The sequence below is a fragment of the Sinohyriopsis cumingii genome, chromosome 19 (assembly GCF_028554795.1).
Source record: "Sinohyriopsis cumingii isolate HCF-2022 chromosome 19, ASM2855479v2, whole genome shotgun sequence".
Classification (NCBI taxonomy): domain Eukaryota; kingdom Metazoa; phylum Mollusca; class Bivalvia; order Unionida; family Unionidae; genus Sinohyriopsis; species Sinohyriopsis cumingii.
Window position 1 is genome coordinate 63,740,779 of NC_142979.1, and position 288,358 is coordinate 64,029,136.

At 37.4% G+C, this 288,358-nt stretch overlaps 7 protein-coding genes across 37 annotated transcripts; 5 read left to right on the forward strand and 2 right to left on the reverse strand.

The window, feature by feature from the left end:
• Positions 1 to 49,933: 49,933 nt before the first annotated feature.
• Positions 49,934 to 140,561, forward strand: LOC149775843 (protein phosphatase PTC7 homolog). Its single transcript, XM_089943627.1, has 6 exons — positions 49,934 to 50,286; positions 103,164 to 103,343; positions 116,334 to 116,532; positions 118,844 to 118,967; positions 122,118 to 122,253; positions 130,687 to 140,561. Exons 1-6 carry the CDS (start codon positions 50,067 to 50,069, stop codon positions 130,749 to 130,751), a joined length of 924 nt encoding a protein of 307 aa, XP_089799753.1. The 5' UTR covers positions 49,934 to 50,066; the 3' UTR covers positions 130,752 to 140,561.
• Positions 140,562 to 143,939: 3,378 nt separating this feature from the next.
• LOC149775844 (uncharacterized) lies at positions 143,940 to 150,734 on the reverse strand. 2 transcript variants are annotated; one of them, XM_089943623.1, is made up of 3 exons: positions 150,583 to 150,734; positions 146,654 to 147,046; positions 143,940 to 145,618 (listed from the first exon to the last, which is right to left on the reverse strand). In XM_089943623.1, the coding sequence occupies exons 2-3, from the start codon at positions 146,886 to 146,888 to the stop codon at positions 144,183 to 144,185; spliced, it is 1,671 nt and encodes a 556-aa protein (XP_089799749.1). In that variant the 5' UTR covers positions 146,889 to 147,046; positions 150,583 to 150,734; the 3' UTR covers positions 143,940 to 144,182. The 2 variants fall into 2 exon arrangements, with proteins under 2 accessions (XP_089799749.1, XP_089799748.1); XM_089943622.1 differs by having other exon boundaries at positions 143,940 to 145,642.
• Positions 150,735 to 151,017: 283 nt separating this feature from the next.
• Positions 151,018 to 167,183, forward strand: LOC149775845 (uncharacterized). 29 transcript variants are annotated; one of them, XM_089943636.1, is made up of 11 exons: positions 151,018 to 151,576; positions 155,008 to 155,123; positions 156,336 to 157,565; positions 158,612 to 158,680; positions 159,504 to 159,585; positions 160,982 to 161,073; positions 161,529 to 161,603; positions 162,547 to 162,665; positions 163,138 to 163,188; positions 163,540 to 163,626; positions 164,144 to 167,183. In XM_089943636.1, exons 3-8 carry the CDS (start codon positions 157,167 to 157,169, stop codon positions 162,562 to 162,564), a joined length of 735 nt encoding a protein of 244 aa, XP_089799762.1. In that variant the 5' UTR covers positions 151,018 to 151,576; positions 155,008 to 155,123; positions 156,336 to 157,166; the 3' UTR covers positions 162,565 to 162,665; positions 163,138 to 163,188; positions 163,540 to 163,626; positions 164,144 to 167,183. The 29 variants fall into 29 exon arrangements, with proteins under 29 accessions (XP_089799762.1, XP_089799760.1, XP_089799770.1 ...); XM_089943634.1 differs by lacking the exon at positions 163,138 to 163,188; XM_089943644.1 differs by lacking the exon at positions 160,982 to 161,073 and having other exon boundaries at positions 159,509 to 159,585.
• A 5,077-nt stretch (positions 167,184 to 172,260) lies between these two features.
• Positions 172,261 to 181,653, forward strand: LOC149775846 (uncharacterized). The gene is made up of 4 exons (XM_089943660.1): positions 172,261 to 176,183; positions 177,302 to 177,359; positions 177,548 to 177,724; positions 181,397 to 181,653. Exons 2-4 carry the CDS (start codon positions 177,344 to 177,346, stop codon positions 181,651 to 181,653), a joined length of 450 nt encoding a protein of 149 aa, XP_089799786.1. The 5' UTR covers positions 172,261 to 176,183; positions 177,302 to 177,343.
• On the reverse strand, positions 177,732 to 181,382 carry LOC149775847 (uncharacterized). The gene has a single exon (XM_089943626.1). It carries the CDS (start codon positions 179,765 to 179,767, stop codon positions 178,838 to 178,840), a length of 930 nt encoding a protein of 309 aa, XP_089799752.1. The 5' UTR covers positions 179,768 to 181,382; the 3' UTR covers positions 177,732 to 178,837.
• LOC149775848 (uncharacterized) lies at positions 181,650 to 182,868 on the forward strand. Its single transcript, XM_089943659.1, has one exon. It carries the CDS (start codon positions 181,650 to 181,652, stop codon positions 182,220 to 182,222), a length of 573 nt encoding a protein of 190 aa, XP_089799785.1. The 3' UTR covers positions 182,223 to 182,868.
• Positions 182,869 to 186,856: 3,988 nt separating this feature from the next.
• Positions 186,857 to 235,069, forward strand: LOC149775849 (leukocyte receptor cluster member 9-like). Of its 2 annotated transcripts, XM_089943625.1 has the most exons (4): positions 186,857 to 187,288; positions 218,993 to 219,045; positions 220,726 to 220,897; positions 224,074 to 235,069. In XM_089943625.1, the coding sequence occupies exons 3-4, from the start codon at positions 220,729 to 220,731 to the stop codon at positions 225,342 to 225,344; spliced, it is 1,440 nt and encodes a 479-aa protein (XP_089799751.1). In that variant the 5' UTR covers positions 186,857 to 187,288; positions 218,993 to 219,045; positions 220,726 to 220,728; the 3' UTR covers positions 225,345 to 235,069. The 2 variants fall into 2 exon arrangements, with proteins under 2 accessions (XP_089799751.1, XP_089799750.1); XM_089943624.1 differs by lacking the exon at positions 218,993 to 219,045.
• Positions 235,070 to 288,358: the final 53,289 nt, after the last annotated feature.

Genomic DNA, 288,358 nt, shown 5'->3' on the forward strand with positions numbered 1-288,358 from the left:
GTGGGCTCTGGGAATAAATACTGTATATTAAATATCTCATTGTTGTATTTTGTATACATTTTAGTGCCTTATTTATATTATCATTTCATTCTGTAAAATGTGTGCACGTTTATAATAAGAAAATTATGTGTGAAAATTAGAGGAAATACAGTAATTATGTCGTTTCAGTTAAAAATGTATTACCCAGCAGAGACTAAGAAAAATTACATATTATACAATATGGAGTTTGGAGTATGCCATTTGACAAATATGGGTAGCTTTGCCTTTTTTCTCTTTTTTTTCTTTCTTCATTGTTGAACATTTTTCTTGCAGTCTGTATTGACCCACCCTCCAAATATATTATCCACCCCTTCACCATCACCTTATGAAATAATTGCTCCTGTATCTGATCGTCGTCCCTTTCTGATAATTTTTTATAAACAAAATTACATTGTGACTTTCATGTCAATTACGTACTACGGGTAGATTGCGCCGGGGGGGGGGGGGGGAGGGGAGGCGGGGGCGGGTGGTCTAAAGCGCTCACCGTTACGGATCACTGCCATCTAATCTCTGTGTGGGTTCGAGTCTCAGGCTCGGCTAACGTGGATACGTGAGAAAGCCTGCCAGTAGCTTCTTGTGGGTCGGTGGTTTTTTCTGGGGTTTTCTAGGGTACATCCTCCACAGTTATACTGGCCGCCATGTATAGCCTATCGTGTGCTGAAAAATGGCGTTAAACCTACAACCACAACCACACTTCGCCCAGGGTGACCATGATGTCCCAAAGGGGTGTTGGCGCCCCACAATCTCTTGCGTCCGGGGCATACGCCCCCACCTCTGGGTTAGTACGCTACTGTTTGAGGTCCTCATTATTGTTATTTTTGCATAATTTCCATCCATTTTTGCCTGTTTATATCTGGTGCAGTCATGTGGGTGGTCTACTACATGGTCTATGGATGGTTGATGCAATCATACCGGTGCTACCAAACGGGAAGCCAATGAGGCAAAATTTAATCCTTTATGCCAAAAGGCCGTTATGTTCCTTTAAAGCATCTTTCCCCCATGATTATTTGTAATTATCTAAGTCTGGAAATAATTCTTCAATTTCTTTACCTCCTTCCATCTAATCAACACCAAGTTTCTATTTATGTCCAATAGTGGACAAAAATGGTGGACATTCCTTTAAAGCTTTCAAAGAAACTGCAACAAAAATAATGTCTTTCAAATACAAGTCTTAAATGTAAGCAAATGAAAGGTCTCAGCTTCGCTAGCCAAGGTTCTGATGTGTTGACCCTATTTACACTTAGGTGGATCATTTAGATATTTCGGTGCTTCGGGTCTGTGAATTTCATTCGACGAAGTGGCAAGCCACTGCATCAAATCAAAATCGGGCTGTTCAAATTTGAACACTGTTCCTACAATATAGAGACAAGAGGGGCACACAACTGGAATGGACTCGTGCATAAGAAATTTTCCACTTCCAGTCCGTGTTTGTACAAATATATCCTTTTCCTCAAATACACTTGTAATGGCTTCTCTCCAGTATACATTCATACTTTCAGTGTTAAACTTACAAAGTATCCCTTGGAAGGCAACTGTCTCTACCGTTATTGGCTACTTGGCATTACATTCTAAGAGAGACAACTCTTGAAATCCAATAGATGTCGCTAGAACAAAGCATTAAACTATCTGAATAATCCGTCAAGGTATATATAGGGTAAACATATCGGAACCTTGGCTAGCAAAGATAAATGTCTCATTGATTCCATGATGTCCAATCGGTTTTAAAAAAACATTTTGCATGTTTCACCAACATTAAAAAATGCATTATCATATAAAAATGCATTATCATATAAAAAGGATCAGACAATAATTAAAAATATGTCCATTTCAGTGTTTAAATGCTGAAGAAAAAGTAAAATGAAAATTACAAAACAGTAATGCAAAAGAATGTCCCAGTGGTCAATCACTGAAATCTCTCACATTAGTTTTATGCTTCTATGTCCACAGATATTGCATTTCTCAATCTGCACGTGTGGGAGCAACATCTGACCGATTTCTTGGCACCATTGCTACCTCTAACAAACTTTTAAGGCATGGCTTATTTGTAGACACCTCTCGGACGTCTAGCTGCGTAACCATTGTGGCCTTTAAAGTAACCCCCTTTATGTGCCAAAACATGTACAGTTTTTTATATCCTTGTATATACCCCAAAGGTCTATTATCGTGCGTAACAAGAAAAAATAAAATAAAACAAAATTAAATTTACTTTTCAATAAGGTTCCTCTATGAGTATTTGTTTTACAGAATGACATACTTATTTCGGTTCCTGTCTCAAGGTCCCCATTCTTTCTGCCCCTTAGCCTAGAGTTTACTTTGGTTCGTACTCACCTCCGCAAATATATATCTTTGGCTAGTTTCCTTACTATGTGTGAAATATTTGTTCAGTTATCCTTGCCAGGGATCTTTTTGCCCAGTGTGTGTTTTAGATGATTTTGTTGTGTCAGTTGATATATTCCACGTGTTACGTGTCTTGGCTGGATTTCGTTGGTAAAATAGTTTTGGTCTTTGGCTAAAAGGGCCCCATGTTTTCATCAGAAAACATAATTTTTTTTTTACTGAGAAGACGCAGAAACGTTACATAGGAGAGAAAGTAAAAAAGAAAATAAAACATAAAAGAGCCATTTTCGGCTTTTATTGTTCTGTCTGAATGTCGTACGATTTTGCCTGGGGTAACCCAGTCTCTCTTTTCAAACATGTCTGTAAGCAGACGGGGGCACATCATTTCACGTTCATTGAATTTCAGCAATGTTCTCATCTATCTCTTCAGGTTTAATTCCAGCTAGAGAAAAGAAGATGCGCTCCCTCCGATTCTTTTTTCCCCCGGAAAATTTGCTCTCAGCACGAACTTCACGGAGAGCACCAAGGTATCCCTTATATAAGCGTTTGGGTGACTCAGCTCATATTCGTCTCATAATGCTGCTCATTATATGCAATCACATCATAGTCTCTCGGTTACGTCAGTTTTTATATATCTCTGGAAGGTGTGGACCCACTAATATGACTTTTAATTTTTCGTGGAACACTTGGTGCCCGAATTAATCATTTGTTTCAAGACTGTCGCGTCTAGGAACACATCCCGGATATCGTCTTCCTCCGAATTGGAGAGGACGATATCGGTATATTGTCTCCGGACGATATAGTGAATTCTATTCGCCTTTTTGTGCTTGCATTATCTTCGGCTCGGCTTGCGGCATGTGATTGTGGGGTCTTTGCTTCGCCGTGCCTGACCAAGCTACGTTACGGCCGGCTCTCAGTCCGCATAAATATATCATTATCTAGTTTATTAAATTATATTCCTTCTGCTACTTATAGGCACAATGTTCGATTCCGTACCAGTTTCTGGAGTACCGATGGAGTACATCTTTCGGATAAGGGTAACTCGTGGTTGTTTCACCGTATGATGTCTGCCGTCGATCTAGCCCGTGACAAAAATTTCTAAAATATAAAACGAGAGCATAGAAGGAGAACCAGGAATTAGAAATTATTATATGACCAAACCAAAAAAAAAAAAAAAAAAAAAAAGAGGCGACCCGATTAAAATAAAGGATTAAATACACGCAGTACTAGACCAAGAAGTTGTTATCCGCCTTTGTTTCTGATATTACTAAAGGCAAATTGGCACGATTTATTCTGGAGCGTCTGGGTTCTGATCTCGGGGACTATCGGGCTGTTCGTTTGTGTTGTGTATATTTAATTTCTATTGTTTGTCGGCTTTTCTCAGTTATTCTTTGTTATAATATCTGTATTTTTCAATTGACTTTAGTCCAATATTAAGTTAATTGTCAACCTGACAAGATAAATTTGTTTTTTAAACAACTTCATTCACAGCTAATATTTCTTTATGAGTATGGATTAAATAGTCAGATCATTATTAATGGAAGTAAACATTTGTACTTCTTTATGAATGTAGGATATTAGTTTTTCACTTGGAAATTACTAAACTTGTTCACACCTTTAAATGCTTTAAAGAGGAGACTGACCGGTATCCTAGCTGTATTATTGTGTCTTAGCTTTTTAAATCAGTGTTGTTTACTTAAAAAAAATAAAACTGCCATAACATCCAAAGCGGAATCATTCTAAAGGTTCTGTTCATTTTATTAATTTTGGTAGATTTAAAAAAAAAGATTGCTCACTTATACTTCTTGGACTATATCATTAATTTGAATTATAGCGAGTTCAGCCAAGGACATTTTGGATTATATTATTTTGTTATACATCAAAAGACTGTTTGGAATTTTATAAAGCTTGTTGGTTTTCGCTCTTTTCTTTTACTTTCTTTAAGACCGTAGTCTGTTATTGGCCTGACATTTAAATTGCTGACGCATGTGTGCAAGGCAGCATCACCCCAGGGTTAGAGAAACATCAGATTTGCCCAAGTACTAGTCAGTTTCTAGTGATATAGTCATCCCTGTCTAAACGGTTTCAACGCGATAATCTTGACTTGGTGTGATTATACACCGTGTAACAAATGTATATTTGTCCTGGGCAGTAAGTATTATTTCCTAATTGCTTATGTCTCAAAAGTATAGAAAATGGCCATTATTCCCCACAAAGTTTGCTTTTGTGACCAGTACAGTGATATTTTGAAATTTACTTATTTTATAGAACATTCCAGATAGATTCAGTGCTAAGTAAAATTGGAGTAACTGCTAGAACTTTCTAGAACTTTCCAGTAATATAAATAATAGCATAAATACAGGGGCCTTAAGCCAACCAGTTCAGCTGCGTTCCAATTGACTAAGTGGATATATATCTGCATTTTTCTGAGATGGCATCAAGAGGCTGCATGCATCCGGCAGACGCAGTTTGCTTTGTCTGCGGCCAATTTATCAAGAAGGAGCGAAAAAGTTCTCCGTGGAAGCATCTGCTAAGATGTGTGAGGCATACATATTTCGGCATGCCTGTCGGGGATCAAGACAAACCTTAGGCACCGCATTTCACCTGCGAGCACTGCAAAAAAATAACTAACTCTGGAAGGTAAAATGAACAGTTGTTGCTCGAAATTTTATGTATTAAAATTTGTTAAATTTTTTAAAATTGTAAACATTTCTAATTATAAAATGTTTTACAATTTTCAATGTTATTGGAAAAATATATCAATATGAAAAATGTTACGAGGATCTTTTACACATTAGTCATGGGTTAAATAAATGTATCTTTGTAGGATGGTACATAGGGGCAAAGTTCGCTATCCTAAGAATTTGGCGGGAACCCACTGACCACCTAAACAACTGCTATTTCTACATGATGGACCCTTGCAAACGGCGGACTTGCAAGAATGCACCTGCTAGCAAGTATCCGGACCTTCCTTCATCCATCGCCCCGGTGCCACATTGCCCTGAGCTTCCCGTACCCACACCACCGGAGAGAGAGCAGCCGTCTTTAGAAGAGAGAAGCAAGTCAGAGAGCGAGGAAGACTTTGTAGATCTAGATGACAATTTCAGAGGTGGATCTGAGGATAGAAACCCATACTACCAAATCCAAATAGACCTCAACGACTTTATCAGAGATCTTGGTCTCACCAAGTCCAAAGCCGAGCTTTTGACGTCTAGGCTCAAGCAGTGAAACTTGTTGGATGAAAAGGTGCAAGTCGCAGACCAGAGGAAGCGTCACCAAGCTTTTACCAGCTTCTTCACCCGTCAATATAGACTCTGCTTATGACAAAATGTGACCAGTCTGTTCGAGGCAATCGGAATCACCTGTAACCAGAATGAGGGCGCCTCTTTATTGCCAGCTCATCCGGGAGCCTTCAAGCCGTGCTGCTCCATAATGGAAACATGTATCCGTCCCCTGGCTCACTCAGTGCATCTCAAAGAGGAGTACAACAGGATCAAGACCTTGCTGGACGCCTTGAAGTATGATGAGTAGGGCTGGGAGGTTATCGGAGAATTCAAAATGGTGCCATTCCTGATAGGTCTCCAAGGCGGTTTTCCCACGTTGTCCTGCTATATTTGCCTTTGGGACAGCAGGGACACCAAGGCGCACTACCTCAGGCGGGACTGGCCAAGGCGGACGGAGTTCTTTGTGGGGAGGAACAACATCAAGCAGGAGCCACTCGTGGACCCCCGGAAGGTGCTGATGCCACCACTGCAGATCAAATTGGGCCTTATGAAACAATTTTTCAGAGTTCTATATAAGGAATCGTGTGCCTTAATGTACCTTCAAGACTTATTCCCTAAGCTGTCTGAGCCAAAGGTCAAAGCCCGTGTCTTCGTCGGATCACAGATAAAGAAGATCCTGGAGTGCAATTAATTCCCCAAGAAGCTCACTTTTAAGGAGAAAGCGGCTTGGAACAGCTTTGTCGCAGTCGTTCAGGGCTTCATCTGCAATCACAAGGCCGAAAACTATGTGGAGCTGGTTGAGACTCTGGTGAAGACCTACGGCACAATGGGCTGCAAGATGTCCCTCAAAGTCCATACCATTGATGATCATCTTGATAAATTCAAGGAGAACACGGGAGCGTACTCGGAGGAGCAAGGCGAGCGCTTCCACCAGGACATACTAGACATTGAAAGCTGGTACCATGGACAGTGTAAAGGGAACATGATGGGAGAATACATTTGGGGGTTGATTCGTGAAAGTGGTTGAAAGTATAATCGTATATATTGAAAAACTACTCACTTCTACATCTTTTGTGATCATACTTGTATTTAGTTTAGTGTAAACTCGTGTTAATTTGTAATCATATGTTGTTGGTTTTTTCTTCTGACTTATGTGAACGAAACGACAGAAAATAGCCCGTTTTCTCGTTGGAAATATGTAAATTTCAAGATATCACTGTCCTGGTCACAAAAGCAAGGTTTGTGGGGAATAATAGTTATTCTCTGTACTATTTACTACCCAGGGGAAGAAATGTGTTACATATTGTTATACCTTCCAGTCACGCGTTAGCAAATTAAATGTCTGACGCTTACACAAGTCAAGCCTTGCACATTTGGTTTCTGGGTCCTGGGTAGTAAGTATAAAACCCTCGGAAATTTTGGGTCTGTCTCACACAGCGTCAACATGATATCCCTTCAGTCTCATCTTTTCGTCAAATTGATTCAGGATTTGTATAACAATTACCGCGAGAAAATTCCACAAATACGTGATCGTGCCTTAGAAGCCAGTCTCAACGAAGTCTTACGAAGGTGACAGCACGTCAATTACTGCAAGGCATCATTTCCTATGCGCAGGTGATGCCTGCCAAACTCAATGTGACACCCGTTCCTCCTCATGTGATAAAACATTGGAAACCCACGTCTCCAAGAACTTCTCCTCCAGCGGTGACACCCTCTTCCTCTTTAGTTGCAATGGCAGGTGCTCACAAAGTACCTGCAGCCAAACTCATTCCAAGAGAAATCGGCGTGTTACAGAATTTACTAGATTTGTCCAAGCAAGAACTGTCCGATTTATTCCTTTGCGAACCCCTTCACGACATGTAATGCCTCTCGTGAAGTTGATACGACGTAAAGACAATCAGTGGCGACGAATTCCAGTATAAAAAGGACTCGAGGCAAACGATGTGAATCGGTGTTTTTGTGCTCCTGAACTGCCAAAGATGCCCCTTCAAAGAAGTGCACACTGACACCATCGTTATTCTCCTGTACAGAAAGGCCGAGTGGCCGAGTGGTCTAAAGCGCTCTCCGTTACGGATCACTGCCATCTCACCTCTGTCTGCGTGGGTTCGAGTCTCGGATTCGGCTAATGTGGGTATGTGAGAAAGCTTCTCAATAGCTTCTCGTGGGTCGGTGGTTCTTTCCGATGTTTTCCCGGGTTCTTCCTCCACCATTAATACTGGTCGCCATGTATAGTCTATCGTGTACAGAAAAATGCGTTAAACCCTACAACAACAGCAACAAAAAGGAAAAGGAAAAAGACAAGGACAGTCTCGTCATCCTGAAAGACTCATAGACAAGCATCGACGTCACCCCCAGAAAAGATCCTATCCTCCAAAGAAAAGGAGAAGCCAGCAAAGGGGAGACGTTTTTGGCATAAAACATGTGGTCAGTTAGTCTAAACTAAACGTTAAACAAAAACTTTTATTTAAAAAAAGATAAAAAGACGCGTGTCAAGCCATGGACTTCAGTGTATTTTTATGTGTGCTCCTGAACGCACAAAGATGTCCCCTCAAAGATGTGCACACCATCACCATTGTCATTCTCCTGTCCAAAAATTAAAAGAAAAAAGGAAAGTACTGTGTCGTCATCAAAAAACGCTTAACCAAGCATCGACGTCATCTCCAGAAAAGAAACAGTCGTCCAAAGTAAAATAGGAGCAACCAAAGGGGAGAATTCTTTGGCGATATTTGAAAACACATCGTCACCTTTTTGACGAAACGATAATCCAAAAAATAGATAAAAGGGCGTGTACCAAGTCATCGACGTCAACGTATATTTGGTGTGTGCCCCGGAACCAACAAGCATAGATGTAAAAAAAAAAAAAAAACAGAAAACATCCTTCTTCACTCATCAAAGGAAAGGACTTCCTCCTCGTTTAGTCAAACATGGGGACATGTAAGTCCTGTCCAATGCTTCTCCACCCATGCGGAAAAACTCATTTAAACAGCCTCCAAAAGCGTGATTGATACGGTAAGCGAATGTTGTCTGAATGTCTTGAAAGGCACGATATCTTTGTCTCCTAATCAGAAAAATTCTTAGCCAAACATCGACACGTTCTTCGCCAAATGGTCCAAAGGAAAATCCCCATCCGTCAAAAGAAAAAGATGTTGGTCCAATGCGGAGAATTTTTACCTCTGTTAGCACCTCTTGCAAAAGCATTAGTAGGGCCCGCGTTGGGACTCCTGGGGGTATTTTACCCATACTTCCAGGAAGATAAATGGGACCTCTGTAGTTAAAAGATCTCATACATGACCATTGAAATATGAGGAAGGAAGAAAACTAACTTTAGTGCCTTACAAACAATGGATGGAACATCAACTTTGGCAAGAACAATGTACCCCGGATTTACCTCCCAATTCTCCTTTGACCGAGATGTCCCAGTTACAACACGAATTGCAGTCATTGATGGATCGCGGCAATTTCTAAGAAACGGAACAAAATCAACGGTATGGTTGTGTTGCAACTACCGCAAAGATACCAGAAAGCTGGAGACGAAACAGCGCAGAAAACTCTGAAAGATTTTAAGACCGTAATGAAAAGTCCATCACCAATAACCCCAGTGACCAAGACAGAGAAAGGTGAAGAAGAAGGTTTCAAACTCCACGAGATAAAGTATGCAAGTTAACAACATCACTTACATCCAGAAATGGATGGGTTACAAACATGATGGACACTCATTCTTCCACAGAAGAGAAAAGGAAGGTGAAGACCGAAGTTAAACAAGGACCGATTGCCCTTGTTCAGACATCTTCCTCCTCGACACCTATTGGTCGCCGGTCACGCAAAGCATTACAATCCAAGAAAATACCACACGAAAAGAGAGTAGCATCAGTGAAGAGGGGTTGACTTATTAACAAAAATAGAGATGGTGTTAGCCAGCATTTATCACGATCCAGCCCATATTGCGGCATACGGAGGAGATCAGAAAATGTATTGTGCTGCCAAAACGCGACTGAAAAGTCTCGGTTACCTCAAGTGCAACAATGGTTACAAGAACAAGCCACGTACACCTTGCACAAGCTCATTTGACAATAATTTTCCAGAATTCGCCTCCCAGTGGAGGGCATCGATCATCAATGGCAAGCCGATTTTGCCGATGTTTCTCATGTGCCTAAAATGAAAATCGTCTTTTTCTGCCGTCCCAACAGTCACCACTCCAACAACCACAATCCTCATTTAGACACTCGGTTCGTCTCACTTCGAGTGACCACTCGGACAGCAGATCTCTGATATTATGAACAACAATAACAAATTTTACTTAACGTTACCCAGTGACAGTTCCATGGAAGTGTTTCTCCACAATATCTTGTACCCTTTTACGGACAAATGACCTCAGGCCATCCAATTAGATCACGAAGCCCATAGGGAAATAGCTTTGGTGGAAACGATTCACCCTACACAAATCAAAAAGATCATTGAAAAGCAAAACACTTTTGAGGTCGAAATTCTGGACGCCCAAGTGCAAGAGTATTTGGATTAAAACCCAAGCGTTGATGACTCTAAGAAAATACAAGTAGTCCCACTACCGCAGGGTACATCATATTCTGAAAAGTTCGGCAGGCTATTTTTTAGCGTCAACATTTGGTGGACACGATAGCTGACAGGTTCAATGAACTGTTTGGTAAAGCCTTGGAGATAAAACAAAGAATTTTCCTCTGGAGTACCGTAAAGTAGCTCTTCGCCTACTGGTGAAATTTCCGGATAACAAAACGTTGGCCATTCAATTTTGTCTTGAATTGTTCGACATTTTGGGCCGATGAGAAACTCCTATAAATTCCCTGCACTCTTCCGAGTCGAGCATTTTTGCATCCCTGACGTCACAGCAAGGACAAAGCCGAAAGAGACGACGAAGACACCTCTCCAGAGAACTTCATATCCTCAGACCTAGAAATAGCAATAAAAGAAGAACCGCCAGACACTAAGACATTTTTGATTATTAAATCACAGAGAGAGAACAACGATGCACAGAGAGTCTTGTGCCTGTTCCAAGTCGGAACTGGATCTATTTGCCATGCCACCCACCATGATGACGATGCGAGAATCCTAATGGGTAGAATTTTATCCCGTCTCCTCTTTGACGGATTCAGCTCCCACTGAGTTTGAAATCAAAGAAGAGCCCGATGATTACATTAATCTGAATAGCAGTTACTTGTGCTTGAAAGTCAAAGTGATCAAGGAGCCGATGCTAGAGTAGCTCCCGTCCACAATTTCATGCATTCCGTATTCAGTGAAGTGGATCTGTACTTGAATTACAAACTCGTTAGTAGTAGCATGGATGCTTACCCTTACCGAGCGTACCTAGAAAATATCTTACGGAGAAGAGACCAAGAACACTCATATGGATGCTTGTGTGGCATGGAAACCTGACACAGCAAGCGAGGACAAGTTTATCGACATATTCTTGACAACAGATGACGATCCTCACAATGTAAGCTTTAACGACCGTCGAAAGAAAATCCTGCAAGGACGTAGTTTAGAACTGATGGATCGTTTCCCTTTGGACATGTGGTTGCAAGACAAAAATTTGCTGAACGCAATGGATATCTGCCTGAGACTGAATCTCAGCAGTACCGTTTTCCATTTGATGGCTCATTCAAACGAGTACAAAATCATTATCCAAAAAGCCAGACTTTACGTGCGTCGTGTGGAAGTGTTACCTAAAGTGGGAAACGACATCAGTCACGCTTTGAGCAGAACGTCTGCCAAGTATCCGATACGACTCGTAGAACTGAAAACTGTCACCACTGGCTATGGACTCCATCCAAGATCGAAGATCAACTGTTCCATGGACAGTTACCCAAACGTTCAATCGTTGGCATCGTTAGCAATACAGCCCTCAACGGAGCCCACGATCAAACTTCTTTCCAGTTTACGCACTATAGAGTATCCAAAATAGAAGTCAGTCGCGATGGCAAGACCTTGTATATCAGACCTTTTCAACCTAACTTGAGGTCGTACATATCCCTGTACGAAGCAACGGGACAGTTAGGGACCAACGCCAGTCATGGCATTTAGTACGAAGATTATGCAGGAGGTTACACTCTGTGGGCCTTCGATTTCATTCCAGACCAAGGAATCGACGAGGAACATTTCCACCCTATAAAATCTGCGTGCGGGACTTGAATTTGCAGAAGGTCTAACCCACACGGTGAATGTCATCTTGTATTCCGAATTCGACTAAACGATAGAAATCAACAGTTTACTAGAAGTCATTCTAGACTATTAGAAGTTATGGAAGACAAATATCCCTCTTTGAATGGTGGAGACTCTTTGGAAATAGAATGGGAGGATATCGTGTAAGTCGTGGAAGACACCGGAGCCGTGGAGAACATAGTGATGAGGTCCAGATGGCCAAAACAAGAACAATATATAATCTCCTGTTTTGTCAAACACGTGGTAGAACAAATTACGGAATTAATCAAGAAAGTTTGATATCGACGTCAAAACGATCATCCCAGTCAAATTCAACACGATAAATGTATGATGCTGAGTCAAGAGGAAACATTGGAAGAGTTTCTGGAGGAAGCTTGGGGTCTCATCTCGAAACAAGCCGTGTTGCATCAGCGGTATAAAGACTTGCGTGATCATTCCTCTCATCCAGACCGCTCCGATGGCCTAGTGGTTAGAGCGTACGCCTCGGAAGCGAGAGGTCGTGGTTTCGAACCCCGGCCAAGTCATACCAACGACTTACAAAAATGGTACTAACAGCTACCTCGCTTGGCGCTCAACATTAAGAGGTTAGTGCTAGGACTGATTGGCCTGTTGTCAGAATAATGTGACTGGAAGGGACATCATGCTACGTGACTATTTGACTGAAAAAATGTTAAAAGCTACGTTAAAAATCTTAATCACACACACACACACACACACACACACATACACACACATTCCTCTCCTCCAGTGATTGCTATAGAGATCCATCACATCGAAACTCTCTTGGCTCAAAATGAGGAGACGAGGCGAAACGGTTACTTGTCATAGCTTTTCAAGAAAAAAGTGAGGATTGAATTTATGACCTATCATTACCTGTGAAACAAAAAAGAAAACAAAAAAAAAATAGATACCTGGGAACTTTATTACCGTTTGAACCACATTTCGTACACTGCTTCTTGGAATCCTGTCGTGTGTGCTATAGATGAACGGCCTCATCGCAATCCTCAAGACCATCAAGCTTATGTCATCAACACGGGCGAGAGACATCTCTCAGGAACCCACTGGGTAGCCGTCTACTACCCTAAACAGGGTTGTGTGGATTATTTTGATTCCTATGGATTACTACCTTTGGAAGACGACATCATCGACTTTATGAGAAGAAATGCCCAGACGATGGGATTCAATAATGTGAAATTTCAAGGCACATATTCCACGGTGTGTGACAACATTGTGTGTATTTTCTTCATCAACGCAGTCTTGGATATCCCTATGAACATTTAGTGCCTTATTTTGATCGTCACTCTTATAGAAACTATGACAAAGTAGATCGATGGTTTTGTGATCATTATGGTTATCTTTTGTCTTTAAAATGGAAACGTAGTTTACATCAATGGCCCAATGACCTCCATCAGTTGAAATCTAACTTGACTTCAAAACGGTGTCAACCTTGTCAAACGTAGTTTGTTTATTTTATTGTTAATTGTTGGTTGTTAGATGTTTGAATAAAAAATGTATTTTAACCTCCATCAGTTGAAATCTAACTTGACTTCACAGCGGTGTCAACCTTGTCAAACATAGTTTGTTTGTTTTATTGTTAATTGTTGGCTGTTAGTTTGTTTGAATACAAAATATGTTTTAAACAAATGTCGTTTGTTTTAAATTGTATCATTATACATGTTCTTTGACTTCTCTCTATCCCTCACCCTAAGATAAACTCTACAGTATTCCAACCCAACAAAAATCGTAGGGGTGTTTTCTATTGCGTCCGCTCTTGAATAATATAAAGCGAAGCAGTCTCCAGTCTTACCATCTAAAGATTTAAACCTCTTACGAAACCTCAAAGGTACCACATGGGGATCCAACTAAGAAACCTTACTTATCATCTATAAAGCCCATGTAAGATCCAAATTATACTACGGTTGTCAAGTGTATAACTCAGCAAAACAACCACTCCTAAACAAACTAGATGCCATTAAAAACAAAACCTTTAATCGTTTGCACATGCACACTTCCCTCAACCTTATCGGACGAGCTTCAAGTCCTCGCTGGGGAACTACCGCTAAACTGAGACAAGAAATGTTACTCAGATACTCCATTCGATTAGCTAACCATCCAAACACGCATCCCACTAAAATTTCTATTTGTAGATTAACATCACTTTTAGCCACAAATTAATTCCAAACATACCAGGTGGCAAAGTTATCCTAGAACTTAGGGAACAACTTTTAATACTTGAACAACAGGAAGAATATACCAAACCACCTGAACAAACCCCTTGGACACAAATCAAACCAAGGGTAAACAACATGGCCACAAAATACGGAAACAAATTGGAACAAGAAAACAAACTAAAATCCATAATCGAAAATGACGTAGTGGACACCTACCCTGGTTTCATTAAAATATGCACAGACGGGTCCAAAACAGCAGTGCTACCCAGAACGGCAGCTGCAATAGTAATCCCTGAATTTAACATCCAAATGGGAACCAGGCTACCAAACTCTATATACACTACTGAATTCTGGGCAATTATTGAATCACTTCATTGGATCAAAAATAACAACATCCAAAAAGCAATCATTATTAGCGACTCCCTTAGTGTAATAAAGTCAATTAAAACCCGAAACACTAAATCAAGACAACTCTTCCTTGACGGGACCTTCCATATGCTCAAAGAATTATCCACAAGTGAACAAATAGTCGAGTTCATATGGCTCCATCACATATAGTAATCCCTGGCAATGAACAGGCTGATAAAGTCGCAAAAGGTTAGGAGACCCCAACCCAGCCACACTTAGATATAGCATCACAGAAGCCCAATGCTTCATAAAAACCTATATCAATCAAATATGGCAGGAACACTGGAATTCCACCCCTAAAGGTAGGAAACTTCACTCCATCCTAACAACAGTTAACAGGTCCATTGAACCACCCAAATGTAACAATGTTGACCAAAACATAAATAAACCAAATTAGCAGGCAGTTTTGGTAAATACGTACGCCAGTAGTGAATGGGGCCACCCTAGGGACAATGGGAATTACCATTAAAAACACCCCTGGGCCACTCAAGGGACAATGGAAATTTAACATGGGGAAAATTGCTGGGCCACTCTAGGGACAAGGGGAGTTGAACATGGGGAATAGAGTTTGGGCTTGTCTAGGGACAAGGGGAATTGAACATGGGGAACAGAGTTTGGGCTTGTCTAGGGACAAAGGGAATTAACATGGGGAATAAATTGTGGGCTTGTATAGGGACAATGGGAATAAATCGTGGGCCTGTATAGGGACAAGGGAAATTTAACATGGGATTTTTTTTTTAAAAAAATTTAAAAAAAGGGTAGGCAATGGAAAGTCAATCTCTTTTCGAGACCTATGGGTGGCCCTGAAAAGGGCCTTTGGTTTTATGTTAATATTAACATAGACGGCATCTGTCACATCTTCTTCTTCTTAAACTCTTTCTAACTGCAGGTCCATACACAAGTACCCTCTTGAGGCATCCTTGTCTTTCTATGTAAACTCTTCTCATCCATAGACTAGTATCTGTCCTATCGACAACAGTCCACTTGGACCGGACATACATGGGTATGTCCGTCCTGAACATCATTGTTGACACAAGGGTGGAAGATTGAACGTCGGTCCACATCTTGAGGCTCCGAGAACAGGTGAGTGATTGCGCTGAACTGCGCTTATTTATAGGGAGAGGAAGGATTGAAACGGATTGAGTTCATTGACCAATCCAAACACGCGTGACAAAATTCAGTCAGCCCGCATCCAATCCGAAGAGAGCAGTCTGTGACGTCACGTGGTCTATATAGATTCGCTAGCGCCTGTGTGCAGTCAATCTATGCGACAGTGATTCAACATGACGGAAACTCAGAAAACGATTCACTGGGGTGCACCAGCAGTGGAGACCGCCCAAGGGAACCCGGACTTACTTTCAGAAGAGGTAAATTGGGGTTTTGTGGATTTTCTTACCTCGCAAGAATTTGTTCCGGAACCTTCGTCTCATTCTTCATTACCGCAAGTGGAGAATTTTAGACAGAGACAGAAAGAAGAATTGGAGAAATTTATGCAACGACAAAAGGAAGCGGAACAAGCTTTTCTCCTACAGCAACAGCAACAGCAACAAGAAGAGGTAAGAAAAAAACAACAAGAAGAAGTAGCAGCAAAGAAACAAGAGGGTGAAAATCAAACGGCCACGGTACTGTTGGACATTTTAGCGGAGTTAAGAAGTCTGAAACAAATGTATCAGACTTCTTTATCACGACCGAAGAGAATACGACCTTCCCGAGCTAAACACGCCGACCCTGTGACTAAGCCTACCGTACCACCCTTAGTGATTTCAACCCAATCATCATCATCAGAAGTAGGCCTCGGCCGTGGCAAAGGCTTAAGGCAGTTAAAGTTGATTGCTTAAACTCACCCCTACACCAAAAAAGGCCCTTTTCAGGGCCACCCACTTCTCTCGAAAAGAGATAGCCTTTCAATTTGCCAATAACTAAAAAATCAACAAAAAACCCATTTTACCCTTATAGTACGTGTCTGTGTATGAGTGCGTGAGTGTAGCTTCTTATTTAGAATCAAAACTCAAAGACACTTACCTTATATAATTAATGTATTCTTTTCTCCATAGTTACAATTCAATTCACAATTTACAACAGAACACTTTATAAATTACATTCACTTCTTCTGTTTCTTTGTTTTACTCTCTCTTTTTTTTCAATTTCTTCACCGTCACAGTCTTATCCTCCTCTTCCTCCTCAATTTCTTCCCTTCTTCTTTTCTTCTCCTGTTTCTTTTTCTTCACCTGGCTGCTCTCTTCCTCTGAAGAATCTCTCTCTTCTTCTGAACAATCCCTCTTTTCTTCTGACTCCTCTTGTTTCTTTTTTGGGCAATCTGGAGACCAATGTCCTTTTTCTTGACAATAATAACAGGTATCTTGACTTTTGTCTTTTCTAGCCCCTGTTTTTTTTCTTTTTTGACGGTCTGGATACTCTGAAGACCAATGCCCTTTCTTCTGACAGATATAGCAAGTATCTTCACTTTTATCTCGAAAGGAAGGAGAGTAGTCCGTCGGCTGGTCTGAAGAGAATTTTCTAATAACCCCTCGCAAAGTTCTGATGAAACGTTCCATCTGGGTAGTCTCTTCCATCGTTGTGCTCGGTTTGAGAGTGAAATGAATAGTGAAAGGACAAGACATACACCCTTTTATATACGATGGTTTGCCATGACTATAATTAGTCTATGGTGTTTAAACTTGAGTCATTTGACGTTTTGCACTCAAGATGAAACGATCCTATTCATTCGAGAAGAAAGAAGAAGAAAGTAAGAGGCAGAAACGTAATCTATCGCCTCGTACCAGAGCTGAAGTCTTGGCACAAATTCATGCCAGTGATTTTGAAGAGGACATGAGTGAACCAGAATCCGAACCCTCTAAAGAAAGTTCATCACCCTTAGTGAACCCTGAAAAGTACTATTCCATTCGAGAGACGGAAAAGCGCTCCTCTAGAAAATTTAGAACCACGGCTTACACCTACACAGTGAAGTTTAAAGATTTCAAGGCTGACGTACCATCGGAGAAAGCAGAAGGGTTTATCACCGAGATGTGGGATTCTTTGCTCACCGCACTCAAGCGACAATGTCAACCCAAAGAAGACGATCGCTTGACACTATCCATAGATCACGACAGCTTGAAATCCCCTGTTTGGATCGAGTTTAGCAGACCCGCAGAACTAACCCCTTCTAAAGTCATGGACAAGATTCAACACGTACAACAATCTATGACCAGTTTGACATCACCGATGGAAAAGCCACACTGAAAATGGCCCACGTCTCTCCTCCTCAAGGGACTGGACGCAAAAAGGTCTTATTGGTGGACGACCTTCGCAACACCAAAACAAAAGTCTCGTCCGAATTAACAACCCTCAAGATCAGATGTGTTTAGCCCGTGCCATCGTGGTGGGACGAACCTATGCCAACAAAAAGGACACGGTAGAATGGAAAAGAGCCTGGGAGAATATTCGAAAATCGGACCGAGCCAAACAACGAAGTGAAGCAGAACTCCTATTACGACAAGCCGACTTGCCCAAAGACAAACCCTGTGGCATTCCTGAGATGCAAACATTGCACGATGTCCTAGCTCCACGATACACCTTGAAAGTGTACCCTCAAGAAATGCGCGGGCCTCTGTTGTTTCGAGGGAAAGACTTTAAGGATGGAAAATACATTCATGTCTATTATCACGATGACCATTTCGATACCATTACCAGTATCACCGGATTCCTGGATACAGATATTACTGTGAGAAATGTGACTATGGCTATAACAATCGAGAGCAACACAAGCATTGTGGATGGAAATGCTCAGGATGTTTGGCCTCTCCACCCAGTCTGAGCGAAGGACAAGTGCATTGTTCAACTTGTCTGCGCACGTTTGTCAGCCCTACCTGTTACCAACAACATTTGAAGACGCAGTGTTCACAGCAGAAATGTGCTTCTCAACTGCTGAGATTGTGACCTACGTGTGGACAAGGCATACGTACCAATAGTGCCAAGGCACACGTATGTTCAGGAAAAAATAAATGTCACATTTGTCATCACATCGTGGACTTGGAACACCAATGCTCGTGCAAAAATACCAAAAATACCAACACCTACCAGAGAAAGAGGACGGTCACAAGAAGCAAGGCAATTTCATCTTTATTGATTTCGAATGCATGCAAGAGACCGGTATTCACGTTCCTAATTTCTGCGTGGCTCATCGAGCGTGCGAGAAGTGCATTCAGGAACCTATCTTCAGTCATTGCCCTCACTGCAGTAAGATTCCCGGAGGGCGTGAAAAAATCTTTCGAGGACCGAACACGTTAGCCGATTTTGCCAAATGGGTCTTAGACCCCATCGACAAGACGTGGAGCCAAGAGGACATCGAACGTTACGGAGATTGTCATCGTCATGCCACGGTGATGGCTCACAATTTCTCCGGATACGATGGACAGTTTCTTTTGAGATACTATACGGAACAAGGCACCGAGCGTCCTAAAGTCACTTTGAACGGAGCCAAAATCATTTTCATGCAAGTGGGACAAGTACAGTTTAAAGATTCGATGAGTTACTTGGCCATGCCTTTGAGTCGAATGCCTAAAACGTTTGGAATGACAGAAATGGCTAAAGGGTACTTTCCACACTTTTTCAATACGGAAGCCAATCAACACGCCGTTCTACCCCATTTACCTGAGGCTCACTATTACGAACCTGACAACATGCGTACCCAACAACGAGAAGCTTTCTACGCTTGGTACCGGGCTCACGCCTCCGACCCTTTCGACTTTCAGGAAGAAATGTTAAAGTATTGTCGTTCCGACGTGGACATTTTACGGCGATGCTGTGGAAAATTTCGAGAACTGTTCATGGAACACGGAGGGGTCGATCCTTTGAAAGAATCTTGCACCATTGCCAAAGCGTATTCCTTAGTGTACCGCCAACGAGTCATGCCTGAAAACACCGTGGCTGTCATCAGTCCTCAAAGGACCCACTATGTCAAACGTCAATACTCGGTCAAAGACCTACGTTGGTTACATTACTTGTGCGACAAGGAAGACAAGTGGATTCAGCATGCCCGCAACGGAGGAGGTGAAAAGACCATCGGAACGTATTCGGTCGATGGCTGGGACTTAGAAAACCCCAAGATCGTGTACGAGTTTAACGGTTGCTTATTTCACGGATGTCCCGTCTCTTATCCTGACCGTGGCACTAAAAATCAGTTTTTACAACGAACCATGGAAGACTTGTACCAGGCCACTTGTCAGCGACGCCTAAAGTTAGAACAGGAAGGATACCAAGTGGTGGAAATGTGGGAACACGAATACGATCACCGTTTGAAAACCGATCCCAAGTTTAAACGCCTCGTGGAAAGTTACCAGTTCATGGACCCGCTGAACCCGAGGGATAGTTTGTATGGAGGAAGGACCAATGCCACCTGCTTGCTGTACCAAGCCGACGAAGAGAAAGAAGAAGAAATGAAATACTTGGACGTGTGTTGGCTGTATCCCTACGTGTGCAAATATTGTCGCTTTCCTGTAGGGCACCCACAATTGTTGACGGAACACATCGACCTGTAAAACATTCGACAATACGAAGGTCTGATCAAGTGTAAAGTTTTGCCTCCCACGGACTTGTACCATCCTGTGTTACCTCACCATTGAAAAGGCAAACTGATGTTTCATTTGTGTCGTACTTGTGCCGAAACGTGCAACCAAGATCAGCCTTGTCAGCACACCCAGGAAGAACGGGCCTTGACGGGAACCTGGGTCAGCGTAGAATTGTTCAAAGCTCTGGACATGGGATACCAACTGTTAGAAGTGTACGAAATTTGTCACTTTCCCAAGACACAACAATACCACAAGGGTGACCCCACGCAGAAAGGCATTTTCGCCGACTACGTGGATGCCTTTTTGAAACTGAAGCAAGAAGCCAGCGGCTATCCTTCCTGCTGTCACACTCCTGAAGACCAAATAAAATTCAAAGAGAAATACTATGAACAAGAAGGCATCTCTTTAGACCACATCGAGAAAAACGAAGGCAGGCGATCGTTTGCCAAAGTGATGTTAAATTGCTTGTGGGGAAAAATGGCACAACGACCGTGTGTACCCAAGACGGAGTATTTGACCGAACCTTCCTGCTACTTCCAGATGATTCACGACAAAACCAAATACATGAAACACGTGGACGTCGTTCGTGAGGATTTGATCTTGGTCAATTACGAAGAAGATCTGGACTTTGTACAAGACGATCCTTTTGGAAATGTCATCATTGCGGCTTACGTGACAGCTCATGCTCGCTTAAAATTGTACGAAGCTTTAGAACTGTTAGGGGAACGTGTCCTGTACTTTGACACGGACAGTTGCATTTACATCGATCACCCGAGTCAACACACCCTGACATCGAAGGAGACCGTTTAGGAGCCTGGACAGACGAACATCCCAACGACAAGATTCTAAGTTTCGTCAGTGGCGGTCCCAAAAATTACGGCTACGAATACCGGGACCCACAAGGAGAAGTGCACACGACGTGCAAAGTGAAAGGATTGACTCTGAATTATCGTACCAGTCGTGTGGTCAACTTTGGGGTATTGAAAGAAGCCTTGCAATCGGGAGAGGATGAACACTTTAAAGTGACCACCTATCAACCGAACAAGATTGTACGTTTACCCACTCACCACATCGTCAGTCGACCCTTGGAAAAAGTCTATCAAATCGTGTACCAGAAGCGAGTGCGACTTTCCAATCATTTCACCTTACCGTATGGACACGTCGGTATTGGTCTGTATATAAAAAGGAACCCTAGGCAAGATCGATAGTTCATTGTGACTACCAAGCCAACAAGATGAATACTTTCAGAGAAACACAAAACAAGTTTAGAAAGGCACAATTCAAGTGTGGGGCTTCTGAAGTGGAATGCGATTGTGAGCCTTGCGACTTTTTCAACCTGTATTAGTGACAGTACCAGAAGAACCCGTCATCCAGGACAGGACTGTCGTGGACAGGCCTGAAAGACCCTTTCGGGAGGACACTTGTGTGACCTTACCCCCTATAGAAACTGGTCAGAACTTTACCCAAAACATGTTGTACAGACACTTGTTTTTATTTCACGTTAATGGTTATCATGTGCCTTTTATCCTTGTACTTAAGCCTTTGGCTTTTATGTATTTTTGTCTTTCGTATTCATGTTTAAAACATTCAATAAACGTGTTCTGAAAAAAAGTATATAAACTTTCGTCTTGTTTGTTTTTGTGTCACAAGTGACATTCCTCACACTATGGCTACCTCTGCTGTCTCTGCTCCCTCTTCCTCTACTGTCAAAGTCATCGACAAACACTTAGATCGTGCCAGTTGGGAGGCTTTGTATCTTCGTCATCCCTTTAACATGCTCATTGCTGGACCTAGCGGTTCAGGCAAAACCGAATTCGTCAAACGTTTGATCGAACATAAACATCATTTGATCGATCGACCACCTCAGCGGATCGTGTGGTGTTACAAAGAGTGGCAATCGGCGTACAGCCTCTTGCGAGAAAATCAAGGCGATTCCATCGTGTTTGTGGAAGGCATTCCTAAAGAAGACGACGGCATCGTCTCTGACTCCAGTCAAACCCATTTGGTCATTTTTGACGACATGTTAGGAGAAGACGAAGAAGAAATTAAACTGTGGTTCACGCGCAAAGGGCATCACCGTGATGCCAGTGTCGTTTACATCACCCAAAATTTGTTTCAACAAAGTAAAGCCCATCGCACCATCAGTCTCAATGCGCATTACGTGGTCTTGTTTAAAAGCCCTCGAGATAAATCGCAAGTGCAAGTCTTAGCCAAACAGTTAGGAACGCCTGGGCTGACTCAGGCGTACGACGATGCCACTCAAACTCCACACGCCTATTTACTCGTCGATTTGAAACCTACGACTCCCGAGGATTTGCGATTTCGTACCCACTTGTTTCACCACTGGTGCCAAGACGGAGGGCCTGTCCTGTACACGTCTCCGTCCTCGACTTCATTTCACTCCACAAAAAAAATCTATAAAAACCTCAGACCCTTTTCGTCTGCCTCACACACATTTTGAACATGACGTCCCTTCAGTCGCATCTTCCCTGTCAAATTGATTCGTGCCTTGTATGGCATCAATCGAGAAAAAAATCCACAAATACGAGCTCGTGTCTTAGAAGCTAGTCTCAAAGAAGTCTTACGATGGTTCACAGTGACGGCACGTCAATTACTCCATGGAATCATTCAGATTCCTCATCAAACCAAACGCTTTTTTGATCGAAACAAAGTCGCTTTGACCCAACTGGCCGATCCCCGCATCCACACTCAAACCAAAAAACAAATCATTTTGAAACCTGGAGGGAGCGGTACTCTAGGAGGGGTCATCATTCGCTCTCTCTTAAGATGGGATCCTAATGCCCCCAAACTTCTCCCCAAGAAAAAAGTCAAACGAAGCTCCAAGAAGAAGAAAAAGACCAGGTCCCCAAGGAGAAGTTCTCCAGTGGCGGGACCCTCCTCTTACCAGACACCACCCCGGAAAAAGAAAAGAAGCCCCCAGAAAAAGAAAAGTCCACAGAAGAAAACTAGTCGCAAGAGAGGCACTTCGGCCAGGACGCAACTTTACACTCGCAAACCACGACCTGCCACGGCGGTGACCGTGTCTCCGGCAGCCTCAAGTTCATCCACTTCTCCGTTGATGACACCAAGAACTGAAGAGTACTTGGAGACGTTGATCACACCAAGAACTTCTCCGTTGATGACCCCAAGAAGAACTTCCCCAGTGGCAGGACCCTCCAATTTAGTGGCAGTGGCTGCTGCTCACAAAGTACCTTCTCCCAAAATCAAAGTTCAAGAAAGATCGGGCATGTTACAAAGTTTACTGGATTTGTCCAAGCAAGAACTGGCTCGATTTAGTCCGTTGCGTACCCCTGCACGACGTGTCATGCCTGTCCTCAGACTGATACGACGTAAAGACAATCAGTGGCGACGTGTTCCAGTATAAAAAAGGTGTGTGACCAAGTCGGGATATCAGTGTTTTTGGTGCTGAAGACTCAAAGATGTCACCCTCCAGAAAACATCCCTCTTCTAAACATCCCCAAGGAAAGAAAAGAAAAGGACTGCCTCCACGTTTAGTCAAACATGGGGACATGTTATCTGTCCTGTCCAAAGCTTCTCCACCCCTACGAAAAAAACTCATTCAATCAGCCTCCAAAGAGGTCATCGATACCGTGTGCGAATGCTGTTTGAACGTCTTGAAAGTCACGATCCCTTTGTCCAAACACCAGAAACAATGCTTAGGCAAACATCGTCACGTTCTGCGCCAAATGGTTCAAAAGAAAATTCCCATTCGTCAAAAGAAGAAGATGTTGGTCCAACGTGGAGGCATTTTACCCCTCTTGTTAGGTCCCTTACTGAAAGGAGTCTTGGGAACCATGTTGGGAGGACTGGTGGGAGCAAGATAAAAAGGCCCTCGGAAGTCCCAAGATCTCAGAATCGACCCCTGACAACCCCATTGAAGGACGAAAACTAGCTTTAGTGCCTTACAAACGATGGATGGAATACCATCGTTGGCAAGAACAACGCACCCCGCATTTACCTCCCAATCCCCATTTGAGCGAGATGTCCCAGTTACAACACGAACTGCAGTCCTTGATAGATTGCCAAGATTTGTCCGAAACAGAAAAATCGCAAAAGTACGGTCAACTCTTGCAACGACTCTTTCACCAGAAAGCTTTAGACGAAACAGCTCTACCCACTCTGAAAGATTTTAAGACCTTGATGAAAAGTCCAGCACCATCACCAGTACCAGTACCACCACTACCAGTGACCAAGACAGAAAAAGGAGAAGAAGAAGAGGAAGGGTTTCAAACTTCACCAGAAAAAGTTAACAACACCACCTACCTCCAGAATTGGATGGATTAAAAAGATGATGGCCACCCCTTCTTTATCACAAGAGAAAAAGAAAGTGAAGACAGAAGTGAAGACAGAAGTGAAACAAGAACCGATATCCCCACTCAGACATCCTCCTCTTCGACACCTATTGCCAGTCGCAAACGCAAAGCATTGCAATCCAAGAAAGTACCCCAAGAGAAAAAGAGTAGCATCCTCCAAGAGTGGGTGTCTTATTAACACACAAACACAAAAAAATGGAAAACGTCTTAGCCAGCATTTACTACGATCCCTCCCATCCTGCAGGTTACGCAGGAGTTCAAAAATTGTATCGTGCTGCCAAAATGCGACTGAAAAGTCTCCGTTTACCTCAAGTGCAACGATGGTTACAAGAACAAGCTACCTACACTTTACACAAACCCATTCGACGCAAGTTTTCCAGAAGTCGCACCCGAGTGGAAGGCATCGATCATCAATGGCAAGCCGATTTAGCCGATGTCTCTCATTTGGCCAGCTACAATCGTGGCTACAAATATTTGTTTTATGTCATCGACGTCGTTTCCAAATTTACCTGGGTCGTGCCCTTGACTTCCAAATCGAGCAGCGAGTTAGTGCGAGCCCTGCAACGAGTGTTGAAACAAAACGGTCGTCACCCTCTTCGATGGCAAACGGACAAAGGTACCGAATTTCTGAACCAAGCTTTCCAAAAAGAATTAAAGAAACGTGACATTCATTTTTTTTACCACCGAGAATCCTGAAACCAAAGCCAGCATCGTGGAACGTTTTCAACGCACTTTGAAAGAACGCATGTGGAAATATTTTACGCATCACCACACTCTGAAGTACATCGACATCTTACCGCACCTGGTGCAAGCGTACAACCAATCTTACCATCGAAGCATCGGACGTGCCCCGCAAGAAGTGACTCCCGACAACGAAGTGTTGGTGTTTGAGCGCCTGTTTGGTACGTCCCCGACGAGGACTGTCCCCAAGAAAAGCGGAGTGTTGGCCGTAGGAAATTGGGTGCGCATTGGCAAAACCAAACGCACTTTCGACAAAGGTTACTTACCTAACTGGACGACCGAATTGTTTCGTGTCACTGGACGAGTGCATGGCCGTCATCCTGCCGTCTATAAATTGGAAGACATGAACGGAGAAGTGCTCAAAGGAACGTTTTACTTACCCGAGTTACAACGTGTCACCAAAAAAGAAGACGACGTGTACGACATCGAAAGCATTCTCGAACGCAGAACCCGTAAAGTGGGCAAACGACGTGTCAAAGAAGTCAAAGTACGATGGAAAGGATATCCACCCAGTTTTGATTCTTGGATCGACGCTTCGCAAGTCATCGACTATAAAAAGAAGTGACCATCATGCCCTTGCACACAGACGCAGGTACGTCGACCACTCCTTCACCTAGTTCTGTGCGAGATTTACAAAAACAACCTTTGTGGGTGTGGTGCGGAGAACGTGTGCCTAGAACGCAAATCGACTTTTTCTGCCAAATCTTCGTGGTGTATTGTGTCATTGGGGCAGCCATTGCCAATTTGAGTTTGCAAGAAGGAGACAAACAGTTGTGGACCATTTTATTGAGCAGCTGCATCGGTTACCTGCTTCCCAATCCCTCCCTGAAATTCTCCTCGAACGGGAACCTTGTGTCCTGTGCCAGTGCCAGTCACCACTCCAACCACAACCAGAACCCCATTTTAGGCGAAGACACGCCTCTGACGTCCAGTAACCCCTCGGACAGCCACAGAACTCTGGAATTATGAGTCACCAAAACCAATTTTACTTGACCTTACCCAGTGACAGTTCCATGGAGGTGTTTCCCAAGAACACGTTGTGCTGTTACACGGCCAAATTACCTCAAGCCATCCCATTAGATCACGAAGCCCATTGGGAAGTGGCCTTAGTGGAAATGATTCACCCGACCCAAGTCCTCAATGTCCTTCGCAATCAAAACTTTTTTGATGTGGAAGTTTATGACGAGCAAATGCAACAGTACTTGGATACCCATGGCAAATATGACAAGAAAACCCCTGGCACAAGAAATCAAAAGTACACCACCTATCACTTGTTCATTCCCCCAGGCTATTATTTTAGTGGTCAACATTTGGTCAGCACCATAGCCTCCAGGTTTAATGTCGTGTGTCTGAAAGCTTTGGAAAGTGTCAAGAAAAGTGTCACCATGGAATACCACAAAGCAGCTCGTCGCTTCTTGATGAAATTTGACGGGAGTAAAATCCTGTCCATTTTATTTTGTCCTGAATTGTTTGACATGTTGGGCGGAGACATGGACATGAGAATGGCCATGATCAAGAAAAACGAATTACCAATCGTTTACGACAACGAGTCTTTTAGCAAGTTATTTCGTGCCCCGGTAGAACTGAACCAAGGACTGAATTTGATGTTTGTGTACTCCGATGTGGTGGAGTACAACGTGGTGGGACACACCTCCGTACCGTTACTGCGTGTCATTCCTTTCAAAGTGGATTCTGCCACGAACGCTGACGAGGAAGGTGGAAACACTTACCACGTTCACCGCGAATTTGTCCATCCTCACTATTTGCCTGTCAGTAAGTCTTATTTGGACACGGTCAACATTGCTATAAAAGGAGATCTGGGACAAAATATTTCATTCACCAAAGGAAAAGTCACGGTGAAACTCCATTTTCGAAAACGGTTCTCTCACGATTCGTAAGTCATGTATCCAGTGTACCGAGGGGTTGCTCGACAGCGAGGACACGGTTTAGGAGATATGCTGAAATCGGCCTTTCGTTCGGTGGCCCCAGTCTTGAAACCGATGGTGACACGCGGATTGCACGCCTTGAAAGATGCCGCACTGACGCAAGGCAAAGAATTTCTCCAAAATGTCATCATCGACAAACAAAACCCTAAAGAAGCCTTCATGAGGGCAGGCAAAAATGTCTTGCTGCAAACGGGCAAAGACCTTTTAAGCCGACGAGAAACACCTATAAATGCCCTGCACGCTACCGAGTCAGGCATTCAGCAAGGACAAGGCAGAAAGAGACGACGAAGAAAACACCCTTTCACCAGACTTCACACGTCTAAAGCTAGAAAGACAAAGAAAAGAAAAACCGTTCGAGACTTAGACGTTTTCGATTATTGAAAAAGAACAAAATGATGCACCGAGAATCTTGCGCTTGTTCCAAGTCGGAACTGGATCTGTTTGCCATGCCCCCCACCATGATGACCATGCAAGAATCCCAGTGGGTGGAATTTCACCCCGTCTCCTCTTTGACAGCCTCAGCTCCCATCGAGTTTGAAATCAAAGGACAGCCCGAAGATTACATCGATCTGAATAGCAGTTACTTGTACCTGAAAGTCAAAGTTGTCGATGAGGATAATACGCCCCTAGATGGTGATGAGGTAATAGCTCCCGTCAACAATTTCATGCATTCCTTGTTCAGTGGAGTGGACTTGTACTTGAATAACAAAGTAGTCAGTAGCAGCATGGATACTTATCCTTATCGAGCGTACCTGGAAAATCTCTTGACGTGCGGAATAGACGCCAAGAACACTCATCTCAATGTCTGTGTGGTATGGGAAGCTGACGATGCAGGCCAGTTTGAAGAATTCGAAATTAATACAACCAAAGAACACAATGCGGGATTTGTAGAACGAAGAGACAGAATCAAAAGTGGTGATAGTTTAGAACTGATGGATCGTTTGCATTTGGACATGTGGTTGCAAGAAAAGTATTTGCTGAACGGAGTGAATCTCCGCCTGAGACTGAATCGTAGTAGTGCCGCTTTCCATTTGATAGGTACTAGTGCTTGCAAAACTGTCATCGAGGAAGCCAGGCTCTACGTACGATGCGTGGAAGTGTTACCTAAAGTGGGTAACGACATCAGTCAGACGTTGAGCAGAACGACCGCTAAGTATCCCATACGACGCGTGGAAGTGAAAACCTTCACCATTCCTACGGGGCTGCGATCCATGATCGAAGATCATCTGTTCCAAGGACAGTTACCCAAACGTTTGATCCTTGGTATCGTCGAGAATGCAGCCTTCAACGGAGCTTTGGCTAAAAATCCTTTCCACTTTAAACACTTTGACGTGTCCAAGATTGAAGTCAGTCGCGATGGCAAGACCTTGTGTACCCGACCTTTCGAGCCTAACTTTGACAAGAAGAATTACTTGAGGTCGTACTTGTCCCTGTACGAAGCCACTGGTCAGTTAGGAACCAACACCAGTCACGGCATTACGTACGAGGATTACGCAGGAGGCTACGCTTTGTGGGCTTTCGATTTCACTCCAGACCAAGGCAGCGACGAGGGACATTTCCACCCTATAAAATCTGGCCAGATTCGTGTGGAAATTCAGTTTACTACAAATCTAACAGAGACGGTGAACGTCCTCCTGTATGCCGAATTCGACAATACCATAGAAATCAACAGTTTGAGAGAAGTCATTCTAGACTATTAGAAGCCATGGAAGACTGTTATCCCTCTTTACCTAGTGGAGAAACTTTGGAGATGGAATGTAAGGAGATCGTGGAAGAAGAAGAATCCCAAGACATAGACGAAGAAGTGATCATGATGAAGTCAAGATGGCCAGAACAAGAAGCCCATTTAGTCTCCTGTTTTGCCAAACACTTGGTAGAAAAAATGACGGAATTGATCAAGAAAAATTGCTATGGATGTCAAAACGATCATCCCAGTCAAATTCAACACGATAAATGCCTGATGTTGAGTCAAGAAGAAAAATTGGACGAGTATCTGGACGAAGCTTGGAGTCTCATCTCGGACGAAGTCGTGTGGCATCAGTGGTATAAAGACTTGCGTGAACATTCTTGTCCACCATTAACCACTCAAGAGATCCACCGTATCGAAGCTCTCCTGAATCAGAGTGAGGAGACGAAACGAAGAAACGGTTATTTGTCAGACATTTTCAAGCAAAAAGTCAGGATCGAATTGATGACTTAGCATTACCTGTGAAGAGGAAAAAAAACAAAACATGGATACCTGGGAACTTTATTACCTTTTGAACCACAGTTCGTACACGGCTTCTTGGAATCCTGTCGTCTGTGCTAAAGATGTACTCCCTCATCGCAAACCTCAAGACCATCAAGCTTATGTCATCAACACGGGCGACAGTCATCTCCCAGGAACCCACTGGGTAGCCGTCTACTTTCCTCAAGAAGGATGTGTGGAATATTTTGATTCGTACGGATTGCTCCCTTTGGAAGACCATATCATCGACTTTATGAGAAGAAATGCTCAGACTACCCGATTCAATAATGTGAAATTACAAGGCACAGATTCCTTGGTGTGCGGACAGTACTGTGTGTATTTTCTGCATCATCGCAGCCTGGGCTATTCCTTAGAATATTTAGTGACTCATTTTGATCCTCGTTCTTCTTCTAGAAACGATGTGAAAGTAGATCGATGGTTTTGTGACCATTATGCTTATCTTTTGTCTCAAGCTAGGAAACGTAGTGTCCATCAATGGCCTAATGACTTCCAACAGTGGAAATCACAATTTCATTCACAACGTTGTCAGCCCTGTTTAAAGTAGAGTATGAATTAAAAAAAATGTTTGTCATTTGAAAAAATGTTTGATGTTATATGGTTGGATTATTGTTAAAAAAGTTAGAGTTGTTGGTTAGTGTTAAGTGATTTTGAATAAAAAAATGTTGTGTTTTGAAACAAAATGCCTTTGTGGTTTGTTTGGCTATAAGAATGTTGATTTATGCTCTTTGACTTCTTACTATCCCTCTCATGACACTCATTGAACGTTGCGGCTCGAAAAAAACGTGGAGGGATGTTTTCCTTCACGTCCGCGCTTTGACTTTAAGAACCGGGGCAGTTTTCAGTCTAACTATCCATTGTCGACTCATCCTCCTACGAAAATGTGCTCCAAACTAGCTAAGCTAAACGAAGCCTACGTGAATTTGCATAGGGTCAGACACAGTCTCATACCGAAGCCAGAAGAGATAGAGAATGTGAGAATGCTAAAAGTCACTGAAGACCGGATAGAAGAGCTCTTCAGAGAAGAAGTGAACAGGGAGAAAGAAGAATGGACAGAGAAGTACAGACTTCAGAGACAGCAGCAACAGCAACAACAACAACAGCAGCAGCATCAGCAGCAGCAGGAGCAGGAACCTGAACCTGAGAGAGGCTTTGTCGATTGTCGTATCGACACCAAAGAGTTCTTCTTCTCTTTCCGAAGAAGCAGACCTATCGTCAGAAAGTCTATCCTCAGAGGACGTCGCATTCTTAGAAACTAAAAGATTGCCATAGCAAACAAAAAAACAAAATAAAAACCCAGCCCTTTTCAGGGCTACCCCAATACTCTAGAAAAGAAATAACAATCGATTTGCCAATGTGTGTAGGTAGAGTAGTGTGAATATAAACACTGACTCTTTTTTATAGTGAGAGGGTATGTGTTTGTGTATAGTTAGTTAGTTAGTTGGATTATAGTGGTTTTCGTTCTTTTGAACATGTACCACTTTTTTATTCACGCACTGCGTGATTTTTAATTACTCCTGGGGGAAGGAAAAGGAGCCTCATCCCCCAGGCTTTTATGTACTCAAAGAGTACTTTTTAATTTAGCCACTCAGGTGTAGGACTAACTAGTCCTTAACAACCTGACTGAAAGGTTAATAGACATGAGTGGGAATAGTCACACCACACACTCGTGTTTCTTAGTTGGATTGAAATGCCCCAGGTGTCAAACCAAGCAGTATGTGACTCCCGCCACGATTGGTCGGCAGCGATGAGGTCACATTAGGACACCCGGTCTTGTGGCATTGACGAAGTGGCCCGCTTTTTTGATATCATCAATTGCCTTTCCCAGTCCGATATTCCGGTAGACAGAGCCTTCCTTTTTTCCACTCTGTTTAGGTGGTGCAGGTTCATCAGCTTCATCGCCGCTGGATGATGATACTTCCAGGGCCGCTGCCAGCGTGGAAGTTTCAAATTCTTCAGTGTCGTCTGCCAACATTGCCTGGATTTGGCTGAGTATGTTAGTAGAAATAGCTGTGGAAGCTTGATTTAAAAGTTCAGCCAGATGTTGTTTAAGAGACAAGGAGACGGTTAGGAGTATTTTTTTTTTTTTTTTTTTTTTTATTTATTTTTTTTTGTTTTCTTTTTTTTTTTTTATTCATCAATTCCTTATTTATTTTGATTCCCTATCTTATTGGTTTGGAATGAAAACTTGTTTTTATGGTTGTTTGTATGTTATTATGGAGTCCTGTTTTAATTAATTCCTATTTTCCTATTTTAATTTTTTGTGGCCTTAATTGGTTTTTATTATTCGGGGTATGAACGGCTGTGTCAGTTTGTGAACCTACGAGACCTAGCAGGCCGTCATAATTTCCAAACAGTGATTTTGTAATATTCGTCCTTAACTGGTTTTTATTATTCGGGCTATGAACGGCTGTGTCAGTCTGTGAACCCACGAGACCGAGCCGGCCGTCATAATTCCCAAACAGTGATTTGTTATATTTTTAACTGGTCTTTGATTTACTTTCTTAGATTTTTTTGAGTAGATTGGATTCGTGTATAAAACTTATGATATTTTTGAATGTTAGATTAATATTGGGGTTTGTGTTCATCAAGAATTCTGGGTATGTTGTAGGGGATCCAATTTTATGCTGTTTAACTTTAAACTTAGCCCTTTCTTTTTCAAGTGCATGGCAGTTGTTAAAAATATGCTCTATGTCTTCTGGGACCCTGCAGTGGTAGCAGTTAGGGTTATGTGGTTGTGGTCCTATGTCCTGTCCGAAGCTGTTAGCCAGCTTGGTTTTGCCCGTGAGTATTCTATTTATGAATTTTTGTTCACTGCCTTTTGTTTTGGGTGGTTTCCTATTTCTACATACTTCTTTAATGATGGTTTTTAGTTTCCTGCCTTGAGTGCTTGTGTTCCATAATTCCTGCCATTTATTATCAATGAGGGTTTTAGATATGCTATTGAGTTCGCATATGCTATAATCTAGGTTGATGTGAGTGGTTTCGTTTAGTTTTTGTTTAGCTGTTATATCTGCCATATCGTTACCTGGTATGTTAATATGGGATGGTATCCACATAAATTCTACTTGTAAGTTATTATTGTTCAGTATTTTTAACAATAAATTGGTTTGCCTAAGATAGTTTTCTCTTGATTTGGTGTTGTTATTAAGTATTGAGTTTATGACGCTTAGCGAGTCACTTATTATTACCGCTTGGGGTATTTTGTTCTCTCTGATCCATTTGAGTGCTTCAAGTATGGCCCAGAATTCAGCTGTGTATATAGAGCAGAGGTTAGGTAGTCTTCTTCCTACTTTAATGTTAAGTTCGGGGATTACGTAAGCTGCTGCTGTTCTGGGTGGTTCTGTAATTTTGGATCCATCAGTGTAAATCTTAATGTAGTTGCAATATTTTGAGTTGATTTCTTCTGTACAGATTGTGTTTAGTTTGAGTTCCTGTTCGTTTTTATTGCCATATTTCGTAATGAGGGTGTTAACTGTGGGGTTGATATTTATCCATGGTTCTTTGTCATAGTGATTTGCAATTTCTGCTTGGAGTTTGTCTATAGGAAGTTGTTCAACTAATTGATGGACTAATTTCCCTGCTGGTATGTTTTGTGATAATTTAGTTCTAAAAGGTATGTTGCATTTATTTATAGCTAGCCGGGTGGGGTGTGTGTCGGGGTGTGTTGTTAGCCTGGCTGCATATCTGAGGGTGAGTTCTTGTCTTCTAAGGTGCAGCGGCAGTTCTCCAGTTAAGATTTGAAGTTCCACTAGTGATGTGGATGGTAGTGCACCAGTGCAAATAATTAGGGCCTTTCTTTGTATGCTATCTAGTTTTTTGAGGTTATTTTGCGGTGCCGAGTTGTAAATTTGGCATCCGTAATCTAGTTTAGATCTAATTAACGATTTATATAAAGCTAGTAAGGTTTCTTGATTGGATCCCCAGGTGGTTCCTTTAAGGGTTGTAAGGAGGTTAAGGTCTTTATTACACCTTTTGACTAGTTCGTTTATGTGGTGTCCCCAGTTTAGCTTGGAGTCATAATGCATTCCTAAAAATCGTGCTACATTTACGAATTTAATTTCTTGATTTTGGATGGTGAGTTTGGGAAACTGATTTTGTAATTTACGTTTGGTGGTGAATAATACTGCTATGGTTTTTTCATGAGATATTTTGAAACCCCATTTATCAGCCCATTTCCCTATTTTGTTTAAACTTGTTTGAATATCGCTGATTACTTTGTGGTTGGAAGGGTTTCCTGCTCTCCATAATCCACTATCATCAGCAAATTGTGAGAGTTCAATTAGTTTTGATGTTAAGTTGGTGTCCAAGTCATTAATCATGATGTTGAAAAGGGTTGGGCTGAGTACGCTCCCTTGTGGTGTACCGTTTTCAAGTGTGTGTGGTTCAGAGTAGGTGTCGCCGACTCTGGTTGATATTTTACGGTCAGCGAGGAAGTTTTCAATGAATTTAAACATTCGACCTGTGATGGCGTAGTGGTTGAGTTTGGCTAATAAGCCTTTGGTCCATACAAGGTCGAATGCCTTTTCGAGGTCAATAAATACTGCAATTAAATTCCTATCAGCTTTGCGTTTGGAGTTGAACGCCAATTTAATTGCGGTTTCTAATCGTATTAGTTGATCCGTGGTGGATCTTTTGTTTCTAAATCCGCATTGATTATCGGAGATTAAATTATTGCTCTCTAGGTGGTGTTTGAGTCGGTTGGTGACTATGGTTTCCATGATCTTACAAATGTTGTTTGTTAGGGAAATGGGTCTGTAGGAGCTAATATCGTTAGGGTCTTTTCCTTGCTTGGGTATTGGAATTACTATTGCGTGTTTCCATTTATCGGGTAGTTTGCCTGAGGTCCATATTTGGTTTAGTAATTTAATAATTGTTTGTTTAATGTTATTTGGGATATTTTTGTATATTGTGTATCCTATTTGATCTTCCCCTGGGCTAGTTTCGTTTTTGGTTTTCAATGCTAGGTCCCATTCGTAAGTTGTAATGTCTTTATTTAGGTTCGAGACTTTGGGACCGAGGTCTTTAAAGAGATTACTATGGGTTCTTTCTACTTTGTCCCTATGTAATTGAAATGCTGGGGTGTGGTTGGTGTTGCTACTCATATCTGAGAAATGCTGAGCTAGTCGGTCAGCCTTTTCTTTATTAGTAATGGCTCCAGCTATTTTTGGAGTGGTGTTAGTTGTCTTTCCTCTAATTGATCTAATCTTATCCCAGACTTGTTTGGTACTAGTTGTGATATTGATATTCGTGCAGTAATTATGCCAAGTTGATTCCTTTGCCTGTTTAATTATGTTTTTAAGGTTTTTCTCCTTTTGTTTATATATAGTGAAATCAATAGAGTTTTTAGTGCGTTTGAATTTATTGAGGGCTTTTTTCTTATCAGTGATGGCTTGTTTGCATTCATCATTCCACCATGGGACTCCTTGTTTATGTGGGTTACCACTGGTTTTGGGTATGTTAGTGGTGGCTGCCTTTAGTATGGTATCAATCAGGTCTTCGTAATATTTATTAACATTATCATTTTCTATGTTTTTGGTGTCTATTTTGCTTAGTGTTTCATTAAATGAGGTCCAATCTGCTTTTGAATATATCCATCTAGGGGTTCTTTTTAGCGAGTTGTATTGGACCGTCATCTGCAGGGTGACTATTACTGGAAAGTGGTCACTGCCCAAGGGGTCAGTTTGATCCACTCTCCAGTCCGCCACCTGGGTTATTGATGGCGAGCAAATGGTGAGGTCGATGGCGGACATGAGACCGTTTTCTGGGTTAAGGCGTGTTTTTGTACCGTCATTTAAAATGGCTAAGTTAGATTCTGCGGTCCATTCTTCAATCAATTTGCCTCTTTTGTCCGTCACACCGCCCCCCCCATAGCTCGTTATGGGCATTGAAATCTCCACAGATGACGATCTGATTTACTCGTTTGTGATCATTTATTTGTTTGTAAGTAATTAAGTTAGCTGTGCCTGATGTTCCCCCTGGGTCATAAATATTGAATATTTGTATTTGACCCTTGCCTGTATGAATTATGAGGGACTGAATTTCGAATGCTTCGTTGCTACCTGGGGTTGGTGTTATGGTTATTGTTGTTACATTCGGGATGTTATCTGCTATATAGATGGCTAAACCCCCACCTCCTTGTCCCGTGGTTCGATTTTTGAAGTGACCTGGGGCATATCCTGGGAGTTTGGGTATTTGTTTGGTTCTACTTGTTATTTTTGTTTCTTGAATGCATATAATATCTGGTTTGTGTTCTAAGCTTTGTAATTTGGCTTTGAGTTCACTGATATTACTTATTAAGCCTCTAGCATTCCATTGCCATGTATAGGACTGTGTGTTTGTAAGTGCTCACGTACGTTGGTGTGGATAGTAGATTAAGATCATGTTTTTGGCTGTTTGAGGTGTGGGGAGAGTAGATTTGGGGGTTTGATTGGATTGCTTTGCGTATGTGGATAGTATATTGAAGTGATTAATGAAATTTTTTTAGAATAGTAATGGGTAGTATAAAAAAAAGTGAGTGAGTGTTTCTTTTAGGTCCGCGCGTTGTTTTGGTCATGATCTAGGTAAGATCAATTTTATGTTTTAGGGGGATGTTTTCCTTCACGTCCGCGCTTTCAGTATAAATTGAAACTCGCTGAGCAGTCTAGCTACCCTTGTTGATTGATGAAGAGAATGAATACCAGAATTGTAAAGCTTCTAGAACTCCAGATGCACCTGGAATATGCCAGGCGCCTGTTGAATGAACTGGCCGCGGAGGCCATTGTCGAAGAGGGAAGGATGAGAGAGGAGGAGGAAAGAAGAAAAAAAGAAGAGGAGGAAAAGGAGAGAAGAAATTTCAGAATCCCAGAGACAGAAAATTGGGATTCTGAAGCCACATATCCCGCCTCTGCTCTCCCCCAAAAAAGAGTGAAAAGAGACTGGGGAAGAAGATGTATGTGTGGCGCCAGGCCAGGAAGGTGCCAGCATTACATAGGTGCATCTGGAGTTAAAAACCAACAGCCCTTTTCAGGGCTACCCAATACTCTAGAAAAGAAATAACAATCGATTTGCCAATGTGTGTAGCTAGAGTAGTGTGAATATAAACACTGACTCTTTTTTCATAGTGTGAGGGTATGTGTTTGTGTGTTTGTGTTTGTGCTTGTAACCGCTCACGTACGATTGTGTGAATAGTAGATTATGGGTTTGTTTATTGTTTCTTAGCGTATGTGGAGAGTATAGTTTGAGTTTTGTAACCGATCACGTACGATTGTGTGGATAGTAGATTATGGATTTCTTTTTAATGATTTGCGTGTGTAAATAGTAGATTTGGGGTTCGTTTATTGCTGGTTCACGTATGTGGATAGTAGATCATATGAAATGAGAAAAGTAGGGGATGTTTTCCTTCACGTCCGCGCGTTTTAAGTGATAATCTAGGTAATATCAATTTTGTTTTAGGGGATGTTTTCCATCACGTCCGCGCTTTAACTATAAAGCTAACAGTGTTAGCCATTAAAACCCATTCCACGGAATAAAGACAAAGAAAATGGTGGTAGCAACAACGTTACTGAATCATTTGATAGGCATTTATTATTGGATAGTAGATGTTACGTTTGTCATGGAAAAGATAGAGAAAGAATTGAAATTAGAAAAGTGTCTTGACTGTTTTAATAATTTGAAGGAAGCAAAGGAGATAGTAACAGGATTGATGGAAGAAGAGGAAAAGAGACTGAGAGGATTGATTGACCCGCCTTATGTAAGAGTGGGAATTTAAAGGAAGCACTTGAAAATGTCATCGAAGTCAGATGCTTCTTAGAAAAGATATTGAATTGGACGGAGTGGCGATACGTAAAATGGGGGTTGGACCAGCTGACAAAAACGGAGGAAGTAATGAGGAAAGTGATGACGGAAGAGGTAAAGAACATTAAAGAAAAGTGGACTAAGGAAAGAAAAGAAGAAGAAAATAGAAAGAGAAAAGAAAGCTGTGAGAAACTCAACAATAACTGGATACGAATACAGGAGAAATTCCGAGCGATAGGTCATCCTGACTGGATACCTGAATCAGAAATAAAGAAGAAGACAGGAATAATGGCAAAAGTTAGAAGATGGCTACAGAAGTGGAGGAAATAAAAGAAGAAGATGATGATGAAACCAAAGGCCCTTTTCAGGGCCACCCATAGGTCTCGAAAAGAGATTGACTTTCCATTGCCTAGCCTTTTTTTAAAATTTTTTTAAAAAAAATCCAATGTTAAATTCCCCTTGTCCCTATACAGGCCCACGATTTATTCCCATTGTCCCTATACAAGCCCACAATTTATTCCCCATGTTAATTCCCCTTGTCCCTAGACAAGCCCAAACTCTATTCCCCATGTTCAATTCCCCTTGTCCCTAGACAAGCCCAAACTCTATTCCCCATGTTCAATTCCCCTTGTCCCTAGAGTGGCCCAGCAATTTTCCCCATGTTAAATTTCCATTGTCCCTAGAGTGGCCCAGGGGTGTTTTTAATGGTAATTCCCATTGTCCCTAGGGTGGCCCCATTCACTACTTACGCCCCAAACCTGTAAACATAAACTTCTACCACTGTCACACCGTAGAAGGCTTGCAACATGTATTCAATGATTGCACTAAATTCCAATTAGCAGGAACCAATTTCCAAAAGCACAAAAAGCAATTGAATCCCCTTTTACCTTTCCAGGAATCCTAGACTTGAAAATCCCTAACGTACAATTAACGTCCTATAACATATTAAAATTCCTAGAAAAAACCGAACTTAAAAGTAGGATATAATCAGCCCCAAACAACCTTGCCAGGCAGTTAACAAAAGACGGGCGACTTTGACTTGTCTAATGAGACCTGAGTATTCAGCAAAGAAACCCGTCTCCAATTAACAAATATTAAATAACCTCCTCCACTAAATTTATCTCCCATACAAAAACCGATTACTATGTTTAAAAACTAAAAACAACCATAACTAGCAGTTAGGCTAGCAAACCTAAAATTAGGGGGGAAACCAAAAAATAAGTTCAGATATCCTTCACACGTCGCAGCGACCCGAGTATTCGGGTCACAGCGACCCGAGTATTCGGCGAAGATATATGCCTTATTAAAATAGAGTTAACCTGAAATAAAAAAACTACACATAAATAAAGAAAAATAAAATCAACTATTATATTTGTAAATGGGCTAATAAACTTAAAAACTAGGGAATAAATAAGATCAGATGTCTTTGACATGTCATAGGGACCCGATTATTTGGCAAAGATATCCATCTTAATAAAAATAAAACTTAGCCTGGAAATAAAATAACAACACACTATTAATTCCATCAATAAAACTATAACAAAATAAACCAAACAACCCTAAAAACCACACATACAGAAACAATAAAATGCGATAACCCTCAATATTTATTGATTTATCTATTTAATTATTTTTTTTAAATGTATAAAAAATTACATATAAAGTTACACTTCAATTTAGATTTAAAAAAAAAAAATACTCTACTTGCATGCTCTACTAACCTTAAACAGCACAGAATGTTTCCAAATTTCAAACATTTAGAACATAAATTTCACAATTCCTGCATAGCGGAACCTTAGATTAACCTGGAAACAACGGATTGCCTTCCCGCACTTTTCCTCCCTTGCCACGGACAGACACCAGTTATCAGCACGCAATGCGCGCATAAATGTTTCCTAATAATCACATGAGCGAGTGAACACAATTCCCACTTATCCCATCAAGTGAAACAGATTTTTATTTCTGAAACATGAGAGTGTGTTGGGCCCATTCCCACTCATGTCAGCCCTCCATTCAGGCCGTTAAAGACCTATATGGATCCAGAACATGAGGCTAAATTATCAGTGCTTCTTGAATACATAAATGCTTGGGGGATGAGGTACTGATTCCTTCCCCCAGGAACAATTAACAGGTCGCGGTGCGGTCATAAAACCGAGATACATGCACTTATTGTGCGCACACCTCGTTAATCAAATAATAGAAAGATAGTCTGACCATCCATTGTTGACTCGTCAACCTATGAAGATGTCTATCAATTTAGCTAAACTAAACGAAGCATACGTGCATTTGCGTAGTGTCAGTCAAAGCCTGATATCCAAGCCTGAAGAGAAAGAAAATGTCAGATGCTGAAAGTGGCCGAAGACCTCACAGAAGAGGTCTTCATAGAGGAAATCAAGAAGAAGAAAGAATGGACGGAGAATTAAAGACTTCAGAGGCAAAGAGAGCAGATAGCAGCAGTAGCAACAGTAACAGCAGCAATAACAAAAACAGGAACCATACAGAGATTTTGTCGACTGTCGCGTGGACGCGAAAGAATTCTCCTTCTATTTTCGAAGAAGCAGGCCTTATCCTGTTGGAAAGCCTGCCGCCAGGCCGGGACGCAATCTTAAACGATAAAAGATTGCCATTACTTTCCGTCCACAAAAACGGCCCTTTTCAGGGCTACCTTAATACTCTAGAAAAGAGATACTAGTACGATTGCCATAATTTGTGTATTTGTTTTTGTCTGTACGTTATAAAATTAGAAGTGTGTCTATAAGCACTTTGTTTCTTTGTTTTATATCAAAAATTGGAAGTTTGTCTAAAAGAACTTCGTTACCGTAACTTGTCAAATAGTCTGTGTTTTTGTTTGCATTTAGTGATTATAGGCAAAAAAGTGATTGTTTCTTTTGGGTCCGCGCGTTCCATCTGATGGATAGTAAAGTGGGTCTTATAAGTTTTGGTGACAGGGGATGGATTCCTTTATGTCCGCGCTGCACACATATAAAACGAAATCGTTTGTCAGTCTTGCTACCATTCGTTGATTCGTCAACTACAACAACATGAGCAGACGCACAAGCTTCTGAAACTCCTAATGCACCTGGAATATGCCAGGCACCTTTTAGATGAGCTGGCTATGGAGGCCATAGCTGGACACGCTAGGTTTGAAGAAGAGGAGGAGGACATGACGAAAAAAATAAGAGAAGGAAAGGAAGAGAGGGATCCTGCCTCACATCATGCTGAGACCTCTGTGTGAGGTCAAGCCTGAGATGAGGACGACTCCACATCCATTATCAGCACCACCACAGCAACGTCAAACGCAGTCACAGCCATAACGTCAACAGAACATCATTTTGGACAACAGCGAATTTTGTGCGTGGTTATCAGCATTATTCTTTTGAGCCACGAGAACCAAACACACGTAGACGAATAGAGATGCAATTCCAGGATACCTCCAGATATTTCCCGCCCGCGGAATCATTCATAGAACCTCAAAGCATAATTCTAAGACATGGCAATAGTATTCCGTACGCTGTAGGTGATAAATGTGGATGCGCTAATAATGGCATTATGTCACTGGTTAGCAGTGCTAGATATATTATAGACAGGAGAGAAATTGAGGCATGTCATGATGACATCGATGTTACTACAACAATACACGGTCTTGCAAGATACTCCAACGATTATTCAAGATCCGCCGACCCGTCCATGATGCTCGCAAAGGATATTACTGACCATCCTGATCATACACAGTATGGCATTAGACGACCAAAACAACATACTGCCACTGCTGACGACACCGATGTAGTTCCTGTAGTCGTAAACGTTAATACAGACATTAACTTAGGATTTTCAGCACGACGAATACAACTTGACACTCGAGAAAGATTTAGTTGTGTTATACCGCTATCACATATCTTTTGATTCTGTAGGCACGTTAGAAAAACCATATTCGGAGCCAAACACACGGTTATGCTTCTTAGAAAATCCGACGACGACGATGCAATTCGGCGAGATAATGCTGCAACTGTTGGTAAAATGGAACTATCGAAATTCGCACACAGTTGAGAGTAGAGCATAAGCATTTGCATGGCAAATAGCATCTCAACAGGGAATTGCAGCACCACCACCTATATTTATGGCATTATGAAATGCTTCAACATCAACCGAAAACAACAGGAGAACCCAAGATTAGCCGTGTCTATGATTTCGCTGTGAATGAACGGGCATCAAGAACCAACAGATGACATAATAATGAAATTTTAACAAAACAATGTTGCACTTGCGTATCAGAGTCTGGTGAAATTCACTGGACGCGATCAAAACGTCGATTCTGGTCTTCATATATCTCAGAGAGATTCCTCAGCGCTGTATCCGATCTATTATTTCTCGCTGAAACATCTAGTTTTATTCAGGCAGTCAATCGTAGATATACACGTGAGAGATACTCTTGCGCCAGCTGGTAATTTCAGAATACTCGCTGTTACACTATCAGACAAAACAGTGTTGCTCGAAGGCGTTCGTGGACGAATGAGAGTGATTGATGCACCAATGGAAAATATGGAATTGGATCGCAATCGATCAGTAATTAAATCGTCTATGATAGTATAATGTCATATCATCCCATCAGTGCTTCCCTGACACCCGGTCAGATTAAAAAGCTGCAATCACCATCAGCGAAGAATTCTGGAACAACGATCTCGTTGAAATCAATTGCGTTGCAAGGTCCAAATAAAGTATCACTGACACAACGTCAGCTCAAACATTACAATTACGCAAAACGATAAAAGACTAGCGTGATACTTGATTTGTCTGTGGGTGCCATTAAAGACCTAGAAAAACAGATATTATATTTCCAATTCTTTCAGCAATAACAGCGTTGATTGCCGCTGAAGCTCCGACTGTTGCAAAGGCAGCTGCACTTGGTGCCGTTGAAACTGCTGTCGAGACGGCGTAGAAGAACGCGGCAGGACATGGACTTACCACACTCAAAAACCAGAAGGCAGAGGCGAGCCGCTCGCGGCCCAGGTCTACGACTACCAGGGACTCCAGCCTCATGATACAGTCCAGGCCTGAGAATACCAAGAACGTTTCGTTAAGCAAGCTTTGAACACATAGCGTTCCTATGTCTAATTGTGCTCTGCTTGTTGATGATTGTTGACTCTATATCAAGCACTTTAGAGGAGATTTCATGCGTGATCAATTACCAAAAGAACCAAATCTTATTGAAACTGGTATCAATAATTTTGATTGTCATTCTGGTCCAGGCACTCACTAAAATTCCATATATTGTTCATACACGTGTTGTTATTTATTTTGATTCGTATGGACTCGCGCCTACAAAATAATTTCTTGAATATATTAGCGGATCCCCTAGCGTTCCATTCTGGTATTCATTATTGCCAACGCAGACACTAACAGGTCCATATATGTATGGCCGTGAATCGCTGATGTAATTCATATGACCCCGTTCATCATCGCTGTATACAAAGTAGCATCTGGATCAGCAACATGGTCAGCACAGAATAACACTATGAAAGAGACTGCTGAGGTCACCGGTGTGTACAGGCTCTCCGTGTTTAGTGATGAGGGATTTATGATATTTACCTCATACCCATGGCGTTATTCCACTGATCGATTTTCTGTAATCGTGTCAGTGGTGTTAAATTAATGTATCGAAGAAATATTCATATTGGATCCCGAAGACAGAAACTTAACCGAGACGACATACTGGTGATGTCTTGAATTTGTAGCAAAACATCCATTAATCACTTAGATTGTATTTGTATAATGAGCACTCAGACTGTTACAAGTCCGAACGTCAACGTCCCCACAGGGAATCGGGCTACTTGGGGCGCTAGTACCCACAGTCAAATAAATAGACTCAATCGTCGTACGCAATTGTCCAGTCAGGATCGACTGGACCCAAACCAACAATGGAATACTTACCATCTCATGAATACCCGGAACTGAAATCAGCAAGATTCTGAGAATTTTCTGGAACTCGTAAACGCGTACAGATTCAATCAAGCGAGCTCATGGCAGGCAGCGTTGCAAACTATCATCGACAAGCATGTACGCAGAAAAAAGACCGTAGGTGCATCACGGTTATCGACGTTGTTGTATACGCGTCATCGGCCGTAGTTGCTGATACAATGACTTTACCACGGTCGCGCGCTCTTTTATAAAAACACCAGATTATTGGAACATTCCAGTATGGCATTATTCAGTAGCACGCGAGTCTATTTTCGAACAGGATATTTTAAGAGATCGAAGAACTACGTGTTGCTGTGGGGTCTCCCCCTTCTAAGTTAACAGTATATTACTTGCCAGATGGCTCGCCAAGTAGTACCACATTCAGGATAGATTATTTCAACATTATTACGATATAGTACCAGCGAACCAGCGACAATCTGCTTCAGCTGTTTTCCAATTACGTAAATGAATACCCTAACGACCATCTACAACGACAGATCGTCTCAACGATACTACATCTGAACCAAGTACGTGCTGACTTCGAGGCTGTTAACCATCGCATTATAGAAACGGTGACTGATCCGGGTCATATACAGCCACTTATTTCAGCCAGGTATCGTCGTATAAAGAATCATTTCTCAGTCATTATGCGATTACAGAGGCGGAATAGCCAACGTTTAAACTGCCGTGGGTTAACAGTGAAGCGTCAAACCGTGACGTCAGAGACATCATCGACGAGTATCTTCCCAAAATCATCAACGCATGGAGAAAAATACCATTTGAGCAGATGATACTCAGACACAACAATGGCTTTGATGATTCAGGACATAAAATATATCCAGGTATCGTTAACTTCACGTCGAAGATATCCGTGAACCTCGTTTGTGATGCCGTCGATTGCAGTTAAGCCGCTGATCTTGGAAAATCCACGCAGACGCAACATGGATGCATTCTTTACTCGTTTACCCCCGAGGTTTCCTCTGCCCATTTGATTGTTGATTGTATCATGCCTGTTAATCCTGTTTATTTATGATGTGATAATTCGCTGTTATCACGGATACATTTCCGCTTGACAGATCAGCACTGACATTTACTTGATACACGTGATGATCAATTAATGGTTAGTTTGTATGTGCGAGACAGACCGTAAATCCCTAGCGATTCGACCGTAAACGGTCCAACGGCCAATCTCTTGCAATTCGACCGTATGGTCCCAACCGTGAACCATATAGTGTTTCCAGATCGCTAGCGACCCATCAGTGAAAAAAAAAGATACTACATTAGTATCCAGACCACCCCAGACCTCTATGCGGCCTAGATCCACTAGTTAAGAAAAAAAAATATTTTTTGCAGTCCACGATTTTATTGTTCTACTCTCAGAACACCTGCGTTATGTGCTTTCCATGTCACGATGAAACATTTCACATTGACCGTAAATCGCTATCGATTCTACCGTAAACGTTCCACGGTCCGATCGCTAACTATTTAACACAGGCTCAGAGTGCTTGCACTCTGATTTACTAGTATGATCAGAACTTTCACAGTCCAACATAAATATCTTTAACTGTCTTTCATGCATTCCCACAATCTTTTTTGTTTCATATTAACCCGACAACTCCAATCTGATTTTGTTTATATATCCGTTGCTAACGGAATGAATTCCTGACTTTGTGTATCATCGACAATCGCTAGCGATTGTCTCATTTCCCGCTGAAGTAATCTGATGAATCTGTACTCAGACGCAAGTGTTTCAAAGTCATGTTCGATTTTGTGATTTGGACAGTAAGGTGTATACCCCCGCGTTGTAATCGCTCAATCGCAAAAATAATTGCATTACTGTTTTCGTAATTCATTATACGAAGATTATTTCTTTGAGTGATGGAACTTTGGAACGCTAGAGTTGGACCGTTTACGGCCGAATCGCTAGTTATTTACGGTCTTCGTTCATTCATGACTTATCGCAATAGTGTCTATATTTTTTCTTGGCGCTATCCCCTTGTCTTCATGACTCTCATCTCAGGTTTTTTTTATGACTCTCATCTTTACAGTGCTACTGTTCTTTTACAACGGCGCATACTGTGTTTATAAGAAACCATAATGCTAACTGTTTTTTCTTACTCTCGGCGCTGCAGTGCTACTCTTTCTTTCATGACCCTCATCTTTACTGCCCTCCTGTTCTTTTACAACAGCTCCTACTGTGCTTATGAGATGCCATTTTTGTTTTCTTTTATGATCCTCACTTTACAGCGCTACAGTTCTTGTACAAAAGGGCCTACTGTGTCTATGCAATGCCATTTTATTTTATTTAACAGTGCCACTGCGTCTATGAGTGAGGATATGCCATTTAACAGTGATTGCTGTTATTTTTAATACTTTATCTGTCTCGAGATTCGAACACAAAATTTCACATGTAGTGTGGGGGAATCCATCGACGTTACCACTACACCACCTGCCGTTTTGTGCTTTAATTTTCGGAAGTTATATATAAAGGTAAGAAAGAGGTACGGACGATAAATCAGTAACACTAATCGTTATTTTGATTCATAAAGTCATTTCAAACCCGAAGACACATAAAGCCGTGCACGAGCAATTACTTCGATTTTCCCTTAAGACAAAATACACGAATATCACTTCCTTGTAGATTACGGGAAGCGAACGAATTGTGCTGGTTTAGAACGTAGACCGTGAACTGTTCAACGGTCCAACCCTCTTTTATTTTGGTTTTTAAAACTACAAGGACACACACACACACACACACACACACACACACACTGACAGACACACAAATGAAATTAGTCTCCGGTTTATCAGTTTCCTTCGCGCGAATACACATCATAATATATTAAACGCGAAATCTACACCGTCATACGGACAGAAATAGCACTGGGAAACTCATTTTCTGGGATAGCTTATCGAGGATACGTAGAGTTGCGGCTATTGTCTCGTACTGCTTAGTAACAATTGAGTTATCTCCCTTCGAATGAAAATCGACATTTTGATATGTGATAATAATCGCACACTTGGCTAACACTGTTTATGGTCCCTCTGTGGTGGTGAGATCCTCGGACCGAGGCACTGTTGCCCAGCCATTAATGTCTCAGATACTGAAATCTTATTCGTTGATTATTCCTTGATCGTGTCGACGTAAGTATGCTCTCCGCAACGCGTCGTATTGAAGAGCGCAATTACCAAAACATCTTTAAGATGTATGGACTGAAATGCTTGCTCTGCACCTGTCTGTGGATTTACAGATCTAACTGGCCGTATATTCATCTCTCTACCTGTTTCCCCTTTCTTACAATTTTGGCCCTGCATAATAACATAAAGAATTATTACGTGGGTTACGGTCAAGGTGGTTGATGACATAACCTACGCTGATGAAGTCTTTAAAACAGTCATAAATAAATCCATGTGAGGGTATTATTTCCCCAAACACTAATCATAAGATTACCGGCGTTACTAACAAAACCAACCGGTCTTCGCCATCAGTAGTTCCTAATCACACCAGCCCGCGAGGACTCAAAATTCTTGATGACTGGATGCGTTCTGAATTCATCGACGCCGTTTCCTTGCTCTCTATGTATAGTATTTATAATTTGTCTAAATTATAATTTGATATTACTATGAAACAATGTTCACGATTCCTTTACTTAGAAAATCTACTGAGATAGTCTCTAGCGTCCTTTATTGGAACAGTACGAGAGCTAGCTCTACTAGGGCTACTGTTAGTAGCCACGGTACTGATAGTAGCCAGATCAACGGTGATCTGACCACTAGTAGCAGGGAGATAAAACATTTTCCATAATACCGTTTCAGCGCTCTGTATTTTCTGACACCTCTCGCTTCGCAAAGTTGTGTTTGGCCTCTAGTACCAATTCCACATTTCAAACACGGCATTGGTCCTAAACTACCGCCCTTAACACTATGTTGAAGATGGCCGCATAAACTATAGAAACACGGTTTTAAGCACGGGGTTGCTGATCCAATCATCACATATTGGCATCTGTTCTTTGCTCGGGAAGTCATTACATACTAATCTAGGTTGACATTTAAGTTAAAGAGATATTTGCCTCAATTATATAATGAAGGAATTTGCGAGATTATCTACAATCAGGCCTTCGAGCTCCATGTTCAATATCGACAGATTAACCAATCGCCGAGACCGTAAATCGTCCATCGATCTACGTGCACCAGATCGATTACTCACTCATATCTGAAAGGCCAAGAACGATTTCAGGGCCGATACTTTAGCGCATGTGTGGTCAACGTTCAGAATTAAGCAAGCTGATAATTTCATCGATGTTACGATGAACGACCAACGATCAGCAACAATCATCGATTACCCTGGATTCACTAGTGAATCTACGCAAAGATACTTTTTCAGAAAAAAATGTATCTTTGCCTTCGCCGACGTTGAAGTTGGTACCATCGCTAGCGATGGTGACATAACTTGGATTATCCGTGATAAGCGTGCCCTGTTCGGGAATCACAACGCAGCCAGAGTGTTGTTGTGTTATATAGAAAGTCTAGGCCGGGGATGCGGACTGGCATTGACAAACCATACTACGAGCCTACATACCATGTGATAACAGTCGTCTATGCGATGTATCCGGTAAATTAACCTAATGTTGATGATCATCAGCCGATGGAGTGCGGATCGCTAGCGATGGGGTCCTTGGACCCTGGTGCTAGCACCCCAAAGACCAACGTTATTTTAAATTGTGTAGCCGAGATAATCACAGAACACTTCACGAACGCGTTACGTGGAAATTGCCATACAGATCTACGACACAAAATAATTAATAATAAAGTGGGTGGAGGCGTCAGAGAGCGTGGAGCAACGATAAGCGATATCGCCGAGCTGGAAAAGAATTACCATTCCAAATAATGGTAACAACAATAAGCAACGAGATCTTAAACACGGCAAAGTATCATTCTATCGGTTCTCTGATAGTAATTGTTGATCATAACGCTCACGCATGGACACCGAGTATAACTATATTTCCACGAGAAAAATGGGTTAGATATTACTGCCGTGCAATTCTTGCTTGCATATATAATATCAGTATGCGCGACCCTGTGTCGGTGTGGAGTGATTGGACTCTGAGATATGCTATGACCATTTATTCGTCACAGGAACAAATAATCTCAGATACTGATATCTGGATAGTCTATGCTCGCATCAAATGGTCAAATTTAGTGTACTTAGCAGTATTGAAAGTTACAAAAAAAATGTCTCAAATACGTGCTGTTATCATAGATAACTGCAAGATTGCTGATGAAGATAATCAAGTTCAGAATGTTAGCGATGCAGCGTTGTACAACTGTGAGAAAAAATATCTGGTTGTCAACGAAATGGCAAAAAAGAGCATAAACGCAAGTTTGATCTTGATGCTGAGTTCATCATGAAGTTGAAATAACGACAAAACAATCACTGTGAGTGCTGTAACACATTAATGTCGCAGCAGTATTCGTCTATTGACCCACGACAATTTACCGTGGACAGACTCAGTAGTAGTCTCGCTCACACACGTGTGAATGTGATGCTGACCTGTCCTGATTGTAACCGACGTAGGGGTGCTTGTACTTTGATTTGCTAGCAAATCCATTCTGATGGTAATTGTGTATTCTCAGGAATTACTTGAAATTGTTCCCAGACAAATCCATGCTGAGGAGCCGTTGAATCTAGTTTGTAGATTGCAGTCCTGTCAGTAGATCTTTCCACACTGGAAATTGTATGTGTGATTACACTCCAAATATAATCGGTTGCTCTTTTTATTTTTTTAAACCGCTTTCAAGTTCACAGGGTTCATATAAATACCCGAATCATGAAAGAGTCATGTCGCTGGCGGATACGCACGGTCATTGGTATGTGTTTCTTCGAGATTGCATTGATTGGTTTAATAGACAAGTCCACGAGTAACTTCGTTGTTTAACGCGGCTGTTACGTGAGTCTGCCTAGCAACCCATTCACGAGATCTCGTCTGTGGAAATTTCCTGAGCATACTGAAATCCAAATAGTCGCTAAGCAAGTGTTCGATTAAATCGTTCAACAATTTCCTGATCATGATGTAACGCGGTGTGTTCTTGTCTGATTTTCACATTGTGTTGTTTCGTCAGCAATGTTACTGCACCAAGAAATTCTTTGCTGGGATCAACCTGTAGCAACTGTGGTCATCGCAGGCCTTCATGCGGCCCGGATCCACATTGATAAATTCGCTTAAACGCAGCTGCAACATCAGTTGCTGTTTTAGCTGATAGCGGCTCTGGTTCTTTGTATCTGCTTGCAACGACAACGAGTATTTCTGCCAGATCTGGACATTGGTCTAGCGTTAGATTCCCACAATTTCTCCGCTGCCATCTTTCCAGATGGTATGCCAGGAGCTCTCAAGCAGTTTGTACTTCTGATCTAAAATAGTTTTCCAACTGTATTCCTTCCAAATTAAGTCAAATAAAAAAAAAAAAAGCAAGTAGGTATAAACTGGTAAACTATCTGAAAAATATTGAAACACACTTAAGAAGGAAATAAATGCTAAAAAACTGGTATAATAGCAAAAGAAACAAATGAACAGAAAGCAAAAGGAAAAGGGAAGAAGAAAATAAAAAATGAGTGAGGGATGTTAAATGCTAGTGAGTATTGCCACGAAGAGAAAGTACAAAAAAAGGAAAAAGGAAGTAATTTTGATCAAAAGTCAAAATGAAAATGAAAGTTAAACGGTAGACTTACGGGCTGTTTGCTTTGTACGGGCTATTGATATATTGTGCGTTTCCTTCTCAAGAGAATGTTTGCAAGTGTCACTCTGCATTATATATACGACAGGCATACGATGGTGTTTATTATATATATATATATATATATATATATATATATATATATATATATAGAGAGAGAGAGAGAGAGAGAGAGAGAGAGAGAGAGAGAATATCGTAAACAATGTGAAATCTAATTGTCAGAGTTATTTCCCTTTATTAGCAAGGTCATCTTCTTTACAGAGGTCGATTTGCGTCACCCACTGCACATGAGGAAAGACAAAAGATGGATAACATGTGAGCCGTGATGGGGGTCCCACAAACTTTTCTTTTGTGGCTCTAACTTGTTCACGAGACTGATTATCTACTAGTAAGTGTGACATGCAATCGATCGCTTTATTCGGAAGGCAGATCGCCAGAGCATTCATTACAAGCATCCAAAGCGAATTTCGACCAAACGCTAGACCTCGTGAACCTCTTCATTTGGTAACTGGAACTGCGGGATTTTCCAAGTCGTTGACGAAAAACCAGGCCTTTAAGAAATGGACTTACGGTGACGATGCATACTTTATTGCCAGGAATAAAGTGGCAGATGTAATAGGTAAGGATTTCCATGGTTGAATTGATTGTTTTCTTACTGGTTATCGAATTGCTGAGTGAATATATTGTCGTTATGGTTTTTGACATTGAACGGGAAATAGTGACTTTGTTCACTCTCGCGTTCACTTGTGAAATTACGTTTATTCAGAATAACTTATTAATTCTTTAACGTAAGGCCAAGCGAGCTTATCTTATGGCCATGTATCCAAAGCGATTGTTTGTCATAGATTGTGTGCCAGACAGCCTTTTCTCAGAACATCACAAAACTAGTTTTAAGGTAACTTGATAGACTTAAATTACTTCTATCCTCCACCCCAATTTCTTGACAGAATTTGACCAGTTTTACCGCATCTTGTGATAACGGGGGAAGAGTCTAACCCAGGCTTGATGACTACGTAATTCTTGTGTACAAGTCATTCACAGATGATGTGCAGTCAGTCTGACGAATTTATTTTCAGTTCTCTGCCTTAAGTTTTATGTAACCTCCTTTAGCCATGTCAAGGTCATTACACCTGTGATTAGGGACAAATGGAGTCAGTATCACAACATCTCAGTGCTTCTTTAAAGATACTGGGATACAAATAATCCTGTTACTCTGTAGTTCCCAAGTAAAAATAAAAATGTGTATTAAAAAAATGTATAAAACAAAAGTCTTCCTTTGGCAACAGAATTAACATAACACTTTGGTTAATAAAAATTCTAGTGCATTAGAAGATGTTGATGCACACTTTTCATAGACAAATATATGAGATATATCAATATAACATAATGTAAAATTCAGTCTTAAAAACAGACAAAATTACATTTTCATTAAAGTTTTAAGTACACTTGTTTATCTAATCAAAACATCCATTTATTGTAAATGATTGCTTTCCTTGATGGTAAGAAAACTGAACAGAGAATAACATTTTGCCTCAGTATAGTGACACTAATGGAAAGGGATTTAACTCTAAATGGTGCTTGAATTGTGTTCCCTCAGTGTAATTTTAAACTCTTTGGATGGTCTTTAATTGCCTTTTGCACTGCAATTACATATGATTATGTTCTGAAAATAGGGCAGGAATATCCATGAGATGTTTATGCATTTGTATGTACTTCATACACAGACTGATGCTGAATTGAAGGTAAAAACATAAAATAATTTTGAAAATCTTGATTTATCAATGATATTTAGCATGTACAACCAATTTGCTGTCATTTTTTTTTAATGTTTTATAAATACTGGGATATAATACATAGGGTAGTTGCCCTTAATCGGAACTTTTATCATAACCAAAGAGATTGCAATGCCATGTAAAGGTGAGTTAAAAAAACTAAATCAGTGTTTTATTCCATAATAACACAAAAATTATCACATTAATTTAAGAAATAAATATATTCATGAAACAATATAGCTTTTAATAGCACAGATGATACTACAGAAAGAGTAAGTTCCCCATAGTAGTGTCATGACAGAAAATGGAAGCAGCCAGTAAACTGACCCATTAATATTGTTTTAATCCATAAACGATGCCTATTTTTAATCCGTCAATGGTGCATTTTGTCATCAGTATAGTCATTTAACACAATAATGACATTAAAACTAGTGGGAAACAGAAATTTAAAAAAAAACATAAGGGCTTGAAACTCTGATATACTGTTTCGTCCTTAAAAATAAAAATAGATTAAAAAAGGAAATCATTCTTGAAAATACATCAGTACCTATAACATGAGATAGAATTTATTTATGATATTTTAAAAGTTCATTTAGCATCCTTGCCCAGTAACTTTCTCTTCTAAGACATAGAAACTACACCTTTATACATACCTATGTCCTCTAAAAATGGTTGGGGTGAAATGATATACCTCTGCTGTGCTTATATACACATATGAACTTGATGATCTTTCCATCTTTGGAAGGTAGGTGGTGCCCTTTCATGTATATTGACGTTCTGGTTATGCATACACAGAGATGGTCCTGGCTTTTAAAAAGCTGTCGCCAAAAAAATCGCCAACCTCAATATTTTGTCGCCAATTTTCAAAAAGTGTCGCCAAAAAAAGTAGTGTACATTTTTCCAAGTGTTAATTTAGTCTATTAATGTAACAGGCAATGAAAATTACAAAAGATGGATTAGTTAATACTTTAATTACAACAAGCATTAACAAAATGTTACAAAGTGTTACATGAAGATCCGTCGCGATTTTAGGGCTGCCCACTTGTTGAATGCAGTTTCAAAGTCTAATTTTTCACATCTGTACATGCTGATTCTCATTAAATTCTCGAGAGATGAGATGCAGAGCTTATTTCTGATGTCAGTTTTTATGAGGTTCATCTTACTGAATCCACGTTCACAGTCCTCAGTGCTGACAGGTGACACCAGTAGTCTCTCAGCAGCCCCCCACCCCCATGGCTAGCTTCATAAAGCTTGTAGCGAATTGCTTCCTAAATCCCAAGAATGATCACTGAATGCTGTATAAATTTTCTCGACAAGAAAAATAGGATCTCCATTCCCACAAATGAAACTTACACGAGTCTACACCTGGCAATATTGGACCGTATATATATAAGCATAAATTCACACCCAATTTAGGGATTCTTTCACTCCTGTATTTTGAGAAATAAATAATTATTATTAATTATGCAAAACTGTTCTTTTTTGCTATTTCTTGTTGCGGAGTTTAAGTCTCTGCAGCCGTAAATCAGGACTGATGGCAAAAGGAAAAGATCAATGAGCAAAATGCCGCACTGGCGACAGATGTAATTGTGATTTAGATTTTTTCCATTTGCTTTGTATTTATACACAGTAGTCGGTACTTCAAAGCTTATCAGTTTTCTATGAAGGTTCAGCAAAACTATTGTATTGGTATATGTATAAAAGAAACCCAGAAGGATTAGCCATACAATTAATTGTATCTGTTCTATTCGCGTCTTCAGAAGTCGGTCAGTTGTAGGTATGGTGCGGTAGCATGATTGACTGTATCACAGCATACAGTACTCAGCCCAGATGTCAGCATAAGCAGATTATGATGTAACAATGCACTGTAAAGATGGGGTTGTCAATAAGAACAAAGGATCGTTTGTGTAATAGATTGATTCCAATGCATTGCTTAGTCAAGTTTGTGGCTTCCTTTCGTTCTGCCTTTTAATTTATCCAGTCCAAATCATTGATTGTATGTACAAATTAAATAACCAAAAAGTATGTCGCCAAAAAAATCGCCAGATGGGATATTTTTGTCGCCAATAAGGAAAAAAAATCGCAATTTGCGACATTGGCGAAGCCCAGGACGATCCCTGCATACATATATAGACTTATATTTATATCCAGTTATCATTGATGATAAGATAACAAAGATAACAGTACTTTTAAACAGACTACCTGTTGGTTGCAGTGAGTTTTATCCAATGATTTAGGCCATTATTTGGTGGTGCCATTTAAATTCCTTTGTTTTGTACAACATGAATGATTTTGAAAACATCTTATTTACCAATTTCATGTCTCAGTTACACATGGAAGACATTGTGATGTTATCTTCAGAACAGAAGAAATAATGCAATTTCCTCATGCAAAGAAAATATCATCTTGAACAAATTCGGGCATTGGAATAAGGTTGAATACTAACAAAATCTATCACATTTTACTTCAACAGACGCAAAAGACTGCTGCAGCCACAGGTACTTGTATTTGTTAGTGAAGAAAGAATACTATTGACTACACCCAGTCCTATTCTACAATTTTTTTTAAAACTTAAACAAGGTGATAAAGTTGAGCAATTTGAAATCTGCCCCATAGCTCGTTCTATGCTAATTTCATTTATTTCATCAGCACCTTAATTCACTGGTTAAATATCTCTGCATAAAAAAGATAAATTCTGTATTTGTACCCCATGTGCAATTTAAGGGGAGATTATGACAGGATTTTATCTTAAGGGAAACCTCCCTCTTTATCAAAGAAAAAACAAGGGGAGGAAGAAACAGACATAAGTCAGTATTTATCTAAAGTTCAATATGTCTCTTTTTTCCTGCTGCACTTGAGCTCTTCTGAAATCAAAATCTTTTTCAAATGTCACCTCTAGTTGTATAAGCATTAATCTGTTAATTATTTCTGAGCATACTCTGCTCCTTTTATTTGCATCAATATTGATCTGTGCTTCTTTCTGAAGGGGCGTATACATAGCTAGCTTTGTCAGCTTGAATATGTTGGGAAAATGTTCTTTGTGACTTTTATGTACAGTTTTTGCAGAGCTCAGAGATATTATCTTTTGGATAATCTACTCCAAAATAGGATTTTTTACTAACATAAACTTCCTTTGTTATCAGTAGTTTACTGACTACTATGCCAAATTTCTTATCTGTTCCATAATGCTGTATACGGGTATTTAGTCCATCAACGCTTGTGCAGACAGAGGTATTAAAATAAATATCTTTATTTTTTTGCCCTTATTTTATTCAGTTTATCTTAACCCTGAAATGGATACCTGTATATGGTTTTTGTAGCATATGATCCACAGGAAGAAATTGATTAATTTAAAAAAAAAATGATAATTGCATTGTACTTTTAAAATGTCGTGATTTTAATAAGGCTCATTATTCTGCCCATTGTACATTTAATTTCGAAATTCTGCTGAAGGGTCATACTGTCTATTTTTTTTTGTAAATCCAGCATGTACCTCTGATTCGTATTTAACATGAATCAGGCTCAAAATCACTCACTGGTATCTCCATTACAACTTTTCCAGTTCCAATAATCTGATATACTTCATAACTTAAAAAAAATTATTGTCATCAGCGCTATTATCAGCAAGTATTTGCCAAACAAAATTGTAATGAACCATGCTGGGAATCAGTTATTTTGGTTCTACTGGGTAGTCCATATTTTAAACACACATTTGTAAAACTTCCGTCATGAATGGTTTAAAACTATGCCATAATGCTTATTCTTGGGCACGTTGTGCTAATCAAATTTAGTTTCACAACTATTCAAGTCGTGCTTGAAGAAACCAGATGTGGTACAGTTTCTATCAACAAATAGAAAAACAGATATTGCGACAAGAACGGTTAAATCAAAATTGTATTCATTGCTGAGCACATTGTCATATGTGGGACTTGCAACAAATTTGCAGTTCTCATGTTACACAGTTCTCCATGCATGTGAATTTGTACAAATTTTGCATGGTTCGTTTAATGGCACATTGTGACAGCATCTCTGGGTGATTACTTCACAAAATGACTTTCCCATGAAGATTCTGTTGCTCTGTCAATACTTCCAGTTTGTCAAGCAGAGAATAAACTACATTGATTTCTGATTGGTGCTTATTGTTTAACCTGGACCAGAAAAAGCAATAACCACAATTGAGAATTCTGTGTAAAATATTTCACCTTGTAACAAACCTGTAGCATAGCTTTCAAATCGACTAAAGGAGTCAAGGTACAATTCAAAGTAGAAACTTTGTTGAAAGAGGTTGTTAAATGATGAGTAAAGTACTTTATACACTTGGAATGTATGCTGAACATAATTCTGGGTTAGGACAATTAGCATGGAATGGAGTATGTGTGACCAGATTACGAACCACGTCACTTTGTTAACTGCTGGACAGCGAATGGGCATTCTCAAATAGTTCTTGTCATTTTTACTAATAAGCACAAGTGCCTGTTTTTGCAAATATTGTTTTAGATGGATTATAAATTTACAGAATAAAGAGGCAAGTAATAATAATTATTTATGACTGCTGAAGATGCCGCATAGTGTTGTAAGATTGTGCAACAAGTAATGTAGAAGTTATCAAATTTGGGGTATGTCATCAAACTGATGGACAGAGTTTAAAACAGACTTTGACCCACTGATTGATTGATTTGAAATTTGAATTTGTGGATATGTTTCTAATCAACCATCAAAATATTGGTAGATCAAATTGCTTTATACCAACACTTTAAAAGCCGTGTTATTTATAATGTATGTGGTATATATACACACACACACACACACACACACACACACACACACATATATATATGTAGTCAAAGTCAAGAAACTAGAAATAGAAAATTATTTAAAACTTATTCCATTTTCAGTAATTAAAAAAAGTAGGAAGTAAAAAGTTATAAAAGACCCGTTTGCAGTTATTTGAAGTAGTCAAGTCATTCAGTGTTCCACACTTGATCAAGCATATCACAGCAGATGAATGGCAGGCCATGTGTTGAATATAAGAAATTCAGAGCTCAAAAATGTTTGCATTGACTATTCAGTATGTACTATCAACCATCCAAACATCAAGTCAGCAAAATATTTTCAGTTATGGAAGGAATACATATCTGTCATTATGCAAATTGGGAGCTGTCTGCTCTTGTGAGCAAATGTTGGAGAATCTTAGTACATGCAGGTCCATGCTAAGAGGTGATTCAGGAAATATGTCAGATTCAGTCATTTTTATCTTGCTTTGATTTTTTTAAATACAGTGTGACTCCACTATAACATGGTAGTTGGGAGCCATAGAACCCAACTGTGTTATCGACCGAACTGTTTTATAAGCAGCCAGGTCAGTTAGGTGGAGAAAATGATGCATGTACTCCAAAAAATTTGTGGGGATGTGTGGGTGCAAAATTACGTGCTTTATTGGCACAGTTACCAACTTAAATTGATGCATATTAAATGAGAAATACACATGTAGTGAAATAGAGAAGGCATATATAATATTTTACTTTATTCAGAGAACCATGCATTGGTACTGTATATACTCAAATATAAGCCCATTCGCGTATAAGCGGACCCCCAAACTGAACAGGTATAAACACTAAAAAAAAATGCATGACCCGTGTATAAGCCGACTTACAACTCCAAGGTATATCAAGATGCACGAGTTAAGTTCTAAATGCATTTATTTAGGCAAACTTGTATTTTAAAAAAAAGTAATTTATTTAATTTTCTGTTTTTGTATAAAGTTTCTGAAATAATGCTTCGAAAATTATGCTAATACCGTAAAAGCTGAGTTGTAGTTTGCTTTGATGTAAGCAACCTTACCTGTCAACTTTCACACTGGGAGGGGGGAAAACTCCCGATTTTTGGGGCCACTCCATGCCTATCTACCGATTTCATAATATCTTCTGATTTTTGTAGAGAACTCCTGATTATTACATTGTCTTCGATTTTCATATCTTCTAAACAAGAAAAGTCCTACATGTTCTGTTGTATCACCTGTGAATTATTGTTGTGACGAAATAATTATTTTAATATAAAGCATTCGCTTCTTCACTAAATAGAGTGTTTAAGCATTATTCATGTAAATTAATGATTATTTTTACCTCTACAATAATACAAAATAAAAGATAAATCACAACAATAAAATCGTCCAAAGTTAATTTCATTTTCAAGAACGATCACTACGAATGCTGTAACTCCATATGTTACAGCTCCATTCCCACGAACGAAACTTACATGAGTGAACACCTGACATTTATATACAGTATATACCAATGTTACACTGGTATAGTTACCGGTCAAAAGTCTCTCTTATCACAAGCCAGTTTCATGGTTTTAATGATTAAGTGGCCTGTACTGCTATTGCAAAACAAAAGACAAATTTGTCGACTATCCACATAGGAGACACTGAGACATCAGGCTTTCCATTGTGTGGAAAGTTATGTTTGTTCAGCTAAAACACAAAACTAAAATTGATCTTAGTTGATCTCTATGAGAATTTTAGCCTTTATTATTACCACTCGTCATGAACATGTAAATTATGATGGTTATGTGCCTTGTACAAATAAACGTGCATACCTTTTCAATAATATTACCTCAATGTGTAGGATTGTTTATATCATTGAAAATGAGTAACTAGTGAGCGCGTGATTCAACGTAAATGAAACGGCTATTGAGGACTAGCTGAAATGTTATCTGGAAGAATGCAATTTGGTTGAAACAATGAATAAAGCAAAATCTGCATCTATGTTTGGGAATAAGTAAGGATTTAAGTGACACTATGCACGCTTTTCACTGTGTAAGTACTGTACATTATAGTTCAGCAAGGTCTCCTTGGTAAACTCAACCTTCTCGCAAATTATGAACAAATTGTTTTGTGTCCCAAGATTTACAGCCATTACATTAGTCAACAAAAAGACCTAAAAACTGGTAAGTTTACACATTGGCCCGCGGTTAAGCCAAACCCTCTTCTTCCAGACCTTTATTTTTTCCTAAATTATTTGGCTTATACGTGAGTATGTACGGTACTTATAAGAGTATACTTTTTATATATCAGACATGGTTTTTCTCCGTTTTGAAGTGGAATTCTCCTTTTCTCCTGACTTGAATCAGATTGGTCTTTATATTGTCTGTTGTTTATATCATCTCCAGTCTGGTTTTTTAAAAACGATCTGTCTGTTCCCATTCCACAACTACCCTTGTAAATTATTTGTTCCATATATTAGTTAGCACATGAATATCATAAAGATCATTCTGATTGGGCAAAGGTTTAAATTCATCCATGGCAAAGGTTTAAATTCATCCATGAATCGTCATGTAATGGAAACTGATGGCAGTGGAAAGAAGCATGCTTGCAAAACATGGCATCCCAAGTTGTTGAGAGAGACCATGACACAAACATTTTAGATAAAGGTTAAAAAAGACATATGGAAATGTGAATGGCTGTAGTGAAAAGTTGATGGAAAGTTAGTTGGTCAGTTTATAAGAAAACGTTAAAGGACTGGCATTTTGTGGCCTCTGCAATAAAGATCTGAATTGCGGTTGTAAGATTTTGGAACAGCACCTACAAAAGAAGCTGCATACGGAAAAATTGAAGGTCCGGAGGCATCTGGAAAAGTGCAATTAATTACTGTAAGAAGAAAGATTTCTTGCATGATAGAACAGATGTAGCCCTCTGTCAGAATATGTACACTGCATGTCGCCAATACAAGCACCAGCTTGAAAGGAAAAAGGCTCTCATTAAGAAGGAAAAGAAATGATTGCACATATTGAGCAAAAAAAAGGAAGGCTAAAGAAATCTTTGCCAAAGCTGCAAAGAGAGCTCAACTGGAATATCAACAGGTTTTGTCCATTGGAGAAAAAGACAAGTGAATGTATGTGATTATTTGTAAATAGTTGATGTACTTGGGTGTTCATTTTACAGATTTGATATGAAAAGAGAGAAGTATAATATATTTGCTGAAAAAATTGAGAAATTATTGTGACCTAATTACGATGTGAACACTGACATGCACATAAAATAACTTAAGCATCAATAGACTGGAGAACAAATTCATATGACTATAAATATTGTGAAATTATTGAAGTCAAGTTGAACATTTGTGTAAAATGTGTTTTTGGCCAGGGGCCTTTGGACCCCTGGATTGGGGGTGCTACCCCTCAAGACTCCGTTTGGGGGAGGACCCCCAAATCGCCCTTACATTTTTTTCAGCTTTTTTTAGGATGACCAATATCATGTCTGATAGATACATGTCTGATGTAAATTATGTATAGCATGAATACTTGAATAGAGTATCAACACGTGTACTTACCCGCAAATCATAACATACACTGAATCCACAATACAAGTCATTCCGTTATTCACTCATACACATTTAAAATATTCAATAATTTTGTTGTAGGTCATATACGTCTGAATTCAGTGGGAAAAAAATAGCACAATCACATAACCAATGATGAGGCACATTTAGATTTCAGTTGGTCCCAAGTAAGTAAAAGTTTGCATTTTAGGTCGCCATTTGTAGCGTTAATAAGCATAAACTGTTTTCCTGTAAGACAGAACTTTCATGGCACAGTAAACATGTTCCAGTCACGTTGGAAAATGAAACAATCGATCAGATTTTATTGATTTTATATAAGTTTGGTAATGACTTCTTCTGAAGAGAGGTTCTTTGTTTTTACTGAAGATTGAAGTCTGCTTTCTTTGATGCAGGGTGCATGTATTATTGAAGTCACCACTAAAGGACCGCTCTGGAGAACCAAACAAATGCTCGTTTCTCATTTTGGCGGCAATATCCAATAATTGTATTGCATGAGTGAGAATGATTTTTTTTCACATTTGCTTATTAAGTTTTCATAACAATCAGTGCTTCAGAGTTGATCTGTTTTCTTTGAACTTGCGCAAACTACTTTATCGGGGTATATTTTTAAAAAAGGAATTGGTCATCATTTCGTGAATAGACCAACAATTAATATCTTGTTTTTTTGTTGTTATTTTTACATTTGTGGTAGCAGATGCTAACTTCCACGCATGCATCAGAAGTTTAAGAAAGGGTCAATTATCAGTAGAGACACAAGTGTTCTGGTCTGATGAAAGGGATAACTACAGAAAATGTGAGTGTTCTGGAGGATTTAATTCTTGGTGAAAAGAAGAGGAATTTTACTTACCATCCACATAAAAATGTCAGTCTGTGTAAATATATTAATTACTAGCGAGCAGCCAACAATCATACTAAAGACAGATTATGAGATAATGCCTCATCCGGTTGATTTCCGCTACCAGAAATGTCAACAACAACACAAAAAAGGTGGATATCTCACAACATACATTCCTCATGCTAGATGTCAACATAAGCAGATTACGATATAACAATGCACTGTTAAGATGGTTTGTCAATTTGGACTTAGAATTTGTTTACGAAACAGTATATAAATTTCAGTGCATTGTATATAAAGCCTGCGGCTTCCTTTCATGGGGCCTATGAATTTCTCCACTCCAAACCAGTGGTTGTATATACAAGTTTAAACAGCCAACAACGTCACCAATATAAAAAAAAATCATTGCCAGATGGTATATTTTGCCACCAGTAAGGAACAAGCAAATCGCAATTTGAAACATTGGCAAAGCCCTGTATGATCCCTGAATAAACTTTTTTCATGTATATTGTCATACTTTTAAGAAGAAAAAACTATTGTACGAAAAAAATACATATAAAATTTCAGGAGCCACGCCAGCATCAGCTTGTATTATTCATACAAAATCTCTTCCCAAAATGATAAGAAACTTTTACGTTACTTCCATGCTGTTAAGAAAGAAATTTTCAAGTTCAAAAAAAATACAAGTATATGAAATTTCGGGAGCCACACCACAACCGTGTTACATCGTGTTATAACGTAGCCTGCTATAGTGGGGTCACACTGTACCTTGCATTAATAATAAAAGTAAAATGTCGTCTTTGTGTAAATTGTCCCTTTAAAGACGAAGGTGGAAAATAGATACATAAAAATCTTTTGACTCATTCCTTTTTCGTTAGTGATGAGCTAATTATTGTAGTTGTGATTTTTCCTTGGTCTCGAAGCAGATTGATGCTAGAAAGTTTTTACAATTTTATGAGCTTTGTTCTTATCAGTGTTGTTACTTTCTGTTTTATTGTATTGATGATTGTTACTAGCAGGTCATTTCTGAGACAGAAAAGAAAATACACCATTGTGAACTATTGTGGTTATTTATATGAGCCACTATGACCGTTGAATGATAAAAGAAGAGGTATATATATCGTGGCTCACTACAAATATTGTGATAATTAACCCTTTAGCTATGACTGATGCATATATGCAGTGCCGATAAGCCTAGTTTACTACCCCAGTGTTGCTTATGTGCGTAAAGTTCAGCAGTACTCGAAACCATAGTGTCGCATCTATGCAGATGTGACCGCTATGTTAACTAAATGTTGATTGGTGGAAGTACAGAAGTTTACATATTTTTGTTTATCATAACCAATGAGAAGACTTTACTCAACATTTTGAGACAAGTTTGAAAGCTGAGAGGCTAAATTTAGACACACTGTAAAGCCTTTTCTGTACCATATAAACAAAGATGGATTCTGATTCAGATGTGAGCGACTTTAAAGGGTTCAGTGCAAGCGATATCGAAGAGTTTAATGGATCATTGTTAGAAAATGGATCACATATTGATGTTAGTCCCATTTCAACACCAGATGTGATTTTTATTCGGATGACGAGGCGGACATAGTCCCATTTGCACAATGGAGTGATGACCTTGCCGTGTTCGAGATCAAAGATTTCGATTCTCATGTTGGTTCAACAATCGAGCTTGGATCACTAAGCAATGAGAAAGATTTCTTTGCCAAGTTTTTTTGTAAATGTCTGTTGGAAAAGCTAGTGAAAGAAACAAACGATTATGCCAAGAAAATGGGGGACCAAAAGCAAGACCTGAAATTGTATGAAATCAGCATCACGGAGATATGGGCATATCTTGGAATATACATTGTCGTTTATGTGTGGATAATGACTGTTTTGAAAGGTACCACTCTCAACTTTTTAATTAGAGTGTGGATTTAATTCATGTTTGTATATATGTACATATGTAAACATTGGATTTATTTTGTGGGATTCAAAACAGTTTACATGACTGGGATTTCTTGTATGATGGGATGTAAGGGTTTATAAAGTGGAAATATATGAATAACAGACACTATACAAGATAAGCTGTTTTTTATTTCACTGAAATCAAGCAAAAAAAACTAAAGAAAAAATGAATATAAATGTAACCATGTTTTTATTGTCAGTTTCTGTAGTCAGCCTTGGTGATGCTGTAGTACTCAGCCTAGCAACCAGCCTTAGTAGTCTCAGTAACTGATATGATAGCACTCAGCAGTAGTGAGACTGCACAACAGCTATAGTAGTTAAAGGGTTAAGCTTCATCCATAACAGATTGTCAATAGTTTTATGGTCCAGATTTCCACTTTAATCACCTTATTTTGCAAAGAATGGGGAATGTCTTCTTTATATCATTAGAATGTGGCATTGATAAAAACAACGCTACTCCACCTGCAGGAAAGTTTAAACTTCATTTTTCTAGTGACTAGGATTTTAGGGTTGCTAACTGCTATCTTATAAACCTCCAATCTAATTTCATCCTGAGGAGAATGTTTTCAAAATGGACATGAGATGTAATCTCAAGTTTTATTTATTTTTGCCAGTGGTTGTTATTTTTAGCATTGGGAAGTATCCTGTTTTGGAATTGAAACATGTATCAGCTACACTTAAATATTTATCTTAAAATACCTTGCACAAGGCAACAGCAAGTAAGCAATACAAAAAAAAATCAAAATGCCTAACAGTTGTTTCTACCAACATCATTTTTTTGGGTGAACTTGCCTTTTTATCTCAATTCTGCCAGAGGTCAACTGATTCCTTTATTCCTTATATCAAACTCATAAACTCATTTGACATAAACCGTTCAGATTTCAAGAGTAAGGTAATCAGTTAACAGCTTGTTGTGTACAGGTTAGCCTTCATAATCTGATTACTCAGCCACACATCAATGCATTACACAATTTCTGATCCCCGTTTGATTGGTTCCCACTGGTCATTGTATTATATAGATAAAGTGAACAGATATACCAGTATTTTGTTGTTTTATAATAATTAGAAGAATCTTTTATTTTTCAAGGTATTAGGGTGGATTTCAACCATTAAATGGTATGTGCTGTATGGGGCCTTTACAACTGTTTTTTTTTCCTTTTCTTACTAGTGTATGTTGGTGGGCAGTCACAGTAGATATTTAATCAAATGTTAATCCAAACAAGTCATAAATGATTTATTCTTCCTCTATCATAAATGGGACAGATGATCTTAACACATTAACCCCTGGTGACAAGTTTAAGTGGCAGGAGGTAGTAGCCTACTGCCTAGCTCTGTAGCATCATGTACGATACACTAAAGTGTGTGGTATTATCGAAAAAGAGATAGACAGATGTAGCTCTACAATGATACCAGATAATCCGGAATTTCATCTTGTATTAGAAATTACAGAGAGAAAAACCTCATTTTTTGGATCTTATTTTCTTCTACCCAAAATTCGCCTGTGGTCGGAATCTGACTTTGTTTTTGGAAATTTAGTCTTTTTGGTCTCAGATCTAATGCAAACTGGCATGAACTGCAAACAGACATATGAACCTTTGTAAAAATTAGGATAAGATGGGCATTTGGAATAAAGAGTGGTCTCGATACGAAACAAATGGGTCTGTTAAGCAAAAACAAACAAAAAACTCCAACGTTTACCCATCTGCTCATGCGCGAGCCAAATAGCCAATGAAAAACAATGTTTCTAACACCACTAGGCAGTATTTTATTAAAAGATCACCTGAAAGTTGGTGTTTTTTGGATGTATTCAGAAATAGCTTTAAAAATGTGTTTCCTACTCAAATTTCAGATGAAAATGACAAAAACCTCCAGGGGTTAATGTGTTAAAGCACCCTAACCTCATTTCTGATATATCCATCTAACCATGACATCAGTGACCAATTAGCTCTGCCCAGGTTATATTGATTTTGCATATGTGCTATATTATTGAGGTCATGAGTGGTCTAGCTGATATCAGCCACTTGTGCAATTTCTACAATTCAGAAATGGTTCACAATTTAAATGTGGAGTATCAGAATCTGATGGTACATTGCTACTGCGAGCCCAGATTAATGGTCAAGGTTACTGAGATAGAAAGAAGAAAAATGGCATTTTTCACAACAACTCATTCTCAGTCTGCTGCAGTAACCAAATTTTGTGGATATCTTGTACTTGGGATAATTGAGAATCCTATCATTCTCTGGGTTAACAAGCCAAAAGACTAGGCCACTGACAGAAACAAAATTCAAATGGTTTCTGCACGTTAACATTAGTTCATCTTGTACTGGGGCCTATGAGAAAGCCCATCAGTAGCTTCCCATTTGGCCTTTCCAGGTTCCTCATCTGCCAAACATACAAGCCATAACATATGCCCTATCAGGTGCTGAGAATTTGCATTATCCTCCCCCTCCCCCCCCCCAACCAAACATCTCATACATAGACTAAACTTGGTTTGTTGCATGCACTTGGTGTAGGAAGAATCTTATTGACTTTGGATGTAATACATCACATATCAAGGTCATTTTGACATTAGGTTTACATCACAGACCTGGGCCAAACATTATGGATGTCTTGCACTTTAGGTATGGAAGAAACTTATAAATTTTATTGTCAAAGGTCAAAGGTTAATCCATTTATTGAAAGAGCAAATATGGTTTATGTACAAAAATTTCAAATATTGACCATATACCTTTACCATTACATGTTTGTGGATGACATACAGGATGGCATCATTGCAAGCCACAAGCAACAATCTGATACAATCCTTTATTTCCTGTTCTGAGATTTACTCTTTTCTTAGGAATATACACTTTTCTTGCATTTTGACCCAACATCGCCTTTGATGCTACTCAAATGGGCCAAAGTTTCACAGTCTCTTATTGATCAAATTTTTTTTATTGTTAAGCTATAAATGGGGTGGTTATTCCTTTGTGGATGGTTTGCTCTTGGGCTAGGGATGAATCATATTGATTTTGGGATCAAATGGATAGAGGTCGCTGACGGAAAGAAGAAAGAAGTTTTTTGTGCAAATATATAAGTTATCTGCAGAGATGAACATTAAACGAGGGGCGAGCATGTATGGTTCCATTGATATTCATAAATACATGATATTCATCTAGATCTTTACTGTCAGGTATATTCCAGAGAGCATTTGCAATATTGGTTGGCATGTGTTCTTTTGATTGTTAGTGGCAGTAGATAAGCTATAGACATAAGTACATGAAACAAAGTGTGTATGCCATGTATAGATACTTTATTACTACGATATGATACATATTAATACACAAAAAGAACCACTAATAATCATTCATGGCCACTGAAGATTAAAAGTAACTTTTATAAAGTAAATATTATTTTGAATTGACTCTCAGTCTTAAGTATTGATGTTTGTATTGAAACATAACTAATTCATTTCACTCCAACTGTTGATCATACCAGTGTATGCACCTTGTGCACAGGCTCTTGTGTTTCCTGCAATTTTTTTGCCAAGTGTCCCCCAAATTTTGACCTGTGCATCCATGCAAGTAAAAAAATAAAAATGCACCTACGATTTTTGCTTTAATGGATATCCTTTTATGTCCGCTGAATGTTGGTGCTTGCAGTGGCCAAAATCACTAAAGGTGATAATAATTGTAATAAGACAATGAATATCCATTTTAAAACAATGTATTTAGCAATGAAAACATTCACAGTTGTGGTAATTGGCCACGTGTAACATTTTCAAAGTTAGATTCACACCTGTGGCAAGGAAGATTTTATTTAAATTTAGGTTGAATTAATGACAAAAGAGGCTAATTTGTGAAAATATATAATTGACTTAATGTTTTCATTAGATATTTGAGTCCATGATAAAACATTTGTTGTAATCGTGTAAGTGCCCAAGCAAAGTTAAAGTCACAGAACTGTTGAAGCAAATAAGATCATCATATTCTTCTTGGCTACTAGTGTGCTATGTGCAACAATTTTCCTTTTTGTCCCTTAAAATTTTGTGTCCTGCAGATTTATAGTTTGGGGAGTATGGTGTGACCTCAGCATTTGGGATCCTATGTGCAATTCTGCTTTTGTGGCCTTAGTGGTTAGAGTGTCTGCTTTGGATGCAGGAGTTTACAGGTTTGAACCCTGGTGGAAACATACCAAAGACGTATAAAAATAGTATTAGCAGCTTCCTTGACTGCGCTTAGCATTAAGAGGTTAGTGTTTGGACTGATCAGTCTGGTGTCAGGATAAAGGGGCTGGTTAGGACATGATGCTACATGTCTGCAGCATGATGCCCCAGTGCTAAAGATCACTATAAACTGCCACACTCCAAACATGGTAGTGATATGACTGATTTTTAAAAAAAAGCTATGTTAAAAATCCAAGTCATACATAATAATAATAATAATGAAGACTTTGTATAGCGCCTAATCTTTAGAAGCTGTAAGTGCTTTACAACATTAGACAACACCTATAAGATAAAAAAACATATAATGATATGATTATAAAAACAAACACCATGAAATTAGAAAACAATAAAAAAACATGATGAGAATATTTTAGGTAGGAAACATTATTAGGTCTTTAAGTTTGTTGTTGCAGTCATAATAAGTGAGTTTTGAGAGCACTCTTGAATGTGATCACTGTGTCTTTGTGTCTAAGTTCAGTGGGCAATTCATTCCCACGTTGCTGGGCCCTGGTATGCAAAAGAACGCTGTCCATATGACTTTGTTTTTATAGTGGGAATAATGAGTATACAATTGTCAGAAGAGGAGCGTAAGTATCTTTCTGGTGTGTACACATGGGTGAGGTCGGATAGGTATGTTGGACTAGAGTCCGACAGTGAAACGTAGCACAGAGAAGAAATTTTGTGTTTGATTCTGGATCGAATGGATAGCCAGTGTAGAGTACAGAGCAGCGGGGAGGTGTACTCTGATCGTGGTACTCTAAGTATGATCCGAGCAGCTGTGTTTTGAACTTTTTGAATTTTCTGGAGCAGATATTGAGATCAACCAGACAGAATTGAGTTACATTCCAGTCTTGAAAGTACTAATGAACATACAAGTGTTTTAGTGGCATCAACTGTAAGATATTTGCGAATTGAGCTGATGCGCTTAGCTCAAGATATGCAGCCTTGCATATGTTCATGACATGTTGGTGCAATGTGAGAGTACTGTCCAGAGTAACACCTAGGTTTTGTACTGACTGTGTGAATTTAATGTTGGTGCTGCTGATATTTATTGTTTAAGGTAAAGGATGTGAATGAGAAAGTCTTTGTGTTGTGATCAGAATGGCCTCAGTTGGATGGTAGCATCAACTTCAGCTGGGTGTATGGCAGTATTGCCATATTGTCATTTACTAATGTAATGCAGTTGTTTATGCAACTTATAACTGTGAAGGATTATTTTACATGCAATATACATTGAAAGCAGTGTTGATAGTTAGGAGAACAAAATATTTTCTAGTACAGTGTATATCTGACAGTTACGTTAAATGTTTCTGAAATAGCATTCTAGATCATTATAAATAGTTTACAAATTTGTATTATTTAGTTATAGTTTGAATTTCATCATTAAACAATATAAACAATTTTGCATCCATCATTTTCTCATTAAATGAAACTAGTGCAATGTATACAAAATGTTGGCCAAAATATGTCTTGGAAATCAGTTTCTGGTCTTTGAAAGTTTGGAAAAGTCTTTGAATTTATCATTCAGAATTCTGCATGAACCATCTGGTGGTAATTGCAATATATAGACTTTAAAAGCATACCGTAAGGTTGAAAAGGTTTGTCATATTTACTACATTACGAAACTGCCAACCAGGTGATTACTTACAACTTGATAAATACTTGTATACTCAGGTGAATGAATAGTTTCCAGACATTTACTGTACAGTATTATTTAATACAAATTGTAGACTGGTTTACAGCAGCAGTTGTACATTATTAAAGTAAACGAAGTAATAATTTTGTGTGTGTGTGTGTGTGTGTATGTATATATATACATATATATATATATATATATATATATATATATATATATTCGTGTGAATCTGTGGTTCCTTTACATTTACGGTACGGTATTTAATACAAAATTGTAGACAGGTTTACTCTCAGTATTAATGTCAACTAAAGGACTAATCTAGTGTTCACTAAAGTATGTCAAGATACTGGTGAGATAGAATTTGTACCACCATAGTAAAAGTACCGGAGGGTGGCAATGCTAATAATAGGAGAAGTTCCTATCCTGTGGTATTTGTACCTAATTATTATTTTCTTTTCTTATATTTTCTGTGTGGAAATCTTATTATAAGAATTACAGAATGTTAGTAATTAAATTTGTATTATCATCAGTTCAGAAAATTTCATTTCTATGAAATATAAAGTTCTTCTGTATTTTATTATTTCTTGGTTCATGGTGGCAGTATTCAATTAATCAGCCATGCTCATAATCGGGCTGATTATTAGAACAATCAGTATAATCTGTATCTGCAGAAATAATTGGTGCCGATGTAAACAAATTTCCAAAATATAATTTCAGTCAAAACATTCATCTTGATATGTCTTGAATTTAAATCATAATTAAATAGTGGGAATTAAGGAATAAACATTTGAATTTGGGGTTAATTGAAAGACAATATATTCTTAAAAGTAATTACTTTATAACACACTTGCTGTAAACTACCGCTGATTGTCTGCACATAACAAATTATCAATACCATTCATGCACTCATTCCAATCACAGCAGCCAATGAGGCCTCGTGTGGCTGTTGAACTTCCAGCACACACATTAGCAGATAGCTAGGCAGATTAGATAGCTAGCGAAATTTCCAACTCCTATGAAAATATGGCTTATAGTTAATCTGTTCTTCAGCCAGTCCTGCAATGCTGCTAATCAACGAATTAGCAGTCACACGCTGAATATCATGCAGCATTTATTTTGGCATGCCAGCACGAGTGATGTTTCCCCTGGATACCTCAGCTGCTTTAGCGCGCGACTCACATCGTGGTGCGTGCATCCATCCAGCCACGTGGACAACTTAGTAGTAACTTACTTGATTTAAAACATTGTTTTAAAGAGTGTGAATTCATTGGATTATTAATATTGACTAGCGATTGTACACTATTAAATATACTAACAGGCCTATGCATAATGTCAAACTTGAACATTCAAGTTTAGTCTGGATTATTTCAAAGTAAATGCAGTCGACGAGTCCTAAGCAAATTGAACACTTTGCAAAGCATGCATTTTCAGAGGTGGAAAGGATGCTATAAACTATATGACATCAAAGTCTTGTCCAGTACATCGTCAAACATGGCCTGTTTCAGGCAAATAATATAAAAAGGATACTGCGCTGTTAACCTCAGCAGATGCAGCAACTCCTCTTTGACGCCATACTGGACCAGAAAGAGCCATTTGCATTTGACGACCCGAGAGCTGTTAGTTTGCACAAATCTATTGCAGAGTTCATGGCAGTAGATGTGCAACCATTTTCCGTTGTTGAAGACATTGGTTTTCAACGTCTGATGACCAAGGCAGAATCGCACTTTAAAATTCTGAGTTGGAAGTACTTTTTCACATCTTAGAGACCTGACATGCATAAGGTGATACAAAGCAAGGTGCGTGATTTAGTTTCTGCCAAATTTTACCTTAGTTTGATCTCTGATGCATGGTCAAACCTGTCCATTGGCGTAGCCTTGTTGAGTCTTACCGCACACTGGCTGACGGAAGACTTTTAGCGGAAACAGGTGATTTTAGCAGCAATGCCTCTTGATGAATCACACACTAGAGAATATTTGGCGAGCAAACTGGACAAATTATGCGAGGAGTACAACATTCCCAAAACTCATATCCATCTCTTCCTGCGTGACAGAGGTACAAACATGGTTAAAGCAATGCGTCTGGCTGAAATCGACAGCATCAGCTGTTTTGCACACACTCTGCAGCTCGTCAGTGATGGCATTCTGTCACAACGAACTGTCAAAGATGTTTTGGGGATCTTGCGATCCATAGTCAGCAAGTTTTGGCACTCCATCCTGGAACAACAGCAGCTCAAAGAGTAGTGGGGAAAAATTTGGCGTTGCTGATCTGGGATGTCCAGACATACTGGAATTCTACATACAATACATGTATGTTGGTTTTGTTATATGAACAAAAACAAGTCTTGGGGGGCTTACACTACTCTATATGACCTGCCTAGCCTAACAGCCCAACAGTGGGTCTTGATTAACAATATTGTGGACATGTTAGGCCCATTCGCAGACATTACCAAGGAAGTAAGTGATAGCCAAACATCAGTATCCGTCATTCTTCCTATGCTGAAAATGCTCTGAATGTTGCTGGCTCGAGAGCATGAAGCGAGTCAAGGTATCCATGATATGTTGACGTTGCCAGCAACAAGAAGCTTGTCTTAGTCACCATCTTGGATCCACGATTCAAACATCACCTATTCAGCGAAGAATTACTTGTGACCAGATCCAAAGAATGGCTTAGAGCAGAATGCATCATAGTTGCATCAGCTGACAAGCAGGAGGAAACCCCAACCAAAAAAAGAAAAACTGAAACTGAAACAAATGCAACTGGACCATCAACGTTGCGTCTCTTGGATTTGTTTTCTGTGGCCTTAATAAACCTGTCCATACCGTCAATGAAACAACCCACGTGGATGACGCCGTTGATGCAGTGCTTGAATTATATCTAGCCTGCCCTCTGTTGCCATGAGAAGAAGACAAATACGGCTGGTGGAATGCTCACCGGATTCAGTTCCCCTATTTGGCCAAATTAGCTAGACGCTATTTGTCTGCACCAGTTTCAAGCATTCCAAGTGAGCATCTGTTTAGTGGCGCAGGCCAGATTTTTTCGGATTGACGTGGATCGTTACTTGGCGAGAAGGGAGGAATATTACTGTTGCTTAAATACAGCCTACCTTAACTAGGCTTTCGGTATTAGCTGCAGCCAGCGTACAGTGACATCTAGCTTTAGTCTTAAAGCATGCGTATTATTAATTTTAATTAGTATTGTGCTATCGTTATTAACATTTTTTAGTCATTTATTGAAATCTAGTAATGGCGACCTGCATCATTGAACGTAAGTTAAAAGACTAGCTTAATACATTTTCATTCATTTATATCTTGAATTGGCAAACTATAAGTTTTATCAGTGTTCGTTTTAAAGGTTTTCAAGTTTTATGTTTGTGTGATCATTGTTTTCTATAAATAGCAAGGTACTTCTTATCTGGTTTCTGTTTGTTTTTGTATAGAAATTCAAATTTACTTGCTGCATAAACAGCCTTGTTGTAACTCACACGGCAAAATACCTGCTTGCATTACACTAATTGGTTTATGTTTCTGAGCCAGTCATTGTTATAAAACAAATAATAATGAAATAATCGGTCTCATAATCGGTATTGGCAATTTTAATAATCGGCTATATGCAGTATCGGCATAATCAGCAAAAAGTGACATCGGTACAGCTTTAGTATTGGTAGTAGGGTATGTTTACAGTGGCCATAGGAGTTATACCCAGGATCTTTGTTACAGTTGATGATAAGATACAAACGCATTAAAAGTTTAATAACTTTATTTCAAAATACATAAAATGCAGATTTTCAGTAAAATACCCAAAGTCACTTATTATGACTGTAGTAAAAGTACCTCCCATCTAAATCTTGAATAATACACATTAGGTACATGTATTATGACAAAAGTTCAAGTACCTCCAGCCTAAATCATGATTAATATACTACAGGGACATACAATGTGACTACAGTAGAAGTACCTCCAGCCTTAAATAATATACCCTAGGGACATGTAATATGACTGCATTAACTCATTAACCCCTGGCGCCCCCCCCGCCCCCTTGCATTAAGTGGCTGGAGGTAGTAGCCTACTGCTGAGCTCTGTAGTCAAGGTCATGTATGATACACTAAAGTGGGTGGTATTATAGAAAGGTAGACAGATGTAGCTCTACAATGATACCAGATAATTTGGACGTTTAGTTGCACTACAAAATACAGAAGGAAAAACCTAATTCTTTGGACTCATGTTCTTTTTTTTCACCCAGAATTCACCCATGGTCAGAATCCGATTTTGTGTTTGGATTTTAGACTTTTTGGCCTCAGATCTAAAGTAGACCGGTCTGGACTGCTCACAGACAGGTGAGTCTTTGCAAAAAGTAGGTTAAGTTGGGCATTTGGAATAAAGAGTGGTCTCAATACGAAAATGATGGGTCCGTTAAGCAAAACTATGCACTAGGCTAATGGAAAATCTCTTGGAAGTCGATGTGTTAGGATGTATTCAGAAATAGCCCGCAAAATGTGTTTCTTGCTCACATTTCATTTGAAAACAACCTAAACCTCCAGGGGTTAATGAGTTAACACTACATCCAGCCTAAATCTTGAATAATACCTTAGGGACATACACTATGACAATAGTTAAAGTACCTCCAGCCTAAATCTTGAATAATGTACCCTAGGGTCATACAATATGACTTTATTAAAGGTACTCCCAGCTTAAATCTTGAATAGTAAATCCTAGGTACTTCTGTTATGACTACAAAGTGCACACCTGTTATCAGGGGGTGATCCAGGGAAAACTTGAATCGTTTGGTACTGCACCTCTTACCTGATGATACGTCAATAAATATTGATATATTCCAGCTATTTTAAATAGCAGACTTTTTCCATATACTTGTTACAAGCAGAGAAATTAATGAACTGGAATGTAATTTGTCATCAGAGGTATATATGCTTCTCAGATTGGTCAGGCAACCATTCCAGTACCTTTGGAGGACTGTGTCATAACAACGAAAATCATAGGAAACCATTCACTTGCTGAATGCTTATAATTTATCTCTTAATAATTAAAGATCAAATATTATAACTTCTCAGTAATTTCTGTTTTTTTATTCAAAAATTATTTTCCTGAATAAATGATCTTGAGAACAGATTGCAAAATTATGTTATCATGTTATATTAAAAATTATACATTTATAACTTTCATTGTAAATAATTGTACATAATCTGTTATAATCTATTTATAACATTTTGTGTGGCCGAGTGGTCTAAAGCGCTCTTCATTACGGATCACTGCCATCTCACCTCTGTCTGCGGCGGTTCGAGTCTAAGATTCAGCCAATGTGGGCATGTGAGAAAGCTTGCCAGTAGCTTCTCGTGGGTCGGTGGTTCTTTCCGGGGTTTTCCGGGTTCTTCCTCCACCATTAATACTGGCCGCCATGTATAGCCTATCGTGCTGAAAAATGGCGTTAAACCCCACAACAACAACAACAACAATATAACATTTTGTAATTGTAGAAATTCCACAGGGTAGGTAGAAATACCATAATATAATAACTACACCCAGGTGCTTTCAATATATACACGAAAGTTATCCAGGGATAGTTTTACCACATATGACAAATACTATACCACACCAGTTGTTGTCTCACAGATATTTTTGAGGGGGAAAAGATAAAAAGTATTTAAATAGATGTCAGTAATCTTATTTGTGCTTAAGTTGATCACTGTTTAGGTCTGTCTATATTAAGTATTAAAACAACATGTCAGACCCCTATTCCACAGATTAGAGTTTAAGAAGTAGATGGATCAGACACACAAAATGTTGTTCCATTGATTCCAGAAACCATGTTTAGAATTCACTTTTAGTAGCCACTATGGTGCTAGTATTACCAAAACAAAAATTTTAACATGCGAGTTTATGCAAATCATAAGGAACAAATTATCTTCAAATATGAATATTTAGCTGTCAGATTTAACAGTATTTTGGTGAAAAGGTTTGCATATATTAACTCAGTCTGCTTACAAAGAAAGTTTGGTTGACTCAAACTCAGAAGGCTGCTTTAGGTTCCGTTATCATCACATTGTCTAACAGATTACAAATTCTGCCAGTGTAAAAAGTTTCCTCCAGCAATATTGAAACCAGATGATACAACACTCGAGGATGGAAAGCCGGTGCATGTTGACATTTTTTACACATTCAAAAACAGAGAAATTTTATAATGGCAACTGTAATATCATCATCATTTTTCATTAATTAATTTGATTGCCTGACATTACTAGATCCAGAGAGAAGCTTCCAGACATTACTGATTGGTGTTTATCAATGTTTGGAGAAAATTTATAGATACATGAAAGTTTAAACTTTGAGCAGGATACAGACTGAGAAAGATAATTTTGTTTCTTACTTTAGACCGATCCGGTGGCCTAGTGGTTAGAGCATCCACCTCGGATGCAGGAGGTCGTGGGATTGAACCCCGGCTGAGTCATACCAAAGACATATGAAAATAGTGCTAGCAGCTGCTTCACTTGGTGCTCAGCATTAAGAGGTTAGTGTTAGTAATTGTCAGCCTGGTGTTTGGATAATGTGACTGGGTGGGACATGATGCTAAATGTCTGCGGCATAATGCCCCAGTGGTAGACATCACCATAAATTGCCACACTGCAGACATCATAGTGATATGGTTGAAAAATTGTTAAAGCTATGTTGAGAATTGAAATCACACGCATGTGTACACACATACACACACACTTTCCTACAAATTTTGACTCCACAAACATAACTGATCATTTCCTATTATATATATATATATATATATATATATATATATATATATATATATATATATATATATGAAGTTGTAAACTTTCATGAGGACAAAAAAAGGTGTAAGCAATAAGTATGTATTACTAAGTTCACTATTTTCTAGTAGCTATTAAAAGAAATGACATGGAGGAATAAAAGTTGGACAGAAGTGATGCCACCTTTCCAGCTAAAGATTTTTTAAAAAATCTTGTATCTTTGACCTACATGGCCTGTCTTGTACTGTCATTTCCTATGTACTGTAACAGGAAATAATATATAAAATAGAACATTATTTTCTATCATATCAGTGTAGAGATAATATGTCGGTAATAAACAGGTTAAACTTATTTATGAGTTCAGCATTTTTAATTCATTGTTCTTAAAATTTGCTTGTGGACCTAGTATATTAGTGTAGCTCCAGAAGCCATATAGTTTCAGTCTTAGTCATGGCTTTGAGTAACAGCCAGCAGTATATAGTTCATATATAACTATCTTGATCAACCTACAGGTGAAGTGTGCATGAAAAGCATACAGCATTGAGTTCATTCACCTAATTCCTGTACTATTTTCCAGTACAATACACAATTAAGTTCTTTTGTCAGTGCAAACAGGCTTCATCTAGTGGGTGGGTGTGGTATAGCCATATGTATAGAATGTAATGAGTGGAAAATGCTACTTTGGTTACTTTAAAAATTGTCCTTGTGCATGTACATTTTAATAAATTTTAAGGTATTTATTAATAGCTTTTATGCTTACTGTTATTTTTGCAGATAAGGAAAATATATCTTCAGAAAACTTTGAAAATGTATATATGCTGCTGGGAATAAAGATCAAAAGTCATTGCTGAAAAAACAAATATATGTAATATTTGGTATCATGGTAATGTAACTGTCAGTTGTATTTGATTGATTTACGTAGTTATGGTTGATTTTTAAACTTGTTGGTTCATTTTATTTGGTCTCAGATGCGGAGGTTTCAGTTTAGAACACCGGGCTGAGTTATACCAAAGACTTATAAAAATGGTACTCACAGCTGCCATTAGGACTGGTCAGCTTGGTACATGTATCAAGACTGGATGAGACATTGTGCTTACATGTGTGTGACATGATGCCCCCAATGCTAGACATCACTATAAACTGCCTCTCTGCAGACATCATAGTGATATGACTTAAAAATTGTTAAGACTACATTAAAAATTCAGATTCCTCTCTCCCTCTCCCTCTCTCAAAGAAAACCATTGAAGAAGTTAAACATTAATTGTTTGTCCTGTATCAAAGAATACAAAATTGGTTTTGGTGTTACTGGTGTATGGATACATTGTATTTACAAATAGGTACATATCGTTAATAAACTAACACTAGAACAAGCAATTTATTTTTTCTACTTTCAGATATGCACAAATGCATTATATATATATAATGCATTTCTTGCTTTACCTCCAGTTCTCCATTCACCTCGCGTTTCTCCCTATTCTGTTCAAAAGAAGATTATCTTCTCCCTAACATCCAAGTCTCGCTTGACCCTACAAGAAAGAGGCATCTTGTGTTCATACCACAATTTAGTTATTTTTAAATAAAAACAGATTTTAACATACATTAGATTAAGCAAATTGATAGAACTGTTGTTACATTGTAATATCATTGTTTCCATGCAGACTCGGGATAGTTAATCATTTACCATTGCATTTCATTTTGTATGTCAGAAATATGGGTCAGAAAAACTCTACTATTCCTATGTCTCTCAGCATTAATAATTTGTTAATGTATACAATCAGTCTTGAATGTCTGTTGTTGGATCAGAGTTGGCAATAAGTTCAGTTCTGTTCTGTTATAAAGTGCTTTTTTGTTTATGCATTTTAAGATTGCAAGTGATTTAGGGTTTTACTAAGGTTAGTCCTGTATTAGTAAGAATTCACTGTTATATACATGTGTGCGAGTCAGAGAAATTTTAATCCTGTGCAATACTTTTTATTTTTATTTGTTTGCTGTTGGTATTAAATGCACTTTTAACACCTTACTGGCTATATAATGCAGAGGAAATGGAAGCTAAGTGCATATCCCTAGGACACACTGAGACAGCTGACCCAGGCTGGCCAGGGTGGATATCAAACCAACCTGCAACTCTTGGATTACAAGTCCAATGCTGTACCAACAGAGTTACTCTGGCTCAACTATTGTATGTGAATGCTACTTGTGTGTTCATTCTTCTGTTTATGTTATTTTAAACAAAAATTGCTGAATTTTCAGAAAATAATTCTCTGAAGGGTCACCACTTTATATGCATCAAAACCACAAGATACGATTGGTTATGTTTACCATTTATGCTTTCAGAATCTCTAAGCTTTGTCTGAAATAAGAAAATGATATTGTCTCTATTAGTTTTTATTCCACCTCAAAGTTTGTATTTTCCTACATCTATGATTAGTGAATATGACAGGGTATGTTTGATTTTATGGCTCATTTTGAGTGTGTAATCCTCACAAGGATAAAGTGCTATAATTTTAAAAATGCACAGAACATCGGAAACTTGAACTGTTATCAGAATTTATATTGATTCATTATGCCATCATACATGGATTGTACTTACCGCAGTAGCGATATACTGACAACTTTGGACTGGATGCATAAAATTAAATTGTTTTACATAATTTGAATGCATTAAGAAATGTTCATACATTTGTAGTCATGTGCATGAAATGTACAAATAAACTGCATATTTAGAGATCTAATGCACTGTTATGTTGTTATATGTAAATGATTGTTGTTGCTGTTCAGGTCATGCTTAGGCTTGGTTTCGTTGTTTTTATGGCATACAAACAGAAGTATATACTACATAATAGCTAAATATTATAGTATTCAGTATGCATTGTTCATTCTAGTGATGGAGAAAGTGGGGCCCAATTACCTTGTCAGTTAAACAGTGGAGTCTGTTAAAAAAAGGTGGATGACAAATATCTTTTTCTTTTTGATTCAAGAAACTCAGACATATTATTTTCACATGCACTTGTGTCATGGATTTATTAATTTCTCCAATTAAAGATTAACTTTTTAGCTTTATATGTTTTCACGTGGTTGTTGTAGAGTCAAACTGCAGTACTTGTTTCTACACTTTCCTTTTTTGTTAAAGGAACCCTTTCCTGTTCAGCCTTCATGACTCACTTATTTTAGTGGACAAGGAGATTGTAGTAGCAGTTCATTAGTGTGACTCAACAATGATTGAAAGTACATAATTACTATAAAAAAAACTTAATATTTATTGCAGAAATCAATGATTCAAAGAACCAACTTAAAGCACTTGTGATAATTATCAGCTTGTCCTGTAGTGAGCCTCTCTTAACTGGATTTGAATTCTGTATTAGAAACCATTCTCTAATATTTGTATTTTTGGGGGCATTTGAGTCTACATATTATGCTACTTTGGAATGCGACTGTTTTTTTCTTCTGAAGATGTCATGATCTCTTTACATTTTCTCTAAATGATCATCAGTTATGTGCTCTTCATTGTTGCTTGCAAATCAAAATTGATAAGACATTTTTGTGAGCTCATGAAATTGATCATCTTGTGTTTCTTTGGTAATGAGTGCACTGTATTCAATAAGCCTAAGCTGTGCCTAATACAGTTGGTCTAAACTAAATTGCAAGAGTCTTTTATCATGAGTGTGTGTGCTTTTTTTATGTACTTGGGTGCCATGGAGGGAATGTTTTTGTCAAGAGATGAAAAATAAAGGTCTGTGGTGTAAGAGTGGAGCATAAAATGAACCCTGTTTATGTGTATTACCAATGTTGTGGATTTAACACCATTTTTCAGTACACGATAGACTACAAATGGTGGCCAGTTATAACTGGTGGACCAAGAACCCAGGAAAACCCTGGTACGAAGCACCAACACATGGGAAGCGTCTGGCAAGCTCTCTCACTTTGGCTGAACCTGTCACTAAAAACCATGTGGAAACAGGTGAGATGGTGAGATGGCAATCATCAATAGAGGTGAGGACTTAGACCACTCTGCCACCAAGGGCCCGCAAATTATCAATAAAATGGGGAGTGTTCTCCCAGTGGTGTGAGCAAATGCTTAAGGTGGCGCTCACCAGATAATATGTACTTTTGAGAGGGTGACGTATGTAAGGTGAAGTAGTTCGCATTTAAAACATGCACAGTGGAGAGAATGTTTGCATACCTCTATGCTACATTAATGTAATGTGGATGATATTTCTTTTGGATATTGTACTTTTGGAAATTTTACATGATTTAAGCACACTGCTAACTAAAATGACTGCTCCCTTGTGTTAAAAAATCAGTCTGAATTAGTCTAAAGTACACTATACATAGCAGCTATTAAAATAGGGAAAATGGATTTTGCCAGACTAGACAATACCAGCTGCTGAAAGTGCAATGAATGAATTACCAAATATGTAAAATGTAAAAAAAGGTTATCGGCTCTTTTTTATACAATTTACCTCTGAAGTTCAGGAAGTGAAAATGACCAAGTAGAGCTAGCACTTTTTTGAAAGGTGCACATTTGAAGTAAGGCCAAGCTGTATACTCTATAACCCATAGTACACCCATCAATCATACACCAAAATAAAGGGAATTAAAGGTTCTTTGCATTAGACCTAAGATATACAAGGTCTTTTTTAAATAGCCAGTATAACCAGTGAGGAAAGCCGGGGACATTCTTTTTCTTTAAAATCCTAACCCTATGCAAAATGCGAAACTGTATAGCGCCACCTAAAGCCTCAGTACAAAAATGGCCAACCTTTAGCTCTTTGAAGAGAAGTTAACACCCATCAGCATTAAAGGCTGCTGTTCCAAAATCAGTTACACATTTTGACATCTTATTTGCCTTGACTGAAGGCATTAGCTTATGACTTGGATGAATTATACCTTTTCATCCGTTCACCTTCCTTGTCTGACTTCCCATACAAAACCTATTTCCTAGTCCTTCTAGCTACAGCAGGCCAAATCAGTGAGTTTCACATGGTTTGCCTGGTTTTCTGTGTTCATGTTTTCATTGCCAAGAGCTTGCTCCTTCTCATGGGGAATTGGTCCTTTCTTGTGAAATCTGTTTAATTGTTGGACCTTCCGCCTCAAGTCATATACACTTACTGTAAGAGCTTTGAAGTGGTACCTGAAGTGAACCAAATCGGTGGGAAAAGGGTGAACTCAGTTTTACCACTGGTAGAAGGAAAGGATGATATCTCAGATGAGATTGTATTTGTGGGGTATTTTTGTACTGTGTATAAAGAACTAATAAGACCTTTATGCACATATTGCTCACACAGTTGGGACAGTAGCCAACATCATGGTATTTGTGCCTAACTGTTCCATAGTTGACACAATTCTAGCTATAGGTTAGAGGTTGAACACAGCCTTCTTTAGATTTTACCATTGAGATTTTTACTCCCAAAGGTCTCAGTTTTACATGGTGGAAGCTATAGCAGAGCAGCACAACAGACTAGCTTCTTCCCAGGTCGGTCAGCAGATTCACAATATCATATGCTATCTCTAGCCCATATTGCACACAGGATGCTGCTTCACATACCATACAGTAGGGGACTCAAGATTATAAAGTTTTAAAAATCCACACTTGTCCGTGGGCAGTTACCTTTTGAAAAACTGTAGCCAAGCTGTTCATTCTGGTTGCCAGGTAAACTACTGCAACTGTCACCAAGATTGCAGTAATAAAAGTTATTCACAAATTGTTCGAATAGGTGGAAGTGAGAGGTGAACAGGGCAAAGTCAGTGTGCTTGCAAAGCATGACAGGTCCAGCTAATGGAAAGTGTTGCACATGTTTACTTACCTATTTAATCTGTATGAGATCAGCAAATAAAAGATAATCAGACATTCTTATTTTGATTGTGCTTTGTAGTCTGATAAATCAACCCCCATATCTGCAACCAGCCTCAATATGAATACAGGTTGTGGGGCAGCTGATTTATTGGATTACGTATCTGTTGCCACAAGCTTTGTAGTAGTTGTCAGTATTTTGTGTTCATATGAGTTTATATCATTACAGTTAACTTTATCGTTAATCTCATCATAATTTTCCTGTGTCTGAGCTATCAGGTAAATGTTAACCTTTCTAATTGCTGTTTGTGTTATCAATACTCTAAAAGCTAATGGAGTATGCATCAACATAATGTACAACAGTTGTAATGTGTATGTTCTCCTTTGATTGTATCATTTGATGTCTTCCTGATATTATGACAGTACATGTATTCAGTTTACAGGACATTTCTGGGATAATGTATTTGACAGTTTTAGTACATCATGGGGGATCATTGTGGTATTTAATGTTGTGAACTACTTACATGTACATGGTGAAAACAGAATAGATAATGCAACTGTGAATACTGTCTGAATATGTAGATATGATGCTTTTATTGGATTACAATGACAAAGAAGCCATGCAGTGGCTTACAAACTTTAAACAATGTTCACACAATCAACCCAAGTTTAATTTGTTCCAAAATGAAAACCGCCCTTTTCACGTTCAGTATGGCCAACATGGCAGCATCTTGAAAATCTTATCAGTACTACTACTACTAAACAGATGGTCATATTGATTGGGGGTTTTATGTTAAAATGATATCTAGTTGGTCCTAAACGAAACTGGTGCCAATCTGACGTGCAGTATGGCCAGAATGGTAGCCATTGCTTAGATCTAGATAGTGCTACTGCTCCTGAAAGCTTGGTCATTTTGACATGGAGTTCACACAAGAAGATTTCTTATGATGCCTAGTTGATCTTAATGGAAAATGGTTTGCGTTGGTTTGTGTGGTTTAACACTGTTATTTTAGCATATGCTGGCAAGCTTATTCACATACGCACATTGGTCAAGCTGATCTCAACCTCACGTGGACAGAGATGAGATGTGTGAGTGATCTGTAAAAGTGAGTGCCTTAGACCACATGGCCACCAAGGGACCCGATATGGTGATGATCTGATATCCAATATGGTTGACTGTCTTTTAATTGATACTGCTCTAGTGTAGATGTTCATGCAGTACTGAAAGACTTAGACTATCTGGTTTGGCTTAAATGAAAATTATGCCATTCTGACATATAAAAAAACAGATTTACAATATGGCCAGCATGGTGTCTCTTCTGGCAACACAAGCAGAGACAAGACAATAAAGACAAGAATGAGTTGAAATGACACAAGTTTACATGACTATTTCTAATTGAATTAAGACTTGATGTTTTGCTGAGTTTAGCTTCAGCTTGAATGATGATATGGTCAACTACAGGTAGTTGATATACGAATATGATATAAGGGTTCTCAAAAGATTTGTACCCTCTGGATTTTTATGCTTGTTATTTAGATATGACCCATTTGTGATGCATGGAAATTCCAGCCTGGCCGCTTTTATGATGCACTTAGGTTTGGGGTTCAGCAGCATTCTGAATTACCCTGATTTTAGTATCTGGCCTAATTTCCTAATGAGTGAAAATTATCTTTAACAAATTTACTGTATGTGATGGTGATTGACATTTGATGAATTAAGGTAACTCTTTGCAACATATCACACCTATGTAAAGGCTGTATGAACCTGTTTGGAACCAACAGGGCACTGGTGTGCTTAGGTATGCCTAATTGACTAAATATTAGATTGGTGCAAGATTATCTTCAATGATTATGATAGTGGAGGAGGGGGAACAATTATAACTTGAATGAAGTATGATCTAGTATCATCATTTGTTTGATTGTCAATTAGCCAAAAGGGGAAAACCCAGAGCAGCTCATGAAGCCAGTTGTCAAAATCAAATGGACACACTTGAATTGTGTTGTATTGGCCATTAATTTCCTTTATTTGTCGAAATGTTTAAAAATTCTGAATCAGTTAAGACTATTGATTAACTTCTGTTGAACTATTGGCATTTGTTTGATTGTACTTCAAGTTACACTTAATTAGACAAAACTGTGGAAAAAAATGGCTTGCAAAGCCAGTAAAAATTGAATGGACATTATGCACAGTGAATACATCTGAACTTTTCAATCACAATGGTGCATAATTGTATTTTCTATATCAGTAGAAGAAACTCCCTGCCAGTAGAGAATTTTCTAACCATCAGTCTCCACAGAACAAGAAAGTTTGTGTCAACTCTAATGAGAAGAAAAGTAAATCAAATGTTATTAGAAAATTTAAGAAAGTGGAAAAGTGAATTTCCATGAGAGAAAAATATTTTCAAAGATGGATATGAAGTGATGATACGTGATACATTCAAATTTTCAAATTCCTTTGCCACAGAGGTTGGTTCCAATCTTCAAAAACAGTGTCCCAAACTTAAAGGATGGTAGCCCAGTCTGTAAAGAGTAAAAAATGGAAGGAAATAATTAACTGACATTCTTTTGCGGATGACTTCATAGTACACAAAGACACCAATTGTTATGTTCATCTTTGATATTTGATTAATATTCACATGCAACCTTCTTAGTTCTTGGGTACAACTTTGCAATTAAAATTATTTGAGTAGTTAAAAATAGGATATATTCAATATAAAAGGTACAATAAAATATAAAATTGTCCTTTTTCTGTTTTAATATACCAAATGTACACAGTCACACGTAATTAGAGAAACATTTGTACAAGAACATCAGTACTGACCTTGTCAGTCTCACAATTTGCTTTTCTTTCTCATACAAAATACTGTTCAAGTATTTTTCTTTATTCAGCATGAGTAAAAAAAATCTTAGATATCAGCTTGCTCCATGAATAATGAACTCCACAAATTACCTCCATGAACACATTAACCCCTGGTGACGAGTTTAAGTGGCAGGAGGTAGTAGCCTACTGCCGAGCTCTGTAGCATCAAGGTCATGTATGATACACTAAAGTGGGTGGTACTATAGAAAGGTAGACAGATGTAGCTCTACAATGATACCAAATAATCTGGAATTTCTAGTTGTACTACAAAATACAGAGGGAAAAACCTCATTTTTTGGACCCGATTTTTTTCTACCCAAAATTCACCTGTGGTTGGAATCCAATGTTGTGTCTGGATTTTAGACTTTTTGGTCTCCGATCTAAGGCAAACTGGTATGAACTGCAAACAGACAGATGAACCTTTGCAAAAAGTGGGATTTGATGGGCATTTGGAATAAAGTGTGGTCTCAATACTAAAATAATGGGTCCGTTAAGCAAAAATTTTTTTAAAGAACTCCCAACATTTACCCTTCTGCACATGTGCGAGCCAAATAGCCAAAGAAAAATGATGTTTCTAACCCAACTAGGCAGTATTTTATTGGAAGATCACCTGGAAGTGGGTGTTTTCAGATGTATTCAGAAATATCTTTCAAAATGTGTTTCCTGTCAAATTTCAGATGAAAATGACAAAAACCTCCAGGGGTTAATGTGTTAATAGGATGGCATTGGTATCATTGGATTTTCACCAATACACCTCTTGGTTCTGAATGATAACGGTGCTGATCTGACATTCATTATGCTGAGTCAGCATTAGAACTGCCCACTTTTCAAAAATAAGAGGGACATTTTATGAACATTGGAGGAATTTAATGAAGAAATAATGGTAGACCTTAAAATGAGATGCGTGATTTTCATGCTATCCAATGATTTTTAAATGCAATTGTTAAAAAATGAATTTGAATCCCATGATCAGAAGAATATCTTGAATGATACCAGTTTGGTACAGTGTAGCTTCATTATTTATGTATTTTAGCAAATATTTTTCACACTCGGTAACCACTTAGCATGTGATTATATCTTGACAGTGCCTGAGGCATGTGCAGTGATCCATTATATCACCATGAAAGTCAGAAACCATGATGAAGCATTTTATACTGCATACACAGGTATCTTGTAAACAGTGTTGACTCATGCATAAGAAATTTGTTTAATTATCAAATTTGGTATGTTGGAATTCCTGAAGCATAGTAGATATCGTTTCAGTACTGAACAGATGAGAAGAAGAAAGGATTTTATCATAGGTTCCTGAAAATTCATCAGTCTCTTTGAAGGAATCTTGCACTGACATGGTATTAACATGGACATGACTCAGCATATCCTATTTTTTGCTTGACCACTTTAAGAATAAAGAGAGCCTGTGCATATGTAGACACTGCGGCATCTACATTGCACCCTAGGTCTTGTTTTGGGGTAAATTTTTGTTTATGTCCATCATTCGGTGTGTTTGGTATCAGTATATCACTGTTTCATTCAAGAATATATCACATTTTGATTCTAGGTGGGGTTTTGGGGTCTTAAAATGCACTAGTTTCATTTGAAGTTGAAGTTTTATGGTAAAGTTATTATTTATATCTTTGCTTCATCAAATCATCATGCTACGATGTGTATTCTTTTCAGGGCTGTTACTTAAGAGTAAACAGTACAGTGAATATGTTTTGGCTTAGTTTAGTAGTGGTGGTGAAGGTGGGGTAGGTGTTATGTAGAGTTCAGAAACTAGGTCATTGGAGCTTTGTGGAAAGTTTCTACTCAGCAACAATACATGTCTTTGACACCCTTAATCCTATAGCCATGAAACTTTATTATAGGTAAGGTACAGTAACATGTATTTGGAGAAGTATTCTACTTGTAACATATCAGATGTTCTTCTTTACTGTAGTTTTCATGCTTGAATGATTATTGACAATACCATGGTAACCGTTGGTCATGTAGTCTTTTGATTTTCAGCTTATTCTGTGCAGGTGTGTTCTTTATGAATGACAGTAATATTTAAAGGGAATATAGCCTAAAAAGTATGATGGTCAAAAGCTAGAACATTATCCAGCTTAACACTATGTTAGTATGATTCTTTATCCTATGGCTATTAAACTATACATTGAAGTATGTGGAAAACTTATAGGCCATCAAGCAATAATTAGGACACATTGACCTACATTTATTTTGAATTATTTTAGTCTTTTTTATTTTGATTATCAATTTTGGCAAAATTTAGCCTAGTGCTGTTAAATTTCAGACATTCAATAATCTTGAGAATGCAACCCCACCCCATTTTAAGTTACCATAAATACTCATTTTCAAAGTCTGATCAAGCTATTATATACTGTTATATTCATCCAGATCTATCATAGCATAATGTGCATGCAGATCTGGCTCTATGCAGTTTGATTGCAATAATCAGTAGAGAAAACACCATGCTGATCTGCTGGCAGAGTATGTGACAGCTGATTAAGGTTGATGTTGTTTGCAGTTGGACTTATAAGTGAGAGTATATAATGTATGTACTCGCTTATAAGATGAGTCGAATTGAAAACAGCAAAGATCTTGATCTGTCAGAGCGTAATGCACCTGCAGATCAAGGTCTGTTTTGTGCTTGTGATTATGCCTAACAAACTGCACAGACCCAGATTTGTTGGCGCATTATGCAACAGCTGATCTGCGCCTGTGCAGTTTGCACTTGGACTCGTACTGTAGGTGAGTATGATGGATCATTATACACAAACATCTGTGAAAATGCTCTTTGTTTGAATTTCTTGTCAAATATTTTCCACTACAGCAATTGAACCTTATATGTGTATGGGTGCAAATTGAGAAACAAGAAATTTTAAGCTACTTTTACTTCTCATCTTACCATTTTGTGCTGTTTACCATATTAAGTCATTTTGAATAGTTGAGCTACATGTATGCTGTCTACTCATGGCTCTTGTTAAATTTCATATATGATCCTTCATTTCAGGTGTTGTATTAACGACAAGTGAACTTTGTATACATTTCAGTGCATGAACAAACTCGTCCACGTAGTATTTAACCTTGCCATGGTTTTCACAGTAAGAAACACTGCTTATGCACTGTTATGTAATGTGCACATTTTTATTTTTAAAGTCGTGAATCTTTCAGTTGCATTCATTTAAATATATGTGCTTCTGATCACAATTTTAGCAGCAGAGGGGGCGAATCGGACATTTTGTCCAATCGTTATTTTGCTTAATTATTACTTTCTGCACTCAACGATCTAGTGTCGTCAGCGCCTGGTAAAAAAAAAACGACGACGTCGTTGGGGGATCGTCGCGTCGTCATTTGGTTTAATTAACACCTTCTGCGCGCCGATTCCCAGCGTCGTCAGCGTCCGGTAAGCACGTCGACGACCGCGTCGATGTCATTGCCCCCTCTGCTGCTAAGAGGTTATTTACAATGAAAATTATTTACAACTAACCGAATATTTGGTCAAGTCCGATACGATATCGTGTCCGAGGATCATGTAAATTTATCGTTATGAATCCATGTGGGGTCGACTGAGCATGACTAAAAAAGTTTCGAAAAACATTAAAGTCCATGTCACCGCCGCACCATGTCTGCCAAATATTTCGTAGCGTGTGTGTATCAACGCCGTTGAATACAGCAAGAATATTGCAGTTATCTCTGATTACTTTTGGAATCTGAGTGTATCGTTGAGTGACATATATCACGTCAGTGTTTTTATGCCTGCCTCTGGAAAATATCCTAGCTGGGTTCTTTTGATTGTCTAACATAACATCATCGTACACGACTAGATTGTTAACGTCGCCATCAATATCATCAATACCTGGTGCATCATTGATATCTGTAATAAACTCAATAACATTTTTTTTAGCGATCGCTGATGCATTCTCGTTGAAATCTTTCAACACCTCGTAGCATCGTTGATCATCTACGCTAGGAGCAACCAAATACAACTTATCCCACTTCATCCATCTCATTATTAAATTGAGTAACAATTGCGTCTTGCCGGATCCAGATGGTCCGATGATAATCATCCGGATCGAGTTTGGTAACGCTGCAACATGCTTAACTGGTTCTCTTGTTTTAGTCGCCGAAAAATCAATTATATTCATATCTCTATACATAAATTATGGATCTATATTGTGTAAAGTGTAGAGTGCGTACTGGCACAAATGATATGACAACCGTTACAACAAGAAATAATAGATCGGCGCTTACTGGCAAGTGTGTACAATGCGGTACAAAGAAATTTAGATTTATTTCTATTAGACCCGGAGATGTTTTAAAAAAAAGCGAGGAGGTGACATCGCAGCCAAATTGGCAAAACTCCCCGGAACACCGTGGGCAAAGTATCCAGGAGAAAAACACCTCCCAGGATATAACTACTGTGGCCCCGGAACACGATTAGATATTAGACTCGATGATCAAAATCAGCCCAAACCCGGTGAGTATCCAATAAACGCTATCGATAAGGCGTGTCATGCTCATGATGTTGCTTACAAAAGTAGCGATCTGCAACAGCGTCATATCGCGGATGTAAAATTAATTCACGCGCTAAATGCTATTCCTGATAAATCCGTCAAAGAAAAATTGGCCTCATGGTTGGTAAAATCGGCTATGAAAGGTAAATTAATGATTGGAAGCGGAGCTTCTGGCGCTGGTAATTGAAAACGATAGCGTTTATAATAACAACATGGAATCCATCTATTATTCTCCGAGAGGATACTGGAAGGGGAAGGCCGCAATTGGTAAGCTTGCAAACGCTGCAAAGGTAACAAAGACCACTGCGGCTAATTGGTTATCCAAACAGGCTATATGGCAAATCTATCTACCACCGCCTAAACAAATCAACTTCTCGCGCTTTGATGTCAGCGTACCTAATGAAGTTCATCAGGCTGATATACTATTTCTGCCGCATGACAACGGTTACAAATACGCGCTAACCGTAGTTGATGTTGCGAGTCGATACAAACAAGCGGAGCCGTTAAAAACAAAGTCGGCAACTGAAGTTGCCGCTGCGTTTGAAAGAATTTATCGAAGAGGCCCTCTGCGCTGGCCAAATCTATTACAAGTTGATCCTGGTAGTGAATTTCGCGGCGCTGTTTTATCAACGCTAAAACATCATAGCGTCGCGATACGACGAGGTCATACTGCGCTACATCGTGATCAGGCAATTGTTGAACGATTCAATCGGACTCTCGCTGAACGGTTATTTGGATATCAATACGCGAAGGAATTTATCCAAGAAAAACGATCTCGTGAATGGGTTAAAAGGTTGCCAGGCGTAATTGCAGCGTTAAATAACGAGATTACCCGAGCAATCAACATGAAGCCCAGCGACGCGATTAAATACGAGTATATACCCGGAAAATTAAAAATAAATAGCGTTTCTAAGCCGATTCTTGGCGATGTCACCGTGAGATATCTGTATGAACCAGGAGAGCTTGAAGGCGGTAAAAAAAGGGCTACCGATCCTATTTGGAGTGTTACCACACATAACATATCAACGATAACACGATCAACTGGTAGACCACCGATCTATAGACTGGATTCAACTGCTCCTCAGCGCGGATTTACACGCGAGCAACTACAAGTGATACCTAACGATACTCAATTGCCCCCACGTGGTCTTAACTAGCGCCGTTGCGTCTATTGCACTCAAGACAGGTCAACTTCACATTGTTTTTGACATGACCGAGACTGTTATCGATCCTATCCACGGTAAATTGGCGAGTGTCTTTATCCGAATAACGCCAACTCATTATACAATTGCAACTCGCGCAGTGATTATTCTGTTGTTGTCGTAGCGAGATTATTAATTCGGCATCAATATCAAAACGCCGCTGTTTTTTTTTATCCTGTTGGCGGTAACCCGAGAGTTTTCTATCAATGACGCTTGCATCGATGGTGACTTTGTCGCCGGCTTCGTCAGTGACTCCGTCACCGGCTCCGTCAATAACAATTCTTCGAAGCTGATTTATCCTTCGTACTCTGGACACTGCAAGATAGACTAGATTCGACCATTCGATGCGATTATCAACCATCCAAACAATTGTGTCCGTGATGGTTAGTCCCTGCGAGGAATGTATTGTTGTTGCGTATCCTAGCGTCCACGGGGATTTATCAGCACGTAGCGCGTCCTCGACGACGCTGATATCAACGAGCACGATATCATTCAGCACGAGAATTTGTTTTTTTGTCCCCGACGCTGTCGGGGCTGGAATCTCAACTTCAATGTTCTGCCGCCGTGTGTCCGCGGGTCTATAACATAACGGCACTGGACGCGTTGGAAACTTTTCCTTATGCAACGTAAACAACTTCCGCTGAAGTGTGTCTCTGACTATCTTTCTACTCGCTACAATCAAATCGTTTGGTCTCCATGTTTCCCAGAATTCATTCAACGGCGTTTCCGGAATCACCTCGCGGATTATTTCACATTGAATTCTATCCGGCTGTAATCTGATTAGTTTCTTAACCTCGCGCAGTTGTTCATCAAGTGCTCGGTAATCAGTATCGGTTTCTTCATAATAGTCCACAAAACCCCTTAACCAATCATGTGGACCCTCGCCGACAAATGGTGGTGGTTGGCCATGGTCCCCACACATGATTACCGCTGTATTCGCGCGCAGCAACCACTCAAGAAACATTTGTAAAGTATCTAACGAAACAGTACATATCTCATCCCAGATGATAATGTCGGGAATAAATTTTTCACCCATTCGATCAGGAGTCCACTCACCGCCGCTGTATCGAAAGACGCTGTGATAAGTAACGGCGTCAACATTTCGTTGTTTTATCTCTCGCGCTAGTCTATGGGTCGGTGTAAGCACGATTATACTTGCCCGCGTTCGAAATAATTCAATTGCCCGAGTCGTCTTTCCTGACCCGCCACAGCCGCTTAAATAAACCGTCTTGTGTCTACAAATTGGATCAGAACACGGTGGTGCATTAGACCATTCTGATAATTTATCACCGCGTAAGTAGTCGTTCTCAACGGTGACATCTGCTGATGGTGAATAATCGCGTCGTATTTCATTTTTAATTCTCCATGTACCCCAACTCTCGTCCGGACTAGTAAACTCGGCTATGTTTCCCTTATACATCGCGTCTATATAAAATGAATCAACGGCTACTCTAACCGCGGTATCGGGGAATCTATTTATCATCGAGAATAAATTAATAGCGGCATAACCCAGCATAGACGCCCTCAAATGCGGGTATGCCGGGCTGTCTCCATCGCTGTAGGTAACAACTGTACCCAACTTTGTTCCATTGGACAAGAAAGCTGTTTTGCAGTTCACGTATCTATTTTTTGCCACTGCGTCCTTGATTACGAAATCATATTCTGCGTCATCTATAATCAGCCGTGAGCAATATCGTTTGTAATCGCAGTTTTTTCCACCTTGTGTGAACTTACCGATTATTCTTCTACCGAGATCTTTTGCCTCGCGGTTTCGTTGGTTGAATATCCTCCTGGACCATTCGATGATATATTCCTCGTCGGCATCGATGTGTTTTCTGGATTCGTCAATTATGCTATCTAGACGCTCCGGTTCTGGTAACCAGACTTCAGTCTGCGCTCGGTATGATATAATCGCGTCACTGACAATCAACGAAACTAGCATTTTACAATCAATCATATACCGTAGCAGCGCTATTGGCAGCCACTTCTTTTCATTCATGTGTCTACCGATCCAAATATAGCAACAGCGATGAAGTCCTGCCGCAAATTCAAATGATACTATGCGAGCGAATCCGGTTAAATCAAAATCAGGCAGTGGTCCATTAATAGCAACACGAGTCATTTCATGTCTGGGGTGTCCAAATCGTTTGAAATACTCAGCGGCGGATCCATACCCGAGAAAACTCGCTGGATAACAGGCAACCATATCAACCGAGATCATAGCGTCGCGGTTGTATTCAGTGTTCCATAGTCCACCGTGATAGTATTCCAAACAACTGGATTGTACATCCGGCAGAAATTCCTTGCGCGTTGGTCTCCACGCATTTTTCCTTGCTGCAACATGAGCTACAACCGATGGAATCGTAAAACAATTTGTTAGCAGTTGTTCATCATGCTCCTCAAATTCTATGGCGGTTTTTTTCATCCTGTTGTGAAATGCTTCAGTGCGATATAATTCGCCGTTTGGTCTTACAAACTGATCAAAGGTATCCGCATCGTTTTCAGCGCTGCGAAGTAACCACACTGATACAGGGTCGTTTTTACACAAGTAGGCAATAGCATCAAATAGTTTCCTCTCCGCGAGAAAACCGTCCTTGGAGAATTGTTCTCCCAGGAATTCTTCGGGGATATACTTTACTGTTCTATCCCGTGGAAATATTGTGATCGCGGGCGTCCATGCGTGTTCGTTATGATCAATAATTTTGATTGGGGCTCCCTTCGATTTATACTTCGATTCGTATAATACTTCACCGGTTATCGTTGTAACGGTTATTGGAAATCTCAGCGATGTTTCTAATCTCGCTATGTCGCTGATGGTTGCTCCACGCTCTTTTACGGTTAGTTCCCACTGGTTGATTTTGCTGCGTCGTAAATCAGTCAATTTGTTTCCTCGACATGCATTTGTAAAATGCTCTATTATTCGTTCTGCTACACAATTTATCCCAGTTGACTGTTTCATCGGTTTCAGTTTTCCGATATCAGGTTTCTTATTTAACGGGTATATTCCATAAACAACTGCTGTTTCAGGATACGCTCGTTCATAGTATGGTCTGTCAATTCCGGTTAACAACCCCGGCTTGGAGTCGCGGCTGACAGTGACTGTTTTCATGTCGCTGAGAACTGGTTCAAATTTATCACGCATGATCCAATCGCCTGATTCCACCCGGACAATGAATTTTACTCTGAAGAAATACCTTTTACCGTCAAGTTGTGATATTATCGTTGCTGCGCGGTTGTCGTTCATGGTAGCATCAACAACGCCATCAATTCGAAATGTTGACCAACTATGAGATGCACCATCACGCTTGAATTCATTGATACAATCGCGTATTTTACTCAACAGGGTTCTATCGTTTATTAACGCTTTTGGTGTGTCCTTGAGGACTCTATCGAGATTGAATTTAATATTTTTCCAGGGCTTAATTGCTGCCAATCTCTCGAACTCATCCATATAATTAAAACAAGTATTTAAATGAAAGAATATAGTATAATGAATCACTGCAAATGGTTGATGATTGGGTCGATAACCCCGTGCAATAAATCATGTAGAGGTGAATTCTGCGGATATCATTTACAAAGCGTTCGTAATGGTTCTCTTGGCCCCCTCCCGTGCTTGGTTTGTCACGTTGGTGTAAGAGGAAAATCGCAGTTGTGTATTAATTGTGGCGGAAAGCGATACAGGGAACTAAAACGCTATTATGACAAGCGAATTAAAAACGCCGTCATTGACCCCACCGCAGACTTCGTCATCAAAACCCCCCAAGACTACGTTGAAAGATTTATAATTAAACCAAATAATAAATTAGACAAGTAGTATTATTATACAAATGGACCAAGAATTTCAGCCGCATCCCGTGCTCGTTAATTACGAGGCATCTCGCGACGGTATTGTTAGAAACCGCAAACTGAAGAAGCCGGTTGGTACCGTGAATAATCGGGGGTATTTAATGTTTGGTGCCGGAAAGAAGAAGTATTATGTTCATAGGGCGGTATTTGAGGTATTCAACGGATTAATCGAAAATGGACTTGTGATTGATCATATTAATAATAATAAGACTGATAATTCTCTTATAAACTTGCAAGCCATCTCTCAGAGCGAAAATATTAAAAAAGGCCAAACCGGTAAATACCCAAAGAAAGCAAAAGGTGTCAAATCGTTTAATACATCAACGCACGAGGAAAAAACATTTCACTCCATGTATGCGGCAGGAAAATACTTTGACATTTGTAAGGCCTCAATACGAAGAGTAGCAGAAGGAATACAGAATTCAGCGATTTCAAAAAAGACGGATCACAGAATTCGATTTTCATATATAACAGAAATCAATGAGTGACAAGGTCACCAGCGCCTATGGCGCTGACAAGGTCACCGTGACAAATTGTCTGTTTAATACTTAACACACCTTCGGAATTGATACACGGGGTTTCATTTTTTTTAATTTAAAAACAAGATGTTTTATAAGAATAATGAATATCGAAGACATCAATAATATATTAGCCGAGATTTCAAAATTAAAAAATCAAGGAATTGAATTATCTGATGGTCTTGACAGTGAAAAAATATTATCCGATTATGAGATTATTAACGAACAGTCGAAACGGGGGCGTTTTACCCTGGCCCGCGAGTACTTTTTTATAAAACGATTACAACATACGATCAATGAAAACTTGTACCACAATGACGCAAATGCATTCATTGGACTATTTACTGCCGTTGAAATAATACGAAAAAAACTCGGGCGTGTTTATGAACGACGTCGAGAAATCTCTAATAAAATTAAAAACATTAGAAGGATTATAGACGAAAACTCCGTGGAGCTCCCGATGGTACACTCGGCGGAAAATTAGAAAATTGCGGATCAATTTACAATAATGGTAGGTGAATCACTTACTACTCGGCTAGCCAGAGAGCGGCTAGCAGCGCTTAAAAAGTTTATACCGTTACGAGACAGAGTGAGAGAGAAACTTCAAACGCGACAACAAATGCAAACCGATTTTACTGTTGGAAGCGAACAGTTATTTGCCCCGGTAACTAAAGCGACCAAAGATGTTACGGCGGCAACTGTACCCGTTCTTGGTGCGCTTGAAAAGATAGCGGCAGAGACCGAACAAACAAAAAGGTCTTTAGAAACACTCCCTGCAAAAATAGCGGCTGCTACAACACGGAGGCCACCACCACTCGCTATAACCGAACCACAAGAACCTTATGTTACAATGGCCGACGAGGAAGAACTAGGCGCCACCGCAAGAGAACCAGAAGAAGAAATACCCGAAGAAACACCAGAAGAAGAAATACTGGAAGAAAAAGAGGGGAATATACCCCGTATTGTACTCAAGAAGAGCACAATAGATGAAATTAGAGGCTTCAGCAACAGGGAAGAATTAATTAATTTTGCTGCCAACAATTTTGCTAAGAGCATACGAGATAAGAAGCATATCAATAGCGGTTACGAGAAAAATATAAAGTCGTTAAAGGACTGGGCAAGAATAGTGTATTTAGCGAGTAAACATAAAGATGCATTACCACATCGTAGTAAATCCGATTACGATGCATTCCACAAGGAAGTTAAGAGTATAACACCAAAAAAAGGAAAAGGATACTCTGTTGGTAAAGAATCCTACGGCGTTACCTGTCCTAATAGTGTTCTCAGTGATATATCACGGCTGGAAGTACTAATCGGAGGAAAACGAGCCGGAAATAACTCTCCGGAAATAATCAATGAGGCCGCTGATATTTGCAAGCGTTTATTTGCAGGCGGTATTATGGACATTAATGCATATCGAACGCTCATAGACGAACTCGTGGATGATTAATTGGAAAACTGGTGTTTTTAATAAGGATGATCATACACTACAACCATGATAAACCAGTACTCGTCTACGTGGTAAACTCGCGATTGCCTGTTTACCGCGCGTGGTACGGAGACGGTCTCGGTAGCACCATTGCGGGGTTATTTACAAGAATGGCTCCAAAAGTAGCGCCGTTAGCCAAACAATTAGGAATGAAGGCTATTGATGTTATTCGTGATAAGGGTATTAGTGCTATTGGAGACGTTGCCGGAAAGGCGCTTTCAGCCGCGCGGGACAAACTAATGTCGTTGGTGAAATCTAGGGGATTTTCAAGAAAAAAACAAAAACCACCGGTGATGCCATCAACGACAGTGATGCCTGCAAATGTCAGTAAAGTAATAAATAACGCCGTGGAAGAAAAACTAGAGTCGTTGGCGGCGACTCCGTCGTTGGCGACTTCGCCATCCGCCGATGCGGCAACCAACGCGCTCATGAACGCGATAGCGGGGAGTGGTTTAAATTCAAAGAATTTACGACGAAAAAATCGCAATTGAAAACATCAACATGATAAATAATAGAATGTTTGCGCGAACCGCTGATCCCGCGTTTGATATGGACGCCCCAGTGCGCAGGGATGATTCTGTCCGTGATTATCAATTTTATTCTTATTATGCAGCGCAACCCGACCTACGATCGCGAATTGAACTTCAGGTCCAAGATACCAGTAAATACTTTTTACCGTGTGAAGCGTTTATCGAAATCGAGGGAGAACTCGTGACAAATGCCGCCGATAATGCACCATACGCAGATGACCATCGTGTTCGAGTTGGCTTCGTCAACAACGGTATCATGGCGTTATTTGAGAGCGCCAGATATCTTATTGACGGGCGAGAAATTGAATCAATAGAACGCGAGGTTGATGTTGCAACGACGATAATTGGGTTGGCGAGATACTCGGATGATTATACAAGATCGGCGGGCCCATCTATAATGTTCGCAAAGGACACCACTAATAACGCTGACCATCTTCAGTACATCAACGTGCTGGTGGAAGAAGATACCGCAACTAACCCACAGGCTGAAGCAGCCAATCCAGACCGCAGAGCAAGACCAGGCGCTAATTTCAATATTATAAAAAGCACCAACAATGATTACAATCTAGGATTCGCAGCACGAGTAGGAATGTTGCAAGGACCACGCCGAAAGTTTTCATGCGCGATTCCACTCCATCACATATTCGGATTCTGCAGAAATGTTAGAAAAGTTGTCTATGGGGCTAAGCATACAATCGCGCTGACGCGAAGGGGCGATGATAACAATGCAATATGGCATGCTGCTGGCGTCGCTGCTGGTAAAGTCATTTTAACTAAAATGGCATTGTGGATGCCGGTGCTGACTCCATCAGTTACCACGGAAGCACGATTGTTAGCATTTATGGAACAGGGAGGGAAATCGTTGTTGAGTTGGCTAGCGGTAACAACTGATGCTAAAGAGGATAACGTCGCCGATACGTTTACATGGCACCTAGCATCAAAACAAGGTGTTTCAGCCCCGCGTCATATATTCATAGCGCTGCAGAATAGGGAACGATTGGGTAGTCAAGAACGCAGCCATATGATATTTGATCAATTAGGAGTCAGGGATGTTTCGCTGAGAATAAACGGACAACAGGAACCATCCGAGGATATACAGCTTAATTACGGTGATAACCATATTGCACGTGTATACCATCGATTGCTGTCGTATATGAGCCGTGATCAAAACGTCGACACCGGTTTGCAAATATCACAACTTGATTTTAAAAACCTGTATCCGATTTATTACTTTTCGTTGGAACATCTTGATTTAACGAGACAATCCGTCGTTGATATACACTTTCGAGCTCGTATAGCCCCGGGTGGTGTTAATTATAGAGCGGTTGCTGTCATTCTCAGCGATAAATCAATGCTGCTAGAAGGCGTTGGTGGACGAATGAGAATCGTTGATGCGCCAGTGGAAAACATGTAATTGAAAGCACAAAACGCGTTTACAATAAATGTCGTATAGTGTCGTCAGTGTAGAGTTGACTGATGGTCAAGTCAAGAAATTACGATCAAAGTCGGCTAAACAATGCGGAACCACAATAACGCTGAAGCCGTCACAGATGGCAGGTGGTAATCATAAGATATCGTTGACGGCGCGTCAAATAAAACATTTCAATGATGCGATGAAGAATAAAAAGGGTGTTCAAATAGATTTTTCAGCCGCAGCAATTAAAAACATGGAAAGGACCGGTGGGATATTTCCACTGTTAGCTGCGATTCCAGCGTTGATTGCCGCGGCCGCACCAGCAGTGGCTAAGGCGGCGGCGTTAGGAGCCGTTGGTACCGCGGCGGGGATGGCATTGAAGAAGGCAACCGGGAAAGGCTACAAAAAAAAACGACCCGTGGCCGGAAAGGGTCTAAGACTACCGGGAACCCCGTATTCATGGTACTCGGGAAAGGGTCTAAGACTACCAGGAACCGTTTATTGACTCGGGAGTCAATGACTCCTGAGTCAATGACTCCAATGTCTAATTTTGATTTAATAGACGCCGCAAACGCGTTAGCGATAAAAAACTTCAGAGGTGTTTTCATGAGGGATCAATTACCGGCGGCACCAAGGAATATTGAAACCGGCATAATTAACCTCGATGGGTCCTCCGGAGCGGGAACTCATTGGGTTGCATACGCGATTGATCCGCGTGCAATCGTCTATTTTGATTCATACGGGTTAGCCCCGCCGAAAGAGTTCATGCGGTATATCCGGGCGTGTTCAGCCCCGGCGTGTTCAGCCCGGGTTTTTTATTCCACGTTGCCAACACAGCAGTTAAGCGACCCGCCGATATGTGGCCGTGAGGTATTGAACGTACTTGCGGCGATTTCATCATCGCGAAAACCACCTCATATGGTTGTAAACGAATATACTAGTGGGGTCGTAGAAGCTCAACGGATTTTAGAGAATAACATTTACAATAACGATGATTGATATCTGGGGGCGACCGGTTTCGGCGCTAAAAGAATCCACGGAAACGGCCGCCGCCGACATAAAAAAACTAATTGAGGATGAAATCGCTGATATGTTGAATCTAACAAGTGTTGACCCGGGCGAAATAGTTGTATTTCAAGACCGCCAGGGTAAATTGAAATCCAGTAATGTGTCGCTGAATGACGTTTTAATACGACAGCGTGATGCCGCCGATGGCACCATAGCGTTGTATACCGGCGACGGACTACTCAAACCGGGTAGACATATATTTCAGATAGAGAATACGATAGAATTAATCCAAGACGGTGTTATAAGGTTGAATAGATCAATAATCGAACTCGAAGGGCATGTGAAAACAACTATCGATAGATTTTTTGGGTACCCGATAGTATTCGAACCAAATCTTGCAACAATAAAAAATACTATTTTGGAGTTTACGACGCTGTCGGGCCAATTTTACACGTTACGAAAAAATGTTAACAGGATCGATGACAACTTTGATAAATTCCTTGGTAAAAAAAATACCAAGCCGGATGAAATCACAATAACTATAAATGATATCACTGCGTATGGACAGGAAATAGAAACAATCAAAACTGATGTTGCAACAAACAAAAAGGGTGTAGACGCGCATGAACGGGAAATAGAAATAATCGGCGCTAATGTTGCAACGATCATAAATAATGTAGACTCGCATGGACGGAAAATAGAAACAATCAAAACTGATGTTACAACGATCATAAATAATATAGACGCGCATACACAGGAAATAGGAATAATCAAAACTGATATTGAAGCGAACAAAAAGGGTGTGGACGCGCATACACAGGAAATAGGAACAATCAAAACTGATGTTGAAGCGAACAAAAAAAATGTAGACGCGTATTGGCGGGGAATAGGATTAATCAAAACTGATGTTGCAGCGAACAAAAAAGGTATAGACGTTCATACATATGAAATAGGAACAATCAAACTTGATGTTGCAGCGAACAAAAAAAGTATAACCGAGAATACACGGGAAATAGAAACAATCAAAACTAATGTTGCAGCGAACAAAAAAGATGTGGACACGCATATACAGGAAATAGGAACGATTAAAACTGATGTTGAAGCGATTAAAGACGGACTACCGAGAGTAGCAGAGCAATTCGAAAAAATAAAAATCCCTCATGAGAACATCATCAACACAGTATACACAATTCGGCATGGATCATTCGATTGGACTCCTACACAGAATACAGTAAATATCACCGCAACTGTTAAGGGTATTTATCGACTGACACTGGTTTCAATGATGCAGTTTAATATATTATCGTCGAGTTCATCCGGGTTTAACAATACAATATCAACAATTATAGACAAGAACGCAACTGAACAGTTTACAATTTATGCCGTTGATAGAAATCTAGCCCGGGCAAACATTACATGGTATGTGGAATTTGCAGCGAATCTAAGTAATTAAAAACACTAGCTCTTTTAAAATAAAAATGACCACCAAGGAAGTTGAATCAGAGGTATCACCGACGTCACATCAATATCGATTCGATACCGCAAAAGAATTTTCCGCGAACTTGAAAACGCTTTCCGAACAATACCGTGTAAAAATAAAAAAATACCGTCGTAAAATAACCGCCATCGACGCGGTCGTGTACTCGGTGTCGGGTATAGTAGCTGGCACCGGTGTTATTTTATCCACGGTAACCACGATAGCCCCGATCGCTGTTCCAATCGCTATCTCCGCGATGACAACAATTGCTGGAGTCGCCAACGCAATCACTAGGAAGATATCATCGTGTTTTCAGAAAAAACTCAACGAGTATACAGTAAAACATCAAATAGTATCCGACGCATACTCGAAATTATCCGGGTTGATCTCGTTATCGATTGATAATTTGTTCGTATCCGATGTTGAATTCTCCACGATGGTCCAGTTATATAGCTCCGCGATGTCAAAAATCGAGGATTTTCAACTGGAAGCCGAAACCACCTGGTTGTTAAAATTAGACACTAAAAACAACGAATAATAATAATGTCGCTGAACCCCGAAGGGTCTCAATTACTTCAGCGGATCGCGGAGAACACCACTCCGGTACAAACAAGTATGATATCGATAACATCAACGAAACCCGAATTCAGTGTGAACTTCCCATCACCGGTTCCAGTAAAGGAAATAGCGCTGGCAAAATTGCGAGTATATCACAGTTGGCCTAATATCCGAGCGGACGCATTTAACGAACAACAACCTAATAACTCGCTGGTTTTTGCACGGACAAATAAACCCGATGGGACCCCAAACTGGGAGGAGGTTACAATACCAACTGGGTCATACCAAATAGAGCAAATCAATAAAGAATTTCAACGCAGGATAAAATCGATCACAGGAAAGGAATCAAAAATCGCTATTACGGTTCATGAACCGACGTTATCGTCGACGATTGAAATAAGCACACCGGGGTATATGGTTGATATTTATAACAGTTCAATAAGAACCATACTAGGATGGCCTGAGAATCCACCCGCGGACACCCCCCCATCAACTATCCTCAGACACGATAACGGAGATGGTGGTAGGCATATTGCTCCATACAACGTAAATATCGCATCAGTGATAGCGATCAATCTAGTGTGTGATGTTATCGAAGGGAGTTATCAGGTGGATACCAAGCAATCAAATCAAGCTCAACAGGGGTATATCCTTTATTCGTTTTCACCAACAGCCCCTCCGGGATTTTTGATCATTGAGAGTCCGATTAATCCGGTCTATATGCGATGCCATGATCGGTTTTTAACGAGAATTAATTTCAGACTTACCGATCAGTCAAATAACCTAATTGATCTGCAAGAGGAGGAGTTAGTGATCACTCTGTTTGTAAGATCATAGCAGCAGAGGGGGCGATGACATCGACGCGGTCGTCGATGTGCTTACCGGACGCTGACGACGCTGGGAATCGGCGCGCAGAAGGTGTTAATTAAACCAAATGACGACGCGACGATCCCCCAACGACGTCGTCGTTTTTTTTTTACCAGGCGCTGACGACACTAGATCGTTGAGTGCAGAAAGTAATAATTAAGCAAAATAACGATTGGACAAAATGTCCGATTCGCCCCCTCTGCTGCTATTTTGCTGAAATTAGTATTGTCTGTTGCTTGTGACGCTTGTTTTGCATAGTTGCAACTCAAAAGAATCAAGCTATATGCTTAAAGCAAACAAAAAATTACAGAATAAAATTTATGTATGGAAATCATATTCAAGGAATTAAAAATAAAATCTGTAACAGGGTTCCCACGCTACTGGGAAATCAGGAAAAAGTCCTGGAATTTCGCAAATAATGATGAAAGTCTGGAAGAACCCAGGAATTTTCTGCCACCTCTTGACGCCCGAAACAATCATGTTATTGAATCGTAACTAAATTGATCGCGACTTAAAGTTATTCTCACAAAATTTCCTGGTTTGTAGTCTGTTTCTATGTTCTTTAGTAATTTTTCCCCATAAACGAGACGTTATAAGCACATTACACACTATTCATTGTTGTTTATCTTACACATAATAGCTTACTTTTTTATATAAAATATTGAATTTTACTAACTTTTTACAAGATCGGTTTAGTTGGCTTAATATCGCTTGCCATTTATTGGCATTGTTACATTGAATTTTGTAAAACTAGCTATAAACCTGATCAAATTACTCGACTGAACTGCTGACAGAAACAGACCAAAGTAATGTATTTCATTTCTATAGCCAGATGGATAAACATTACATCTTTTCAAAGCTGTGCTCAGAATTGGCCGACATATCGAGAGTCATGGAAACACGGTGGTGGTATCCCGTGTGTCCAGAATTAATATTGTGGTGACAATTGCCTCTTTTCAAATGGTAAGCATGGCAGTATTTTATTTTCATCAATCGGTCGAATTCGGTATGCATTTTGCTTCCATATTGGAGACTGAAACCTTAGGTGCACAGAAATGCCCGACAGCATTGTATATATATTAAAAAACGATAAGAGCTCCTCTATCAATACATGTTTGGGGACTGGTTTATGGAATTACAAGAAGACAAGTTGATTTTACAGAAAATTCAGTCCTTGTTTATACAACAGAATATAATTTTGATGGTCTTTTGTCAAAATTTAATTGAATCCTTTTGAAAATGTTTTTTAAATCATGGATTTTTAACCAGATCATCTTAAGGAGATTAGGTTGTTTAAAAAATCTTGTTTTGGATTTTATTGGCATGATAAGTTCAGGGTTAAACTCTTTTCGTTACAGTGCAAGACTCCAGTTATTTGCGCTCATTTTTTTTCATACTGTAATAGGAAATATTACTTTCTACGAGATGCATATATATATATTGCTATAGAATTCTTTAGAATTGAAGGTTTGAAAGGAAACAGAACATAATTTCTGTTCATTATGTTGTTCTCACTTAGCAACATAATGCAGCAAAGTAAAGTTATAAAAAAAATTCTGTACATGGAAATGACTTTACTTGCTGATTTATAGGAATATAATAAAACTTGTTTCGTGTGATACATTTTGTGGTTTTGTACATGATCATCTTTCTGACTTCAATGTTTTTGGAGAGTCTTTAGATTTAGAAAATGCATGTTTTATAATCTAAAATGTTCTTTGATTTCATTCAGTAATGGTCATAGGTGAACCTTGAAAAAAGTAATTTCATCCTGGAAATGACCTGGAAATTTATCTTTAGAAACACATGGGAACCATGAAAACAGCTGCCATTGGAATTGTTTCCATGTGCATATTTGCTATTTAATAACTACAGATTGTCCAGGTTGAAATTGTCGTTAATGTGTTTCAGGTGTAGCTGATGGTGTGGGTGGATGGAGGAACTATGGGATAGACCCATCAGCATTTCCTCGTAGTTTGATGGAACTGTGCCAGAGACTGGTTGTAGAGAACCAGTTTAAACCTCAAGCACCAGCTAGCATCATAGAGGATGGATATTGTGAACTACTACAGCAAAAAACACCTCTGATAGGTAAAAAGATTAACACGCTTCATTTTTATTTTGTATACTTTTGTCTGTGTGCATTCATTTTTGTGTGATAAATGATTTTTTTATTAAAAAAATTAGATTGATAATTTGCAAATGGGTCCTGTTGCTTCAACAGATTGATTGTTCTTAGGATCTTTAAATTTGTGGTTTGTAACAACCATGAAATCCATATAATTAGTAACCTGTGAAAATTGGTGCATTTTGAAAACTGGAGAATTATCAGGATATATAATTTTTGCTTGTAGTTTTATCATCACCATTAACCTTCAAATGAAACGGAATAGAATTTTTATCTGATAGCACATTCTGTATTATAAAGAATCAGTCACTTAGTTAAATAGGGCTTTTCAATTTTCTTCTCAGATGGTAGCTTTTTATTGTCATGTGAATTTGTATTTTTTGTGGGGGTTTGGTTTGAATAGTGCTGTATGTTTGAGGAATTGAGTCAGGTTTGAAAGTTGGTCCATAGTTTGTTTAAGTTTGGCAATTTTTGTGCAAGTCCTAAAAGTGATGCGTAGTATGTGTAGGGTGTATTAAACTCATCCAGTACTTTTCAGGTAACATAATTTCCAAGGCTTCTATAATGATTCTTTTTCAGAAAGTCTGAAAAGAGTTCATTCCATGCACTAAATGTGTGTCATTTGTTTAATTTCCTCACATCATAATTACCTTAAATGATACATGTATTGCATCAACCTCCAGCTTATCTCTCATCTCTGGAACTCCATGTGGAAATTCAACAAACTTAGTTGATGAATTGCCCATATGAACACCATCTGCACGAGGGAAGGAGAATATAATTTGGCCTCATCCCATAAACCATTATCACCATCAGTAAAAGGGTACAGTTTAGTCTTTTTCTCTCCCCCTGCCCCAAGATATGGCTGTGGATCATAGTAGCAATTGCATTCACAGGGGTCAAATTATTTTGAATTTTTACTTTTTACTTATTGTATTGTCCTATATATATATGATACATGTATTGCATTAACCAAAAAACAAAAGCTGCCCAGTGTTTGCTGAGCTTGGCGGTATTATTAGAGGCAATCAGTTGACCAGTAAATAATGTTGTCTTTATTAGCTGGAAATTGAAAAGGTATGAAATTATATGTGCGTTCAGCTTTTAAAAATTTATAAACTTGACTCGTGACCATTGCAGGCCTACTGCACCTAGTTCTTGGGTTTTATAATGGTATTGTGTTTGTTTATGAACTAGTTATTAATTTCCTTTTTTATATATATATATTTTATCGTTATGGAAAAGAAAGTTCACAAATGCAAGTCATTCTCTGCACTTTGCGCAGTGATTTGTATAGTAGTTTTCACGTTTTTTTCAATATTCACAAAATCTGAAGTAAAAGTTATATGCACACTGAAAGCATGTGTTGATTGTTAATTATTCTTGCTGTATTCATTTAAACAAATAGGCATACAAGCGTTAATTATTGGAAATTTGCAATGGATATATGTACACGGAAACGCACATGAGAAAATTTAAGCAGTATGAAATTTGTATAGACATCGTTCATAGACCCTGGAACGTAATGAACTGTACAAGTGCTTCGTCTCTCTTAACCTAATTTTGCTGTTAATTTTTCCCATAGAATTCAGACACATAATGTTGTGTAACAAAATTATTGAATAGTTTAAATATGTATACAGTTTTGGCAATGGAATTACATATATGATGAATTAATTGCAAGCCCTGATGGTACGATATCAGACAGCAAGTAAACGGTGTTGAAACTCTGTTCATGCTGTATATTAGATATTGAATTCAGACAATGATCTGGGGAAAAAATTATTAAATATTGTTAAATATGTGTGCAATTTTTCAATGGAATTATGTGCATTATAGATGAACTGCATGCCATGATGGCACGATAGTAAACAGTGTTGATACCCTATTCATCATACACATTAGACATGAATACACATATATGTGCCAATGAGTTGTTCTCTGAAAAAAGTAAAATACTGTAAAACCTCACATTAATGCAAGCCCGATATTAATGCGATCCAGTTTTTTGGACCCCAGTTATTGCGTTATAGCAGGGTTCCACTGTCTGTGTGTGTCGGCTTTCAATAATGATTCCTGATACGTGTGGATGGTTTATATTTGATAAAAGTATAAGGACTTGCCATTGAATTAGTCCACTGATTGTGGCCTATTTGTAAATTTACAGTTTGGTACTTATCTTGTGCAAAAAATTCAGACTGGCAGAAAAATTTAACTGCTTACATTAGGGCATGCGTGCAAATGTTTATTCACATACAGCTTATCTGTTTTTAACGTTTTTGCCTGAAGTGGTTCTTTGATGTGCGTGGTTTTGCATTCATATTGTTCCATTTGACATTTGAAGTATGACTTCTCCTTGATAAATATTGAATAGCAATATTACACACTTCAGCGGCATTACCTGTGTCACTTACTTAGTTCTATCAAACAGGTTACGCATGAGAGTTCAGAAATTCAGATGCAGATGCATACCTTAAATTGGTGCAGGCCTACATTAAAGTAGGCCAATTTGAAATTTAATACCTGTCGAGTCAGCATTGGCAGAAGCCCAGCATAGCAACCACTGGCTTTCTGGAGCATACATGTCCATCCGCTCCCTAAATTAACCTCAGTGTTAAATCTTTTTACAGTCTTTTATTTCCAGTACCATTTCCATTTGACCTCACCCTCTTTGGATGTGGAATTTAGCTTCAGAATTCATTGTTGTTGTCAGGTTATATGACCTCATTATTGAGGCACAGGGTATTGATATGAAGACCATGTCCAGCTTCTGTTTTAAGGTTATTTTTAGCTCAGCCGGTCAGATCAGAAAAGCTGTTGCAGTGACCTATTTTCTATCATCTATCATTCATCACCTGATGTCTGTCACCAGTTAGCAGAAGTTTGTTATCATAGTTCCTTGTAAACTACTTCGACGATTTCCATAAAATTCATCCTATAGTCTGCTTGGTCCTATGTGAAAAAATTGTGCTGCTTGGTTATCTAGCATGGCTGCCACAATAGCCATCTTGAAAATTGTAATTGCTACTCCTCCTGAATTGGTGGTTATATCAACGTGAGGTTTCACTTAATATTAGATTTATTATAATGTTGTTGGCACTAAATGTAAATGGTGCTGATCTAACTTACAATATAGCCACCTTTGCAGCCATCTTTACAATCTTATTAAACTCTACACCTTCTGAACAGAAGGCATATCATCATGGAGCTCTTGGTAGAAGACTTCATATAATGTCTAGTTGGTTCCAAACGAAAATGGTGCTGATTTGTTCTTCATTATGGTCACAATGGCTGCTATATTAAAACTGCTATACCTCAGCAAAAGGTTACATGGTGTTTCCACCAGAATATGTTTTGATTTCCAGTTGGTGCTGTATTAAAATGGTGCTGATTGACCACCACTATGGCTGTCATGGTGGCCATTCTGAAAATCTTGAAAATGCTACTCCTCTATTATGAAACTGCTAATAATGTCTAGTTGGTCCTAAATGAAAATGATGCTGATTGTAACATTCAATATAGCTGCCACAGAAACTACTTTGGAAATTGTATTATTGCTTGAAAATATAAGAAATAGTTTCAGCACTCAGTGGAAAAGAAGAAATAATATCTTTTATTCCTGGAAATTAGTGTAGAGCATCAGTGCCTATTTGGGACTCTTGTTTTTGCCTTGAATAAATAATGCCTTGTCATTAAACTTTAGTCTGTGGTGAAGTTTTATTATTTATTTTTTAAAATTTTTTTTTATTATAGCTTCTTGAAAAGTACAGTTGGAACTGCTCATGCAGTCACATCTACGTAGAAGCCACATGTATATAATTGTTTATCTTGTACATTTGAGCCCCTTCTAAACACAAGGTAAATGCAGTTTTATTGATACATAAAATGTTTCCTGGCCCCAGTATCGTCAGCATACATCTTTAGTGTAGACTAGAGATATTTAGTTGGGCAATTTTAAGCGAAGTTTATTTTTCATCAGATCACTGTTTTTAGAGAGGTTTCACTCCAGATTAAGTTCTGTTGGTGAAGTCCTGACCTTGTTGTAAAGGCCATTGCCAAGAACGACTTTTATAGACGAGTTTACTACTGTATCCAGAAACAAAACTGTATTAGCTCATTAGTTCAGTTGTATCATCTTCATACCAGTCACGCTGATAAAGCTTCTAACCACGTAGTAATAGTAGTAATAACCATTTTTTTGTACACCTGCCTCAAAACATATTGCATAATGATGATGTCTCCCTGATACCATCTCATATCCACACAGTAAATTGAGTTGTCCACCATTTCCAGTTACCAAACTTTGTAGATGGCTTGCACTTCAGGTCAGGAAGAATGCTATAGATTTTGGGTTCAAAAGCTCAAAAGCCCAAGCTATTTTTGACTGATTTTTTTTCTTCTGACTCAGTTACTTCAGTTCTTCACTGTTAAGTTACCAAACTTTGTGGATAGCTGGCATTTTGGGTAAGGAAGGACACTGTCAATTTCAAGGTCAAAACATGTTGAAAGGTCATGGTCACAATGAGTGAAATAAGAAAAGTGGTTTCTGCACAATAACTCTAGTTCTCCACCATCTGCCATTACCAAATTATGTGGGTTTTTGTTGTTGTTATTGACATTTATGGGGATCTTTGGATGGAGATGATGTGTGTTTACCAGTGGCATGTGATGACTTCCTTATAAATGTTCAGCACTGTATCAAAATAGACCGTTTCAGAACTCCTGGACCAACATGGTTCTGTCACATGTAAACAGGTCACCCTTTTTTCAACATGTTACATGATGTATTGAATGAATGGTGTTGCACTGTATATTGATATGGATGGTGTTGAGATCATTTGTGCCTGATACAATTTGGAAATGTTAGCTACTTTTTGAGGTGCTAAGATGAAAATTCACTAAGCTACACATGTATACAGATTTGCATATTTATTGTGTTATAAATTATTTGCATCTTGGCAATTACAATGCAGTCATTTAGTTTCCACTAAATTAACAAATTTGAGTACCAATATTATTTATAATGTGTTATTTGGAAATATGATAACAATGGAGTGGATCCAATTTTTACATTATTTACTGTGGATGCAGTAGTTTGCAGGTGCGAACCCTGGCTGAGTCATACCAAAGACTTATAAAAATGGTACTAACAGCTGCCTCGCTAGACTCTCAGCATTAAGAGGTTAGTGTTAGGACCGATCAGCCTGGTGTCAAGATAATGTGACTGGGTGGAACATCATGCTACTTGTCTGCAGCATAATGCCCTAGTACTAGACATCACTATAAACTGCCTCACTGCAGACATCATAGCAATATGACTGAAAAATTGTTAAAGCTACATTAAAAATCCAAATCTCACACAACACACACACATACACACACACACACACACACACAATTATTTTACTGTAACTGCAGGACTAGGCATGTGCCCATTTTCATGCTTGAATTGATCTCTTCAGAAAGCATATCTGTGCTATATTCTTTTTTATAAGTTTAGTATAAATGCAAATGCCATAGACCCTGATCTTTCATTGCATAATGCGCTGGCAGATGCAGGTTTATGCACTTTTGCTCTATTGATTACTTGTAACAAACTGCATGGACTCAGATTGCCCATGGCATCATGTGTTGCGGTAATACTCTAATACAAACTGGAAAAATAAAGACTAATTCTATCTTCAGCCACTGTTTAAAAATCAAAATTACATAGAATAAAAATTAAAAAGACGAATTCAGCAAGTTTCAGCATATAATGCCTTGGAAGTGGTCTTATTTAAATAATGGTAAATCAAATGTGTATTGGTTTGGTGATAGTGCTGTTGAATTGTATCAGTTGGCTCATTCACCATAGAATAAATCAGGATATATTAAACCTATCACCTTGAGAAAAGACCACTTACAAAGGAGGGAGTGAACACATGATATGCAAGGTGTAGATTTTCTCATATGCTATCAAATTAAAGATTATCAGTAAGCTAATTATCTGGCTAAAAAATATAAATGGTCCTGCTTCACTTGTGAACATTTATTCATACAAGCACTGAGCTGTCTTTGACTCTAGAAATAGTCATTATAAATGAGTATTTATATACATATTTTAAAGCTAAAAAGTTAATAGAACATTGTGATATGAAGTGAAATAATTACTTGATCTGTAAATTCAAAGTGTACAGAGTACATTCAAGTTTTGCACAACATTATTTTGGGTTTGGCTCACATTGCAATTATGGCTGAATTAAGATTAAATGCTAGCTTTTTGTGTGTCCACATTAAGGCAGCGTTCATTATGTTATGATTATGTTATGATGTTGTCCATCAGTATTGTTACCTACTTTGTTTCTGAACAATAACTCAAGTTCTTCACAGCCTCAGTTACCAGACTTTTTGGATGGCTTGCACTTCTGGTAAGGAGGAACCCTGTTGATTTTGGGGTCAGAAGCTTGAAGGTCATGCCACTGTAACTGAAAGAAGAGAAATGGTTTCAACGCAATAATTGCAGTTTTTTCACAATCAACAGTTACTTGGACTATAGAAGAACTCTATTGATTTTGGGGTCAGAGGTCAAGGTCACCAACTGCAAGAATGAAAATGGATTATGCAGAATCACATTAGTTCAGCATCACATAAATGGGCTGAACTTTATGGATAGTTTGCACTCAAAGAATGTATGTAATGATTTTTGGGATCAAAAGGTCAAAAGCATAGGTCACTGACTGAAAGAAGAAAAATGGTTTTTGCACAATAACATTTGTTCTGTATCACATGTCTGGATCAAACTTTGTGGGTGGCTTAATTTTGGCATAGGAGGAGCCTATCAGTTTTGGGGTCAGAATGTCGAAAGTCACTGTTACTAGAGAAGAAAATTGATGTTTGCACACAAATTTCAGATATCTACATATAATGCTATCAAACACAGGGCAGATGTGTCATGTATTGTTCACTATTATGGCAACTACATACTTATATTAAATAAACCCCTGCAATGTTTGCTTTGTCATGATTTGATCAGAGCTCAAAAAGGCTGATAGCTTGATGCATGGGGCCCCTCTAAAATTTACGTTGGACAGCTTTTGTATTCTAAGTGTGTCATCCATTGAGCCTTCCCATAGAGTGCAATCTAATTTGCTGGAGAGAAACATTAAGCTCGCTGACAAAATGTTTGATTTTTTTAATTTTGTTTGAAGTTCCTGAGAGACACTGGAAAATTATTATTACTCAGCCCACAGCTGGGACTCAATCAGAAGGTCCCACTGCATTATGAAGATCATCTGCATAATTGTATCAGAAGCTTTGTGTGTACAAAGTGAAGCATGTAACCTATGAATTGGGAATAGTACCATTTATGTTGCTGTATTTCATTGTTTACCCACAATTAGTGCTTACTTGTACAGTCTGAAGTTGTCTGAATTGCCAATCCATTGCTGGTTAAATATATCGAGCAGTACCTATGAGTAAGGTAAGCTAGGGGATTAGTGACTTATAAAAGCCCCCAATACAACATTTTTCACCCTAAAGGAACTGAGATCATTAATTTTAATCCATTTAGTTCACTGACAGTCCGAAACCAGTCATTGAAAACTGGAAACTAGTAATTGAATAGTCATTGAATTTCAGCTCTCCAGATCTGTACGAACCCTGTCAAACATAGCACAGTGCTTGGTAGCAATAGAATAACATACAACAATATGCATCATACAGATAGGAGGCAATACAGTTCATACTGAGTGATGATACATATGTTACTGAATCCTTACCTGGCCATTTGTCCTTGCATGTAATGTGTACTGTCTGTACTCGCTTATAAGTCAATTTCAACTGCAAACAACAAGGCTCCTGATCTGATGTAGCATAATATGTTTGCAGATCAGAGTCTGTGTTGTCTGTTCTACTGATTACTCCTAACAAACTGCAGTATGTGATGGCAGATCTGGATCTATGCACTTTGCAGTTGGACTCATCCTATAAGTGAGTATATACTGTTATGTTTAGGCTCCTAATAGATGCAACAAGAAAAGAGTAAAGTCAACAAGCTTTTTACATGCCTATCATAATTTACTCCCAGTATGGCCTCGACTAAAACCAATGATTTTACTCGGAGAAAAAATGTAAAAATAAAAAAAAAGTTGTTTACTTCAACTCTTACTGATTCTGACTCAAGGTCAAGAACTAGGTCAGCATTTGTTACAAAGTTTCTATTATTAGGTGTTTACACAAAAAACCCCAGGTCAAACTAATTTCTGGAAAACGTCAAATCCAGTAAATAAAGGTACATTACAAATAGCATGTAATGAAATATATAAAAAAATTAAACAAACAGTTAACTTAATCAAATATAATTAAATCAAATATACATAATAATACAGTATATTGCTGTATTGGCATTGTAACTATTCAGTAAGATTACTTGTACTATTGGAATAATATGGCCGTTTCTGATTTTGCATATAGTTTTGTTGCTAAGTGTGCAGTGCTTTTGTCAGTTATTTGATCACTTGTCACAAAAATAAAAATTGGCTTTCGTCCACTTGCAAATGCTGGCCAAAATTAAATGGTTGAGTTGAAGTTAAGCTGTACACTGTAGTTAAATAGAATAAAAGGTTACCTTATCCAGAAATTAAACAACTTTAAACTGATATTATCTCAAAAAGTTTTCAGTGGAATTAAAACATATTCGACACAGAATCCATATAATGCTTTTCAGTACAATACAGCTGATGCATCCATCAAATATTGTTAAAGATTTTTTTTAAAAATAGAAAAACTTTCACAGGTCTGTTTTTCATACAATGTGTGATCAACACGGTTGGAAGAAATTTCTACAATAAGCATCCCACTAAGACATTGCTTGGTTAACTGTTCTTGTATTTGGCTGTTGAGCAGTTGTCAATCAGATGAGTGATCTTAGGCACATATGGTTCTCTTGTTATTTCAGCTGATTAAACACCAGAAAACTTGAAAATTGGTCTAATGCCTCGCATATCTACTTGATACAGGTCATTTTATGATACTTGACAAAAGCCTTAAAAGTATGCAGCTTCCTTTCTTCTGTTCTTCGTTCTTCACTATGAACTCTCCTCATTATGAATACTATTTTGATTAACTGAAACAAGAGTTTATGACAGTGAATGTGCATTTTGAATGAGATTTAATATAAGTTAGTGTACCATAGGCTGCATTGATAATGAGAGGACCAGCCATCAAAATATGGATGGACGGCCATTACCATCATTTATATTGTGCCCTTGGCTGAATTTTTATATGCATAGGTGAATAATGGGTTGCAGTTTGAATGTATGCACCTATACATTTAAGAACCTGTGCAGAATATCTCACTGTAAGAGAATAATTTGATAATTAGCATATATTTTCATCAGGGTAGTTTTCTGTGCATACCTTAGCCTTTGATAAGAATTTTAAAAAATTCTACAACATGTGAGTGAAAATTTAGTAGTTTGAATTTTAATATCATTTATGAAGACAAATATGCATAAATTTTCAATAAAAATGCACAAATTTAGCTCAAAAAAGAAATAAAAACTACCCAGTAAATAGGACAGCTCTGATTGGTTTTTTGGCAGTGGTGTCACATATTTCTTAGACATATTTTTTCATGCCTGAGTAAAATTACATTGGAGTCTTGGGTTTTGTGTTTTTCACGCATTAAGCATTAGTGACAACTCTAGGTTTTGATGTAGAAAAGATAATCTTCTTTTGCTAAGTTATTCATGTATTTGATCAGCCATGTAGACTTCATTGGGTGGTATTCACCTTTCAGTAGACTGATATTAAACCCTTCAGAGATTGTGTTGTATTAAACCCATATTAGGCTGTGTTGTATTAACACATTAACCCCAGGAGTTTTTTGTTATTTTCTCCTGAAAATCGAGTAGGAAACATATTTTGAAAGCTATTTCTGAATAGATCCGGAAACACCAAATCCCAGGTGATCTTTCAATAACATACTATTTGGCTTGCACGTGAGCAGAAGGGTAAAAGTTGGAGTTCTTTTTTTGCTAAATGGAGCCATTATTTTTGTATCAAGACCACTCTTTATTCCAAATGCCAATCTTATCCTACTTTTTGCAAAGGTTCTTCTGTCTGTTTGCAGTTCATACTGGTCTGCCCTAGATCTGTGACCAAAAAGTCTAAAATCCGGACACAAAATCGGATTCTGACCAAAGGCACATTTTGGGTGGGGAAAAATCGTGTCCAAAAAATGAGGTTTTTCCCTCTGTATTTTGTAGTGCAAATAGATTTTCCAGATTATTTGGTATCATTGTAGAGCTACATCTGTCTACCTTTCTATAATACCACCCGCTTTAGTATATTATGCATGACCGTGACGCTACAGAGCTTGGCAGTAGGCTACTACCTCCTGCCACGTTAACTCGTCGCTAGGGGTTAATGTGTTAAAACCATAGTAGTCTGTTTGGTATTAAACCCATTAGAGACTGTTGTATTAAACCCATTGTAGACTGTGTAGTGTTAAACCCTTCAGAGATTGTTCTGTTAAACCTATAGTAGACTGTGTTGTATTAAACCCATAGTAGACTGTGTTGTATTAAACCCATAGTTGACTGTGTTGTATTAAACCCATAGTTGACTGTTGTATTAAACCCATGGTAGACTGTGTTGTATTAAACCCTTCAGAGACTGTTCTGTTAAACCCATTGTAGACTTTGTTGTATTAAACCCATAGTTGACTGTGTTGTATTAAACCCATAGTTGACTGTTGTATTAAACCCATGGTAGACTGTGTTGTATTAAACCCATAGTAGACTGTTTTGTATTAAACCCTTCAGAGACTGTTCTGTTAAACCCGTAGTTGACTGTGTTGTATTAAACCCATAGTTGTCTGTTGTATTAAACCCATGGTAGACTGTGTTGTATTAAACCCATAGTAGACTGTGTTTTATTAAACCCATAGTAGACTGTTGTATTTAAATCATTTGTATGTGTGGTGATAAATCATTAGTAAGCAATGTTTGGTATTTATCTTATGTGATATCATCTTAAAGTGAGACCACCTTATAATGCAGTACATGATGTATATAATTTTACCAAAAGCTAATGATAGAATCCATGACTATATTTGCATTATATCAGAACTGGGTCATAATGAAGGGCCTTAAAGTGAGGTTGTGTTGTGCTGTATAACTGTATATTTATGGTCATAAAATTGAAGCCAGCTCTTATAAAATGGGATATCACATTTTGTTTTTAGCAGCTTTTATTTAGTTTTTTTTAATGTTGTAAATTTTGATTGGCTTTTTTTCTGAAGTTTCTCACAGAGAAACACCAGTCATGTTGATTATTGCACAGATTCTACAGCTGATTATCTTCAGAAGCATTTACATGTAAGAGTAAATTAAAATACTTTTATGTCCATCCTTATCAAAGGTTCATATTATAACCCATGCTTCAGAGAGTCTGTTTTCGAAATTGGTTCTTTTATGTACCAGTTTTTAAAACATGTAGCCTGGTTTTGGAATTACCATTGTGCTAAAGGATGTAAATAAGTCCGATGTGTCCTCCTGCATGTCATAAGGGGTGACATGGCTTTGTGGTTTGCTGGGTTTGTGACTTAAAGAATGCAGGTTCAGATCCTACTGTTGGGTCAGCCTGGGTAAGCTGTGTTGCATCCTTGGGCAAGGCACTCTACTCTAATTAGCCTATGTGTATTGCAAATGGGTTTGCTTTGGTTTGGTTTGGTGCTTTATGGCTCAGCAACACATGCAGGTTATTTAGTGCCAAGGCAATTGAAGTAAATGTCCTGCCCAAGGACACACCACGGTAGCCGACAAAGGCTGTGACAGTGGTAGGATTCAGACTCACACCCTTTCACCCACTGTGGCTCCTTATGTTCAGTGTTGTAGAACACCAAAATAAACTTGTGTGCAAAAAATCCTGCAGAGAGCTGGATATAGTGTATGCATTAGTCGCCCAACAATTTTGTACCATATGAAAATTTGATGAAGGTAAGGCACTAATTGATGTTTATTGACATGAGTTACTGTACAAAGTCACATTTTCATGTGCCTTCAAGGCTTGCAAAGATTTTATTCAGTGTGAAGAATTGAGCAATATTGTGTATATATGTCATCAGTCATTAATATCATAAAATTTAATGATGGTGAAAAATCTATACAGTATTACATGTTTTCATTGAAAGTCTGCTCAAACGTTTGCTCAAAAGTAAAACAAAAGAACAAACTTGACATGGTGTAGGGTTACATAGAAGCTTCCAGTTCTCAGTGTATTCATATGCCATAGCAAGTTCTATCTCAGAACTTGAAATAAAATATGTGTGCACTTTTTTGTTGGGGCCAGGATGGCTGAGTGGTCTAAAATGCTTGCTTTTGCTGATCACTGCCATCTCACCCTTGTCCATAAGGGTTCGAGTCTCAGGCTTGATCAATGTGGGTATGTGAGAAAGCTTGCCAATAGCTTCCCATGGGTTGGTGGTTCTTACTGGGATTTTCCTGGGTTCTTCCACCAAGTTATACTGGCCACCATACATAGCCTATCTTGTGCTGAGAATTGGTGTTAAACCCCAAAACGACAACCGCTCTTATGTTTATTATGTACCCTGTCTGGTATTGTTGACAAATATTTTTTATTCACAGGATAAATAAAATTTAAATTAATATGGTGTTATAAAAGTTCAGTCAGGTCACTCAAGCATACCAACATACCGACATAAGTAATAACACCAGAATGGTTCTAGCAAAAGTGTGTGATATGGAAATGCAAACTGAAAATCCGTTTTGAGCACCAGATCTACCATACAGACTAAATGTATGTGTAGTAATGATTTACTGTAGGTTAGTAAAAATGGAATCAAATTTGACCCACAACTTCATGTGACAGAAACAAAATTGAAGTTGCCACGAGATTTTAGAATCTGCATATTGTTCCAAATTTATCATTATTTTGCTGTTGCATTGTAGGTAGCAGCACAGCATGTATAGTGGCTCTTCACAAAGAAGAGCGGACAATCTACACAGCCAACCTTGGTGATAGTGGCTTCCTTGTGATTCGAGATGGTGAGGTTGTCCACAGATCTCAGGAACAGCAACATTATTTCAACACCCCCTTCCAGCTGGCAGTGGCACCCCCAAGCCAGGAGTGGCAAGTACTTAGTGACAGGTATAGGAATAATTTCTCTTTTTTTTGGTGGTCAACCATGGCAGTGGTAGGACATATAGTGTCATCCTTGTCCATCTGTCCAAATGGCCATCAGTTGGTAACACCTTGTTTGGTTTTTAGATGTCCGCCATAAGGCAGAGCATATTATGTTGTGATGTTGACCATATGTCGCTTTTTACCAATTTTGTTTCCACACAATAGCTAGAGTTATCCATTATCTACACTTAAAAAACATTCAGGATAGCTTGTGCCTGGGGTAAGGTAGAACCTGATTGATTTTTAGCTCAAATATCAAAAGTCATTGTGACTGAAAGAAGAAAAGTGGTTTATGCACAATATCTTACGGTCTTAAGAATCTAACGTTACCAAACTTTGTGGATGATTTGCATACTGGTTAAGAAAATATCCCTCAGTCTCGGAGTCAAAAGGACAAATGTTAAAACCATTGTTACTGAAAGAAGCAAACTGGTTTTGGCACAATAACTCCACTTAGCAAGCTTTTTGGACGGTTCTGTTTGGTTTAAGGAGGTCAAGTCACTCTGAAGAAAAATGGCTTCAACACAAGAACTTTGGTTTGATGGTTATCAGACTTTGTGAATGTCTTGCACTTTGGGTAAGGAAGAGCCCAATTGATTTTGGAGTCGAAAGGTGATCAAGGTCACTGATTGAAAGAATAGAAATTGTTTCCACATAATAACATACCTAAACCAGACATTGTGGATAGCTTGTGTTTGGAGTTAAGAAAAATTCCATTAAGGTTGGGGCCAAGGCCAAAGGCCACCCGACTGTGAATGAAAAAAAGAAAATATTGTTTCTGCACAGACCTGGACCAAATTTTGTAGATGCTTTCCACTTGGGATAAGGAAGAGGTCTGTAGATTTGGGGATTATAAGGTCAGAAGACTAGATAACTGACTGAAGAAAGAAAAATGATCTCTGCAAAAAAATTAAGTTGTCTAAATAGAGGATGCATGGGTGGGTGTATCTTGTGCTGTTTAGATCACTTTTGTGAGGTTTAGGTCTGGGTGAGGCATACACGTTCTTTGTACACTTTTCAGGATGGTGGAAATGCTTGCAAAGAAAAACAAAAAAATATATAGTTCAGTTGGACTTGAAGGTGTAGGAACTCTGGAAATGGAAAAATTGGGACCTCATTGCCCCTACCAGATCAAAAAATGTTGTCATTTTAAACACAAGGAAAACCAGGCTGATAATTGCCTTACCTGTACCTTGTTTACTTAAGAAAAGCAAACATATAATTATCCCAACTTTTTGTGTTGTGGATGTATTAATTTCTGCAATAAATATTTTCTTCTTCAGTGTTGTCTACTTTGAAGCAGTCATTGTAGAGACGAACTACAGCACAGTTTCATTTTCCACTAAAAAAATGTTCACTGTTCAGGTCATTTGTTTTAGGGGCTGATCATTTACTCAGCAGGGAGGATGGCTTGGATTTTCTTTTAAGTAATGATATTTATGTTCTTTGTTTATCTCAAAATAACAGCATTTTGGGGTTTCTATAAATTAAGTTGGAGTATTTTTTCAAGCTGTCTCCCCAACTGAAAATGAAAGGTTGATTTCTTAGTTAACCCCACAGCTATTGATTTAAAGTATGTAATGCTGCAATGCTGGATATTTATTGTAGAAATTTATGAATCCATGACTGGATCTCCTGTGATCTTTTTCAGCTTTTGATGTTGAGAGCCTTCAATACTAGTTCTTGAATTCATCATGCTGAAGTAGCCATTCCCTTTTGGAATTTATTTAAAGCATACATATGCTACTCCCTGTACACTACTATGGAAATAAATACAGCAGTATTTTCATTGAAGGTTTCTTCTTTCCTTCCTTGCATTTTCTATCAGCAATCATGGAGCATGTGCTGTTCACGTCCAAGTGAATACAAATCAGCAAGACCTTTCTCTCAGCTAATGTAACTGGTAATATTTGTCTTTTCTGGCACTGAGCGCTCTCTTTAGAATGTTTGATATGCACTCAATTCAGCTTAAAGTCAACCATAAGAAACATTTATCTTTACATTTAGTGGGTTTTAAATGTAGCTTATAGCTGCCATCCAGGAACTTTCTTGCACTGAAGATGAATAATTAGGGTATTTGGCACTGGGGCACAGTCGAGAATGAAGCATACATGGACCTTTCTTGCACCCAAGATGAAAAATTAGGATAATTGACACTGGGACAAAGCCTAGAATGAAGCATGATGGAAATCATAAAACCGAAATTAAGATTAAGAGTGATTTTTCACTCTCCACTAATCATGTCCTAGTTTCACTGAAAACTTGTTTTCTTCAGCCCCTCCATGGCTCAGAGCACATCTTACAGAGTAGAAGAAGGGGATGTAATTCTTCTTGGAACAGATGGCCTCTTTGATAACTTGAGCGAAGACATGATAGTAGATTACATCACCAGAATGAAGGTAAGCTAACGTTTGATTAATTAACTGGTGTTTAATTGTAGATAAATGTATGGTGGATTATATTGTCTTGGCAATTGGAGTAAATGGCGCTTGTACTTAAATATACCTTATGCTAAAAATATACCATAACATCATTGTGCCCGGCTGCCGCCATACTGTTTTCGGACAAAGCACCGATAGATGCTTAGTAACACGTAAATCATGACATGTATGCAAAAATATTTTTTTTTTTTTGCACTTCCCTCACTATGTAATGTTTTCATATATTCAACTATAATATGTGAGCGTGTACAGTAATAATTTTGTACATTTTATTTCTTTGTCATCCGTTTGTATTGTTTTCCAATCTTCGTTTAGTAAAACTCTCCTATGTGCATATTATGTGTGTGTGTGCGTGTGTGTGTGATTTAGATTTTTTATCGTATCTTTAAAAAAAAATCAGTCATATCGCTACGATGTCTGCAGTATGGCAGTTTATAGTGATGCCTAGCACTGGGGCATCATGCCGCAGACATGTAGCATGGTGTACCACTCTGTCACATTATCCTGACACTGGGGCCAACCAGTCCTAACACTAACCTCTTAATGCTAAGCGCCTGTTAGTACCATTTTTATAGGTCTTTTGTATGACTCAGCCGGGGAACGAACCCATGACCTCCCGCATCCGAGGCAGACGCTCTAACCACTAGGCCACCTGGGCAGTATGTATGTATATATGTATGTATGTATGTATGTGTCCCAAATGAATGTGTTGAAACCAATAATACTTATTTATATCTACTTTGTTTTCTTTTCAGTTAGTGTTTGTGTGTAAAATATGTACTATTTTAAGGTTGGCTGTTGTCGTTAGGGACAGCAGTTTTTGTGTTGTTGTTTCCATGAATACATGCAGCAAATTATACCTCGCAACAAAATTTAATTGTATATATCTTTTAATTAAGGAAATGTATTACCCACGTAGTATAAATATAAACAACCAGTCCTTCTTTTCTACACCATAACTCTGATGAACATAATGCATTCTTATATGTTCTAAACTGTCATTCAAAATTACGATTTGTTTGTAAAACAGTTAACATAAATTTACTATCTTCTTTTCTTAACTTTGTTACAGATTAACACATCAGAATCAGAAAAGGTTAATAAAAATCACTAATGCATAATACCAACAAAACAAACAAACAAACAAATAATACCCCAAAACACACATTGATGCATTGTTTTTCAATATATGGAATATCTATGCAACATTTCTAGATTATACAAGCATATCACATCAAATAAGCAGAGTGTAATTTTATGTGCAAAACAAAATGTAAGAAATGGTCACTTACTATATACACCCCTCTCTATTTAAAACATGAATCATATGTAAGAATACTTCATTGATATGATTTAATGGGGGAGGGGCTGGCAGTTCCCTTGGAAAATGTAATTGTATATAGCTTTTAATTAAGGAAATGTATTATTCACATATTATAAATATAATCAACCAGTACTGTTCCCTTCAACAACATAACTCTAATGAACATAATGCATTCTTATATGTTCTAAACTTTCATTCAAAATTAAGATTTGTTTGTAAAACGGACATTGAAATAAACATAAATTTTCTCTCCTCTTTTCTTAGCTTTGTTTCGGATTAACACATCGGAATCAGAAAAGGTTAATAAAATCACTAATGCATAATACAACCCCCCCCAAAAAAAAAAAACACAAAGAAAACATCGTTACATTGTTTTTAAACTTTTGGAATACATATTAAACATTTCTAGATTATACATGCATAATATCACATCAACTAAGCATAGTGTAATTTTGTGCGCTAAACAAAATATGAGAAATAGTTACTTTCCTACATACATCCCTCTCTGTGTGTGTTTGTTAAAACACGAATCAAATATAAGAATACTTCATCGGCTTTATTTAATGGGGTGGGGGTGGGGTTGGCAGTTTCTTTGGAATTTTCATCTCAAAATATTCAGGGTATATCTGTCAGTGATGAAATGCAAGCAATTTGTGTATTATAGTGTTCTAGGAAGGTTCTTCAAATTTGATTCTATGATTTATACAGTCTGCAGGCTTAAGCACTACTGTAACAAAATATTGGAATGCACATTCAGATGAACAAATTTAATGTCTGGTACATGGTTTTCAATAAGAACAATAATACGAAAAATATCACGGAAAAGAACACTGAATGCCATTACACTGGTTTGCCTTGTCCGAATGGCTATTTTTAGAAACTGATATCACTGCATGTGACGTTTCACAGAGGTAAGAAGTACAAGTGCCATTACCTTGCCCAGAGACACAATACTGCATCCAACCTAGTAAAGTATAGTCTCAGCAGGAATCAACCCACTCCCTCCTGGGGTCAAGTCTGGCATGTTAATCATTGAGCTACTGCAGCTCCCCTAAACTTTACTGACAAGGATTTTTGGAATTCAGCATGGTACTTTTCATGTTAGTAATCTAATTCTGTGTCTTGAAATTTGCTCTGTTCTTGATTAATTGATTAGCATGTCTTTTGGTCTATTTACTTTGATCTGCCTTGTTTCCTTTTTGACTGCTGCTTCTTTCTTTAAGAAGACCTCTTCATATAATATATTGTTTAATCTGCTTTATCACCACTATTATAGAAACTTTATTATGAATAATCAGTATGGCATTAATCGGGGTGATTACATGTTTGAATCTGTGTCTTCATTATGACATTTTGCATAATCATCATCACGTTCAGTCAGTTGATTGTTATTTCTCTTCATCTGAATAATCTTGTGAGAAATTTTGCCAAAGAATAAATTGTTGGAATTTTTCTCACACTTTTTTTCAAGCATACAAATGATTATGGGTTAAATAATTATTATTTTAGGTAACTTTTGTAAAATTTTGACAAATTTTCTGTATCATTAATTAGCGGATAGAAATAATTATAACTTTCATTGGATTGTTGTATGAAAAAAAGAGGGAATGACAAATTTATGAGAATACAATATGGTTTAGTTTTTTTAAATAAAATTTATATATTTTTTTTCATCAGTTTTGCAATATAAAATATGTTATTGTTGATGCCTATGAGATATTTTTAGTGGGGAGTGACAACTTCTTCCTGGACTATTTCTTAATAAACATGATATCTTCTTGTAGGATAAGAGAGAGGAAAATGTCCAGGTGCAGACAACAGCTAAGAACATTGCAGAAAAAGCACACCAGCTGTCTTTTGACCCAGACTATTTATCTCCATTCGCATTATCTGCTTTGGATGCTGGGATTGCTATGAGGGGTAAGAGGATAAGGGTTTGACTGTAATTTCTTGGAGAGTAAGAAGACTCTCAAAAATGTTCATTGTATTTCTTTTAAGTAGATAAACTGTATTTCAATCCACACAGTTGAACTAAGACATCTGCTGTTAACAAATACATAAATATCTATAGTTCAAGGTTTTTAAACTTACACTGATGTTAAATGTTTTCTTCTAATTTCTTCTGACAAGGTTGAAACCATAATGTTCTTAAGGATTTCAGTATATTTTACCAATAGCAAAGGGATGGGATAATATTCATCCTTGAAATGAGATTTGAGGGCTGTTCCAGTAAACTTGTACTTGGTACTCAGGGAAAGTGCTTTTAATGTGGTTAGTCATCCATGGATGCAATTTAGAACTTTTATCATTTTTATATAAACTCTCTAAGTAACCAGAGTACCCTGGCATATATTTTTTTATAAAAGTGCCTTCCCTGGGTACCATGTATGTTTAACCTTTGAACTATGTCATCTGTTGTATAGCCTTACTGCTGCTGATTGCTACCATATCAGCTGCTGAGATAGCTGAGGCTAGTTCCATGGCTGAATCAGGGATGACAAGAGAGGGGGGGCAACCTGGGATATATTCCCAAGGCCCAGGCCCATAAGGGGGCCTGGGCCAAACAACACCTTTTAATTTTATAAAAGAAATTTTGTTTGAACAAAAACTAGGAGATGTCCGGCTGTTTTTTACCCTAAGGTCCATGATCGCTCTCTAAAGCCCTGGGCTGAATACTGGAACATAATCATGTCATTGCTGGATTTCAATGAGAAAAACACCAGCATATCATGTATAATGTCTGTTATCCATGTATTTCTGCCTTGACATCCTCTTATGCTGTAATATAAAATATCACAGAGATGTAAACTGTTTTGAATCCCACAAAATAAATTCAATAATTACATATGTACATAAAAAATGTGAATGAAATCCACTCTAATTACAAAGATGGGAGTGATGCCTCTCAAAGCAGTCATTATCCACACATAAATGTATTTGGGTATCTACATAATGCTCATGACAATGTAGGTTCTAATAAATACCTACATCTCCATGATGCTGGTATGATACCATTTCGGGTCTTGCTTTTGGTCCCCCATTTCCTTGGCATAATCATTTATTTCTTTAACTGTTTTTAACTGTTTTTTTCACCTGAAATTCAGAAAAAAAGCTACAGCCGAAAATCTTTATCATTGTTTAGTGGTCCAAGCTCAATAGTTGAACCAACATCAGTATAAAAATTGTGGATTTCAAACATGGCTTTGTGATCACTTCATTATGCAAGTTGGACTATGGCCTCCTTTTCATCTGATTCAAAATCTCTTGCATCTGGTGTTGAAACTGGACTATAATCAATATTTGATCCATTTTCAAAGATTGAGCCATTACATTCTATATTGTGTGCATTAAACCATTAAAACTCAGTTGTATTGGAGTTGGAATCCATCTTTGTTTATCTCAAGTTTACATGTTTTGTAAAGTGCAGAAAAGCCCTTCCTGTGTGTCTAAATTTAGCCCACCATATTTCAGATTTGTATCAAAACGTTGGGTAAACAGTTGTATCATTGGTTATGATAATCAAAAATATATAAACTTTCATACTTTTAACCAATTAGCATTCACTTAACATGGTGGTAACATGTGCATCTGTGTGGCATTGGAATTTCAAATAGTGCTTGATTATACACACACATGCATCAGTGGGGACTAAGCAAGTGTTATCAACACTGCATATATGTGATATTGGGGTTGAAGAGCTATTTACAGGTGACACAATGATGTGGCAGTGGTAGCTAGAGGGTTAAATGGAACAGCCTTGAAATGTACCATACAAGGATTTGGCCAAAAGGGACAACAAGAAATAGCAGCTTACACAGTAGGAAATTTTAGGGGATTATGATCTTGAATATGACTCATTATGAGGGTCTGAGAATGCTATTTGTTTAGCTGTCACAAATTGATTATTACCAGTGATACATTATTTGAGCTAGTAAAATAGACATGAAGATGTTACTTGTTGTTTTCATGTTACAATTGAATATTACTATCAGTACATTAACTGAGCCGGTAAAGATGCTGAACCACTATGGTGGCCTAGTGGTTTGGTTGTCCGCCTTGGATGTGAGAGGTCGCGGATTCAAAACCCTGGCCAAGTCATATCAGAGACTTATAATAATGGTCCTAACAGCTGCCTTGCTAGGCATTCAGCGTTAAGAGGTTAGTGTTAGGACTGGACAGCCTAGTGTTAGGATAATGTGATTGGCTGGGACATGCTGCTACCTTTCTGCGGCATAATGCCCCAGTGCTAGACATCATTATAAACTGCCACATTGTAGACATTGTAGCAATATGACTGAAAAATTGTTAAAACTATGTTAAGAATCCAAATCAAACACACAGACACAGTAAAGATGCTGCTTGATTTGCTGTCACAAATTGAGCACTACAAGCAATGCATTAGCAGAGTAGGTAAAGTGGATATTCTGTCACCATGTAACTGCCATTAATGTCCCCAAGATTTATCCCCTTTCTTGCACACTTTGGAAAATTTGTCTCAAAAATGGCAGAAAACATAATTCACCTTAGCAATTTGACACAGGAAGAGTCATGATGTCATGTTGGCATCAAAGTTAGGCATATAATAGATTTTTACTGTGAAAATTTGGACACTTGACCAGACAAAGGACATGATACAATCACAGGATTATTCTAATGACTTTGTAAATGACATACTAGTGCAAGAAACACTTAAGACTGAACTTTGTGACTAGATTTTTTGAGAGGCGTCTTTTAAACAGAAGTGACTTCTTTCAAAGTTTGGACTGTTTATGATATACCATTGCCCATCATGATGCTCTGCACAAAATTCTGATAATCTGCGACATAAAAGGTAATAGCCACCACAACTGACGATATGCCTCATGTAATGTTTACAGGAAACCGTGTTCACCTTTACCTTCATTGAAATTTTATATCTAAAGCAAAGGTTACATTTCTTCTGTGTCTGTATTGAAAGGTAACTGTTCAGATGTGTTGCATCTGTTGCAAAGATACTTGCACCATCAGTTTGGTTCTGCACACGTATCTGGCAGTTAACCATCAGTGTAATGCTGGTTGAAACAAATTTGGTCTAATAAAATAAATATTAAATTTCTGAGAGGGGTTTGTGCGTATAAACTAGTTTTGGTACTAAATTTGAGAAGTTTGATTTAGTTGAGTTTTTTCTCCGTTTTATAGTGGATTTTTTCAAGGAGGTAGAGATAGTTTCTTTACTCAGCATTTAGATGGAACATGTGAATCAATGAAAAGTCTTCTTTCAGCATCTTGGAAATTCTTTTTAATCAGTATAGTGACAGTCCTTAAGAAAAATTCTAGTTTAATGAATGTGATTTAAACCAACAACTTGTTCACTTCAGTGTTTTTAATCATTATTTTCTAACATGATTGACCATGGAAGGAAACCCAGTGGTATAGCTACTGTAACAATTTGACTCGCCTCATGTTAGAAATTTAAGATTGGCCATGGAAGGAAACTCGTACGGTATAGCTACTGGTAACAGTAGTTGGACTTTCCAAATGTTAGAAATTTAAGATTTTGAAGGCCTGCAATTTAGAAATTACATCATTTTGACTAACCATTTATTCAGAAAGAAATTGTCAGGCCTCTTCTGTCAAACTTTTTGTTGAAATTCCTTTAGAAACTACCACCTACAAGTCAAGCACCTGCCAGAGCTTGTATTTATTCAGACTATACATGTTGGGATTCAGTGAAAATCATTTTGATATAGTATAGAAATATGTTGAAGCCATCAGGCTGAGATGAATATGATGCATCATATAAAAACTAATTCTTTCACTTTACTCTCAACAAAACAATGGTGTGGTTTTATATTAATGAGGATTGTTACATGTCAAAGTTGAAAATGTTTTGGACATGTGTATATATGTACAGTATAGCCTGACACATATGAAAAATCATGCTTCCTGTAAATGGGAAATGCAGATTTAACTTTTTAACCATTTAAATGTTGATGCTGTTTTGTTTTTGTTTTCCATATCTACTAAATTTCACATTACCCTTTGGATGTATGGAATGATCATCTTGGGTGTATTGCCAATCAGGTTGGAGAAGTTTTTAAGAATGTAATAAAAAGAAATTTCCATTTCTTATTAGTCCCAGATATAAATTAATAAACATATGTCCTGCATCTTACAAAATATGATGTGGTTTTTTTCTTTAATCGTAGATGCATATCACTCTTAAACTCAAAGCCAAACTTAAAGTACGCATCAGTTGATAACTCGCACACATCAGGGTCCAAAAGCATACACCATACTATAAGCAAGGGTGCGAGTTACCAAGGGACCTAAAAAAAAATCAGCTAGACATCCAATTAATCGTGGGGTTGGGGGAGGGGACTTGGCTGTTTAATGACTGGGTCGTCGTTTTATAATGGCATCGAGAATAATTGTTAGTAAAGCGCTTTTTCTGATCAAGTTGTTTGTTATTCTGTATAAATTACATTTATTTTTAAAATGTCCAACATCTAAATCATCGGTAACATGATTCCAAACTGATTTCAACAACCAACACGGGTACACAAAAACATTCATGTATTACGTCACATCTTTTTGTGTTGTTGACTGTTGATACACTACCAAACATGATTCCTTTTTATCAACAAAAAAACCCCACTACATTTCGTGAGACAATCATGTATGTTGAAACTCAATTTTTGATTTGTTCAATTAGTAAAGGACTGCTCTGGTGGTCTAGTGGTTAGAGCGTCTGCCTCAGATACAGGAGGTCATGGGTTTGATCCCCAGTCATACCAAAGAATTACAAAAATGGTACTAACAGCTGCCTTGTTTGGCACTCAGCATTAAGAGGTTAGTGTTAGGACTGGTCGACCTGGTGTCAGGATAATGTGACTGGGTGGGACACCATGATACATGTCTGCGGCATGATGCCCCAGTGCTGGACATCACTATAAACTGTCACACTGCAAACATCACAGCCATATGACACAATTAGTAAAATATTGAAGCTAAGATTTCATTCCAAGTAATTTTGAAACTTTGTATCATCCTTGAGGATATCTCTATGTGCGCGAATTCAGGAATTCTCTGAAACTCCTTTTCCCCACAATGGTCTGTATCTGTGAAACAAAAGCTTTTATTTTACGAATTACTCATTTTGCTTGGTTGCCTTGCTATGTTTAATCATTTATGATTGAGTAGGTTAATTTAAGTTAGTTTAATTAGATTACGTACACAATAACATTAATAAGTGTTCAATTGATGAAGTGTAATGAGTTCCCCGACATATGTCAGAGGCCGCTGGTTCTTAAGCATGTAGGATTTGTATGCCTTTTAATTTTTTATTTATTCTACCCATTTTATTTGATTCAGATATGTAATTAACGTGATAATAGAAAAGGAGGTTCACTTTTTATTTAGTGCAAAAAGACAACAAATGCTTCCGCTAGTCTGAAATCAAAACACGGTCAGCACTTAATTAGGTTCTCAGAGAAACGCTCACAGACATAGCTGATATGGTAGATTGACACATTTTACGTTTAATTACAAGAGGACACATTGCATTTATGATGATTACACTTAAAAGGAACTAAGAAAACAGAACTAGAACACAAATTTAAATTGATAACAAAAATTAATTAATTGGTGTTTATTTATTAAATTTCTGCCTCCACTAGGCGTAAATGACATTTTCATTGATCAAAATTTCCTTGAATATCGTTAATTACAGTGTACAGTGTGACCCCACTATAACACGGTAGTTGGGAGCCATAAAACCTGACCCCATTATATACTGAACCGTGTTATATGCAACCAAGTCAGTAAGCTGAAGAAAATTCCCCCCCCCCAAAAAAAAAAAAAATGGGTGGGGGTGGGTGGGGGTAGTAAATGCGGACGGTAAAATATGTGCTTCGTTGGCACAATTACCATCTTAAATTGATGCATATTAAATGAGAAATACACCTGTAGTGAAAACAGAGAAAAAATAATATAACAGTTTACTTTATTTAGAGAACCATGAATTGGTACATATATGTAAATCCTGTTTATATATAAATGTCTAATGTATAGCATGACTAGAGTATCAACACTGTGTACTCACCTGCGAACCTCATCATATACATTGAATCCACAATACAAGTGATTCCATTGAAAATATGCACACACACAGCTTTAAAATATTCATTATTTTTGTATCAGGTCATATTGGTCTGAATTCACTGGAAAAACGTAACACAATCACGTAACGAATGACGAAACACATTTGCTTTAAAGTACGTTCCAAGTCGGTAAAAGTTAGTTTGCGTTTTAAGCCGTCGTTTGGTAGCATTCGTAAACATAAACTTTTTTCTACAAAAATGAAACTTTCACAGCACAGTTAACGTGTTCCAGTCATGTTGGAAAATGCAAAAATCCATCAGATTCCATTACTTTTATTTAAGTTTGGTACTGACTTCCTTTGAAGAAAAGTTCTTTGCTGTTGTTGAAAGATTGTAGTTGGCTTTCTTTAATGAAGGGTGCATGTGCTAGTGAAGTCACTGCTAAAGGACAGCTTTGGAGAACCAAACGAATGCCCATTTCTTATTGTGGCGGCAACATCAAATAATTGTATTGCCTGATTGAGACTGGTATTTTTAACATTTGCTAAGTACGTTTTCATAACAGTCAGTGCTTCAGAGGTAATCTATTTCCTTTAAATTTCAGCAAACTATTTTATCAGGGTACATTTTTAAAAAGGAATTGGCCGTTGTTTAGACTATTCTAGTTACTGTCCCTCCATGCCTACTGAATAAACCAATAAGTAAGATGTATTTTTTAAATTTTTTTTTTACATTTGTGGTAAAAGTGTGAAGCTACCTTCCACACATGTGTCTGAAAATTAACAAAGGGTCAATGGACAATAGAGACGCAGATGTTCTGGTTTGATGACAGGGATTATTACAGAAAACATGAGTTTTCTGAAGGATTTAATTCTGAGTGAAAAGAAGAGGAATTTTACTTACCATCCACATATGAATGTCAGTCTTTGTAAATATATAAACTACTAGTGAGCGGCCGCAAAATCTGATGAAAGATAGATTACGAGACAGTGCCTCGTCAGGTTGATCTCCGTTACCAGAAATGTCAACAACAAAAAAGCGGATATTTCAGAACATACAGAACTCATGCTAAATGTCAAGATAAGCGGATTATGATATAACAATGGACTGTTTAGATAGTTTGTCAGTATGGACAAAGAATTTGTTTATGTAACAATAGATAAATTTCAGTGCATTTTATATCCAGTTTGCGGCTTCCTTTCATGGGGCCTCTGAATTTCTGCACTCCAAACCAATGGTTGTATAACGAAATTTAAACAGCCAACAATGTTGCCAATAAATAAAAAAGCCACATGGTATGTTTTGCAGCCAATAAGGAACAATCCAAGTTTGCAACATTGGCGTATCCTACGCGATCTCAGAATAAACTTTTTATGTCTTTTTTTTCTTCTTACTTTTAAGAAGAAAAAAATACATTTTCATGTACGAGAAAAATGCGTATAAAATTTCAAGAGCCAAGCCATGATTGTCTTGTATTATTCATACGCGATCTCTTCCCCAAAATGATAAGCAGCTTTTTACGTTTTTTTCATACTTTTAATTAAAAAAAATTTGTGCACAAGAAAAATACATGTATATGAAATTTCTGGAGCCTCGCCACGACTGTGTTATATCCGAATTCGTGTTATAATGGAGCGCGCTATAGCGAGGTCACACTGTACTAAGAATGCCGTTTGGAAAGAAAATGTAAAAGATTTTATGACTTTTTTTAAAGCTGATATTTCCTAATGTTGATTACAATTTCCTGGTCCCATCTACCATTTTTGATGATAAAACGATCAATATATTAAAGTTTCCATTACCAGTTTTGATTGTGATTTTCTTCAAGTTCAACAGATAGGGATCAGATGTTTGGTATTTTCTGACTTAAAAAATGAGATCCACGCCTGACCCTGCATTATGAGCAGAATCATGAGTTATCAGGGCGTGAGTTATCAAAGGGGTGTTGTACTTGAATTACCTTTATGAAAATCAAGATTTGCTACAGCTTTTGGTGCCAAGCATTTCATGCACAAGGATTGCCTTAATCTGATTAATATTTCAGAAAAGGGGATTTAGAGCATGTTTGTTTTTATATGATATAGGTCCATTACTTAAATCTTTTGTCTGCATTTTCGAGCCCATCTAAGTGGGAAGCAAGACATAGCTGTCAGCAGTTAAGATTTTGGGTTCAGGTTTTTTGTCAATGCTTTGATTGTGGGTGTGTCATGAAGCCCTTGGTCGTTTTGTTTGCATTTTAGTATTCAATTAAATTCTTTTTTACTCTTTACAGGAGGGAAACCGGATGATATTACAGTTATACTTGCCAAGGTTTCTTGTCAGCCTGAGGAGACCTAACCTTAAAGAAGACCAACTACTTCATCCCAAATTCTTTGTTCTGTGATATTTCATAAAGGTCACCTGCTCATTTTGCATGTACCTTCATGCAGGTAGTACACTGTACCTGTCTTGTGGTAGAAAAGCTATGGGATTATTCACATGATGTTTTAGGAAATTCATGGATTATATTGTTTTACATGTCTTGATGTTAAATTTGCTATTTGAATTCAAAAAGCACCTCTGATCAAATTTAACATGCAGAATGGGAGACAAGAATGTTTGGGTGTGAGTTACAAAATTGCCCTAAACATCAGCAAAGTATTAGTCATTCATGTAACAGAATACCTGGCAAAAAAGGTATTATTTAGACCAGCCTTGAAGGAATTAGTAAAACAACCTTTATGTTATCAACATTGATAACTGGTTTTACCAACTTGCAGCATAACTTTTTCACTGTTTGCAAAATTTCGCTTTGAATTTTAAATCAACAACATAGAAAAAGCAACATAGTGTTCGTTGGCTGTCTCTCAGGGTGTTGTATATACTTGCTTAGAGGTTCTGTTTAACTGCAGAATGTTTAGACCCAGGTTTTCAGTTGATTAATGTGCTGGCAAATTTGGGTCTCTGCAGTTTGCTAGGAGTTATCAGGAGGAGAAACAACATAGCCTCTGATTTACTGGTACATTTATTTGATGGCAGATCAGGGTCTATGTTGTTTGAAAATGGACCCGACTTGTAACCAGGTGTATACATATATTGCAGTGACTGTCTTCAACTGGTGAAACTTAAGTTTCCGACAAATTCCTTATTCAACTACCATCAGACAGTACATTTCCACATAATGGATCAGGTTTACATTCATTTTTATAGGAAGTAAATGAACTAAACTCAAGGAAATAGGATTTGAGAAATGGTTGATATTTTATGGAACAGTATGTGAAAATTCTTATTGATAAAGATTTGTGTTTGTAAGTTCATTTTCATTTTGTTAAAGTATTTCTCTTTTCTATATGATTTCATGAAATGTGAGTTTTTTTATTCCCATGTGAAAATGGATTAATGTTGAGAAAGAGATGCTGATGAGATATCCTTGGCTAAAAAGCATCAGCTTTTTCATAAAATACACATCAAAGAGATAAGATGCACCCATTTTCTTCTCTTTTTTTGTTGTCCAAGACGGTATTTGATGCTGTCAGTTTGAACAAGATGATATGTTCCAGCCTTTGTTTTGCAGCAGGCATGAATCATGCAATGAATAATATAGAAAATTAATGCAGTATTCATCTTGAAGAGGGCTTCTAAACAAGGTTAATACTTTGTACAAGTTAGCCTTTCACATGTGAGAGGTCATATTAGATAGTTATATTCCAGAATTCAGTCTTGTACCATTTAAAAGTCAAATACCATTTACTGAATGCATTATCTCAAGCAAATTTCATTGTTGGGAATTATTTTCAAATTCCCACATTTTTTATATTTAGAAACGTTTGGGCTTGATATATTCAAAGAAATGCTGAGTTTCCCACAAATAGCATATAAGTTAAGAATAAAGTTAACAACTCCATAAAACAAGAGTCCTTATATACATGTGGACATCTTGTACATAAATTATGTATAAGCTGAATTTATATCAAATTTCTAGTAGGGCATAGCATTTGTATCTAATTTGTACAAGTATTACCTTTGAGATACTTAAAAGTTAGAAATTTTTTTAGGTGGCAAACTTTTGATGCCATCAGTTGCAAAAAGTATGTGCAATAATAAAACTTAACGTATTTGGGATAATACCTGCACTAATTCCTCTTTTTAGTTCTAATTCCTCTTTTTAGTTCTAATTCCTCTTTTTAGTCCTAACTTGCTTTAAATAAAAATCCATTACTGCCATTGAGACTTGCTAAAAAGTCAGATCCACCTACAGACAACAAAGACTCTGAACACATACTTTGCTGGCAGATCACGGTCTATGTTATTTGTTCTGCTGATTATCCCAAACAAACTGCATAGGCCCAGATATTACAGTGCATTATGCAAAAGCAGATTTGTATGCAGGTTGCAGATGCAACTGAGGTACAAGTGAGTACATAGGGTATATGTCCTGATTCCAGCTTGGCTTGTAGAGGAAATAATCTGCTAAAATCTGTTTAGATTTCATGGAATTTTCCACCATATATGCTGACTCCTTACTGTTTGGCCTTGTGGCTGATATATTTCTCAAAAATCGATATTGTATGTTTCTACACAGCATGGCTATATTGGGAGAGAGAATGTACCTCTTAACATGACAGCTTCCAGCAGACAATGGGAGCTAACTCTTTTAGCACATACATTTGAATATGACACGTTTTATGACATCATCACTACACTTTTTGTTGAAAAAACTGTCACTCATGAAATTCACCCACACCCAACAACCCTTTTTGTTGTTTGAGTACACTGCAGATGTGTTAAGAAAGATTGGTACACATTATGTGAATTCTGACATAGGGAATTTAAAAGAATTACCAATTAAATTACATTGTACTATTCATAATATAAAGAGTAAATATTATCTAAATTGATAAATTTTACTAACTTAAGGCTTAATCTGTGTTAAATAATTGTACAATTTAATGGCGTACTATTTTTATGGTGCATGCTATATCATTTGTGAAATAATGGTACTTTTGTTACATGTATATAGATTTTCATGTTTTCATTTAAGGTGTATGACTTGTGAATAATGTGTATATTGAATGATGTAGATATTTCATTTTGCTAAATAGGTGAATATACTGAAAATATGTGATCCTCTGTATACAAGTTAATGTATTTTTTGCAGTTAATTTTTTTTTATCCATGTGTGATGATTTTAAAAGCCATGATGTAATATTTACTCTCTTCTAATCTGATCTCAGCTAGTTTTCAGCATGCTTTGTGTCCAGTCTATGTTAGTGGATAGTAAGAGATAGTAGTCACTTTCTTGTTGAACCAGTTTAGTGGGAAGAGAGAAGTTGCATTCACTTTTCTGTTGCTGCCACTGCCGCAGTCGTTGAGGTTTGGTTTAAAAACTTTAATGTGCACATATCAGGCATGTGGATCCTATGGCCCGCAACCTGGTTTTATCCAACCACATTTACATGATATGGTTTGGCTTTAAAAATTTGCACCTGGAAGTTTCACATGCATGGCATAAATTTCATAAACCACTTAATAGATTGTTATCATACATTGCATGAATACATTGGCTAGCATTTCCAAAACTTCTTGATATATTTTCTTCATTCTTGGGATGAAACATTATTAAGCTAAGATTTTTTCTGTTACATCACTCATTCCTATGACCATTTTGCCAAGGTCATAGTCACAAAATGTTTGCATTAATGTTATGGATAAAGTTTTTTCTTTCACTTATATTTTCTAAACCCCTCAGTCAGTTTTATTCATAGTTGGGATGAATCATTACGACGATATGACAGTTTTGTTACATTCTTGCTTAACCTTTTAAACCTGGGATGAAGGTCACACATTTTACAGCAATGTTTTGATTGTGAGCTTGACATTCAGGACCTTTTTATTTTGGTTATAAACAAAATGGTTTAATTCATTTTGAATTTTCAGTGCATTAATCTGGCAGAAAAGTTACACAATAAGCAAATAATGTTTTTTTATTGTTGATATGCCTGATGTGATATTGACCAGAAAAAACCCGTATTTACCAATGTATAAGCCGAAGAAAATATTGATGTTTTAATACCTCACCAATACAGTGATATGGCAAATAGTATTACACTTGTTTGTCTATCCGACTGTATCTCTTGGTTCAGTTTTATATTTTTGACAAGTTTTCAGGCACTGTAGTGGGGCATCTGCATTTTGTGAATCTGTTTTCAGTTCTGGTTAGTGTTGCATCACAGATGTCATCTTGGAAAAGTCCATCATTCTTTAGCTGTATACATTTCATCATGAGAAATAACTGAGGTGTCAAATGAGGAATACCAGGATAACAATGCATGAATGTTGGATTGTACTCGAACATATATATTTATTGCATGCTGTTGGAATATGGAAGATCAAAAAAGATTTGCTGAATTAAATTTTTGAAAGAAAAAAATTTCTGACAGTCAAGAGAAACTTTTTCCTTCTCTTTATTGTGTTAACCAGAGTTTATTACTGTGATGAAAATTTGTGCTTGGTTTGAAAGTGTTTTAAATGTATTTTTATTTTTTTCATGACTAGTTTTGATATGGAAAGTATGAATTATATTGATTTGTGTGAAATAGGACCTATAATAGTTTTTGTTCCACATATACTTGTACATAAGTCAAATCCAACTGCAAACAACATAAGACCCAGATCTGCCATTGCATAATGCACAGACAGATCAGGGTCTGTGTTGTTTGATATACTGATTACTATGAACAGACTGCAAAGACCCAGATCTGCTGTCACTTATGCGATGGCTGATCTGGGTTACTGCAGTTACAATTGAACTTGACCTATAAGCAAATATATATGGTAGGTATCATAGTTAGAATTCATAGTCACAATAAAAATAAGAATATTATTACTCGGCATGTAATTGTATTTCAAAAGTCAGAAAATGATGTATGTTGCTAAATAGTTCACAGATTTAGGGGAGATACATATATGGTTTTGTACAACTAAATAAATGGTGGAGAAGACTGTCTTAACTGTATCGATAGTCCTATCATCCACTGTAGATAATATGAAGTTAATACATTGTCAGCATGCATATACCTGAAAATGCTTCAACTCATTCATCCAGACTATTCCATTTAAACATTATTTCATTAATTTTTTTGGATTGCTTTTTTGCTTGTTTTTTTTTTAAATATTACTGCAGATTTGTGGCCAGTTAACTAAAGCAGCATTTCCATAAAGTAATTCTCTTTTCCCACCATTTCCAATAGAACTCGTCTAATTTTTACAGGTTTTTGGGAACATGAAGTTAATTTCATGTATATTTATAGTGTATTTAGTGCCACTGAGTACATACAATCAAAGGAATAGTATCAAAATAATTCATTATTAATCTCTGGCTTAGATAAGTGCCAAAGAAACATGCAAAATTACCCAGATATTTTGGAATAGAGAATGTTTGTATTGTAAATTACCTCATGATTTTTTTTTACCAATGCATCTCTTTGTTTAAAAGATGTTTCAAAATTCTCTTGTCTGGTTGGTGCTGAAATGGAAACATTGCATCTAGATTTCAGAACAGATTCAGCAAACAATTTGTGATGTAGTCAGTACATCTATTAATTCCTATCCTGGTAAAACCATTAAATGTTGCTGCAACTGCAGAATTTTTTATAACTTGTTTTTCCGGAAAGTACTTTATGATTACTATGAACAGCCCTAACTGTATATTCCTGAATAACTTGTTTTTCTGGAAAGTACTTTTAGTACAGAGTGCTGGTTCATCAATTCTTTTAGTTCATCTACCTGTCAGTTTTGGTGAATGATTTGACATATGAATAGCTTTCATCATGTTACACAATTAAACCGGCTCTATATCCATGAAAGTAATTATTTTATCTGATTGAAATTAACTTCATTATTCATTTTGAGTTATGTTTTACTTTTGCAAGGGACAAAGATACAGAGAAATCACTGAAACATTTATAACTTAAAAACTTAAGTGTATAAGTTGATGTGTGATATTTAGTTTTGTGAAAGTTTTCATAGATTGATTCATATACTCTCATACCATATTTTATTTATGGGTAACTTGACCCAACTGGGAAAGTTTTGGACCCAGGTCTGTTATTTCATTATGTGGTGAAATATCTAGGTCTGTGTTACTTCACTTGATATCACAAGTAGAAAAAATAGACCCCAATCTGAAAGCACATTATGTAATTACAGATCTGGGTATGTGTTGTTAGCTTGAACTCACAAATAGACCCCAGCACATAATGTAATTACAGATCTTTGTTTGTGCTGTTCACTAGAAATCAGATAGAATAAATAGACCCCAATCTACCACCTCATTATGTAATTACAGATCTAGGTCTGTGCTGTTCATATTTTGGTGAAAACAATAATATACAATTATGAGCTGCTTTTGTCAAGTTAAACCTGTTGAGCTGTGAAACATTATATTGATCAGTATCTATATTTCACAGCTAAATAAAACAATGTATTGAGCAAAAGTCTATAATTGTTTTATTAATTATTTTCTTGCCATCATAAACAGCACCCCTATGCTAACGATGCTGTGGTGCTAAGCTTGTGTGGCTTTTTCCGCTAAAATTTGAATTATTTTTGGAGAACTCACCTTGGTATATGCTTAAAATAGCGACTTTTTTGGCAACCATCTATCCATACACACATCACACCCTAACTTAAGATCTCTCTAAAGTTTTTCGACTTAACTCTGTGTTAAAGTGCTTAATTTCTAGCTAAATAAAATGTTGGGCTGGACAGAAATGGATTCCATGTTACAAACGTAATAAGTGTACATGTTTCATAATATACTGTAGATATACTTATTTTAGTGTACAAGCATTGTCACTCACAAGTAGAAACTACAATATAATCACTTGCTGACATGATAGCACTAAATTCAGTTGAAATGAAGTAATTAGCTACCCTATCCCCCATCCGTTCTTTGTACATTGTACTCACCTAAAGTAAATGCAATACATCAAAATGCAGTACAAGTAAAGCTATAATACATTGTATTGTACTGACCCTATGAAGGGTTTTACACCTAACATGAACAGTCATGTGGTGAAAAATGGAGTTAAACCCCACACAAAGCCAGCATAAATGGAAATGGTGCAGATGTGATACCCAATACAGCCACCGTGGTAGCCATCTTGAAAATCATCTTATTGTTACTCCTCCAAAGCAAAAAGTCGTATCAGCATGTGGTTTTCATATGAAGACTTCCAATAATGTCTTCTTGGTCCTAATTTAAAATGGGGCTGAGCTGATAGTGGCCATCTGGAAAATCTTGTTTTTTCTACTGTTGAATGGAAATTCATTTTGACATGGGGGTTTTCTTCAGAAGACAGTGTTGTCTACTTGGACCTAAATGAAAATGATGCAAACTGATCTTTAGTATATTATCTCTATTCCTTCCAAAAAGGGGGCCCAGGGTGGTTGAGTGGTCTAAGGTGTTCAACTTTACTGACATCACATCAATCTTTATGAGTTTGACTCTCTGGCTATGCCATTATGGGAATGTGAGAACGTTTTTGCCAGTAGTTTCCATTGGGTCATGGTTCTTCTACCACCATATATACTGGCTGCAGTGTATAGTGTATCATGTGCTGAAACTACAACTCCTTCCAGATGGATGGCTACATCAGAATGGGGTTTTGACTTGGAGGGAAAGGTTGTTCAAAAGAGTGCTGTAGATTGGTCTCGATGATTTTGTGTTACTGAGATGGCCGACACTGTTTTAAAACTTTTGTCTACCTTTTTCAGCTGATGCCATAGACTTGATGCAAAAGTAAAAAAAGATAAATAAATACTATGCTGATGTTCACATTGCACAAGATAACTGGTCCAATGTTTTATAATTATATACCATCATTCCATATTATGCTGGAGTTATGTCCCCTTTCAGGGGTGGCAGATCCCATACTTTTGCTATGTTTGTCATTGAGTTCATAGATATAAACAAAGTGCTTACATCACTCACTGAAAATGGCACTTTTATTCAGGAATATACAGTTAGGGCTGTTCCATTAAAACAATGGAACACAGGAAAGGCAACTTTTAAAGTAGGGTACTCACCCATAGATGCAATTTAGAATTTTCTTATCATTTTAGTATGTACTCTGTGAATCAAAGTACCCTGGCATCTATTTTTAAAAACTGCCTTCCCTAGGTACCATGTATGTTTTAATGGGGCAGCCCTTAAACTTTTTCAGCTAATAAGAAGAAATAGACACAAAATCTGTGCTAAAAACCAAATTTCTTTGCCTTTTTTTTAGAAGTCCTTTTATAAATATTTGAAAGTGTGTTTTTTTCAACCTGCTAATTTACCGCTTTACAAGTTTAATATATTAACATTCTTCAGTCTTTTAGGGCCGTTTTAATTAAACATACATGGTACCCATGGAACTAACTTTTTAAACAAAATATATGCCTAGTTACTCTGGTTACTCAGAGAGTCCATATGAAAATGATACAAAGTTCTAAATTGCATCTATCGGTGACTACACCACATTTAAATATACAGCATTGTAAATAACACTATTTGCCTTCATTAAATTTTCAGAGTAAATTCTTCACTTAAGATTGTTTAATTATTTTTTGATTTTGTGTTTCATTTTATTTGAATTTGTTTTCTTTCCCTCTATTATACACTTCTTGTAAAAATACACTATTCATTGTTGCCATTTAAGTTCACAAAACATTTTTAAAAATTTGTCAGTGCCAGATTTTCTCAAATTTGTTCATTTGTGTTTTGGTTCTGCTGTTAAAGTATTTGCATGGCCTGAGGATCTTATTTTCCATGTAAGCAAGATGTAAGTACCACACATTATTAAAAGAGGGATCACTGGATACATTGTCTTGAGGATACAGTCTGAACTGCTTGCAGTTTAAAAATAAAAATGGTACTTTAAAATCAAGTTGCACACGATTTATAAATGTAGTTGTATGCATTTGTCCAAAACAGTTTGGTGAACATGGAATAAGTTTCTTCAGTTCTGATTTAATTTCTTAATGAATTTCATACGTTTACAACCAGGAAATAGTTGCGGTCTATTCGGTTGTATAGTCAATGAAACCTCATCTTTGCTAGTCAAGGTTTTGATATGATAACCCTGTCTAAACCTTAGTATATCGAGCAGATATTTCTTTGCTTTGGGTCTGTGAATTTCATTGGATGCAGCAGCAAGCCACTGCATCCAATTAAAATAAAAGTTGTTCAGATTTGAACACTGTTCCTGCATGATCGAGACAAGGGGAGAACACAACTTGAATAGACTGATAAATGAGCAGTTTTTCAGTGTCGGTCCGTGTTTGCACAAATACTTTTCACTCAACTAAACCTGTAATGGCTTCCCTCTGGTATGTAGTTATATTTTGGATGTTAAACTTACAAAGTATCCTTCTTTGGTTGATTGCCTCCACCATTTTCAACCAGTGTACAGTGAACTACTGTTACATGCTGTTGGTTAGTTGGCATTATCTGCTAAGGAAGGCAGCTCATGAAATCCAACGGATGTTCCTAGGACAAAGCACTAAAATATCTGTTCGATCTGCCAAGGTATAGATAGGGTTATCATGTCAGAGACTTGACTAGAGAAGATGATGAAACCTGTCAGTAATGGACACTGAGGGATCCTCAGAACTTTGTCCATTAAAGACACATTTTCATCAGCAGTTAGCTAAAAATAAAAATAAATAGGGTTCTTTCAAGTACATTATAAGCAGATGTCCTTTATGTTGACATGCGTGTGTGAAAACAGAATTTAACGAATATCTGTTTCAGTTGATTTCTTTGTAATGCTAACAAACTTGAATCGTTTTCTTCAGAAATACTTGTCTTTGTTTTTAAACTAGTTTTAGTCATTGTGATATCCTTAGACCTTGGTACAAGACCAGATTTCCTAAAATCCAAAACAGTCTAGCTCATTTTGTGTTTCTTTTGGTAAAGACAAATTACATGTTGACAAAATCTTCATGTGAATAGAAGAGTTAAGTTTAAACAGGTTCTACTGTTTTAGTCTATTGTTTGAAATTTGGGAGTTAACAAAATTTTCTGTGTGAAAGAGTGAGAGAACTACAAACAGTTTATTGAGTGTTGAGAATTTCTTTGAAAATATTTCCTTGAGTGTTTTTAATAAACAGGAATGAACTATTTGATTTGTTTTTCATTATTTATTTTGATACCATTTATCAATCTTTCTTTCTACAAGCACCAGTGCCTAGCCTAAACTTTAAATATAATGTGATAGCCATGGTGACAGTGGCTAGCATACAGGACATGTGATATGTGGGTTGTAAGGGTTAGACCCCAATGTAAATACCAAAATATCAAAAATGGGGTGGGGTAAGAGGAAACTCGGACTACAGCAGATTTAGGACAGTTTTGTTGGTGGCTTCATGAATATGATATACAGTTTTAGCATCAGAGAAGTACATGTATTTAAATTATTATTTGAACATGCATAAATCATTTGTTCACAGGGATGATAAGGTGACCATGGGATGATGTTATAAACAAATTTAATATTAAAGATTAAAATACTTAAGATCCTTTTCTTCACTTTTGTTTCCTGCCATGGAGATTGGGAAGGGGCGGGCATAGTCTTTTTACTTTAATTTATGCACCATGTGCAACTATTTTTAGATCTTGGACAGGGTTGTTTGAAGATTTGAATATAGTTCAAGCGAGACTTGAATTTTCTATCGTTATGTCCCTCTTTTATGCTTGTGATGGGCATTTTGATAATTTTTTCAGTGCATGCACTGATTGTTCTGCACATGCACATTAAAAGAATGATGAAAAAACAGAAGTCATCATTGTTTTAAAAAAATTAGATATCGTGTTGTTTGAAAACCTCCATAACTTGAGAATGTTTTTAGCAACCATCTCTTGTGAGACATATTGACCATTAGTCCAATTTTGATTTGTCACTGCTCTTTGTGCACCACCTTGTGAGATGCAGTGTGCCAGAAGTTAGCATGCAGGACTCATGACCAAAAGGGTGCAGGTTTGAATCATATCATACCAGCTTGGATCAGCTGTTGGGCAAGGCAATTTGCTGCAATTGCCTCGGCACTAAATAACCTAATTGTGTTGCTGTGCCATAAAGCACCAAACCTTCTGCACCACCTTTCTGTTAAAAACAGGCAGAATATGTTCAGTAGATAGTTACTCAATATTCTAGAGTTGGCTAGAATGTCCAAACCCTTGAATGTACACTTAAGAGTTTTTATAAGCTGTTGAACTGTTGTGTTATATATATATATATATATATATATATATATATATATATATATATATATATATATATATATATATATATTCATGCTCAAGTACAAAGAACATGGACCCTAATAAGACACTGCATAATGCACTGGAAAAATAGAGACTCTGTTTCTTCTACTGATTACTTCTAACAGGCAGATTATAAGATGGCAGATCTGAGTCTATGCACTTGCAAGTTGAATCCAACTTGCAGTATAAATATAGTGTGTGTGATTTGGATTTTTAACATAGCTTTAACAGTTTTTCAGTCATATCGCTACCATGTCTGCAGTGTGGCAGTTTATAATGATGTCTACCACTGGGATATAATGCCCACAAATGTAGCATGATATCCCACCCAGTCACATTATCCTGACCATTCCTAACACTAACCTTGTAATGCCGAGTGCCTAGCGAGGCAGCTGTTAGTAGCATTATTATAAGTCTTTGGTACGACTCCGCAGGGGTTCGAACCCAAGATCTCCTGCATCTGAGGTGGACACTCTAACCACTAGGCCACCAGAGCGGTGACGTATAAATATGGTACATCTTGTCTTTGTAACTAGTCACATTTATTGGTAAACTGTTTTGATACTTAATGGGTGTTTTTACTATCATACAAACATGGACAGGACTTGTGTTGCTTTAGTGATAAACTCTTCCTATTGCTAAGTTCATAGTATTTTTAATTACGTTTATATTGTTAATGTGTTTTTCTGGGGAAAAATATTGTTACATTACTTAAGCATAGAATGTCTGTACCTGCTGCAGCATGAAACCAATTACTGCAGGATTGTATAGTTTTACTATATTAATCCTGGAGGAGGCATTCATGTGTAGTATTTTACTGTATCTGTCATTGGGGGAGTGATGTATGTATAGTGTTTTACTGTATTAATCCCTGGTGGGTGTATTTAGAATGCTTTACTCTATTTAACTTGGGGAAGGGGTGTATATATAGCGTTTTACACTTTGCTATGTAAGTATTGTATCAACAAAGCACTAGTTCAAATTAGTGGCTAGCATGCCAGTCTTGTGATTGAAGGCTGTGGGTTTAAATCAGACCCCTGGTCCACTACCATGGTGTGGTCCCTGAACAATGCACTTTATTCCAATTTCCTTGGTAAAAAATAATCTACCAGTCTTGTTTAGAACTTTACCTTTAGTTGGGACCACATAGCCACTATTGTGCTGAGGTGCCATAAAAAGCTTTTACACACATTCATCAATACCAAACATGGAATGAAGTTTCATGATCTTATATGATACTACTGCTAGATTTGTTTCACAGGAGCCATGGTGGCTCATTAGTTAATGTACTGGATTTGTGACTGCAATTGTGTGGGATTGAACCCTATCCTTGGATGGGTCAACTACCATGGCATGTCCTTGGGCAAGGCACTTTACTCCAATTACCTAAACTAAATAAACTTCTTGTGTTGCTGGTGCCATACAATACCAAACCTAAGGGAAATGAAGATTTGTTTCACATAATACATAACTGAAGATTATTTCTTCTGTCTTCCGTACGATGAAGATCCAACCATTTTTTGTAAATGTCATATGCATTATTTCATTTGTAGGCAACTGGAATATTAGTTACCATTTCAATTATGAAATCTCCTATACATGTTTCTGTTCTTAAACAGTTTCTTCTAGCTGCCTTGTTTTGAAAGAGTTATTGCCCTATATCAATTTGCAAACTCCATATACAGTCTTCACCAAAATAGTTTTTACTCATGCAAAAGGTACAACTGGGTTCTGTGTTGAGATAAAACTGGTTTTGTCACACATGCAAACAAAGTTGAACAAATGTGTAATACAAACACAGGCACACAGGGATTAACAACAATATAGCTAGTCTGATAAATCTGCCCACAAACTTGTGCTGATACTGATAGATGGTTTTAATACCAAACCATCCACTGATGAGTATCTGTACACATTTGTGGGCCGATTTATTCGAATACTAGATGTAATTGGGAGGAGTTTATTATTAACAAAAAAAGAGGCATTTTTTTCAGTGTTTCACTCTATTTCAAATATTTCCAGCCTAATTATTGTCTGTTGTGTATGAACAGACATTAACTGAAAAAAGCAAATGCAAGTTGCTAATATTAACTAGTTTCAATTAACAGTACAAAAACCTTCATTTTCTCATATGAATCATTATTAGTATATAAATGGAAGAACAAATTTGAACTAACCTATAAATGTCCACTTTTGAATTATGATAATATTGATCTAATGTAGCCATAGACTGACAATTGAAAATAAAAAAAGTTTAATTCCAAATTGGTACATGACTCTAGTGGAAAGACAAGTGGGATAGAGATCAAAACCATATTATTTTGTATATTTCTTTTCTTAATCTTGTGGTATGTAAGAAAAAAACTTTAATTTATCCAGGCTATTACTGCACCTAATTCAATACAAAAACTAAAATGTCTGATTTTTTCTGACTTGTTTACCAGCAGTTATGAAACTCTATACCCTACATTCTTAATCATTCAAGCAGTTATGGATGTTGCTGTGACATAGAAACCATCAGGTTCTCTTTCATCTCCCATCTGACATAAGTGTATATTGTTAATTGCTTGCTGTCCCAAAACTGTGTCTGTAAATTTTGAGTACAACCATGGGGCCACATACTTCCTGCCAGTTGCCCTGGCAACAGGTCGAGATACTTTCATAATTGTCATGTGTGGAACAAAATCATGATTATCACGTACTTCAATCCCATGCTCAGTGAGACAGAGTTTCAGGTGGTGGACAAAGTGAAAGAATTCTGGTGGGTACTCCACTTTTCCATAAACAACCCTGTTAAAAAAGTTGTCTACACCCTTGATTTTAAGTACTTTATCCATTGAGACAATGCTGAATAATTCATCCCTAGCATCCTGAATACATGTCACAGCATTATGAAGTTGTTCATCAGTGTCAAGTCCAACAGTACATAAGGTTATGTGGAGACAGATTTTTGGAATGCAACATTCACCATATCTGGGTTCTTGTTCGGTGATGGCATTCTGAATATTACTCACACCTTGCTGTACATTTTCATCAGTGACTCTTAAGGCAAAAAAATAATTTGGCCGCATTTTGTCCTGCCAGAATGTGTCAGGGTTAGGTTCCTCGTCATATTCATCATGGTTACCAGAATAGTGCATGTCATTTCCTGGTTCCCCAATTGTAACCTCAATGCTATCATCACTATCACTGTCACTGGAATCCTCATCACTGTTATAACTGTTGCCATCTCTTGGATAATCACTGGCAGTAGAATCAAAATTAACATTCGGATTCTGACTGCTGTCAGAAGTGGGATATATGCTATCATTGACAACACTGACTGGCATGGTGTCATGACTGTGTGGCTGAGACATGCTTGAATTATTCTGTGGCTCGTGATGTTGAATAACATCAAGAATGGTGATGTTGCTTCCAAGAGAGCCAAATACATTATCAAATCTTTCTTTTTTGTCCCAGACTTTCACCCCCTTATACTTGAAATACTGGATTCTGTGCTTAGGAATGGCAAGATCAGTATAATCCACAGTCGCAATATCTTCCCAAGTAAAGGCTGTGAAATACTTTTCTACTAGACCCTTGAACCTATCAATGTAACCAACTATAAACTTGTCCTTGGGAAGGTTTTCATCCCACTTAATTCTGTTGATGACATCCTCTGCCGTCCTCATGGAAGGTAACTTGTCGAGACCTTCTTTTTCTGTCTGATGCACTTTTTTCTTCTGTTTTCTTGACTTCGGGTTTTTGCCAGGAGGAGATTTAAGATTGACCTTTTGGTCCTTTAGCCAACTCAATCCCTTGTTGACCAGGATTTCCAGCCTGTCAGTACCATGAAAACTTTGAAATTCTTCCTTAAGAAAGTCAACAAGTTCAAATATTAAATCTTCAGGAATACTGGCGGAACGGATAGCAATATCTGGAATTAGGATACATGTCGATTCTGTAACAACAAGAGAACAGAGCATCAAATCTACAACCTAACTACTATTTCATATGATGGTGATTATAAGTTATGAAAATTACTATATATTCCTTTTTGCAGCATGGGCCATTTTGATGGATTAATGAATACAAAAGCTTTAAAACTGACTACAGGATATTAGTATTATAGGCAAAATTACAGCACAGGATTAGACATAATTTATGTAATCACATATATGGTATATTCCACTCTGGTTCTTGCCAAATATCCTGAAGAGCTAATCTTTAAAATAAAAAGCATGTGTAAAATGTATAGGCAGATTTTTATATGACCAATTTAGTATTTCATCAGTTGCCTGAGAAAATTTTTAGCACATGTTATAACAATCTTATCTGTTCATGGTATTGATAATGTAACCAAATAATTTCTGTGGCTGTACCCTATGATACTTTGGTACTTGTGAATTAAAATGTAATCATCCTTTATATCTGGGTGAAGTTTGTTCCCCTCCTCTTACATTGTTTCCCTTTAGTTATTGCTGGTAAAGCTTATGCATAGAGCAATGTCAGACCCATAAAGGACTTGAACCTCTTTACATGTTTTTTTTTCTTCTCAAAAAGACAATGCTCTGTGTTTATAATGCTGTTAATAACCATGTTATATGTGATGGCATGTTATAGAGAAGGATTTTCTAACAAGGGCTGTATCCTGATAGTACATTAAAACACACAAGTAGACTATCTGATTTGAATCACATTATATTTGGTTCTCTTGAGTTCAGAACTAAAATAACAGGATACAAATTATGTTGCAATGATAAAACAAAATCTGATTAATTTAATGGGATTGATGCCCATACTCACATTATAACAAGGGCAATAAGGGGCTCTATAATGAGTAACTACTGTCCTATTTCAATTTCAGAGGAAATACTGCATTTGAGTATATGTTTCAAAATTGTAACATTTAAATCTCAAATTAAAATCCATACAATACTTATATAATGTTTTATTTTAGATATATACTCACTTGGTAATTTGAAGTTAAAAACAATGTCCAGTTCCTCTGGATGCAGTTTAAGTGTATCATAATTAGCACTCAAATTTAGGACCTTACACTGGCCCTTAAAATTCTGCTTTAAATAGTCAATTTCTCCCTGATATGGGTTGGTTTTATCAGGGCTACATGATCCACATGTTCCATCGGATTCTGTTGACTCAGTCATCTGGCTCTCTGACTGAGGGTGTGTAATGGTGTGTGCCATCCTTGATTTTATAGATGGCAACCTGATGGAGACAGGTGTGTAGCTCTCTGATCCTTACAAATTATTAGTGTTGGATGTGTCCACAATGATTCAACTTCTGACTGATCCCCGGATGTATAAGCTGTTTCTTGACCCACCAGAATGTTGACGTTCAAAACCTGAATGAAATACAGTAGTTTTTAAATGCATTATATATATATATATAGAGAGAGAGAGAGAGAGAGAGAGAGAGAGAGAGAGAGAGATTTACATGTGACATATATATATATATATATATAGTGGATTCCTGTTCATTGGGATACATCAGGACGCGAACAATTTGGCCCAATTAAGCAGCTGCCCCAGTTATGCAGAGGAGTTAAAAGGATATACATGTATTTTGTCCTTTAAGATTTGTCCCAAATAAACAGCTGCTGCCCCGATTAAAATATGGCCCAATAACTGGAATCTACTATATATATATATAAATAAAATGTTGACTTAGTACAGCGCCTAATTTGTAGAAGCTCTACAGTGTTAGCTAGCATAAAAACATATACAATGACAAGATTACATAAACAAATGCCATGAAATTACAAAACAAAACATGCTGGTAATAATTATGGAGGTAACATCATTAAGTCTTTAAGTCTGTCCTTTTAGTTGAAATGGGTGAGTTTTAAGAGCACTCTTGTCCTTTAAGATTTGTCCCAAATAAACAGCTGCTGCCCCGATTAAAAGATGGCCCAATAATTGGAATCTACTACATAATTTATTCCATGTAGCTGGGTCCTTACAGGCCAGAGAACATTGTTTGCATGACTTTGTTTTAACAGCATGAATAATGAGAATGAGAGTATCGGAAGAGGAGTGTAAGTTTATAGATGGGGTGTACACATGGTGGAGCAGTTCTTCCTACTCTATGGATGATCTGAGCAGCATATTTTAAACATTTTGAGGTTTCCATAGTAGATACAGAGATAAACCAGAGAGAAGTGAATTAGTCCAGTCTTGAAAGTACAAAGGAATGTTTAAGTGATACTTATGTGTGTGTGTGGTCTATCTGTGTATGTGTGTGTGTCAACTGAATATAATATCAGTATTATGTTCATACTTCATTTCTTCAAGTAATTTTGCATCATTGTTACTGATGCTCTTCGTGTAGTTCCATTACACTTTATTATTCATTTACGAATATACTATGAAAGTATAATGGCTACCTATGTTATACTAAGGTGTAAAATGTATAAAATCCTTATATTTTCACCTGTAAAAATAGGAAATTCTCAAACGGCTGCTATGTACTACCCTTTGTAACGACTATTTGCACTGTTACCGTGTGCCCACAATAGTAAAGACTATCTGCATGATGACAGTACATATATTATGGTTGAATCCCCCAAAAAAACCAAATCATGTAACCTCAGCTAAACATAACAGGTACAAATCAGTATCATTACAGGTTTTGGGGCAGATTATTCGGAGTACAAAAGACAGTAGAGAAAAAGGCAGTGGTGTACTAAGAGTAAATGGCGCCCGGAGAAACAATGAAGGCCCAAAGGGTTTTGGCTCCCCAAGACCTCTGGCACAAAGGAAAGTGTTCCAAAGTGTCTATTCGTACGGAGGCCTTGTACTAAATGTTATAAAGCCTTTGCATGGCTGCCTCGTACCAACAGTCATTAACAAAATTTGTACTGTGGATTATAATAATTATGATTTGGTGTGCAGTTAAAGCAAGTCTGTGAATTAGTGGCTTTTCCAAAAGAAAAAAATTCGTAGATCGATTTTACTTTAACAGTCCAGCCACAACATTAGCAAATATATTCTTCTACGTAAATTACTGTAGTTGAGTGAAGTATGTCGATTTGCCATGCAAAAGATCTAGAATCGAAGACTAGAAATATGTCCATTTGTCGTACAAAAGATACAAAACTGAAGAGTGCAGGTATGTCGATCTGTCACACAGAAGACAGAGAGTTGAAGAGTGGAAATGTGCCGATCTGACAGGCAAAAGATCCAGAATTGAAGAGTAGAAATTTTTTGATCTGTCACACAAAAAATTTGGAATTGAATCCCTGGCACTATGCGCCTTTTTTAAGTTTATGCTTTGTTATCCTGAATTAAGAAAAAACAGTATTACTCACCTTTACTGAGCTAATTTATATTTTAAGTGGATGCTTTTTTTATTTGTAATAAAAAATTGTGTTATTCATATCACAGGAGTCTGACATTCGTTCAAAAAATACGACAAAAATGTTTGACAACACTAAGTAATCTTATGATGAAAATTTGTGACATCACTAAGTAACCTTATTTATACCATTAAAATACAGTATGCCTGTAGCTATGGTTATTTCACTGTATTTTATTGATTGATTAAACAAAACATTCAGGTGCTCAGATATGCTGTACACAAAACACTACTGACAAGGAACAGCAGACATTTATCTAAGAAATCTGCTATTTTCAAACTCTTAATACACTTTAGCTAGCCAGGCCATTTAAGAATGAAAGAAAAAGATTATTGTTTGAGTGAATAGTGGAAAAAATCCATTGACTGGGTGACAAATACATAAGTTTTCGCCCACGAAATTTACTCAATATTTATTCAAAAATTTATATCTCTACCAAACGTGAGGGAGTATAGCATTGTACAAGTTTTGACAACAATGACTTGCAAACGTGGAATTGATGGTACTCAGTGGCAAAAATAAGTTTATTTCTCAGATCAGGTACGCGGCAGCCGCTTTACGTCAATTATATACATGAGGGCCGTGAGAATAGGCATAGTCTTTTCCAGTTCAGTTAAGGTACACGGCAGCCGTGCGAATAGCTTCGGTCGTGAAGTACAAGACACGCGACGCTTTATACGTGCGCCTACAGAAGTTACACGCAGCTAGAACAAATAAATGGAAACTGTATTATCTTTCAGACATGGAAATTATTTTTGGTTAAAAAATTTCTCTTGACGCCGTTTGCGTCTCTATTAAGTTATTTCCCGTTTCTATAGTTACTACCTTGACAACAATGATAAACCAGCAGTGATGCATAGGACTAGTGATGCATTGCTGAATGGGACTTCTGTTGTCGTCAGATAGGGTTAAATATTTCTTCTTAAATGTCAAAAATGAAATCTGCAACAGCAAATTTAGTCATCACAATCCTATCTTTCTCTCTTAAGTTGCTGATATTTCTATGAAATGGTGTGGGTGGAGTGCTGAATATTAGTTTTCAAACTTTCGATTCGGGGGAAAAAAAATAATTTCTTGAATAAATACCGTATATACTTTACTTTGTGGAACAAATAAAAATCTGTATTTTAACATCTGGCTTCGCCATTCATTCAAATATTACAAATTTTGTATGACATATAACAACCATTCCAAATACAAAAGGCGTCATGGAGATCTTTTATGTCACGAATTCACGTTATAGAAGAAACGAACATGTTAAAACAAGTTAAACGCGCATAGAGACTAACTACATGCATTCGTTTCTGTTAGTTCAAAAGGAAAATTATTGACAACACCTACAATACACCCATCTATACAAATTACAACTGATCATTATCTGCAATGGCCCCCAGTACAAATTACTTTGAAATCAGGCTTAACGTAACAAAAGTATGAATATAAAAAGTATGAATATATAAAGTCTATAAAGAAGGTAATTTTTTTCTGTTTTCCATCATTGGTTTCTAACAACATTTACCTACCTGTACTCCAGTCCAGGAAGATGGTGTCGATCTCAAAGTTCGGATTCCTTAAATAAGAATCCTCTGTCGCGTTGTGCAATCCCTAAGTATGACGTTTTGTATTAAATTTAGTATAAATAAAAATAGACTTATCACGTGACTGTTCTTGCACCACCACCACCATAGACTGGTCCACTGTATGAACATGCAGGTATAATAGCATTCAGAAAACGGCGATCAGCTGTGCTTATCAGCCTTGCTTAATTAAACTCAAATAATCCATTGAATACGACAACTAGTATGTAAAACTTGATGTAAATAAGTCACATAAAAGGATTAAAGATAACTATTTTTATTTTTAATTAAATGTAAAAGCTATTTATCAAATTTATTATCAGGTTCTCCAGCTAGGGGCCGGTCATTGTAATGTCATGTGTTGTAAGCGTCTGTCGACTATGATCAATCGTAGAATTTGAATGTATTACGAATAAGATGGATAGTAACTTACCAGATAAATATTGTTACTTGCTGGGGCTTAGACGACGACAATAGAAGACATTCGAATTTAACCAAATAGAGCGCATATTCAGGAGCATGATGTATGAACGTATTGTATTTTGAAGCAATAATTGATAGGCTGAGTTCAAATCCTAACTTTGACCAGAGTTTCAACTTTAATGGTTCGTGCCGCTGGAAAAGTCGAGAACTCGCCTTGGGATTACTCGCCCCATGAATAGTCCTACAATGTAAGACATAGCACAAGTTGGTTTTGTTTTAGTGCTAGTCCTGACGCCCAAAACTTAAATATCAGCGTCATGGTCTTACATGTAGAACTAGCTCCATGGAGAACCTGTCCCTTGGAGAAATCATCATTCCAGGTGTCAGGAAAAGTCGGCCCGAAGATCATAGATACTAATTTAGAGGTGTCGCCCAATGATGGATACCGCTTTATATGATCGCCTCTTGAATTGTTCAGTTACCGAATAACCGAGATACATCATGCTACATGTCTGAGGTATGATGCTCCAGTGCTAGACATCACTATAAACTGCCACATGCAGACATCTTAGCGATATGACTGAATTTTTTTTAAAGCTACGTTAAAAATCCATATCACATACACATACATACATCATTTAGGACTTAATCACGCTTAAATTCAGATATACCCCCCCACCTGTTCATTTCTATAGCAAGTGTTTACTTACGTCCTGTGTATGTTGGACTGTTATTGCTGGTCATTGCAAAATAAATTTTTGCTGCTGTTGATTTTGTTTATATAGTACAAGTCACACAGGACATGTAGGCATTCAGCACCAACTATTTCATTTTCAGTAATGGGTGTTATTTTTTATAATTTGATTCTTCATACCTTTGAGTAGCAAGTATTCACTTCATTTGGATTCTTATACATCCATATTCCTTTGGAAGGTCATTATTTCGATGCCCCGAGAGGTCCCAGCGGCAAAATCAATATTAAAGTACGTAGATATTTTGACAAAATGAACCAAAAGGTGTGATCCAGTATAATCTGGATTGAATGCTGCGCACTGTGATGTAACAATGACAGCTACACATATTGATAAACAAATTTGTACTACCCTTGATTATGATGATTACACTGGACATGCTCTTATTTTGACCCAAGTTCAGTACATGGCCACCATTGTAAAAGTCCATAGTGATAGATATTTGTCTCGAAGATTCATCGAGACAGTTAAGGTACAGAGCATTCAGTAATCAGGATTGAATAGACTTTGGTTAAATAAAATTAGTGTTAAATTTTAAAAGAAGAATTTATATTTAATTAAAAATGAGTAAATGCACATACATGACCCATGTGACTTGTACTATAGTAATGTCACCATTGTGTGGTGTTATATCATTATATCAGACTTGTTTGTTTGAAACTTACCAAAACAAGATATAATATTCTTTGTGGTGTCCTAGATAGTAAAAACTTAAGTGCAGCCTCATTTATTTCAGCATATATCTGGCTATTTTAAGGTTTCCTAATTTACCTCATAAGCTTTGTCTCCATCCTCAAAAAACATTGTAACTGTATTTAACTATTTATTTTAAATGATCCCAATTATTTTCATTGGAATTTAATATTTGCATCATATTTTTAATAATAACGAAATTATAATAGAAACAAACCTGGGTTAGAATAACTTAAATATGAGTATCTGAAGGCTTCACTCCATCTGATTGTCCACTAACTTCACAGATGTGCATCAGCACCCCTACCCCCTCAATCAACTGTGTAAGATGCATTTTGAGGTGTAAAATCCAGTGCTTTTTTATTTCTACATGCAATGTTACCTACATTTTAAGCTTCACCTGCTGGAGCTTATGCAACTGCTACATGAAGAAAATTGGCGATAACTATTCCAGTATTTATTGACAATTTCATCTTCTTTGAGAATTGATATTATTAATGATAACTGATTGATCTCTTTGCGAACACTTAAGGTATAAATTTGACAGTCTTAATCAATATACAAGTAAGCTACTTTAACTACATTTTTCTGTTCTGGAAATTTATATAAAATTATAAAATGATACAATCTGAAATAAAAAGCTAGTTAAATATTCTATCTTGTGAAATTACTTTCATCATGTTATTCAGCCCGTGGTGTTAGAATGGGTTACTTCCCTCTTGTGGAGGGTTCTGTAGCTCACAATTGTGATAGGAACCAAAATATCTCTGCTTAAAACGACTTAATAATTGTGCTGGGAACCAATTGGTATACCTAAAAAGCGCGTCAAAGTAATATTGAGTCAAGTACTTATGGCATTTTTCCGGATTATTATTATTATTATTATTATCATTATTCATTACCACACTGCTGATTAAAGTTAAAAAATGTTATCATTGCCCAATTATTTATATAGTATAACTAATGGGGGCTTGTTATTGATGTAGGCCCTTTAATTATATTTAAAGATATCATATTTAACATTTAAGAAAATACCCATTACTTATTTACTGATTTGCCTTAATGAAATTGAAAATTTATTGATGAACTTACATAGGCTCAACTGCAGTTAGTTCAAAATCTAGGTAAAACTGACAGAAAATCTACTAATTACCTGAATGAGTAGTGAATATATAATTTAATTCATGCTGACAACAACATTGTAGATTTATAATGTTTTCATTTCTCATTTTAAATTTACAATATCTTTCTATTTCTTGCTTTTCACGATATAGTATAATATCATCATCATCATCATCACCACCATTATTTTCATCAACAACAACAACAATAACAACATCTAAACAATAGCAACAACAAAACCCGATATGGTAGTAATTTATTACTTCATGCTGTGTCATGGAATGATGCCGTAAATAACAAACTTCATGCAATCAAGCCAACTCCTTCCTACAGAACCATTCGTAGGGAGGAGATAGTCATTGCAAGAATCTGAATTGGTCATACTTATATCGCCCACTCCCAGATAGTAAAAGGTGAAGACCCAGCAGAGTGTGTTTCTTGCAATGAACCATTCACTGTCAAGCACTTTATGATAGAGTGTTTTGACGTACAACCTACGCACGATCGTTATTACTTTGTGCATGACATGAAAGAACTTTTTGATACTATAAACATCACTCATATTATAGAGTTCCTGAAAGCCGTAAATACTGTCCCATTTTAATACCTTTTCATCATCTTTCATTAACATAGAACATTCACATCCCCCGTTGATTGGGAAGCTTTATTTTGCACCGTTACCATCTAACCGTTTTTAATTTCAACCATTTGTTCTTTTATATCGCTGGTCGATATATGACCTTTTATAATTTCTTAAAAGATTATACAAATAACATTTTGTTTGGCGCTAAATAGCCTAACAGTGCTGATGCGCCGTTAAAAATAAAATCAATCAAGCAATCAATCAATCATGCTGTGTCTCCATGTATATTTTATTTTATTTGTTAGTCTAAATATAAATCCCTCATAAGACTGGTGGCTAGCTTGGCATTTATATGAGATGATTCATGTCTCATTTGATGCAAAATTTTAATGGTTTATTTTCCTAGTTCTTATCTCTATATGCCTACTGCAGTTTTTAAAAATAATAGTTATAAGTGAAGTGCTTATACTTATATCTCTGAGAAAAGTGATAGTTGTCAAAATCTACAAATTACTTGAAGTTTTAATTGGATTAATTTTTTTGATAAGAGTACTGACTGTCTTAACAGTTGAGAAATAAAAGCTGAAGATTGGAAGAAAACTAGAAAACTAAAGCAAATAATATCATCAGTATAAACAGCAATACAGGTAATGATTGTATTTCTCACTGAACCTGCTTGGAGGCAATACCCCAATCCATCAAATACCGAAAACAGTTTGCTTGTGTGAAATGGTATTTTCAACGATTCCATGTTAAATACAAATGTATTTCTTACACTGTTATTCTACGACTTTGTAGGCAAATGGGAATCCATCCGGAAGGTTCTGCTGTGGACATGATTTTAAGAATGGGGGAAAAGTCAGTTTCTAAAGGCCAGTTTGATCTAGCGTATGAGAACGTGTTTGGCACATCTGGTAAGCAAATGATAAATTGTCTTTGTATGTACAGCACTCCTCTTTCGCTCATACGAATTTAAAGAAATTCAGTAAACGCAGCAGAACTTGACTCAGACCAAAAATGAATTGTGCCACAAAAAGAATACCATATTTCCAGGTAACATAATATCGGCATTGCATATTGTCATTTGTAGATGCTATAGCACATACTACATTACATGTTAGCATTTCATACTTTCTACGTTGATGACTGAATGTATAAATTAACCGCTCCGGTGTCCTAGTGGTTAGAGCCTCAGCCTCAGATGCGGTAGGTCCCGGGTTCGAACCCCGGCCAAGTCGTACCAAAGACTTATAACAATGGTACTAACATTGTTAGGGCTGGTCGGTTTGGTGTCATGATAATGTGACTGGGTGGGACATTATGCTACATGTTTGCGGCATGATGCCCTAGTGCTAGACATCACTATAAATTGCCACTCTGCAGACATCGTAGTGATATGACTGAATAATTGTTATAGCTACGTTAACAACCCAAATCTCTCTCTCTCTCTCTCTCACATACACACACACACACTAATTTGTAGCATAATAATTGTTATAGGCCTTATAAAATCATTTTTTTGATCTGTAAACAGTAATTCTTATTTATAAGCTACGTGATAACAATGCATTTATTTTGGTAATCATTTTAGTAAAGCTGCAGATGTCTCTTTAAGTGCGGAAAGTTTTAACAAGTATATTTTAAAAAACTGCAAGGAACGACTAAATTATTTCTCTGAGAAGATTCTTAAAACTGAAATTTATCTTATGGAATATCATATGCATTTTTGTTGCTTTTTTTACTTTGAAGTTAAAAATGTTACTTTGATTTAATATTTACTGTCTCGAAATCATGCCATATTCTTAAAAAATGCCAAGAAACGCGTTTCACCGTCGTTGCATGATTTTCATACAGAAATATTAAGTTGATATAAAATAATTAACTTTGGTTTAATTCAGGGCAGTATATTATTAAAAACATATTTATAAAAATACATAGGCTTTTACGATTCGCTATTTATTCTTGTCATAAGTATTTATGATAGCTCTACATTGTTTTATTTCTGATCTAATTGACCCAGAAAACTAATATGTTTGAATGGGCAATTTATAATATTATATCACTAAGTATTTAAGAAGAGCGATATTTTCATTATTAACACATTACCACATGTTTCCATATTTCAGGTGGTTGGGTATTGGGGGCATGTCCTCATGGAATTGTGTATGCCATCAAATCATTGCTGCGATCTGAAAGCCCACGGGATTATGTTGATCTACTGAGATCTTTCAAGTACTGACCAAATATCACAATCGCCGACACTGCACATTTAATCGCGAGTCATGGCAACAAAATAGAGAGGAACTTCTTTCATCCCAACGAGGGTAGATTGGCTCCTCTGCATGATAAGAACATTGCGCTGTCGAAAAATAAAGAACCTATATTTTGAAATATCTCTCCAGCATAACTTAGGGTCAGAAGATCACGATATAAATCCAACCAGTGGATCAAATGAGCTCTTTTTGATTGGTTCCACGAGGGAAATACTAGAGAAGAAGTTGAAAGCCTGCGGAACATTTCCCTTCTGAAGGGATTTTCGGGAATCATTGATAGTCAGATATTAGAACAATGATTCGGCTCTCAAAAATGAAATCTTTATTTCCTAAATCAGATATCTCACATGTTTGTCTTTAGACTATTAATACACCTACAAAATCAGTTTTGAAACAAACTTGTCATGGAGAAACAGCTGAAGGCATTTGGAGGTTCCTGTTGTTTAAATGAACATGGGCAGCTATCATTTCAATATCAATACTCTTTGAGAGCGAACATTCCTTATCACTATCGGTACTCGGACATCCCATTGACAACTGAACAAGTGGATGATCAGAGTCAATATCCAACGGAGCCATTCAATTTACCAGTCAATGAAGAGATACCAAAATTGGATCATGGAAAGCATGCGACTTCATACAGCTTAGATTATTTGCTCACACAGACCAACAACATAAACAGAGATGCGAGATAGTTGTCTTCAAAGACTACAAGAAGATTTTAGAGATATTCTGACGTCATTCCATGACTTGTCATCAGCAGACATTGAGAATATGAAAGATAATATTAAATATGCCAATGATATTTTATTTAGAAGTGCTGAGTTTAATCGTCAGCGCCAGGTTGTTTCTCGCAATATAGACGGGTATACGATTCAGTGCCAAGGTGCAACTAATTATTGTGGGCTTTGTTGCATTAACAATGCGTTTCGGCCAATGGATGATGATGTTTTTCCCATAACAATAGAGGAAATGGACCCGATGGCTGATCTACTGTGGATAGGCATGGCCCAAAATCCAGCACTTGGAGTAACTTCACCACTAGAGGCAATGAGAGATCAAGAGGGCTTTTACTCAGTTGAGGTAATTGAGGCTGTACTGGAGTGGCATAGTATTCAGTGTAATAGAATACATGCTTCTGTCATACAGTGGTTGTCACCGGAGGAATTTGTCAACAACATCCAGTCAGAATATTCTTTGAGAATATTTATTATACATCCAGCAGATTCAGAGCACTGGCTGACCATTAAGTATGACGAAGCGGAATTTATTTTAATAGATTCCAATAACCATTTCTGACATATATGACACCCTCCGAAGCGGTAGAAATTATACGCCGAAATTCCCAAGTAAATGGAGCTGTACTTCTTTGGATTACTTCAGGACAATCAAAACTTTCAGGGGCAGACGAAAAGATAAAAGATTATTTGTTTGCATTTGAGATATTTGATGAAAGAATATCAATAGAGCAACAATGACAGTTTCCTCGAAGCGTTTTCTGTGCAAATACATAAATCAGTTTAGAGTCTTTAGTCACGTTTCTTAACAAAACTCAAGCGTCTTTTCCTACCTAAGGTCACTATCAGATTTTGAAGAATATTGACTGTGACACTATATTCGCTTTGACAAAACGGTGCACGTCATTTATGAGATGCATGAGAAAAAATATGAACTTATTAGTTGTAAATAACAGTATATTTGAATCGATACATTTAAATAACATGTCAATTATTGACATTACAGGGGTCAGAGTGAGCCTGTTCTAATGTGTGCTACTAATGGCACAGTTGTTCGAAAAGGCCATATGCCTTTATATACCATTCACCTGATGTAAGGAAACGTAAATAAAAATATAATTACCTGTGTACTAACATCAGCATATTGTGATATATCATGACCAATGAATGCATTGCTAGTTGTATCTTTCAAATCTCACATAGAATAAAACACGATACAATCATAGTCATTTATGAAGTCGAGTAATGTAAATGACATTACGAAGAAAGTCAATACAAAAGAATATTTTCTGTCAGGCAGGTTGACGGAAATATGTCACAGCAATTTAGCTGAATTTCAAACATGATATAAACTTTTGTACTATTTTAAAGTATAACATTATATGTTTCCAGCACACAGAAGAACTTAAGATTCATGACGACGCAAATGATATCTATGTTCTAAGGACCCACACTAGCAAGGTAAGACAAAACCATATATCAACATAAAGGCATGATAATTAAGCAGTTATTTAATCTTTGTTTTGTTCTCTCTGTCTCTGTCTCTCTCTCTTTGTCACTCAAGACAACTCAACGTAACAATAAAAGACTAATTCAGTTTAATATATTTTATTTCTCCAGTAATATATTCCTAGTAAACAAGATTATGAGGTATGACAAACAAATAAAACACATTGATAATATTTTGTGAAGTATAAAAATAAGTAGTGCCCCCTAAACTCTTCAGCATAAAATGCCCTCAGTTGATAAAGACGCTATCGCTGCAGCTAGTACAATGTTTAATATGTACAGCGTCGTATTTGCATCATATGAACGTCGTTTACATATACTGTGTTTTCCGTTTTAACTGTTTCTTTAAATGTTCTAGTGACACTTGAAAATTTAACCCAGGGCCACAATTGCCTCATTAGTATTATTTTGGAAGTGTGGTAATAATTGTAGAGTGAACACCATCGAAGTTGTGGAAGCTAGCTTCAAATCACTGTACTGGACAAAATAATAAGAACACGTGTTTAAATTAAACATGTGATGATTTATAAAGGACTAAATAGAAAATAGACTGGTTATTCAAACGATTTACCTTTTGGCATTTAAACAAACTGAATGATTTAAAACTTGATAAAAATGTTAGAAAATAATAATCCAAGCTTGGCTTCCTTTTGACAAGAAACTAAAATTCAGATCTAAGAATCTAAAATTCAGATCTTACAAACATAAGTGTATTGTTTTATATTTTTAATGGACTGGCCGTTTGATCTTTAAACAGAAGTAAACTTTCTTGCAGCGCAGACCTTCTTCATGGATATTCCCTCCACTGGCTCCCAAAATAGGCGATATTGCATTTGCAATGTGCCAAATGATGGAAGGTGACTGTGTTTCTTTTAAAACATTTTCCTTTTCAATTTTTTTCAAGCCAAATGTGAGAAAATGTCAATAATTTTATAAGCATTGTATAAGTGATAACTGGCTTTGAATTTTTTCTTTAAGTGAGGGACACATTATTATTGAAAGCAATGACGGAATATATACTGGTTACTTTGCGTGTCAGAGAGGAAATGTATCTGAATAGACGATTGGAAAAGAAAGTTATTAATTAAATGAAACTATGTTTTGTAATTGGAGGAGAGGTTTATGTATGTTTGTGTCTCACAAGACAAATTACGATAGTAAAGCATATAGGAATAAGAAGTTATTTGACTGGTTTCTTGTCAAATTATTAGGGTGGTAGATAGTAAAGTTCATGGACTGAAACTTAGCCACACGATGCTGCTCCTACTGTCTGACTGGGAGGCCATGCATTAGAGAATGGTGCATTTTCTTATTGGTTGAATGTAAAAATCTAGGTGGTCAAAGCTAAGATGTATACCTATACCTTGGCTGCTCTTGGTGTTCGACTGGGGGACCAACCATGATGATTCGTAGCATGAGAAATTAGCCCGTCGACACAATAAATACAAAGACATTATCTAATGTTGGCACAAGTAGTACATACGTAAACGCTGAGCAAATCAAAGTATAATAGCTGGTTAAACAACTTATTCAAAATATCACTAATATTTTGAATGGTCGACAATGCTATGGCTATTCAATTCACAAGAGATAAAAATTCTATGTCACAGAGGGATACAATTACTCCAAAATTAATGTTTTGCAATCCCTTGATAAAAATGAATATGACATTTACAGTCATCATAAGAAAAAATACGAGATCAACAGTTTTAAAATCCTGTAATCGAAAAAAATAGATACATAAGGTTAAGTTTTGCAACTGTGGCTAATATTTAAATTTGAAAATAAATATTATAAACCAGATTTAAAAATGATTCGTCAACAGCTTAATATTGGCCTTTCTAACTTTGCTGTTTGCTAGGTGCGTTACAATTAGTAATTTTTAAAACATACTCAGCTGAACGAATTTACTAAATCTAGTTTCTGAAACAAAAAACTTTTTGAAGTTGGAAAAAAGAAAGGAGTATGTAAAACAAATAGGGTACAAAATAATATGTTTGATATAAAGATTAAAAGAAGTGAACTGCAATGTTGTATTTGATTTTAAATCGGCTCTTACGTATTCAGTTTCAATAATCTTTTTTTCTAATTTAAAGAATATAACATTTTTGCCTTAATATATTTGACTTGAAGGTATTTTGTGAAAATCTGATACGAGATGAAACACTTTCCTTAAAAAAGTTAACGATTCATTTTTTTCACGTGAATGGACTTCAAGAAAAAGAAATATATATTCCTTTTTGCTATCATAAGGATGTATTGGCAATGTGAGGGATGCAAGAGCTGGTATCACCCTTCTAACTTTGGACTTCAAGAAGAACCGCACGAATTCTATTGCAAAGACTGTGAGCTAATGATTTTGATCTATTGTTTTCCTCAGTGTATATGTCAAATTTGTTATGTCTAATTTTATTTTCTCCACCTTGAGTTCAAATGTATGCACTCCATACCAAGCATTTCAAATCCTAGTACTAATAACAATTTAACTGTATGCAGATACATTTCAACCACACACAAAGCGTGAACCATGCCTTGCATATTATTCCTCAATGTAAATTCCCTCAGTAAGAAAGTATATACTGTCTCCATAATGTATAATACATCCAAAATCTAGACCACATTAAATTGAATAGATTTTCATGCATAATTTCTACTGGATTTATTTTAATTATAATATTTTAATAACCTGGTGGCAATATTATAGGCTACAAATTCATTGGAACACTTTTTAGTTCTAAGTGTTCAGAGATCATTAAGTGGAGACGTACAGTTCAAGTTTGCTTTCGCTGTTCATGACTAGGAGAAAGGCAAAGTCTCATGGGAGAGAGAGAGAGAGTATGGTACAGAAGATGATGAACAAAGCAATACTACGAAGGTAATATTCGAGACTCCACGTGAAGTATTTATTGTAAAATTGAAAGTAATTAGGAGGAAAACATAATACTTGTATAACTGATAAATTGCTTTATCACTGCTATCTAATGTCGAACTTATTCGCCTTTTCACATAATCATGTATTACCTTGATGGCACTAACTTTCTTTATTAACTGGTACCGATCAGGCTTCGTTCACGTAGTTTCGCCAAGCAAACTTTATTTCTTATATTTCACTTTGTCCTGAACGGTTGCTTGTGAAGTGGTTGAGTGTTCAGACTTTTGGAAGATTAATTCTATGAAATAATAAATGAATAGTCTCTAAATTACGATGATTTGTACGAAACTATTGACAAGATATATTGTAATGAGTAAGTCTTATATTAGTTTACACATAAATCAATATTCTCCTTCACATTGCTGCTCAATCATTACTTGGTCGACTTTGTCATCTTTTCTCCCTTTCATAGATATACTTTTATGTTTGTCTTATATTGTAATACATAAGGCAAATCTATAGTAGGTTCTCAAAGACGTATCCTAAAGAAATCGTACAACACAGTATGGCGTAAAACTTAACAATGTCGCAAAGAGGCATTTATTGAGTAAAGTGCCGAAAGTGATGTGATAAATAGAAACTTATACTCGTATTGATTTCATATAAAGTTAATGAAATTCGTTGCATAATACAATATGTCACCTACTCTGGCATATAGAATTACTCAAATCGTTTAATGAATTTTATATCAAATAATTTATCATTTACTATAAGAAAGCCATACAATTAGATCTGGTTTTAAAAGCCAAAATCGATAATATCAACAAAACGCTCAAAATAATATGAAACAAAATATTTTAATATAGAAGGCTCACTTATATTTGACGTGTATTCTTCAAAACATTCATTTGTTTTCTTAGCCTTGTACATGAAAAGCTATTTTCAGTCAAGACATAAGACATAAGACACGTACGACATCATGCTTTTTGCCACGACTGGTTAGGTGAACTGAACAAACTGAGGAGGAAATATGGATTCGGGCACGATATACTAAAAGATGAGGAGGTAAGTGTTCTCCGCAACGGACAATCTCACTGACACCGAGATGTACAGATATAGCTCAATTTAATCTCCATTCCAACTTTAAAAAATGGCATATTGATATAATGGCTAACCATGATGTAGTGATCCATGTAATGGAATACAATCATATACTGAAAATTGTCCTATGTGTACATGGAAAAGAAAATGATGGTTAGAATCTGGGTGTCCGCCCGAGAGTTTAACCTTAAAATTAGTGATATTAATTTCCAGTAACTACTCATGCAGATTAATGAATCATATCAATACACAACTATTCTTGAAGTGGAATGGATCACAATAGGGACTAATTCTGTCGAGAAAAGAATCATCATTGTAAATTCATGTTTAACATTAGTACTGAATTAATTAACTACTGTCCTCACACACACACACACACACACACACACACACATATATACTTTCTGTATCTTTTTATTTTGAAATGGATTTACAGTTATGGTTGAAAGATCAATACTTGAAGACAAGTATTGGTGAAAGACAATAGGTAAGTATTGGCTGGAAATTTAACATGTAAACATAATTAAGTGATTTTCCTTAACAACATATTAAATATGAAAGTTGACTAACGCTCCTATGTTGTATCAGTAAATATTGGTTTCCAATGGAATCACACCAACAATTAATTACATTTTAGTATTCGTTAGTGTTTCCTGTAAATGCCACCTATAGCAACTTCTGTGAAGTTAGAATTTAAAAACTAAATATGAGATATAAAGAAGCAAATGCATGAAAGTAAGGTTATACCATGTCTACTTCATACTAAATGCCAATTTTTCTTTACATTTTTCAGTTTCACAGTTAGATACATATGCATATGGTTAATCAATATTTTCAGGGACATTTTCAGCTTTTGGTACACTCTGAAACCTCTTGAAGGCAGAAAGTCGAGATTGACCGACCTATTTATTATAGATTCAAGCAAGTAAGTCAGGCGCAACTAAATAAAATAATGATGGTTTTCTTTAGGGGCTAAACATGCTTAAGTAGTTAGTAACATAATATTAGCCCAGATGGCCTTGATTGATGGTCAATTAGCAATGAAGAAAATTAAGGGCAATTTTCTTAGTCAGTTGGAGAAATCAAGAGACCTGGTTGATAATAATTTCTTATTAAAATTATTGTCAGAAAGAATTTTGTTGAAATTTGATATGTTATTGGAAGGGCTATATACCAGTTTCACCATTTCTCACGAGCAAAACACGAATTGCATACAAAAGTGTTTGCATTTTATTACAACGCAGACTAATTCAGGTGACTTCTGCAAGGACCTTAGATCCCAATGCACTGGCACTAAATAAAGATAAATGCCTTGATGTTCACTTTTGCACATTTGAAAAATGTACATTTATAAGATTTTTTTCAATTTTGCATTCGTATATCCTACATATTTTTTGCCAAAAATTCATCTAGTTAATATGTCGCTTTCTTTTTTGTCGCAGATATGCTGCTTAATATGCCGATTTTGTCTTGTACAAAGAGGTCATTGTCTTCCTGTTGATGGTCTTTAATAATCTGTCATATGAACAGACAAATTCTATTTGTCTCCTGTCAGAGATAAACAGGGAAAGAAGGATGTGAATTTAAAATCGTAAGGAGCCCAATACTGATGATCAACAAACGTGAGGACATGACCCATTAACCCTGTTTATAGACAAGACACAATCAGATGATATCATAAGTGTATGATGATCACATGCACTAATATGATGCATATTATCTTACCGTTGGATGATGTCACTGTCCTTTTTAAGGGTGTGGGCTTTGTGTGCTTGTCGGACACATTCACACATTGAGCTATATGACTTTATTCAGGATGTGTACATGTGTGTATTGGTTGCTGGATGTAGTATTTATGTCAAGACAGAAATTATTTATTTTGGTCATATCAGATACAATAAAGAATGGACCTTTTATTTACAGATTTTATTTATCTGCATTTATTTAGACCATGTGCATCTGTGTCAGTCAGAAGCAGAAAGCGTATAGGACGGGTATAGTAATAGATGTTGTCGCGACCTGTTTATATAGGTTCTTTTCGCATTAGAATGATCAGTTGAAATGTTATACTGGATGTATGGATGTTATAATCATCTTCAATTACGATGCTCAAATGCCTCTTTAATTGTGTAGATGGAAGTATGGGACGTGGTTAACGATGGATGGTGTCTGCAATTATATTTCGAAACTCTTTATACGTGTTTATTATAGAAAGTATATGAATAACATGTAATAGGTCTAGTGATGGATGCTATCTACAAGACATTTTTAGGCTGTGTAGTTATATGCATTTGAATAATAGTTTGTTAGGTGTAAGACATACCTAATGCTAAATGCAGTGTATACTTTTCAAATTCTATTTGGAAAGTGTGTATTAAAGAGAACAATATATTACACTGGGTGGAGCTATTGTTGAATGCTTTATTGGTCTTTCCTAAGGTAGTGCAAGTGTCTCTTGTGTATGTTGGTTAATGATGGATGTTATCTGCAAATATTTATCAATGCCCTCTATATGTATTGTATTGTCAGAATATCAACAGGGAATTGGAAGTTTCAGTTCCTTGTTGCTTCCTAACACAGCCTTCTCTTTTTCATGCATTGTTCTTTGTAAAGAAGAATCTATTATAATCTGGGTGTGTATGTGCATAGGTGCACATACATACATACATACATCTTGTAATACTATCATAATCGGGGTTACAATATTGAACAGCAAAGCAAGATCTTCATGAGGGACGATTTCCCAACTGAGGTATGAGTGGGTTTCAGAAATGGTCTCTACACGAAATACCAAATACTGTAATCTATTGATGAATATGTAACTGCAAATTATAAATTATAATAAATATATGATATGCTTTGGTCAAACTAATTGCACACTTGCTTATATGGGAAATGATTGTAAGTTTTATGTGACATTTATAAAATTGTTAAATCTTGTATTAATATTAACGCAATCTATGTGACTTGTTTTATTGCAATATACGCGAAAGCCAAGGGGACGATGAAGAATTATTTTAAATTTGTTTCAGTAATTTGTAGTCTTTCAGAAAACGGTAGTGATGACAATGCATAATTTTGATACATTTGGTAACTATTGAAATGTAAAAAGCTGAAGGTGTTTACTTTGTTCTAACTGAAAATGATGACATCAAATATTGCACCACAGCAGCTAAATTAAAAATCTTGCTATTGCTGAAGAATAACAGAGATAGTTTCAAAGCATCGACAGTCTAAAGAAAAAGAAATGGTCGTATTTCCAAGTCATGGAAGGGCGTTTGTACCTTTGAAGGACTCTAGTTGTTATTTGGAGAAGATAATTTAGTTATTTATAAAAGCATTATAATTATGACTGCATGAAATTATACTAGATATGAGTTTTATTACTTTGTTCTATGTTAGGAAATTAGTTATATTTAGATGTATGTAGACATTAAAAAACTTAAAATGTCGGGGCACAATGATGTAAACAAAAGGAACTAATAATCTGGATAATCGAAATTTGGATAATTTTAACTGAGGAACAAAATTGCTCTTTGAAAATACAATTGAAATATACTCATTATGACTACATATATTGAGAGACTGTGACTACCAACTAGGAAGTTTGAGCATATTGGTCTAAATTGTTTTAAGTATTTGATATTGTGTTCATTCTCTACAGTCATTGTGTATTCTTTATATGTAGCAGATCAAAAGCTAGGAAAGTAAAATGTACAATACGATAATTTGCAATGCATGTAAACGGTAAAACCCGTTATCATGCGATTCGTTATAATGCGATTCCACATATAACACGATAGTAGCATGGCTCCCATATTCTAATTTAAGGTGACTTCTCTTTTTAAGGTCCTAAATACATGATCTCAGAAAAGCCGATTTTTCGTATCCCTAGCAGCTTGTCTATGGAGAGGTTTGTCAAACAATTTCTTAACGCGATCCCGCTTCTATCGCGATATTATTCTTTGGACCCTAGCATGGCGTTATAATGCGTTTTACTTGTACTTCTTATCAATGTAGTTTCCATTGCTTTATTTCATTTTCATTTGTGGGATCAGTGGGTTTATGTGGAATCTGGGTTTCAAATGTATATAAGGCATTGTGGGTTGTTTGTGGGTAGCCGGCTCAGGAGCTTTCAGGCTTGTCAAAAATAAGTATTGCGAGTTTTACTTAATTTGTTTTGTTGATTTTTTCTTAGTTTTCTTTACAACTTATAATTTGCATTTAATATGTGATCAAATGATAATTCACGACTATTATGAAATTTTCTGTAAGCTGAGTTTGACAATAAATGATTAATATGTACTTACAATTTTGCAATGACTGCAAAAGTCTAAGACAATAATTGTATATATGAGGAAGTATAATTTGTATAGTATTAGTAAATGCCTTTGTAAATTTGTCATTAAATGTAACAAAATATGATGTCAATTACGTTTCTTAAACTATTTAGCGAATATACAATTTCTTCAATGAAAATAATTGTTGTCTCATAATTTATCCAAGCATACAAAACATCTAATGATGTACATAATACAAGCTCTGCAAACAGTTATATCTTACCTAACTGAAAACATGAAACATAGAGCATGAAAATATAAATCTTTCTCAGTCTTTCTTCCTCAAAAACTATTTATTTAATCACTTATTTTGTATTTTGTATCACTGATACAGACGCACAAAGAAAAGAGATACATTTAGAGAAAGAGAACGGTCATAACTTTTGGGAAATTGAGCTTTGTTTTTGTTCTTCTGGTCATATACGAGAGGAGCTTATACGATTGTCTGTTGTGCATCGTGTATTAATTACTACTCCTCCCAATCTATCAGGCCAACAGGCAGTGAAAAGACTGCTTATGGATTCTGGGTTCTAATAAAGGAAAAGTAGGACGATTTGTTGTCCAAATATGGCCTCTACATTGACCATGCAGAAAAACTGTTATCACTGCAGTTCATAGATCGCTGATGATATTCAAATGGGTTGGATCTTATATCCAATATGGCAGTTATCATCGATAATGTAAATGTCCGTATTCTACGTGTTATTGGCACGTGTGTGTGTGTGTGTGTGTGTGATTTGGATTTTTAACGTAGCTTTAGCAGTTTTTCAGTCATATCGCTAAGATGTCTGCAGTGTGACAGTTTATAGTGATGTCTAGCACGGGGGTATCCTACCGCAGACATGTAGTATGATGTCCCACCCAGTCACATTATCCCGATACCAGGCCGACCAGTCCTAACACTAATCTCTTAATGATGAGCGCCAAGCGAGGCAGCTGTTAGTACCATTTTTATAAGTCTTTGGTATGACTCGGCCAGGATCGAACCCACGACCTCCCGCATCCGAGGCGGACGCTCTAACCACTAGGCCACCGGAGCGGTGTTGGAAAAGGACATGAAATTATATGTGGCAATAAAGATCTTTTTCACTTTGTTATTTGTTCTGATAGCCGTTTGAGAGTCGGACCACTACTATTTGCAATTTTCTTTCACCGAGAAATGTTGGTTCAAGGCAGACTTTGGTCGATTGTTACACTACATACTGTTTACTGTCGTGATAACATTTTCATCTAAAATAGGGAATATTACTTCCTTTAATTTACTGGTGGTTAGCGTCAAAATCATAATATATAGATATTCGTTTTAGCATCAACTTGCGCTGTGACAGGCAGTGGTAATAACGTTGTGGTTCTAAGCACAGACACATCGCTTCAAAATAATGAGTATAGGCCTAGGTACCTTAAAAGGAACCAGCTGTTGTGAGAAATGATTTAAGAATAAAGCTGCTAAATTGCAATACCTAAGGATCAAGAGATGTTAAATGGTATACATAGAAATAATTTGATGTCTACAAATATGAAGGAGACCCAATATATTTTATTCAGGCATTTACAAAGACCAATGTTTAATTTTTTTAGCACTGATGGTAAAATTAATATGGTGTTTTGTAGCATTGGTCCATGAATCTTTAATTAATGTGAAGCAGTGTGAAACCAAAGAATTGTACGATATTTGATTATTATTGCACACTGAATTTTGGATTTCCAAGGAAGTATGTTAAGTATGGCATGGTAGTATATGAACTTCGTTTGGTTCCCAGTAATGATGCTATTATTAATGACGTAAATGTCACTATTACACATGTTATCGACTAATTATTAGGAAAAGGGACGTGAATTTGTATGCGGCTATATGGCAAATATACCTGTATGATTTATTTTTATCTTTCGACTAGAAAGTTTGGTTACAGGCAGATGCTATGGGGAAACTTGTAGTAATAAATATACTTAGGTAGTAAAATGTACCTTTATAAATATGTCCATCGATACTATCCAAAGAGAGTTTGTAACCAATAATTCTAACGTAATTTTGTGGATGTGAATGTATTGAACTATTTTTTAGATAACTTGTGTTTATATTTCATTTCCAGTGCGAAGGTACTTGAATCAGAGGGAGAGAGAGAGAGGGAGGGAGGGAACAAAGAGATAGAGGACAGGGCGGACACAGATGTTACTTTTATTAAATGTTCTTACAGTCAATTATTTGTTTTCACTAAATGACAGGGTCTCTAATTAGGAATTATATTAGGATATCTTTAAGCATGGATGTCGTGGTTCTGAGTGATGATGCATATTTTCAAATATACATGTACAGGTACCTTATATAGAAACCATGCTTTTCTGTGCAATGATTAAAAAATAAAGATGATAAATGATATTACCTAAGGAGTAGGTGATGCTAAATGATTTACATGCATATAATTTGACTTGTGCCAATGTGCGGGAAGGACAACATATTTTACTCATGCATTTACAATCACAACTGTAGTAGTTGGTTCTGAGCACGGATGATAAAATTGATACGGTACTTTATAGCACAGGTCCTGGAATCTTTGATGTAAGTGAAACAACATGAAAAGAACGAACAGTATGAAATTTGGTGATGTATACTGCACACTGAATTTCAAATATACTAGTAAAGATGTTAACTATAGCATATTAATTCGTACATGAAGTTGTGTTGGTTCCTAGTGGGGATGTTATCATCGGTGATGTAAATGTTCGTATTTTACGTGTTATCGGCACATGATTGGGAAAAGGATGTGAAATTCTATGTGACAATGAAGATGTTCGTTTTTCCTTTGTCATTTGTTCTGATAGCTGTATAGGACTGGGACCTCTGCTATTTGCACTTTTCTAATAACAAGAAATGTTGGTTCAAGGCACGGATGCTATAAGAAAACTTGCTGTACTGAATTGGCTTTGGTCGATTGTTACACTATATACTCTTGAGATAACACTTTTGTCTAAAAATAAGGAATAGTAGTTAATTTAATTTACTGGTGGTGAATGCCAAAGTCATAATATACATATATTTATTTTGGCATCAATTTGTGCTGTGACAGGCAGTAGTAAGAACATCGTAGTTCTGAGCGCAGATGGATCGCTTCAAGAAACAGCATAGGAACTAGCTCTTGTGAGATATAATTGAAGAATAAATCTGCTAAATTGCAATACCTAAGGAACAAGAGACGTTAAATGATACACATGGAGATAATTTGACGTCTACAAATGTGAAGGAAACCCAATATATTTTACTCAGGGATTTACAAAGACAAACGTACAAGTTGGTTCTGAGCACGGATGCTAAAACTGATACGGTACTTACAGCACAGGTCCATGAATCTTTGATTTATGTGGAGCAGCGTGAAACCAAAGAATTGAATAATGGTCGTTAATTAAAACTGCACACTGAATTTTAAATTTCTTTTTAAATATGTTAAGTATGGCATGATAATATATGAACTTCATTTGGTTCCCAGCTATGATGTTATCACTGATGACGTAAATGTCCCTATTACACATGCTATCGAAGCATTATTGGGAAAAGGGACGTGAATTTGTATGCGGCTGTATGGCAGATAGACCTATATAATTTGTAATTATCTTTCATCACGAAGTTTTGGTTCCAGGCGCAGATGCTATGGGGAAACATGTAGTAATAAATACACTTAAGTAGATTGTCATGCACGATTGTTAGTAAGATGTACACTTTTCTGTTTGTCTATCGACGATATTTAAATAGAGTTGGTAACCAGTCATTCTAACTTATTTTGCGGGAGCAAATTTACTGAATATACTGATAACCTATGTGCATATTTCAGTTACAGAGCAAATGTAGCTGAAACAGAGAGAGAGAGAGAGAGAGATAGAGATTGGTGTGAGAAGAAATATAGAGGGTACAGAGGACGTAGATATTGCTTTTCCTTTAGTCAATGTTAACAACATGGAGAAGGGGGTGGGGGAGATAGAGGGCATGGAGGATGCAGATGTTGCTTTTCCTTTAGTCAAGATTGATTAAATGTCGTTACAGCCAGTTATTTGTTTTCAGCAAATGAAAGGGTTTCTAGTTAGGAATTTTGTTCGGATATCTTTGAGAACGAATGTCTTACATAGAACCACTTCTTGTGTTCAACGATTTAGGACAAAAGCTGCTAAATTACATTACCTAAAGATGAAGAGATGTTAAATGATATACATGGAGACAATGTGACGTGTACAGATGTGTCCGAAGAGAAATATATATGACTCAGGCATTTACAAAGAGAAATATATAAATTGGTTCTGAGCGCGGATGCAAAATTTGATACGGTACTTTATAGCTCAGGTTCATGAATCTTTGATGTAAGTGAAACAACACTAGAAGCACGAACAGTATGAAATTTGTTGATTTATACAGAACACAGAATTTCAGATATAATATTAAAGATGTTACCTAGAGCATGGTATTTAATATATGAAGTTGTTCTGGTTCCCAGCGGGGATGTTATCATCGATGAAGTAAATGTCCATCTTCTACATGTTATCCGCGCATGATTGGGAAAAGGACGTGAATTTTTATGCAGTAATAAAGATCTTATTCATTTTGTCATTACACTGTATATCCTCGTGATACGATTTTTGTCTAAAATAAGGTATAGTCCATTCATTTACTGGTGGTTATTGAAACATTTAGTTTTACTTGTGTTTATTTTGGCATCGACTTGTGCTGTGGCAGATAGTGGTAAGAAGGTCGTGGTTCTGAGCGCAGAAGCATCGCTACAAAGAAACGAGCTTAGGTACCTTAGATAGGAGACAGGTCTTGTGAGCACGGATTTAAGAATAAAGCTGCTAAATTGCAATATCTAAAGATGAAGAGATGTTAAATGATATACATGGAGATAATGTGACGTGTACAGATGCTTAAGAAATGTGATACATATGATTCAGGCTTTTACAAAGAGAAATATATAAATTGGTTCTGAGCACGGATGCAAAAATTGATACGTTACTTCATAACTCAGGTACATGTTATCGGCACATGATTGGGAAAAGAACGTGAATATATATATATATATATATATATATATATATATATATATATATATATATATATATATATATATATATACATGTATATATATATATATATATATATATATATATATATATATGCATGCTGCAGTGAAAATCTTATTCATTTTGTCATTGTTCTGAAAGATGTATGAGTACTGGAACTCTACTTTTGTGTAATTTCCTTTCACCAGGAAATGTTGGTTTTAGGCACGGATGTTATAATGGAACCTGCAGTAATGAATATACTGGTGGATTGTTATACTATATATCCTCGTGATACGATTTTTGTCTAAAATAAGGAATAGTCCTTTCATTTACTGGTGGTTAGTGTCAGATCGTTATTGTGAAAAAAAATAGTTGTACTGATGTTTATTTTGGAATCAACGTGGGATGTGACAGACAGCTGTAAGAAGGCCTTGGTTCTGAGCGCAGATGCATCGCTTCAAAGAAACGAATATAGCTACCTTACATAGGAACCACTTCTTGTGGTCAATGATTTAAGAATAAAGCTGCTAAATTACAATTCCTAAAGATGAAGAGATATTAAATGATATAGATGGAGATAATGTGACGTGTACATATGTGTAAGAAACAAAATAGATATGATTCCAGCCTTTACAAAGAGAAATATACAAATTGGTTCTGAGCACAGATGCAAAAAATGATAAGTCACATCATAGCTGAGGTGCACAAATTTTTTTGATGTAAGTGAAACAACATGAAAAGCACGAACATTATGAAATTTGTTGATTTATACAGCTCACATGATTTCAGATAACCTAACTATAGTATAATAAAAAATATGTCAAGTTGTTTTGGTTCCCAGCGGGGATTTTATCATTTATGTTGTGAATGTCTGTTTTCTTCATGGAGATAAATTGATGTCTACAAATGGGAAGGAAGCCCAATATATATTACTCAGGCATTTACAAAGAGAAATATACAAGTTGGTTCTGAGCAAGTATGCTAAAATTTAAACGGTAGACTGATGTGAAGGAAGCCCAATACATTTTACTTAGGCACATACAAATATAGATGTATAAGTTAGTTGTTGATACGGGTGCTAGAATTCATACGGTACTTCATAGCACATGTCCATATAGCTTTGAAGGAACATGAAACGAAAGAACTTTATGATATTTGTTGATTTATGTAGATTTACAGACTAGACTATATTTATTATTGTGTTGTAGAGAAACACGAATCTAGAGGCTGATTTACAGTACGGATGCAATAATTTGAGCGGTATTACATACCCCATTTTATTAGGCACTACATGACAGAGTAAAAGCGCTTCGTGAAGTTCCTAGATTGATCATGGACACAGAATTTGAAATAACTTAGGAATGATTTTGACCATTGCTAGATACTACCTTTAACTGTTTTGGTTCCTGGTGAGAATGTTATGATCACTGATGTAAATGCTCGTATTCCACATATTATGGGTGCAGAATTAAAAATAAAATAAAATAAATAAAACAGTTGTGAATTTGTATAGGGCAATAGGGATCTTATAATATGACATTTCTTCTGAGATTTATATGCGAGACTTATGATTTTTTTTAAACATTCTGAAACCAGTCGGGTTAGTTCGAGGTGAAGATGGTGTAATGAAGCATGCAGTATAAAATATAATTATGTCCATTGTAGGAGTTGTTTCTTCGATGTCAGAGTTTACCCATATTAATCGAGGATTCGAAAAGGTCCCTTAATTTCACCTGAATTTTTGTGCAGGCACAATACTTTCTGCAAGGTGCAGTAGCTCGTGCGATTATTTAATTCCTATCGTGGGTGTATCTAAATGAGAGAGAGAGAGGGTCACTGATGATATCATATTTAGTATTAGAAATACGTTTTTACTTACTAATGGAAAATTTAACATGAACAATGATAGCTCCAAATTGAGGTTTAATATTTTGCAAACAAATTTTCTCTATAAACGTTAGAAACATATGTGATGATTTTGTCATGTTGCATTGAAATAACAAATCTGAGAGAGAGAGAGAGAGGGAGAGGGTGTGTGTGTTTTCGTATGCCTTCGCTTTAGCCGTGAGAAAAAAAGAAGAAAAGTCACTTTACATTACAGTACTCTGTGCACAAAGAAATATTGTTATTTCACTTTACTTATAGAGACAGGGGAAACAGATTGATTATCTCTTTTGTTGTTGTTGTTGTTAGTACAATTGTTACTAAAGGGAAATTACTCTTGAATTGGTTCTTCGGATAGTAGAAATAATGGTTATTGACGTCATCACACTTCAAATATTAAAGAAGGATGCTGAACCTGGTAGATTTGTACGGATGTTTTTTCATAACAGAAAATAATAGTGAAGAATAGAATATGAAACGTGTATGAGAGATGTACTATTTATTATGATGATGATGATAATGATAGAGAGAAAAAAACAACAATATGAAAGAAGAAAAGCTGATACTACGGATATAATCAATATGTAATATGATACATTACAATTAATGATGATACGAGAGAGAACAAAATGATTCTTGTATGATTTACCGATGATGATGATGAGAGAGAGAGAGAGAGCAAATGCAGATGACGAATGAAAAAATTACTTATATTTAGCATTTATGGTAATACTGACATTAGAGAGGTACAAATGATACTTTACCTGGTAATTATACCATTGATAATGATGAGGTGAAAAACGTGGTGGTGGTAAAGGATAAAGAAGGACCGTGAATGATACATTTATCACATATGACGATGAGAAAGAAAAAACACTTGTGAATACAATATTGTTTATTAGAGATTTACCGTCGTTAATAATGACAATGACAGTGAAGAAGGTGAGAGAAGAGAAACATGTTTCACTGTTTAATACCGTGCTCGTGCCAATGATATAAAGATTTGTACTGAAATTGTAATAGTTCATCTAATACCTGAAGAATTTGTTTCAAAGGTCCGGGAAGGTTACAATATTCAATCTTCAAAACTCTCTATCTCTCTCTCTCAAATACACACATGCATGTATATATGTATGTATGTATGTATGTATGTATGTGCAGAGTGAGAGCATTTTATTTACAGCTTTTGAAAATAGTAGTAATATAATACTGTAAATAACATTTTCATGATGCATTCATTATTCTGAGCAAATTCAACTAATCTATTGACACCGCATTATTAAATTTCCCTAGTATTAAAAGATAACAGATTCTGCGCCGTGTTCGGTACCCTAACGCATATTTACTGCATAGTAGAAACTGGTAGAATGGGCTATTTCTGTCTGGTAGATTCTAATATAAATGGTTTGTGACTGTAATGGTGAAAATAAAGGTTAATTCGCCGGATTGGATTAATGCGATGGTCGTCCGAGAGTTAAGCGTTGGTACGTCACTGTCTTTTGAATGTACAATGTTGTCGGGCAATACTGCACTCTCATTGGCCAACCGAAAATAACGCATGATGGCTTAGATTTTTAATTTTAATTTTTTGATTGGCTGAAATACATTGACATATGGCGGGTGTTTTCACTGGGATCGTAGTGTTGCTGATGCTGGCACGTGTTTGCATGATGGAAGATATCGTACACGCCGCAATTTCAGGTCACAATATCATGATATTAGGGCAGGCTGGCACTGGTAAAAGCTTCCTAGTTAACAATTTAAGCAAAAGACTGAAAGAAATGGGAAAAACAGTTTACTTGACAGCCAGTACAGGTATAGCTGCCTCTCAGTTGCACGGAATGACAATACACAAGTTTTCGGGCATTCAGGACGGTCGTTTCCCCGATGATTTTTTTGATAGATAAGATTAAAAATGATGATGATATGATAGATATTAAAAGAAGGATTATGAATGTTGACACTCTTTTTATTGATGAAATCTCCATGCTATCTCTGAAATTCTTTCTGCAAATAGAGAAGGTGTTCAGAACAGTAAAGGAAAGCAATTTCCCATTTGGTGGCATTCAGATCATTGTTTCTGGTGTTTTCTTTCAACTGAAGCCTGTGCTAAATGATATGTACCATGATAGAGGAGAACTCATTATCAGTTATGAGAAGATTCACAGCCTGATTCCACATCATTATGTTCTGTCACAAGTACACAGACAAACAGAAGGTAATTTGAACATTATATTTTAATAACAACAGACCTCAGGTGAAAAAAGACGAAAAGATAAAACAAAACAAAAAAATCTTCCTTCTCTTTGAAAATCTTTTATTTCTGTTCTTTCTATCATTTTCACCAATATTTGGATGTATATGTGTAAAAACTTCAACACACACACACACCCACACATATATATAGAGAGAGAGAGACAGAGACAGACAGAGGAGCTACCTAAACATACTAAGTTCTCAGTAATACATGTAGTCCTGAAATCCCTAAATTTGTAACATTTTGCATCATGTTGGGCAGTCAATGAATAGTCATGATCACTCGGTTTTTCTTTAAGATACCATCCATAGGAATGATATTATCAGTTTATCACCAGTGACAATACCATTTTTCTTTGAACACATTTTTAACAATAAACTATAAAAAAAAAAATTATATGCACACTCCTGTTTAAAGATACTTGGAATAGACAACACATGTTTCAATCAGTAATTTCATCTTCATTTCATACCATACTTTTACTTTCTCTGATTTTCACACCAGGAATTCAGTGTCTTACACCAAGTTATCCACAACAACTCGGACACAATTCAGATGAGAACTTATACATGTGTGTGAGTGTGAGAGAGAGAGAGAGAGAGAGGGGATGGATGCAAATTAATATATATGCATAAATATTCACACATATGATTTATGTAGTTGGTTACAGATATGATCAAAATGGGTTAGTACAGATTTGCATAAGAGGTGTCATATATGCTTATTATACAAACCTCATCATGACAATGAAATCCCCATCATATAACCATATATAGAATTTATGGCCATTTAGAGACAAATAAAAACATGCAGATGACTTGTACGAATAGGTCAGTGTCTATACCCAAGGATCATATCCCTTATGTCAGAACTTATAAACTATTGAGATTCACACTATGCTACCAAATATAAAATGAACATTGAGAAAAAATGTATGCATGCAAATGAAATTGACCAAGGGGGTACATTCTTATTCTACCCCCCATAATATCTTAACTGTTAAGATCACACACACACACACACACACATATATGGGCATGCAAAGATGAAGTCACACATCCAGCTCTTTATCCTTTAAGGACCTGCTCAAGAGGCAATAGGCTCAAACTTGGGACTTTGGGATGAAGGTCAGAGCAGGTAAGCATGGGAACACATGCATACAAACACAGCCTTTTCTAAATACATTTGCAGCAAAATTTTCACATTGCTATTTTTACACAGGTGACATGTTTAAATTTGCCTGTGAAATAAATAAACAAAATATTTGTGAAATAAACAAACAAAATACAGAGTTCACACATACTTGTTTTCTAAACACCTTACAGGAGACTTAATCAAAGCTGTACATGAACTAAGTGAGGGTGTACCGTTATCTAAAGACACAGAAAGTCTGCTACAAAGATTAGAACATCCACTACCACCTGGTGATCAGCCCATCAAATTGTTTGCCCTAAATTATGATGTTGAAAAGTGCAACTCGGACAGTTTACTGGACATGGAAGGTAAATGCAGATCCCTTATTAACTTACAATGTCAATTGCTTGCAGTAGCTTTTTATTGTCCCTGTCATAAATTTCAACTTTTTGGAAAGACTGCTGCCATACAGGGACTGTTCAGTAAATATGCTTTTCTCTATATCTATTTATGGACTCCAACTTTCCATATGCCACTGAAATCAGGTCCGAGTCACATTAAATTCTTCGTTAAGTTCTCAATTAAAGTCAGACCACTGCTGTTATACTATCGCTGTAGCATCAAGAACAATTTCTTGAAAATGTTTTCTACATCAGTCCTGACTGCTCCAGTGGCCTAGTGGTTAGAGCATCTGCCTCAGATGTGGTAGGTTGCTGGTTCGAACCCTGACTGAGTCATACCAAAGACTTATAAAAATGGTACTTAGATCTTTCTCACTCAGCGCTCTGCATTAAGAGATCAGTGTTAGGACTAGTCAGCCTGGTGTCAGGATAATGTGACTGGGTGAGACCTAATACTACATGTCTGCGGTGTGATGCCCCAGTGCTAGATATCACTATAAACTGACACACTTCAGACATCATGGTGATGTGATTGAAATTTTTTTAAAGTTACATTAAAAATCCAAATCACACAGACACACATGACACACACTACAGCAGCCTGATTAAACCCATTTTCTTTTCACAAACAAGGTTACATTTAACAGCATACAAAAATATTCTTCTAAGGTGCATGCTGTGTGAAAGCAGCAAACTTAAACTCTTAGATACTCCTGCTTTTTTCTCCTGTTAGTTAAAGGTTCATTCACATAAAAAGTAAATGGTTTAGCTGCAGCAATACCACTATTTGATTTTCTGCCACTAGATTTCAGTGACTGTCCCAGTACGACAGAATTGACCGTTGAACAATACGTTGAGTAAGAAGGATGTGTAGCATTCCCATTGTGAAAACCACGTTCTTGACAGAAGTGATTTTCCAAAACGTCAGTATTAAACCTTGATGGCACTACCCCACTATGAGGGAAGTCATCAAGATGTCTCTTGCATATCTCAGGAAATGTTACTAACAGAGATTCCACATCATCACAGCATTAAATTGATAGTAAACTTTTTGATCTTTCACCCATGGCTATGCTTTCATCATTCTTGGCTGAAATACGCCAATTTGTAAAACCATTGCAAAATATGGTACAAATACTGCATACGCTCATCATCAACAATCTTGACACGCCTATGATCTCTGAAAATAGATATCATTTTGCTGGTATTTTCTAGCAGTTCTATTGTACTGTTAAGGTGTGATCCACCTGGTAAGCTTGCCTGATAACTCTTCATCAGGAACAGAGCATTAGAATCCAACATTTCTTCTGCCAGATGATTTCGCATCTTCTCTGCTGAATTTGGGTACAAGTGAGCATCTGAAACTTTGTGATGTATTGGTCTGGTGTGCACCTCCTGATCCCAGTGAACTGCACTGATCCAGTGTTTCCACAAAATGTACTTTCCATTCAGTTTCAGCTTCCTTGTATGAAGATCCTTTATGTCACCACTTTTCATTACACCATTTCTGATTTTTTTCATATTATGCGAAGTGTCCTGGGACATTGCAGCTGATTTAGTTGGATTCACTAAGTTTACAGCCATGTATTTACTATCTAATGGATTGAAATGAGGTTTTATAAATTGCCTGTTTTCTTCACCACCATCCTGTAAGATGTAATCTACAGAAAATCCCCAATCCTGCAACCTAGCAATGACATCCCATATCATGATGTGCAGTTCAGAAGCTTTCACCCTACATGCTGGATAATGACAAATTGGGAATATGAAGCCAGTGTGTCCCAAGAAATATATCTGTATTACTTCTGTTGCTAGCTTTTGTTCAACTTTTCCCTGTTCTACAGTTCTCAGATCATTGCCTTCATCCCCAGTGTCAACCCATCCAACTAAATGAGGCTTGCCACCTCTCATATCCAGTACAAGATCCTGTTGAATTTTTGTTTCATCATGAATCAAACCACCTGCCCATCCCTCCTCAGGAACATTTGCATCTTTTGCAGCCTGGTACATCCACAGAAAAACTTCATCCTGTGGTCCTGCTTCTTGTGGAACTGTTTTTGTACCTTCTTAAATGCCGACCTGTTGGAAGGATCATCATGGTACTGTCTACTATATCCTGGTATGTTCGTGGGCTCCTTACCCATAGTGCCAGGCAAATGCTAATCACTCTCTTATTCCATTTTCTTCCATTTGGACTATTTGCCTTTAGAGCAGCAGATTGAGACTTAAGTAAAAGTTTCATATCCTCAGGTGCATTGGGAAAGCACTGTTCTAAACATTTCTTGAGGTCTTTGCTATCTTCATCACTTAGTTCAACTGTCTCCCCTTTGTCATTATCATGTGTGCTTGGCTTTTTCTATGTGCTGTGACTCTGACAGCGTCGACAATACTTGGTTAATCTCCACGGAACAATCTGATGACAAAATTTGGAATGCAGCACCCATATATAATTATCTGAATTGTGCTGTTTCACCTTTTCAGTTACTGTCAGTGAAGTTTCTGGTATAGAGGAGTCCAATTTTGACACACCACTGCATACAGACATCTTCTTGACAATGTCTATGATCCTCTGCAGACATCTTTGTGTACATGAAAATTCATTGCTAATACCTAATTTACTCAGGTCAACAGTTTTGTTTCTTACAGTAAGTGTCCACCTTGTTTCTGACATATTGATTGTTTTCATGATAATACTGCCATTGACATTAACTGAAGATACGACATCAATTATCAAATCTTTCAATGAGGGTAGAATTGTCACATCTCTAGGAATACAGGTTCTTAGTTCATCAAAAGTTATCTTTACATCATTCGGATAATTCTCTTTTGAGATGTAAGAAAGTCCCTCATAAAATACTTCCTTCTTGCCTGAATTGCGTTGTCTGACCTTTATATGAGGGAAAAGTTTTAATAAAAGTGTTGAAAGTGCCTTTGATGTTACACCTTTACAGTCATTCATTTAGGTCACTAAATATTATAGTCCCCTCTTGATCTTCTTGGAGTCTTTCTATCAACTTACAGTAAGAAGAATGTCCTGACATACATGAGTGATATAAACCAGAATATCTTTAAATAAGTGGACATACATCCAAAATTGTGTATTACCCCAAAAATAATGGAACACTTGAATAATTCCAATGAATATTTCTGATAAATAATTCCTCTGATTATATTATTTGATTAGAACAACACAACAGTAAAATCGGATTATTAAAATAAATTCCTTTATATACTGATTGTTAGAAAGGAATGAGTTGGTGTTTACCATTTAACGAACTACCTATATATAAACACAATCACCTGATAATATTCTAAAAAGAAAATGCATACTTGACACATCAGTAATTCTAATGGAAAAACCAATCTAATTGTAAATAAAAGCAACCCTGACATCCAATTGTATGTAAACTACTTGTATACAGTTACAAATTATAGTTATGGATAAAAGTTAGGCATGTTTTCCAAAAAATTTTAAGCATGACTTGTACATAACACTGTTATTAAATATATATTTATATACATTTCAGTCTTCATGTAGTGTAAGTGGAAAATGTCTTTTCAGATACAGTAAAACATTCTTTAAAGTATGTACATAAAATCAAAGTGTGTGTATGTCAAAACTTTTCTTCTTTTATCCAGGTGAAGTCAAGGTATATCACAGCGCAGATGAAGGTGATATAGCAGCATTATTGTCTTGTCGAGCTGTGAAGCATTTGTACCTTAAAGTAGGAGCTCCTATAATTCTGAATGTGAATTTGTCAGATGAACTTGTAAATGGACTCACAGGGATTGTTGTTGAGATGCATAAGGACAGTGCTACAGTGAAGTTTCATAGAATTGATAAGACAATTGAAATACAAAGATACATTTTTACAGTCTATAAACCCGAGGAATGACAATAGATAGACTTGAAATCGATTGCAGAAACATGACAATGCCTGGACAAATTGGGGTGGCTGTTGGCAGGGCAAAATCAACGAAGGGACTAAGAGTGAAGAACTTCAGATTCTGTCTAGTCAGAAGTCAACCTCAGTTTATCAAGAAATTTTATGAGTCTCAATTTTGTCCAGTTGATGAAACATGCTGTAGGAAGCTTACTTATGTAGACCATTCAAACTGTCCTGCGAATAAACAGGGGTGTACCAGAGATGCTGACAACAGTGATGATACAGATGTGGAAGAGAAAGATATTGAAAATGACAGTGATGAAGATGAAGGGGTGATAAAAACAATGGATATACTTGAAAGTACTTTCAGACAAACTTCTGATAGTCCAGTGCCTGCAGCAATAAATACAGATGAACTGCTAGATATGATTACTTATAAGATCCCACATACTCAGGAACAGAATGACTTGAATACAGAAATACATGGTATTAAAGCCAACAAGCATGTCTCCGAGTCTTTTGCCAGAAATATTTACTTCAAGCTCAAATGCTTATTCAGGGATGGTCCTGGCTTTTAAAAAGCTGTCGCCAAAAAAATCGCCAACCTCAATATTTTGTCGCCAATTTTCAAAAAGTGTCGCCAAAAAAAGTAGTGTACATTTTTCCAAGTGTTAATTTAGTCTATTAATGTAACAGGCAATGAAAATTACAAAAGATGGATTAGTTAATACTTTAATTACAACAAGCATTAACAAAATGTTACAAAGTGTTACATGAAGATCCATCGCGATTTTAGGGCTGTCCACTTGTTGAATGCAGTTTCAACGTCTAATTTTTCACATCTGTACATGCTGATTCTCATTAAATTCTCGAGAGATGAGATGCAGAGCTTATTTCTGATGTCAGTTTTTATGAGGTTCATCTTACTGAATCCACGTTCACAGTCCTCAGTGCTGACAGGTGACACCAGTAGTCTCTCAGCAGCCCCCCACCCCCATGGCTAGCTTCATAAAGCTTGTAGCGAATTGCTTCCTAAATCCCAAGAATGATCACTGAATGCTGTATAAATTTTCTCGACAAGAAAAATAGGATCTCCATTCCCACGAATGAAACTTACACGAGTCTACACCTGGCAATATTGGACCGTATATATAAGCATAAATTCACACCCAATTTAGGGATTCTTTCACTCCTGTATTTTGAGAAATAAATAATTATTATTAATTATGCAAAACTGTTCTTTTTTGCTATTTCTTGTTGCGGAGTTTAAGTCTCTGCAGCCGTAAATCAGGACTGATGGCAAAAGGAAAAGATCAATGAGCAAAATGCCGCACTGGTGACAGATATAATTGTGATTTAGATTTTTTCCATTTGCTTTGTATTTATACACAGTAGTCGGTACTTCAGAGCTTATCAGTTTTCTATGAAGGTTCAGCAAAACTATTGTATTGGTATATGTATAAAAAAAACCCAGAAGGATTAGCCATACAATTAATTGTATCTGTTCTATTCGCGTCTTCAGAAGTCGGTCAGTTGTAGGTATAGTGCGGTAGCATGATTGACTGTATCGCAGCATACAGTACTCAACCCAGATGTCAGCATAAGCAGATTATGATGTAACAATGCACTGTAAAGATGGGGTTGTCAATAAGAACAAAGGATTGTTTGTGTAACAGATTGATTCCAATGCGTTGCTTAGTCAAGTTTGTGGCTTCCTTTCGTTCTGCCTTTTAATTTATCCAGTCCAAATCATTGATTGTATGTACAAATTAAATAACCAAAAAGTATGTCGCCAAAAAAATCGCCAGATGGGATATTTTTGTCGCCAATAAGGAAAAAAAATCGCAATTTGCGACATTGGCGAAGCCCAGGACGATCCCTGCTTATTTCAAGACACTGTGTCAGAATCAGGAACCAAACATTGACTTCATTTTATGCTGCAGTCACAAAGTTTATTAGTACAGAAGAGTATAGAAGTTATGTAAGGCAGCTTTTTTGTGCACAGATCTCAGATGTATCCATTATAGAGTTGCTTTTAAGATATTAATGAAGCTGAGAGCAAAACTTGTGGCTGATATCTCTGATCCATTAAAAGCAAAAGCAATAGAACAGTCACAGAAAGAAGGAAAAGTCTTTGAAGATACAAGCAGTGGATGAGCAAAATTGAGATATATAGCGGGTTGGTGTGTTGCATCACTCAGACATAGAAAAAGAAATGCTGTGAGAAAAAACTTGTACAGCAATAATTCCAGAGATTATGTGAACCAGTTGTACTACCAAGCAACAATGTTAGATACACTCATCCAATATGAAAGTGACCTAATGGAAACATCAGATGATAAGGTTTCCATGATTGAGATACGGAGAAAGCAAAATGTAAGGAGTGGTCTGTGCTGTGTAAGTGATAAAACCTTTCATTTCTTCCAAGAGTTAGACAAAGTCATCAGAAAACTTGAAACAGTAGAAAATGTAAATTTGTATGGCAAAAGCTTTTATGACTTTGTAACATCAAGGGTTCTGCTAAAGAGACACTGAACCAACAGTGGTCACAGATCTTTAACATTGAAGATGATGAATATTTCTCTGTACAAGTTCAGAAGTTAAAAGAGGAGGTAGTGAGTAAGTATTTGTTAATGTCATCTGCACAGTTTAGACGAGAATTCAAGAGAAAAGTTAAGGCTAGGAAGGAAGAAGCACACAGGAAGCAAATTCAAATGAGAAGAGACAGTAAAGTAAAAGCTACTTCTTCAGAAGCACAAGTAAGCTCTAAGCAAAGTCAGTTGAGGAAAGACAGATCAGATGATTCTTCCACCTCAGAACCGCAAGGAAGCCTGAATAAACTAGTGAAAAGGAAAGCAGTAAAGAAAAAGACGGGGAAAGGGAAAAGGGAAACGATCAAAGACAGCTAAGTGGCCATGTGGAAGATGTCAGGAGGACTGTATAGTTGATAGTGTTTGTTGTGACATGTGTGATACATGGCATCATTATGAATGCGAACAGGAGCTTCAGGAGGAGGAATGGATATGTCCAGACTGTAGACTTTCAGGTGACGTCATAAAGGAATAATATTGGCAATGTCATTATTTATTAGTTCGAGTACTACCAATAAGTGCACTAGAATTTTCAATATTTCTCATAATTGCAAATCCCTGTGCTTCCCAGCTATGTCAGTGGGAGTAACTTCATGCTATGGAAATATGTATATAGTGTTTGGATCAGTGTTATATTTATGACCTACATGCATTCAGTATATTACAATATGGAGTTAATTAGAACTTGCAACAGTATGAATGTAGGAGAAAAATGTATTTACACATTGTTCATGGTCCAATGGATTTATCCTAAAATCCATTATATAGGTAATATAATGGCTCTCAATTATGATGCATACACAAATTTGAAGATACTGAAAAACAGTGTCTTATCCACTTTTCTCCACATAAGAGATAATATCAAATTCTAAAACTTTTATGAACATTTCTGACGAACATCAATCATATTCCATAGTGTCATGCCATTATATTCAGCAGTGTTAGAGGATATTCAGTACACTTATTAATAGAATGATGGATTGACAGAATGGTACATGGGCTGCGACAATGTCTTCTCCCCCTGTGTAATCTTTAAAAAAACCTATAATAATATATTTTCTTCAAAACAGAGATTGAGTTGTGATCATGCACCCATGACCCTCATGAAATGCCTCAGTGACAATTAAACTTTGGCAATCTAGTGTACTAAGAAAATAATTTATAAACAATGAACAATGTAAAGATATTATGCTTAAAATCCTAACATTTTATACATGCAGTTAGTAGGAAAGCACTTCTAACACTGCATCAGTCAAGCTGGAATACCTATAGGAAATGCTAAATTTCTCAAAACAGATTAACCACCCTACATTTGGTACCAAATAATTACAATCTTAGAAATCTGTAAAATACATGTTGTAAATGTTCTCATATAATTAGTTAATGATATATTGAAGCCCAACACTGCAGTATCTGTTTCAGAATGCATGGATATTTTTGTTGCATTCTGCAGACAAATGCTGAAAACATTCACATAATTTATAACAGAAATGATAAGGACTAAACTGATGCATGTCACTGTATTTAGAGGAAAGGAGGGGTATTCTCATGATGAATTTTCATATACGATGATACATGTATCAAAGCATGCTTTAAATCTCAAGTCTGAAAGGGTGCTTTAGGCAAGCTGCAGAGATTTTTCAGAAATGGAGAGGCTTTCTTTTATTTACATTTTCTATTATTGACAGATGACAAATCACTTTCATGAGGATTATATATATATATATATATATATATATATATATATATATATATGCAAACAGTTATGATCTTTATTGTTTAATAAATTTAAAACAAAAGATGATCTTCACATTTTGATCATTCTTACCATGAAACAATGTGTGATTCCGTCATTTTTTTTTCCGTCTGCTTCTTCTGGACAACCGAGCAATTTAAATTTCCCGGAATAACTTATAAATAGGCGCGTACGTCATTTTCGGTTGGCCAATGAGAGTGCAGTATTCCATTCAGCGCGTTGTTCCTGAATATTAAGCGGGCGCGATCAGGTACATGTCGAGCGGTACCATGTGAAAATGATTTGGCATTCCTTAAAGGTACGATGTTTAGTCAAACTTTTGACAGGGATACACAGTCGAATGCCTGAGCTAAATATCGGTACCAAATTTATTACGCTACGCGAAATGTGGCTTGAAATAACAGCGTTTATTCTTAAATGGGTCGCGTGAGAAAGGAGAGAAGTGTCCTCCCTTGTATTTATTACCGGTATACAGTACATGTATGACCGGTCGATTGTAAGCAACGATACGAGCCCCTGTGTACCGAATTCGACCGATTGACGAAAATAAAATACAGCGATGCTTACCATTTGAAAAGAGGCAATTGTCACCAGAATATTCTGTCCAAAATAATATTTAATTTTGACTCGCGATATATCGGCCTATTATGCGCACGGCGTTGAAAAGATGTAATATTAATAGGGCAACAGAAATGAAATGCATTACTTTGGACTCTTTTCTGTCAGCATCTCAGTCGAGTAGTCTGACTATACATCCCCGTTTGTTTGTACCCCTGTTGATTTCAGTAACGAAAATGTTTAATGTGATAAAAAGTGCAGAGAACTAAGTCAATTGAATCATTGATTTTTAATTTCTAACCTGACTGAGACCAGAGCGGCATTAATACTGGTATCCCCTGCACCTTTCATGCTTAACGGACTTTCCATACAAACGGCGCAATATTGCGTACACTATGGGCTACTTATTGCCATCAGACAACATAATGACGTAGTTCATCCTATTCGGTAACTGCCGGATAATTCCGTAAATTACCATTACGTGGAGAGTTTGGAATTATATCCCTTTGCACACATGGACATTGAAATAAAACCGCTTGTTAAATCCACGTGAAAAGCAAATTTGTTGTTGTCATTCTTTTCCTTTGCTTGATTCGACACTGTCCATATCGGAAGCAGACAACATCTGTAATCACACATAGCTGTGGACTTCCGGTTCTTCTCGCGGATGTGCACTGCAAGACACTGTTTTGAAACGCGCAGTTGATCAGTTGATCACAGTGTTAGGGACACTACTCAGGTTAGAAATTATAAATCAGTGAATGAATTGACCTATCGCCAGTTGTCAATCATTCTGCTCGATTGACCAATCAGCGAGCGCTATTATACACACCTCCAGGCACTGTTTACGTCTGCCATTTTCCTCCGACAAGCTGCATCTGTCGATATCGACTCGGCAATAATTTTTTTTTTTTTCATTTCTTCATTTGAATGCTTCCAGATCATAAATATGTCATCAAAAAATCTGAACCAAAGAGATGGATTAAACTTTACGTTTTGAATAAAATCCTTTTCTAATTCAGCCACGAATGGGAAGAGTAGATAGGAGCCATATTACTACCCATTATATGTATGTAATTCGCATTATTAAATTGAAATTAATTATTTTCCAAGATAAGTTTTTATTATTTTGCAAATATCTTCGCTAGATAGTGTGCTATTATTAGGATTGTTATCAAGAAAATATTTGCACGCTTCAATACCATCTGCATGCATAATGTTGGTATATATTGATGTTACATCTAATCACAGGGGCTCGTTACAAAGAAAATCAAGGGATGGGCGTTCTAACCTGTAATAATATAACATGTTATATTATTACAGGTTAGAACCCCCATCCCTTGATTTTCTTTGTAACGAGCCCCTGTGATCTAATGATACCAGGATTGAAATTATCAGATAGATGTGGAATAGACTTTGACTTTTTAATGAAAGTAGTTGTATCTTTAATATATGAAGGAAGTAGTTTCATTAAAGGTTGTAAAACACTATCAATAAATTTGGATAGGTTTTCAGTATATGAATTACAACCTGATATAATGGGTCGTCCTGGAAAATATAAAGGTAAATTATGGTTAGGATTTGTATGAGTTTTGAGTAATATGTAGAATTGAGGTGTATGTATGTTAAGAGGGAAAGTATCAAATTCCTCACATACGGAATTATTATTTTTAGCGATCTCATTAATGCATGTTGAAATTTTTATTTAATTTCTAATTGACATTCAACTTCTTTAACATAATCATCTTGATTCACAATAATAATAGTGTTTGACTTATCATCCATTTTAATCACTATACTGTCGTCATTCATTAGATTATATACAGACTTAATTTTGTCCTTATAAATATTACTATGATATTGCTTTAATTTAGTTAATATCAATATATATAATGAATCAAGTAAAAGATGACTTAATTATGTTATAAAAAGGTTATTTGGGTGACAAGTTTTGGGATTACTTCTCCAACCAATTGGGGCGACTTCTCCAACCACTCTAGGGCAACTTCTCCAGATACGTGGGGGCAAGTTCTCCATGGGGCAAGTTCTCCACATACCGACGTAACTTAGAGAAGTGCAAGCGATGGATAAATGCTTTTGTTTTCTGTCTCTCAGTGTTGTTTCATATGGCAAATATTGCTCACCAATATCGTCTGGTATATCTTTTAATGTTATCAAACCTGCCATTTTCACAGAATGTTTGTCGGAGGTTAAGAGGTTGTCAAGTCACGTGTTCGGTAGGTGGAGCGATCTACCTTCTGGCGTAAGGTCAATTGACTAAGTTCCTTGCACTTTTTATCACATTAAATTTTCCATTATTAAAATAGGTAGGGGGTACAAACAAACAGGGATGTATGGTCAGACTATAGATCTCAATAATGCACCTCATATTTCTTACCATATTTTGATAGTCTACAAAACTTGCAGTAGATATTGGTATCAGTGTTACTATCATTTGAAATTAAATGCAGAACTTTACTGTTGACAATAAAAAATATGCATAAAAGTCAGAATAAGACTATGCTTCATTGAAATTTCATTATTCATTATGCAAATTTAATCCAGTTAATTCATAAAATGAACTGAAAAGGATGCCTTTGTTTGAAAAAAGTTAATCAGTATTAAAAGTATTTGTTTTGTTTGTGTTGCTCATGCAGTGAAGTGCATTATTATTATGGTGTTGGCGATGAACATCAAATCAAAGTTTGTTGGTTTTGCAGAGCAGCAGAGAGACTGGGCCCACCAACTTTTTCGTCAAACAGGACCATCTATCAAAAACTCTTCTGATAGAAGGTCTTATTTCGCAAAATAAACCCTTCCGGCCAGAAACTATGATGACTAAATCCTCTTTTCTGGCCAACGGGGTTATTTCGACAGCGATAACCAGCCGCTATCGATAATAGTTTCTTCACCGGGGTGACGTCGACGACGACGTTGGTGGCGTAGTCTCTCTGCTGCTAATCATTTTAGGATTTCTGTTGTGAATTAAAAATTTAAGTTAACAATAATGGCCAACATTGGAGAATCACATTCTGCTAAACTAGCTCGAGAGCGACTAGCGGCGATTTAAAAATTTCTTCCTGTTCGTGATAGTGTCAGAGAAAAATTACAAGCACGGCAGCTAGCACAAGTTGAATTTGCAACAGGTGCAGAAGAATTATTTGAACCCGTTACAACAGCCACTGAAAAAGCTGCGGTGGTCACTGAGCGAGCTTTACTGGGAGAGCCTAAGACTTTTGAAGATGTGGCGGATGTTGCGGAACGGAGACGGATGCTGCGAGAACAAGAAGAACAACGAAAACAAGGTATTCTTCCAACGATAAAACAAACTGCTACGCGGACTGAAAAGATTGCTAGAAGAACCAAACAAATAAAAAAGATTTTACGAGATCCAACAACTCAACCTCCATCCGCCGTCGGAGAAATACTTGAAGGTATTGGGGAAATTCGTACTGAACTCGCGTCCAAACCAATAGCGGAAAATACTGGACTGATTGCAAAATTTAGAGAAGGGTTTGTTGAAGATATCAGAAAAACTCCAAGAGAAGAACTGCCCAGAAAAATATTAATTGGTATATTTAATAAATCTAGTATCTTAAAACCCGGTTTTGAAACCGTGAATGATGATAATTTTATTAAATGGATATATCGTATATATAAAAACAAAAAACAAGCCAGAGACGATGATTTAGAATACAGAGGTCTCCTTGAAGAAGTAAAAGAAGTTTATAACGAACAGGTAGAACAACTAGAATCCTCCCAGCAGAAATCTTCTACACCTTTACAACAACAACGGCGGAGGATAGCAGATACTGACCTAGTCCCGTTAAGTGAATATGAGGTTGCATCTGAACAAAGTCCACGTGGTCAAAAATCCAAGCCAACTATGTCGCCGATAATTGGTTTAACAACATCTCCTGAAAGTTTACCGCAAGATGTTTTAGCCCCAAGAATTGTAGAACAACAATCAAAAACCGGATCTGGTCTAGCTGTTTGCCCTGATAATGTTATCAATGATGTATCGCGGCTAGAAGTTCTCATCGGAGGAAAACGTGCCGGAAATAACTCTCCGGAAATAATTAATAAAGCTGCTGATATCTGTCAGCGACTATTTCGCGGCGGCATCATGGATTCTCACATCTATCGAGAACTTATTAACGAACTCGCAGACGGTTATTACAGCGACTAATAATTTTAGTTAGAGAAACAATAATTAAATAAAATGATACTACACGATTCTTTTCGCAGACCAAGAATGGTTAGAATAGTAAACTCACGATTACCAGTATACGAGGTTGTTTACGGAGATGGAGTCGGTGATGTTGTCAGAGATTTAGTCACAAGGATTGCTCTAAAGGCAGGACCGTTAGCAAAACAATTTGCGATGAAGGCTGCTGATGTTGTCAAGGATAAATCCCTTGGCGCTGTTGGTAATCTTGCCGGGAAAGTATTTCAATCAATCAAAGATAGAATAACACAACTGATACGAGGAAAACCACGTGTGGTTCAACCGCCAGTAAAACTACCATCCACCGAAACTATGCCGGCAAATGTTAGTAACGTAGTAAATAAGGCTGTAAATCAAAAATTAACTGAACTCGCAACAACGGGAATTACCTCCAAAGCGTTGCAAGATAGTTTAACCGCTAATTTGATAGCTGGTAGTGGTTTCCGACGACGATAACATTTTTTATTTAGACCGTTGTATTCATAATAAATGTTTGTGCGCAAACCCAATGACGCGTTTGATATGTCCAGACCAGTACTTAAAGATGATTCTTTACGTGATTTTCAATACTATTCTTATGATGCTCGTACCCCTGATCAGCGTGGGCGAGTTGAACTGCAAGTCCAGGATACAAGTAGATATTTCTTACCCGCTGAGGCTTTCATAGAAGTCGAGGGTAAATTAACAAAAAATGATAACACCCTTTATGACGCAGCTGATAAAGTTGGTTTTGTTAACAACGGCATCATGGCGTTATTTAAAAGCGCCATTTACATGATAGATGGAAAAGAAATTGAAACAATTCATGATAATATCGACGTTGCCACAGCAATTATCGGTTTAGCAAGATATTCGGATGATTATACTAGATCAGCTGGACCGTCAATGATGTTTGCAAAGGATACCAGGGACACTGCTGATCAAAGTCCTTATATTTTTAGACAACCACGGAACAATCTTGGAGCTGCTGATGCTGATGTTGAAGATTTATATTTTCCAAACGGGAATCATAATCTAGGATTTGCAGCGCGTAAAGCCATGTTAAATGTTGCTGGTCAGTTCTCATGTGTGATTCCGCTGTCTCATATTTTTGGATTTTGCAGAGAGGTCCATAAGGTTATATTCGGCTCCAAACACACAGTTGTACTTGTACGAAAAGGTGATGATAATGATGCTATCTGGCGAAATGCTGATGTTGTTGACGCTGGTAAAGTGACGTTAACTAAATTATCGCTGTGGATGCCAGTGATGTCTCCGTCAATCGCTGCAGAACAACAACTACTTTCTTTTATGGATACAGGTGGTAAAACACTACTGTCCTGGAAAACGACAACCACAGACGCTCTTCAGGGCGATAATACTGGGTCGTTCACGTGGCATATTTCATCGCAACGTGGATTAGCAGCACCACGACATATCTTTATCGCGTTTCAGAATAATAATAGATTAAACAGTCAGGAAGGAAATCTGATGGTATTTGACAATCTTAATGTCTCTGAAGTCTCGTTAAGAATAAATGGACATCAAGAACCATCCGAGGATATATTAATAGATTACGACGGTAATCGTGTTGCACGTGCGTATCATCGTTTGATGTCATTTATGGGACGCGACCTTAACGTGGATGCTGGTCTGCAAATATCACAAAAAGATTTTACAACGTTGTATCCGATATATTACTTTTCGTTGGAACATCTTGATCTTGTTAAACAATCTGTTGTTGATTTACATTTCAAAGCTCGTATAGGCGGTCCTATAGCAGCTGGTGGTTTTAGAGCGATCGCTGTCATACTTTCCGATAAGGCAGTGTTGCTTGAGGGTGTTGGCGGCCGAATGAGAGTCATCGATGCACCAGTGGAAAACTTGTAAACAATTAGATCAATATCGTATTAAATAAAATGTCATACAATCATGTTAATGTCACTCTGACTCCTGGTCAGGCGAAGAAATTACAATCGAAAAACGCGAGCACATGTGGGACATCAATAACGTTAAAACACGATCAGCTAGCGGGTGGTCCAAACAAACTGTCGCTGACTAAAACTCAGCTAAAACATTTCAACAGCGCGAAGCAATCAACGACTGGAGTTCGACTTGATCTCTCTCCGGCCGCGGTCAAGGATATGGTTAAAACCGGTGGCATATTTCCTCTTCTCGCAGCAATACCAGCACTGATAGCTGCTGCTGCTCCCGCAGTCGCAAAGGCAGCCGCGTTAGGAGCAGTAGGAACCGCAGCTGGAATGGCACTAAAGAAAGCCACCGGGAAAGGATACAAAAAAAAGGGATCCGGTCTAAGACTACCGGGAACTCCGGCGTCATGGTACCCAAAAAGGTTTTGAAAACACTTCCAGCATTGAAGCTTCCAGCGAGTAATTTTGATCTACTCGATGCTGCTAAACAATTACGTGTAAAATCCTTCAGAGGTGTATTTATGCGAGATGAATTACCAGCACGACCGAATAATCCAGAAACAGGAATTATTAATCTCGACAACAAGGAAGGCCCTGAAACTCACTGGGTTGCTTACGCGATCGATCCGCGTGGAATTATCTATTTCGATTCGTACGGGCTAGCACCGCCAGTTGAATTTCTCAGGTACGTCCAAGGATTTCCAATTCCAGTTTGGCAGTCAACGCTGCCTACACAAACACTAACCGATCCTCCGATATGTGGTCAAGAGGTTTTGAATGTTCTCGCCGCGATAACAAAACATCCAGCGATTCCTCCTCATAAAGTCGTGCATGAATACACGTTGAAATATCATCAATGATTTCCGAATTTAAACACCCCCATAACAGATAATGGTTGATATTTACGGAAGATCAAGCAGAACCAAGGAAGAAAAAAAAGACGTCGATTTATCGAAGTATGCGACCAAAGATGAAATTGATGATCTTTTAAATCTGACCGGGATAGACCCAGATGAGGTTGTTATTTTTCAGGACAGGCACGGCAAACTAAGAACCAGTAACATTAAGTGGAATGACATAATTCGCAGGGTTATTGGAGCTGTCACGGACAACATTGTTGTATTCACTGACAGCGGCAGAATCAGAGATTCGTCGATATCAATTGCGATGCTGCGAGATGATGCACGAAAAGTCGCCCGGGAACGTGTAGCAAAATCCGGTGACACAATGACAGGTGAACTCAGCATGAACGGCAACAAAATAACCGTTGTAAAAAATCCGGAAGGTCCCGAAGATGCCGCAAACAAACAATACGTAGACACCGTTGATGGTAAACTAACTACGTTGCGGGCAGATTATGATGCTCACATAACCGCGTTTGGAAGATTTCGAAGAAACTATCAAAAAACTGGTGAGACCGTGGATAAGTTCTTTGGAGCTCCTTTGGTCGTCGATATGAAGCTTTCTGAAATCAAAACCAACATTGACACGATCAAACAAACACAGCAGGATATCGTATCGGGAATTCCTGAGATCGTTAACAAAATCAGTTTGATTCAAGTCCCCGTTACAGTTACCCCCGGGCATATCACCAACATCGTATTCACGGTATCATCGGGATTCGCAACATGGTCACGACAAAATAGCACTATCAAATACACAGCAACGGTCACTGGCGTGTACAGGTTGTCTGTGTTTTCAGCCGCTAAATTTGAAATCTTCACAACGTTTCCCTGGAGACATTCCACCGATAGGTATTCCGGGGTTGTAACCGTAATACTAAACAGCGGAACCGAAGAAATATTTATACTTGAAGCCGCAGACAAGAAATTAACCGCAACATCCTACTGGTGGTGTTTGGAATTCGTCGCAGAAACGCCTCAATTGGTTACCGCGTAATTGAATAATGTCAACGACGACATTGAAATCCGAAACATTTCCAGACGCTCAACAATATCGATATGATCAGGTACGCGAATGGCAATCAACGTTGAAAAACACCATTGACAGATGCGCAACAAAAATAAAAAAATACAAACGGCGTGTGACCGTGCTGGACATAACAGTGTACTCGGTATCCGCGGTAGTTGCATCCACTGGTGTGCTATTGTCTGCGCTGACACCAGTAACCGCCGCTATCGCGTTCCCGATCGCGATTTCGGCCTCAACGACGATTGCAGGAGTCGCCAACATCATCGCGAAAAAAATATCTTCGTGCGGGATAACAAAATTACACGAGTATCAGCAACTAGCCAACGCGGCCAACAGCGCCTACTCGAAATTGTCCTCGTTGATATCATCCAGCGTAGACGACAACAACATATCAGATTCTGAATTCACGCTGGTGTCTGCCATTTACAACGATTACGAGCGCACGGTGAATACTGAAACCGCAAACGGTTTTCATTTGAAAACCAACAATAACAATAACGATGGAAATAATTCAGCATCGAGCGCTGCTCGACATAGCCGCGAATACAACTCCGACAAGGACCACAATGATATCAGTGTCCTCGACGCAACCAGAGTTCAGCATTAATTTTCCAACTGCAATTCCAGTTACCGAAATCGCGTTGGCACAATTACGAGTATATCACAGTTGGCCCAATATCAGGTCGACATCATTTCACGGACAATCGCCGAATAACTCATTTGTTTTTTCGTATAAGAATAACGCTGATGGAACCCCAGATTGGAACGTCATTGCGTTGCCCACTGGGAATTATCAGATAGAGGAAATCAACAAAGAAATACAGCGTCAAATAAAACGTATCACCGGAAAAGAAGCAAAAATATCAATCATTGCACACGAGCCAACGCTGTCCACGATCATCGAAATCTCAACACCGGGTTACCACGTTGACATTTATAACAGTTCAATCAGAACAGTATTAGGATGGCCTCGAAATCCACCACCGGCACTACCGACACCACCCGTTGCACCCGAAAAATCTGATTATATCACTGACGCGAAGTCATATCACGGAATTACGCCCGGTTATAGGCCGCGTCTGGATGATATAAAAGGTGCAACGGTGGATAGGTGGATCCCGCCTCTTAGTGACGGCGACGATATTGTGTTGACTTTTACTCGTGCAACATATTCAACGGGAGTGGGAGGATTAGGATTTCGTGTTTATTTAAGCGAAATTACTGAATTTTTTAAAACTATTAATGTGGAGCACCGTGCGCAACTAGCGCATCTACGGCAACGCTTCCAAGAACATCTTTCTGATGTAACAGGTTCACGTGGAGAAATTATTAAGCAAATCGAAATGTTAAATCAGATTGCCGCAGATATGGAATATATTAACCAACGAATGATTCAGGTAGTAACCGACAGTAGCTCCATCATTAAACAACAATTTCTGAACAAGTACTCGCTGACCGAAGCTGAACTGCCGAATTTTAAATTACCAGGATATGTTTCCCCGGTCATCTTGCGAAAATTCGTCACTGATATCGTCGATGAATACTTCGATGACATACTTGCACAGCACGCGCGAACACTACCAGAACCCGTTATCTTGGCACATGATAATTCCACAGCGAGCGATGGCCGGCATATTTCTCCGGGCATCGTAGCAATCACTGATGTCGTCGCGGTCAATCTTGTATGTGATGTCATCGATGGCAGTTACAACATAGACACAACAATATCAAATCAAGCCCAGCAAGGGTTTATACTGTATTCGTTTACTCCTACACAACCGCCTGGATTTTTGATTGTGCAAGAGCCAATCAATCCGGTGTTTCTTCGGTGTCATAACCCGACACTGACAAGAATAAATTTTAAAGTCACTGACCAACAACAGCGACTGTTGGACCTGCGTGGGGAGACTGTTAGTATTAATCTGCTGGTGAAATCCTAAAGGATTTTCGTCCTAAGGACTTTCATCGTGAAACGATTTCCATCCTGAGGGATTTTCGTCTTAAGACTTTCATCCTAAAGGATTTTCATCGTGAAACGATTTCCATCGTAAAAATACAAAGTATTTTTCAATTAATAATATCATATCATAATAATGTCCAAAAAATCTTCGAATTACCAACAGTATGATGATGACGAGGATGTCTCTGACAGTGATTTTGTTGTCAGGGATGAAGATGTCTCTGACAGTGATTTTGTTGTCAGTGATGAAGATGATGAAACACAAAGTGTTTCCACTGACAGTGATTTCGCTGACAACGACGACGATGATGATGATAGCACTGTGGGAAACGCTAACGACATCACCATCAGCGACAGCACTGTCATAATAAATTATATTAAATGAACGCGAAAATAATAGTATGTATCAACACGTGAAATGTTCCATCGTTGACAAAAGCGCGCTTGAAGAATTCATCCGAAAAATATTTACCGGAAATCATTCCCCGGGCGTTGTTAAAATAATCATCGATAAACACGGCAATGATGACTTTTTACTGACAGATTTTCAGCTGAAGCAACTCCGCGAAAACAATATCACGATGATTACTTGTGATGCAGACAAAATCCTCAATGTTGCTCACTCGTGCATTTCACGGGATCATCTTGATAAGATACTTAAGTGAAAATTCTTTACTTTATATATATTTTTTTACCACTGACCATTTTCCCGATTTTCATAGGGTATTTGCTAGTAAAATTTAACAAAACAGACCAGCGTCGTGGATTTGATAGGGTAATTGCTAGCAAAATTTAACAAAACAGACCAGCATCGTGGATTTGATGGGGTATTTGCTAGTAAAAGTTAACAAAATCGGACAGTTGCAGAATTTTACTATAATATTAATTTTCTCACTGACAATTTTCGCTGGTATTTTGCTATGAAAATCAACGAAATTGGACAGTTGCATAATTTACACAGTAAAAAAAAAATATTACTTTTTTTTTACTTTCGATTTCACTTCCAAGTATTTCATTTCCAGGTAAAATGCAATCAAGGTGAGGTATTTTTACTTCCCGCTGACTTCGTGAATGACTTCGTCATCGGTGACAAAGCTATCATTGCTTTCACCCTTGACTTCGTCAGCGGACATACAATGCTTTAATTTCCGGACCCGATTGTTGATTATTTTTTTAGTTTCATACTCGGCTGCCAGTGTCAGCCTGATCTTTTCGACTGCACGAGACAGTGGAACAAATTCATTTATTTGTGCCTCCGCTACGCTGGCCAGCGATTTATACAAATTATTTTGGATCATCTTTATGAATCGATACTGAGCAGGAAGAATATAACGCCCAGCGCGCTTAGCTTCGTATAATGATTCAAAATCTGACAGAATAGTTTCAACATTTAGTAATATTTTAAATCCTTGTTTTTCTAATTTTTGAATAGCATCAATCACATTATTGATATTTTCTTGATTCATATTTATATATATTTTTAAATCTTTAAAATAAAAAAAATAAACAGCAGTCATTGAGCGGTTAGTCTTATACTGGCTTATGGGTCTTCACGAGGTCCTTTCAGACTAGATTTTGTCACTTTGTGTTTTGAAACACTTTGTGTTTTAGGTGATTTTTTTTATTTTTCAGATTTTTTTTTATCTCAGTCTTACAGAGCTTTTCTTATAGCTTCTCGGCATCCTCGTGATCGGTTCTTTTAGCCATTTTGTTTTTGACCGTAGAGCTTATACATCCAATGACTGCTGTTTATTTTTGAGAGCTCCATTGTGCATATATCCCCCCCCCCCAAATCGAATCCCAGGGGTAAAACGTACCCCCCACGATTCGACGTGGAGGAGGATAATGCACACAAGGCCCCTGCTGGAGCCCCCAACTATTATAAAAACCCTGTAAATCGGGCCCGTCGAACAATATGTCCGTAACGAGGATTCGAACAATGGCCTTTGATAGCGCCGGGACGAAGTCAAACGCGTTACCATTGTGCCACTTTCCAATCTGATAATACGGGGTTTAAAAATTATCATATACTGATCTACCTGTGAAATTTATACAGGTAGTTATTTACTTCCTTGTGCAGAAAATCGTCTGCTCGTACCTGTCACCTTGACAGCGTCAACGGGGAAATAATTGTATCATTGACTTGAAAAATCCTTCGGATTTTCACGCAGTCACTGCAGAGTTATCTCCGTTTGGAAAATTCTCGTGATAACGAAATATAATTTTCTGATTATTATACTTTTTTGCCAACGCGGATTTGGTAATATTTTCTGCAACTTTTCCTACTGAAGCCATACAAATACCGAAATACTTGCCAGCTGAGGTCATTGAGCAAAATATTATTTCTTCATTTGTATTTAAATTTATAGAAACAACTGCCTTAGACTCTCTCTTCCCCCCAGTATTACCAGCCCTACAATTTTCGCTCTGCGTCACAGCTCTCAAATTGGATAAATTATTATTAAGTTTCTGTCCATCAATATGATCGATCACAAGACCGTCTTTGATTATCCCAAAGAAACACTCGTACACAATCTTGTGATTATGATAACGTTTCCCGCCAGCAATAAATCTTAGATAACCAGCATTATCAACAGTACCAACTGGTTTTTTCAACCTGCTATTTCTGACTATTCCCTGTCGTGATGCTTCGTAATTCTTGATTGTGGGATGTGAGACAAATTCTTGATTCATTTATATAATAATATATTTGTCTAATTTATAATTTGTCTGAAAACCTAGTTATATAATCACTCTCGGATTTTAGCGCGTCTCCGTTATTTTTTTTATTGTAATATCGCTTGAGTTCCCGGTATCGTTTCCCCCCACACCCCGCACATAATTGTGTTTTACCCCTGACACCAATGCCACATCGCAGGCAACGAATAGGTCCTGTGCTTCCTCGTTTGATGCTCTGTATATGTTCACCGCAGAATTCCTTCCTACAGGGCTTACCACAGACTGTTACAGATCCAATTTTTAACCATCTGCAGTTGTTCATTGTATATATAATATTTTCTTATTTAAATATTTGTCTTAAATATAACATGGAGGAGTTTTCTAGGCTAACCGCAGTTGGCGCCGGGAGATTCGATCTTGACAGGCTAAACCCGGATCCACGACGACGGCATCTAACTGATCTGTTCGATATTATCAGCGAGGGTAAAAAAGAATTCCGCGACGACGGCGCATCTCATGTATGGTCGACATTTAAAATTATCCGCGACGCTGACGGAGTCAACGACATCATCGATGCTACAATGACTGATGCCCGAGCAAAAACAATTATTGATTATATTAATTTTCATCAACGCGACAAGAAATATTTTTTCAGAATAAAATTTATTGTCAACGTCGACGACGATACGTGGATTATCCGCGACAAACTCGACCCTGTTCTTGCTAACGGAAAGACCGCTCTGTTAAGCAGCAATTGTAAACCAGGAATGCTGACCGGGATTGATATACCATATTACGCTCGAGCATATCCTGTAACCGCAGTCATTTATGGAATATACCCGGTAAAAAAAAACAAAAATTGATAAACTCGCTCCGATGCGAATGACTGCATCGACGACTACGTCGTTGGTGTTGAATTGTGTAGCCGAGCGAGTAATGGAACATTTTAAAAACACAAAACGAGGAAACGGTTTAACCGACCTGCGACGTGAAAAAATAACAGCCTGGGACAATTCGGTTAAGAATACCGGGGCAACAATAAATGATGTTGCTGCGCTATCAAGTAAATTAAAATACTCAATAACAGTAAAAGCACTAACCGGGGAAATATTATACAGTTCGAAGCATTATAAAAAGTCAGGAACACCGATTGAAATTATTGATCATAATTCGCACGCGTGGACTGATGCGGTCACAATATTTCCACGAGACCGTGTTGTCAAGTTTTATCGTGGAAACATATACGAGGTTATTTACGCGCTGAGTAAAACCGACCCTGTGTCGGTGTGGTTATTTAGGAGCACCGAAGATTCCGAGTATGATCAATTTGTGAGACCCAACGGAGAATTATACAGAACAGAATCGTTGCACCAACAAATGAAAAAACTCGCAAAAATGTATATGAAAGATGCTAGCGATGAGCAGTTATTGGTTAATTGTTTTACAGTTCCAAGTGTTGCCGCTCACGCCGCCAGAGAAAGAAATTCGTGGAGACCAACTCGAAGTCAGTTTCTTTCAGAAATACAATTAAGTTGTGTCGAGTATGGTCATGGCGGGTTGTGGAATACCCGATATGACTACTGGGATATGATTTCCGTGGATATGATTGCCTGCTACCCAGGAAGCTTTCTCGGGAACGGCGAGTGCCGCGAATACTTTGCGCGGTTTGGACACCCCACGAACTCGATGACACGAGTCGCCGTAAACGGCGTTTTACCCGACGCTGACCTGACAGGATTTGCTCGTGTGACTTCGTTTGAATTTGCTGCGGGGCTTCATCCATGCTGTTATGTTTGGTTTGGCAGACACTTCGTCGAAAAGCGCTGGGTACCCATGGTGTTGCTGCGATACATGCTTGACAGCGGCATACTGGTATCGTTGACTGTCAGCGAAGCAATCATATGTTATCGACCGCAGACATCAGTTTGGTTACCAACACCCGAGCGTGTTACCCTCGAAGAAGTTATCGGCGAGTATGCACGAGAGTGTCCAAATACCCCAATGGATGTCATTGTCAGTGAGGCTCCTAAAATTCTCAAGATCAAACTCAGAAACAGTGAAATCACAGCGAAAGATCTTGGACGAAGAATAATCGGTAAATTTACTCAGGGTGCAGCATTTGATCATAAAATGCATCACTCGCGGTTGATTATCAATGAAGCTGAATTGGATTTTATAATCGCCGACGCGGTTGCCAGAGACATATTTTGTAACAGGGAGGATGTGTTCTTGTCCGACGGGAAAAAGTTGGGCACAATTGTAAGTTATATCGACGGAGAATCACCTCAATACACACATTTGAGATCTTCAATGCTGGCTTATGTTTCTATAAATTTGTTATCGATGGTAAATCGATTTCCTGACACCGCAGTCAGAGTTGCCACGGATTCATTTTACATCGACAAGAAATATTCAGAATCACTGACCGATATAATGAAATTCTGCGGCGGAGATGAATGGGGTTCGTGGAGAATAAAAGCCGAGATGTTACACGGGTATTGTGAATCCGCTGATGTTGCAACAGAGGACGATTATTATAAATCAACAATGCCAGAAATATCTTCCGCACCGTCTGTGAATGATCCAATCACCAGACATAAAACTGTTTATTTGAACGGGCCGGGCGGGTCTGGTAAAACAACTCGAGCGATTGAATTATTTCGGAATTCGGATATGATTGTGCTAACACCTACACACAGACTTGCCAGAGAGATGAAACAGCGAGGAGTCAATTCTTGTACTTATCACAGCTTTTTCAAATACAGCGGCGGTACGTGGACGCCAGATCGAATGGGCACAAAATATATCAATGATATAATAATTTGGGATGAGATATGTACGGTGCCGCTGGAAACGTTAAAAACATTTCTTGATTGGCTGCTAACGAAAAATACCGCAGTGATTATGTGCGGCGATCACGGTCAACCACCTCTGTTTGTCGGCGCATCTCCGCATGATTGGCTGAGGAATTTTGTTGATTATCACGAAGAAGTGTCTGATGATTACCGAGCACTTGATGCAATGCTGAAAGAATTTAAAACACTAATCAGGCTACAACCGAATAAAATTCAATGTGAAATCATGCGCGAGATGATTCCTGAAACTTCGATGAGTGACTTTTTACGCGTGTGGAAACCAAACGATTTGATAGTGGCGAGTAGAAAGATAGTCAGAGACACACTTCAACAACAGCTATTTCGATTGCAACTAGAAAAGTTTCCAATGCTGCCAACGCCGTTATGTTATAGACCAACTGATACACGGCTACAAAATATAGATGTTGATATTCCAGGAAAGACAGAGAAACAGAATTTAGTATTGAATGATATTGTGTTAGTTGACATCGATGCTGTTGAGGATGCACTAGCGATGAATAAATCCCCGTGGACGCTAGGATACGCAATGACCATTCATTGTTCTCAAGGACTGACTATCTCTGATACAACTGTCTGGATCATTGATGATCGAATCGAATGGTCAAACTTAGTCTACTTGGCGGTGTCCAGAGTCAGAAGAACATCTCAACTGCGAAGAATTGTCTTGGAAAATCCTTCGGATTTTAAATCAAACGCTGATAGCGATGAAAACAACAGCATCACCGATGGTGATGTAATAAGAAAAAAACTCGCCGGTTACAAACAGAGTGACAAAAAAAATAATCGCGATTTTGATCTTGATGTTGTCTTCGTTGTTGCGCTGAAACAACAGCAGAATAATCACTGTGCGAGCTGTAATTGTATAATGCTATGGCAGTATTCGAATAAAAATTCAAGACAATTTACCGTAGATAGAAAAGATAACAGTCGCGGTCATACACGTGATAATGTCATGTTGACCTGTCTTGAGTGTAATCGACGTCGGGGTGCCAGCGCTAGTTAAGTCACTTCAGTGATTTTGGCGGCAATTGTGTGTCCTCGGGAATTACCTGAAGTTGCTCACGGGTGAATCCGCGTTGAGGAGCAGTTGAATCCAACCTGTAGATTGCTGGTCTAGAAACGCTTGCGTTTCTCCCAGTGGATCTTGTCACGGTGGATATCTTATGTGTGGTAACACTCCAGATGGGATCAGTCGCTCTTCCTTTACCACCTTCAAGTTCACCTGGTTCGTATAAATATCTAACTGTGACATTACCCAACACTGGCTGTGTTGAAATATTATTTCGTTGTATTTGTATATATTTTTTTGTGATCGCGATGGAAGGTTTCATGTTGGTTGTTCGAGTTATTTCATTATTTAGCGCAGCTATCACGCTTGGTAATCTTGCAACCCATTCCCGCGATCTCGTATCCTGAATGAATTCCTTCGCGTATTGATATCCAAATAACCGCTCAGCAAGTGTTCGATTGAATCGCTCAACAATTGCCTGATCACGGTGAATTTCAGTGTGTCCTCGTCGTATGGTGACGTTATGTTATTTCATCAACGATGATACTGCACCTTGGAATTCTTTGCCAGGATCAACTTGTAGCAGATGTGGCCATCGCAGAGGTCGTCGCCGATAAATTCTCTCAAACGCAGAAGCAACCTCAGATGCTGTTTTAGTTGTTAACGGTTCCGCATCTTTGTATCTACTGGCAACATCAACTATGGTTAATGAGTTCTTGTATGTGCGTCTTTGGATAGTATCATGTGGCAGAAATAATATATCAGCCTGATGAACCTCATTTGGTACACTAACATCAAAATGCGCGAAGTGAATTTGTTTAGGGCGCGGTAGATAAATTTGCCATATTGCCTGTCGGGATAACCAATTTTTGGCAGCCGCGCGTGTTACTGATGCCGCGCTGGCAAGTTTATCAATTGCTGCGTTACCTCTCCAATATCCGCTTGGGGAATAATAAATCGACTCCATTATATACCAGTACCTAACGCTAATTTACCTTTCATTGCAGTTTTTATCAACCAAGACGCTAACCTTTCTTTGAAAGATTTATCAGGAATGGCATTTAACGCGTGAATTAATTTCACGTCCGCGAGATGGCGCTGTTGCAAATCCTTGCTTCGGTAAGCTACATCATGAGCATGGCATGCTGCATCGATAGCGTTTATCGGATACTCACCTGGTTTGGGTTGATCCTGAGAATCAAGTCTGATATCAAGTCGGGTTCCTGGACCACAGTAATTATATCCTGGAAGATGTTTTTCTCCTGGATATTTAGCCCACGGAGCTCCTGGCAGCGCTGTTAAGTTGGCTGCGATATCACCTCTGCTTTTTTTAAAATAAATCTAAATTTTTTTGTGCCACATCGTTCACACTTGCCCGTGAGCGCTTGTCGATTATTTTTTGTTGTAATTGTTGTCGTATCCGTAGTTGGGGTACGTGCTCGGCATTTCACACAATATAAATCCATATTATTTTATGATATATCTAATGGAAATCACTGACTTCTCCGCGACAAAGCGACGAGAGCCAATCAAGCATAACTCAGTGCTACCAAATTCTGTTCGAATGATTATCATAGGTCCATCTGGGTCGGGTAAAACACAGCTGTTGTTGAATTTGATAATGAAGTGGATGAAGTGGGATAAACTGTATTTGATTGCCCCGTCTGTGGATGATCAGCGGTGTTATCAAGTGCTAAAAGATTTTAACGAAAGTGCAAAATCGATAATGGAAAATCAAAGTGATTTTCACGAAGATGTTATTGATTTTATAACTGACATCGAAGAAGCTCCATCCGTCGACGACATTGATGGATCAATTAACAACCTAGTTGTGTACGACGATGTGATGTTGGATAAACAAAAAAATCCAGCCAGAATATTTTCCCGTGGGCGTCATAAAAACACTGATGTCATTTATGTGACTCAACGGTATACACAAATTCCAAAAATGATCAGAGATAATTGTAACGTTCTTGCGGTGTTTAACAGAGTTGACGCATACACGCTGAGAAATATTCATCAGACTTGGTGCAGTGGTGACATGGACCTCAATAAATTAAAAAATTTCTTTAGTCATGCTCAACGAAAACCACACGGGTTTGTGACGATAAATTTACATGATCCTCGGACACGATACCGAGTTGGGTTAGATACATTTTTTAACTAAAAATCCTAAAATGATTAGCAGCAGAGAGACTACGCCACCAACGTCGTCGTCGACGTCACCCCGGTGAAGAAACTATTATCGATAGCGGCTGGTTATCGCTGTCGAAATAACCCCGTTGGCCAGAAAAGAGGATTTAGTCATCATAGTTTCTGGCCGGAAGGGTTTATTTTGCGAAATAAGACCTTCTATCAGAAGAGTTTTTGATAGATGGTCCTGTTTGACGAAAAAGTTGGTGGGCCCAGTCTCTCTGCTGCTTGCAGTATGTAAGGTCTTGTGAATTTAATCTTGTTAGTGGTTTCTGCGGTATTGATGACTTGCAGGTTAGTTTAATCCAGTTCATTCATTAAAGGAAACCATAAAGAATGCCATTGTTTGACAAAATGGATGTTATCCTGGCATTACTCTGGTTGATTTATGAACTGCAAATTTAATTTTTTAGTATCAAAAGTATTTGTTTTTTTCAAGTGGTAAATGCATAATTATCATGGTGTCATTTTTGTATATATGTTGAATTCCAGAACAAAACTTGGCATATGTGTACATGTAATAAAAAAGGAAGAAAGAAAAAAAGGAAGTAATAAACCCAACAAAACAACAAAGAAAAGAAAGAAAAAAGATCCATGGAAAAAGCGCCTCATTGTGATGTGATCTGGATACATGTGGATAAATGAGCAAAAAGTGAATGTTCCATTACTTTGCAATGCATTTAGTATTCATTTATATATATATATATATATATATATATATATATATATATATATATATATATATATATATATATATAACAGAATGCGTTCACAAATGAGAACTTTTTCATTACTGTGCAGGACAAGGTAATCAGATTGAAAACATTTCTTGGATTTTTCATTTTAAGTTTTTATATATTTAAGATTAAATTCAATGATTTCTCTTTGTTTAAGAAAAGAATTTCAACTGTAAAACATAATTTGAGGTGGGCTTTTTCAAGAGTTTTGGGGTGACTAGTCATGGGATTATAGAATCCCCTTTAATTGATACAAATTCCAAAACTAACCTTTCTTCACCTGTGCAAAACATGTTTAATTTAATAAAAGTACAGTCTGTTAAAAATCTATCATTGTGGTTTTAAAAAAATGACAGAATATAAGAGGGGGAAATATCCTATCCATATGTTTATGTTTTAGGCAAGGTTGGCAGTACAGTTTCTATTTGGGGAGGGGTGCAGTATACAGATTTGTCAATGTTTCAATAACATGCAAAATATTTTTATAACATGCAAAATATTTGTGCAATTCATACCTTGTCTATAAGAATGAATGCTGATCATCCATCCACCAGTATAGCATGACTATAAGGATGATAGTTTGAAAGTAATCCAGAAAAAGCATTGTAAATCCGACATGACGCAAATTAAGTTGACTGGCCTCGGACCAAGAGAGCTTTTGGGATAGACTTCTGGCCATTATTCATTCATTCGTTAGCATGTTTGTTGTTGATACTCCTAAACTACTTGGAGAATGTCATGAAACATCACTCACACATTCATCCCTTGGTTTAGTTGGTCCTAAATGAAAATTGTGCTGCTCACATATATCCAGTTTAGCTGGCACCTGCTGTCTTTGAAATCTTGTTATTGCTATTCAACCTAACAGAAAGGCCTATTGATGTTGTAATTTCAGCAGAATTCTGATAGTTGGACCCAATTGAAAATGTTCCAACCTCATTATTGATACTCCTCATGAATGGATGGTCATATTAACATGGAGTTTTCCCTAAAAGACTTTGTATGATATTTAGTAGTTTGTCCTGAATGAAGATAATGCTGATCTGATGCCCAATATAACTAACACAACTGTCAACATCCATCTTGATTTTTGAAAATCCTGTTATTGATACTCCTCCTGAATTTATGGTGTTATCACAGGGTTTCCACTGAAAGACTTGTTTTGATATCTAATTGGTCCTAAATGGAAATGGTGTCAATCTGGTGTTCAATATGCCTGACACAACAGTCATCATCCCTCCTGCTGAACAAAAAATGATGTCAACATTTGGTTTTAATCTGAAGACTTCCTATGATGTCTAGAAAGTCCTAAATGAAAATGATGTTGCTTGCACATCCAATATGGCCACCACAGTGACCATCTTGAAAACCATGTAATGGATAATTGAAGCAGCATGGGTTGTTTTACTAAAAGACTTTTTGTGATGTTGGTCTGCAATGAAAAATGATGTGATTAAGACATCGTGCAACTTGAAAATCTTCTTATCACTATTTCTCCTGAATGAATGGTCATATCAAGAGGGGGCTTTCAGTGAAAGAATTTGTATGTGTACTTGGTCATAACTAAAATGGTGCTGATCTGATCTCCACAATAGCTATCATGAAAATCTCCTTATATCTACTTCTTCTAATGGCTGGTCATATCAACATTCCCCAAAAGGTTTCTTGTGATACCTAGTTGATCCGAAATGGAAATGGTGCCAATTTGGTATTCAGTATCTTGGAAATCTTGTATTTGTTACTGCATAAAAATGGAAAATCACATCAGCATGGGGATTTTACTAGGGAGGTCATCTTGAAAATCTTGATATCACATCTCTTCTTAAATAGAAAGTCATTTAGATATGGGGGTTTTCTGCAGAAGAGTTTGTATGGTGTCAAGTTGTCCAAAATGAAAATGATGCAAAATGACTCTTGCCATAATATTACCATTATAGTGGTCAACTTGAAAAAAAAATTGTTATCAGTGCTCCATCCAAATGGATGACTATATAAACATGGGGCTCCCACTAATATACTTCTTGTCATATCTACTTGGTGCAGATGAAAATGATACCAATTGTACATCCAATTGGGTTATTACAATAACCATCTTGCAAAATCTTGGTGCTACTACCCCTCGCCCCTTCCAAAATGGATGGTCATACATATTGACATCAAATTTTGACAAAAAGACTTTATTATGATGTCTTCTTGTTCCTAAAAGAAAATGGTACATATTGGATATTGAATAAAAGCAGCTAATTTGAAAATGTTGTTATCACATAAATTTATCACTCTGCATTTAAAAGGAAGAAATGGTCTTATTTTGAATTCCAGGAAATGTGTGTTGCCACTGGAGCATGAGTTTATTCTGGTGATTCTTGTTTACTTAAAGTTTACTGTGATTGTTCATGTGTGGAAAAATACTGGATATTTTTTTCTCATAAGATGCAGTCTTATCAATTATCAGATGAGGAACATGTATGTGTATTGCAATCAGATATTAAAATATGCAGCACATTGTTATTTTGAAAACCATTGCATTTTTTTTCTTCCGATAAAATCAACCCCTTTCCTCAGCAAAAGGATTAAGTAGTTAGTGCCTAACATGTACAACAGAGTCACCGTCTTCGTTAAAATACCAAATAATTACATTTATTACAGCTAGGTTTGAGCAAAGTCTGATGACTTTTTTTCCATCCCAACCTGCTTGGTTTGTAAAGCATAGAAGCTAGAATTGATTTATTGCAGACTCTGTGCATGTGTCCTGGTTATTACATCATGTATAATCGCCAGACGAGCACAGCAGAAACTATATAGTGTAATTACTACTAACTGCTAAAATAAAAAAGAACCTTGATTACATTATTGAAATTAACAGATTAGTAAACATATTTTATAAACTGCATTTAGGAGAAACAATGTTTTCTTTAGTTCTTTTAATATTTCAGAAGAACTTTTGTAATGACCGGTTTTGATGAGTTTTCACCAGATGACTTCTTATCTAGCCTAGTTTGCCCTAAATGAAAATAATGCCATTCATGGACACCATAGAGGTGATCTTGAAAATTTTGTTAATGCTACTCCTCCTGAATGGATGGTCATATCAACATTGGATTTCACCAAAAGACTTCTTATCATATCTGGTAGTCCTGAATTGAAATGGTGCCAATCTTACATCCCATATGAAAGCAATGGCTGTCATTGATGTCATTTGGGATGTAAGATTAGCAACTTGAATATCTTATCATTACTCCTTCGGCATGGGGTATTCACCAAAAGACTTCTTATGATGTCCAATTTATCTTAAATGAAATTATGCTATCTTACATTCAGTATGAACACTCATCATTCAAAAGAGAAGAAACATTCACTTTCATTTTTGAATTGACTCCTTGTACATATTGTAAGGGTAGCTCACCCATAACATCAGTGAACACTCTGGTCTGAATTAATTTGACCAATTATGGTGTGCAGACATCTTGTTCGTGTGCCCTCTGTACTTGAAGAGTTGTTACAAAATTGTTTTGAATGTTTTGGACTTTCTCTATTTAATAAAGTTTAGAAACTAACAAAAATTAAATTGGTTCCTGTGGATGTTCACTGAATACTTTTACCTATTAGCAAAATTACTGTAATTAATTTATTTTAGTTTGTTACAGTGTGTAACTCTTTATGTGCTTACAAAAATATTTGATTTAGGTTTGGAACTATTTTTAAGTAAATGAATTTGTAGAAATGAATTGACAATGTGGGTATGCAGAATGTATGTTTCTTGAATGTATTTTTTGGAACTTCAGCCACTGAGTACTCTATAACTAATTCAGCTTCAAAATCTTACAGGAGTAAGGTTGGTTTCAGTTTCTTAATCATTCTTACCACTATCTACAAATACAAAATTATGTAAATAGGTCTAAATGACTTATATATTTGGATGACAGCAATAAAGAAAGGAAATGAAAATAAAATTACTGTTTAAGTAAAATTACTAATTTGCCATCAGATAGAAAACACTAGTACTCTATCTCAAAGTTTGTTGTACAGAACATAGCTTTGATAAGACAGTATATAAGAAAGGATAGATCAGAGAAAATAGATTACCTGTATGCAATACAGATTTACACATCAGAGACTAGAAGTCTCCAGACTGTAAGATAAAAATCTTTTGACAATGTCATTTATTAATGTTGATATTGATAACCATGTGAGGTATGGAGGATAGCCCTAGATACACCAGTCTTTCTAAATTGAAACAATGAGGATATAAATCTTGCAGTTTGTATTGTGATTACTGCAGGGGGATCAGTTATTGTTTTTACTCATTTGCAGACACTGGCAAAGATAACAGATGGTCTCTTCCACATTTGTACAAGATCTGCATACAAATACGAAGTGGCCTTTGTCCGCCATATTTACTGGGATGAAAAGGAAAGACTTATTTTCAGTTCTTGTGTGTTTGATTTTGCCAAATTCCAGTATAAGATACAGTAGTGTGTATTAATCAAAGGCAGATTAGAGTTCTTTTATGTCTGAAGTTTTTAATTGTGGAAAGATAGGAGGAAATGCTTAGGGCTTGTTTGAAAAATCAAATTTCCAAAAGCAGGCTTTCTTGGTGAGAACAAAAGAACATTCCACTATTGTTGTTTTAATGAGTGTTATGTTCAGAAGATTAGGATGAGAATTTTGTGATATATTTATTAATATTCAAATGTGTACGAGTAAACAATGTCAAGTTTCAATACCAGTAATATGTAACCTGTCACTATTGAGTATCTTTCCTTTCTGCCGATATGCAAAATTCTCATCAGTGCGAGCAGTATCATCCTCCCATTCTAGAAATATGTACATCATAGACCCAGTCTGATGCTGTATCATAGATACATGCACAGTATCATTGTATACTTTTTTCTGGATGACATGTTGAGTTAAGACGGATAAATTCATCACTCAAGGGAAAGATACAAAAGAGCAATGAATGTTGGGTTTCAAGACCTGAGAATATTAATTCCCCATATTTTAGCCAATATTTCCATCAGCCCCTTAGCTTTTTAAAAAGTTCTTTTGATAATTTGGTGTTCATTGTAAACAGTTAATTCTTTAAACTATTACGTCTGAGAATACAGTATTTCAGTCTCTCAGTCACTGGATAGAGATGTAAGCATGAGGTATTCCTTTGTTTGGTAAGTAGAAATGATAATGATGGAATACATGCACTCATGTTGCTTATATTGATCATATACATTTATAGAACAATTATTTTATTCAGGGAAATATTTCTTTGCAGAACAATGTCACAGACTGTTGGGAAGTATGGGCATAAGAAAGGCCAGTGAGATACACTCTTTACCTTTTGATTATGCAAAACATGTGTATGTACTGACAGACGAACAGTTTACTTTCTGTGGTCTGATGATATTTGGGATCTGTCTAAAGACAAAGAACTTATTAATAAAGGAAGGAAGGCCATTCTTCCTCTTTTATAGTATCCTCCTCTTTTGAATCCATTGGGTATTTGGATGACAGTACCTTTAGATAGTAGGAATTCCTTTGCAGGGATCGAGTGCACCTTTATTGATACAGAGGATGAGAAACATGTTCCTGGAGAGAGAGAGAGTAAGTAGAGTTTCCCCTCCTCCAAAAGGGAGAATTAGCACCTTTCCACCTCTGAGTGTATGCCCACCCAGAAGAGAGCAGCGGCACTTGTTGAAGAGAATCATCTCAAAACTGGAATCGAGTGCACCCCACAAAAAGCACAAAGAGAAGAAAAGCAATCATGCATTCTGGGCAGGGTGACCACAAGGGACAGTTCTGTTGATCTCTATGAGAGTCCCTTTTAACCAGTGTTGGCCATAGTGGGAATATTCCAGTACAGCTGGTCCTGCCTTCTCTTGAGCTTGAACATAGGATAATGACATTTAACCCATTTTGGCTGATTGTAATCCAGCAGCAGTTTTATGTTCACTCTGTATATCTCCTGTTGTGCATTCCACTTCCTTCAACACCATAGCTGCCCAGTTAGCCCGATTGTCATTGGGCTTGTCAGGTATCATGGGAGATTGATTGGTCTGGTTTTGAATAAAGGAGGGATTAACCCTTCTGATGTCAGAAAATCCCCCTCTTTTAAGGACTGCCATTTCATTTCATCAGTCACAAATCTCCAGATTAAAGGAAGAAGTGCAGTGGAGTAGATACAGAACTTCCGATCACCAGCTTTCCATTTCAGGATTTTTCTGTTTCCCAAAAAGGGCAGAAAGCTTTGACTAATTATCATTCCTTCCACGCTAAACAAACTTCTCTGACACGTTGAGACTTAGACAAAATGCTGTTTGCAAAGATAAGTATTCTTTGATTAAATGACAAATTGGTTAAGATTGTAAGAAGATTCAGAAGAATGCTAAAGTTGCTAGATAAGCCCAATAAGCTTCTGGGAGGGGACTGCAATTTTTGCTGGTGGGACTCCTATTTTTACCACTATAGGAGTCCTGGACTCCTAGTTTTAAAATCCTAGCGAGACCTCTGAGTTTGCATAGACCGAATCAAGGGGCATTGCATAATGATATCCACAGAAAACACATTAGTTGTTGCATTCGACAGACAAAAAGGAGGCACACATGCTTCTTTTCTTTGCTTGCAGGTCTGGAACATTGTATGCTGAGTACAGTCAGAGGTATTATCCTCCAAATTCACCATATTCCTGAAAGAAAAATACCTGTGAAAACAGTCTGTTCTGGGCAGGCAAGGTAGTCCCCATGGAATGGTATCTGCATCAAACAGTAACAGTCCTTTGTCAGTCCTGGGGTTGGTGGGTGGAGGCTCTGCCAGACTTGGTCACCATGAAACTGTACAGTGAGCTTTCCTTTTTTTGTCTCCCCATTCCCAAATTAAACAACTCAAACAACCTAGGCTTTGGATGTGGCACGATTGGCTGTTCATTTATATGTTCCTACCCTTCAGATTGATCAGCTGATTGTCCAGAAGGTCAGGGCTTTCACTGTGCAGCTGAACCTGATAGCTTCTCTTGGCCTCGGTGGTTGTGGTTCACTGATCTTCTCATCTTGTTGATAGATGAAGCCAGATTGTTACCTCAGTGGAAGAAGTGACTGTTGCAGAACGTGTTTTCTTCACAACAGCATTCAGATTCTCCACCTTCACTCTAGGCTCATCAGAAGTGATCTTTATGACAGGCTAAGTTTTTGAGCAGTGTTTGCCAGTGAGACAAATGGGAGAATCTTCTGTGATTGGTGCATTAGAAAATGTGTTAATCCTAGCTGTTTCTCTCTTACTGCAGTAGTAAACATTCTGCTCTTCCTTTAGGAGGAGATAGTATGATAGGTATCCACTGTTAAAGGTTAAAAGTTCCTTCGAGCAAGCTCAATAGCTCAGATCAATCTGTTGTGGATCTCATAAAGTATTTTGAGCTTAAGAGACCATTGTCTCGCTCACTGCCTTATCCAAATCCCCTTATGAATCATCGGGTGAGACTTCATTCAAAAATCTTATGCTTAAAACTGCTAGATTATCAATCTTCCAATAAATGTCAGACTTGTAAATTATGGACAGAAGTCAATGGGCAGTAGTACTGGAGGGTACTAAAGGGGAAGGCGCAGAAACACACCTTGACAGACAAATACATCATTAGTTTGCATGCAAGAGTTCGACACCATATCACTTGTTGGGAAGCCTAGATTGAAAGCAAACAACAGCCTGTTACCTATAGCATATAAGTTTTATGTTGATGAATATCATGTACCAACTTCGAGAACTGGGCAATGTCATGACTGCCACGATGGCCTTATTCAGTCTCGACAGGACTCTCTGATTGCAATGGGCCATGACCACAATTGATCATGCAGTATCAGCAACCAGAAGAACAAACTTTGTCCAGTTTCATGAGTCTCATAGTTCCACTAGGTACTAACTGTGTACAATGCCCGACTTTGTGCCTTAGCATTCCAGATCATTGTTTCATTACCCATTATATACAGGAACTCTCATGGATCAATATAACTGACACAGTACCATAAGGCACTTTGGTGTATGACACCCAGCTTGGTGCCTCAGTATCTAAGAACCCAATCCCAATTTCATGAGCCAGTTTATAAAGGCGCTCACATGGATCAGTCTAATCAGCATAGTGCTGCTAGGGCTTTACTGTGTACAAGGCCCAGCTTGGTGCCTCATCATCCAGGAGATTTTGCTTCACTCGTTCTCAAGTCTTTGGGAGCGTATACTTTGTGACATCTTGGAAATAACGATATCTAACTAAGGACATGCTAGAAGTGTAGTGAGCCACAATCCTTTATATTTTTCTGCAGCTACTTTGCAGGTAGCACAAGAGTAGTCGGCTTCACCAACTTTATCCAAAGATGATGAAAATTGAATCTTAAGTCCTCTTGTCATTATTAGACCCTACTGTGATGAGTGAGGACATATGGGCATGGATTGAAGAAGCTGCAATTGGAATTCTGTCCTCTTCCTCCCTCAACAATAACTGTCTGGTCTACATCTAAAGCATCAGATGATTATTGCCTGAGGAAGATTCTACTTTCAGTTACTTCCACAGTCATAGAGTTACAGACATTTGGGGCTGTATAGGTCCTCAATTCCCAAGCGTCAAATGATGCTTTTTCTCCCAGATGCCTTCCTTCAAACTTTATTTGTTAGTTCTGTAAGTTCCATACTCCTGTTTTTCGTTTGGATACCCTTTAGTCAACTGAGGTGTTGCATGGATTGGAAGTCTTTTAATGATACATTGCATCTAGGCAGGCAGGAAAACAGCTTATCTTCTCCCATGCCAAATCATATAGGACATGCGTGGATGTCTGTTTCTAGAATGGCTTGCATCTTAAACGATATTGGCCAAACATACTCTGGCCAAAGCTGTTAACAGCAGGTACAGATTTACAGCTGGTAGTATGAGATGAAGTGCTCTCTACCTCCACCCTTGTTAAAGACCATGATAAGGCCAAGCTGTGCTTGCAACTTTTATCATATAATCTCTTTAATTATCAGGTTGATGAAATCTGCAGACCAGTCACCAAAGGCAAAATATTTCCTCTTTCATAGTCTCATCTGTAGTGGAGGGATTTGCAAGGCAATAAACTAAAGATAGCAATGACATCTCTAGAACACATTTCACTGAGATGCAGTTCTACCAAATTTACAAACATTGCAAACAATAGTTCTCCAGAACAAAAGTGGACAAGAGACAGGGTGATCAGTTTTGCCTGCATTTCTCACCACAAGAGCCTCTGGAGTTATATCTTAGAGCAGGAAATGATATCTCTTGTTACTCTCCTTCTTAACCTCAGTTTCCTTATCTTCAAGGACATATCTGACCTTGTACCATCTCACGAGAGGCCCCACGTGGCCATGTGGTCTAGCACTCACCTTTACTGATCACTACCATCTCTCACCTGTGTCTGCATGAGTTTGAGTCTCAGACTCAGCCTTTGTGTGTGTGTTAGAAAGCATGCCAGTAGCTTCTCATGGGTAAATGGTTCTTTCCAGGGGTTTTCTCAGCTTCTTCCTCCACCAGTTGTACTGGCCGCCATGTATAACCAATCTAGAGCTAAGAAATGGCATTAAACTCAAAACAAAAACAATAACTGTCTCAAGATTTTGGTCATATAGGTCTGGAGTTAAACACTCAAGTAAGCAAATAATGTCTCCCTCAGGAATGAACATTGAATTAGTATAATGGTTGCATCCTTGCTTATAAGAGAGAATCCACATGCCAGAGAATTCCTTCACCTGCTGGGTTTGCTTAGTGTGACAGCAGATGTTTTAGTCCCAGGTCACTTTCTTTATGTGCTTATTACAAATGATTAAGTTGTCCAAATGGAGGCCCAGCCTTTACCAATTATTTCTCACAATCTGCACAATATGATGTTCCGTCTCGAAGATGGGGGAACGTTGCTTGGCTCATTTCTAGGGTACCTCTGCAAATAAAACCTCCAGAAATCACTATCTGTACAGATGTGAGCACAGATTTGATTTACATATCAACATTCTAAAGAAGAAAGCCATTTCAAAAGCTTTTCAATGGTAGCAGGAAAATCTTCATGGAAAGGGAGTTCTCATTCTATCCGACAATTTGACAGTGATGACTTCTCTGAAACAGCAAGGTGGAACCAAGTACCCTGATCTTTGCATTCTTGTTTGGGATTTTCTAAAGTGGTGTCTTCAAAGACAAAGTCACATCAAGTTCCTCATATTCCAAAACAGGTAAATGTATTAGTAAACTCATCCTGGAAGAATCAACTAGGTAATACAAATGGAATGGTTTCATCACCCCTCTGTTTCCACTCAGTATGTGCCCGGTGGGATAAAGAAATGGTGATCCTATTCATGACAACATGGACTACCAACACCCAACCTTTGTCTGAACAGTCCCAGATCCAAAGTCCTGTGTATTCGATTCTCTTTCTAGAGATTGTAATGGTTTGGATATCGGATATATACACTTACCCGCTAGCACCTTTGGATCCAGAGGTGATACATAAAGCAAGAGAATCGGAGTGTTGCCTCATCCTGGTTGCTCCACTTAAATCGGAATAATCTTGGATCAACAATCATATCAATCTTACTACAGAAATGCCAGGAAAATTGAGATATTCCCTCCTCTGCTTGAGCAACCACAATGGCAGGTGTTTTGTCCCAACTCAAGAGTTGCTGAACCTGCATTTCTGGGTCTTATTAAACACACTCACAGTTACAAACAATTCTCACAACCAGAGGCGGAGAAATCGCTGATTGCCCTCCACTTGAAAGGTGTATGTAGGTACATGGAATATCTTAAGACAGTGGTGTGCACAAGAACACGTACCAATCCGGCATCATTACCTCAATAGCTAACTTCCTACCATGGATCTTTGATGAGAAATGGTTAGCATCAGTGGCAATTAAAGGTTACTGTTTCACAATTACTGGCATCATGAAAAAGAATTTTGCACAAAAAAAGGCCTCTCTAATCATTTGTCCAATTTTGATCTCACATGCTCAGTGACATTGGCTCTTTGCTCAAAGTGGAATCTATCATGTGTATTAACCTGTCTGAACAAGACACCACTTGAACTGTGCTCAAGAGCTTTATTGGTTCACCTGTCATATAAGACATGCTTCCTCAATGCTTTAGCAAATGGATGGCAGAATCTGCAAAATATATGCTCTGTCAATGGACCTAAACCACATGACATCCCAACAAGATTTGTCAGTATCTCGTATGATAGTCCCTGCTTTCATTGCTATGAACAGGTTACCATTCATGGGGAATCATACATTTGTAAGGATTTCCTGTCTGCTACATGTCATCTCAAGGTTGTCTACAAGATCCATTGAGAGCAACGAAGTGGTACTAAAGAAGGACTGAGCCATTGTGTTCAGGCAGATCATGCCTTTTCTTACCCAACATAGGGAAATGATGACATATAAACACATACACTTTTGTCTTATTTAAAGTGGGTTATTCATTCTGCATATTGGAAAATAACCCATACGTTTTAAGTTAGCTTTGTATCCTGGCTCACGAAGTTAGGACAGTTGTGACAAAGATTTCATTTGAGTGAAACTGTTCAAAAGAGATCCAAGTCCACTATTCTAGCTTTTATCCCAGATCTTTCATCCTAAATGGTTCTTCTCGATCTGGTGAGATCTGTAGTATTGGCACATCACTCTGTCATCTAGTCAGCAGGTAATTTTTAACTTTATAGCTAAATGGTTTTATCCTGGGAGTGTTGGATTTGCAATGTTGTAGTAGTTCTCCTAAGGTATACTATTATGATTGGGTAAATATATTTTACTTGAAAAATTTGTTTTCCTGTACTGGACTGTGTTTGCTTTTTTGGTGGCTGTATCATGTAGAAGATACTGATGCTGTGGTAATGTGATAAATACATGGTACTTCTAATAATTTTATATAATAGGGTTATGCTATGCTTACCTTTGATGCACCAATGCTGTAATCATTGCAAGGTGTGAAGCATCATCAGAGAAATAAGAGTTTATGATAATTGTTTTAAGACAGAGGGACATCAAAATATGTGATGTAGTTACACAGTTTTAATTCATATAACTTGGCCATGTTGATTTATAAGTTCATGCTGGGACTAAACTCTCCATCAGGCACTCATCACATATATAGACTTAAGTTGTTTTGAACATTGGGCTGTTCAGTTTGTACAGAATTGCCATGTATAAAACTAGTAAAACCTTCTTGGCAGAAAAACATTCAACAGAATTTGATTAAATTTGACAGAACACATCATCACATGAAGGGTTTTCAAAATTTGTGCAAACAATACCAATATGCCATTACGTATTACCATTGTTACTAAAAAAGAATAAGTTATTCTCAAAAACCATTCAGCAGAATTTAACCGAATATGACAGCATCCTAGCTTGATTGCCTTTAGAATTTATACCAGTGATATGATTCACCATCAGTTATGGCCACTGTTAACAAAAATAGAACAATTAAGCATTTTTTTCTCGAATGCTTGATAGAATTTGATCACCATTGACATAAAGCATCCTGAAATAGAGGCTTTTAGTATTAGAAAAATGGTTCAGTTCACTCTAATATGCTCTTTTCTGCAGAGTTATGTAACTTGGCATTAAATGTTATCACGAGAAGTACTTCAGTACACTTTTCAATCATAACTGTCACTATGACCTACACTTCATGCTGAGCAATATATGTTAACCTTTGCTTTTAGGTTTGTTTATTTGGCACTATGTAACATGATATATATATATATATATATATATATATATATATATATATATATATATATATATATATATATATATATATATATATATATATATATATATAATGCATTATAAGAAGTTCAGTACAGTATAGACAAAATAATGCTTTGCAGTCTTGCATACAAGAATCTATTGGTGGGTTACTTGGTTTTGTTTGCTTTTACAGGTAATGGACCAAACGAGTTGATGTGATGGCCTTTCGACTGGAATTAGTACAAGGTTCTTGCTGCTTTTCCTCATAAATAAACTACTGTAAGGATTGCTATGAAACTAAACACATGCATTATCTCAAGGTCTAGTTGATCCTAAAGGAAAATGGTACTGCACAGACATCCCATAACAGTGTTACTCGGAATTTTAAATTATATCTCCTCCTCCTGAAAAGATGATCATATCAACATGATTGTCACTAAAAGACTTCTTATGATGTTTCGATCAGGTGTAAACTGATCAACAATATGATTAGATTTAACACCTTGCTATCGTTACTCATTCTGGATAGATTGTCTTACTGACAGGTTTTCACCAATAGACTCCTTATGCTGCCTTGTTGGTTCTAAATGCAAATTATGCTCTAACTTCCTTGAAAATATTTTTATTGTTGCTGCTTTGAAATGGATGGTCACCATATGGGGGCCATATTTAAAACCTTCATATCAGTGTGAGGTTTTCACTTAAATGTTTCTGTCGTAGCATGTTGGCCCAAGATGGAAATGGTGCTGTTGTTGTTGTTGTTGTGGGCTTTAATGCCATTTTTCAGCACACGATAGGCTATACATGGTGGCCAGTAATAATGGTGGACGAAGAACCCAGGAAAACCTCGGAAAGAACCACTGACCCACGAGAAGCTACTGGCAAGCTTTCTCACATACCCACATTGGCTGAATCTGAGACTCAAACCAGCGCAGACAGAGGTGAGATGGCAGTGATCCGTAACGGAGAAAGCTTTAGACCACTCGGCCACTCGGGGCCCTGAAATGGTGCTGATCTTACATCAAATATGGCTACCAAGGCAGCTTGAAAATCATGATATTACTCAGGAAAAGAAGGGATGTTTTGAATACTCGGTAGTTGAAATGCTCTTATGTTCAATTTCTGGAATCTTTATGGCTAGTAGGGTGTCAGTCCATTCAAAGGGGCATTTTATTACATTGGTTATTTTTCTTCATTTTAACTCTACCCTGTTTAGTGTTATAATAAAATGACAAACTGCCAAATGAAAAAATCTTACCTGAGGGTTTATTTTTGCCTATGCTTATGATTTTGTTGGTTACAGAGAAATACCTGCACATGCAAAGTTTTATGACTACAAAGAACAGCATCTGTGCTTTGTTCTGCTCATGGCATCTGTACCTAGCTGAAACAGTCTTTGATAGTTGTCTGTCAGATTGGATGCAGCTATAACAGATCTAATCATTTTACTTGTTCATTTTATCTAAGATAGTTGGAAATAATCATCTAGGCCACTGTATTCGACAGCTGAGTTTGTGGTTTTCTGAGAAATGACATCTGCATAGGCTACACTGTGTTTGAGCAAATGTCAAGAGATTGTAAACCATATCTTCCAGTTATTTCCTCTTGATCACTTGTAAGATGAATAAATTATCTTTGATTCACCTAACACTAACAAAACATTGCATCATAATGCAAATGAAAACCATACGCAATTCACACATTAATCTCCAACTCTGGAGAAGGTCATCATTTTTCCTGTGATTATTCCAGGGGACCAGCCTAAAACTTTTTTCTGGAAAGTGTGATGGACCAAAAATATTTGCCACAATTTTGTAAAAATTTCAGCAGGCCACATCTGTAAAGGACAATTATTCATTAAGGACAACCATATTGTATGGTTCTTTAAGTACCCTTTATATACAGATTTCATTATGTTGATTACAGGTCATGACAACTCCAGACTGGGAACAGTTGTCGCTTCAGGAAGAAGAGATTTTAGAGATGAGATCCCTGTATCCAGGCCAGGTCAAGGTTCTATGTTACGATGGAAGATTTCAGAATGTTGTGATTTTGAGCATGAGTGGTTTGGACATAAAATTAAAATTCATTTTGACTGGTAAGTCTTCCACATAAGTTACATTCAGTTCTCATTACAATGATATTTTTGAAGTTTCAGGAAAACACTTGAAACAGTTTTGCTTTGCTGTATATTTCTTGTATTTTTTATTCTACTCCATTGACATGATTTAATTAAAAAAAGACTGATTAATGTGATAAAACAATGCAGATCAACTTTAACTGATTTGTAACAAATCAAAGACTGTTGTAAACAACATTGTTTATCTTTTTCTGACTGAGTGATAAATATTAGGATTATTATCTTGGTCTAATTCAAGCACATTGGGCTTACCATATTTGTTATTATAATTTTAGTAACAGATCTTCTAATTATAAGTAAGATTTTATGTTGTAAACATTTGGAACCTTCTAGAATGAAATTTCCCATTTGGTAATAGTTCTTTTCTTAGAAAATGCTAATTGTGACTAAATAAGGTAGAGGGGTAAAAAATCTTGCTTATTGGAAAAATTATTAATTCCTGCAATAACATCTGAAGCAGAAATCAGTCTTAATGTTGTGACCAGTATTTCATATGGGTAGGAATTTATTTATTCAAATTATTTATTCACTGGAAATAAAAATTGCTCATCAGAAATAAATTTTTGGATATAAAGACTTGGATTTATAGTGAAATTCAAATAAGGATATATTCTTGGATACTATTATTGTGATTCAGCAAAAGACTGTTGGTACATCGTTACTACTCAGGCCATCTCAGGCACATCAGCACTTTCAGCATTTCATTTATTTTGGAATACCACTAAAGATTATTCAGAACTTCAATCAATAAGACTTGTGTTAGTAATTCTACGATTATTTGGGATTTAATTTGCAATATTGCAAGTCCTTTTTTTTTTACATTTTCAATTTGTATTCTAGGGAAATAAGGTTTTTGTTGAGTTTTTCAAAGTTTTGTTGCTTCTCATTCTTTTCTATTACTTATTTTAAAGCCATGGAGTGCAAGTATTAAGTTTTCATTCATAAATTTTGATTGCGGTTTAATTTAAGTTCAAGAAATGGGGGTCTATTTGTTGTGCATTTTCTATATGAAAAGATGTGATCCACAAGTGCCACTGCATTACCAGTGGTTGTATGAGTCATCTTGGTCCTGTAGCGAGGTGGCGATCTCTGTAGGTCCTAAATACAAATGGGGCTGATATGAGGTCCTGTATGGGTTTTTACTAAGCAAATTAAAATATCTGGTTTGACCTAATGGTGCCATTACAACATTAGCATGCTTGCTACAGTGGCCATTTTGAAAATCTTGCTACCAACATTTCTCCTGATTGAATACTCAAATCAGCATTGGGTTTTCACTGATAGACTTCTTATGATGTTTACTGGTCATTGTTAGAATGCTGATCCACTTTTTAAAACAACTTCCCCAATGGCCATCTTGAAAATTCTGTTATTAATACTTCTCCTAGATGGTTTATCGTATTCACATTTTGCTTTGACCAAAAGTTTTGTCATGATGTCTAGTTGGTATGAAATAGAAATTGTGCCATTTGATTTTGAATATGGAGAAAATGGCATTCATCTTGAAAATATTGTTGCTTCTTCAAGACAGTTATGTCAAGATGGGGTGTCCACCAGAAGGCATCTTATGATGCCTTGTTGGTCCTTAATGGTGCCAAATTGACATTCAATATATCCACCACAGTAGCTATTTTGAAAATCATGTTATTGTGGAAGAATATTAACTGTGGTTGCAACAATTTGAAGTTGAAAAAGTTTTATTTTATTTCATGGAAATTTTCTTTTAGAGCATCATTCTCTTTTGAGGGACCCATGTTCCTTCTTATTCCTACTTTTTTGTCAGACTCCCTATTGTTCCCTACTTTTTCTACAATGGTCATACTATCCCTAATTGTTATAAATTTTATGTTTAAAATCGATCGCATACTGCATGAATGGCTATAGCAAAGTGAATTCCAATATAGTCTCTGATGTTGAGCTATGTGGGGAAGATAAGAGCCATTCTGAACAAAAGAGACAAACAATATGTGCATAAGAGCATGTTCTTGTTCAAGATTGCAAAGGCAAATGATGGAAAGGTTTTGTTGTTTGTAATAGTTTCAATAAATTTTATACTGTAATTACTTTTATAAAATTGCCACATTGTGTTCATGTTTTTCCCTACTTTTATGTAACCCTGCTGTATCGCTAATATTTCACAATGGATTGCTGGAAAGACTGAATAGTGGTAGGATTTGTTTCTGAATTGCACCTTGTTTATAATATTAAATACAGGGTACAATCCAGAAAAGAAAAAAAATGTTAAACCTGTCAACCATAAAGTTCCAGTGCACTGCACCTAGCCTTGTCTTTCCAACTAATAAAGGTGTGTTTTGTATTTTATGTAAGTAAAATCTTACTTAAAAAAAAGCATTACCACAGACCATGAACCAGCCTGTGGTCATTAACTAACTATTGTCATTCAAATAAAATACTGCTTTTAATTACCTCAATTAACTGTACTTGGGTTTTAACATGCCATGAGCATTATGCCTGTATAGGGTACAATCCATAAATACTGTTTATCTCTGACTGCCTTTACCATTTAATTGTCTTTAGCATTCCATGAGCATTAAGCCTGAGGCTCCACATATCATAACTAAAACTATTTATGCTGGCTGCAGGTTATGGGTATATATTATGGTATATATAAAGGCAGCTCTGACATTTTTTTCACAAACGTTTCTGGAAATCATTTTTTATAAATACAACCCTGCCTGGAGGATGGAGGTGTTGTAAGCAGATATGCTTTCAGTGTGATACATCAGGATTTTGGCAGGTTTGTAAATGAAAATGGTCCAGGTCTTACATCCAGTATGGCCACTGTGTTAAATATTTTGTTCTTGCTCAAGAATATTAGACATGGTTTTAGCACTGAGCACTAGTTTGAGTTCATATGAAGAATCTGTCTTATCATGTATTCCTGAAGAATTTTAGCTCCCAATAAAGCATTGGTTATTTCAATGGACTTGTGTTATTGTATTCAGATTAAAGTACTGTATGACTATTAGTTTCTTCAGTTTCCTTTGCTTTTTATTTTATTTGAATTTGCTAGTTTGCTAGAGTTCGAACCTTGCAGAAGAAATCATGCTAATTGGTGCTAATATATGCTGCATGTATGTACATACCAGAAATTTTACATCTGTCTCTTTCAGGCATGTATCCAAAGTTAGCCCCAAGGATTAGTATTGGTTCATCAACCCTGTCTATTGACGAACAGGCTTCACTGACTAGTCATCTGGAAGAGACTGCAGAGCTTAAAAAGGGTCAGCAAATGATGCAATATCTGGCAGATACAGCACTTAAGTGGATGGAGGGAAATGGTTTTATTCCAGCTGCAAAAACTGCAACAGACATCATTAATATGGTTATGGGGAATAGTGACCTAATCCTTGAAGATTTTTACATAGGTTTTATTGATAGTTTTGGGGTTATTGTAGAGAAATGTTTTACAGCATTGACATCAAAAGATACAACCTCAGTAGACATGTTTACACAAGCAGTCCCACTTCATTGCATTGAGTATATGAAGTACAAAACAGATGTTGTGTGGGACAAAAATAAAAGAATTGATAATCTATTTGGAATTACTAAAGGTAGTCTAAATTTTACAACAGTCATCAAACACTATGAAACGAAAGGGAATGAAGAAAAGGAAGAGAAAAACGGGGCTATGGAGCAGCCAGTAGGAGCTGTAGATGGGAAGAGCAGAGAAGAGGTCAGAATGAAATTACAGGGAGGCAATACTGATGATTCATTAACAAAGATTGAGGAGGTCATCAGCAAAAAGACCATGAATTTGGAAGATGAAAAGAAGATAAAAGGTGAAGAACACAAAAGAATAAAGCCAAACTTCTTCCTCTCCTTGGATATTTCAGATGAAAATATTAAAAGAAATGCTACAGAGATACAAGAAATACTTGTATCCTATCTTCCACATTATGAAGAATACATCACTCCAGAAGATTCCTTTCATATTACACTAGCAGTCATGAATTTGAAGGATGCAGAACAGATCTCTAACTGTTCAGAGCTTCTGAAAGACTTGAAGCCCAAGTTAATACAAATGGCCAGAAAAGTTCCACCTGTTGCCCTTGGTGGGCTTGGAACCTTTTGGGATGGGTTAATATTTGGTAAAGTGGCACTTTCTTCAGAATTGTTGGACTTCGTAAACTTCATGAGCAAGAGCTTACTAGAAGGTGGTGTAAATGTCATTAAGGACCAGGATAAATATACACCACATTTGACTCTCATAAAATGTCCTGGGAGTAACCACGGAGTTGCCACACATTGGAAGGTTCAGCACTGCTGCTGGCAATTTAGAAATAAGAATTTTGGTACACAAAAGTTGGATGCCATACACTTGTGTGAAATAAATTTGGTTGATGGAAAATATCCCTCAGTTATCAGAATTAAGTTCCAGTAGCATTTTATAAAACATTTATGTTTAATTTTTCAGCAGTCTTTATCTCGGATACAGGAGACACCAATCAGAGGTATTGATTTGGTTAAATGCAGCGTGACCCAGCTATATAACCAGACCAAGTTACGTACCAAACTGTGTTATAGCAAAACAAGTCAGTTTGCTGAAGAAAATGGTGCATGTCCCAAAAAAATGTCTCTGTGTGTGTATGTATGTGTGTGTGTAATAAAACCGTGTTCAAAAATGCCTGCCTTTTTATTAAATGAAGACAAAACTACTGTACATGTATTTGAAAAACCCATAGATTCAGTTATAGATTACATGATGTACATTACATGGGATTGAACCTGTATTGTTGGGCACATGACTGTTATATCAAGGACCATGGTATACTGAGGTACATTACATGGGGATTCAACCACTATCATGGTATCCAAGACAGTGTTATATCAAAGACCATATTATGCTGAGGAAATTTCTAGTGAGGGTCCATTGTACATGCAGTCACAATTCAAGTCTACTTGTCACAGTTGTTATCCATCCTATCAGAATGCAGAATGAAATTTAATGTTTCTCATAAAAAAGTTTATGCTTATAATAAAGTAACTGTTGACTTTATTTTTAGAACATTTTTTTTTATATGAAAACTTATCAGAAGACAAAATATTCATTTTGATATTTGACTGATTCATAAGTGCAAATGTTTGCAGAACTTTAATTTACTAGAAGTTCTTTGGGTGAAAAATTAGTGTACAAAAATCATGTTTGTCATTCATTATAACATTGTTCCTTTTACAAGGCATGTATAGTCATGGACCCCATTTTACTAGTTGTGGCAAAAGTGTATGTATAATGTATTTTATTTAAAGGCAGTCTCAGTCTAAGGATGTGTACCCCATGGCTGTTAGGGACATTATTATAAGGAAAGTGCTATGTGTTGTTTTTTTGCAATTTAAGCCATTACAAAACAAGCTTATAGCATTGCTTGTAAGCACAATACATTTTTTACCCCCTGGTAACAAATTAAATTTCAAAGATTTGTCAAGTCATCATAAAGTAGGATAACTTCAGATTTTAGCAATTTCAGAGCAATATTTTCAGAGCTGTATTAATTTAAAGTTGCCTTGTATTTTCTTTATTCTAGTCCAGTTTCTGAAATGAGTCTCAGTAGCTGACCTGCATTGTCAAACTATACAGAACTAATTACAATAATCCCAGATTGAAAATTTTCTCATCAGTAATGAGATAAGGAGATATCAAGTTGGATTGCTTGTCAGTTTATTAAAGTCTAGCCTGGATCCCTTAGCTTGCTCCAGCTTTCATTTATTGGAAACCCAAAACAGTCGCCTGTATAATAACAAAATGTAATAAAAAGAAAAGTGGCACTCCTAATTTTGAGGCAGCTGTATGATGCTGTCTGCATTTCTAAATGTTCATTGGTGACAGAAATGTGACAGAAATATGTCCGTTCTTAATTATACTGTAAATATCAAGTTTAAAATAGTTTAAAGGTTGCTAATAAGTAAGTGGGATTTTTTTAGCATGCTGCTGTCAATTGCTACAAATAATTTCAGCTCCTCATTGGTGGTACTTCATACACGTTATTATACACACACCAAACATTGCTACTTTTTTCAAACTGATTAATCACTAGCAAGGTATAGCTTTGATTATATTGGTCCTTAGGTCCTCAACTGCTGTTTAGTTTTAAATTTGCCTTTTGGCAGTTAGTCAGCAAGCAGTGGTAATGGGGAGATTGTCTTCAAAATTTCCCCTCCCCAATTTTATATTTTAAACTAGAGATTGGTATAGGCATTAGTTCTTTGTTTACTTTATACATAGACCATTATTTTTTCTTTCAAGCATGTAGGTAGTCCTTACGTGTGTGAAAGGGAATTTTGAGCTGTGGAGTTTCCTGGTTGTATTCATATATTACTCTTATCGAATATTTTTGTTGACTCTTCCAGGTGAAACATACATGCATAAAATAATGCACATTCACGATACTAGTCCTGTAAATATTCTTGTGGCAAGACACTGCCATTTCAGTGGATTCTCTCGTCAAGATACATAAAGTGTAGTCAAGACATAGTCTGTACATTTGCATTATGGACATCCTATCATTTTAAGTTTTGTGTTCTATGATATTCATTTGGACTACATTCAGGACAGGATATCTAGTTCTGTATATTTAAAAAAATTCTTCCATCCAGGAAAGAATGTTGTGAGACATTTTTATTTGGGTAATATGACAACATTGTTGAAGGGCCGACTGGCATCATAATTTGGATTACTTAAGAAGTGGCATTGGGTTTGAGTCTCAGATTCGGCTAATGTGGGTATGTGAGAAAGCTTGCCAGTAGCTTCTCGTGGGTCGGTGGTTCTTTCCAAGGCTTTCCTGGGTTCTTCCTCCACCATTAATACTGGCCGCCATGTATAGCCTATCGTGTTCTGAAAAATGGCGTTAAACCCTACAAAAACAACAACAACAGCATTGGGAATAAGATCAGACATATTACATTAATAAAAATAATCAGCATGAAGATGTATGTAATTATTTAGTGTGTTAGCCCCAGGCTGATATACACCATTGTGATCTATGCAGGTACATTCTGAATTGGCAGAAACAAGGAAAGGTTTAACAATATATGGTACTATGCTTAGCAAACTCAATTTGCATCTCTCCAATCCTATATTAAATTCAAATGTCATGATGACATGCAAGGTGCAGAGGTTACTTGTCCAATGTCAGTTTCTTCATATTCCCTGACTAAGATGTGGTGGGAATATGGTGATAGTAATTTCAGTCTGTCTGTGTATAGATCTTGTTTCTGCAACATAATCTAGTCCTTTTACCCATCTGTTGAAGCAGTCTAGCCTATGTATTTTGGGGCTGCTATATCCAAGATCAAGGTGACTGTGACCACAAATGTGATTTTCTCTTATGTTTGGTAAGTGATATTTCATTGTTGTAATTTTCATCAAACTTCAGAGGTATGGCTGGGCATTGGTAACTTCTACTTGATTCTCTGATTGAGAGTTGAAAAGTCAAGGTAACATATTCCATTATTGGATTGTCTGTTGTATCAGTCAAGTAAACTGGATGCAGTGCTTATGAAACATAAGGTGGCGCTCTACAGCTTCATATTTTGCATAGGGTTAGGATTTTAAAGAAAAAGAATTTCCCTGGCTTTCCTCACTGGTTATACTGGCTATTTAAAAAAGACCTTGTATATCTTAGGTATAATTCAAAGATCCTTTAATTCCCTTTATTTTGGTGTATGATTGATGGGTGTACTATGGGTTATAGAGTATACAGCTTGGCCTTACTCCAGGTGTGCACCTTTCAAAAAAGTGCTAGCTCCACTTGGTCATTTTCACTTTATGAACTTCAGAGGTAAATTGTATAAAAAAGAACTCATAACTTTTTTTACATTTTATATATTTGGTAATTCATTTCATTGCACTTTCAGAAGCTGGTATTGTCTAGTCTGGCAAAATTCATTTTCCCTATTTTAATAGCTGCTATGGATAGTGTACTTTAGCCTAATTCAGGCTGATTTTTTTTGCACAAGGGAGCAGTCATTTTAGTTAGCAGTGTGTTTAAATCATGTACAGTTTCCAAAAGTACAATATCCAAAGAAATATCATCCACATTACATTAATGTAGCATAGAGGTATGCCAGCATTCTCTCTACTGTGCATGTTTTAAATGCACACAGCATCACCTTACATATGTCACTCTCTCTAAAAGTACATAATAACTGGTGAGCGCCCCCAAAGTTATAGTGAACCTTATGCAGACACATTCTTCTTGTTACTTACATCAAGAGGTCAAAGGTCAAGGTCATCAGAGGTAAACATTTTGTCATTTTAGGAACTACATAACATCATGTGTCTTCCTCAGTTTCCCCTACCTAATTGTAGTCAACTTCATAGTTGTGTTTACTTTAATCTGGAATAGGTAGGTCAAAACTCATTGTCTCTGGATGTGAAATTGTACAGGAATGCTAATTTTACAACAGTCAGTGGATGCAATCAACTATTATTTCTGGTGACTACTTTTCTGGTGATTTGAAATATCATCATGATTTTCACCATTGACATCGGGGAAACTTAAAGTGACCATTCCACATGTGATGCCCAATTTCACTTAACCTAAAAGGTTATGAAATAACTGTTATGTGATGTGATTTGGATTTTTAACGTAGCTTTAACAATTGTTCAGTCATATCGCTACGATGTCTGCAGTACGTCAATTTATAGTGATGTCTAGCACTGGGGCATCATGCCGCAAACATGTAGCATGATGTCCCACCCAGTCACATTATCCTGACACCAGGCTGACCAGTCCTAACACTAGCCTCTTAATGCTGAGCGCCAAGCGAGGCAGCTGTTAGTACCATTTCTGTAAGTCTTTGGTATGACTCAGCCGGGGATCGAACCCACGATCACCCACATCCGAGGCGGACTCTCTAACCACAAGGCCACCGAAGCGGTTATGAAATAACTAGTGAAGCTTCTTCAAACACTATTTACATGATGACTTGCAAAAATTACACCCATTTTCACTGTAAAACAATCAAGTTTTATATGAAATATCTTGAGGTTGTCATGCATAGCTAATGTTTAGCATAAAGATGTTTTTCTTTCCTGTATTTTAACATTTCAGTGTAGCAAATTGTTTTTTTTCGAGCCTAATAGTAGTGTACATTTAAGGTGGTACATTATATCATGAATAGCTGCAGAATTTAATGGGGTTGAAATAAAATAACATGAAAAATATATCCGCATTTTAACACAACTTGTACAAGTATATCAAGGTCACTGATATTGTGTTTTTATTATGGCATTTGCAAGAGACTGTCGACTATAATCTTACTCAGATAAAAATACATCTAAATCTGCCCATACAGGTAGTCATGGACATTTATTTCATATATACTTTCTTGTCAGTACATGTAAATAGATTGGTGATCATAACATTATTGTCAGAATTTATTGTTTGCAAAATTTGCTTGAGTCACCTGCATGCTACAGATTTGTTATTTAAATTAGACCCCTCTTAGGTGTGTCTTCTTTTTGATTTACATTAACACAAGTGTTGTCTTGCATTGTTCATCAGAAATATGTTATTTTCAAATTCTTTAAAGCACCAAAGTTACAAGCTTGTAGAAACAATGCTGATCTACCATATAATATGGCCACCATAGCTAATACTAGATTAATGTTCAAAATTACTGTGCAGTTGCACTCGACGGAAAATTTGACAAAAATTGGCAAAAGACATTCTGTTATGATATTATGTCACATTTATATAAAAATTGAGAATATAACATCCAATACGGTCGTCATTTTTAAAAATAGAAAGGTATTTAGATAACATCCCCAGTACATTCAGATGAATCTTTTAATCTTTAATTGAAAACATCTTGGCAGAACTGTATACTTTATGTGTGCAAGTGGTGCTGAAACACCATCATATAAAGCTGCTTTGCTAAAAGCAAAAAGTTAAAGCTGTTATTTGAAGTAACTTCATCTCGGAAACCGTTTAAACTTTTTTTTTTACAAAATCATCATGGAATCACAGTCCATCAGATGTATACAGATGATAACAATTTGCCTTCAGATATGGCTGCTGTTAATGATACAAGTGATATCTTTAATTTTTTGTAAACTGCTCAACAGAACTAGGCTACATTTGACAGAAACTATCCTGGTTTGAGGGTTTTTAAATAATGCATAAATAATAATGATCTTCCATCAAATGTGATTGAATATACTGAAGATAGAGCGAGGATCAATAACTTTTGATAAAAACAAGGAAGAGAATTTGAATGTATTTTTATAGGAAACATCCAGCTAATCCAGGTTCTTTGTCACATACTTTAGCTTTGGTTGTCAGGAAAATGTCAGTCATCCAAGTTGACTTGAACTAATTTTTTTCTTCATATCTTTAAGGACTGGCTGAACACTTACATCAGTCTCAAACGATATTTCTTCATGAATGTTCTAATATTTAAATGCATGTTGTTCAGAGATAGAAGTGCCTCAAAATATCTTTGTTTATATGTTTTGGGCATTTATGCATTATTTCTGGCATGTTCACTCTTTCCTATTTTAGCATTTGTTGAACACATAAATCTTTTGATATTTGGGAAAGTTTTTGTATTTATAGGCATGTCTATTGAAGTTAAAAGTGACTTGAAATCTCTTTTGTTATTTGTGAGTCACTGGTACCAGACAGTATTGCATAATTTATCAAAAATGTAACAGAAGGGGTCAACAATATTGTTTACAGGTTTTGTTCAAAACATATGAAATTTTCTCGTATCAGCTTTGTTAGTAGTTCTCTACTAAAGCCAAATTATATCTGTAACTCTGCAATGACTTTAGTTTTAGCTGGTTCTTTTGTCCAGCCATTATCCATCTATTGGTACATAAAAGCAAATTATCGTTCCCATGGATACCTAAGATCTGGCTATAATATTCCTTTAATTGTGAGTTAGTGTGAGAACACATCACAGGCTTGCCCCTTTTTGCTGCATGGATGATTCATTCCTGGTCTTGGTACAGAGGAATGCTGAATAAGCCCAGCAACTACCTTAGGGACTTAGACTTATGTTCATAGGATACTACATCCCTCCTCCATATAGAATATGAACTAAATATATCTGAATGAACTGTCAAAATCATCTTATAATAACAACATTGACAATCAAACATCTTAAATCTCTATAAGTCCTCATTTATTTCCATTCTTAAGCTACTTTGCTTTAATCATTAATTAAAAATAACTAAAGTATAATTAAGGCATGCTGACTTTCTTCAACAATTTAAACTAATCTTGAAATTGTGCTGTTTGGAAATATCTATTGAGCTAATGATAAAAACAGAGCTAACCAATTTAAGCCCACACAGGGATTACTGTGCCCCATTCATTGTTACTCTTACCACAACTAATAAAGTAATTTGTACAATTGCTCTTCATTTTTTTTACAGAGAACTTAAACCAATCAAATTATTCCTGTGTACACATTGGTCATTTTCAGTTTCCATATGAATCGAAAGCTGACACTAAATGTGTGGCAACTTGAGTTGGAGAGCTGGTGGTATTTCTTAATGGTTCCATGTGACTATTTCAAGAATGTATCATTTTGGATCCGGGAGAATTTCCTTCAGTTTGTCATACTTGCATTTGTTTAAGAATGGGAACATAAATGACCCAAGCAATTACAGGGGGATATCTCTTATAAATGTGATCTTCAAAAATATTCACATCTATTTTGAACACAGGGTTGTATAGATGAGCAGAAAGTAATAATCTAGTAAATGAATTTCATTCTGGCTGTAGAAAACACTACAGTACTTGTGATAATATATTCAGTTTGCATGCAGTTGTTCAGAAGTATATATGTAAATCGGGTGATAGGTTTTACTTTATATTTGTTGATGTTTCAAAAGCTTTTAATAGTGTACAACATGATAAACTTTAGTTTTCTTTTGTACAGAAAGGTATTGATAGAACTATTTTACAGGTTTAAAAAAAAATATGCATTCTTGTTTGAAAAGCTGTCCATGAATGCCAAATGGACTAACCATGTATTTTAATTTAGTGTGGGAACAAGACAAGGATGTGTTCTGAGCCCAATTCTTTTTTCTTGTCTTGTTATTGATGGGTTAGTTCAAAAGTTACGAACTAAGTGTAATAGGGGTATTTTCATCACAGTGAATACTCTTACCATAACTAATAAAGTAATTTGTACAATCGCACTGCAAAATCTTACAGAGAACTTAAACCAATAAAATTCTTACTGAGTGCATATTGGTCAGTTTCATTTTCGATCTGAATTGATAGCTGACACTAAATTTGTGACAACTTAAGTTGGAGCGGTGACAGCATATCTTAATGGTTCCATGTGACTGTTTCAAGCAAAATTGGATCATCTTGGATCCAGGTGAATTTGGTTAAGTTTTTCGTACTTGCATTTATTTAAGAATGGGAGTGTAAATGAGCTGAGCAATTACAGGGGAATTTCTCTAATAAATGTACTCTGCAAAATATTCACATCTATTCTGAACACAGAGTTGTGTTCAGGCTGAAAGTAATAATCTAGTAAATGAACTTCATTATGGCTTTAGAAAAAACTAAGTACTTGTGATAATATATTCAGTTTGCATGGAATTGTTCAAAATTATATATGTAAATCTGGTGGTAGGTTTTACTTTTACTTATTGACTTTTCACAAGCTTTTTATAGTGTACAACATAATAAACTATGGTGTTCTCTTGTACAGAATGGAATGATGTAAATACTTTTAAAGTTTAAAATATATATATATTTTTGTTTGAAAAGCGATGAACAAACACCAAAATGGACTAACCATATATTTTAATTGCAATCTGGGAACAGGACAAGGATGTGTTCTAAGCTTAGTGCTTGTTTTGTCTTGTTATTGGTGAATTAGTTCAAAAGTTAAGAACTAAGTGTAATAAGGGTATTTTCATCACAGAGAATATACCAGAGATCTTTGCCTTATTGTATACAGATGATGTGGTTAACTGGGCTGAAACTGTATGCATATTGCAACAACAATTAATGACACAGATGAATGCTGTATTGAAACAGGAATCAAAATTAATTTTAACCATTCGAAAAAATATTGGCTTTTGGGAAATTACGAGTGTTGGTATTACAGGGACAAATCTATTGAAACTGTCATTTTATAAATAAGTGGGGTTGCTATTCACATCGAGGTTGATCTGGACTAAGCCAAACACATACTGGCATCACATGCATTGAAATCAGCATCTGGAATATTTAGGTATCAACAAATACTTGGAAGATTACATGTACATGATATATTTAAAATTTTTAATGCTGTGGTGAAACCAATATTATATTATGGTCATGAAATATGGGGCATGAATATTCACAAGAAAGGGAAGCAATTCAATACAGATTCTGTAAAAGATATATTAACGCATAAAAATACTGTGAATAATTATGTTAGTCTTGATGAAGTCAGAAAATACCCTTTGAATACAATTTATATGTTCAGATGTGTAAAGTACTGGACTAAAGTTATAAATACGCCAACAAGCAGACTTATTTTCCACTGTTGTATTTTGTTAAAAGAACTGGATGATGCCTACAAAAGCACAAATGACAGTAAAGTTAAAAATGTTTATTCCCTTGGGGTATATGTTTATGTATGGGTAGAACAAGAAATGAGAAACAGAGACAGTTTTCTATGTTCAGACAATGTCTATTTGATTCCTTATTACAGACCTGTTCAAGTAAAATATGTGTTTTTACAAATATGTTTATTATATTAAGTATAGGCCGTTATTGGATATTGATAAATATCTAACTTTAGATTTACCTTTCATTTTCATAAAAACATTTGCATCTTTTCGATGTTCTAAACATGATTTAATGACTGAACGAGGAAGACACTAAAACTGAAAGCCATCCAAGAGTTTGCAAATTGTCTTAAAGAAAATAACTGTGTGTATAGGATGAGTATCATTTTGTATTTATGTACTTTTTATACCATTGAAGGAAAGATTTCAAAGAAATCTTCATTAGTTAAATTTACAAATTTAATGTCTACTCAGAAATTAGTCTTATTATAAATGTTTCAAAATATTTGCAATTTGCTGTTAAACTGAGATATGATCTGTTAAACAGTATCAGTATTCACAAATAAACAATTGTATTTTACTGCAATGCCTAATGTTTCTATCTCCCTTTAGGGTCAGGACATGCCAGATTAGCAAACCATGCAATTCATTTTCAACCTTTATGTCAAGACCAGGAAACAAAAAGTTTCATCTTACTAAAGCTTTTATTGAAGTAGAGACATATTTTACACTCGTAGAATGCTTGAACTATTTCTCTGAGTCTTTCTTTTTTAATTTTAAACAAACTTTACTGGAATGATTCAATTTCTTCCGTAAATGTCAGGCTTTTCCTATGACCGTACATTCAACTTTGTTGCGATATTCTCCACAAGTGTGACATTTGATGATCTTATCTTGACATTTATAAATGGGTTTGCAGTCAGTATTTTATATTCGTTATAATCTTTTGGGATAATTCTGCTTGCCACTTCAGGGTTGGTCACTTTCAGTACCTTAGATTTGTTACAGACTTCCACTCTTTTTTTTTTGTTGGTTGGGGAGGGGGGAGTTTTCTTGTCTGATCTTCCCAGACCATTCGAGTCGATCCCGCTCCCTAACTTTAATTTTACCCGAAGGGTTATGTGTTGTTATATAAAGTGATATATCTTTAAAGTTAGTATTTCTGTGTTTCCTTTGTTATTTAATTATTATTTTTGGCCAATTAGAAAGGTTTGTGTAGTTGGTGTTATAGGTTTTGTCCTTTCTGATCTTTTTTGATATACATTTATACAGTTTCAGATTGAGTGTCTATGTCTTGTATTTCATGTTCCGTATCTTCTAGATACTCATCTTGTGTCAGCTTATATAATTCTCTTTGTTTCCTTTTCCTTTCGCTTTCTTTGGAAGTTTGTGATTAGTCAATTTGATATTATTGATTTAAGGATTTTCGTGCTTTATTCTTTCTTCTTTTCTGTTTGTTTCTCTTTTCTGGGTTTTCTGTCTTTGCAGCGTGTACATTTTTTTGTTATACATATTGTTTTCCTTTCTTTTCTTGCTGATTATGTTGTTTGTCTTTTTGTTGTTGTTTTTGTTCTTCTTGTATTCCTTTTTGTTTCTCTTTTAGTTGTTCATTTTTTGCTTAGTTGTTGTTGTTAGAGTTTTTGGTTGATTTTTTGGTTTAACTTGTATTTCTTCATGTTGTTAATTTTATTGTGGTTGTTGCTTTCCTTTTATTCTATTGTGTGGTTTAAGTACTAGTTCATTTTGCTGTCGTTTATTCTGGGTTTCTTTAGCTTGTGTTCGTTGTATAGCTTTCTGTTTGGGGAAAATGGCGATTTCACTAATGTGGTTTGTCCTTTCATTTTGATCTTGAGTTTTTTGTTGGAGGGTGTCCCACTTTCCCACATTTCTTACATTTCCTATGGTATATACAGTCTTTATACCATGTTGTTGCACGAAATCCGTGGAGAAGAGAAACTTTCTTCATTGTCCTGATTTTTTCTTTTACTATTTCTAAGATTCGCACTCTATTTTTTTATTGGAAATCCAGGGTGTGTATCCATTCATGCTTCTGTGGCCTTAGTTTGAAACTTTTTTCAAATCTTTCCACTGTGGTTTTTCCAGTGGTATTTCTAGTGGAATATCTGTTATGTGCAGTTTAGCTGTTCTTTTTTATCTTTCGCAGAAAGAGTGCTGGTTCCTTTATATTACAGTTTGCCCTCCAATTTCCATCTTTCCGTATAGCAGTATTAGTTTGTTTCCTCTTGGTCTTAACATGTATCTATCATCTCTTTTCGAGTTCAAAGCCTCTGCAAGTTTGGTGAAGTCCTTATTTTGTATTTCCAGAGCTACCATTACTCTTGTCATATTAGATCCATTTCCTACGGGTATCTCCCTCACATAAATCTCTTGTGTTCCTTGCTGATACGAACATTCTAGAAATGAACCATTGGTTGTCTCAGTTCGTTTCGTATCGAAATACTTCTCCATTTCAGATAGTTCTCTATGTTGTGACATTCTTGTTTTCCCCGTGCAATGCGTGAGTACAGTTCTCCCTGTTTAGGAATCCTGAGTAATTTATATTGTATATAGTTATATTTTTATATGTAAGGTTCCATTCAAACATTTCCAGTGTTGTAGTCTGTATTAAAAAACGTGGACTTGCGTGCAGTCTGTTTTGTTCGTGCCATGGCGAAGGTTTGTATGAAATAGGAAGACTTTCCTTCCACTCATTAGCTGATGCTTGTGTGTCTGCCAACTCATGTTCGGCCTAGATCTAAGATGTTCTGCCAAGCGCTCCTGCAGGATCTATGCAACCTATAGTGCTGGTGTGCTTGCTATAATATCTCGGGATCTACCTACATTGAATTGCTGTTCTTAGCTGGCTGTGTTAGCTCTTACAAATTATCCAGTGTTTGTTTCTTTTATTCTGTTTACATTTTCAAAATATGAATCTCCATTTGCACATTTTTATTGAGTTTGAAATAGTACTGGAATACTCCCGTCATTTCCGTGTGCATGTATATTTCATCATTTTATCCCGTATTTGCTTTTGTGTATATTGTACACTGGTGTGATAAAAAAACAGAACTTTTCCTGACACCATCAGTAGTTTAATACCCATAAATCAATTTTCTTGTTTGTTTGCCCATTTGTTCCATAGAGGAAGCCATGGTAGGTTAGTTTATTAGAGCACAGGACTAATAATGCAAGGATCACATGTTGGATACCTGCCCAAGCTAGCCCGGGTAATCTGCCTCGGTCTATTCTTGGGAAAGGCACTCAAGAACACTATCTCTGCATGAGCAGCAGAGAAGGCGATCAGACCACTTTAGGGAATGGTCACCCTTGTTTTTAGACCAAAAAAAAATAGTGGCCCTTCATAGAAGTCAATACCACGTCTACGATTATTGTTTGTCCCAAACAGAATTGTAGACAAAGCCTCTCTGCTGCTATTAATTAAAAAATTGTTATATTAAAAATAATGGTACATCCAGAATCTCATACTGCAAGAATAGCACGAGAACGATTAGAAGCAATTAAAAAATTTCTTCCTGTCAGAGACTCATTTAGAAAAAATCTACAAGCGCAGCAAGAAGCACAAGTTGAGTACGAAGAAGAAACTAAAAAACTGTTTAAACCCGTCACTGCAGCTATTGAACAAGTTGCAACTGTCATCAAAGATCTTCTTCCGGTATCAAAACAAACAGCAGAACAGACTGAAAAAATAGCAAGAAGAACTAAACAGACAAAGAAGATTTTACGAGATCTGCCAGCTGATATAGCTGCGGCTCAACCTCCACCTGTTGGTGAGGAAATACTTGAAAGTATTGGAAAACTTAGTACTGAAGTCGCCGACGTGCAAAAAGAGCACGCACCTGAACCGGAACTAGTAGAAAAAAACGTAGAATTGATTGCAAAATTCAAAGAAGGAGTTGTTGAAGAAATTAGAAATACTAAAAGAGAACAATTACCCGAAAAAATATTAAATAGTATATTTAATAAATCTAGTATTTTAAAACCCCGTCATGAAAAAGTAAATGATGATAATCTTATTAAATATATATATATCGCGTATATTACAACAAAAAACAAGCTAAAGGTCAAGAATATAAAAATCTTAATAAAGAAATAAAAAAACTTCATAGAGAGAGAGTGAAACAACTAGAACAAGAACAACTCTCCCAGTATCAACTTCCTCCACCTCTGCAACAAATAGAACAACAACAATCTTCTTCACCGCTGTCAAAAATTAAAAAGCTATTTAGAACAACACCATCTAAGAAATCAGAAGAAGGAGCAACGGGAAGTGGTCTGGGAGATGATTTTGTTTGTCTTGATAATATCATTAATGATGTGTCACGGTTAGAAGTTCTCATAGGAGGAAAACGAGCTAGAAATAATTCACCAGAAATAATTAATGAAGCATCTGATATTTGTCGGCGATTATTTCAAGGTGGTATCATGGATATCGGAGTTTACCAAGAACTTATCGATGAACTTGTTGATGATTATAGTGACTAATTGTTAGATAAATAACAAATAAAATAAGATGATCATACATAATAATCATCGTAAACCCGTACAGGTCAGAGAGGTAAACTCACGATTACCAATCTACAGAGCTACTTACGGAGATGGACTTGGTGATGTTATTCAGGGATTATTTACAAGGATAGCTCGAAAAGCAGTACCTGTTGCAAAACAATTATCGATGAAAGCTATCGATATTGTTCGTGATAAAGCTCCTGGAGCAATTGTCAATGTTGCTGGTAAGGCGTTCTCGGCGATCAAAGATAGACTAGCACGATTATTGCGACGAAAACAACAACCGGTAAAATTACCAAGTACTGAGGTGATGCCCGCAGACGTAAGTAAAATAATAAATCGGGCTGCAAATCAAAAACTAGCGGCGTTAGCAGATCAAGGACCCAATCAGGCTGTAAATAAAAAAACTAGCGGAATTATCTGAAGAAGCAGAAAAAAATATAACAGCAAATTTAATAGCAGGAAGCGGTCTTCGTCGACGATGATTTAGATCATCATTTGGAAAAATGGTAATTATAATAAAAATGTTCAAGCATGAAACAGACACAGCATTTGATATGGAGGCACCTGTCCTTAAGTATGAATATGTACGTGATTATCAGTTTTATTCCTATGACGCAAGACAACCAAATCAGCGGGGGAGAATCGAATTACAGGTTCACGATACAAGTAGATATTTCTTGCCCGCTGAGGCGTTTACTGAGGTAGAAGGTAGACTTGTAAATGTTGTAGCTAATACGCTATATGCTGCTAATTTGCGTGTTGGTTTTGTCAACAACGGGATTAAGGCGTTGTTTGATATCGCCACATACATGATTGATGGAAAAAATATCGAATCGATTCAGAAGGATGTTGATGTTGCTACAACAATAATTGGTCTAGCGAGATATTCTGATGATTACACAAGATCAGCCGGTCCAACAATGATGTTTGCTAAAGATATTACTAACCACGCTGATCATGTTCAGTATATTAAAATACGGACACAACAAGATACTGCATCTGATCCACAACCGGCTGACTTTGAGCACGCAGACAGACCAGGTGCTGCTTTTGATATTATAGGAAGTGTTAATGCGACTTACAACGTAGGTTTGCAACACGTCGAGCGACGTTATCAGGAGATCATAGACATTTTTCATGTGCAATTCCATTTTCTCGCATCTTTGGATTTTGCAAAAATGTTAGAAAGGTCATCTTTGGAGCTAAACACACAATTGTGCTCGTAAGAAAAGGTGATGATAATGATGCAATCTGGCGAGATGCTGGTGTTGCTGATGGTAAAGTAAATATATCAAAACTTTCATTATGGATGCCAGTAATGACTCCATCAATTACTGAGGAACAAAAATTACTTTCTTTTATGGATTCAGGCGGTAAATCATTGCTATCATGGTTAACAGTAACCACAGATGCTATTCAAAGTAATGTTAATGGTTTATTTACATGGCATATAGCATCACAGCAGGGTGTTTCTTCACCACGACATATTTTTATTACGCTGCAAAATAATGACCGGACAAATAATCAAGAATATTCACATATGATATTTGACAATCTTGGAGTTAATGAAGTTTCCTTGCGAATAAATGGACATCAAGAACCAACTGAAGATATATTGTTAAATTTTGATCAAAGTCATGTAGCGCGTGCATATCATCGTTTAATGTCATTCATGGGACGTGATCAAAATATAGATACTGGTTTGCAAATATCACAATTAGATTTTACAGGTCTATATCCTATTTATTTATTTTTCGCTGGAACATCTTGATTTGTCCAAACAGTCTGTCGTTGATATACACTTTCGAGCTCGTGTTACTAACCCACCAGGTGGTGGTGCCTTCTACAGAGCAATCGCGGTCATACTTAGCGATAAAGCCATGTTACTTGAAGGCGGTAGTGGTCGAATGAGAGTCGTTGATGCACCAGTGGAAAATCTTTAATTATTCAGAGAAATATTATTTATATAAAAATGTCGTATAGTCATGTTAATGTTAGTCTGACTCCCGGTCAGGTAAAAAAGCTTCAATCAAAAACCACCAGCAAATGCGGAACTAAAATATCACTAAAACGAGATCAGATGGGTGGTGGTCCAAACAAATTATCGTTGACAAATAATCAGATTAAACGTTTCAATAAAGCCCTAGAATCAAAAACCGGAGTTCAATTACATCTTTCTCCGAGCGCCATCAAGGACATGGTTAAAACCGGTGGTATATTTCCATTTCTTGCGGCTATTCCAGCGTTAATAGCTGCTGCCGCTCCAGCTGTAGCAAAAGCAGCCGCGTTAGGTGCTGTTGGAACCGCTGCTGGAATGGCTCTAAAGAAAGCAACAGGAAATGGATACAAAAAAAGGGACGCGGTCTAAGATTACCGGGATCTCGCTGGGGAAGAGGTCTGAGGCTCCCAGGATCACTTCGTTAGATGCTCCAGCATCAAATTTTGATTTACTTGATGTTGCTAAAAAATTAAAAATAAAAAGCTTTAGAGGTGTTTTTATGCGAGATCAATTACCAAAACAACCAAACAAACTCGAAACAGGTATTATTAATCTAGACTCGAATTCAGGACCCGGTACTCATTGGGTATCATACGCGGTTGATCCACGTGGAATCGTTTATTTTGATTCGTACGGGTTATCCCCACCTGTTGAATTTATCAAGTATGTCGCACCACTTCACGCAAGAACCTCTGGTTGTAAAGTTTGGTATTCAACGCTACCCACACAAACAATGACAGATCCGCCAATATGCGGCCGTGAGGTAATTAATGTACTTAATGCTATATCAAAATCATCCAAACCGCCACATAAAGTTGTGCATGATTATACAAGCAACCAATTCATTGCGCGTAAAGCGTTTTAAACAGATCTTGGATCTTAAAATATAATGGTTGATATTTACGGAAGAAGATCCTCACGCGTTAAGAAAAAATCCGGCGAAGTTGATTTGTCGAAGTATGCGACTAAAGATGAACTTGCTGATATCATGAATCTTGCTGGAGTTGATCCAGATGAGGTCGTTATTTTTCAAGATCGATATGGTAAACTAAAAACGAGCAATATCAGATGGAATGATATAGTTCGACAGTACTCGGTGCAGTTACGGATAATATTCCTGTGTTTACTGATGGTGGTAGAATCAGAGATCCAAGGTGTATCATTTACAACCATCAGAGATGAAATTGCAAGAAGCGTTGCTAATCGCGTGAAAAATACCGGTGACACAATGACAGGTGAACTTAGTATGAACGGGAACAAAATAGTAGCTGTAACAACTCCAAAATCTGACAACGACGTCGCAAACAAACTATACGTCGACACCGTAGACAGTAAACTATCTACGTTGCGGGCTGAGTATGACGTTCACGTAGGCGCGTTTACAAGATTTCGAAGAAATCATCAAAAAACCGCAGAAGAATTCTTCGGCACTCCGTTTGTCTTTAACATAAAACTTTCTGATATCAAAAGTAACCTAGACACGATCGAACAAACACAGCAAAACATCGTAGCGGGGATTCCTGATATAGTTAACAAAACCAGGCTGATTAAAATTCCAGCCGGAATAACTCCCGGACATATCACAAACATCGTATACACAGTATCATCTGGATTTTCAACATGGTCGCAGCAAAATAAAACTATCAAATATACCGCAACAGTCACTGGCGTGTACAGGCTGTCTGTGTTCAGTGCTACAAAATTTGAAATATTTACAACGTTTCCATGGCGCCATTCAACTGATAGGTTTTCCGGGGTTGTATCTGTTCTATCAAATAGCGGAACCGAAGAGGAATTTATTTTGGAAGCAGCTGATAAGACATTAAACGCAACATCTTACTGGTGGTGTTTGGAATTTGTAGCTAAAACACCTCAATTATTTACTGTATACAAATATATGGACGGAGCACAATACAGGTACAATCAAGCGCGTGAATGGCAGGCGGCGCTAAAAGATCAAGTCGAACAATATACAGTAAAAGTAAAAAAAATATCGACGACGATTAGTTATCGTTGATGTGATTGTTTATTCAGCATCCGCTGTTGTTGCTGGAGCAGGTGTTATATTATCAGCGGTGACAATGATGGCACCAGTAGCAGTAACTATTTGTATTTCAGCAGCAACAACGATTGCAGGTGTGCTCAATATCATCACAAAAAAAAATATGTACTTGCATGAATGAAAAATTATCCGAGTACATGATAAGATTACATACAGCGACGGTCGCATACTCGAAATTGTCCTCGTTGTGATCAGCGAGTCTCAGTGATGGAATTATATCTGATTTCGAGTTTTCAATGATGACTAAAATATATGACGAATGTATCGGTATTAAAGATACAAGTACTAATAATGACAGAATTACTCCAGCAGATCGTGACTAATACAAATCCGTCAAAGATAACGATGATCTCGGTAAGTTCAACTAATCCTGAATTTAGTATTAATTTTCCTACTGCAATTCCAGTAAAAGAAATAGCATTAGCTCAATTACGGGTATATTACAGCTGGCCAAATATCAGATCAAAATCATTTAATGATACACCAGCAAATAATTTACTTGTATTTGCTAACAAGAACAAACCAGATGGTACTCCTGACTGGATAGATGTTGGAATACCTACTGGCAGTTATGAGATCGAACAAATCAATGAAGAATTTCAACGTAGAATAAAATCAATAACAGGAAAAGAAGCAAAAATATCAATTAATGTTCATGAACCGACCCTGTCCTCGACGGTTGAGATACATTCTCCTGATTATGCCGTTGATATTTATCAATCATCGATAAGATCCATACTAGGTTGGCCTGAAATATCACCACAGATAACACCGATACCACCTGAACCAGCTCGGGATGATTTTATTACACAGGAAAGGAAATTTATAACTTCCTGAATATCGAGGTAAATATCCGTGGAAACAGCTCGGTATTCCCCTTTTTATAACAGCAGATGATGGTGAATCCCTTCCTAAAATAATAGATAATAATCAACGTGTTGCTGATGAAAAAATTGTAATACTTCCACTTGTCAATGAGGAATTTATTCAGTCATATTCTGATCCTGTTAATTTTGAATTTAAACAATCAACAAACTACAAAATTTCTTTTCTGATAGCTACAGCGATGATGTGAAACATCAAATCATTGAGACGATAAAACATCTAAATCAGGCTATATCATATCTTAGATATGTTAATAAAACTATCATTGTGAATATGGTTAAAGAATTCGGTAATATTATTATTAATAATTTTAACACTAGAGAATGGTTTCTCAATCATTACAAAATAACTGAACAACAATTACCAACATTTGTAATACCAGGGATTAATGCTGGAGAACTATTAAAATCACTCAATTATCTTATCAACGAAAACTTCCCTAAAATACTCGATGCGTGGACAAAAAACTAGCCCCACCTCCAACTGTTCTCAGACATGATAATGATCCACACGGAGGCGGCAGGCACGTATCTCCGGGAATCGTTAATGTAACCAGCACGATCGTGGTCAATCTAGTTTGTGACGTAGTCGATGATAGCTATCAAATAGATCTCGGAAAATCAAATCAGGCTCAACAAGATATATTTTATATACATTTACACCACAAGTTCCCCCTGAAAGTTTAATCGTGCAGGAACCAACTAATCCTGTGTATCTACGGTGTCACAATAATATGTTAACACGAATAAATTTTAAGCTCACAGACCACCTTAATCGCTTAATTGACATACGTGGAGAAGAGCTTGTGATAAATCTGTATGTGAAATCTTAATTAATCCAGTAAATATTATATAATGTACCAGCACGTGATTGTTTTTATACATGACAAAGAAGCACTTGAAAACGCCATCAGAACATTGTTTTCACAAGACACAGAGCAATTTAGCGTTAATTTAGTTATTGATGAATACGAAAGCGAGGATTTCTTATTAACACAAGAACAGTTAGATGAACTCCGTCGAGAACATATTATCGAGATCATCTGTAACAGAAATCAGATTCTAAATTATACACACTCCTGTATTAAACTAGATCAACTTAAAAAAATAATATTTCAGAATAAATAAATATAATCACTGATGGGATAAATTACATAAATTAATCAATTTTTGTACAATCTGAAATAATTTATTATTATTCTGAAATGAATCAATCTGATGGGGTAATTGGTACTGAAACTTATACAAATCAATCAGTTTGCTAATTCTGATGGGGTGGTTGATACTTAAAATTATACAAATCAATCAGTTTGTTAATTCTGATGGGGTAATTGGTACTGAAAATTATACAAATTAATCAGTTTTCCAAAAAATACTACAAAAAAAATATTGTATTATTATTCTGAAATATTTTTATTATTATTCTGAAATATTTCATTTTTTTGTGAATCAATCTGATGGAGTGGTTGGTACTGAAAATTATGTAAATCAATCAGTTTATTAATTCTGATGGGGTGGTTGCTACTCAAAAGTATACAAATCAATCAGTTTATTAATTCTGATGGGGTGGTTGGTACTTAAAAGTATAGAAATTAATCAGTTTTTCCAAAAAATACTTTAAAAAAAATATTTTATTATTATTCTGAAATACGATACCGATTGAGCTATCGAATCTTATTACAAACATATGTTTCGGAAGTTAATATATAGCTAATAATCATTGAAAAGGAAATAATTTTGAATATATTTACTCAAAATACAATTCTGAATTCAAGAAATACGTTTATATAATATATTCTCACCAAATAAAGCTGAATTAAGGAATTTCCTATTTATTATACCACACCATCTATGATAGAACATCCGGTCCAGATCATCTATTTGCTAGATTTTTTCATCCTTCCTATAACATAACTGCTAGATTTTTTCATCCTTCCTATGACTATTACGAGATTTTCCATCCTTCCTATGACTATTACGAGATTTTCCATCCTCTCTATAACTGTTCAATGGAGAAATATATATTACGAGATTTCCCACTCGTAAATCTGTATCCATGAACATGGTCAAGGGAGTATTTAGTTGTTAATATTACTCGATAAAAAAATAACCACACATACGCACACAAATACATAATCACACATACGTATAAAAATATATATCATGTATATTTCTGCACTGAACAAGGAAAATGCAACTGATTTTTAATTCCAAACACTATATACACGTATTTCTGTAATCGACTAAATACGTGCAGGATCCCTGTACTGTACTGTAGATCTAAAATTAACCCGCCACGATCGATACAGACTAGACGCTGGATTCTGCACTCAGTAAGCTGGAATATACATGTCGGTTTTCTGTAGTTTAGATGTACTTTATGTGCTGTCTATATATAGTACGCTGTTCTAAATGTTTCACGAATAGAGCAGAAAATACACAGATCTAAACATATAACCCTATATTTTTGTAAGTTAGAAACCATAAACGGGTATAGTTACTATGTAGATAATTATGACCATACACCGAGGATCATAAAATTACCTCCCTTTCATGAGTCAAAAAATAAGTAGTATAATAATGATAATTTCTGACCAAAAAAAATAAATAATTCGAGGTGGTGATGATAGTTAACAACACTGAAAGGTGATTTTCTGCTTATATTTTTTTGAGAAAGCGGTTTTATAAATATTTTCTGCTACTTTTTGTACCGAAGGCATGCAGATATCAAAGTATTTCGCAGCAGCACTCATAGACTGAAATATTATTTCTTCACCAGTTTCTGTGTTTGTAGAATTTACCGCCCTTCTCGAAACTGTCTTACATCTTCCATTATTACCACATGCAGAGTTCACGCTTTGTGTGACAACACGAAGGTTGGATAAACTATTATTTTGTGGATCCCCGTCAATATGATCAATAACAAGATCATCTTTGATCACTCCAAAGAAACATTCGTAGATGAAACGATGACAGAAATAATGTTTCTTTCCTCCAGCGCTGAACCTTAGATAACCATTATTATTAACAACACCAACTGGTCTCTTCAACCTACAGTGTCTGATCACACCATTACGATTTGCCTCGTAGTTTGTTATGACAGGATGTGGGACAAATATATTTTGCTCCATTATAATAATATTATTTGTTTAAATCATTGTTTGTCTGAAATTTTGATATATAATCCTCCACGGATTTTATAGCGTTTTCACCATTATTATTTTTTTTGTCATAATATCTTTTAAGTTCCCTGAACCGTTTTCCACCGCACTTTCCACATAATTCTGTTTTTCCTCGCACTCCAATACCATATCGCAGACATGGTATTGGTCCTAGACTTCCTCGTCGTATACTTTGTAAGTGCATCCAGCAAAATTCACTTCTACAGGATTTGTTGCATCGATTTACTGAACCGATCATGAGCCATCTGCATTGAGACATTGTATATATATAATATTCTTTATTTAAATATTTGTTTTAATTATATGAACGAGTTTGAGAGATTATCCCAAACTAGGCCTTCTAAATATAAATTTAATCTCGACAGATTATCTTCTGATTTACCAGTACGAGATTTGGTTGATCCGAAAAATAAAAGTTTGATCAATAAAATTCACGACGCCAAGAATTTTTTTTACACGGATGGTGCATCTCATTCATGGTCAACGTTCAAGATTATACGCAATAATGTCAAGGACGCTACAATGAATGACAAGCGAGCGGCAACTATCATTAACTACATCGCTGAATACGAGGGCAATCAAAAATATTTCTTTAGAGTAAAATTCATTGTACTAACAGAAACAGGTAGTTGGATTATCCGTGACAAATATGATCCTGTCCTTGGTAATAATAAAATCGCCATATTAAGTAAAAATTCCAGACCGGGTCTGTTGACGGGTATTGACAAACCGTATTATGAGCGAGCGTATCCTGTAACAGCGGTTATTTATGGAATCTATGAGATAAATAAAAAACCCAACGTTGATAAACTGACACCCATGAAATTTTCAAGGTTAAATTGTGTAGCCGAACGAGTAATAGAACACTTTACAAACGCGATGCGTGGAAACGGATTAACTAATTTAAGACGTGAAAAAATAAACTCGTGGGCTGATTCAGTTAAGGATACCGGTGCTACAATAAAAGATGTTGCTGAGTTAGGAAAACTATTAAAATTTCCAATCAAAGTATCAACGATAACGGGAGAAGTACTGTACGAATCAAAATATAAATCGAAAGGAGCTTCAATAAATATTATTGATCATAACGCGCACGCATGGACCAGCGAAGTAACAATATTTCCATGTGATCGAACTATTAGATTTTACCCCCCCCCCCCCAGATATGAGTATGCTTGATTTTATCAACGAAATAAGTAAAAACGATCCTGTATCGGTATGGTTATTTAAAAGTAATGAGGAAGGTGGATTTGATCAGTTTGTTAGACCAAACAGTGAAATATATCGAACAGAATCTCTCCACGACGAGATGAAAAATCTTGCGAAGAAGTTTTTAGAGTGCAAGCACGCGGAAAATACTGACAAATTACTAACTAATTGCTTTACCGTTCCATCTGTTGCGGCTCATTTCGCTAGAGAAAGAAATTCATAGAAACCAACACGATTTAATTTACTCGAGGACGTACGCGCAAGTTGCGTCGAATACGGACACGGCGGATTGTGGAATACCAAATATAATTACAACGATGTTATTTCGGTTGATATGGTTGCATGTTATCCAGGAAGTTTTCTAGGATACGGAGATTGTTCTGTATACTTTAAAAGATTTGGTCACCCTACAAACGAGATGACGCGAGTGGCAATTAATGGACCATTACCTGATTTTGATCTGACTGGATTCGCTTGTGTTGAATCATTCGAGTTTAACGAAAATATTCACAAGATTTGTTATGTTTGGTTTGGCAGACATTTTTGTGAAAAACGTTGGGCACCTATAGTTTTATTACGATATATGCTAGATTGTGCGGTACTGACATCGTTGGTGGTTAGTGAGGCGATTATATCATATCACGCGCAGACCGAAGTTTGGATGCCGATGTTAGATTCTATCAGTATTGATGAAATTATTTGCGAGTTTAAGGAAAAATGTCCTGATGTTTCCGAAGATGATATTATCAAAGAAGCTCCTAAAATTCTCGAGATTAAACTCAAAACCGCAAAAGATCTCGGTAGAAAAATTATAGGTAAATTTAGTCAAGGTGGTGCATATGATCATAAAAGACATCACGCACGATTAATTTTAGATGATGCCGAGTACGATTTTATAATCGCTGATACAACAGCGAGAAATATATTTGTAAATCGAGAAAGTGTTTATTTATCCGACAGAACAAAATTGGGTACGATCGTTAGTTACATAAATGATATCTCCCCACAGTATACTCATTTAAGATCTTCCATGTTGGCTTATGTTTCTATAAATTTATTATCGATGATTAATAGATTTCCTGAGACCGCAGTCAGAGTCGCAACGGATTCGTTTTATATTTCGAGTAAATATTTAGAGTCTGTTATGAAATTTACAAGTAATGATGAACGATGGAGTTCGTGGAGAATAAAAAAGGAAATATTACACAATTATACAGAATCAGCAGATGTTCCAATGAGAGATTTTTATCGTAGGTGTAATAAAATATCAGAAATGTCGAAAGCGCCGTCGTTGAGTGATCCAATAACTAGATATAAGACAGTATATCTCAATGGACCTGGTGGATGCGGCAAAACGACTCGAGCGATTAATGTTTTTAGAAATTCAGATATGATCGTGCTGACACCCACACATAGACTTGCACGAGAGATGAAACAACGACAAGTACAATCGTGCACGTATCATAGTTTCTTTCGGTGGCGCGGGGATACATGGACTCCTGAACGAATGGGAGAAAAATATATACCTAAAATAATTATTTGGGACGAGATATGCACGGTGTCATTGGATACATTAAAAACGTTTCTTGATTGGTTGTTGACGAAAAATACCGCTATAATAATGTGTGGCGATCATGGTCAACCGCCGGCTTTTGTTGGACCATCTCCACATGATTGGTTAAAAAATTTCGTCGATTATTACGAAGAAATAGATGATGATCATAGAGCTCTCGATGCAAATTTAAAGGAATTAAAAAAATTAATCAGATTACAATCAAACAAAATTCAGTGTGAAATAATACGCGGAGTAATCTCAGAGACCTCAATGAGTGATTTTTTAAATTTATGGAGACCCACCGATTTGATAGTAGCAAGCAGAAAAATAACCAGAGACGATTTACAACAGCAGTTATTTCAGCTGCATAAAGAAAAATATTCAGAATTGCCTGCTCCGTTGTGTTATAGACCATCAGATACACGAAAACAGAATATTGATGTTGATATTCCAGGGCAGACTGAGAAACAAAATCTCGTATTAAATGATATTGTCGCTGTTGATATCAGTGTGGTCGAAGATGCATTACGCGCTGACAAATCTCCATGGGTGTTGGGATACGCTATGACGATCCACTCGTCTCAGGGATTAACTATTTCTGACACACGAGTCTGGATTGTAGACGATCGTATCGAGTGGTCAAATTTAGTCTATTTAGCGGTATCGACGGTCAGAAAAATATCTCAGTTACGTAGAATTATAATTCCTGAAATCGTTAATAAATTTAACGTCATTGATGATGATATAATAAGAAAAAAATTAATCGGACACAAACAATCTGATAAAAAAAATAAACGCGACCTTGATCTTGATATTGAATTTATTATTGAGTTAAAACAGCAGCAGAATAATCATTGCGCAAGGTGCAATTGTATAATGCTGTGGAGGTATTCGAGTAATGATTCAACACAATATACCGTAGACAGAAAAGATAATAGTCGCGGTCATACACGAGAAAATACCATGTTGACCTGTCTTGAGTGTAATCGACGTCGGGGTGCTGGCACCCTTGGCGCTAGTTAAGTGATCGCGGTGGTAATTGTGTATCCTCGGGAATTATATGTAGTTGCTCACGTACAAATCCACGTTGAGGAGCAGCCGAATCTAGTCTGTAGATTGCAGGTCTACCTGAGGATCTTGTCACGGTGGATATTTTGTGTGTGGTAACACTCGAAATAGGATCAGTCGCTCTCGCTTTACCACCTTCAAGTTCACCCGGTTCATATAAATATCTAACTGTAACATCACCCAATATTTTTTGTTTTTCAGTATCTTTTGGCTGTGTTGGTATATTTGTTTTTGTAATTGCATTAATGGGTTTCATGTTGGTTGTTCGTGTATCTCATTATTTAATGCAGCTATCACGCTTGGTAATCTTGCAACCCATTCGCGAGATCTTTTATCTTGAATAAATTCCTTAGCGTATTGATATCCAAATAACCGCTCAGCAAGTGTTCGATTAAATCGCTGAACAATTCCCTGATCGCGATGAATTGCAGTATGTCCTCGTCGTATTTTGGTATTATGTTGTTTCATCAACGATGATACTGGACCAAGAAATTCCTTACCAGGATCAACCTGTAGTAGCTGTGGCCATCGCAGACCACCTTGTGGTCCGAGTCCTTGTTGATAAATTCGTTCAATCGCATCGGCTACTTCAGATGATGTTTTCGTTGATAGCGGTTCTGCATCTTTATATCTACTTGCAACATCAACAACGGTTAACGCGTATTTGTACGTTTTTCTACGTACAGTATCATATGGTAAAAATAAAATATCAGCTTGATGAACTTCATTAGGAACATTAACATCGAAATACGCGTACTGAATTCATTTCGGTGGTGGTAGATAAATTTGCCATATTGCCTGTTTGGATAACCACGCTTTAGCAGTAGAATGTTTAACCGCTGCTGCATCAGCGAGTTTACCAATTGCTGCTTTGCCTCTCCAATATCCTCTTGGTGAATAATAAATTAATTCCATTATATATTACCAGACCCAAACGCTAATTTACCTTTCATCGCAGATCTTACTAACCAATTAGCTAATGATTCTCTAATATTTTTATTTTTTATAGAATTTAATGCATGAATTAATTTCACATCTGCAATATGCCTGTCTTGTAGATTTTTACTTTTATAAGCTACATCATGAACATGACAAGCTCGATCAATAGCGTTTACTGGTTCCTCGCCTGGTTTTGGTTGATCTTGATTATCAAGTCTGATATCGAGTCGAGTACCAGGACCGCAATAATTATATCCTGGTAGATGTTTTTCTCCTGAGTATTTAGCCCATGGAGAACCCGGAAACTTTGACATCAAATTAGCAATATCACCACCACGCTTATTAGGTAAAAATGAAAATTTCTTTCTACCGCACACAGAACATTTTCCACCATACGGTATTTTTTTTATTTTTTGTTATAGCTGTAGCTAAATCAGTAGTTGGAGTTTTAACTCTACAGCGTAAACAATATAAATTCATGTTATAATATATATGGATATAATTGATTTCTCAGCGACAAGAAAACGAGAACCTGTTAAGCATCATCCTGCGCTACCGAATTCCATCAGAATGATTATCATAGGACCATCTGGATCGGGTAAGACGCAGTTATTACTTAATCTGATAATGAGATGGTTGAAATGGGATAAATTATATTTAGTAGCACCATCCGTTGATGATCAGAGGTGTTATGAAGTATTAAAAGAGTTTAACGAAAATGCAAGATTACTGGACGAAAATAATGATGTTATAGAGTTTATAACATATATTGATGAAGCACCGTCCGTTGATGTTTTAGACGGATTTATTAATAATTTAGTTGTATATGATGATGTGATGCTAGATAAACAATCAAATCCAGCCAGAATATTTTCTCGCGGCAGACATAAAAATACAGATGTGATCTATGTTACTCAACGATATACACAAATTCCGAAAGTGATCAGAGACAACTGTAATATTTTAGTTGTGTTTAATGGCGTAGACACACACACGCTGCGAAATATTCATCAAACTTGGTGCAGCGGTGACATGGATATAATTAAATTCAGAAATTTCTTCTCACGAGCGCAAGCTACTCCGCATGGATTTATAACAATACATTTACATGATCCAAGAACAAGATATCGTGTAGGTCTTGATAAAATATTTGGATAGTAGGGGTGATGATAAAATTAAATTGAATTAAGCATATATCATTAATATAATGAACGATTGTACGTGACTGCGTCAAGGAACCACTAACAAATGTGATAAAAAATGCCGTGGAGAATATTGCAAAAAACATAATTATCTTATAAAGAAAAACCCTCATGCTGGTCCACGAAGTTGTGTTGGATGTAACAACGGCGTTAGAGGATTATATCAGATTTACAAAAATTGCGGTGGAGATCGATACAGAAGTTTGATGATATATTACAGAAAAAGAAAAAACATAAATCCAAAAATAGAAAAACCACCATCAGAACTTGAATATTACTTGAAACATAGAACAAATAAACAGGATTCAGATGAAGATTCCCAGGATTATTCAGAATAACATAGCAGCAGAGAGGGCCCTTTCTACAATTCTGTTTGGGACAAACAATAATCGTAGACGTGGTATTGACCTCTATGAAGGGTCACTATTTTTTTTGTGTCTAAAAACAAGGGTGACCATTCCCTAAAGTGGTCTGATCGCCCTCTCTGCTGCTGCATGATATAGCCAAAACTGTGTTCAGAGTACTGTTAAAATAAATAAATAATATGCATCAAAGTGAAAAGAAGAGAATGGAATTAAAGACATTGTTTTCTTATAATGCTTATAGTTGCACTCAATCAGATTGTCGTTTGACAAGAGTTTTGGATCCACGGACATCTCAGTAAAAAACAAAACAAATATAGGATTTAAATTAGGATAAGAAACTGTTGGACGCTGTGTAACATTTGCCCTCTATATTATCTTCGTCATTGTAATGCTTTCACAACAGTCAGTCTGATTAAAATCATATCGGCACTGTCATACGCAAAGATTTGACAGCAACCGCATAGAGGCCATACTTTGGTGACCTTTGAATTGGCAATTGGAAATGCAGCTTTCAAAAATTTGAAAGTGAATCAAAACGTTGGGCACACATTGATGTTCTTCAGCCATAATACTCAGTCTCCTAAGCTCGACTTTTTCATCTGATTGGTTGATAATATTAGCGATTTTGGTAATAACAGGGGTGGTTGATAGTTGATCCGATGCAGTTTGGGACTTAAATTTGGATACATTTAGAACACCCACTTCAGAAAGTCTCTATGTTGAGACAAATGCACTATCGCGTTCTCTGAAACAAAGTTGCATCTTTATTATACTACCAAACTATCTTGTTATCCATTTAATTATGAACATGATGTTGCCCAATTATCAAACTTGATACACTCAGAAACCAAATTCTATTCCACTGTGTAGCCTAATTGGTCTGATCTAATTTGTCACCTTCTGTGTTTATGAATTTCAGTAAAGAGTTTCTTTTTCCTTTTTTCTTCCTGAGCCGTTGCACATAGTACACTTTTAAGAATGTGTTCTTCTTGCAAATCAATTTTAATTCGCTGGTCTTTTAAAAAATATAATAACTCTAATGCATGCAACAAAATAGTTTGAAACAATTGCATTTTCAGGTATCCATCTCAGTTTCATTGTCATCTTGAAATGGCTTTTGCTAAATAATGTATTTTCTATGTAAAATTATCTACAGACGTTTATACAAAATATTTGTATTTTCACAAAAATCATGACCATGTATTTATCCATGGATTTAGTGTATGCATCTGATGTATGTATGTATGTATGTATGTATGTATGTATGTATGTATGTATGCATGTGTCTGTACTTAGTTACATAAGTACAATGAATGTACATTCGTATGTATCTAGTTACCTATCAATGTCGTGAGAACTCACCAGTAATATATTTCCACTTGGTCATGCTTCCTGTTCATTTGTTTGTTGCTCGATCAATAGAGGACGTGCTGCAGTTGTTAGATTGATGCATTCATTTGTTGTTCATCCTTCGAGTTCGCAGAGGACAATGACATAATTAATTGTTTTTGGTTTCTATGCATATGTCCGTGACAGATAAGACCAATCCATGCTGTGGACTATCTTTGGCACACTGGACAGAAGATGCCGCTTAGAGTTCCTGATCAATAGAGGACGTGCTGTAGTTATGAAATTTACGCTGATCGTGCCTCTGCAATTCTCCTGTGTTCAAAGTCTGTAGCTGAAGTATGAATAAGACTGCACTAGTTGAAACGTGTGTGTGTGATCTTCCCAAGACTCCGGGTTATTGTCCAAATGTAAGAAAGATGACACGAGGAAATCTTTAAACTATTTAGTCTGACCAACCGGATATCGTTTTCCTTCCGTTAAGTAGAAAATCTTTACTGGTATTCGCTCTTTTGACATTCTGGAAATGTGTCTTACCCACCTCATCTTTGACTGCATCCATAGACTGTGGATAATTGGAATGTCTGTCCCTGAGCGAACCTCAGTGTCTGAGACCCTGCTCTCGTATCTTCATCAGCTTCTTCAGGAAGCCCATACAATAATGGTTAAGCTTCTTGGCATTACGTCTGTACACTTTCAAAGTTTCACGTGCGTACAGCCGGTTCGACAACACTGGCTTTGTGGACCTTCCGTTTTATTTGAAGACTGATGCCTCTATGCTGCAACACATTTGCATGTAGTCTGCCAAAAGTTGATTTTGCAATTCTGGCGTTGGATTCATCATCTGATGTGGACAGAATATTACAGTATACTGCCTCGATAGGTGAACTTCTGCATGGAGTATGTGTCCATTAAGTAAGGCTTTCCTGGTGCAGAATGGTGTATTATCTCTGTCTTCTTAATACTGATTGTGGGACCAACCTTGTCGCAAGTTGGAGAGAATTGGCCCGATCTCTGTTGCATGTCAGGCTCAGATTTGGCATTTGGGGAACAGGAGATCGCGAAGAGTCACTTCCTGAGGTCTACTCAGATTGGAGAGCTTACCATCAGTTAAGTATCTGGTGTAAGTCTCAGTGCCATAGTCAGAGAAGGCATTAGTAATTCTGTCAGGTAACAGCATATTACACAGGATTGGATCCAACACAAAGTCTTGCTTGACGACTTTGGTGTCTGTGAATGGCTTAGATGACTCACCGACGCCCCAATATAAGCGTGCATGACATCATGGAAATGCCTAACCATTCAGATGAATTTCCCGTGCAACAAAAGTTGACTATGATCGTCCAGCGGCCCCCGTGAATGCGTCAAAGGCTTTTGTCAGGTCAATGAATGTTGTGCACTGGTTGGAGTTCTGTTCCTGGCATTTCTTCTTGAGTTTATGACCTGTGCACACATTATCTATGGTACCTCGTCTTTTCCTGAAGCCACACTGACTCTCAGACCGGAACCCATGATCAATGCGATGCACTGCAGAAGAATGTTGAAGATAATTTTGCCGGCTATTGACCTCATGGATATGTCACGCAGATTGTTGCAGGACTGCAGGTTGTCTTTTCGCTAGCAGAATTGGATAATTGATGTATTCTTGTACACTTACCATATAGCCCCTTGTGTTCACATTCATTGGATGAGTTTGGTCAGTTTCTATGTCATGTGTGAGCCTCTGATATTGTGATGGTAGCAGTAGGGAGGGCGAACAACCTCTAATTGGTTCACCCCTGTATTTTCGCAAATTAAGACCTCCTGGGGATTGCAAAAATCGTTAAAAAAATGCGATACTCTGCGTAAGACAACTCCGTCGATGACAAATTGGCTTACCTGTTATCGCTGATAGTTTTTTTTTTCTTCGACGCGGTTTAAGGAAATACGCGATAAAGTCGGTGACTCATTGAGAGCGTCGCCCTCCCTGCTGCTCTGAATTAAACAAATTTATCTAACCCGATTCGATACCGTGTTTGAGGATCATGTAAGTTTATTGTTACAAATCCATGTGAATTTATTTTAGCACGACTAAAGAAATTTTTAAATTTATTTATATCCATATCACCGTCACACCAGGTTTGGTAAATATTTCGTAACTTATGAGTATCAATTCCGTTAAACACAACCAGGATATTACAGTTGTCCCTGATTACTTTTGGTATTTGTGTGTATCTCTAGGTCACATAAATTATATCCGTGGTTTTGTGTCTACCTCTGGAAAATATCCTAGCTGGATTTGATTGTTTATCCAGCATAATATCATCGTAAACAACTAAATTATTAATTGACCCATCAATATAATCGATACTTGGCGCTTCATTAATGTCAGTGATAAATTCAACAACATCATCTTCGCTTAAAGATTTTGCTCTTTCATTATAATCTTTTATAACATCATAACAACGTTGATCGTCTACAGATGGAGCTACCAAATATAATTTATCCCATTTCATCCATTTCATTATTAAATTAAGTAACAACTGTGTCTTGCCACTTCCAGATGGACCTATAATAATCATACGAACATAATTTGGTAACGCTGCGTGATGCTTAACTGGTTCTCGTCGTTTTGTAGCAGAAAAGTCAGTGATTTCCATTAGAAAATATATAAAAAAAGAATATGGATTTATATTGTGTGAAATGTAGAGCGCACACACCGACAAGTGATCTAACAACCATTACAACAAAAAATTAAAATCTGCAAGTGTGAGCGATGCGGTACAAAGAAATTTAAATTTATCTCCACTGGTAAGTCAGATGAAAAATCAAAACCAAAGTCAAAGTCAAGTAAAAAAAAAAAAGCAACACGGAGGTGATATTGCAGCAAAATTAACAAAACTACCTGGGACTCCGTGGGCTAAATACCCACGAGAAAAACATCTTCCAGGATATAGTAACTGCGGCCCTGGAACCCGACTTGATATCAGACTTGATGACCAGGATCAACCAAAACCAGGTGAGTATCCGATAAACGCTATTGATAAAGCGTGTCATGCGCATGATGTATCTTATAAAAGTAAAAATCTACAAGATAGGCATCTCGCAGATGTGAAATTAATTCACGCGTTAAATTCCATCACTGATAAATCTTTCAAGGAATAATTAGCTAGTTGGTTAATAAAATCCGCGATGAAAGGTAAATTAGCGCTAGGTGTTAGTAATTAATTATAATGGAGTCGTTTTATTATTCTCCAAAAGGATATTGGAAAGGTAGCGCAGCAATTAGTAAACTCGCTGAAGCAGCAAAAGTTACGCGAGTTACTGCTAAAAATTGGTTATCCAAACAGGCAATATGGCAAATTTACCAACCACCGCCTAAACAAATTCACTTTGCACATTTTAATGTTAGTATGCCAAATGAAGTTCACCAAGCTGATATATTATTTCTGCCACACGATACCATTAAAATCCGAAGACGTCAAAACACATACAAGTACGCGTTAACTGTAGTTGATGCTGCAAGTAGATACAAAGATGCGGAACCGTTAACGACTAAAACAGCATCTGAAGTAGCAGTGCTTTTGAACGAATTTATCAACGAGGACTTCTACGATGGCCAAATCTATTACAGGTTGATCCTGGTAAAGAATTTCAGGGTGCAGTATCATCACTGATGAAACAACATAATGTTACCATCAGACGAGGGCATACTGAAATTCATCGTGATCAGGCAATTGTTGAGGATTTAATCGAACACTTGCTGAGCGGTTATTTGGATATCAATACGCGAAGGAATTTATTCAGGACAAAAGATCACGCGAATGGGTTGCAAGATTACCAGGTGTGATAGCTGCATTAAATAATGAAATTACTCGAACAACCAACATGAAACCTATTAACGCAATTACCAAAAAAACATATACCACAACGACGTGATTTTTCAGCACAACCAATACTGGGTGATGTCACTGTGAGATATTTATATGAACCAGGTGAACTTGAAAAGGGTAAAAAAAGAGCGACTGACCCTATCTGGAGTGTTACCACACACAAGATAGCTAATATAACTAGATCTACTGGTAGACCAGCTATCTACAGGTTGGATTCAACTGTTCCTCAACGTGGGTTTACACGTGAGCAATTACAAGTAATTCCCGGATACACAATTACCGCCTAAATCACTTAACTAGTACCACGACTTCGATTACACTCAAGACAGGTCAGCATCACATTTTCACGTGTATGACCAAGACGATTATCTTTTCTATCTACGGTGAATTGTCTTGAATTTTTATCCGAATACTGCCATAACATCATACAATTACAGCTCGCACAGTGATTATTCTGCTGTTGCTTCAGTGTCATGATAAATTCAACATCAAGGTCAAAATTGCGATTATTTTTTTTGTCACTCTGTTTGTAACCGGTTAATTCTTTTCTGATTATATCGCTGTTGTTCTCATTATTAATTTCATCAGCCATTAACTCATCCAAGACAATCCTTCGCAGTTGAGATATTTGTCTGACTCTGGACACAGCCAAATAAACTAAGTTTGACCACTCGATACGATCATCAACGATCCAAACAACTGTATCAGTAATAGTCAATCCCTGAGATGAATGAATTGTCATTGGGTGTCCTAGTGTCCACGGAGATTTGTTTATTTTTAGTGCATCTTCAACAACATTGGTATCAACTGTAACAATATCATTTAATACTAAATTCTGTTTCTCGGTCTGTCCTGGTATATCAACGTCGATATTCTGTAACCGCGTATCAGCTGGTCTATAACACAATGGCACTGGCAGTGTTGGAAATTTCTCTTTGTGTAATTGAAATAACTGCCCTTGAAGTGTGTCTCTGACTATCTTTCTACTTGCTACTATCAAATCGTTTGGTCTCCACGTTTTCCAAAAGTCGTTCAAGGAAGTTTCTAAAATTACCTCGCGCATAATTTCACACTGAATTTTATTCGGTTGTAGTCTGATTAATTTCTTAAATTCTTTTAATTCTGCATCTAGAGATCTATGATCATCAGTCACTACTTCGTAATAATCAACAAAATTCTTCAACCAATCGTGTGGAGATGGTCTAACAAACGGAGGTGGCTGACCGTGATCGCCGCACATAACCACTGCAGTATTTTTCAATAACAACCAATCGAGAAATGTTTTTAATGTTTCTAACGGCACTGTGCACACTTCATCCCAAATAATAACTTTTGGAATATATTTTTCCCCCATTCGATCTGGAGTCCACACACCGCCGCTGTATTTGAAAAAACTGTGATAAGTACTAGAATTAACACCTCGTTGTTTCATTTCCCTGGCAAGTCTGTGTGTTGGTGTTAGTACGATTATATCCGATTTTCCACGAAATAATTCAATCACTCGAGTCGTCTTACCAGATCCCCCCGCCCCGTTCAAGTAAACGGTTTTGTGTCTGGATACTGGATCATACACAGATGGTGCACTCGACGTTTCTGATAATTCTGATTTACAATAATTATCTTTGACCGCAATATCAGCGGATTCATAATAGCAATGTAACATTTCTTTTTTTATTCTCCATGAACTCCATGATTCGTCATTGCTTGTGAAGCGAGTCAGTAATTCTGAATATTTTTTATCGATATAAAATGAATCCGTAGCAACTCTAACTGCAGTGTCAGGAAATCTATTTATCATCGATAGTAAATTTATAGAAACATAAGCGAGCATCGAAGATCTTAAATGAGTATATTGAGGTGATTCTCCTTCGATGTAACTAACAATTGTGCCCAATTTTGTTCCGTCAGACAAGTAAGCATCTTCCCGATTACAAAGTATATCTCTCGCAGTTGTATCATTAATTATAAAATCCAATTCAGCATCATCCATAATCAGTCGTGAGTGATGCCCTTTATGATCATATGCACCACCTTGAGTAAATTTACCGATTATTCTTCTACCGAGATCTTTTGCGGTTTTTTCACTGTTGTTGAGTTTAATCTTAAGAATATCAACAATGACATCCGCGAGTAGGTCTGGATATTCTCGTGCATATTCTTCGAGAGTGATACACTCCGGTGTTGGTAACCAAACCGAAGTCTGTTTTCGGTACGATATAATTGCTTCACTGACAACCAACGATATTAATATTTTACTGTCAAGCATATATCGTAATAACACTATTGGCGCCCAGCGTTTCTCCGATAAATGTCTGCCAAACCAAACATAACAAATCGGATGAAGATTCATAGTAAATTCAAACGATGTCACACGAGCAAATCCTGTCAAATCAAAATCAGGTAATGGACCATTAATTGATACTCTTACCATCTCATGACAAGGATGACCAAACCTCGCAAAATATCCGGCACACTCACCCATCCCAAGAAAACTTCCAGGATAACACGCGGTCATGTCTACGGAAATCATCTCGCTGGTATTATACTCGGTATTCCACAAACCGCCGTGTCCGTATTCGCTACAACTATCCTGGATATCTTCAAGGACCTCAGTGTGTGTTGGTCTCCATGAATTTCTTTCTCGAGCGGCATGAGCAGCAAATGACGGGACTGTAAAACAATTGGTTAATAACTGCTCAGTATTTTCTGAATATATCTGTGCGAGTTTTCTCATTTCTTCGTGAAGAGATTCTTTAAGATATAATTCGCCGTTGGGTCTTACAAATTGATCATACTCACCTTCTTCGGAACTTTTAAACAACCACACTGATACAGGGTCGTTTTTGCTTATTTGGCTAAGAGCATCAAATATTCCACCCCAAAAACTCTCTGACGAGTAATATCTCACAACACGATTTCGTGGAAATATTGTGACTGCGGTGGTCCAAGCATGAGAGTTATGGTCAATAATTTCAATTGGCGTTCCTTTTCCTTTATTCACTGATTCATATAAAACCTCCCCCGTTAATGTTTTTACTACCATTGGAAATTTTAATTTACTTGATAACTCAGCAACATCATTTATTGACGCTCCTGTATCCTTAACCGATTCAGCCCATTTGTTTATTTTTTCATGTCACAGATCAGTTAAACCGTTTCCAGGCTTCGCATTTGTAAAATGTTCTATTACTCGCTCGGCTACACAATTCAGCTTTGACAAAGTCAAGGATGAAAATCTCATTGGGGTAAGTTTATTAATGTTGTTTTTTTTATCAGATAAATTCCATAAATGACCGCTGTTACAGGATACGCTCGAACGTAATATGGTCTGTTAATCCCAGTCAGCATTCCTGGTTTGGAATCTTTACTTAACAGAGCGGTTTTTCCATCAGCAAGGACAGGGTCACGTTTGTCACAAATAATCCAAGTATCATCATCCGAGTGCACAATAAACTTTATTCTGAAAAAATATTTCTGGTTGTCTTGATGAATATCAAGGTAATCGATGATTGTTTTCGCTCGTGTATCATTCGTTATAGCATCAATGACTTCGTCGACAGAGTCAGTGTCAGGTATAATTTTGAATGTGGACCACACGTGAGATGCTCCATCTTTACGAAATTCGTCTCTGGCATCTCTGATAATATCAAACAGATCAGTTAAGGCTCGTCTTCGCGAATCAGGGGTTAGTCTGTCAAGATCAAATCTAGAAGCTTTTCTGGGCTTGATTGCAGATAATCTCTCAAACTCCTCCATATTATATTTAAGGCAAACATTTAAATAAGAAATATTATATATATAATGAACCATTGCAGGTGGCTCAGAGTGGGATCTGTGACTGTTTGTAACAAATTATGTAAAAAAGAATTCTGCGGAGAACATCTCCAAAGTACCAAAAAAGGAAAGTCAGGACCAATACCATGTCTGAAATGTTGTATTGGGGTTAGGGGTAAAACACAATTATGCCCAAATTGGTGGGGTAAGCGATACCGCGAGCTTAAAAGATATTATAACAAAAAAATAAAAATGATATATTGAGATGCGAGCGCGATTATATAACTAAGTTTTCAGACAAATATAAATTAGACAAATTACATTATTATAATGAACCAAGAATTTGTCCGACACCCCATCATCAAGAATTACGAAGCGTCACGCGATGGCACAATTAGGCATTGCAGATTAAAAAAACCAGTTGGTGTTGTTAATAATTCTGGTTATCTTAGATTTGATGCTGGGAAGAAAACTTGTCTCTGTCATCGTTTCATATTTGAGGTTTATCATGGAATGATTGAAGATGGTTTTGTGATCTGTCATATAGATAAAAATAAACTTAATAATTCTTTATCTAATCTGAGAATCATTACGCAGAGCGAGAACTGCAAATTAGGAAACACTGTTTGTAATGATAATAGCGCCAAAACCGTTGTATCTATAAATCTAAATACAAACGAAGAAAAAATATGTCATTCGATGTATGCAGCTAGCAAGTATTTTGATATTTACCGCGCTTCAATACGAAGAGTCGCAGAAAATATAATCAAATCAACGTTTTCATATCGGTTTGATAGCTGGATTTCATTTCGTTATGTAGATGCAGATAACTCTGTAGCGACTGTGTAAAAGTTAATGATGTAGTTATCCCAAGTCAAGGTCATTACCTGTAAATCTAGCGAGTAGATCTGTATATAGTTTGTTTTTTTTACACAGCCAATTATAGCAGCAGTCTATTTTCACCTTGCGTTTCAATCCAGGTAAATGTTTCAGATGATTGCACAATACCTGTAAGGGTGTATTATCCAGCGGCGGGCAAAACTGTATACGGCCATTTGCAATTGTGTACACACTAGCGGCAGTCTATTATCACTTCCGCGTTTGATTGTCAGTACAAATAAAATGTTATTTTCACAAAATCAGAACTTAAAATCGTTCAGAACTTAAAATCTAGTTTAGAATTTAAAATCTAGTTCAGAATTTAAAATTGTTCAGAACAGCTGCCAAGCTCTGTCAAGTTACCTATATGATGTTTATTAAATCTTATATCTTCAGATTGCGACCTTGGCGCAGTGGTTAGCTCACTTGATTTTTTCATCCCTGTGACTTATCACTGTCTTCGGATCGAATCTTGTCAGGGACGATTGGTTCGACGGTGCTGATATTATGGCTTTTTTCTTTATAAATTGGGGGGACCCAAAAAGGGCCCCTTCATGTGCATATCCTCCTCCTCACGTTAAATCGTGGGGTGACGTTTTATCACCCCGGGATTTAATTCACAGGGGGTGGGTATGCACATGAAAACACAGACAGCCTTCTGAATACTCTAACATTTGGCATCGCTTTGGCTTAGAGAATTCGCTGGAGGTATGTCTGTGAATAACGCCCCCAAAAAATAAACAGTTGCCTTGGATGCAGAAAGCTCTACGTCACATGGGTCTCACTAAAACAAAGCATTCAGAAAGAATGCGGCCAGAAAGAAACGAATCATGAAGGATGCCGAGAATCGACAAGAAACGATCTGTAAGACAAAAAAATCTTCGAGATAAAATCTTGAGATAAAAGTTTGAAAGGAGACACACAGGCCAGTGCAAGACTCATGATTTGATAACCGCTCATCAAGAAACTGTTTATTTTTTGTTTTAAATTTATAATTATATAAATATGAACTACGAAAATATTAACCAAGTAATTGCTGCTATTAAAAAATTACAAGAAAATAAAATTAATATATCTGATGACTTAAATCCTGAAAAAATCATGTCTGATTTTGAAGCGTTATATGAAGCCACATTAGATGGTCGGTATATTTTTCCTGCTCAGTATAAATTTATAAAGAGAATACAAATATCGTTGTATAAATCACTAGTTACAATACAAGAACAGCAACTAGATGAATTTGTCTCTCTGTCCCGTGCCATAGAAAAAAATCAGGTTAGTGTTATCTCAAGAGTACGATGCTAGGAAAATAATCGACACGCGTGTAAGGCAGTTAAAAAAAATTATGTCAGACCGTGATTTAAATTCCTTTGATGAACTCAACGATGAAATTACTGGGAAATGAGACCTGGTACGCAGAAATAAAATCGAAAGTAGGCCAGGTATGTGGAAATGAAATCGTAAGTAGAAGTCTACTGAACAGAAGAAAAAAAATTTTATCTGCATTTTTTTTATACCTATATTAATCTGACCTGCATCAATCAAATAGGTTATCTTCATTTATATCTTCTGCATCTGGATCTGGATCAATTTGATCCACAGGGTTAAATAGAATTTCTTTAAGCTGACTAAGTGTAATACACGAATGCGCGTAATTTAAAATCTGATCTCTGTCACATGTGATTATACAAATACGTTTTTGCTGCAGTTCATCGAACTGTTCTTGCGTTAATAAAAAGTCTTCATTACCAAACATATCAATAACCAAATCAACCGTGCTGACCGGGAGTTGTACAAACACCTCCTTGATATATTTTTGAAGAGCTTGCTTGTCGTGAATAAAAACTTTCACATGCTGGTACATGTATGACACTCGTTTGATTAATTAGAAAGTCTGTCAGGAATAAAATTCTTCACAGGTATTTTTTTTTTTTTACTGAATTTGTGCAGAATTAGCAAATCGGATAATTTTCATGATTTTGATAGGTATATTACCCTACGGAATTAGCAAATCGGATAATTTTCATGATTTTGATAGGCATATTACCCTACGGAATTAGCAAATCGGATAATTTTCATGATTTTGATAGGTATATTACCCTACGGAATAAGCAAATCGGATAATTTTCATGATTTTGATAGGTATATTACCCTACGGAATAAGCAAATCGGATAATTTTCATGATTTTGATAGGTATATTACCCTACGGAATTAGCAAATCGGATAATTTTCATGATTTTGATAGGCATATTACCCTACGGAATTAGCAAATCGGATAATATTCATGATTTTGATAGGCATATTACCCTACGGAATTAGCAAATCGGATAATTTTAATGATTTTGATAGGTATATTACCCTACGGAATAAGCAAATCGGATAATTTTCATGATTTTGATAGGTATATTATCCTACGGAATAAGCAAATCGGACGATTTTCATGATTTTAATAGGTATATTACCCTACGGAATTAGCAAATCGGATAATTTTCATGATTTTGATAGGTATATTACCCTACGGAATAAGCAAATCGGATAATTTTCATGATTTTGATAGGTATATTACCCTACGGAATTAGCAAATCGGACGATTTTCATGATTTTAATAGGTATATTACCCTACGGAATAAGCAAATCGGATAATTTTCATGATTTTAATAGGTATATTACCCTACGGAATTAGCAAATCGGATAATTTTCATGATTTTGATAGGTATATTACCCTACGGAATAAGCAAATCGGATAATTTTCATGATTTTGATAGGTATATTACCCTACGGAATTAGCAAATCGGACGATTTTCATGATTTTAATAGGTATATTACCCTACGGAATTAGCAAATCGGATAATTTTCATGATTTTGATAGGTATATTACCCTACGGAATAAGCAAATCGGATAATTTTCATGATTTTGATAGGTATATTACCCTACGGAATTAGCAAATCGGACGATTTTCATGATTTTAATAGGTATATTACCCTACGGAATAAGCAAATCGGACGATTTTCATGATTTTAATAGGTATATTACCCTACGGAATAAGCAAATCGGATAATTTTCATGATTTTGATAGGCATATTACCCTACGGAATTAGCAAATCGGATAATTTTCATGATTTTGATAGGTATATTACCCTACGGAATTAGCAAATCGGATAATTTTCATGATTTTGATAGGTATATTACCCTACGGAATAAGCAAATCGGATAATTTTCATGATTTTGATAGGCATATTACCCTACGGAATTAGCAAATCGGACGATTTTCATGATTTTAATAGGTATATTACCCTACGGAATTAGCAAATCGGATAATTTTCATGATTTTGATAGGCATATTACCCTACGGAATTAGCAAATCGGATAATTTTCATGATTTTGATAGGTATATTACCCTACGGAATTAGCAAATCGGATAATTTTCATGATTTTGATAGGTATATTACCCTACGGAATAAGCAAATCGGATAATTTTCATGATTTTGATAGGTATATTACTCTACGGAATTAGCAAATCGGACGATTTTCATGATTTTAATAGGTATATTACCCTACGGAATAAGCAAATCGGATAATTTTCATGATTTTGATAGGCATATTACCCTACGGAATTAGCAAATCGGATAATTTTCATGATTTTGATAGGCATATTACCCTACGGAATTAGCAAATCGGATAATTTTCATGATTTTGATAGGTATATTACCCTACGGAATAAGCAAATCGGATAATTTTCATGATTTTGATAGGTATATTACCCTACGGAATAAGCAAATCGGATAATTTTCATGATTTTGATAGGTATATTACCCTACGGAATTAGCAAATCGGATAATTTTCATGATTTTGATAGGTATATTACCCTACGGAATTAGCAAATCGGATAATTTTCATGATTTTGATAGGCATATTACCCTACGGAATTAGCAAATCGGATAATTTTAATGATTTTGATAGGTATATTACCCTACGGAATAAGCAAATCGGATAATTTTCATGATTTTGATAGGTATATTATCCTACGGAATAAGCAAATCGGACGATTTTCATGATTTTGATAGGTATATTACCCTACGGAATTAGCAAATCGGACGATTTTCATGATTTTAATAGGTATATTACCCTACGGAATAAGCAAATCGGATAATTTTCATGATTTTAATAGGTATATTACCCTACGGAATTAGCAAATCGGATAATTTTCATGATTTTGATAGGTATATTACCCTACGGAATAAGCAAATCGGATAATTTTCATGATTTTGATAGGTATATTACCCTACGGAATTAGCAAATCGGACGATTTTCATGATTTTAATAGGTATATTACCCTACGGAATTAGCAAATCGGATAATTTTCATGATTTTGATAGGTATATTACCCTACGGAATAAGCAAATCGGATAATTTTCATGATTTTGATAGGTATATTGCCCTACGGAATTAGCAAATCGGACGATTTTCATGATTTTAATAGGTATATTACCCTACGGAATAAGCAAATCGGACGATTTTCATGATTTTAATAGGTATATTACCCTACGGAATAAGCAAATCGGATAATTTTCATGATTTTGATAGGCATATTACCCTACGGAATTAGCAAATCGGACGATTTTCATGATTTTAATAGGTATATTACCCTACGGAATTAGCAAATCGGATAATTTTCATGATTTTGATAGGCATATTACCCTACGGAATTAGCAAATCGGATAATTTTCATGATTTTGATAGGTATATTACCCTACGGAATTAGCAAATCGGATAATTTTCATGATTTTGATAGGTATATTACCCTACGGAATAAGCAAATCGGATAATTTTCATGATTTTGATAGGTATATTACCCTACGGAATTAGCAAATCGGACGATTTTCATGATTTTAATAGGTATATTACCCTACGGAATAAGCAAATCGGATAATTTTCATGATTTTGATAGGCATATTACCCTACGGAATTAGCAAATCGGATAATTTTCATGATTTTGATAGGTATATTACCCTACGGAATAAGCAAATCGGATAATTTTCATGATTTTGATAGGTATATTACCCTACGGAATTAGCAAATCGGACGATTTTCATGATTTTAATAGGTATATTACCCTACGGAATAAGCAAATCGGATAATTTTCATGATTTTGATAGGCATATTACCCTACGGAATTAGCAAATCGGATAATTTTCATGATTTTGATAGGTATATTACCCTACGGAATTAGCAAATCGGATAATTTTCATGATTTTGATAGGTATATTACCCTACAGAATTAGCAAATCGGACGATTTTCATGATTTTGATAGGTATTTTACCCTGCAGAATGGAGAAATTTGACAATTTTTCAGTAAAAAATAAATTTCTTATAATCAACATCATCAAAGTTTTTTTTTATTATAAGAAATTTTATTCTTTATGGAAAATACTGATTTTTCGTGATTTTGATAGGGTAATTACCCTACGAAATTAACAAATTGGACACTTTTCATGATTTTGATAGGTCTATTACCCTACGGAATTAGTAAAATGGACCATTTTCATGATTATGATAGGCATATTACCCTGCAGAATGGAGAAATTGGACAATTTTTCAGTAAAAAATAAATTTCTTATAACTTTGTCAGGATTTTTTTGTGAAAATCTTTAAGATTTCACAAGCAGATTAATATGCAGAGTTTCGTGTCTTAAATCCAGAAGGTGGCCAGACTGGTCTGTTAGTTTGAAATTGATTCTTGATAATAGTGGATTATAACACTGCATATAAACCTGATTGATCGGCTCTTGCATAATCAGATATCCAGGTGGGTCTTTCGGGGTGAATGAATAAAGAACAAATCCTTGCTGGGCTTGATTTGATACTGTCGTGTCTGTGCTGTAGCTGCCATCGATGACATCACACACAAGATTGACCGCGACCACTTCGGTTATATTTACGATGCCCGGGGATACATGCCGGCCTGTCCCTTCCGAGTCATTATTGTGCCTGAGAATAGTTGCTGGTGGTAGTGTTTTTTTGTACTGTGCAAGTATGTCAGGAAAATATTCATCAATGACATCGCTGATTGATTTTTTTTGTTCGGGGATATTATACCCGGGAAATTTAAAATTCGGCAGTGTAGCTTCTGTCAACCCGTATGTAGTTAAAAATTGTTGTTTAGAATTATTTTTATCGCTGTCAACATGATCGATTATCGCCTGAATTAATCGCTGGTTAAAATATTCCACATCGAATATAATCTGATTTAATCTCTCAATTTGTTTAATGATTTCGCTGCGTGAGCCTGTTACATCGAAAAGATGCTCCTGAAAATTTTGTCGTAGTCGCCACCGTTGTGCTTGATGATCCCGATCAGCAACCATGAAGTATTGATCGATCACATTCATGCCAATTTTATAATATTTTCTTCCCTGGTGTTCATAAGCAAAGGACCATTGGAAACCAGAATCGCGAAGTTCAAATGTACTACCTAACGTTGCTTGTTGTAACCCATATAAAACCCCCTCGTATAATGGTTGAAATCCGTGGTATGACTTCTTGTCCGTGACATAATCAGACTTTTTTGGTTCTGGTGGTATTGGTGGTGCTAGTGGTGGGATTTCAGGCCATCCTAATACTGTTCTGATCGAACTTTGATATATATCCACAGCATAGTCTGGAGTGCTTATTTCGATGGCAGAAAACAGGGTTGGTTCATGAACAGTTATTTTTATTTTGGATTCTTTTCCTGTGATATTTTTTATTCGACGTTGTAATTTCTCATTGATTTCTTCGATTTGATAAGACCCAGCTGGTATCCCAATGACATCCCAGTCGGGTGTACCATCGGGTTTATTTTTATGTGCAAATACGAACGAATTATTCGCTGGTAACCCACCAAACGATTTTGATCTGATATTGGGCCAGCTGTGATATACTCGTAATTGTGCTAGTGCCATTTCTTTTACGGGAATTGCAGTTGGAAAATTAATACTAAATTCAGGGTTAGTCGAAGTTACCGTTATCACCGAAATTCTTCTCGGGGTTGTATTTTCGACTATGTCAAGCAGAGCTCGATGAAGTAATTGCGTCATTATTGTTCTTGGTTGTTTTTAAATAGCGAGTGCAGTCTCCGTATATCTTAACCATTAATGCGAATTCGAAATCTGATATTGTTGTATCATCGATACTTGACGATATCAACGACGATAATTTTGAGCATGCGGCTGTGGCTGTGTTTAGTTGCATGACATAATCGTGGTATTTTCTGCTCGTGCACGAGGATATTTTTTTTCGCGATTATATTAAAAACCCCTGCGATGGCAGTTGATGAAGAGACAATTGTTACTACGATTGTTACTGGTGTTAACGCTGATAATACTACTCCGGTAGATGCAACTAACGCGGATACTGAGTATACTAACGCATCCAGCTACTAATTCCAAACACCACCAGTAAGTTGTTGAGTTTAATGTCTTATCGTCTGCTTCCAGCATAACTTCTTCTTTGGTTTCCTTGTTTGATATTACAGTCACAAACTCGGAAAACTTATCAGTGGAATGCCTCCAACGATATTTTGTAAATATCTCAAATTTTGCAGCACTGAACACAGAAAACCTATACACGCCAGTGACTGTTGCGGTGTATTTGATAGCATTATTTTCTTTAGACCATGTTGCAAAATCAGATGATATCGTGTATACTATATTTTTAAAATGCCCGGGGGTAACTCCAGGTGGGAATTTAATCAAACTGGTTTTGTTAACAATTTCAGGAATCCCACTTACAATATCTTGCTGTGTTTGTTTGATCGTGTCAATGTTGGTTTTAATATCAGCAAGTTTTATGACAACGGTGTGCGGAGCGCCGAAGAATTCTTCTGCGGTTTTTTGATGATTTCTGCGAAATCTTGCAAACATGCCCACGTGAACGTCATACTCGGCCCGCAGCGTGGATAATTTACTGTCTACGTTGTCAACATATTTTTTCGTTGCAGCATCTTCGTCGGATGTTGGATCTCTTAAAACAACTATTTTGTTCCCGTTCATGCCGAGTTCACCTGTCATTGTATCACCGGTATTTTTTAAGCGATTTGCTACAACTTTTTTCATCTCGTCTCTGATGGTTGTAAACGATACACTTGAATCCCTGATTTTTCCGCTGTCAGTAAACACAGGGATGTTATCCGGGGTAGCTCCAAGAACCCTGCGAACTATGTCATTCCATTTGATATTACTGGTCTTTAATTATCCGTATCGGTCCTGAAAAATAACAACCTCATCTGGGTCCATCCCGGTTAACGTTAAAAGATTGTCGATTTTCATCTTTGGTCGCATATTTTGATAAATCTATATCAGTGGGTTTCATTTTTCTGTTGAGAAGAGATCTTCCGTAAATATCAACCATTATTTGATAGGAAACTGTTTAAATTGACCCGCGGTATACTCGTGCACGACTTTATGAGGCGGTTTAGTTGATTTTGATATCGCAGTGAGAACATTTAATACCTCACGGCCACATATCGGTGGATCGGTCAGTGTTTGTGTGGGTAGCGTTGAATACCAAACTGGAATTGGAATACTTTGCACATATTTTAGGAATTCAACTGGCGGAGCTAACCTATACGAATCGAAATAGATAATTCCACGTGGATCGATCGCGTAAGCAACCCAGTGAATTCCTGGACCATCACTACTATCGAGATTAATAACTCCGGTTTCTGGATTATTCGGTTGTTGTGGTAGTTGGTCTCGCATAAAGACGCCTTTGAAATTTTTTATATTTAATTGTTTAGCAGCATCAAGCAAATCAAAATTTGACATTGGTAGAAAACCAGCGGTTTTCAAAACCGTTTTGGGTACCATGAAGGCGGAGTTCCTGGAAGTCTGAGACCTCGTCCTTTTTTTGTGTCCTTTTCCTGTGGCTTTCTTTAATGCCATTCCGGCAGCTGTTCCAACAGCTCCCAACGCGGCTGCTTTAGCGACAGCTGGGGCAGCAGCAGCTATCAACGCTGGTATTGCTGCAAGAAGTGAAAATATACCACCGGTTTTAATCATATCCTTGAGCAGCAGGGGGGGCGAATCGGACATTTTGTCCAATCGTTATTTTGCTTAATTATTACTTTCTGCACTCAACGATCTAGTGTCGTCAGCGCCTGGTAAAAAAAAAACGACGTCGGTCCATCCTACACGATGGTGACGTCATTTGGTTTAATTAACACCTTCTGCGCGCCGATCCCCAGCGTCGTCAGCGTCCGGTAAGCACATCGACGACCGCGTCGATGTCATCGCCCCCTCTGCTGCTATGATCTTACAAACAGAGTGATCACTAACTCCTCCTCTTGCAGATCAATTAGGTTATTTGACTGATCGGTAAGTCTGAAATTAATTCTCGTTAAAAACCGATCATGGCATCGCATATAGACCGGATTAATCGGACTCTCAATGATCAAAAATCCCGGAGGGGCTGTTGGTGAAAACGAATAAAGGATATACCCCTGTTGAGCTTGATTTGATTGCTTGGTATTCACCTGGTAACTCCCTTCGATAACATCACACACTAGATTAATCGCTATCACCGATGCAATATTTACGTTGTATGGAGCAATATGCCTACCACCATCTCCGTTATCGTGTCTGAGGATAGTTGATGGAGGGGTGTCCGCGGGTGGATTCTCAGGCCATCCTAGTATGGTTCTTATTGAACTGTTATAAATATCAACCATATACCCCGGTGTGCTTATTTCAATCGTCGACGATAACGTCGGTTCATGAACCGTAATAGCGATTTTTGATTCTTTTCCTGTGATCGATTTTATCCTGCGTTGAAATTCTTTATTGATTTGTTCTATTTGGTATGACCCAGTTGGTATTGTAACCTCCTCCCAGTCTGGGGTTCCATCGGGTTTATTTGTCCGTGTAAAAACCAGCGAGTTATTAGGTTGTTGTCCGTTAAATGCGTCCGCTCGGATATTAGGCCAACTGTGATATACTCGCAATTTTGCCAGCGCTATTTCCTTTACTGGAACCGGTGATGGGAAGTTCACACTGAATTCGGGTTTCGTTGATGTTATCGATATCATACTTGTTTGTACCGGAGTGGTGTTCTCCGCGATCCGCTGAAGTAATTGAGACCCTTCGGGGTTCAGCGACATTATTATTATTCGTTGTTTTTAGTGTCTAATTTTAACAACCAGGTGGTTTCGGCTTCCAGTTGAAAATCCTCGATTTTTGACATCGCGGAGCTATATAACTGGACCATCGTGGAGAATTCAACATCGGATACGAACAAATTATCAATCGATAACGAGATCAACCCGGATAATTTCGAGTATGCGTCGGATACTATTTGATGTTTTACTGTATACTCGTTGAGTTTTTTCTGAAAACACGATGATATCTTCCTAGTGATTGCGTTGGCAACTCCAGCAACTGTTGTCATTGCGGAGACAGCGATTGGAACAGCGATCGGGGTTATCGTGGTCACCGTGGATAAAATAACACCGGCGCCAGCTACTATACCCGACACCGAGTACACGACCGCGTCGATGGCGGTTATTTTACGACGGTATTTTTTTATTTTTACACGGTATTGTTCGGAAAGCGTTTTCAAGTTCGCGGAAAATTCTTTTGCGGTATCGAATCGATATTGATGTGACGTCGGTGATACCTCTGATTCAACTTCCTTGGTGGTCATTTTTATTTTAAAAGAGCTAGTGTTTTTAATTACTTAGATTCGCTGCAAATTCCACATACCATGTAATGTTTGCCCGGGCTAGATTTCTATCAACGGCATAAATTGTAAACTGTTCAGTTGCGTTCTTGTCTATAATTGTTGATATTGTATTGTTAAACCCGGATGAACTCGACGATAATATATTAAACTGCATCATTGAAACCAGTGTCAATCGATAAATGCCCTTAACAGTTGCGGTGATATTTACTGTATTCTGTGTAGGAGTCCAATCGAATGATCCATGCCGAATTGTGTATACTGTGTTGATGATGTTCTCATGAGGGATTTTTATTTTTTCGAATTGCTCTGCTACTCTCGGTAGTCCGTCTTTAATCGCTTCAACATCAGTTTTAATCGTTCCTATTTCCTGTATATGCGTGTCCACATCTTTTTTGTTCGCTGCAACATTAGTTTTGATTGTTTCTATTTCCCGTGTATTCTCGGTTATACTTTTTTTGTTCGCTGCAACATCAAGTTTGATTGTTTCTATTTCATATGTATGCACGTCTATGCCTTTTTTGTTCGCTGCAACATCAGTTTTAATTAATCCTATTCCCCGCCAATATGCGTCTATATTTTTTTTGTTCGCTTCAATATCAGTTTTGATTGTTCCTATTTCCTGTGTATGCGTGTCCATATTATTTATGATCGTTGTAACATCAGTTTTGATTGTTTCTATTTTCCGTCCATGCGAGTCTACATTATTTATGATCGTTGCAACATTAGCGCCGATTATTTCTATTTCCCGTTCATGCGCGTCTACACTCCTTTTGTTCGTTGCAACATCAGTTTTGATTGTTTCTATTTCCTGTCCATACGCAGTGATATCATTTATAGTTGTTGTGATTTCATCCAGCTTGGTATTTTTTTTACCAAAGAATTTATCAAAGTTGTCATCGATCCTGTTAACATTTTTTCGTAACGTGTAAAATTGGCCCGACAGCGTTGTAAACTCCGAAATAGTATTTTTTATTGTTGCAAGATTCGGTTCGGTTACCGTCGGGGTCCCGAAAAAACTAGCGGCAGTGAGTTGTATATCGGTGACAGATTTTTTCACCTGCGCGTCAAGTTCGATCACGGATTCATTCAACCTTATAGTACCGTCTCGGATTAATTCTATTATTCTCTCTATCTCCACTATATGTTTACCTGGTCTGAGTCGTCCGTCGCTGGTATACAGCGCGATAGTGTTCTCGGCGGCATCACGCTGTCGTATTAAAACGTCATTCAGTGACACATTACCGGATTTCAATTTACCCTGGCGGTCTTGAAATACAACTATTTCGCCCGGGTCAACACTTGTTAGATTCAACATATCAGCGATTTCATCCTCAATTAGTTTTTTTATGTCGGCGGCGGCCGTTTCCGTGGATTCTTTCAGCGCCGAAACCGGTCGTCCCCAAATATCAATCATTATTATCTAATGTAATTGTCTCTAAATTTCCCACTAGTGTATTCGTTTACAACCACATGAGGTGGTTTTCGCGATGATGAAATCGCCGCGAGTACGTTCAATACTTCACGGCCACATATCGGTGGGTCACTTAACTGCTGTGTTGGCAGCGTGGAATAAAAAACCCGGGCTGAACACGCCCGGGCTGAACACGCCCGGGCTGAACACGCCCTGATATACCGCATGAACTCTTTTGGCGGGGCTAACCCGTATGAATCAAAATAGACGATCGCACGCGGATCAATCGCGTACGCAACCCAATGAGTTCCCGCTCCGGCGGACCCATCGAGGTTAATTATGCCTGTTTCAGTATTCCTTGGGGTCGCCGGTAATTGATCCCTCATAAAAACACCTCTGAAGTTTTTTATCGCTAGCGCGTTTGCGGCGTCTATTAAATCAAAATTAGACATGGGAGTCATAGACTCAGGAGTCATAGACTCCCGAGTCAATAAACGGTTCCCGGTAGTCTTAGACCCTTTCCCGAGTACCATGAATACGGGGTTCCCGGTAGTCTTAGACCCTTTCCGGCCACGGATCGTTTTTTTTTGTAGCCTTTCCCGGTTGCCTTCTTCAATGCCATCCCCGCCGCGGTACCAACGGCCCCCAACGCCGCCGCCTTAGCCACTGCTGGTGCGGCCGCGGCAATCAATGCCGGAATCGCAGCTAACAGCGGAAATATCCCACCGGTCTTTTCCATGTTTTTAATTGCTGCGGCTGAAAAATCTATTTGAACACCCTTTTTATTCTTCATCGCATCATCGAAATGTTTTATTTGACGCGCCGTCAACGATATCTTATGATTACCACCCGCCATCTGCGACGGCTTCAGCGTTATTGTGGTCCCGCATTGCTTAGCCGACTTTGATCGTAATTTCTTGACTTGACCATCAGTTAACTCTACACTGACTACACTATACGACATTTTATTGTAAACGCGTTTGTGCTTTCAATTACATGTTTTCCACTGGTGCATCAATGATTCTCATTCGTCCACCAACACCTTCTAGCAGCATTGATTTATCGCTGAGAATGACAGCAACCGCTCTATAATTAACACCACCCGGGGCTATACGAGCTCGGAAGTGTATATCAACGACGGATTGTCTCGTTAAATCAAGATGTTCCAGCGAAAAATAATAAATCGGATACAGGTTTTTAAAATCAAGTTGTGATATTTGCAAACCAGTGTCGACGTTTTGAGCACGACCCATATACGACAGCAATCGATGGTACACACGTGCGATATGGTTGTCGCCGTAATTAAGCTGTATATCCTCGGATGGTTCCTGTTGTCCGTTTATTCTCAGCGAAACATCCCTGACTCCTAATTGATCAAATATCATATGGCTGCGTTCTTGACTGCCCAATCGTTCCCTATTCTGCAGCGCTATGAATATATGACGCGGGGCTGAAACACCCTGTTTTGACGCCAAGTGCCATGTAAACGTATCGGCGACGTTATCCTCTTTAGCATCAGTTGTTACCGCTAGCCAACTCAACAGCGATTTCCCTCCCTGTTCCATAAATGCTAACAATCGTGCTTCCGTGGTAACTGATGGAGTCAGCACCGGCATCCACAATGCCATTTTAGTTAAAATGACTTTACCGGCAGCGACGCCAGCAGCATGCCATATTGCATTGTTATCATCGCCCCTTCGCGTCAGCGCGATTGCATGCTTAGCCCCATAGACAACTTTTCTGACATTTCTGCAGAATCCAAATATGTGATGGAGTGGAATCGCGCATGAAAACTGTCGGCGTGGTCCTTGCAACATTCCTACTCGTGCTGCGAATCCTAGATTGTAATTATCGTTAAGACTTTTTATAATATTGAAATTAGCGCCTGGTCTTGCTCTGCGGTCTGGATTGGCTGCTTCAGCCTGTGGGTCAACTGCGGTATCTCTTTCCGCCAGCACGTTAACGTACTGAAGATGGTCAGCGTTATTGGTGGTGTCCTTCGAAAACATCATAGATGGGCCCGCCGATCTTGTATAATCATCCGAGTATCTCGCCAACCCAATTATCGTTGTTGCAACATCAACCTCGCGTTCTATTGATTCAATTTCTCGCCCGTCAATAAGATATCTGGCGCTCTCAAATAACGCCATGATACCGTTGTTGACGAAGCCAACTCGAACACGATGGTCATCTGCGTATGGTGTATTATCGGCGGCATTTGTCACGAGTTCTCCCTCGATTTCGATAAACGCTTCACACGGCAAAAAATATTTACTGGTATCTTGGACTTGAAGTTCAATTCGCGATCGTAGGTCGGGTTGCGCTGCATAATAAGAATAAAATTGATAATCACGGACAGAATCATCCCTGCGCACTGGGGCGTCCATATCAAACGCGGGATCAGCGGTTCGCGCAAACATTCTATTATTTATCATGTTGATGTTTTCAATTGCGATTTTTTCGTCGTAAATTCTTTGAATTTAAACCACTCCCCGCTATCGCGTTCATGAGCGCGTTGGTTGCCGCATCGGCGGATGGCTCAGCCATTGATGGCTTCGTCGCCAACGACTGAGTCGTCGCCAACGACTCTAGTTTTTCTTCCACGGCGTTATTTATTACTTTACTGACATTTGCAGGCATCACTGTCGTTGATGGCATTACCGGTGGTTTCTGTTTTTTTCTCCTGGATTTCACCAACGACATTAGTTTGTCCCGCGCGGCTGAAAGCGCCTTTCCGGCAACATCTCCAATAGCACTAATACCCTTATCACGAATAACATCAATAGCCTTCATTCCTAATTGTTTGGCTAACGGCGCTACTTTTGGAGCCATTCTTGTAAATAACCCCGCAATGGTGCTACCGAGACCATCTCCATAGTACGCGCGGTAAACAGGCAATCGCGAGTTTACCACGTAGACGAGTTCTGGTTTATCATGGTTGTAGTGTATGATCATCCTTATTAAAACACCAGTTTTCCAATTAATCATCCACGAGCTCGTCTATGAGCGTTCGATATGCATTAATGTCCATAATACCGCCTGTAAATAACCGCTTGCAAATATCAGCGGCCTCATTGATTATTTCCGTAGAGTTATTTCCGGCTCGTTTTCCTCCAATTAGTACCTCTAGCCGTGATATATCACTGAGAACACTACCAGGACAGGTAACGCCGTAGGATTCTTTACCAACAGAGTATCCTTTTCCTTTTTTTGGTGTTATACTCTTAACTTCCTTGTGGAATTCATCGTAATCGGGATCACCACGATGTGGTAATGCTTCTTTATGTTTACTCGCTAAATACACCATTCTTGTCCAATCCTTTAACGACTTTATATTTTTCTCGTAACCGCTATTGATATGCTTCTTATCTCGTATGCTCTTAGCAAAATTGTTGGCAGCAAAATTAATTAATTCTTCCCTGTTGCTGAAGCCTCTAATTTCATCTATTGTGCTCTTCTTGAGTACAATACGGGGTATATTCCCCTCTTTTTCTTCCGGTATTTCTTCTTCTGGTGTTTCTTCGGGTATTTCTTCTTCTGGTTCTCTTGCGGTGGCGCCTAGTTCTTCTTCATCGGCCATTGTAACATAAGGTTCTTGTGGTTCGGTTATAGCGAGTGGTGGTGGCCTCCGTGTTGTAGCAGCCGCTATTTTTGCAGGAAGTGTTTCTAAAGACCTTTTTGTTTGTTCGGTTTGAGTTGCTATCTTTTCAAGCGCACCAAGAACGGGTACAGTTGCCGCCGTAACATCTTTGGTCGCTTTAGTTACCGGGGCAAAGAGTTGTTCGCTTCCAACAGTAAAATCGGTTTGTAGTTGCTGCCGCGTTTGAAGTTGTTCTCGGACCCTGTCTCGTAACGGTATAAACTTTTTAAGCGCTGCTAGCCGCTCTCTGGCTAGCCGAGTAGTAAGTGATTCGCCTACCATTATTGCAATTGCGAAGCAATTTCTAATTTCTCGCCGGAGTTTTCGTCTATAATCCTTCTAATGTTTTTGATCTTACTAGAAATCTCCCGGCGTCGTTCATAAACACGTCCGAGTTTTTTTCGTATTATTTCAACGGCAGTAAATAGTCCAATGAATGCATTTGCGTCATTGTGGTACAGGTTCTCATTAATCGTATGTTGTAATCGTTTTATAAAAAAATACTCGCGGGCCAGGGTAAAACGCCCCCGTTTCGACTGTTCGTTAATAATCTCATAATCGGATAATATTTTTTCACTGTCGAGACCATCAGATAATTCAATTCCTTGATTTTTTAATTTTGAAATCTCGGCTAATATATTATTGATGTCTTCGATATTCATTATTCTTATAAAACATCTTGTTTTTAAATAAAAAGAAAAATGAAACCCCGTGTATCAATTCCGAAGGTGTTTAATAATTCGTTAGACGTGACCTCGTCAGCGCCATAGGCGCCGGTGACTTCGTCACGGTGACCTTGTCACTCGCTGATTTCTGTTATATATGAAAATCGAATTCTATGCCCGGTCTTTTTTGAGATCGCTGAATTCTGTATTCCTTCTGCAACAAATCGTATTGAGGCGATATAAATGTCAAAATATTTTCCTGCCTCATTCATCGACTGAAATATTTTTTCCTCGTGAGTTGTTGTATCAAATGACTTTACGGGTTTTGCTTTCTTTGGGTATTTACCGGTTTGGCCTTTTTTGGTATTCTGACTTTGCGAGATAGCTTGCAAGTTTGTAAGAGAATTATCAGTCTTATTATTATTAATATGATCAATCACAAGCCCATTTTCGATTAATCCGTTGAATGCTTCAAATACAATCCTGTGAACATAATACTTCTTTTTTCCGGCACCAAACATCAAATACCCCTGATTACTTACGGTACCAACCGGCTTCTTCAGTCTACGATTTCTAACAATGCCGTCGCGAGATGCCTCGTAATTGACGACCAGGGGATGCGGCTGAAATTCTTGGTCCATTTGTATAATAATACTACTTGTCTAATTTATTATTTGGTTTAATTATGAATCTTTCAACGTAGTCTTGGGGGGTTTTAATGACGAAATCGGCGGTGGGGTCAATGACGGCGTTTTTAATTCGCTTGTCATAATAGCGTTTTAGTTCCCTGTATCGCTTTCCGCCACAATTAATACACAACTGCGATTTTCCTCTTACACCGACGTGACAAACCAAGCACGGGAGGGGGCCAAGAGAACCATTACGAACGCTTTGTAAATGATACCCGCAGAATTCACCTCTACATGATTTATTGCACGGGGTTGTCGACCCAATCATCAACCATTTGCAGTGATTCATTATACTATATTCTTTCATTTAAATACTTGTTTTAATTATATGGATGAGTTTGAGAGATTAGCAGTAATTAAGCCCTGGAAAAATATTAAGTTCAATCTCGATAGAGTCCTCAAGGACACACCAAAAGCGTTAATAAACGATAAAACCCTGTTGAATAAAATACGCGATTGTATCAATGAATTCAAACGTGATTGTGCATCTCATAGTTGGTCAACATTTCGAATTGATGGTGTTGTTGATGCTACCATGAACGACAACCGCGCAGCAATGATAATATCACAACTTGACAGTAAAAGGTATTTCTTCAGAGTAAAATTCATTGTCCGGGTGGAATCAGGCGATTGGATCATACGTGATAAATTTGAACCAGTTCTCAGCGACAAGAAAACAGTCATTGTCAGCCGCGACTCCAAGCCGGGGTTGTTAACCGGAATTGACAGACCATACTATGAACGAGCGTATCCTGAAACAGCAGTTGTTTATGGAATATACCCGTTAAATAAGAAACCTGATATCGGAAAACTGAAACCGATGAAACAGTCAACGGGGATAAATTGTGTAGCAGAACGAATAATAGAGCATTTTACAAATGCATGTCGAGGAAACAAATTGACTGATTTACGACGTAGCAAAATCAACCAGTGGGAACTAACCGTAAAAGAGCGTGGAGCAACCATCAGCGACATAGCGAGATTAGAAACGTCGTTGAGATTTCCAATAACCGTTACAACGATAACCGGTGAAGTATTATACGAATCGAAGTATAAATCGAAGGGAGCCCCAATCAAAATTATTGATCATAACGAACACGCATGGACGCCCGCGATCACAATATTTCCACGGGATAGAACAGTAAAGTATATACCCGAAGAATTCCTGGGAGAACAATTCTCCAAGGACGGTTTTCTCGCGGAGAGGAAACTATTTGATGCTATTGCCTACTTGTGTAAAAACGACCCTGTATCAATGTGGTTACTTCGCAGCGCTGAAAACGATGCGGATACCTTTGATCAGTTTGTAAGACCAAACGGCGAATTATATCGCACTGAAGCATTTCACAACAGGATGAAAAAAACCGCCATGGAATTTGAAGAGCATGATGAACAACTGCTAACAAATTGTTTTACGATTCCATCGGTTGTAGCTCATGTTGCAGCAAGGAAAAATGCGTGGAGACCAACGCGCAAGGAATTTCTGCCGGATGTACAATCCAGTTGTTTGGAGTATTATCACGGTGGATTATGGAACACTGAATACAACCGCGACGCTATGATCTCGGTTGATATGGTTGCCTGTTATCCAGCGAGTTTTCTCGGGTATGGATCCGCCGCTGAGTATTTCAAACGATTTGGACACCCCAGTCATGAAATGACTCGTGTTGCTATTAATGGACCACTGCCTGATTTTGATTTAACCGGATTCGCTCGCATAGTATCATTTGAATTCGCGGCAGGACTCCATCGCTGTTGCTATATTTGGATCGGTAGACACATGGCTGAAAAGAAGTGGCTGCCAATAGCGCTGCTACGGTATATGATTGATTGTAAAATGCTAGTTTCGTTGATTGTCAGTGACGCGATTATATCATACCGGGCACAGACTGAAGTCTGGTTACCAGAACCGGAGCATCTAGATAGCATAATTGACGAGTCCAGAAAAAACATTGATGCCGACGAGGAATATATCATCGAATGGTCCAGGAGGATATTCAACCAACGAAACCGCGAGGCAAAAGATCTCGGTAGAAGAATAATCGGTAAGTTCACACAAGGTGGAAAAAACCACGACTACAAACGATATTGCTCACGGCTGATTATAGATGACGCAGAATATGATTTCGTAATCAAGGACGCAGTGGCAAAAAATAGATACGTGAACTGCAAAACAGCTTTCTTGTCCAATGGAACAAAGTTGGGTACAGTTGTTACCTACAGCGATGGAGACAGCCCGGCATACCCGCATTTGAGGGCGTCTATGCTGGGTTACGCCGCTATCAATTTATTCTCGATGATAAATAGATTTCCCGACACCGCGGTTAGAGTAGCCGTTGATTCATTTTATATAGACGTAGCGTATAAGGGAAACGTAGCCGAGTTTACTAGTCCGGACGAGAGTTGGGGTACATGGAGAATTAAAAATGAAATACGACGCGATTATTCCCCGTCAGCAGATGTCACCGTTGAGAACGACTACTTACGCGGTGATAAATTATCAGAATGGTCTAATGCACCACCGTGTTCTGATCCAATTTGTAGACACAAGACGGTTTATTTAAGCGGCTGTGGCGGGTCAGGAAAGACGACTCGGGCAATTGAATTATTTCGAACGCGGGCAAGTATGATCGTGCTTACACCGACCCATAGACTAGCGCGAGAGATAAAACAACGAAATGTTGACGCCGTTACTTATCACAGCTTTTTTCGATACAGCGGTGGTGAGTGGACTCCTGATCGAATGGGGGAAAAATTTATTCCCGACATTATCATCTGGGATGAGATATGTACTGTTTCGTTAGATACTTTACAAATGTTTCTTGAGTGGTTGCTGCGCGCGAATACAGCGGTAATCATGTGTGGGGACCATGGCCAACCACCACCATTTGTCGGCGAGGGTCCACATGATTGGTTGAGCGGGTTCGTGGACTATTATGAAGAAACCGATACTGATTACCGAGCACTTGATGAACAACTGCGCGAGGTTAAAAAACTAATCAGATTACAGCCGGATAGAATTCAATGTGAAATAATTCGCGAGGTGATTCCGGAAACGCCGTTAAATGAATTCTGGGAAACATGGAGACCAAACGATTTAATTGTAGCGAGTAGAAAGATAGTCAGAGACACACTTCAGCGGAAGTTGTTTACGTTGCATAAGGAAAGATTTCCAACGCGTCCAGTGCCGTTATGTTATAGACCCGCGGACACACGGCGGCAGAACATTGAAGTTGAAATTCCAGCCCCGACAGCGTCGGGGGCAAAAAAACAAATTCTCGTGCTGAATGATATCGTGCTCGTTGATATCAGCGTCGTCGAGGACGCGCTACGTGCTGATAAATCCCCGTGGACGCTAGGATACGCAACAACAATACATTCCTCGCAGGGACTAACCATCACGGACACAATTGTTTGGATAGTTGATAATCGCATCGAATGGTCGAATCTAGTCTATCTTGCAGTGTCCAGAGTACGAAGGATAAATCAACTTCGAAGAATTGTTGTTGACGAAGTCAGTGACGGAGTCACCAACGACAAAGTCACCATCGATGCAAGCGTCATTGATAGAAAACTCTCGGGTTACCGCCAACAGGATAAAAAAAAACAGCGGCGTTTTGATATTGATGCCGAATTAATAATCTCGCTACGACAACAACAGAATAATCACTGCGCGAGTTGCAATTGTATAATGAGTTGGCGTTATTCGGATAAAGACACTCGCCAATTTACCGTGGATAGGATCGATAACAGTCTCGGTCATGTCAAAAACAATGTGAGGTTGACCTGTCTTGAGTGCAATAGACGCAACGGCGCTAGTTAAGACCACGCGGGGGTAATTGAGTATCGTCAGGTATCACTTGTAGTTGCTCGCGTGTAAATCCACGCTGAGGAGCAGTTGAATCCAGTCTATAGATCGGTGGTCTACCAGTTGATCGTGTTATCGTTGATATGTTATGTGTGGTAACACTCCAGATAGGATCAGTAGCTCTTTTTTTACCGCCTTCAAGCTCTCCTGGTTCATACAGATATCTAACAGTGACATCGCCGAGAATCGGCTTGGAAACGCTATCTATTTTTGATCTTCCGGGTATATACTTTTCTTTAATCGCGTCGCTGGGCTTCATGTTGATTGCTCGGGTAATCTCATTATTTAACGCGGCAATTACACCTGGCAACCTTTTAACCCATTCACGAGATCGTTTTTCTTGGATGAATTCCTTCGCGTATTGATATCCAAATAACCGTTCAGCGAGAGTCCGATTGAATCGTTCAACAATTGCCTGATCACGATGTAGCGCAGGATGACCTCGTCGTATCGCGACGCTATGATGTTTCAGCGTTGATAGAACAGCGCCGCGAAATTCACTACCAGGATCAACTTGTAATAGATTTGGCCAGCGCAGAGGACCCCTTCGATAAATCCGCTCAAACGCATCGGCTACTTCAGTTGCTGACTTTGTTTTTAACGGCTCCGCTTGTTTGTATCGACTCGCAACATCAACTACGGTTAGCGCGTATTTGTAACCGTTGTCATGCGGCAGAAATAGTATATCAGCCTGATGAACTTCATTGGGTACGCTGACATCAAAGCGCGAAAAGTTGATTTGTTTAGGTGGCGGTAGATAGATTTGCCATATAGCCTGTTTGGATAACCAATTAGCCGCAGTGGCCTTTGTTACCTTTGCAGCGCTTGCAAGCTTACCAATTGCGGACTTCCCCTTCCAGTATCCTCTCGGAGAATAATAGATGGATTCCATGTTGTTATTATAAACGCTAGCGTTTTCAATTACCAGCGCGAGAAGCTCCGCTTCCAATCATTAATTTACCTTTCATAGCCGATTTTACCAACCATGAAGCCAATTTTTCTTTGAATGATTTATCAGGAATAGCATTTAACGCGTGAATTAATTTTACATCCGCGATATGACGCTGTTGCAGATCGCTACTTTTGTAAGCAACATCATGAGCATGACACGCCTTATCGATAGCGTTTATTGGGTACTCACCGGGTCGCGGCTGATTTTGATCATCGAGTCTAATATCTAATCGCGTTCCGGGGCCACAGTAGCTATATCCTGGGAGGTGTTTTTCTCCTGGATACTTTGCCCACGGGGTTCCGGGGAGTTTTGATAACTTGGCTGCAATATCACCTCCTCGCTTTTTTTAAAAACATCTCCGGGTCTAATAGAAATAAATCGAAATTTCTTTGTACCGCATTGTGCACACTTGCCAGTAAGGGCCGATCTGTTATTTCTTGTTGTAACGGTTGTCATATCATTTGTGCCAGTACGCACTCTACACTTTACACAATATAGATCCATAATTTATGTATAGAGACATGAATATAATTGATTTTTCGGCGACTAAAACAAGAGAACCAGTTAAGCATGTTGCAGCGTTACCAAACTCGATCCGGATGATTATCATCGGACCATCTGGATCCGGCAAGACGCAATTGTTACTCAATTTAATAATGAGATGGATGAAGTGGGATAAGTTGTATTTGGTTGCTCCTAGCGTAGATGATCAACGATGCTACGAGGTGTTGAAAGATTTCAACGAGAATGCATCAGCGATCGCTAAAAAAAATGTCATCGAGTTTATTACAGATATCAATGATGCACCGGGTATTGATGATATTGATGGCGACGTTAACAATCTAGTCGTGTACGATGATGTTATGTTAGACAATCAAAAAAACCCAGCTAGGATATTTTCCAGAGGCAGGCATAAAAACACTGACGTGATATATGTCACTCAACGATACACTCAGATTCCAAAAGTAATTAGAGACAACTGTAATATTCTTGCTGTATTCAACGGCGTTGATACACACACGCTACGAAATATTTGGCAGACATGGTGTGGCGGTGACATGGACTTTAATGGTTTTCGAAACTTTTTTAGTCATGCTCAGTCGACCCCACATGGATTTGTAACGATAAATTTACATGATCCTCGGACACGATATCGTATCGGACTTGACCAAATATTCGGTTAGTTGTAAATAATTTTCATTGTAAATAACCACTTAGCAGCAGGGGGGGGCGATGACATCGACGCGGTCGTCGATGTGCTTACCGGACGCTGACGACGCTGGGGATCGGCGCGCAGAAGGTGTTAATTAAACCAAATGACGTCACCATCGTGTAGGATGGACCGACGTCGTTTTTTTTTTACCAGGCGCTGACGACACTAGATCGTTGAGTGCAGAAAGTAATAATTAAGCAAAATAACGATTGGACAAAATGTCCGATTCGCCCCCCCTGCTGCTCCTTGATAGCTTTGGGAGCGAAATCAAGTTGAACTCCGGTTTTTCCTTGCTTTGCTTTATTGAAATGTTTTATTTGGGTTTTAGTCAGCGATAACTTGTTTGGACCACCAACAGAGATTTGATCATTTTTTAGTGTTATCGCCGCCCCACATACTTTTGCGATTGTAATTTCTTTATCTGACCAGAAGTCAAAGTAACATTAACGTGACTATATGACATTTTATAATAAACGCGATTGATCTAATTGTCTTTGAAAACTACATGTTTTCCACTGGTGCATCAATGATTCTCATTCGGCCACTAATACCTTCAAGTAACATTGCCTTATCACTAAGTATAACAGCAATTGCTCTGTAAGGACCATGAACAACTGGCGGACCAACCGCGGTAATTGGTGGGGTACCAACACGAGCTCGGAAGTGAATATCAACAACAGACTGCTTGGATAAATCAAGATGCTCCAGCGAAAAGTAATAAATCGGATACAAATTTGTAAAATCAAACTGTGATATTTGCGTCCCAGTATCTATATTTATGTTACGCGTCAAGAATATCAGCCAGCGATGATATGCGCGCGCTACATGATTATTGTTGAAATCTAATAATATGTCTTCGGATGGTTCTTGTTGCCCGTTTATTCTCAACGAAACCTCGGTAACGTCAAGTTTGTCAAATATCATATGAGATCGTTGCTGATTATTCACTCGACGCATATCTTGCAGCGCAATAAAAATATGTCGTGGCGCAGAAACACCCTGCTGTGATGTTATATGCCAAGTAAATATATCTCTGACGGTACTTTGGATGGCGTCTGTGGTTGCTGTAATCCACGATAGCAATAATTTACCACCTTGATTCATAAAAGAAAGTAATCGTGGTTCTTCTGTGATCGATGGAGTTAATACCGGCATCCACAGTGATAGTTTCGTTATTTTTACCATACCAACATTATCATCACCAGCAGCACCAAGCCCTCGCCAGATTGCATCATTGTCATCAGTTTTTCTTACGGACACAACTGTGTGTTTAGCTCCAAAGATAACCTTTCTAACATCCCTGCAAAATCCGAAGATATGAGAGAGTGGAATCGCGCATGAAAAATTTCTTCTATTTCCTGACAACATTGCTTGGCGTGTTGCAAATCCCATGTTGAAAGTCGGGGCAATATTTTTTATAATTTCAAACGCATCATCTGGTCTAATTTCACGGTCTGGGTGGTCAGCTTCTACCTGATTAGCACTCGAAATATTTTGTGGCGCAAGTAACTTAATATATTGATTATGGTTAGCATTGTCAGTGACATCTTTAGCAAACATCATTGATGGACCAGCTGATCTTATGTAATCGTCAGAGTATCTTGCTAGACCAATTATTGTTGTAGCAACATCGACATCATTCTGAATCGATTCAATATTTTTTCCATCAATCATGTAAGTGGCGCTGCTAAATAACGCCATAATCCCATTACTGACAAAACCAACTCGAAGATTAGCATCGTATGCAGTATCATCCCTCTTTACAAGCTCACCTTCTACTTCAATAAACGCCTCAGATGGCAGAAAATATCTACTTGTATCATGAACTTGAAGTTCGATACGCCCT

Bases quoted from the DNA above. Each gene is read 5' to 3' on its own strand.
- LOC149775843 (XM_089943627.1), top strand. From the start codon at position 50,067: ATGCAATCGATCGCTTTATTCGGAAGGCAGATCGCCAGAGCATTCATT. The intron at 50,287-103,163 runs GTAAGGATTTCC...AATGTGTTTCAG, and splicing joins TAAAGTGGCAGATGTAATAG to GTGTAGCTGATGGTGTGGGT. The intron at 122,254-130,686 runs GTAAGAGGATAA...TACTCTTTACAG, and splicing joins TGCTGGGATTGCTATGAGGG to GAGGGAAACCGGATGATATT.
- LOC149775844 (XM_089943622.1), bottom strand. From the start codon at position 146,888: ATGGCACACACCATTACACACCCTCAGTCAGAGAGCCAGATGACTGAG. The intron at 145,643-146,653 runs GTGAGTATATAT...TTGTTGTTACAG, and splicing joins TTTTAACTTCAAATTACCAA to AATCGACATGTATCCTAATT.
- LOC149775845 (XM_089943628.1), top strand. From the start codon at position 157,167: ATGCGAGATAGTTGTCTTCAAAGACTACAAGAAGATTTTAGAGATATT. The intron at 159,586-160,981 runs GTGACTGTGTTT...TGCTATCATAAG, and splicing joins AATGTGCCAAATGATGGAAG to GATGTATTGGCAATGTGAGG. The intron at 161,074-161,528 runs GTGAGCTAATGA...GTTCATGACTAG, and splicing joins CGAATTCTATTGCAAAGACT to GAGAAAGGCAAAGTCTCATG.
- LOC149775846 (XM_089943660.1), top strand. The intron at 177,725-181,396 runs GTAAATGCAGAT...TCTTTTATCCAG, and splicing joins CAGTTTACTGGACATGGAAG to GTGAAGTCAAGGTATATCAC.
- LOC149775847 (XM_089943626.1), bottom strand. From the start codon at position 179,767: ATGTACCAGGCTGCAAAAGATGCAAATGTTCCTGAGGAGGGATGGGCA.
- LOC149775848 (XM_089943659.1), top strand. From the start codon at position 181,650: ATGACAATAGATAGACTTGAAATCGATTGCAGAAACATGACAATGCCT.
- LOC149775849 (XM_089943625.1), top strand. From the start codon at position 220,729: ATGACAACTCCAGACTGGGAACAGTTGTCGCTTCAGGAAGAAGAGATT. The intron at 220,898-224,073 runs GTAAGTCTTCCA...TGTCTCTTTCAG, and splicing joins ATTAAAATTCATTTTGACTG to GCATGTATCCAAAGTTAGCC.